The sequence below is a fragment of the Opisthocomus hoazin genome, chromosome Z (assembly GCF_030867145.1).
Source record: "Opisthocomus hoazin isolate bOpiHoa1 chromosome Z, bOpiHoa1.hap1, whole genome shotgun sequence".
NCBI classification, from domain to species: Eukaryota; Metazoa; Chordata; class Aves; order Opisthocomiformes; family Opisthocomidae; genus Opisthocomus; species Opisthocomus hoazin.
The window spans coordinates 44,600,777-44,865,355 of record NC_134454.1 but is presented as its reverse complement, the minus strand read 5'-3'; the positions used below and the strand labels follow the sequence as shown (position 1 = coordinate 44,865,355).

The 264,579-nt window shown below is 43.8% G+C and overlaps 4 protein-coding genes and 1 long non-coding RNA gene across 18 annotated transcripts; 3 read left to right on the top strand and 2 right to left on the bottom strand.

The window, feature by feature from the left end:
• The first annotated feature begins 26,218 nt into the window (after positions 1–26,218).
• On the top strand, positions 26,219–28,803 carry CKS2 (CDC28 protein kinase regulatory subunit 2). The gene is made up of 3 exons (XM_075410798.1): positions 26,219–26,389; positions 27,134–27,261; positions 28,477–28,803. Exons 1-3 carry the CDS (start codon positions 26,331–26,333, stop codon positions 28,527–28,529), a joined length of 240 nt encoding a protein of 79 aa, XP_075266913.1. The 5' UTR covers positions 26,219–26,330; the 3' UTR covers positions 28,530–28,803.
• A 10,199-nt stretch (positions 28,804–39,002) lies between these two features.
• SECISBP2 (SECIS binding protein 2) lies at positions 39,003–68,881 on the top strand. 5 transcript variants are annotated; one of them, XM_075411505.1, is made up of 18 exons: positions 39,006–39,082; positions 40,949–41,094; positions 42,904–43,162; positions 45,184–45,310; positions 45,718–45,941; positions 47,048–47,135; positions 49,511–49,656; positions 50,235–50,393; positions 53,296–53,397; positions 55,195–55,314; positions 56,472–56,604; positions 59,223–59,392; positions 60,707–60,845; positions 61,306–61,435; positions 64,202–64,422; positions 65,129–65,283; positions 65,717–65,918; positions 66,713–68,881. In XM_075411505.1, the coding sequence occupies exons 1-18, from the start codon at positions 39,053–39,055 to the stop codon at positions 66,820–66,822; spliced, it is 2,661 nt and encodes an 886-aa protein (XP_075267620.1). In that variant the 5' UTR covers positions 39,006–39,052; the 3' UTR covers positions 66,823–68,881. The 5 variants fall into 5 exon arrangements, with proteins under 5 accessions (XP_075267622.1, XP_075267620.1, XP_075267621.1 ...); XM_075411506.1 differs by having other exon boundaries at positions 45,181–45,310; positions 45,718–45,842; positions 66,713–68,880; XM_075411504.1 differs by having other exon boundaries at positions 45,181–45,310; positions 50,238–50,393; positions 66,713–68,880.
• A 443-nt stretch (positions 68,882–69,324) lies between these two features.
• Positions 69,325–166,907, bottom strand: SEMA4D (semaphorin 4D). 10 transcript variants are annotated; one of them, XM_075411512.1, is made up of 20 exons: positions 166,692–166,767; positions 111,437–111,500; positions 106,461–106,853; positions 104,011–104,156; positions 102,740–102,802; positions 100,122–100,220; positions 98,824–98,917; positions 97,755–97,868; positions 96,688–96,839; positions 94,806–94,981; positions 94,538–94,694; positions 93,518–93,740; positions 92,799–92,923; positions 88,079–88,251; positions 87,807–87,850; positions 86,344–86,670; positions 83,617–83,823; positions 72,202–72,411; positions 70,692–70,789; positions 69,325–70,131 (listed from the first exon to the last, which is right to left on the bottom strand). In XM_075411512.1, the coding sequence occupies exons 3-20, from the start codon at positions 106,552–106,554 to the stop codon at positions 70,102–70,104; spliced, it is 2,532 nt and encodes an 843-aa protein (XP_075267627.1). In that variant the 5' UTR covers positions 106,555–106,853; positions 111,437–111,500; positions 166,692–166,767; the 3' UTR covers positions 69,325–70,101. The 10 variants fall into 10 exon arrangements, 9 of the variants coding, with proteins under 9 accessions (XP_075267627.1, XP_075267630.1, XP_075267631.1 ...); XR_012761940.1 differs by lacking the exons at positions 69,325–70,131; positions 70,692–70,789 and adding exons at positions 75,011–75,055; positions 83,337–83,394 and having other exon boundaries at positions 72,372–72,411; XM_075411515.1 differs by lacking the exon at positions 86,344–86,670.
• Positions 166,908–205,595: 38,688 nt separating this feature from the next.
• LOC142358862 (uncharacterized) lies at positions 205,596–210,019 on the bottom strand. The gene is made up of 3 exons (XR_012761909.1): positions 209,799–210,019; positions 207,669–207,852; positions 205,596–207,529 (listed from the first exon to the last, which is right to left on the bottom strand). It is a non-coding gene; the product is annotated as an uncharacterized LOC142358862 (long non-coding RNA).
• Positions 210,020–210,271: 252 nt separating this feature from the next.
• On the top strand, positions 210,272–211,996 carry GADD45G (growth arrest and DNA damage inducible gamma). The gene is made up of 4 exons (XM_075410630.1): positions 210,272–210,391; positions 210,499–210,600; positions 210,693–210,906; positions 211,318–211,996. Exons 1-4 carry the CDS (start codon positions 210,339–210,341, stop codon positions 211,426–211,428), a joined length of 480 nt encoding a protein of 159 aa, XP_075266745.1. The 5' UTR covers positions 210,272–210,338; the 3' UTR covers positions 211,429–211,996.
• Positions 211,997–264,579: the final 52,583 nt, after the last annotated feature.

The following is a 264,579-nucleotide window of genomic DNA, read 5'->3' as shown; positions in this document are numbered from 1 at the left end:
AGTTGCTTTAAAAAACCTGTATATGAAGTTCTGACTTCAGAGTTTCCTACTGATTTCAATAGGAGTGGAGTTTTATTTCAGGTTTCCCAATCCAAATGTATGTCTGAGAATTTTAATTGTTTCTGAATTTTTTACAAGAATTCTTAGCTAAACTTCTTAAAATATAGAAAAATAACTATCAGGTATAGATTATTAAACTAAATATTTCAATTTTTATGAAAATGTAAATTTTTAATTGATATTTTCCTTTTTAAATACATGAAAAAAATTACTTATTACATATACAGTATTCATACAAATATCTGTTTTATCACCATGAGGAGATTTATAATCCAGTACCTACTCTTTATTAGGATAGCTAAATACTATCAAGAAGAGCAGATGTGGAGAAAGGCACAGTGCTCTTTTTTTTGTAGTTTTTAGCATCAGGCAGGGCTAATTGTACCATGTCTGAGCAGACAGCAGTCCAACAAACATGTTGAACTTTCTCAAATCCGTATGTTTCCCCTCCCCTAATTAAAAGGATATAATCCAAATGATTATAGAATTGAAATTATATAAGAACTGAAAAACAACAGAGAGTATAAATGGCCATCTTTGTCTTACATTGCACATCAGACCAAAATGCTGGCAGTATGTGCAGAGATCTGGTGGCAGTGGCAGAGCCATTCAGCTTGCTCTCACCCTCCTGTCACTGACAGCATCACCTTTGCTGTGTTGCAATAAAACGCATGCTGTGGCATCTGACTGAAGAATAACACAGAGTAAATGGTTGGGTTTTTTTCAATCAGATCAGTTCTAGACTCTGATTCACTAAACAAGTTGAACTGAAGGCAGAGCAAGGGTAGGAATAAGCAGCCATGGTCTGCGAAGAGGGAGAGGAAATGTATTAATCGCACAGGCCAGGACAAATATCCACTTGCATCAACTCCACCCCGAAACACAACCCACTGACTCGTGACACCAAACCTTACAGATTTTCTCAGCAAACAAAGAGTTACACGCTGTGCTGTATTTATAGCAAAGCCATTACCGATCAGTGCTTGTACTGAAAGAATTCTGGCAATTCTGCAGCAGTGGATAACAGTATCAGTTGAGGGTTATTTGCAGTAGCACTCATCCTGGCGAATTTGGAATGTGGGTTATTTCTGCATTATTTGTACAAATTGCTGGTGTGAGTCACTGTACCTGTTTACGCTAATGCTGCTTGTTATTTGACCTGAAGTGATGGTTAACTTCTTTCTGGGCACAGTCACGTGGAAGAGGCATCTGCAGACACATGCATATGTGTGTGTGCACAGGCATGCATACGCATGTGCATGTACTAAGGATGTATTCTTTTCTCGGCTAGGTTGCTTGCCTTCCTTGCATTTGAGTCAGACCGCTTAGGTATCACAATAGGTATGGCAAAACAGGGCGGCCAACCTGCGAAAGACTCAGTAATGAAGCAGGGGTGTATAGCAGGATTTAAATAGCTGTTTAAATGATCACTTAACTGGACTGAAGTTTACAAACTCCACTGCTAGTAATGTGAGGAAAGGCAAGAAGTAAAACAGCTGCAGATGAGAAGGCTGAGAAGCTCTGTCTTAAGCTCCATGCATTGAAGCAGACCAGAACGGAGGCAAGCATCCTTCAGGCTAAAAACGACTCCAAGATTAAAAAATGTTTAGGGTGGCAGAGGAATGGAGACAAAAGATGTGTGTACTGATCTACTATCATCGACAGCAACAGTGTATTTCTTTGCTGTTACAAAAGTATGTAGTGACTTTCTTTAGGTACTCTTAGAAAACCTGTTTTATTTGCTCAGGCAGGACAGGCCCCTAAGAAGCTTCAGTACAATTAAGGTTGAGAAAGTATCTTGGAAGCTACTGCTATTCTGAGGGTCAGCAGTTCTCCAAAGGACTTTGGGCACATGAGCTAGGACCACATTTCGGTAACAACAAAGACACGCAGCAAGGATGTACAGCAGAGAGGCTGGAGCCAAAAACTTGTCCAGAGCTCGAACAGACAAGGAGAAACTGAAGCCCACTAGCCAAGCACAGCTATTCGAAGGGTATCCAGGTCCGAGTAGGTATCCAAGAACAGGAGAAAATGGTCAGCTATGAGGGTCTGCTGAGAAACCTGTGCAGGGGTAGCCTGACACCAGAGTTGCACAGTGCTCACTGAGAACTGGGCTTCAACAAAGCACTGGTGCCAGGACAAAGAGTTGGAGGAGAAATGCCACTTGCAGAGATGCTGACCCCAGCTCCCAGTTCCACAAGAGAGAAAGGTAAAAGGGACGCTGCAGTCACCATGCAGCCTGAGAAGGCCCATTACGGCAGTAAGTAAAGCAGAAGGAAAAATCCTACTAAGTGGCACTGAAAACAATCGGCTTTACTACCTGCTGGCACCAGCAGTGCTGTTATCTCCTGGTAGTTCAACAAGTTTAAGCAACAGCACATCTGCGAGACTAACTGAACACTATCATTGCAGTCAACGTGTTAGCATTGTATAAATGTTGATTGTCTGCTCTTATTATTCACTTTGACTGCGATAGGAAAGAGTAAGGATCTATACTGTTATGAAATTGTTATGTGCCACTGAAGCAACCTGTTAAGCGTCTTCTGTAACCGCTATTACTGACCACCATGAACTGCAATTACCCTTAAACTAATATTTCATTTTAATATGACTAGCAGCTTTTTATCTCTCTAGGACTACCAAACAATGCCACAGCAGTGCTTTGTCCTACTAAAGCCACTAGTCTACCCAAGTGCAAGAAACTACATCAATAAAAAGATGATTTTGCACATAGCACTATGTAAATACTAAGCGCCTGCTTTTGCCAGGACGTGACCAACATGTGCCTGACCAGCATATCTAAATTGGAAGAAATCTGTTGTTTAGATACAAGCATGAGGTTTGCCATGTGGCTACAAAATCCTTAAGTACAATTAAACTAAAAACTCAATAGTTAATGACAAAATATGTCTACTGCACAAAATTCTGTACCAGAATAAACATACACATCTGTCTGCTGTTCAGTGACTCAAATATCAACGTGAATGTTCACAGACCACCAAGATGACAGTCAAATGAGAGAAATGGAAGATATTCGAAGGTTTCAGTACAGTGTTGTGTGGGTAGATGGTAAAGTTCCTGACAGGACACTCTTTCTTACCTTGCCAATGCCATTTTAATTTTGTTTTAACATTTTTGGCCATAACAAAAGTTTTTTAAGAAAAAGCAAAAGAAAATTCTGCTAGAGAAAACTTCCTATATGCACAAAAAAAGCATAAATTATATCTAAATGCTCTATAGTACATCTTTGTAACTCTTTCTAGCTCACAGACACTTTGATACCACACAGCCATTCTGCACAATAAGCTTTCAGACACACAAAACTAACACCTGCCCTCTGCTGTCCAAGATGCAAAAGAAGCTGGAAGAATCTTGTCCTTTCTACAGAGCACATTAACTCTCTTGAAGCATTAGCATCTACGGGCAGCTAAATCACCAGCCTGAAAATCACACCTAAAAGAGAGAATAAGGAGAATGAAAAACTTGCAAGTCCCTGCAAGGCCATGGTCTGGCAGCAAGAAGTGAGTGTGGGCCATCAGAAAGTAAGACCAAAGTTTATACTGTTGTAAGCAGGTATCACCAGAGATATTACTGAACTTTACCAATATAAAAATATTCTTTAAGGCCTGTAAAGTGCCTTTTTGATAAAGCTATTTATTTTCTAAACCGTCATTAATTTGTTTGTTTTGAATAGAACTTCGACCAAAGTATATTAAAACTAGTTGCTAGGGAACTACCATAAAACTGTCCTTTAGTCCTACACAGTGACGATCAAATTCATGACTCTTTAGCCTGGTTTCCATTCCTTGGTTACCCCTGTAACTGCTCAGTAACTCTGTAACTCTATCTGCGTACCACCGGTCAATCAACAGTTAATGAAACCACTGACCAAATTCAGCCAAAAACTACAAAGAATGGGAGGTTTCAAAGACGTTAAGTAACAATACATTCATGGAGTAAGCAGGTCGGTAAAAAGGTGAAATTCTACCCATGCCTTCAGAGAGGAAGGCACCATAGTGTTAGCCTGTATTTCCTAAAATGGAATGCTTTTAACAAACGTGCTTTACTTATTATCAGAGGTATTACCAGCATTGCAAAACTTCATAGATAATGTCAAAGACATCAGCAATATAATTAACATGGTTAGCAGGAGTTGTTTTGCTGTCATTGTACTGGAGCAAAAACACTTTGTATTATGCCATAGAGCAGTGTTTACATTCAGGAATAAGAAAGATTTCTTAATGTAACCTTGGAGCTTCAGACCACGTTCTCCTTTCAAAATCCTAAGACTGTTCACATGCCCTTAATCTATCTCACAAAATATGCCAACCTACCTTTCACCCTTCTCTTTGTGCAGACTGGGATAAACCTGTCACAAATGCTTAAAAGAACCACTTGACAGTACCGCGGCACATCTCTGAACTTCTGTACACTTGTTTTTATTATGGTTACCTCCGCTAGCATCTCTCATGCTAGCACCCAAAAATTTAAAATCTGAGTTTGCCAAGTTCCATATACTACAGCAATTAGAACCAGTTCAGTTCATCAGTAAAAGGTCCATCTCACCATGATCATGATTCCCATCACTAATTAGAACACAAAACTCAGGATTCCTTAGTATTTTGGCAAATCTCAACCACCGGTCCAGCTGTTCAGTTACATATTCAACAGCACTAAATATGACACCATGCAATTCGCAGTTTACCAACGGGCTTGAAATAAGCTTAACCCTAATATTTGCGCTTAATAACTCCTAAAACAAAAGGTAAAAAGGAGCCACTATTAATATGTACTCTAACCTTTCACATAACACAGGGAACATGTCTTCTGTGAATTAATTCTTCACTGGACCACTGTGTTACTTTCAAGGAAAATACCTAGTGTTTATTAAAAATTCGGAGAGGCTGTCACAAGTCTCGTAAATTGCTGCTATAATCAGTCACCCAGTTGTTTACTGTTTGTAAGCAAAACCACAAAACAAAACCACCTTACATTACACTGTTGAGTCTGTTCTTAGCATGGGGAGACAAATAAGGTCTGTATCAGGTGTAGATTTTCTAGGTCACTCTTAAGGCTTAAATCAATCTATTAGTAGCTACCAGTGCTGGGCACACTCCCACATTACGCAGCCTAATGATACAGACGTATTTGCCCTCGCCTGCCATGATTCATGCAGTCCAGTCAGATAATACAGTAACATTATTCAACAGAGCAAGGGTACAATCTATAGACAAAAACATGCACAAACTTCTCTGTGCTATTCTGGATCCTGATTATGGACCCCAGGAGTAACGATACCTTGCTGTCACTTCTAATTTTATATACAATTGTGGAAACCCTCCCTAGAAAAAGAATGAAAAAAATTCCAAGTCTGTGCAGGGCACTATTGCCAGGCCTTGTGGAGTGCAAGGGAGATAGCACACTTAGCAAAAATGAGCTGTGGCAATGTAGTCTAATATTGACCTTTGTAGCACTGGCTTCTAAAATGCAACCACATAACAAATATTTTTAATAAACAAAATGTTCACATGAAAAATATTTTTACTGTTTCTTTGATGATCTTCTTGCACTCAGATCAAGTAAACAACATGTATATATGTTTATATACACATACATACACACACACTCAACCTCTGTTTCTCTCTCTATAACCAATATAAAGAAACAGTTATTTCTAAGGCTCTTTTTCTCTTAATGTACATTGATACACTGACTCCTATTATGCATACAGCTTTGCTATAATTTGAACACATTTTACAAAGATCAAGTAGCAAAATCCGAAGACATCTATGTAATTCATTTTTTTTCTCATCACTATGCAATACTGTATGATAGGCAACTAAGCACATATTTTGGCTTGTTAACTAACGTTGCTTTCCCCATTACTTGATCATCCTCTTCTGAAAATGCATTTTCATTACAGGATGCCAGTGTCAGTATTTAGAGTATAACACACTCGTCAATCTTTAAAGACTACCTCTTGAAATTAGCAAAAATATTAGACCAATTTTAATTTCACAAAAGACAGTGTTAGATTTTAAAATAGGTAGTATTTAGGGATGCCAATTTTCTCCCGTTAATTGGGAGTCATATCACTTCAATATCAACATTTGATTCCCTCAGAGATTCAAGTGTACTTGATGTGGAGATCAGTTCTGGTGTTTGTAGGGTTAACCTGCAGAGTCGTGACTGCTTGTTAACTGTCAAATTCTCTCCAAGGATAAATAATTAAAGCTTCAGGAAGAATAAGCACACAGGAAGTGGTGGAGATTGGATGTACGTAGGTGTTGAGGGCATTCATTTTTATCCAATCGCTGAATAAAAAGCACATTATTCATGCAATCTTGTTCATTCACTGCTACGTGACCTGCACCACAATAGACAACTGCAGCATCCAGTGCTGAACTGAACTGCATCTGAGGCAATGAGGAGAGAACTCGAGCAGTATCAGCTCACTAGAGCAAAATGCCACACTGTAGGTGTACATGCAGCCTCTGGTTAATGCTATAGTTCTTATGACTAGTGCTGGAATGACACAAAAATACTGTTTCTTGTAGATTTTTTTCCTCTGGATGCAATAAAAGTAACAAATATTAGACTTAAAATGAAATTACTTTTTCACTTTCTCTTCAGCTTAGATCTCTCAAGTGTTGTTAATGATCACTTCCAGATGAAAAAAACAAACCCATAACAAATAACAAACAAAACTATTCATTAATTGGCAAAGCAAAATAAATGCAATGCATTGTAGTATCTGTGGTAAAAAATTTTTGAAACAAAATATTTCAATAACGTGAACACTGAAAGATGTAAAATCTACAGCAAAGCAATCTTAGCTGTGAAGCTCAGAAAAACCTGTTGTGTGTTCCTGAGGGTTTTTAAAGCAGAAGAACAAGTCCCTGCTCTGAAATAGATTCCTTCGCCTTCACATTCCTATTTCTGTCCCATTTACTCACTGCAAATTCTATCTTTGGTTTGATACCTCATATGCCTGTTAACTACCCCGTTAAGTGTAACTGTTTACTGGCTTGAATATCTGTATACCACATACAAAAGGTGAAACACAAACAAGACTCTAGTGAAAAAATCAACAAACAAGCACTAAAAAGTCAGGTACCTATAATCCCATATTAAGGTCCATGGTTACTGGAAAGCAAGGCACCTGCTAAAAGTGTTCATATCATCTTCCACAACTACCTACTCACTCTGGCATTTTTAAATACCAGATCAGTTACATCATTCTTAGTAGCAGATGTTACAGCTTCATATCTTATATCCAAGCATAAGCACAACTGATGAAGATTTTAACTCTCATTTATTATGAAAAATAATGATCCTGTAGAAAGTCGTGCAAGCTGAAGAATTCTCTAATGACAAATTTGGGTGTTTGAAATGTTATCAGAATAAAAAATTCATTTTATTTTTACATGAAAGACAGAAGTCATCCAAAAACACTGTCCACAGATTTAAAGCATACAGGAATGAGGGAAATTAATCAGTTTCTTATCACAAACCAGCAAAGAAACTGAAAAAGAACCAACGGAGATTTTGAAACTACAAACCTTGTTATTTCAATGTCCTTCCTTGGAAGGGTAACAAAATGCAGTATCTGCAGAAAAAAATGGATGCACATGAGAAAAAGACTGAAGGTCCTCACTTACAGATTAAGAGTAGGAAAAGATGAAAATCATATACAGGCAGTCAAGAAGAAGAAGATGAAAGCAAAAGGAAGAAGAAGACAAAAATCAGACCTGAAACATATCTCAAGAATAACTTAACAAGACACTCGACAGAAATTTGGAAATACATTAATGGTTGTAATAGGACAAGTTTAGTTTAGAAATACCTGGTAAACTTAAAAATACTGAAGTCCCCAAAGAAAAGCAGGTTTTTTGCCCTGGATAGAGCAACTAGGTTTCTTAATACAGACTTGAAATCATTCTCAAATACTGTTTACAAAAACAAAAAAAAAAAAAAAAAAAGAAAGAAAAAGAAAAAAGCACTATATTCCTAGTTAATATTTGTTGGTTAAAAAGCAGTAGTTCCCTGCTTGCAAACTGCAACAAAGCATTAAACAATTTATTGGAAAAAATCATAAAACACAACGCAGTAAATATCCTACTGTTATACTCAAAGAGTGTGAAAAATCTCTCACAGAGGAAAATAGCCTTTTCAAAAGCACTGCTATCAGATACAGAATTAGGAATCAGCATGAAAGTTTAGATAACAGGTCACTCCTCCTCCACCTGCATTAAAGCTAAGGAGAGGACTGCAGAGAATAAGAAATAGCAAATTGAAAATAACAAAGTTTGTCCTTTGTGCTCTTCATTGGTCACCCTCTTCAATGAATCCCCAGTACAAAAATACATTGCTATAATAGGACAACATGAGATACAATTAATCAAAAGAACATAAAATTGTCCTGTGTCCCAATGATGTAGTACTAATGGTTACCAGTGTTGTAAAACATTTGCCTCACATTTTGAAGGAAATTAATCAACATAGTGATAAATCATATTATATAATGAAACATTATTAATATTGGGATCCAGGATTACTGAGCTCCTAAGTGAGGTTACATTCATATGATGTTAACAACTGTGTGACATTACTCAGGAGAAAACAGTATTCCTACTGTTAATAAAGAATATAATATTAACCTCCCTCTACTGTTTCAAAATTGCAAAATGATTAACTGGAATGGAAGAGTAACACAAGACTAATTCTCCATTTATCATGGCCAGGTCATAAAACCCTAGTCATATCCGTGATAGGTTTATTTCAGCGCTTAGCCCAAAAGAGGTTACTGACTTGGGAAAAGGACACTGCTGACACTGCTGGAAGCCATATTTTTGACCACGTATTTTATAGAAAAGAGGATATTCTCTCAATGTCAGTGGCACAGATGAAAAAAGGAAGATAAAGATTTTCAGTGTAAAAAAGCTAGCTAAGATTAGGCAGCTTTTATAATTCATGATTGCCATTTGTGGCATTTGTAAAAAATTAATTCCTAGATTGTAAGAGGTTGACCAACAAGTCTCTTCAGACAACAAGTAAAGATGATGAATAAGATCTACGAATGTTTGCTTGGAAAGTTCAGATATGTTAATGAGAATTCAATGAGTTTAAAATAGCCACAGAAAGTCATCTCAACTATAATTATTGCATCTCAGCAGAAATGCAACGTGACCATAAACAGCACAACTGTTTTTAACCCACCCATATATAGCACATGTTTCTGACACGTTAATCTACAGATTGCAGGTGGGCGTTTCCAGGTTCAAAGCTAGTTTTGTCATTGAGTGGCAAGTCCCTTAAGTCCATTTTCAACACACCTAATTTTAGGCACTCGGTGGAGGGGCTTAAGTTAGAAACCTAGTCATCCTAAACTCTGTCTACAGGCTATGGAAAGAGATAGTCAGCAACAGAAGGCTGATTAGATTTTACTGCAGCTGAATTACATTTAGCAAATGCCTGCTCAGTAATTCAGACTGAAGTTATCTGCATATTAGCAGTTCAAATGTTTGAACAGCATTCGGAACAAACAAATTCCATCTAATCATTAAATTAGCTGTATACTTCTTTCCCCTAATTCAATCTTCGCATTAGCTGTTTCTGCGAAAAGCAACTCCGTGGCCTTGTAATCATCATTCCTTCTGTATTTAGTATCTTTCCAAAGAAAGAATCCTTCCCCTTTTCCTGTTTCCTCAGACGGTAAGTAAGTAATAATCTACTCGCTAGGAAAGTAGCACGACAGAGGTGCCGTTTTTTGATAACTGCATGTGGGTGAGCAGCTTGTCCACCTAATGGCTTAGCATACTTCAAAAATATCCATAACTCCCAAGCACTTTGAATGGTGTTCAAGGATTTTCTGTTCTCACAGTCAAAACCTTTGCTCCGTCCCACATGCTGTTTAGTAGAAGGAAGCCTGGGAAGGTATCATCATTTATCAATTTCACTCCAAAAAGCAAAATCTCTGACAAAGAACTTGTCAACAGTTACAGTTAAACAGTTTTACAGGATGATACAGCAAGGCTTGAGAAATGTTAATAGGAAAAATAAAGGCACTTATTGCCTTTTCCATTTCAACCACCTACAATTTAAAAATGTGAATACAGGAAGCTATCTAGTCAGCGTATATAATGCAATGATACATTTTCTGAGATAAATATAGCTCACTAAAGGCAAAAACATGGAATGCAACTGCAAAAATAGAACCAACCAAATGTGGGGAAAAAAAAACCACAGCACACCCAAACCTAGTTGAATTTTAAACATCGTCAAATATAATTATCTTTTGATTGCTAAGTTACAATGGGTACTTATTAACAATTTATTTCAGGAAAAAAAAAAGCTTAACTGCTGGGACAAAAACCATATTCCTACAGCTTCAGGTGTACATGCCATAATACCTGCTCAGAAAATCTGTCTACAGAGCCTTTCTTGTTACCAGTTTCTGCATTCTAGGAACATCACACATAAGGGACATCAGGTATTTACTTTGTATATTAAAGAATGTGTCACATATGCTATATGCTAGCTTTTATTTGAAATGGAAAAAAAAAAAGTCACGCAACTTCTCCTTCTTTATTACATCCCATGAGAATCAGAGATGCAACTCCGCAATAAGACTTGTAGGAGACCTTTCTACCTGCGCAGGGCCCCACATTTATTAGAATTTATTGCAGATGTATACAGATACTATTTTATAAACTTTTAAGAAGAGGTACTATATTGTCTTACTGTCATTGTGGGAAGGTAACAAACCTTTTGGAGGTAAAGTAATATATAAATGAATAAATTAATGTATAAAAATGCATTTCATGCAAGGACAAAATGGAATGATATTTCAGTTCTGCCATTAAATGTTTTACTACTTACTATTCACTAGGATAGGATTTTCTTTGTGGAATACCTAAGACAAAGATCAGAAGCAAGCAAATACATCTTCTCCCATTTATAATGTTTTTGAGGAGCCAGTTAAGTCCAGTGAAGCCCATTAATTAACAATGCAGAAATAGTGCAAGATTACAGGAATCTCTCTCGTTTGCTTCAGAAGGCTTCTTTTAAACTCACCAAATCAGAATTTCCAGATTCATTTAAAACCAAACTGGGACCTTGCTACCATTACCTTCCTTCTAATTATCATTGTCTTCACTGTTCATATTTCAGCGATGTATGTCATGGACCGTAACAGAAGAAGACACTGCATGAAAAACAGAAAAAAAAACCATAGAAACTTTGCAGTCCGAGAAAATCCCATAGAGAAGGGGGCTTCACATAGACCTAAACTACCCTGAAAGGATACCTGCATTGTATGGAAAGTAGTAAGTGAGTAAGTACACATTTTGGTCTATAGACTGAGAAATTAACATATTCACTCTTACGATGTGTACATACTCTTTAGTGCACCACCGACAGAAATTCATGGAGAACTACAGGAATGCAAGGAATTTTTGCAAATAACCCACACCTATGCTGCTTCAAATCAGGAATCTTCTTTCAACACTACGGAACATGTGTGCTAGTTCGTCATGCATGCAGCAAAGCCAGCAGTTAATACTCACTGCAGGGTACAACAGGAGTGAGAAGGTGACCAGAGTAAATGCAGGAACAGAACTAAAGCGGCTTTTTTCCTAATATTCAATGGAGAAGGACAACTGAATTCAAGTACCTATTCTGTGCCTGGCAATTATTTGAACTGGGAAAATACTACACTGTTGCTTTCCCAAACAATAGGTCTTGAGCATATGGTTACATGTATGATTGCACTGGAGCACTCCTAGCTGAACAACTAAAGGGAATGTGACCTCCCAATCCCTCATATTTTGGAGCTGCAGAAAGAGGCCTCCTCCATAATGCCCAATTATAAATGGAGCAGATTGAGATACAACAACTCAATGAGTCACAGCTATAGATCTCAGAGTGCTGTTAATACGGCATCAAACTATCTCAAAAAAATTATGATCATGCTTACCAGATGCTAACAACTTCCATTTCATTTAGTTTTGCCTTCTGCACAGTGAAAAATATTGTAATTTTGTAGGAATTACTGTCAAACTCATGGCTCTAATTACATTCTGCCATTTTAAAGTGCTTGTATATGCCTTTAATGCTTTCAAACATGTCACCCTGAATACTGAAATTCTCTATTCATTCACAGGATACTGTATTAACAGCCAACGCAACAGCACCTTAATGTAAGACAAATCACCAAGGAAAGTCAGGTTCAAGCTATTGTTTTTTCCAAGTTCAACTCTGAGATACACATGCATTTACACTTGTAGCATCGCAAAATACTCATCTTCTTCCTTTTGATCTGCTTCATGCAGCAGGAAGAATTCTGACAGAGCCAAAATGCATGTTGAAGAACTGCTAATTTTAGACTGAGCTTCAGACTCTTCCCTCATGTCTTTATTTTGGTCACCATAGAAGTGAAACAAACAAAAGGACAAAAATAATTTGATCCTTTTGCTTCCTAACTTCTCCTCTTGTTGTTTGAAGTGCCAGAGTAGAGTAAGTTCAGCACTGGTTACTGGATTGTACAATCCATATTGCCATTTATATACTCTCCTCTAAAAAACTTTTATTCTTGAACAAAAGCTGGAGCAAAACACACCCTTATCCCATGACAAGTTGAAACCAGAGCATACAAAGCATTCCATACTGATAAAACAGTATGCTGTAGTTATAAAAGCTCAGTCATATGATTGACTATATTAAAAAAGCAACATATTTAAAGCCTCACTACCTAGCTCATCTCCCGGAAACACCACAAAACCCACACTTGGTAAGGTGCTCTGACACAGGGCAAAGTGATCTGTTTTGGCAGTCATGAGGAATACATGCTCTGGAAAATCCAGTTCAAGTATGGAATTGTTTAACTCCATCAGTCTTCAACAGATTGGCAAGGAGCTTGCCACCACTTAATATCCTTCAGGAACATCTTTTCCCTCTTGCACCCCACACCCATCTCCAGAAAGAAGCTGGCTGCATTGACAAACTGACTCTATGAAAATCATAAATCACCACATTCCCAATTCCCACAGTCAGTCCGATGGCTCTAGTCTAATTTCACTTTTTGAGTACAGTACAGTATTAAACATCCTGAAGGTTAATTTCTTGCACTCTTTCAAACATTAGGGTGAGGGCTTAAATAAAGGGATACAGCTTCAAGTTAAGTAAAGGCTGTCATTAGTTGTTACTAATTTACAGTAATTTTCTTTGGTTATGTACAAATCAGACAAATGAGAGCACTTGTTTAACTAACAGATGATACATTACAGGACTGTTTGCTTTAATTTATCATCAATCATATGGAGCTTTTTTATAACAAGTTTATTTTAGCATTATTCCATTCTAAAATTCTTCACTCAAATCTTTTTTTCCCCCATGTGGCTCCATCTGCTGATTGGAAAAATGTTACAAGGTACCATGGTAACGCCTGCAATGCTCTAAGACATAATGAAGGAAGTTTTCAGACTCCTCAGGCATACAGAAGTGCACAATAATGTCAGAGAAACACTCCAGAGACACTGTTTTATGAGATTTGTTATTTATATGTATTTAACTTAAAAAAATTAAAACACACAGACAAAAAAAGTGTCCCTAATAAAAGGCAACTTGGTATTTCACAGCTGCAATACATTTTGCTGTTTAAAAATACACTTAAAGTGCTCTTAAAGTATGAACTGGCAATTTTGAATTCTAAACTTCACTGCTCAGCATCCAGCTACCGAAGTCAATGATCAATATGTCATTAAAAAACAAGTGATACGCACAGGAACTAACTTTGAGGGACAATGAGTTAATCTGCCTAGGCTTCCTCTCCAGTCAGTAGAAGATTCCTTTACAGGAAAATTCAGAGCACAGGCTAATTTCGTCTTTATAACAGTCGATCTCTGTCACCAAGACTATACTAAGTTTAGACTGCTCTTGCGCCCTTAAAAATCAAACTAGCCCTATCTTTACCGAGGGCTCCCTTGCAGCAGCACAGATTAGTAGCTGATATCAGAGAGAAAACAGAGCATGATCAAGCCAGAGCATTCATCTCACAAGCATCCTTTTAGCTCACAAGAAAAAACACACATCTAGATCCACAATGTGCTTGCATATTTCTTCAGCTGGAGCCCATGGAGAAAGAACTCCATCTCCTGCTTTCATACTGGATAATGAGTCTGAGTTTACCCTGTTACTATTTAATCTTCTTTCTGTGGCAAACCCACACCACATATGATAATAATATATAATTGTAATAATGGACCAGTGCGATCTGAGTTTTTCCAAAGGATGGGGACTCGTTTCAGATTTCTTTTGCTATTATGCATCCGTACAAAATGCTAGACTTCACAACACAAGATCTTTGAATTCATTTCTTCTGACATGAAACGTTTTCCACGCATCAAGACTCAAACTCCAAGTATAACACCATCCACCCAAAGCATAATAATTTTTGTAAGCAACGTTTGCAATGCTGAAACAAAAAAGCTGTGACTCAATCTCAGGTAAAAATCAGTTTATCCGGTATCCTGAAACTCAGGCTTCTTATTCCCAGTTTTGTTTCTGGTATCTTCCCAAAACAGATTTCTAAGTCTCAAACCCAAGTACACTCTCAACGTTTTATGCATTTCATGGCTTCTTTAAACACTACTGTTTCAGATTTGTACCCTTACCATACTGCAGTTGCAAACCAAGAGCAGTGACAGTATTTATCCCAGTCCTTTCTAAAGAGAGCTGTAGGATTTGATACTAAAGTTATACTCTGTTGGAAAGCTACACATACCAAAGACCTAGCAATGGTCTTAATATACAGATTTGTAAGGCAAGTTATCTAGGTTGAGGGGGCTGAAAGGGGTATCTCTGACCAGGTCTGGATGAGTATGGCAACTGTGTCTTGCAGATTACAGTTCAGTAAAGAAGTGACTGCAAGCCATTTCCAGCAACCTCCGTAGTGTCCACAAGAAAGAAGTTTTGGCACATTTTGGCCAGTCCTTGGTCTGCACAGGATGGGGATGGAGGGCCTAGGATGCATTCTGGCAGGCACATCCCACAGGCATAGATATAGGTACAGTACCACAGTGCAGATTCAGTCAAAAATGTGAACTGAGCTTAGGCATCTCCACTCCTCCCCCCGCCAAACGCTGGTGCTGCAGGGGTCATGTTATCAAACACCTCATTGCAGAACCCACAGAAACAGACAAATTAATAATATTTTTCTGTCTTTACAAAGAATCAAGCTGGTATTTTCCATAGCCTTTACTGTTTCATCTAAGATTAAAATCAGCATGGCCAGCAGTAAGTTTAGGGAATTTCACCAAAGAAAAAAAAAGAGATTATTCATAAAGTCTCAGCTACCAGCAGTATTCTGAGATACGGCACATCACATAAGCTCTGGCCTGACGCTGAGGACAGCGAGAGTCACACAGACTCCAGCTCTGTGCTGCACAGCAGGTAGGATGAGCGGGACCCATCAGCCCAGAGTGGCTGTGCTGTGCTTCAAAGGCAGTCAATTCTGGCATCACAGAGGGGAGGGTGAGCTGGAAAAAGGGTTTGGGGTAGAGGGGAAACCAAAATCCTGCTGGCTCCCTCAGCAAGCTGGCACCTAGCCCTGGCACGTATGGCCTCCCCGCGGTGCTGCCTGGGAGCCTCTTCCCACCGTCAGAGAATCACAGAATCATAGAGTCATTAAGGTTGGAAAAGACCTCTAAGCTCATCAAGTCCAACCGCCAACCCAACACCACCATGCCTACTACCACGGCCAGCGGGAAGGGGCCGCCCGTGGCCGCGCTGGCTGCACAGTGGCCCTGGTCCCTGCAGCCAGCTCCACGCAGAGAGTGGGCATGCTTGTGGGTCACTCCTACTGAGCTGAAAGTATCAGAAGATACAATATAGGAGAATGATTTCCAAGTCTGATGTCAGTCCACATTTTGGATGTCTGATGAAAAGATTATGTCCCAAAATAAAAATTTAAAACCATGATCTTCCAAAAAGGTAGCCCCAAGACCTAACAGTTTGCACCTGCATGGCTCTCTCGAAGCGATGACAGGTTACCATGGGAGGAACAGCAAGATGCAGGAGCTGCACTACCAGACTAAGCCAGCAGAAGCCTGAAGTTTGGTGTGTTCCAGCATGAAAAAAATCTCGAAACATGCATCTAATATTCAGTCGTGTAATAAGATGTAAAAAATACCTGATGACTATTGTGAAACAGAACATTTGCCACTGTTCACTTGCATCCTAGTCCAAAATCTGTTGAGATAACCACTTTTCACTGATTTCAGTGGACCGTCAATCAAGTCCATAAAGCATGGTTAACTGGTCGGAAGGGAAAATCTCATTTTTAACACATCTGCAAGCTGGTAAAACAGGACTGGCTCAGTATCCATGACAACACTGCTGATGTGCTGCTAAAAACAAGAAAAGGAATTAAGTTTTAATACCTGTAAAGCCAGCTAAATCAGTTTTCCTATGTTTCTCTCCTATGAATTTGTTAAACATTTTTTGTTCTTAAAAAACGTAAGTCTGTATATACATGGATATAATGATGTAACATTCAAGTATGGCCAAGTAAGACTTTGGTCAAGGATATTCTTAGGATAGCCAAAAAAAGGCATGTTCTCTTACGTTCTTGTAACAGGAATAGTTTAGGGCACAGGCAATCCCTTTCATTAGATAAATGGATACAGCTGGAAAAAAATAACCAGGTTTCAAACTGAGCATATGTCCAAAATATGTCAGTTTTAGAACTGAAGTCATCTGAAGAAGTTCTTTTTTATATCAGATCTGCTACATGGCCCCGTCAACAGCAAGAGTAGGGTAAATGCAATGCAGAGGTGAGTTTGATGAATGTTTTTATTCTGAGCGGTAGGAAGGACAGACTCTGACAAAATTTCTTGCCATGTAGAATATTCTTCACATCTGTGTTATAAATGTTAAATCATTTTCTGTATAGATACTGCACAGTAATGTACAATGGGAGAGTTTAACTGGTGGATATTTTTCTTTAGATGAATGACTAAAAAGCTAATTGTTAGGAAGATGTGGGTTAAGCACTAAGAAACTAAAAATACGTATACCTAACTGTGAATTAAAAAAGAGTTTTACCTGCCAAGACAAATTCAAAGTTCTGTGTGTCCCCTGCAAGATGACTGTTCTAGTAGCTAAAATAAAGAAGGAAGTCACCTTCACGAACACTGAAAGCTGAGACGTCTATGCAGGGTGAAAAAAGAGGTAGAATTAGCTTGCGAAATGCAGTATTCAAAATCATGGAAAAGAATTCAACTATCTCTTCAGTGAAAGGGAAATCTTTGAAAATAAATGGAACTGAAAATGACCACTGGAGAACAACAAATCAGATTAATTTCCATGAAATATGGCAACCAATTTAGTGAAGTTCTGGGATAATACATACTCATAGCAGCAGAAAGAATGATGTAACCCCACATATGACAGGGAAAATCACTCCAGGAACTGTGTATTTTATTCAGCACATGTTTACCCCACGGAAGAGTTGTAAATAGTGCTGTGAACTCAAGGAAGATGGCAATACTGAACATAAAGTGTTTAGCTGCTTTTATTGTATCAAGGAGATAATTGACACAGAAGATGCAAGAATCCAAAAAAGACTACACGAAAAACAAAGACACGGAAAAAATTCAGGCTGAGGAAAACACAAAAAGATTAGAATATGTAAGCAGAATTTTTTGTTCCCAAAGTTTTTGAAAACTAAGTTCTGTTTAACTGCAATGAAGACTTGATTCAAAATGCCAGGAGAAACTGACGCCAAGTAAATGTGTCGCGTTTGACCCCAGCTCTACCAAGTAGTCCAAAAAGGCCCCAGCCCTGGGCCAGACTCATTGTTGAGGCTCTGGTGTCACCTGCAGAACAGAGGAGGGAGGGCAAAATCTGTCAGATGTGTGGGTAGCTCCTCAAAAGGGGGAAACCCTGCTGCCTGACAGGACGACTTCTTAGGTGTTTATGGTAAGGGGGTGGGAAATCTGGTGCTTTGTTTATTCTACGACATTTAGCTCCTCCTGCATTTGGAGCCTTTGTGTATGTTCCCACACCATGACACAGGTGTTAATCACGAGTGTTACTCTTTGAGATGAAAACACAAGTGCTCTCTGCCCCTTATCTGCAAAAAATCTGTTATCATCCAGTCTTCTTCTAACGGTTAGCATGCCAATTAACAGTCTTCGCCAAAAACTGCGAAGTACTGGCTTTCAAGCACCAGCTTGTCATTCAACATGAAATCACTGAGCCCTCCAGTGGCTATTTTAAACCTTACACTGTTGCAATAAGCATAAGAAAAACCACTTGTACGTATGTGGTTTATTCAGATTCCTTTGAATTTCATTTTAATTCGGTCATTTTCACCACTTTAACTAAACAACACTCTGTAAAAACCTATTAAAAGGTTTTATAATACTTGCAAACAGATGTATTTTCAGCTCACATATATTTGCTTTCCTTCCTGTGTATGCTTATTTTAAGCATTTGAGTAACTTCACAGAAATCAATGAGGAATGTTTACCTAAAGAGAGGGGAGAAAAAAAGAGTACGTACTGGGCTCAAATTCCAAATCCTAGCCTATAATCCTTTAGTATACAAATCCCACCTCTGGGGCAACATCTGGGACAAGGAATAAATCATTCCCAGGCTCTTCCAATACAAAAAACAGGATGTGGCAGATTTAATATAAACAAAAGATGCTTGTTCTCATAAAAGGCACTTGTTCAGCTGTGGAACTCCTTGCAACAAGATATTGTGGAGACAGGATGATCGGCCCAAAGACAACTGGAAAATTTAGGAAACAAAAATGCACCTGGGCCTGTTATTTGCAAAGAAATCCCTCACCAGTAATGCCTACAGTCTGAGAGTAATCTGCGGCCCTATTATCACATACTTCTCCGCCTCTTACACTCTTCCATTACAGAAGGCATCCACTACAGTGAGCTGCAGATATACATTCGGCTAAAACGTCCTTTTCTCTCAGGTCTAGCACTGACCTGTTCAAATTTAAATAAAACCTCCGCTCAAACTATTTAACCACAGTGTCAAAAATGTCCAGTAACTGAAGAACTCTGAGATTCCACTGGAGATTTTTTGCCATTGGTCCACTTTGAGATGCTGCCACATTGCACAGTCTACAGGAAAAAATCTCAGCAGGATGGTGCCTCGTTTGAGGGCATCTTCTTGTGCCTGATTCTACAGTCATTATACGGTATCATCCTGAATTTGTTATATGAGCACTGGTTGCTATGGAAATCATCATCTGCTAAATTCAGCACTACTGATTTTGTTTAACATAGTAATACGTCAGTGTGGCTCCTTCTCAGAGCTGAGCTGTAGTCTTTAGACAACATTCTGATCACTCCTTTCATAGCAAAATCCATAGAAAGAAGGTTAGAGAGAATTACACCTCAATGAAATGACACAAATCAAAATGAGCCTCCAAGCTCTGCAAGGACCTGAATGGATAGCATTCTGTATCTCTACCCCTACCCTGCAAGCTGGGCTCTTCCATGACTTGGGAGTAATTTATTCAAGAATGTCTTCAAAACGCAGTTCTTGAACCAGTGCAGCTACTGGAAGGAGCATGCATCATAATGAGCGCTATTTCTTAAGGCAATTTGTCTTATCAGATGGAAATCCTCAGTAATTCCGCTACATTAACTTCAAAACAGTTACACTAGCTTATTTACGAACAGCTAAACCATCAAAACATAGCATCATTCTTTAGTCTCTCCAAGACCTGGTTCAGATTTTTGTGTGAACTGAAAAACAAGACAAAAATAATCAATTTTCTTTATTAAGTGAGGGGAGATTAATTAGTACACAAACAACTCCATGCTTATGAAAATATTTTTCAAACTGAGTAAGGCAATAAATCCAAATTAAAGCATCTATATTGAGGTAAACTAATTCTGAAGATCAAGTCTGCAAAGATAAACATTGTTAATTTTACACATATAAGTAGCCTGTTTAAGTCTGGAGGATCAGTGCATTGAGGATTACTGGGGTTGTGAAACACTAGGCAAATATCACGTGAAGCTGGAAGATAAAATCACAGTCAAATAAAAAGTTAACTTACTGAGTATCAGTAAGCGAGACTGATATTCTTCTGACTCATGGTTTGTGAATGATTGGCTTTACCGTCTCAGAAGGCATGGGTACCAAAGGCTGAAGGGTATTTACCACTGAGGCATTTATATAAAGTCTTTTTTTTTCATGTAGATTCTTTGGTATCTAGTAAGGTAAGAGTTTAACTATAATGTCTTCCCCTATCAGAGTGCTTCTGCTGTATATGGCCACCTGTTATCATGAAACCTGCAATAATTTATTTATCAACATTTCTGTTAAGTTTGACAAAACAGACAATAGGTTCAAAAGCTAAATGACAATCAAAACCAACGGAGAGTACAATTATTTAAGCCTTGTTTCCATAGGAAACATTAAAAAAAATAAAAGCACAGATAACAGTTCATCAATATATGAACGTGATTCACATGCAAATTATTCACAAATGATTAACTGCGTATATGATTATGACTCACGAAGACTGCACAAAAGGTTCCTTGACTGTGATCTTGCTGTTCTATTCAGGAAAATACTTTCAAGTATCCAACAGCAGTGTTTGATAAGGACATGTTTGAAAACAGAACTGCAGTAGAAGTACGTGTAACTTAATTTTTTCAAATATCTCATAGAACTGAACAGAAAAAGCTGCAGAGAATTATAATCAGAAATTGCCATGAACACCACAGGCGGGAAACTTTGCATTATCCCCTTCTGTCAAGAAGCACGGAAGATACTTTTATTCACTGTAACCTGCATCCTGAATTCCATGTATGCAACAGTCAGGTCCACATGGGCCCTTCATTATGGTAGACATTTATTTATCATAGCCCACATAACTCTTCGGATGGCCTTCGTCACAAGCAACAGGTTACACAGAGGTTTTAAACTGGTCCTATCTAGATACACGAAATCATCCCAAAAACCCCATGTTCGTAGTCCACCTTTAGTCCTGAAGAGGCTCTATGCTGACTACAGTCACGCTGTTCTCACACAGGACGCAGATTGCTGCTCAGAATTATACGTGCCTGCAAAACAGCTGCAGCAGGCAGAGAGAGAAGCTCAAGAATATTTGAGCTTCATGCCTTTGACATTTTAAAGTTTTATCTTTTATCAGCAATGTGCCCTGGCTGCCAAGAAGGCCAATGGGGTCCTGGGATGCATTAGGAGGAGTGTGGCCAGCAGGTCGAGGGAGGTTCTCCTATCCCTCTACACTGCCCTAGTGAGGCACCATCTGGAGTACTCTGTCCAGTTCTGGGCTCCCCAGTTCAAGAAAGGTGAGGAGCTACTGGAGAGAGTCCAGCCGAGGGCTACGAGCATGATGAGGGGACTGGAACATCTCTCCTATGAGGAGAGGCTGAGGGAGCTGGGCTTGTTCAGCCTGAAGAAGAGAAGGCTTAGAGGGGACCTTATAAATGCTTATAAATATCTCAAGGGTGGGTGTCAGGAGGATGGGGCCAGACTCTTTTCAGTGGTGCCCAGTGACAGGACAAGGGGCAATGGGCACAAACTGAGGCACAGGAAGTTCCGTCTGAACATGAGGAAGAACTTCTTCCCTCTGAGGGTGACAGAGCACTGGAACAGGCTGCCCAGGGAGGTTGTGGAGTCTCCTTCTCTGGAGATATTCAAGACCCGTCTGGACAAGGTCCTCTGCAGCCTGCTGTAGGTGACCCTGCTTCGGCAGGGGGGTTGGACTAGATGACCCACAGAGTTCCCTTCCAACCCCTACCATTCTGTGATTCTGTGATCTTGTGTTTCAGCAGCAAGAGCTAATCAGACAGGGCCTTGAGTAGGAGCATGCATCCCAGCCAAACAGCTCCTGTGCTTCTCCTAACAGACGTACACCCCTCAGGCTACGCAGAACCATTTTCAGCCTGTACTATGGCAAACTTGTGCTTTGATATATGCCTTCGACATGCTAAGGCACGAGTGTATGGCAAGAGCTAGTCAGCAGCTTTTCTTTTTAATAAATGTAGGTATTTATGATTTCATTCACTTCTGACCTGGTTCAGAAGCTTCAGAGTCAGGATCTGCATCCACCACCTAATAATTCTAATTCCAGAAACTAACTTCTTTGAATACAAAAATGTATTACATTTCAAATTAAAAGGTCATTCTAGAGCACCAGAGAAAATAATTGCTCTTGTTCTACAGCTCGATACCAGCAAAAGTTACAATAGGAAGGCATAACTGACACAACCACAGAAAGCAGGCCTCAAAGAAATCACTGATCACTTGGACCTAAAACATTCCTGCAGGATCTATTTTTTTCTAAAATGTTCTTTATAATGTTAAATTAGGTACTGGTAGCAAGTGTTTCCTAAAGCCTACCCCAAAACTGCCTTGACAAATTTTAAGCATCGTTGTTCTCTCCACAGTGGATACAGAACAGTTTATTTCCTTCTTTGCACTGTGACTGCCACAGCCTTTCTGTGTGACAACACTCCGAAGAAAATGCTGAAGAGCCCCATTTCACACAATATCACACAGCATGGCTGAGGCTGGAAAGGACCTGTGGAGGTCATGTGGTCTGATATCCCTGCTCAAGCCCCTTGCCCAGGACCATGTATGGATGGCTTGGAAGATCTCCAAGGGCGGAGACTCCAGCAGCTCTCTGGGCAACCTCTGCCAGTGCTCCCCTCACCCTCACGGTAAAAAAGTGTGTCCTGATGTTAAGGAGGAACCCTCCCCTGTTTCAGTCTGTGCCCATTGCCTCTGGTCCCACCACTGCACATCACTGGAACGAGCGTGGCTCTGTCTTCTTTGCACCCTGCCTTCAGGTTTTTATCTACATTTTATCTACATTTAGAAAGTCACCCTCGAGCCTTCTCTTCTCCTAGAGCAGTCCTAGCTCTCTCAGTCTTTCCTCATCTCCAGTCCCTTCATCATCTTTGCGGCCCTTCATTGGACTGTCTCCTCTATGTCCATCTCTCTCTTGTACTGGGGAGCCCAGAACTGGGCACAGTACTCCACCATTGACCCCACCAGTGCTGACCAGAGTGTAAGGATCACCTCCCTCAACTTGCTGGCAACACTGCTCCTCACACAGCCCCAGGATATCATTCGTCTTCTTTGCCACCAGGGCACAGTGCTGGCTCATGTTCAACTTGGTGTCCACCAGGACTCCCAGGTCCTTTTCTGCAAAGCTGATCTCCAGCCGGGCAGCCCGCTGCATGTGCTGGTGATGGGGTTGTTCCTCCCCAAGTGAAGGACTTTGCAATTCCCCTTGTTCAACCTCCTCATGAGGTTCCTCTCAGCCCATTTCTGCAGCCCATCCACCTGGCTGCATAACCTTCCGGTATACCAGCCACTCCTCCAAGTTTCATGTCATCTGCAAACTTGCTGAAGGTACGCTCTGCCTCATTGTGCAGATCATTAACGAAGATGTTGAACAGGATCAGACCCAGTACTGACCCCTGGGATACACCACTATGTGTTTTCATGTGTCTGGAAATGATTATCAAGCTTAACCATTTAACCAGATTAACCGTTTAGCGAGCTTATTACTTTATTTCAGTAATTTTACAAATCATCTTGCAAACATTAAGGTTTTTGTTTTAGGAAGAAGATAACAAATTAATAGCGGAGCTGAACAGACTCCTGGTACTGGTGCATTATTTATCATTCACCAATGTTTGTAAGTCTTGTCAAGGAAAAGAAATGATGAAAGAGAAGCTGAAATGGCACTCCGGTACTAAGTAAGATCTCCTGACCCTGGATTACTAAAACCAGTATCCCAGTTCTGTTAGCTTTACCAGTTGCCTGACAAATACAGTTTTTCAGTCCTGAGGAACAAGAATTTTGAAAATAATTTGAGGGATCTCAAAGAGAATTGTGTGCCTATCTGCCTAAGAATCCTTCTAATCCTCTTCAAAATTATGATTTGGTATGAGTATTGGCAGTAGAAGGAAGAGTTGCTTTAAAGGGACTACAGGCCTTCACTTCTGAGTGAACTCACAGGAGGCTTATACATAGGCTTCCATAAAGGTAAATTTTCTCTCATGTTCAGTTTGCATGAGATAAGCTGAAAGGTTATAAAAAAGGCACCTAGATCAAACGTCTTCCGTCCAGCAGAACCCCTTTGTTGTGGTGGTTTGATCTGTTTCCCCCATTATTACACAACACCGTTCCTAACAGATTATTGTGTACTCTCTGCCTTAAGTATTCAACAATAACCGTTCTGCTGCCTGAAACTAAGCCAAAAAAAAAAAAAAAAAAAAAAAAAAAGAGTGCTCTGTTTTGAATACTCCAGCCAATACCGTGGAAACTTGCAGGTGGCTTGTAGTTGTAGGATTATACTGGAACTGATATTCCTGCTGAGGATGCTTGTTAATGAAAGGAATTTCACACATTTAACTACCTCAGTACAAAAAATACTAACTTCTTTTTGCCTGTAAATGGCCTGTGTCAACATGCCCTAAGATTTAGTCCAGTTACAAGAAAATATTACTGCTGGATTATGTAAATGCTCCTGTTAACAGTTATAAGGCGTGAGACGGGCTTAAACTTTAGCATTTCAGACATCAGGCCGCAGTACCAGTAAAAATAATGATGCTAAAAACAACGATGCCCACCTACGCATGTGTATCAGCACTTGTGCCTTAAATGACTTCAGGATTTTTTCCCCATCAGAGCATTTTTCAAACAGATATATTACATGATCAGAGACAGTACCGTGTTTCTGGTAGCACCATAAAAGCAGAAAATTACATGTCTTCTACTACAGAGGCCCAACAAGAAGAGGAGAACAGCAGCACGCTGTAGGCAGGGGACAGAGAACGTGAAGAAGAAAGCAACGGTGATATTGCCCTTTCTGGCAACATTCCCACGGAGCTTATCTCATCTCACAGGGCAGCTACACTTAAGAAACACCAACAGAGTTTGGGAAAGCACAGAATTCACTATTTACCTACTTAGCAAGCCTGATGCATATCCTAGGAACTGCAGCGCCTCTTACCAAATGCTGGCCAGTTGCTATTTATGTTTTGCCGTGAATGTATTTACCGTGCCACTTTGCTGGGTAAGAATGCGAGCTGAAATCCTGCCCACAGACCCCACACATGATACCCCTGAAAGCCAAGGGGAAAGGATTCAGCTCCCGGGGGGATGCCATACTGCCGCTTGCCCCCACCCCCTCAGCTGCGAATAAGGGTGAGAATGCGCCGGCGATGTCAAACCCTGACGAGGAGGACAGATAAAGGGCTCAAAGAACTGATAAGGACTAGCATGGCAGCCTTGAAGAGCCACAGCTGTAATTAAAACAAAGTACTAAGGCAAGTACAAACCAAAACCGCTAATAAGAACTAGGTTACTTACACTGTTAAGTGACCTAGCCTAATCAGAACGGTAAAAAACCCACCCTCGAATGGCGAAAGCCCCCTGCCAAGAAAAGCCCCTTGCTCATGGAACACGCGCAGCAAAGAGGGAGGATACGGTGGCTGTAAGCGGAGACGCGAAGGCCCAGCGGGACAACACTGCAAAACTGGTCACTGTTGGCCGAAACGTGTGGATGTTTGCCGCGCGTTGGCCAAACTGTGCCAGCCGCGGGGAGTTACCACCTCGCACCCACCTCTGCGCAGGCGTGAGGTAAAAAAGCACCTAGACCGCGCGCGGGGGTGGGCCACCCGCACCCCGGGTGGTAGAACCCCCGCTTCGGGGCGGCTCACCGCTTTGGACACACCCGCACCCCGAGCAAGCCCTCCCGGAGGCTACGGCCTTCCCAGCCGCGGGAGCAGCCCGTCACACAGCAGCGTGGGCCGAGAACCGGTCACCAACGGCCCCAACCGCCACACTGGCCGCCCGGCCCCCCACCTCCGCACCGCGTGGAGCCTAGAAACTACTAGAACCGCCCGGCTCCGCCACCTCCCTGCTAGCCCGCTTCCGGTCGGGTCGGGTCAGCTCCCCTCCCCTCCCCTTTCCCAGCGCCCGCCCCTGTACGTAACGCTCCCGGCGATTGGCGGGTGGGCGAGCGCCCGAGTCACGCGGCGGACGGGCGGGCGCGGCGGCGCGGCGCGCTATTGGCTGGCCCGGAGGGGCCAATGGGAGCCGAGGCGTTGGATTCAAACGGAGCGGGGTGCGGAAGCGGGCGGTTAGTCTGCGCGCTGCTTCCTGTCGTGCGAGCCCCTTAGTTGTTGCTGCCGCTGCCCCTCCGGCTGTTGCTGCCTCGGCCGCTGCCGCCGCCACCGCTGCCCGCCATGGCCCAGAAGCAGATCTACTATTCCGACAAATACTTCGACGAGCAGTACGAGTACCGGTACGAGGCTGCTGTTGGGCCGGCCGCAGGGGGTCGGGAAGGGGCTCCTGCTCGCCATTTCAGAGGCGGGGGGGGGCGGGGCGCCTCTCCCGCGGGGGCCGAGGGGCTTGTGGCCTGCGGGGGGGGAAGGGGGGAGCCTCTCCGGAGCGGGTCTGTGCGCTGCTTTCGACCCGCTGGCGGGAGGGGGGCGGGCCCGTGCTGCCACCCCCCCCCACCCCCTCACCCGGGGCGGCCGTTGGGAGAGCGGGCGGCGCGCGCCCCGAGCAGAGGGCGCTGGAGGGGGGGAGGGGGGCCAGGTCCGCCGCGCCTCCCCGGAGCCGGGCTTGGTTTTTTTTTTCCTGTGTAGGGATCTGAGTGTCCCTGTTACCAGCTGACTTGCGATCTCCAAAGCAAGACCGAATGCTTGGCTTTCTGTTAAAGTGGTAAAGGAACTTTAGAGCAGGCTGCATGTTTCTCCTCAGCTGACAGATCAAAGTGATGTTGCTATTCTGTCTTTCCAAACCAGCGCTGTAGTCTCGACTGTTTTAATACACAGTTGCAAGACAGATGTAATGTTTAGTAGACAAAGTGAATATAAAACTGGGTTCTGGGACAGATGCTTCATAATCAAATTAGTGATGTCAGTCAGCACCCTACACTGCTTTATAGGGAATTCTAGTATTCATAACTGAACTTGCTTACTGTCTTTTGGTGTAGACATGGGCATTAGTGTATGTAGCATGTGTTTAACAATTGTGTCTACAGGCATGTGATGCTGCCGAGAGAACTTCTAAAACAAGTGCCAAAATCCCATCTAATGTCTGAAGAAGAGTGGAGACGACTTGGTGTTCAGCAAAGTCTTGGCTGGGTTCACTATATGATCCATGAGCCAGGTAAGCACACCTGAACAGAGTTAGATGAACAAGAGAATCAAAAATATCAACTGCCTGGTGCTCAGCTGAAGTATGTAATACATAATTGCTCCTGCAGTGGAATCTAGCTGAAATTCACTACCGAATGTTTAGACTCTTTATCTCCTTGCTATTTCAGCTGTTTGTCAACAAAGGCAACATAACAGCCTCTATTTAAAACCTTCACATCTTGCTCCCAGAACGGCAAAATGCTAGCCTTGTCCTAGGTGTGTGTGGTCTATCAACAGACAAAACGTGACTGACTGGAAAACATTCCTACCTCTGCCTATGGAAGTTGGCTTCGTGTGAGCTCTTGAATAATACTGGTATCTCAGTGACTGAACCAAGCTTTACGTAGCAGCATTTCTTTAAATCATAAAGCTGACACACTTGCTTTCTGTGCAAAAATGTAATGTATGCTCACATAGACAAGGTTTTGTATTAGTGTTCTGAAAAGTCTACAGTATACTTTGAACTCTAGCCATGCAGCCTACTAAAAGCAGCATGAGTCATTCAATTAATGGGGTGTGAAGTCCTAAAACTGATGTTCTGAGAACAGCCATTCTAGATAACTTACCATTGGCAAGCCTGACTGAAAAGTAACTGGTGATAGATGAATTGCAATGGCATGGAGTTCCAAGTTTCTGAAGAACCAGGTGAAGAAAGTAGAGTAACATTCCCGTGTTTCTCTCAGCTGGGCAACTTTGATACTTTGGGCTTTTTTGGAGGTGTTTACAACCAAGTCAAATAATAATATAAGCTGGCTGTATTAACTGAAGTGGCTTTTGCTGATGCCTGACACTATATACTTAACAAGGACAGCATCAGCAGTTTGTTAGTCTAAGTTACAGTAACAAAGCTCATCAAATAGCCTAATGTAGCAAGACAGTACCAATACTCACTTAAAATACTGTTGTATTTTTTTTCCTAGTACTTTCTTCCTGTAAGTATGTTAAATTTGATACTGCCAATATTTGGTATAAAACTTGCAAAGCACCTGTTTGACTGTTGTAAGGTTACTGCAAAGTTGTTCTCTAAATACTACACATACAGCCATATTTGTGGACTTGTCATCTTAATCTGTTTGTTATTTTACAGCAAGCTTCAACTATTGTTCAAGCCTTCTTAAACAGAAGAGATCCCTGTAACTGAGACCTGGGGGACAGACTGACACTTTGTTCAATTTTATTTCCACAGAACCACATATTCTTCTCTTCAGAAGACCTCTTCCAAAGGATGAGCAGAAATGAACCATTGTCTAAAAATCTTCTAAATCTTCTGGAACTATGTATATGAGTGTGTATATATGTTGGTAGTATTCAGTGAATACTTTATAAAGTGTAAAAAACATACATGCATACCTGTGCATGAGCTGTATTATTCACAGCAACAAAGCTCAGTCAAATGCAATTCCAAGCACGCTGCTATGATGTTCATAAAGTAATGAAGCTTTCTTTACTGTTAATGTAAGTGCCTGTTTGACTTTTCAGTTAATTTTGATTATTAAAGTTTGTCTTTCATGTTCTGATGTGTCTAAAGTTTGACAAAACAAATATTCATTATCCAACAAGTTAAGAGTACCTACTTCAGAAAAGTTAACTTAGCATATTTTGGTTCTCTGCAAGAATTATTTTGCCCTTCAGGTCAGAGTTCCCAACCCTGATTCAAACTGGGAACTGCAGGCAGTCTGCAAGGAAAGCTGTCAGTCATAGGCAATGCTCGTGCTAGCTTCTGACATGCTCAGATTATGGGACTCTGTGGCTGATGGAGGTTGTAATGGGATTAATTATTCTGTGATGACTGCTTGTCATCCTACCTCTCATGAGGGGTGCAGTGGTAGGACTGTGGTGGTACAGCTCGGCCCACCTCTCCTGCACTGCTTTACTGTCTCAGGAATTCCTGTCACGTCTTTGCCTCGGTGCAATGAGTTTGGCGGTTAAGTGTCCCCTGACAATACCAGGAACTCTTGCAGGGCTGAGGTGGAGAATAGCACTGACCATACCAGGAGCTCTGGTTGCCTGGCCAAGGTGGGGAACTGTGTCATCCCTGGACAGCTTTGGAACATACTCTACCTGGACCAGTATGAGCGTTACTGGAACTTTGAGAGTTCCAGTAATTACCAGTCCAGATTGTGGCCAGGATGGAAATTCACTGACTATAGTCATCTTGCAACCCTATAAACAGCGGTGCCCAGAGAGGTCCTTTGAGCTCTGCTGGACCGCTGCAGGCTGTGCCCAGTATCTGGGTAGGGAAGAGTGGGACGCCTTTCAGAGCACTTCAGACTAAAGTTTGAGGTTACCTGGGCTGAACTACAGGGATCCCTCACTCCTTGAGGCTTCACTTTCGCCTGTTGATGAAAATCAGCTGAAGTGAGTATTCCACTGAACTTGGGGATTTTTAACAGGTACCTTCATCTGGGCATATTGTTTGCGGGCATGTGTGTGAATTGATTCAAATCATAATATCCTCTTACTGTGACTGTTGCAAATTCTTTTTAATCACTTTAAATACTGAGTTAACCAATGATTAATTACTGCTGAATTTCTGTGATTCTCTAACTGAACAAACCTTAAATTGCTGCCAGACATATCCTTTAGACATAAACTGCTACAGTCTAAGGCCAGGTCTGGATCCAGCCACACCTAGGCTCCTCTCTGAGAAGGAGCTGAGAAAGCCAGGGGGGCCGTTCTGAACCTTGTGGCTCAAGAGGAGGGTCTCCCTTGTCCCTTCTAACTTTCTTCAGTCTCTGCATAAATCATATTATTTTAATCCTACCTCGATTTTGTATTTCATTGATTTGATAAGTAGCAGAGTGAACCTTGCCAACAAACTTTGTTAAATCACATTTTATAAATTCTTATTAAAATAATTTCTTGCAAGCACCTTTGATGGTGATTCTTTAAGTCACCTAACCACTCATTCGTGACAAATTGGCGTAGTCAGCAGGATGGCAAGTAGTGTCACTGATTGCTTATAAAGGAATGGAATAAGTCCACTTCCAGCATTCTCAGATGAATGGGCTTGTGATAATTGGAGTGACTGGGAAGCTGTGGAAAAGCAACTACAGGTGGCTAGGACTCAAATAAATCTTTTCCCGCCTGGTTCAAAAAACAAATTGTGTCTGGATGACAATTGGGTCTGTCTGGCAAGTGGAATCTTCTCAATGGATACATCATAATGGCCCATATATTTTAATCCCAGTCAGACCTTGATAACAATTAGCAAAATTTCTCATAGGTATGGGGTCACACATTTCAGTACTGACATAACAAAAGGGTGAGAAGCTGGGTACACGACACAGATGGCAGAGAGTTAAAATTACTGGTGTAAACTGAGCAAGTGCTATTTCCCAAACTGTAAAAGTTAATTTATGGCTCCCTGGCAAGAAACGCATGTCATCTACTCGCTTTGCAGTTAAAGATCACAACGAAAATATTTTGGGATTTGATGTTATAAATGGATGAGCCTGGTGTTTGTCGGACAGCAGTGTGTGGTCTTTTGGATCAGATATCAATGCTAACCCTAAAAAAAAAATTGGGAAGCTACAGCATGTGTGCCCCACACAGCTCCCGCACTCGTGATTCAAAGATTACCAATGCCCCACAGTATCCAGTTTCTGCTGCAGCATGGGCTGGAATTTCTCAAGTGATAGCTGATTTGGAAAAAGCGACAGATTATTTCCAGAACCCACTCACAGAATCACAGAATCACAGAACAGTAGGGGTTGGAAGGGACCTCTGTGGGTCATCTAGTCCAACCCTCCTGCCGAAGCAGGGTCACCTACAGCAGGCTGCACCGGTCCAAAAACCAGATAGGAGGTGGTGTTTAACTGTTGATTATTGGTGCCTAAATGGTAATACAGCTCCACTAACAGCCGCTGTACCAAACATTACAAACTTAACAGCTACTTTGCAAGCAGCTGCAAGCCCCCGGATGGTGACATTAGATGTAAAGGGTATGTTCTCTATGGTCCCCTTACATGGAAAGGATAAAGAGAAATTTGAAGTTACTTGAAAGGTGTACAGTGTACCTTTAATAGACTTCCACAGGGTTATAAACACTCACCTACAACTGCTCATGCTGCATTTGCTGAACTTTTACAGACAATCTCACTCCCTCCAGATGTAAAACCATACTAATATATATCTGACATTCTAATCAGAATGACTCCCCCTGAAAAGGTGGGGGAAGCAGTGTGGCAAGAATTACACAATGCAGAAGTTGAAGTTCCACCTGAAAAACATTAAGAACCAAGCAAAGAGGTAAAATTTTTAGGTACTTGGTGGATTGCAGGTAGTGCAGCAATTCCACTGGACACCTTAAGTAAAACAGAACAATTACAAATGCCCCAATCTAGAAAAGAATTCCAACAACTTATGAGTACCGTAGGATATTGGAGAAAACATGTACCTGGATTTTCTGTAATTGCTTATCCACTGTACTCACTTTTACAGATGGGAAAAACATGGAAATGGCATTTGGGGCATAAGGAGGTGGTCATGACCCTAATACCAGAATTAAAAACATATGAATCACTGGGACCATACACTCCCGTGACCCTGTTATAGTGGAATGGGGTTTTGCGGAACATGATACTTACTGCTGTAATTTATTTCAAACTGTCCTGGACGGACCAGAGAGACCACTGTTCTTCAGTTCAACCACATTTAAAGAAACAGAGCAAAGATACTCTGAATGGGAAGAGATACTTTTATCCTTTGTTCAAGCAGGTAAGCAAGTTGGCAAAATACGTCAGGAGCAACCAGTTCAAGCAAGAGAACCATTTAATTTATTAGAAACAGTGCTAAAAGGAACTACTCCTCCTGAAGGAATTGCACAGAAACCCACCACCTGGAAATGGTATGCCTACCTGGTGGGAGCAGCAGATAAAATGCAATTGACTGAGGGACACACAAAAAATCTCCAAATTTCACGTGCCTATAAATGCAGATCCACTAGCACCAAAACAGTCATTTAAACCTTCACCAGTCCTCAGTGCACCTCTCTTCACTAAGGAAACACCAACTGAGGTCACCTGGCTTAGTGTTGCCTCAGCAAAAAGAATAAATGGCCAGTGGCGATCCAGCGCTGCCACATCAGAAATTAACACCAGTAAACAACAGAAGAGGGCAACACAGTGCACAAGTAGGAGAATTAAAAGCAGTTGTTCTAGCAGCACAAAATCAAGCAAAAGCTGCCTATGTCAATTCCTATTCCCTATGGGCAGGTGCCACCCAATGGCTCAGTCAATGGGAGGTCTTAAATTGGGAAATAAATAGATCCCCAGTTTGGAGAACTGAAGATTAGCAACTATTGCTACACACAGGTAGAAAAAACACCATTTAGTATGGCATGGGTAAAGGCACATGCCAAAGACAACACACAAGCCAGAAATTGGAACCAACAAGTAGATGGCTTAGCCAGAATTAGGGAAATGAAAACAGAATACGCTAGACCCTGAGGAGGAGTGGTTAGATCAGCAATCAGGTCACACAGGCCAAGAAGAACTTTTCATTGCAAAGTCGAGGTTGGCCTTTAAGCAGAAAAACTTGTGAAACTGTTCTTACAGAATGTCCCCTATGTAAATTGAAATTGCAAATGAATCACCCTGCTAAAGCAGCACCTCTACATATCAATCAAGGGAAAATTTTGTGGTCTATGTGGCCAACTGATCATATCAGGCCATTTAAATCCTCTGCAGGATATGGATATATCCTTGCAGGAGCAGAAGTAGTCTGTGGCTTGCTTACGGAGACTGGGTGTCAGAAAGCCGATGGATGAAAAACGATATGAGGGCTATCATCTTCGCTCTCAAGCCTGCCTACTCCTGATGTCATCTGGAGTGACTACTCTCACATTTTACATGTAAAAAAGTGCAAGAATGGGCAAAGTGGGAAGAAACTGAATGGGTGTTTCATATCCCCTATTATCCTCAATCAAATGGGATGGCAGAAAGAGCCAATGGCTTATTGAAAAAAAGCCTTAAACCACCCGAGGTACAGTGGGACACTCGACTTCCCAAAACACTTCACCAGCTGAATAACTGGCGTGGACCTGCTGGGAGTCCTGTAAGCCAAGCATTCTCTGCAAAAGCCGAGCTTTGTTCTCCCCCTTCCAACAAAAGAAAATGTTCACTAACATTACAACCAGGACAACATGTCACAGTTAATTTACCACAGATTGGAAATGTGCTTGTAACTCTAATTAAACCTCTTGGCCCACTTGCTTGGGAAGCTACTGATAGTAGTGGTGCAAAACACAAAGTAACTACTAGGTGGATTTATCCTGCATCATAAAGGGGTAACTTGTTTGGCCTTCCCCACCAAAACTTTTTTTTTTTTTTTTTTTTTACAGGAGAAAATGACTCTACACCGATGCAACAATGACGACAGCAGTGTGTCCCCAGTTGAGCCTTTTTTTTCCTCTTAATTGGGATAAGCACAATCCTTCCAGTGCAGCCACAAAATCCGTGGACAGCTCATGCACAAGACCCTTGGGACCATGCCCTAGTAAATCATACTGGAAGTGCTGGGATCCCATCAAATGATAAAAAAAATCTGAACCTTGCTACTTTAGTTATGCACGGAGATGAGGCATATCTAAAGCAGGAATGGATATGGGAAATGCTGAACAAAGGAATTGGAATATCGTACAATAACACTAACATTCATCACATTTTATCACTCCAGGCCACACTGGGGAAAGAGGTAAAAATAGGGTGTTGGGCAGTCAATGGATCTACCCACGGAAAACCCATGGAAATTAAAACATATTACACCAATTTTTCCAAAACAGGAAACAATGGGAAATCTGCTTCTAATATACCAGAAACAGATTGTTAGTACAATTTCACTTTTACATAACCTGTACTTCCATTCTGCCTCTGGGGGAAACATGGTATAGAACTATTGTTTGATTTTATGATTACTGAACAAAAAATGTGGAACTTGTGTACAACGGGGCAGCCATGGAATGATGTGTACATGCTTCTTGACGTACCTATACCTGATCAAAATTTATCTACAATAGTACTACACAATAACATAACATAACTTTTTGTAGCCAAGAATGGAATATTAAAGATGACAATGAAGACCCACCAATTCCATCTTTAAAGGGAACTGAAGGAGACACTGTCTTAGTAGGATGTTGAATTGAAAATCACACTGAATGCATGATAGCAGATTTACACATTGTTACACATTATGTTGAGGGAAAACAATACATACATACCTGTCCTTTCTAAAATGAAAGCTGGTATATGTTCACTATACCACATCCGACACTCATAATGTGCCTTTGGACAGATCCCAACTCTCACTCCATCTGAGGTTTTCAATTCAAAAGTGGTATTGAATGATTATATTCACCAACTCAGCCTCCTATCGAACTGTCTCCTCACATTTATAACACTGGTCCCTCCATTATTAAAAGCACAGGACAACAGCAAGTGTAACCCCTCATGGTCTCTCAGACAAGTGGAATTGTCAATGCAGGTTAATATTTCTGCAATTAAACTGACCTGCTCACCATTCCTGGATACATCTTATACAGAATGGTTAGCACAGCTACATGGACGAACCTTCACCTCTCTAGAACGATCAAGGTAAGATGTGACTGGTGTCTTAGCAACTGGATTAGGAGTGCTAAATGGCATAGATGCTGAAGTTCTATCAAACAGAATAAGCTCAGCAACAAGTAATTTATACAAATTAAACCAACCATTACAATATTCTCTGTCAGCATTGGGAACTGATCAACAGCTCTTATCTAATATACTACCCCAGTGGGAAAGAATCAGTGAAAAGGACAATCAATCAATTGTAAATGCACTAGGTGCAACCCAAATTAATGTTTCTCTTGCTCTTAGACATATTTAAGCTCACCTGTGGGTACAATCAACTGTGGCAGCAACTGTAAGAGAAGGTGAAGAAGGCACCTTCTGCGCTGAAATTTGAAAGATAATTTGGAATAATGCAACCAAATTTGAAAGGGAATTCCAGTCCTGGTGGCAACTAGTTAGTCTCACCTACAATCCCACTAACAGCAAAGCCACAGCGTTTGTTTGGACAATAAGCAATGCTTCGATATACACTATATATACACCAAGTTATTGTGTTGGGATTAAATCATCATGCAACCATACTCTGTCCATTAGAACACAGAGTATGGGCCCAAAAAAAGGGGAATAAGTGGCAAACTGTCTATGTTGATGCATGCATTGTGCAGGAACAACAGGGATTTATTTGTGTAAGTAATACCATTAAGGCTCAAGACATTTGTCTTGACACTGAACAAAATATTTATCACTTTGAAATACACCCTAATGAAACGCCTGAAACCACACTCATGTATATTAGAAATGGATGTATTTGCATGAGAACCCTTTGTAATTTTATATCTATAAACAACACCACTGTAGATATACATAGTCTCTCCAATACCCGTATTTGTAATAGTATCAAAATTTCAGGATGCAATTTCAACTATTCAGCTCCTGTCACAACCCATCAATTGCTACAATCCAACTATGCATCATATCATATCATATCGTATCGTATCGTATCGTATCATATCATATCATATCATACCCCTATTGGGATGAACCTCTCATTGGTGAAAGAACTGTTGCAGCGTGATGACCTGAATCACTTGCTGAAGCAAATCCTGAACAACGGACAAAGAAATCTGATCACCATCCATCATGCTACAGAGAAGATACACCATGTCCTCAAAAGAGTGAAGAAAGATGGGGAACATCACCGGTGGGATACTTTGTTCGGGTGGTCTCCAACAGAGACTGAAATACTGAATCAGATGCTACAACCCACCGTGGTTCTGTTGACTCTTGTTATATTATCTCTGTTGTTAAACATTTGCCTATATGCTAGGGTGTGGAAGATAGCTCGACAAGTAACATGACTACAAAATCCTTCTTGCATGTATAAGGTTGCTTAATCATATTTAGCAAATTGTAATAATTCTACAGACCAACCAAATTTTCCATCAAAGTGTAACTGGAATATAGTATTACTCTGTTTGTAGGCACAGCAGCAAGCGGCGACCACACTGCCACTCTGTGAAGAGAGAGATTGATGTTAGTCATGGGGTGTGATGCGGTGGTACAGCTCCCCTCACGTCTCCTGAACTGCTTTACTATCTCAGGAATCCCCATCAAGTGTTTGCCTCTGCACAATGAGTTTGGTGGTTAATCGTCCCCTGACCATACCAGGAACGCTTGCAAGGCTGAGGGGGGAATGGCACCAGGAGCTCTGGTTGCCTGGCTAAGGTGGGGAATGAGAGTGGGAATAATCAGTCACCTGCTGACAGCCTTGGAGCATATCCTACCTGGACTGTAACTCTGGTGGACTGGTACAAGTGGTACTGGAATTTTGAGAATTCCAGTGATTACCAACTCAGATTGTGTCTGGGATGAAATTTACTGGCCACAGTCAATCATCTTTCAACCCTATAAACAGCCCCTGAGTGAGGCCCTTTGAGCCTTTTTAGGAACCTGATGAGGTTCAACAAAGGCAAACGCAGGGTCCTGCACCTGGGGAGGAACAACCCCTTGCACCAGTACAGTCTTGGGGTGGACCTGCTGGAGAGCAGCTCTGCGGAGAGGGACCTGGGGGTCCTGGTGGACGACAGGTTAACCATGAGCCAGCAGTGTGCCCTGGCTGCCAAGAAAGCTAACGGGATCCTGGGGTGCATCAAGAAGAGTGTGGCCAGCAGGTCGAGGGAGGTTCTTCTTCCCCTCTACACTCTCCTAGTGAGGCCCCATCTGGAGTACTCTGTCCAGTTCTGGGCTCCCCAGTTCAAGAAAGGTGAGGAGCTACTGGAGAGTCCAGCGGAGGGCGACGAGGATGGTGAGTGGACTGGAACATCTCTCCTATGAGGAGAGGCTGAGGGAGCTGGGCTTGTTCAGCCTGAAGAAGAGAAGGCTGCGAGGGGACCTAATATATGCTTACAAATATCCGAAGGGTGGGTGTCAGGAGGATGGGGCCAAGCTCTTTTCAGTGGTGCCCAGCGACAGGACAAGGGGCAACGGGCACAAACTGAGGCACAGGAAGTTCTGTCTGAACATGAGGAAGAACTTCTTCCCTCTGAGGGTGACAGAGCACTGGAACAGGCTGCCCAGGGAGGTTGTGGAGTCTCCTTCTCTGGAGATGTTCAAGACCTGCCTGGACAAGGTCCTGTGCAGCCTGCTGTAGGTGACCCTGCTTCGGCAGGGGGGTTGGACTAGATGACCCACAGAGGTCCCTTCCAACCCCTACTATTCTGTGATTCTGTGATTCTGATTCTGAGCTCTTCTGGACCACTGCGGGCTGCACCCAGTGTCTCCCTCTGAGTGGGATGCCTCTTGGAGCCCTTGAACTCTGAAGTTCTGTGATTCTCTCTCTCCAACTGTGAACCAACCTTAAACTGCTGCCAGACATATGCTTTAAACATAAACTGCTGCAGTCTAGGGTGAAGTCTGGATCCAGCCGCACCTAAGCTCCTCTCTGAGAAGGAGCTGAGAAAGCCAGCGGGTCCATTCCGAGCCTTGTGGCTCAACGGGTTAGGGTCTCCCTTATCCCTTCTAACTTTCTTCAGTCTCTGCATAAATCATTTTATTTTAATTCTATCTCAATTTCGTATTCCATTCATTTAATAAGTAACCGAGTGAACCTTGCCAATGAACTTTGTTAAATAATATTTTATAAATTTCCATTAAAATAATTTCTTGCAAGCACCTTTGATGGTGATGCTTTAGGCAACCTAACCACTCATTCACAACAAGGACGTAAAGGTATGGCTTAATGCTGTGTCAGGGGAAGTTCAGATTGGTTATCAGGAAGAAGTTTTTCACCAGGAGGATGGTTGAGCACTGAAACAAGTTCCCGGGGGAAGTGGTCATGGCCTCAAGCCTGCTGGAGTTCCAGCAGTGTTTGGACAACGCTGTTGGAGATAGGGTTTTACTCTGATCTTGCCCTGTGTGGAATCAGCAGTGGACTTGATCCTTGTGGGTCCCTTCCAACGCAGGGTATTTCGTGATGAGTTAGTACAAACCTGTCTTAAGGTGTTAAGTGGTATTTAATATTTCATAGAGACATCTTTATGCTTGCATATTTTGGCAGTACCAGTTTATCCTTCTGCTGCAAACTTTTTAGTCTGGGGTTTTAGCCGACACTTCCTGCCTCGCGTCCTGTGTTTTCTGGGAAGCTAGCCTGTCCTCTGTGTAGGCAGCAGGGGTTTAGAAGCGTTGTCAAAGCAAACACGAGTGCTTTCCGTCTGACAGCGGCAGCGGCTCGCTGTAGGACAGTACGAACTCACTGGTTTCCTCACCGTACAAAGACCAGGGCTCGTACAGTGAAACTCTGACGGGCCCCGTTCTAGGAAGCTGCGTGCCCGCAAAGGCGAGCTGCTGGATGGACCCGACCCGGCAGCAGACAAACTGCATCAAAATGGCCGCTGTGGCACCTGGGCACCCCGCAGTCGCTGCCGTGCGACCGGGCTTCCGACGAGGTGCTCCAGCGTGTTTGGTGCTCGCAGAACTCCGCACGGTACCAGTGGCTGTGCCTGGTTCACCTCCAGTGCGGGCGAGCACCGCAGCCTTGCGTGGCTCGCAGGGCGAACAACGCCAGCGGCAGCCGCTCCCGACACCACCCCCTGCTGCCGCCCGGCCCCTCCCCCCGGCCGCCGCACCGCCTCTCGGCGCTGGCGTCATCGCGGCGCGCCGCTGCGCCCAGCGCGGGGCGGAAGGGCAGCGGGCCGGCCGCCCGCCCGCGCCATGTCCGCGGAGAGGTGGCCGGGCTCCGAGGTAAGGGCGGCAGCGGCGGCGGCTCCCAGTTCCCCGCTCGCTCCCGGCCTGATGCGTAACGGCGGTGCGGAGCCGCCTTCTCCACCGCGGCCCGCCTGTGCCCCGCGGCGAGCTGCCTTCCCCTCGCCCGGGCTGGCCCTGGCGGGCCTAGCGCTCCGCCTGCCCGCGGCCTGGAACGCCCAAACGGGGCGGGCGGGCGGGCGGGCGGTGGCTCCCCCATCTCTTGTGAAGGGGAACCCCGGAGCTGGAGGGTGAGGCCCGCCTCTCGGTCGGAGCGCGGAGGGTCTGTTGTGAGGCCCGGGGCCCGTCCCTGCCGCGCTAAGGGTGGGCACTGACCGGCGGCCGCGGCCTTGCTCTGCGCCTGGGCTCGGTTTCTGGCTAGGCTCGGGGGTCATAGAATCACAGAATGGTTTGGGTTGGAAGGGACCTTAAAGATCATCTGGTTCCAACCCCCCTGCCATGAGCAGGGACCCCTTCCACTAGACCAGCTTGCTCAGAGCTTTGTCCAGCCTGGCCTTGAACACTGCCAGGGAGCGGGCAGCCACAGCTTCTCTGGGCAACCTGTTCCAGTGTTTCACCACCCTCAAGGTGAAGAATTCCTTCCTAATATCGAATCTAAATCCGCCCTCTTTTAGTTTACAGCCATTCCCCCTTGTCCTATCACTACACACCCTTGTGAAAAGTCCCTCTCCATCCTTCCTGCAGGCCCCCTTCAGGTACTGGAAGGCTGCCAGAAGGTCACCCCGGAGCCTTCTCTTCTTGTTGGTTAGCCTGTGGTCACTTCCCGTCATACACCGCAGCTTCAGTGAATAATGTAGTCTGAATGATTGTTTGGTAGTGCTTTGCTTTAATTACTTCCCAGGCTTGTGTTTTTCATATCTGTTAGTGTACTTAACTGTGCAAATTTCATGCTTTGCCACTGTTATGTTGGGTGTTCATCGTTACATTTGGATCTGCCTGGCGAATTGGGAGGTGGAGGAGTCTGCGGTTACCTGTAATTTGCTTTAGGCTGTCAGAGCTTTTGAAATGCTCGTGAAACAAGTGGCTGCTGAGCCACTGGAGGATACAGGGAGGAATCCGGTTTGTATGCTCCAGCGCTGAAATTACCATTCGGATATTTTTAAAAGCCTGGTGTATTACTCAGTTTTTGAAATTGGCTTTGACAAGTGAAAAACAATCACTAGTTTTCATGTAGTGTGTCGGTTACCCCAAAATACACAATCAACTAAAGGAATAACTTGTGGCATGCATTAGGGTGAGAAGCACTGTGTAACACTGTGATGGCAATAAATACTTTTGAGTCTCATTTCAGTGTCCTTCCATCTGTACGTACCCAGTTTAAGTCGATCGTAATTCAGAATAAATGTAAAATTCATCTCAATAGGTTTGTCTTGTGCCAGAAATGTGAAGGCTGTGTAGTTAAGTATTTATTTCAGACAGACTACCTTAACATACAGGTGTACAGAAAGCCATTATTACATACTTCCAGTGTTTGATTTTACAGTAGTGCTAGTACCTGTTACGAGTTTTAGCATACATTGTTCAAATCTAAAGTTAGAATTTGCGTATTAGTGTTTATGGCATCTTGTGTTAAACAAGCCTCTGTCCTTTATGTAACAGACCTTTTTGAGTATTTCATGATAAATGTGGATATTAAAGGAAACAAATTCCCAGAGCTCACATTTCTCTTCAAATTCCTTGATTTTGTTTCTCCTTCCTCCATTTCCTTTCGGTGAACTTTATTGTTTTGTTAGATGAGAGCAAACTAATGCTTTCCTATGACAGTTAAGTTCACAAGGATAAGTATTTTTCACTTATAACGTTAATCTCCAAATGCATGTAGCCAAAAAACGTTTTGTTTCTCAGGGCATGAAGTTGTCAGCAGAGGTCAAACCATTTGTTCCAAAACACGCAGCGGTAACTGTGGCATGGTCAGAACCCTCAGAAGCATGTGTCTTTCCTAGATACTTAACTACATGCTACCCATTTGTTCAGGAACCATCTTTGGATAAGTATGTATATTTTCTGAATCATATTTCTTGGGGGATTTTAACCTTCCGGTTTCGGACACTGAATACTCTTACGAAGTCAAAGCTCTTATACATTAATATTTTAATTGTGGAAGTGCTTGTGCATTGTCTTAATCATTTAGGTTTTTGCCTTTATGTTCTTTGCGCATATGTCTAGTACCTTGTCTTTTGCTCCCAAGGGCGTGTATTGTTACAGAGCATTAAGGAGGATTTGTTTGTCTGTAATGATTGATCTGGCTCATTTGTGCTTTGGAAGCAGCTGGATCCAGTCCTTGGGTGAAAGAACAGTTGTGTTATGATGAGGCTGGGGTAAATACAGTCATATAAAAGGAAGAGGAGGATCCTCCAAGAAGGTTTCTCATGCTGTAAAACATTTAAATAATGTTTGGGGCTCCTCCTAGATCTCCTTTCCACAGCCTGTGCATCCCGAGAAAGGCAGTTTTAGTAAGAATGCTACAGGTTTCTAAATTAATTTTTTTTTCCTAAGAAGACCTGAAAAAAAAAAGGCATTCATGGTAGACTTATAAAAGTAATGTTAACCGCAGAGCAAGATGGGTAAAAACCTACATAGTAGGATAGGAAATAATCAAGTATTGTAAGAATCTTGTGATGTTACGTAGTTCTTTATTTGCTTCCCAGCTTCGCAGAACTCTTAAGCATTGGATTAATTTTGCAATTACTGTGAAGTTTTGAGCATCCTAACAAGTTCAGTTAGAGCCTTAGTGAACACATTCATTGTAGACCTTCATGTTATCCTGTAGGAAATCTCAGTATTTTCAACCCGTTTTGATTTGTAATACAAATTTAACAGTGAGGTGAGTATGACCTGATCACTGCACTAGAAAAAAACCACATCATTAATGTTAAATCAGTTAACATTAAATAGAACCCAGCAGACAGCAGCAATATTCAGATTAATGTTTTGCTTTGTTGATACTGATCCATAGTTATTTTTTTGACTCTCCTTTGTTACTTTTCCTCTCCGTGCAAACTAAGATGTAAGTGGTTTTTTTACTACAGTCTATCAGAATTGCAGCAGGCAGTGAGAAATGTGTTGTCTGAAGTCTCTTGCTCTGATCAGGAAGTTTCTCTGTTTTTCATTATCTAACCAAGATTCAGAGGTTGGCCACTTCATGGTGAGCAGCTTTAAAAACTAAATGCGACAAGCTGAAATTCAGTTTCTCCCTAATCAAATTTGGATCTCAGCATGTAGTTTCTGTACAAAGTGCAGGAGGAAATTGGAAGGGAACTTTTGGATATACATAGGAAGGAAAAAGGCATGTCTCAGACATGCGTTTTCATAAACCGGTGGTTAAATGCAGGTCGGTTAATGATTATCTTGTAATTCTGTACTGTATTTCATACGTGTCTTATACCCCATAAGATGCTATACTCCTGCTTTGTTACGGTATTTTAAGACAAGTTTTACTCTTTAGTGTTTGTATTTTTGCAGTCGGGTATGTAGTGCATGTAATGTAGTCATACTCTGTTTTTGGTTTGTTTCACAAGAAAAAGTATACTGAAAATAAGCACAAAGAATCTTGATAAGCTTAAACAGAAATGAGGACTATAACTGCAAAGCAGACTGGCTTTGAAACTTGGAAACGGATAAAGTCTGTGTTTTAAAATGCTTGCTAAACCCCCTGTATTCCAAAAACAAAACAATTATTTTTAAAGCAATTTGTAGCGGTGAGTAAATACTTGACTAAAGTAACAATGAATGGTTTTCTTCTGAATTATAGCTTTCCTGTTAAACAAATCCTTCAGCTAAGGAATGATATGTTTATCTAGGCAAGAAATGTATGCTGAAGATTTGCCCTGGGGTGACTACTCATCTCTGTCTCAATGTCCATCGGGTAGTGTTCTGGGAGATCCTGCCTTCCGTGAATACTCCAGCTGCTCTTACCCACCTGATGTTTCAAATGCATATCCATTAGCTGCCTCACAATATCACTCTAACAACTCAACACTTTATAATGGTTCAGGAACAGTCAGTGAATCTGCTGAGCAAACGTATCCAATCAGACAAGAAAGTAAGAATCTTTCAAAGGTGAGCAAATACATGTTTTTGAAAAATTAAAATTAAATTCTTATTTTAAATCAATCTTTCTAAATGTTTGGTTCATTTTTTAAAGTGAATAATCACTCTGTGTTCTTGTAGTGATAATGTATGGCATTTAAAGAGGATGGAAGTAATGTGCCCAACTTTAAATATTAGTGGAATTCTGCAGTTCAAATTGATACAATTTTTCAAGCAGTCTTTTTAGAACATGAGGGGAATTTAGTTCTTCCTCAGAAGGCAGCATTTGGGAGAAAAAAAAGACCATTCATTTCTGAACTGTGCTTTCCTTTGTTCACTTTTTGGGCTTGAGGGGAGGTAAGAGACTTTTTTGTGCTCAGTGGCAGCTTGCATGAACCTGAGTTGAGAGAGACGTGGTGGCTATAGCCAGCTATATGGCTGATAAGTGATGAGACCACAGCTGTTGCTGAAAGATTTCCAAGACCTGCTATGGGCAGAAAACAATTCACAAGAGAGTAAGAACTTGGCTTGGTGTGGAGAAGGAAGAAAGGTTCATGTTAGAAATGTTCTCTTTTAATCAGAAGTAAAACACGTTTGGTAAACATCTGTCATTCTTTGTCTGTGCCTGTTTGGGGGTATATTTCCTGAAACCTGGATAATGTTTTTGAACGAAAAATAGACAAACTCCTCAAAATATGAAAATCAGGGAAAAAATTCAGATGTATTATTAATCCATTTCCCTCTGTGGTTAGACATTGTGTCTCTTGGATTTGTAAGGCTGTTGTTGTTTCCAGCAAGTTCAAGTAATCTGTTCTCCAGTCACATCCTTCTGGTGGACCTGATTCCCTAGGCAGAGACCTGGTAACTTCACTGTGGTCAAGCCTCTGCGGAGGAAGTTGTGACACTAGGTCCTGAGTGTGTGTCACTAGACATAAGATACAAAGGCAAGAGACCTAAAATTAGTAAGTTCCTTGCTGGGAGCAAAACTAAACACAGAAGTTGACTGGGGAGATGATCAGCTCAGCGTTAGCACAGGTGATGTAATAGGAAGAAACTTAGTTTAGCTTCTGGGAGGAGTTCTGTGAGTTTGCAGAGGCTTGGGCTGAGCTGTGTACTGTTTGACAGTCTTTTTGTCGTTGTTCTCTGTCATTTATTTTTTTGTGAGCTTGTATTTTTTTGTGAACTTGAAGAGAAATGGTTGATCTTTGCAGCTTTGCATTAGTTTGATCAAATCTCTGAAAGCTTTAACCACTAGCTTTGGCGGTCAGGAAATGCCTTGTCCTCCCACCCAAGAAAACAGTATTGCTACCAGATGTACTTCAGATTTAATCCAGCATCCTGCAATTAGAAGGAGTTGGAGCCACTCATCTAGGTTGATACAGTATGCTTTACTTAGACGCAAGGCCAGTGCTTGTTCCTTGCCTGCCATGCTGATTGCTGAGCCTAGCTCTGCCGAACCATTGCCTGGAAGAATCACAAGGCTTTCAGGATTTGACAGTATAAGTGAATGTGTTTCCTTTACTGAGATTATGCAGGTGTATCTTTTTCCTGATTGCTTTCTGTCTGCTCCAAGTGTTCTGGATGTTGTGATGTCAGTCTTGCAGAGTTTTGCTCATAATAAGTAGTTTAGTCAAAAGATTGGAATGCTTTTAAGGCTTCAGCCCTGTTGTAGAAGAAACAGTAGTAGTTTTAGAAAATCAGACTGGGTAATTTAAGACCAAACAATTGTAAGCTTTTGGAAATGCCCTGATTAATGAGATGTTAAAAGTACAGTTGTCTAGAGACAAATGGAATAATAATCCCTCTTGCTTGAGCTATAATATGTGTGAAAAATGGCACAGGTAACAAGGTAGATAAAACTGAATAACAAATCTCTAACTGGCTGTTCCTGTTTTTATTGGTTGGTTATGGTATACTATTTATGTTGTGTTAGCTTAATGGTCAAATTCCAGATGCAGAGGTAAATAACTGTAGCTAAAGTTAAGGCAAACTAGATGACTTTACAAAGTTCAAGTCAAGTAAACTAAATATATCACAAATACTTGCAGCAGAGGAGATCAAAAGAGGGTGAGAAAAAATCAGACAAGAAAAGGCATGATGGAGATGACTCTTCTGTCAGAATTGTGAACAGGTCTTCGTTCCAGACCTCCACAGGCAGCAGAGGTTCCGTGAAGCCAGGTACAAATGTGCTGTTTGCTTAGACATATATCAGATAGATATAAAATGGTTGACTGTGCTATAGCCTCCTAGTTTGTGAGCACATTTCTAAATCTAGAATAATTAAGGAACAGGATTTCTTTCCTGTGTGACTTTTTGACAAGAGATGGTGACTTAAATATATTTGCTGATTGAACAAATTAATGTAAACAGATATGAAAAATTCCCTGAACGAGCATCTGAATTTACAGTTGCTTGTTGAGTCCGTGTTGTGTATGCATGTTGGTTATAATTTTTAGGTGTTTTTTTTTAATAGGAGCTATGTGTAGCAATAGTTCTTCTGTAAATTAGCATACTATACTATGAAACATGCCTAGAAATTATCACAAGCAAGTTTAATTATTTGGACTTTACATGTTTTATTTTAGACAGGTTCAGTAAAACTACAAATAAGAAGTCAACCCAAACTCCAAAACTAGATTCTCTTCCTGTACCTGCGTTTGAAGCTACCATTCTGGATTTCCGAAAGTCACAGAGTTTGGGAAGCAGCGAGGTATTGAATGTACAGCACAAAAGTGGACCAATATGTTCATCGGAAAGTAACATTATGTGCCTTAGTGAACCACATATGTCTCTTCTGTTGAACACAGAGGTTAGCTGATGCTTTCATGTTGCAGAACTCACAAAAATAAGTCTAAAATTCGAGCACATATGAGAAGTATTTTGCATTCAGTATGGTAGTGTAAGACCTGTTTAAGTACCTTGCAAACAAGGAGTTTCAGAGCTAGAGGTTTTACAGTTCTTCTTGTAGATGGTGGTCTCAGTACTTGCTGTCTTTTACCTAGTCTCGTTAGTCTTTCCTTGTCTGTGCTGCTAGTAGATAGGGGAAAGCCAAGTACTGTTGGAATTTAGATTGGTACTGCTATGGCCTATACTTCTAGCTTGCCTATTACGCAGCATGTATGTTCCTGATGTTTCTTAACAGCTTCTGGTTATCTCTGTTGCCTGGAAATAATAGGTAAGCAGTCACTTGTCCAGTAGCTTTAACGGATTAAAAAAAACCCAACAAAAACAAAATCACAAAACTCTGGATTATTGTGCTATATTTCTCTGTGCTAAAGGACAAAAATAAAAAACTGAATTCCAGAAGGTAGAAAAAATATTGTTAAGATGTAAGCATTTAACTTTGTTCTTCTTCCTGATTTCCTTGCTTCCTTATTTGTTAGTAAATACAATACGGACACATTCAGCAGCATGTCACATATATTGAATCAAAGTTTTCAACAGTGATTAAAGATAAATAATTTTGAAGGATGCAAACAGCATAATATTTTCAGTGTCTCTGAGTGGAAAACTGCCTGTGATAGAAAAAAGACCTTTCTGCTGTCACTTGAGTTTTCGTTTTCATTGCTAGTTTGAGTTTGATGATGGACTTGTTTTTGATGTTCTTAGAACATAAAAACTTTTTTTAATTCATTCTTACAATCATTGTTTGGATGCTTTCAGAAAATATAAGAAGGCATCATCTTGCTTGTACAGCAAGTGGAGAGACATCTGCTTATATTTTGTAATGCTATAGCGTCGAAATGATGGTTCCGCTAAGAAAAGCATCAAGAAGAGTCAGGCTACAAAATTCTCTGCACCTTTATTTGTGCACAGGTTGAGGATTTTTTAATTTGTGGGGTTTTTTATGTTTAGCTCTGTTTAGGTCGGTGATTTTAATCCTACTTTTGTGCTACGTGACTTGCTTTTCTACAGGAAGATACTTCTGCAGAAAGTAGAGCTTCATCAAAAACTCTGGATGAAACAGTAGCCAGCTTAATTCCGTCTTCATTTGATGGTAGAGGTAAGTGCTCCAGACCCAAATGATTTCCCTGTATTTTAACTGCTTGCATCTCATCAATGTGGAGAACTAAAGTGTTCTGAGGAGAACTCACTTTACTCTGTAAAGTAAAAAAGGAATTAAACAGCAAGCTCATTACAGAAGGAAAAAAAAAAAGGCGAATAAAGCTGTATCAGTTTCTTTCAAGTGAGATGACCACTTAGAGCTCATTCTGGTTTATAGATTTCATCAGCAGATCAAAACTGGAATTATGTTTCTTCTCTGTTGTTTCACTGATACTCAGGGGCAAATGTTGCTGTAGTTGCCTCTGACGTTGTTTAACAGGAGAGGAAGTAATGCATATTGGTTATTGGAAGTCTGAGCAATTTCCAGATTTTTTTCAAGAATGAGGTAAATATTTGATCAGTCTTGATAAGTAGATTTATTTTAAAAAGCTGGCAGCCTACAGTCTAGTATGCACATAAATTGTTCTGTGGCATATGTTATTTCTGTAAAGTCTGTTAAAGAAGGATAGCTGTGAAGGACTGATGCTGAAATATCCTCTTTTTTGTTTTGTTTACTGGTTGTCTGGCTGTGGGGATGCAGAATTTTTAAATTTTTTTTTTTTAATTGCCATAAACAATCAATGGCTAGTTTCAAGTAAGTATTTAAATCTATTTGTAATACTTGAATCCAGAATTGTTGAAAAAAGGTACTATTCAGCAGGACTCTGTCTTGGAGGTGTCACATGCATTATGCATTGAATTGTCTAAGTGCCTCTTACTGGATTTCTGAGTGTATGCAAAAACATAGCGGTCTGGCCAGTTTGGTCCTTACCTTCCCACTGGCTTCAGTTAAGGATTCGGGAAGGACAGGTTAATCTGTTGAAGTGCTTTGAACAGCCCTCTAAAGATAAAGTTATTCCAGAAACTTTAAGCTTACCTGATAATGTTTTTTCCTCAAACACTATCCTCAGTGCCTGTCCTCCAGAACAAAGTACCAGTTTGTGATGGGTTGACCTTGGCTGGCGGCTAGACTCCTACCCAGCTGCTCTCTCACTCTCCCCACTCAGCAGGACAGGAGGAGAAGATAAGATAAAAAAAAAATCGTGGGTCAAGATAAGGACAGGCAGATTGCTCGCCAGTCGCGCATCACGGGCAAGCAGACTCGGCTTGGTGAAGATTAATTTCTTGCCAGTTAAAAATAGGGTAGGATGGTGAGAAACAAAATCAAAACTAAAACAGCTTTCCCCCCACTCTCTCTTCTTCCCAGCCTCGTCTTCACTCATTCGTTCCAGACTCTTCTACCTGCTCCCTGCCCTGAGTGGCACAGGGGAATGGGGAGTTGTGGTCAGTTCATAACAGCTCCTCTCTACTGCTCCTTCCTCTGCAGGCCTGCCGGGGGGGGTGGGGGGGGGGGCGGCGACCTGCCCCACCGTGGTCTTCTCCAGGGGCTGCAGGGGCATCTGTGCTCCTGTACCTGCAGCACCTCCTGCCCCTCCTTCTTCACCAACCTTGGTGTCTGCAGGGCTGTTCCTCTCACATTTTTTTCTTACCCCTCCCTCTCACAAATCCTCCACAGTGTTTTTTTACCCTTTCTTAAATATGTTATCACATAGGTGCCACTGGCATCTCGGATGGGCTCAGCTGTGTCTGGCAGTGCATCTATTTTGGAGCCAGCTGGGGCTGGCAGCGTCCACCTTCTCACAGAGGCCAGCCCTGCAGCCTCCCCACGCTACCAAAACCTTGCCATGTAAACCCATTATGATATTTAATTGTTCAGTGAAAATTTTTCTCATTCTTCAAGAAAAATTTTGATTTTGTTCTGTATTTGCTGTGTGTTAGGAATTTTTACAAAATTAATTGTGAGTTCTTTCAAAACATTGATACCTCTGAGTGGTAGTGGGTGAAACTCTTGTACAGTGAGACACATTAGGAAGTCTTTCAGCTAGTACGTATGTCTGTAAAACTCGGAAGTTTTTAGAAAGTAGAAAATACTGATATGGCCTTGTACATGAAAGCTGTGTGACTGCGTGAGATAAATATTAAAGGAATTTTGCGTATAAATATGGCAGAAGTTCATAATTTTAAAGAAAAATAGCTTAGTAAATGAGCATGGGATTATTTGTACGTGTTAGTATGACACAGTATAGATTTCCAATTATAATTTAATTGGGCTAAGTGTATGTATATAGTGCCAGACAATATATGAAGTAGTTACAATTCTAGAAAGCTTTCTGGGGAAATTACATGTGTGAGTGAGTACCTTATTTCAGTCCTTCCTCAGAAGGAATCTAGCTCTCTGCTGTATTTGGTAGTCCTTGATTAACTCATTACTGATCCTTTTGAATATTTGAGAAGTGTTTTTGACATATCTTTGTACATCATTTTTCCCAACAGCATTTCCTCAAACACCTGCAGATGGCTCTGCTCAGCCACATGTGTCTTGGGCCATGGTACTTTCACAGCCCCCAAAGAAAATTGTGTTGTCACCAGCATCTGAAGGTCTTTCCAGAGGCAAAGGGAAGCAGGATAGTGAAGCAAAGGTGCTTGAGAATTGTCTGCTCTAAACTAATTTCTGTGACTGTGCGATTGTGTCTCTTGATGTGAGACATTGCCATTTTTTTCCTAGGCTCTGTACAGTGTCTCCTTCTAATGTAGCTTTTAAGAAGTAATATAAAGTTAGCTTGTGCTTACTAGAATTTTTCTTCTCTTGTAGTGGAAAAGAATAACAAGATGTCAGAAAGACAATGCTACTCTAGCAAGATGAACTTCCAAAATAGCTGATTTGAATACATTACTTTTAGGCTGAACTTTTTTCAAATTCCTGACTCTTGGAATGAGACATGAAACCTGAACTCTTGCCTTATTTGGGTGGATATTTCCTATTGAAATCTCAGTAGTCCTGATATGTTCTGATAACTGCAACATGCTTCAAATGAAGAGTTTTTGCAGTAGCTCTAAATTTCTAAGACATCTTGAATTTTCCTTGCCCACTTACTGTCCTAGCTTGGATGGATTAAGATAGCCTTTAGTTGTAGAAGTATGGTCACTTGCATTTATTTTGGTAGGTGGTGTTGAAATAAATGAATTTCTAATGGTTGTGCCTCATGATATTTTTCAGCAGTCAGAAACAAAGAATGATGCTAGTGAAACTGAGCCTGAAGAAGGGTCAGAAAAGAAGAAAAAAAAGAAGAAAAAGAAGAAAAAAACAAAGTCACCCACTGATGTAGAGAAACCTCAGAATGAATCTACTACAATACAGGAACCACCAAGGATTGAGGTACAGTGAAGAAGGTTTTGTTGCTGTTCTTTTAAGTGTTACGAGTGTATTTTAAGTCCAGATGTTAACACAGCTTTGTACAAATCTAAGTTCAAGTCACATTTGTAGAGTTATTGGTTCAGGTCCATTTCATTTGAACTGTTTGTTAGAAGTTACTGATGGAGAACGGTTGTGCACTTTGACTTACCATGTATTCACTGAGCACAGTGATTTAGGAGCAGATTTGGAATGATGCATCTGAGAGTTTCGGTGTTAATAGGTAACAATAAAAGTCACATTTCCTAAATTAAAAATACTCTGTAGTAACAGTTGCAGAAAGCAAAGTGCACAAGGGTACGGGGAATACGCTGGGTACTATAGTGTGCCACAGTTTTAAAGAACAAGGTACTAGTATTACAATTCTACTCATCTCGCATCTGGAAACAGTTTCTGTGTAGCACAGTTGTCTCTGCTGTATTCCTGATTGCTAGTTCCATTTTTTTTTAATTCATATCGCTATAATATGCATATTAGTATTTTGATGCTTTTGTTTATCAGTATCATGAAGGCTTTAGGCTGTACCACATTAGAGAATTGTTGTATGGTCCGTGGTTTAACAGTGCTTCACTGAAAGCCCAATATTGTACAGCCACTATGTATATGTGGTGACTTACATGTTTGATCTAGTGTACATAATGTTCAGTCTGTGAAATGACAGCATAAAGAAGCCTTCCTGGCTGGCTTCTGTGCGTACATTTTAACATGGAACATGGAGCAGAACTGTAGCTACATGTTCTTTTTTTTGTGTGGTTCATTGTCGTGGAACAGCACAGCACATGACTGTTTGCAGGCCTCTTTGATAGAGAATTATGGGTAGAATCAAAGATCTGCAGGTTCTGTCCTTCATGAGAACATCCCCATTTTTACTACGTGCTACCATACAGTGTCTGATCTGCAAATGACTGATCATCTGAACGGAAGGAGAATGGCGGGAGTCATGGAAATAGTAGGAAGGTAATGGGACTATTGAAGACAAAATGGGCAAAAAAAAAAAAAAAAGGCATAGAATCATGAAACAGGGTATATGCATTGCACCGAAATCCATGATGTGGATGCAGCATCTGTTCTGGCAGCGGGGGACAGCTTCCAGACCCTCCTGATCTGCTGGGAATGCTTGTGTGCTCATCCAGGTGAATAACGGGTGAAATATTTGTATGATACTTTGGAAATAGAAGAGCATGAAAGGATCATACACACAGAACTGCTGGACACCCTGGAGACTGAAGAAGTTTCTGCTATGTGCAGCAGCTCACCAGAGCAATATATTGTGTTGCTTACTAGTTTATAAAAGTTGCTCACTCATTGACAATGTTCATGAGCATAAATGAATGCATATGGGGAAAGGTAATCCTGTTTTTCCATACACGGTCATAGGCCTTGGGCTAGGCATTTTGCTTGAGGGGTAAAAAATTGAAGCTGCTATTGATAATCTGGTCCATGCTGGTAGTACTGGTCAAACATGCAAACAATGCTGGGAATTATTAGGAAAATAGAAAAGAAAGTGGATTATGGCAATACATAAGTCCAGGACATGTCTGATCTAAATACAGTGTGGATATTTTTTATTTTTGTTTCCCCCACTCCTTAAAAAAATATACATACTTGAACTAAAAAATGTAGACAAGAGTCTCCAAAAATAATCGAAGGTATGAAGTAATTTCTGTGGGAGGCAAGACTGAATAAATTAGGACTTCTCTGTCTGTAAGATAGATGGCGAAGTGGAAATCAGAAGTGACAGAGAAGTAAAAAGGAAATCATTTCATCTTCTAATTCTGCTTGAGGTCCTCTGGTTCTTATAGATGGTGAGTTAAGAACAAATATAATGAGATGCAATGTCACAATGAATGCTAGATTTTAATTATTCATTTTGCTACAGAATGTTGCACATGGCAGAAATATATTTTAATTCAAGAAGTAATTGGATGGGCTGAAATAAAAATTTACGTGAGTGAGGGCTATTTAAATGCAAAGGTACTGCCTCTGGTTCACGATGTCCCTAAACTGGAAGAGTGTGTTTGTGAAACATTTTTCCCTTTCTTGGAGTTGTCTTTTGGCACACTTCCAAACTTCTTTAAAAATAGCTCATTGAGTGAGGTGTGTCTGTCCTTAGGCTAGAACTTCCTAGCTTGGGCTGTTTAAATGAATTCTTTTGGGCTGCAGAAGTGTTGGTGCTTCGGTAGTATTGTGTCGCAGATAAAAAGGCTTCTTGGAAAGTGGGATGAGAAGCAATTCGATGACAATCAAGCTGGTGGATCCGGATCCTTAGGACTGAGGCAGTGGAGATAAGGTGACCAGTGTAGACCGAGCTTCAGCCTGTCTGCACTTACATTATCCAGACTCCGCATTAACTATCTTCTGCTAATAAAATTTACTCTTGTGTAAAGCCTGCATAATCACTCGAGTGATTTATCTGTTTATTTCTATACTGTAGTCAAGAGTTATTACCCTTTTGCCTGCCCTTTTAGTTCTTCACCATTCACGTGTTTAAGACAGAATTGCACAGCTGGAAACTGTACTGGAAGAGGAGGGAAGTTGTTTGCAAGGCTGTTAAATGATCTGAAAAACACTCCTTTAGGAGCCATTTACCTCTAATTACTTGTATCAGCTGACAGCAACAACAAGCTGCTATTGGAAGCATTGCTCTTGTAAACTCTTTCAGCCCTGAATTAGCTGCTGCTTAGATGACCGTTGTAGTGCTGATTATAGTTGGTGGCACTGCACTTGGCTTCTGAATTTTTGTGCAGTGAAACAAGTGATGATGATTTGATAAGCAGGAAGAAAATTGTCTGAAAGTAGGAAAATGAGTTCTGAGAGTATGGATTTGATCGTTCTGATAAAATTGTCTTCTGATTTATCTGTTTAGGATGCTGAGGAGTTTCCTGATCTGACAGCAGCTTCTGATAGGAGAAACAGGCTAGGAACTCAGAAATCATCATTTACTCCTGCTGTTAGAAAGCAGTCTGAAGTAAGTAATCTTACGACGTTACGTGAATGTTAAGCAAATAAGTAGGAAAAGACTGCAAGTTCCACATGAAACTAAAGGTGGAATTCTTTTCACTAAATGTAGGTGCTTGTGATGTGGGGCTCTGCCCATGGCAATCTGCTTAGGTACTCTGTGTAGAGTACTCACTGTACTCAGTAGATTCATATCATTCCAAAGGAGATACGTTTTTTGATCTCTGAACTGTTTCCTGAGCTCTGGGCTACTAATTCAAATACAGACACCTCTGTTGTGGACGCTCGAAGTTAGTTGAGATGAATTGTGTTCCTGTAGTTTATTTTCCTACAGGTAATGTTCTCGTTTAATTTTGCGTTTCATAAAAATAATACTAAGACTGTTTCAGTTTCTGCCTTTGCTGTTTGTTCATATAATCAAATTTCAAGGACATCTGAACAGTGTGACACTTTGTTCTCAAGCTGTGCAAAGGTAAGAATTGGAGTCTTAATATCAATGATAAATCCAAGCTATTTTTTTTATGTGAGTGAAATAAATCCCAGGGATTAATTTGGAAATTCATTCCATATGGGAATGAATCCGAAGCATGAATCAGAAGGATTGGAAATACGATTGCTCTTGTAAAGCAAGTAACATAAATAATAAAGGTGAAATTCCAGGTTTCTGTTTCTTTGAAACTAGTTTTACTGCTTGAAATTTTTGTCCTTGGTTTTATTTCACTGTGAATATTAGTGGTTTTAAAAAAAGCCAAAGCACAGAAAACCCAAAACCCTTGTTTACTTCATTTGAGGCAGTAAATTGCCTGGAGAGGGAGGAATGGGCAGCAAAATGTGTGGTAATTGCTCAGACCAGATTTGTTATAAAGTGCTATACAAACTTGCACCTCATATGAGAGAAACCTTTTAGCTTTGCAGGTGTAAGTAGGATATAATCTCTCAGTAATCTCTCAAATCTTATGTAAGTCATGGAGACGTGATTATTAAGCCACTTACATTCCTCTATAAAAAATATTTGAAGATGAAGCTGCCTTGCTAGTTTTTTGATCCAAATCTGAAAAAAGGAAGGAAATCGTGAGTCTAAGCAGCATGGCAGCCAATAAATGATCACACTTTTAGAAGGCCCCAATAAGGTCTCAGGAGCCTTCTCTTGTCCAGGCTGAACAGCCCCAACTCTCTCAGCCTGTCCTCCTTGGAGAGGTGCTCCAGCCCTCGGGTCATTTTTGTGGCCCTCCCCTGGACCTGCTCCAACAGGTCCATGTTCTTGTGCTGAGGGCTCCAGAGCTGGATGCGGGACTCCAGGTGGGGTCTCACCAGAGCAGAGTAGAGGGGCAGAATCACCTCCTTTGACCCGCTGTCCACACTTCTCTTGGTGGGAGTCTGGGACAGAATTAGCTTTCTGGGCTGCGAGCACACTTTGCTGGGTCATATCCAGCTTTTCATCCATCAGGACCTCCAAGTCCTTCTCTGGAGGGCTGCTCTCAATCCCTTCACCCCCCCCCCCAAGCCTGTATTGATAGCCAGGGTTGCCCCGACCCATGTGCAGGACCTTGCACTTGGCCTTGTTGAACTTCGTGAGGTTCACACAGGCCCACTCCTCAAGGCTGTGTCCCTCTGGGTGGCATCCCATCCCTCCAGCGTACCAGCTGTACTACTCCGCTTGGTGTCATTCACAGGCTTGCTGAGGATGCACTCAGTCCCACTATCTATGTTCCATTTGAATTTGGTATCATCTTAACTTGACCCTTCTCTGTGTGTCTTTAAATATTTTCTCTTCCTCCTTGTTGCCTTTTGTCTCTAAATTCCAAAGATCCATCTCCCTGAAGAGCCTTGGGATAGTCGGTCTCCCACACTGGATGGAACTCCCAAGGTGGATGGACAGTCAGGGAAGCATGCTTCATCTTCTGTATTAGAAAGAAAGAAGACGCAGGTAAATTAATTCGTGTTTGAAGAGAAGTTTACAGCTCAAAATTACAAAGGAAGTTAGCATATTTAAATACCAGACTAAGTCCAAGCTCATCTGCGATTGTATTCATACTTTGTCATTCATACTTTGAGATTAGTGACAAGATCCTCTTGATTAGAAGCACTCAGTGGTAATAATTGCTGGCCCTTAGTTTGTGATAACAGTGTTTAGGGAAAAATTCTAGCTTTTCATTAAAGTCTGCGAGTTTCGGGTATCAGGAGTGTTTCTTTCACCTATCTTATTTAATCCAGTCCAAAGTGATTGTCTTACCGAGCTGGGAACCTCTTAAAGGTGGGTCTGCCAGGTTAAGGCAAGGAGACAAGGAGGAGAAATACAGAGCAACAGTGAAGTCAGTAAGTAGTTCCATGCTGGTGGGTAGGTTCTGGCATAGCTCTGATGCAAGATGAGATCCTAGGCTCAAGAGGAGGAGGTCGCATTCCTTAGCCCTGTTGTAACAGAAGCTATAATGAATTGAATCTCCAGGATAAGACTTCTGAAAGCACAAAATCTGTGAGTCATTTCTTCAGCGTGTTCTGCTATTATAGTTTGCTCTTCGTAGTCTTTGCTAGGCCATTCATTTGTAATCTTTGTATACTCTGAGTCATTAAATGTGGTGCCAAGCATGGGACACCACTTTTGCCTTCTCTTCAAAGCAGACAGAAGGATTACTGTGTATGAGGAGGTGGTGCTTAGAGGTGATGACCTCCCTTTCTGATAAGGCATTGAAGATAATGATATATTTGTATTGCAGTCACATACCCTGGAAGATTCACAGGGTAGACTTTCTGTACTTTTAACAAAACTTTCAATTCTAGTAAGCCTTTTTTCTTTTTCAAAGATAGGTGGCAGTCTGGCCAAAGTAGGAACCTGACATAAAGAATTTCCTTTATTAAAGACTTTATACTTAGTAGCTTTTCAAAAGCTATTTGAACTGTTTCTGATTTTTTATTTTTCGTATTAAAATTGATGTGTATTTAAAGGTCAAAATACTTTCATTGAATCAAGTTAAAAATGTGTAGTATTGTGGAGGAAGATGTTAAGAGTGTGTTGCACAGCATACAAAATACAGTCTTTGAATTCTGAAATGGAGAGCATTACTAATTGGTGCTGAACTTGTTCAGGAAACATCCAGGAGCAGTGGTAAGAAGAGTCAAATTCCTGTGCAATTGGATTTGGGCGGCATGCTGGCAGTCTTGGAGCAGAAGCAGCAAACAGAGAAGTCAAAACAGTCTTCTAAACCTGTGGTGTTTTCAGGTACTGGTTATGATGAAATTTTCTTTCTTTCATCTCGAGTCTTTTTTAAGGATTCATATGTTAAACGTAGCCTGATCTCTGATTTATAATGATCTCTGAATATGCAGACAGGAGTACAGTTCCCAAGGTACAAGAGAAAATAGAGGTTTTAAAACGCATGACAATCTGAATTGTTTGAAGGAAGACTTAGGGAAAGAAAAATCGTCAGGACAATGATTTGTAAAAGAATACCTTGTATAAATATGAGAGGTGATTGAAATTTAGCTTTGGCAAAAATGCTGATGTTTGTGGAGGGTTTTGCTTTCTCTTAAATACCTGTGTTAATGTTGTGATCTGAACCTGCAGGAAGGGCCTATGCAGTAACAAAGGCTTTCTTAAGCAGCTCTGGTGCTAGAAATCCTAGAGCTGTGACTGGAGTGAAAAAGCTGCTTTGCAAACACAGGGGTTATATGAGACTCAGTCAGCCCAAGCCGGAGGATGAGTTCTGCCATGCCTGATTAATTGTGAAATAATTGCTGTTAACGAAATGCTAGGTTTTGGTGATGGAGAGAATCTTTCAGATCTTGTGGATGCATAACCAGGAAGTAGAAACAAATAGCTCAGTATCTGTTTCATTGTAGGTCAAAATTTAATCTTGGCTGTTACTGCAGTGTATTTTGCAAAAATGATGTTTGATCAAATTTAATGATGGTAAAATTTATCTCCTTATTTCAGTAAATAATTTTTTAAAAAATTATCTCAGAGAGTTAATCATGAGAGAATTCATCTCACAATGTTTAATAATAGCTGAGCTTTTAAATAAAAAAAATTAAAATACCAAGCAGCGATGAGACTTTTCCCTCACTAACTGAAAGAACTTGTAAGATGCTTTTTAAAATTCTTTCTCTGCAATTGATCTCTCTTTTTCATTTGAGTCAGTCAAACTCAACGCTGCAGAGGTGCTAATAATCAGGTTTGTTTCTGTAAAACTGTGCGTTGCATGGGTTGGCAAGTAGATGGTGGAGCACAAAGGTATGGGTCACAGTGTCTGTTTTCTAATGTTAAATTGCCTGTGTCTGAATCTGCTGCAGAAGAGAAATTGATGTGTCATGTTTGTATACTGGAAGTATAAGGCAGATGTTACCTCAACTTTATACTTTTTTTTTTTTTTTTTTAACATTCAGTGCACCCATTAAATTGGTGTGTGCCAAAATGTAACGTTAGTTTGTGAAGTGGCATTGTGCTGACCTCTGTAACCAGAAGAGTACAGTGGACAAGATGGGCAAGGAGTGTCACTGCAGACAGAGTTATTTTGTTTGACTTACTACTTCATTTGGTGAATAATGTGTGAATGGAACAGCATAGTAAAGCAGCAATCATCTGACTTTTAATTACGTTTTAGAAATGCATCAGTCATGCAAAATGACACAAACAAAGCCATCAAGGTCAGGAACATGAGAACTCTGTGAATTTGGAACGGAGAGGTGGTGTACACAGTGAAGAAAATATGTGTCTGCAGGATGTATACCTCTGTATTGCTTTAAATCCAGCTTCAATTCTTGTAGCCCCCTATGCTAGCATACTGCACAGTGTTCTTTGCAGTGTTCTCAGTTTGCCTTTGTTACACAGAGCCAAAACAGAAAAGATGTGGTTTTGCAGTTTTATGAAGTAAACTGTTTATGCTAATAGTACTGTATGTGGTGTTGGAGGATCAGCATATAAATACTTTGAAGCAGTAAGTGAAGACGGCTTAAGACGAGCTGCCAGAAGCTTTGGGTGTTTTTTAGGGGAGAGAGGTTGCCCGAGGCACAAAGGTGTCAGGCTCATTCCACTGATACTTAATGTCATCCTCTTCTTTGACTTGCTAATGTAACTAGTTTATATTGCAGGTAACCGAAGTTTGACAAAGTGCTGTCACGGGATACAGCAATTCCTACTGATCGGAGTTGAAAAGGAGGGGAGTAGTTTTTACGGTGTAAGGTCATGGTTTGGAAGATCCAGGTTCAGTGACTTGACCAGGCATTTAAAGCTGCTGTGCTTTAAACCCTCTGAAAAACCCAAGTAAAGCAGACATCTCCTGAGAGCTGTGCTGGTTAAGCAAAAGAGCCTTAGCTGTAGCTTTGCATTACTCATTACCCATCTGCAAATGAGCTTCATCTAACTTTATTAAGGTGCAACGAATGGTAGGAGTAAGTGCTCCAGATTATTTACAGCAATTAAATGTAAAACCTGTAATACTGCAACTAAGCATTTACCTTAACACAGTACAGAATCTGTGGCTGAGGAAGTGCCATTACCACGAAATGTGGAGACTGCTGAAGGTTTACCAAGCCAGCATAGCGTGATGTTGAAGGTAGCTTGGAGTGCACTGTTTTGCCAAATTCTGCTTTTGAGAGTTCAGGGACAGAGCTTGTGATTCTAGTTGTATAATAGAAGTAGAGGACGTGTCAGTCTTTCGGGAGGAGTATCTTTATTAAATAACATTGTTTAATGACACAGGGTTGCCTATAAATACTCTTATAGCAACACAACACAAATTTAATACGTCTATACTAGTCCTAATCCAGTCATTAAACTTGCATTGGATTCTAGTTTAGGTATTTGTAAGAGTTGTCTGATGCACTCTTTTTTTATCTCAGTTGGTGGTGCCATACCATTGCTTTCTAAAGAACCTGCTACAGCCACAAAAAGCCACCGGTTAAACCAAGGAAAGATGCCTCATAACCCTTTGGATTCCAGCGCTCCTTTGGTAAAGAAAGGGAAACAGAGAGAAGTCCCTAAAGCAAAGAGACCAACACCTCTTAAAAAGGTCCTCATATTTTTACCTCAAATAGTACAGTATGGTCTAATGTAACTTCATTATTACTCTGAGTTTGGTAAACTTTCTGATATGGAGATCTGTATCTCAGCATCCGCTTGTTTAAACTGAATGTTAGCTTTCCTTGGTTTAAAAAAGGGGAGAGGGGTGTGGGGAAGAAGAGGGCAGTCTTGCTAAATAGCATATACAAATCCCTCCAAAATACATTTTCTCACTTAAATCATGTGATATTTGAAGAAGTGCCAGTACAGAAGTGTTCACACATTGTTGGTGCAGGGGAACATCCAAATAAATCTTATTTGATTTGAACAAGAGATGTTTATTTGCAGGACTGAGGAGAATGGATCAAACAAAGGTAGTATTTAATATTTCTGTTCTCTTCCAAGCCAGAACTTCAGCTGATTCTGCAGCAGCTAGTATCAGATCTACCTGGCGATTTCTCTTGCATCTTCCCTCTTTGTTCATTCACTTTGTCCTCCATCACATCTTCTATACAGAGGATTTTGAGATACCACTCCCATCACTAGGTCGCTTTTTGGTCTAGAACAAATCTTGCAGAGCGAGCGAAGGTAGTTTAGTGGTCATTCTGTGCTGCTTAACTGAATTGGAGAACTGTACAATATAAACAACATGTAGCATATAACAAACTCTAAGGGGTAATACTAATCACTGTCTTAGGGCTGTTCTGTCTTCATGCCATCCAGTTTCCAAAGTAGGTTTGAGAATACAAAGATTACTTAGTGTAATATATGTGTTCATAGTATCGTAGGAAGCTTACTTTTGTTCTTTGTTCACCTTTGACAAATGCAAATGGAGAAATTTACTTTTGCAGTTAGATTCTGTGGTGTAATTAATTACAGATTTTATGTAGATTAGCTGAGCTAGTGATCGTATGTACAATAACTGCTTCTTAGCAGCTACAAAAGCAGAGAAGGAAGATGAGTTTCAGGAAACTGATTATTACTTTCGCCTACCGTATCATGTTTGGATCCAGCATATGACCTTTCCTTCCTTCCTTTACCATACTTCACTGTCTGTGGTAATTTCTGCTCTTGTTCTTCTTCAACCAGCAAATTCAGCGACAGCGATCTATTAGACTGACTCAAGATTTTCCTTCCTTTTATGTGCAAATTTAAAGCAAACAAACAAACAAAAAAACCCCACCAAAGAACCCCAAATTATGTATACTTTGAATGGTGGTGCCAAACTTCTTTATGGTCTATATGTAAACATTTGGTAAGGGAAACTGCTTAGTTATCTATGTGACATTGAATTGATTTGGGTTTTATACGTATATTTTTTTAGATTATTCTGAAAGAAAGAGAACAACGTAAACAGCAACACCTATTACAACAGACAGCAGTACCAAAAGATGAAGATAATATTTGTCAGTCTGCAGAAAATATTACTGAAGATGAAACGCTTCTACAGGGTAGTCAAGCAGGTATCTTTAAAGAGAAGGCTATAATACAGTGTGTAAGTTGAGATTTGAGAGTAAGCACACTTAGTCCTTTAAAAAATATGTACCAAATACTGCCAAATGAAAACTGTAACTTCAGAATTTTCTAAGATAAATCTTGGTCTTATCTAGAGTTTAATGTGTGCCAAAGCTGATAGTTAGTGTAGGTGAGTAATTTGGATTCTGATTACTGTTCCAGACTTTCATGCCTGTTGGGTTTATTATGTGTCGTAATGAGAGTCCCTGCATCTCTCTGGCAATCTGTGTAGAAAGAGGTACAATAACAAAAACTGAGAGATAACAAAAATGTGTGACCTGTTCCCCTACTACCACAGACTGTTGAAATACTGAAGTAATGACTATTCTACAGATACTTGATAAGTTAGTATCTTCACAGTGCTTGTTGGTCTGTCTTTTCATTGAAATATCTTCATTTACATGATAGCTGTTCCTGTAATACAAGCTGCTGAAGGGTTTCCGGCAAACACAGGGATCAAGGAAACTACAGATGGCTCTGTGACTTCAAAGCAGCTAACCTCGAATCTTCCAAAAATCCATAGTAGGAAATTTAGAGAGTAAGTATTGATTATATTAAGGTCTGTTTTTCCACAGTGCCACCAATATAGCATTTTTCAAACAAGATACTTCAGTTGCAATCTGTGCAACACTAATTGGAGTTTAGACTGAAGGTTCTGGATTTTTTTTTCATTTTTTCTGTAAACTGACACACAAAGATACGATATCCTGAGAAATAGTCTTTACATTGTTGTAAATCTCACTTCAAAATGCATGTTCCTCGAATGAAAACAAAAGATCAGAAATTCATTAGAGGCTAAGGAAGGAAAAGGAGTCGCTGTTAAAGTATAAGTACCTAGTTTTAAATAAATTGAGCACCAGCTTAATATTTCAAAAAAAGAGTAATACACCTTACTTATTTTTAGTGTGTACTCTGGTTTTCTGCTGCTAGACCAAATGACAAAAGTATAAAGAATGTGATGAACCAGATGACGTTTTCGTGTTGTGGCTAGGCAGAGAAATAAAGGGAAGATTTGTGGGTTAATGCGTGCGGCACTTAAGTTTTGTTTAAACAGATGTGTATACGTGTTTCCTTATAAAAGAAGAAATAGTCATTACTGTAGGTGAGGAGGTCAGAGATCCAGTCATGACAGTTTGAAACAGTTACTTCAGGTAAGTTTCTGAAACACGAAAACGTCATCAGGTAAGTTTCTGAAACACGAAAACGTCATCTGGTTCATCACATTCTTTATACTTTTGTCATTTGGTCTAGCAGCAGAAAACCAGAGTACACACTAAAAATAAGTAAGGTGTATTACTCTTTTTCAGCGTGACCTGGATAGGCTGGAAAGCTGGGCAGAGAGGAACCTGATGAGGTTCAACAAGGGCAAGTGCAGGGTCCTGCACCTGGGGAGGAACAACCTCATGCACCAGTACAGGCTTGGGGTGGACCTGCTGGAGAAGCAGCTCTGCGGAGAGGGACCTGGGTGTCCTGGTGGATGACAGGTTAACCATGAGCCAGCAGTGTGCCCTGGCTGCCAAGAAAGCCAATGGGATCCTGGGGTGCATCAAGAAGAGTGTGGCCAGCAGGACGAGGGAGGTTCTCCTTCCCCTCTACACTGCCCTGGTGAGGCCTCATCTGGAGTACTGTGTCCAGTTCTGGGCTCCCCAGTTCAAGAAAGATGAAGAGCTACTTGAGAGAGTCCAGCGGAGGGCTACGAGGATGGTGAGGGGACTGGAGCATCTCCCCTACGAGGAGAGGTTGAGGGAACTGGGCTTGTTCAGCCTGAAGAAGAGAAGGCTGCGAGGGGACCTTATAAATGCCTACAAGTATCTGAAGGGTGGGTGTCAGGAGGATGGGGCCAAGCTCTTTTCAGTGGTGCCCAGTGACAGGACAAGGGGCAATGGGCACAAACTGAGGCACAGGAAGTTCCGTCTGAACATGAGGAGGAACTTCTTCCCTCTGAGGGTGACAGAGCACTGGAACAGGCTGCCCAGGGAGGTTGTGGAGTCTCCTTCTCTGGAGATATTCAAGACCCGCCTGGACGGGGTCCTGTGCGGCCTGCTGTAGGTGACCCTGCTTCGGCAGGGGGGTTGGACTAGATGACCCACAGAGGTCCCTTCCAACCCCTACTATTCTGTGATTCTGTGATTCTGTAAGCAGTGTTTTAACTTTCAGTTTTCCTCCTATAAAGGCACCACTGGCCTTTTTGCTGTTCATGTTGTAGTAAAGGTTAATACTGATACAGCCATTTTTTATCTTCCCCATGCCATATGTCATCTCTAATTTAACTTTTAATTGTATTAAAAATTACTTGGTTTGTTTCTATGCAACACTCTTTTACTGAAACCACAGTTAGGGTTGAATATGTACAGGGCAACTTGGTTCTGCCTATTGTAGGATCTAGAGCATTCAGCAAAGCTTAGAATATTTTGTGTCTTTAGATTAGATTTTCAGTGTTTTAGTAGACTTGTCTTTGAGACTTAGTGAAATCAACTGGGGATAGTAAATAAAAACTCTGTAACTTAAATAAAATTTTGAGATAATTTTATGTTTAAGATCCAGGATAGATCTTGCAATCTCTTCACATAATCTTATGTGAATTTGCCACTTGGCATCTTTCTGTTGACTGTGCAGTTGAGATATCTTTAGTTTTTCTCTTTGGGACCTGTCTTTACTGAATGATTCTTTGTGTATAAGATGGGGGAAGAAGATAATTTGGAACCCTAATCTCTCCCAGGGAATAGTAGAAGGATTAATTACATCCATTTTAATCCTTTCCTTATGAACACCAGAAGGCAGTAGTGTGGTAAGTGAAATAGGATGGCAGACAAAAAATAGGAACCCAGAGATGAGGAATTTGATCCAGATTTCCATCTTTGTTATGAGTAGCCTTGCGTTTATAGAACTAAATTAGAATTTTATACTTCACTTGCTGTACGTTGATTCATGTAGGTAATATAGGTAATAACTGCCCTCAGACAAATGCTTCAATAGAAAAACGTGCATATGTATTTATTGGTATAAAATATATATGTAGGTTTATTGTATGTGTGTGTATGTATTTTTAGTATAGTTTGGTAGGGGAGCCAGATATCACAAGTAACAAAACTTTCTGTAAGTTCTCAGCCATTGAAAAAAATCTTCAGTACATTTTTATTTTCATGTATATAACAAGTGTTGTTTGGAGTAGAAATAGAAAAAAAGATGATGACATAGAATAGAAGGTAAACTGTTCATATTTTACATAATTTACATATTACATATTTGTGTTACTTATTTGTAATTTTAGGGTTTTTAACACTTGATTGATTCTTTCTTTCAGTTATTGCAGCCAGGTACTGAGTAAAGAAGTTGACAGTTGTGTGACAGATCTCTTGAAAGAACTGGTTCGTTTCCAAGATCGCTTGTATCAGAAAGACCCGGTGAAGGCCAAGATAAAACGCAGGCTTGTTATGGGCCTTAGAGAAGTTTTGAAACATCTGAAGCTGAAAAAACTGAAGTGTGTCATCATCTCTCCTAACTGTGAAAAGATTCAGTCAAAGGGTAAATAACTAAAAAAAAAAAAAAAGTTTGTTTAATAAAAGAAATATAAAAAAGCAGACTGGTAGCAGTATTATTATGGGAGGAACTTATTTGAGTAGTCTTTGAATTCATGTAAAGATGCCTGCTGCCTTCAGATTGTTTACAGCTCTGCAGCTGAAGGGTGAGCTGAGTCGAGACTGTCTGGGGTGGGAGAAGTTACCTGAAACTGGGTTCTGTTCAGTTACCGATTTGCAGTGCAGCTGCACTGGCACAGCTGAGAAGAGATGAAGGCTGCTGATGCCAGCTGCACCACCACGAGAAGTCCTGCTGTATCAGTCTCTTCTAGGTCACAGATTGACAATAAGTTGTCACTGATAGTTTGTTGTAATTACTGTCATTACTTTCTATTAACTTTTAAATAATTTCTTAGCAGCTGGGGCTTTTTTTTAGTACTAGATTAGACTATATAACAAAATACAGAATAGTAGCAGTCTAAGGATACTTCTAATTAAGAATTTTTTAAAAGTGTGAAAATGTCCTTTAAAAATTGAGATCTAGCGCTGTTATTGAGAGCCATGGGGTTTTTTTATTCCCCTGTAAACTTTTGTAATTTCAAAATGTACCCATAATCTTGGGGCATTTTTTTGCAATCTTGTAACAGTACTGTCCCGTAGTTACAACCAGCTTGAACAGTGTCGTTGTTTGCTGTCTCTGTTGTCTGCTCCAGGTGGGCTGGATGAGACTCTACACAACATTATCGACTGTGCCTGTGAACAGAATATCCCGTTTGTTTTTGCCCTGAATCGCAAGGCCCTAGGCCGCTGTGTGAACAAAGCGGTGCCTGTGAGCGTGGTGGGAATTTTTAGCTATGATGGGGCTCAGGTAAGCTGAAAGGTATAGGCTTGTATTTTTTGTTTGGCTTTAGTTTTTACCTGTAAGGGGATGAAAAAGTACTCTGATGTTCAGGTTTCGTTTGCTTTGCTTGTGTACACTTGTACTCTTTATCCCAGGTCGGTGGATTTATATGAAAAATTTGTTTCAGAATTACAGCCACTCAGCACTGTTCAAAGAAGTAGTTTGGCCATCTCTTCCTGACATCCTCTCCATCTAGATCTCTTTCCAATTTTTTTTTTCAAGCAAATTAGGTCATTTTCTAAATGCTTGTAAGTTATTTGTTTTTATGTCTTTATACATACTTAGGTGCTCAACTTTTATTTATGAAGATACACGTTCTAAATATTCACTGCAGATTTTCGTGGAGATGTTAAAAGTTGCTGTATGGTTTAAGCTCTGCTAATGTTTTATATTTTCATAGGACCATTTTCATAGAATGGTACAACTGACAACAGAGGCCAGGAAGGCCTACAAAGATATGATAGCGGCTTTAGAGGAAGAAGCTAAAGGTGGAGTAAGAGAAATCCAATCCAGCATCTTAACGACTGAATATGAAAAAAATGGCTTATCAGAAACTGGTAAAACATCTTCTAAGGACTCTGATGAGGATGTACCAAATTATAGTGAGTATTTACTGACTTGTTTTTCATTCAGTTTTCATTCAGAGTGCTCTTCAATTCTACCATTTTCACTGAAACAAATGACACCTGACACTTCAGTGGTTAGTAAGGGGAGAATTTCTGTTTTTCTGTGATTTCTACCCCCGCCCCTAATTTTATAAACCTGAGGTCGGCTCTTGCTCAGAAAGTCTTAGAGACAGTTGCTCTCCAAAATGCACTGATGGCAGGTGGTACTCATTGCTTTGTCGAAGGAGGTTTAACAGAGCTCCTTATTATTTCTATTTGTTAGAAAATACTCTCTAGTTTTTCTTCTACAAGTGCATACTCTATAACTATGGTGGACTTAAGTTTTGTATTGAAGCCTGGTTGAGATGCATCTTTCTGTCCAAAAGTGTTCCTGTTTTGTAAAGGCTTTCCACTTCTAGAAACACATTCCTCCGGCTCTGCTCATACAGTCACCAGACAAGAAGATACATCACAGATACCGGGCAACTTAAAACTTCATTGAAAGTTCTGAAAACTTCTCACTTTTTTAAAGTTGTATACACCTTCAGAGTTACTTGAGTCGGGGGCTGGACACAAGGACCTCAGTGGATCCCATCACTCTGAAAGAATTCTTTCATGCATCATCTGATGTTGCGTTGTGTGCATGCCAACACACGCATGTGCAGACTTACCTAAGCACTTACTTTCGAGGAGGAAGTAGAGAATCAGTGTGACTCTTGATTTTAAGTTTTTCCTCAAGTATTATACAATAACAGGTTTTGTTTTGTTTTTTTAATTCTGATATTCCCTAGTTAAAATCTGGAAGAGAAAACTTGAAGAAGAGTATAACCCATATGCACTGGAACTGGAAAGGAGTGCAGCTGCTGACATGGTGATAAAGAATTCAGAAGAACATCAGTAAATCCAGATCTAATTCTACTGGGCTTAAATTTTTTTTTTAGACCCCCCCCCCAGGAAGAAGGTGGCAAAATAAAATAATGCAAGAAATATATGAAGTCAATTAAGTAAACTATTCTGGATCCCTTTAAGCAAAATACACATTGGAGCACATGACGCACTGGCTAATGCTTTTATATTCTGTGTATTTGGCTGATTACTATAGTAGATGACAAGAGCAACTTGTCTTAGCCCTGAACCACTTGAACTGGCTTGGCATACTTCAGTGGTTTTGTGGACTAGCATTGAGTTGTTCGTGGTACAATATATGAAAAGAACTTGCTAGAAAGATAATTTTGTTTGGGAAGAGATGCCACGAGCCAGGAGGTTTGGGCTTGCAGGGAGTTGCTTTTTATTTGTAACTGTTGTTTAAAGAACTCCAACTCTGTTTTGGTTGTGGGTTTGGTTTTGTTTTCTTCTTCCAAGTAAACCTGCTCAAATGGGCAGGCTGGCATCAATGTAAATTTCTTCCAGTCAGCAAGAAATCAATTCTGGGCAGGCAGCTTGATCAAAACTAGTTAGGGAAGGCCATGATGACAGAGTTCCCAGTTAGCTGTTCTGTGTGGTATTTTGTTCTTTGGGGATCATACAGCAGGCGTGAAGCAGAGAGCATTGACTATGAAGGTCTGAAATTCCTGAAGTGAAAATTCTCAGTTCAGAAATTTTATAAAGTTGATTAAGTGTACAACGATGATGTTTCTGCTGCTACTGAGACTAGTCCTGCTTTGAAGTCAGAGGATATTGAAGGACAGAAAATGTGCCAGCCTGCTCTCCTATCTGTACCTCCTCCATGTTAAGACTTCTCCTTCCTTCAGTATGGGGTTGTGTCGGTGTATATATGTAGGAGTTTTTGATCGATCTCAGTTTGTATCTAAGGGAAAATTTATATCCTAGAGGAAATAAAAATGTATATCTTACAGGAAATAAAGATTTAAAAACAAAATGTGCTCATAATGGTGGTGGAGCACCTTAGTGGGAATATCTTATGTAAATACTGTTGCTTGCAAGTTGCAGACATAGGATGACAAGCCTAAAGAAAGTAATTGGAGGATGCACGAGTAACTTCTGTCCTGAAAGGTGATACAGATGCCATGTGCTGCTGCAAGCATCTCTGAAGGGTGTCCGTAAGTGCTTTACCACATTGAACATATGTAGTGCAGTAACTTGGAAAGTAGCTGCCTTGTGAAGTTAGAAGTGATATAAAAACTTTAAATAATTTTGAAATTAAAAAGTTTTGTAGAATGTAAATCAAATAAAATCTGTTACAATATATTGATTCTATAAATTATGGTTGTGACTTAAGTGAAAACTCCTCTGATGGGCTCTTAATGATACTTGAAATGTCAGTTTTGAGGAAAAATGTTGGTAAAGGGAAGCCAGCCTTAAGCTGAAATGCACAGTTGGTCAGTAGTTATGATGATGACCTTTTTGTGTTAGTTTCTTCTAATATTAAATGAAAATTGAGCGTGAAGGATCACAGTGATGAAAGATGGTTTTGGCCAGCAGATGTCCTTGATCCCCAGAGGTAAGCTGTGATTTATGCATACTTGTGCCACTTTTGATATACATCTGAAACTCTGAAACTGCTAAACCTAGTCACCGCACGAAATGGGGATCAGTTGGTGAAGATCACGTAAGCAGCGTGTGGGGTTTTGGGCCATATTTTCTATTTTGTCTTAGTGTAGAAGAGCATGAAAAGTTACTTTGGAAATATTACAGGTTCAGAATTGTAGGGAGTTATTCCCTGTTCTGAAAATGCAGCAAAAGAGTTCACTGTAAGTGGTCACAGCTTTGTTAACTAATTCTGTTACACAGATGTTCTTTCACAAAGTTGAGCTAAACAAAAAATCTGGCAATCTTTTTTATACTACTTGCAGTACTTTGTTGCAGAAACAAGGCAAAGCTCGGCTACGCTCATCTAAAACTGTGACTTCAGTCTTACAAAGCCTTACCTTCCCAACTCAGGCTGAACTAAGTCTGCTTCAAATCTATGGAATAAATAGAGGATGGACAATTCGAGAAAAGTCTTTTTATAGTTGTCCCTTAGCCATAAAAGAGGTCATAAGAGAAACAGTGGGGGAAAAATTCCCTCTGAACATTGGTGGCAGAAGTCTGCATCAACATTAATGTATGATTGCAAATGCGAAGAATAGGGAAGATAGTTTGTGTATAAGAGTTTTCACCTTGCATGTCTGACCACAAGGTGGTCTGGTATTGAGGGGGGGGGTCATTCAGGAAAGTCTCAGAGGAAGATGCTTCCTTCAACGTGGGAAACAATCTAAATCTTACCAGGCAGGGGATAGGGGATAACTTAGGGGTAAGTATGAAGCTTTCTGCTATTGCTAGGAGCAGCTGTCCCCATGGATTCAAGCTGTAGTGCCTCCTAGGTGGCATCTTACTTTATCAGTCTGGAAGCAAGCAAGACAGAAAACTTGAATTATCCTCAGACTTTTGTTTATTAGTTTCAGAAGGACAAAACTCTGAACAGTAATGCAGTAAAACAGTTTCGCTGTGGATTTTCAATCTGCAGTTGTTCACTAGTAATAGAATTCATTCAACATAGAATTTTTTTAAGCTACCACCGTTATCTCAAATATAGAAGAATAATTTGCAAAAACACAAGAGGCTGCTTTAACTTGGGTGCTTTGTAATGATCGGTTTTGAGCATTAGCCAGAAGTTCTTTATTTGGTACAAAAACTTTATTAACAAAGGAAATGTGTTTGAACAAATGAACTTGCTGACACCAGAAAGAAACAATGGAAACAGAGTATAAGGATAAACACATTCAAAGAAAATAAATGGGTGAGTTGAAGTGCCTTTAAATAAATGTGATCCACATCTTACTATTAATCTCTAAATCATATGCCAAGATCCTCAAGCCCAAAATTAACAGTTTTGCTTAATGAACTCAAAACAGAAGCCATGCATCATATTATATTGTTCGAGCAACACAAGTCTTACTGAGACCACTTTTATTCATGAAGCTGAAATAACTGGCATCAGAACGCCAGAGGGAGTTTCAGCATGGGATGGGTGGCCTCTCTCATAGCATGTAGCTTAGTTATGCTTTGGTGCAGTAAGGATATCCCCGTCTACCTCAAGCTTCAGGTGATTCTCCTGAATATCGGTTTTAATGTCAGCACTAGTACTTGCAAATACCTCTTTGAATGCTGCGATGTTAAGAGTACTGGGTACTTTAACCTGCATACATTTCTCCTTCTAGTCTGTTCATCCCTTTGTCCATTAGAGGCTGTTTTTCTTGTTGCAGCTCTCCTGAAGAAGAAAAAAATCAGAATGATGTGTTAATATTGCTTTAACAGTTAAAATGGTGTTTAAAGGTTGGCTATGCTAACTGTTGTACGTGCAACAAGCATGTGTCATATCCAGATGTTATCAGAAGTAATCTTTGTTCTGTTAGGGAAAAACATTAAAAGCTACTTATGGAGTATTTTTTTAAACGAAGGACAGCTTTGATGGACAGTACCATTTATGAAGCCCAGCAGCCTCTGCAATCCAATTAGTCTATAGCTGTGATGAAGTTAATGTACTACATTCAGTATTCACAGACTGTGTTTTGGGTGGGATGAGAACTACTGACTGATTAGCACTTGGTTAGTGGAGTGAAGGAGCAAGCTGACATAACCATAACACATTTATGTCATGGGTTGAGCAGATTTTACTGCCAAGAGGGCAAAGAATGATGACATACACAGGAACACTAATCACTTTGTTATATAAATACATTCAATTGCAGAAGCATCATAGGCCATTTATAAAACTGGGGACTGTAGTGTAGAAGCACTGTAGGAGATGCCTTTTCCAAAAATTCTTACCCATGCTTTCTGCCAGTTCTTCATCATCTTGTCATGTTCACTGATGGCACTTCTCCAGGTTTCAAATTCTTTGGTCCATCCATCCTGACCAGCACTATCTGAGAATTGAACATGGGATGATTGCTAACTACGTAATGATGAAGTAAGTTGATACCTGTTTGGTAGCAGTACTTCCTGTGGAGGGCTGGGCTAGAAGGAACAAAAACCATCATCTTGTTCTTTGTTTTGCTCTACCTGCTCTCTTGTTATTTGGAAATAAGTCCTATTCAAATGGCCATGTCTCTTCCCCTCTGCAGCAAACCTTGTAGCCTCCAGAGTAAACAGATTCAATGCCTTTATCTATGATTCAGGGTCTAGAAAATACAACCTACAAGTTAAAGAGTTCAAACCCATCTAAGGAGCACAGGAGTGCTCCAGTTAGATCGTACCGAGCTTGGGGAGAAGAATGATGTGATACAGCTGACTATGTCCAGTTTGTAATGTCCCATTTTTTGGTAACATTACGTAGTCTTTATTCCACGGAGAACTTAAGAAGGGCTATTTTACTGAATCTTTCTAATGCTGTCTGCCAGTTTTTCTTGCAGAACATAACATGGTGGTGACATACACAGATGTAGTATTTTCTATTTATCCTTTGGGACACGATCAACAGTATATAGTGCTTTTGGAGCACAGTGAAAGCCTCCGTCTGTTTTACATCTACAGTAGTTTCACTGAGATGCTCTTCATTCTGCTTCCGAGACAGACTTCAAAGTAACTGGAGTGATGGCAAGACAGCTAGGGTAACTCCTGCTGCTTTTTTTCTGTTACTGGAAAAGGACGGGTTGAACTGTTCTTGACAAATTCATGTTTGTTATTAACCAGCTAATTACTTTTTCCTCCACCCTGCTAGTAACATCCATACTCTATCGACTTCATTGCTCCTGCTGTCCAGACCTTCTCCAGGCCTGGATAACTTCTCAAAAGCTGGTTGTAAGTGATGGTCAAATTGCATCGGCCAGTTGTGGGTACCCAGAGATCTTGCATAGCTGCTGAAGTTAGCTAGATGACCTCTGGCCCAGTTTGTGTCCAAATGAAGAGGTAGGAACTCACCTCCAGGTGGTTTACAGATCATGTGATTTTTAAAGATTCGTGGGTGGTGGGGGTTTCTCTTCATCATCTGACTTCGTTGGCATTACAGAATTTTTCTACATGACTGAAGAGTTCTGGCAGAGTACCTATTTTTAACTCCCTAGTACTCATCTGACTTCCAGTTTGTCTCCATTAGTGTAGCAGTTATGGTTTCATTTCTAGATCATAACTGCAAATTTGCAGGTTAGTCCTGTGTGGGAGGGGGTAGAAGAAGGAATTTTTATGGCTCTAAAACCTCTTCATAAACAACTGGATTGGATACTAATACAGTAAAAGCAAGAGTTACCATCTTCAGATACACGTTTTATGGGTGAAAATTACAGAGCTTTATTTGTATCAGGATCAGGCCAAACATGGCGTACATTCAAAACTAGCCTACCTTTATCTTCCACTGTGACAAGCACTTCTGACGTTGTGTTCCCAACTTTAGAGATGAATGAACATTTGTATTCTGTATTTTCTGATACTGAATCTTTCACCCAACTCAGAACATGCACTCTGCCATCAAACAGCATATGAGATTGCTCAGTGATGCATGCCTTCATCTGCTGTCCGTTCTTCTTCCAGACAAAATAGGAGTCACCCGGACCTGTAAAAACGTCAGTCAGCTTGTTTTATAAGAAAATATGAGTCTTTGCAAAGAAAACAAAAGCCTAAGTCCTCAAGATCATGCTCGAAAGCATAAATGATTGATTGTAATGTTTTTTAGGTTTCTTCAGCTGAAATTCTGGGTACCAAAAACCTGGGATATAAAGGTGCTAGCACCGGTAACTTAGGTTCAAACCAAAGTTGTAAATGAGTTTGCATGTGTAAAGGAATTCTGTCTGCATTCTCACAGAGGGGAACTGTGAGAGAAACGTGATAGAGCAGATGAACACTGGCACTACCTGCCTGTACGATTTCCTGTAGAGCTAGGCCACGTTACCTACTGCTGATCAAGCTGAAACTGTCCGAGATGTGCCTTGCGAAATCTGAAATAAAGGCCAGGAGGGGAAAAAGTTCAAGAACTCAGTGTGTCAAAGATGTTGGAACTAATAATGAAAAAAGCAGAAGCAGCACAGAACCATTAGTCACAGCAGGCAATTAGGCAAGACAGAACTTGGAAGAAGCTTGGACCAACAACAAAGAGCAATCTAATCTTTTAGCCTTGTTGCTATTATTTGTCTTAACCTGCGAGGACAGAGTTTGAATAAATTGGGAGATTGACAGTAGCCCAGAGGACAGAGCAGCTGTTCCCAGAAAATTAGCAAGGTTGGCTGAAGTGTACTTGGCAAAATCAGAGCCCTTTCATTTGAAAGGCAGACATCTGGGCCTAGCTCAGAACTTTGCAGTAGTCCTGATGTTTAAAACATGCCTCGTTCTCCCTCAGGGCCTAGGATCCAGACTAGCCTTAGCAAGAGAAGATGTAAAGACAAATTTGGGGTAAAAAGAAAATAAACCATTTTTGAAAGTATGTCTTGAGAGAACAGGTAACCTACAGAAGTCAACTTTTACTAAGAGCATTTTGGATTGCAAATTGATGTGGCATTTTTTTCTAGAAAAGGATTTGATTCTAGGTCAGTGCCCTGAAAACTAACTAGATTGTAGATAACCGTGCAAGCAGATAGAGAAAAAAGGTAGTCTTTACATCTGTGCACTTCCTCATCATATTGTGTTAAATCTTAACTCGTTTGGAAATAAAACTAATGTACTACAGAGACATAAATCAGTAATAAAGAATCAGGGTGACTGATAGAGAACATGATCTAGTCAAAGCCTGGTAGAGTTTATCTTGGCGGGAGGGAGGAAGGGAGGCAGGCAAGCAGCACAGTCTCTCGAAGGACTGACAACAGCTCTGACAAAGTGCAGAGGGCAAACACGAACTGTAAACAGCTAGCCTAGCACACACTCATTTAAAAAAAAGTTTTATGGATGATTGTACTTATCCTACAATTAACAGTGAATAAGTTACATGTTGCTAACTAAGATCATGGCAAGTCTGGAACCAGGGACAAACTATTTCAGTAAACTAATGCTGAAGTTGGAATTTGGTCAAATGTGAGAAATAGTAAGTAAATACAAGCACAGCAGAAAGAAATCTTTAAGTAAAAAAAAAAAAAAAAGGGCTTTTAAGACTAAATCTACCTTCAGAACCGCTCTGGATAATAATTTCTAACAGATGCCACAATAAATCTGACACAGCATTAACAGAGAAACAAAATTAAGCGATAGGGTCCACAGAGGTCAAGCTGACTTGCTGAAGTTAAGACCAGCCTAACCACAGTGAAGCAAGAAGAGGGAACGCTGCGGCACAAGCCTCAGGATGAACTTTTCCAAGCACAGAAGAGTTATTACTCTAGCATTTTACAGCTAAAAGCCAGGTGCTTGAGTAAAGACACAAGCTCACAAGTTTTACCTGCAGTAGCTCAAGCTGTGACACACAGGAACATGGCCATTACCTAAAACCAGGAGCTTGAAAAATGCCATTTTAGGGCCATGTGAGGAAGCAGCATGGTCAGTGCAGCACACTTCCCTAAACTTACTTCAAATATTACTACTCCCACCAGAGAACCTGTTCTGTTTTCTGGTGCTAAAGATCACAGTTGTTCTGGAAATCTGCCAACAGCTCACTTTAGACACACGCTTCACCAAAAGACTAAAATCCAACAGTTTCCTTACATGGGCAGTTTTGCAAGTTGCGTTGTTTCAGGTCAGCCCCTTCACAAGTTGGAACTGGGCGATTTTACCCTACCTTTGATTTGGGTGCAGTCAGAAGCACTGGAAATCCCCACAGAGACACACTTGTCCCCACTCGTGCACGTTAGTCCACAGCAAGATCTAGGTTCAAGCACTAGTTGGGGTTTTTACTGATCTTTGTGTTTCACTGCAGTTTATTTCTGGTTTTCAGGCACTGTGCTACCACTTTTTCTACTTTGTTTCCTTTTCAGGATTGAGTGACAGTAAAAATACACTACGAAACAGTTTCATCTGCAAAAACTCTGAATCACATTTGTTAAATGCGAATTTTCTACACCTCCAGAGTGAGATAAATTCAGTCTCAGATGTAATAGTTACATAAGTATTTTCTGAAGATAAAGCAAATTAATATGAACATATACTCTGCATTTGCTACTGTTGCTATGATACAAATTAATTACGTCTAGTGCAAACTTTAAAACATGAACTTCTAACACAGTTGATGTACTTACTTTGCCGTCCATTTTAAGAATGCTTGAAAGATTTAAAAAAGTCATCTTATTAAAACATAATAATGAAGCAGAGAATTAAACAGCACGTCAGTCTAGATGTGTAAGTAGCTATGCTTAAGCAACAATGAAAGATATTTCAGACAGTTAACTCTGAAAACATTGCTTCGGTCTCAGTAAACATATTACTAATAATCAACTTCACTATCGTTAACGATTTCAGAAGGGGAAAGGTTAACAGTTACCAAAATAAAAAAGCCTTGCTGCACTGTCTGAATTACTCCTTTTCTCCGCATAAGCCCTTCTTAATCCCCAGCGTCTGCAGAAGCGTTTGCTACTTCTTCATACAGATTTTATTTTCTGTACCTCTGCTTTCAGCACTTTGAGCAAAATGGCACTGGCTGGGTAGTAACAGCCCAGGCACTGTCCAGGTAGTTTCTGCTGGTAAAATGGGTTCTCTGACCCACGCCAAGTCAGGCAGGTTCGCACAAGCTCTGTATTTAACAGCCAGGTGATTGTGCCCTCAGGGTTTTTTACAGGGAAAGATTTCAGCAGCTGGGGATAGCATTAAAAACTTAAAACCACTGCAGCTCTTTGTAAACTTCTACCCACAGTCTAACTGTATTCACTGATTTATTGGTGTAAATTTGTTCTTAGGTTAAAATAAGTCAATAAATGAATAAATCCATATTTAAAGAACTGAAGGGTACATCTACAGATTCAGAGCAGCACGCTGAGGCACCCTGCTAAACTGTACCAGGTGAAGCGTTGGCCATATACGCATCGAATCCTAGCAGACACACAGCTTTCAAGAAAGCCTGGAGATACCAATTTAAATGCAAGAGATTATGGATTAAGCAGAGCTCAGTGATGTAGGGCTGGGCATCAGGAGGGAGCACTGGCCAGCGCCTCGTCCCAACTGCCGCAGCACGCAGAGCTGCATGGACCCTTCAGAAGCTGCCCCATGAGACGCTCGGAAGCGCTGCACCACTGCTGCCAGTCTGGCACACTGGTTTTCCGTGTTTTTAAACATGGTTCTTGATGGGTAAAACTTAAGGCTTCCCTATAAATTATGCAGAGAAACATTTCAAGGTAGAAGGAGGCAGGTTGGGTAAAACGAAGTGGGAGCCATCAGCAAGCCTAAGCCTCTTAAAGCTTTCCCCAGCTAAACTGAACTCTGAAAGCTGTCAGCAAATTGAAATCCAGTGAAGGTAACCAACAGGTATCCCACAGAGAAATTCTAGCAGGGTAACAAAAAGTCTTTTTCACAAATTCCTATAATCTAGCCGCAGAGGCTATCCTCAGCAGCAGGGAGTTTAGGTTTGGATAAAAAACTCCCCTGTATTCCCCAGTACACACCAACACCCCTTCCAAAGCTCACAACGCACAGCAGATTTTTTTTTTTTTAAAAAAAGGTCAATCTAAACAACAACAACAAATAGTGGTATCTAGATTTAATGCTTGCTATCTAGCATGCAGTTTTCGCTTGTACTGAATGCTACTGAACTAAATATCCCAGATTTCGGAAAACTGGGATCATTACAGGAAGCCCTCATCCAGAGCAGGGATTAAGTTTTAAAAAGACACTACAAGCTGGGTGAAGAAAGTTTATTTTAAATCAGAGATCAAAGCACAGGAGAAGGGTAGTCAACCATTAATATGGAAAACCACCACCAGCACTAGCCAGTACATGAATGGAAGATTTAAGGCTGGTCACAGTTTCTCAAGGTGCAGGAGTCTGAGTCGCTGTTGCTGACAAGCTGGGAAAACAATAAATAAACAGTAAATGAAGCAAGCATGAGGGTAACAGATGGAAAAAGTGGAGAAAGAAAGCATCTCTAAATTGAGACAAACATCTTTGCAGTTTTCTGAAAACAGCATACAAGGTAGGTAGCCAATATCAGGTAACTTTTTTTTTAGTTTTTTGATGGTTTTGGTTTTTGTTGTTTTTTTTGTTTGTTTTTGTGTGAGGTTTTTTTGTTTGGTTTGTTTTTGGTTTTTTTTTTGTTTGTTTTGTTTTTTTAAGTAGGGGCAATACATTCTTGAAAACAAACCAGAAATATCTTGACAGTAATGAAAAAAAGATCAAAAACACTTCAAAAACCAAGGGAAACAGACCTCTGAAATGCCAAGGAGTATTACTTCAAACACCAAGTAATTCATCCTGAAGAACACACGACATACCTACTCCTTCAGAAACCCGGCGCCTTTGTTAAATTACGAGTCCGCTTGTGCAACACCAGCACCGCCGGATGACGCGGCCCTGCCAAGGCAGGCGAACCGCAGGACGCGCTCCCTGTGCAGCGCAAACCATGTCAGAGCTGCCTTCTCCGAAGGGAATTTAAAAGCCGATTGGGAAAATGGCTGACTCGCGTATCAGCTGAAAATGCAAATCGTAACCGTCCACACCTCCCAGCGCCAACAGCACTTATTTAGGTGTTCTCTGAGTGGGTCCAAGAAAAGGTTTTGCAGTTGGAACCCAGACAATTGCCTGTGAAGAACAATTAAATGAAGCCGTAGCAAGCTAGAACCAGGGTCTGGCAGAAGAAAGAAAATGAGTTTCCAGTTTAAGTTTGTTTACTTCTTTTTGGCCCTGCCATCAGCTAGCAGGGCTGCTATGTTAAGTTTTAAAATAACGTGAAGAAAACTGGGGAATGTATTTTAGGGATTCACATCTGCAGAAATCACTCCTGCTCTCCAGAGAGTGCGAGCTGCTGCTTTTGGTCCTTTGTTTGCCAGACAGATCTAGCAGGAAGGTGACTGGAAGAGACGCAAATAAGATTTTCGTCTCCACTGAGGGGACAACGCACACAACACGTTACGCAACGCTGGTAAGCGATTTCTGCCGAAATAACAGGCGACAGCTGTGTTCCAAATCAGTACCCAGCCAATCAGACATCGCACTAAGGGATTAAGGTTTTTGCTCTTGCAGGGAAGACAAGGAAAGTAAGTGCACAGGGAGTCAGTCCACAAACCAGGCTGGTGGGGGTAACAAGAAGTTCTGAGGAAAAAAGCGTAAAGTTGGGATCGTGCTCCAGAGACTCCAGCACCAGTCTGCACCCACCACATCTTACAACACAGGACTGGGAAATCCTGCTTCTCAATCATGGCCAGGGCTTAGGAGTTAGTTAGTACCACAGCCACGCTCCAGCCTGAGATGTTCCTGAATCAGAGCTGCATATTAGCAAGGAAAAAAACAGTTTAAACATAGTTATGTTGAACTGCAAAGGAAGAAAGGCTAAGCTGGGAGGTCAAGTAAAGCCTTGTAAGCAAATGGTACACAGAAGCAAATCTACAGCAAAGTCAATCTCTCTCCTGGTAAAGACACATGCCAAAAGTAATTTAGAAATTACATTTGGGCCTCTGAGACCCCGATGTGATGCAGACTTCTCCTTTTATACATACCTAGTCATACTATAAAAGCTGCCATGGATTCTGCAATACCCCTTTTTCCTGCACCCTCATAGTCCCCCCGTAGTCACGTGTATATTAAATTCAAGTGGTGAATACCGCCTGTTTTGTGGCCAGATCAGACGCCTCTGCAAACGGCCCGTACAGCACCTGATTCCAGCAGCGAGCTGAAGAGCTGAACTAAACAACTGAGCAGCACGAGCTGCTGATTCACAGAGATACTCCTTGGCAGAGTACCGGCTGTTCCCCTGAGTCTCAAGAGACTTTTTGACATATTATCTTCTCAAAAGGATGGCTTATTCAAACCGTTCAGGTACCTGAAACCATGCAGCAGGCTTAATTTACCTGAGCACTCTGCTCACATCTGATGCAGCTGACAAAATTTACCAGTGAGTGCACAAGAACCATCACTCACTGGCACACAGGGGATACACTACAACGAGCATGCAGCATGAAATGCTTTAAGCACATTACAATAGTAATGATTACTTGCAGGCTACAACTACTAGCCCTAACCAGACTGATTTCCTCATGGGGAGAAAGATATTTGAGTTTTAAGCATGCCTAAATAATGTCAGAAGTCATATGCTAACAGGCTTCCCAACCACACCTTATTATTCACTGCGCAGGAAGAACCTGTACGAATGCAGTCAAGCTGCACACTGTGTAAGGCAAGACACTATTCAGAAGAAAAAAAGGGAAGGAAATCTTTTGAGAATGAATTAATACAACACACTTGGTTCTACTTCTCCTCCTTACTCTCCCCTTTTTTAACTTGATGTGCCTTACGCTTAAATTGTGTTTACACTGAGCTTATTCTAGTCCTTACAAGAGAATAATATATTTACCAAAAAAAAAAAAAGAGAAAATATGTTCTTCCTGCATGCCTTTCCACATATTTCTTAGCTTGACCATAGCCTTTACATATAGAAGTGCACAGCAGGAGAAATTCCTATATAAATTTTTCAAAATCTGCCGTTGGTGGTAGAATTTAAGAATGCATCATCCATGTCACAACCCTTACCGAAATTAATTTTCAGTCATCTTACAGAAGTCACTGTGGAGGAAGCCATCAGAGCCAGGATAACACCAACATGTACAGAAGTGTTTAATGCTGCTGTTCTCACACACAGGGCGAGATGTAAGAGGGCCACAGCAGGCCCTAGTGTCTGAAAGAAGAAGTGCCAGCGTTCTAGGAAGACAACTGCAGCCCTCAGATGTTGTCATCTAAAGTAACAAGAAGGATATTTTTAATGTCTGTGATTTCTATGCAAAATGGGTCTGCAATATTTACTGGATTTTACAACCTTAAGTCAAGACTTTTAAGTCCTTTTCTGTTGTTATATTAAAAGCAACAATCTTAATTTTTCAATTTACCTTCTAGACGTATCCCAAATAATAAAAAGTAGGTGGCATGTCACAGATCTGCAAAAAGGAATGGATTTACCGTACCAAGATGCCTTTAAGTGATGAAGGCTCTTTCAGTGATTTCTGCACTGACTGACATGGTACAAAACCACAACACTACAGATCAACAGCTACTGTTAGATTACTGTAGCCAAAGGTGCTGGAACAGAGTCATAGGCAGACAACACAAGGTAGAACACCAGAGGTCTGTGGAGAAGCCAATCCATAAAGTGGGATATGGAACCATTTAACAAGGTACAAACTCAGCATTCCCATATGGGGATGAAGATAAAGCAACCATAGATTACTAAGCAACCATACAGATGGAAGTCAGGGTATTGCTTCAACAAAGCATCACCGTGTAGATCCCAAAATACACCGCATAAAAACTAAAATTATTTTAGAAAGTTTTAAAATAGTTGTGCAGTGCATAGTCCTGGGAGATGCAGAGCTTCTGCTTGCTAGGCTACCAGATGAACCATTTTCAGGCTTCGAAAACTAATGATGCATCTGTCCACAGGCAGAATTATTAAGAACACTCACTAATGGAAGCAGAAAGAGGAGATGTTCTGGGGATTATTTTATACAACTGTTCACAAAAACAAAAAAAAAAGCTGGAAGACTGCAACGGGTTATAAAACACAAGTGGATGTCTGTGGAGAACTGCTATTTCGTGTTTGTGTTCTTCCAAGAGCAGAATACAGTAACAGCTAAAGCAAGTGCCACTTCGAGACCCTGACAGGCTGTAATTTAAATGCTGCAGTTTGCTGTCCTCGACACCGGGCACAAAGCAGTTTCCTCCGCCGGCTCACTTGGCGCCGGGTGCTGCACCCCCCCCACGGCCCTCCTGTCCAAGCACCAGCTCACCCACCCCGACCACCCCAGGGCACCGTGGCTGGTGCAACTCCCCTGAAAAACATCACCCAGGGACGACTTAAAAAGCCGCTTCCAGAGAGAAAGCTCATTCCGTTCAGCCTCTGACAGGCAGGCACGGGGACCTTTGGGCCCTACCGCCAAGCCCATGCTGCACGAGCGCGTGGTGACACTGCAGCCGCCAGCCCACAGACACCCATGGACAGGCGGGCGCCTGCAGAACAGGGCATCCCTGGGACCGCTCTGCTGCGTACCCGCTCTGCAGGCACTTTGCGCCTGTAGTTCCGCCCGTTCTGCTTGGTGAAGCACAGCACACCGCCTTCTCCCCACCCTTCTGCGAAGCTTCAGGCTTCACCAACAGAGAAACACCGTAGTGAGCCCGATTCTTGCAAGTCATGGATCTCTTCCCACATGGATGTGGGAAGCTTTCTTGCCCTCCCTTTCAAACAGCATAACTGCAGGGAACCGGCACTGTGCGTGGGTGTGATCAGATACCCACCCCAGTATCTCCACGAAATAACAACTCCTTCAAGGTATGCTGCTGAGTTTGCAGAGCTTTTTATGTTCACACTCCTGGGGTTGTTTTAATGAGGCTGAAAATTTAAGAAACCGCTAGGGAAAAAACTCCAGGTTCAGATGAATTAAGGAAGGGAGCAAGACTTCTTGACACCACGGACACAGTGTCTGAATCTGCAGGCTAGAAATACAAACACAAAGCATAATGTTTTGCACTATTTCTGATTATAAATGCATTTAAATTGTTGCTTGGCACACTCACGATATTCCAGTACGTCATTCGTCTGTGAAGTTAAGGTCAAGGATATAGTGCTCTACAGCTGGGGAAGGAGGTGTCAGTAAAACATTTTTAAGCAGAACTGTTAGAAAAAGCCTATTTCTACTATACCTAAATTCAGCAGAGCACACCAGAGAAATTGTAAAGCAGGTGCATACATCATCAGCTCATTCCCTCTCCCCTGCACCAGATGGTGTAGTACTTTGTCAGTTTATTTGAAACCTGCCTCAAATGCTTTTGAAGGGTTTAAAAGTTCCATAACAGGAGAGAAAAGTTCTATTAGAGAAAGTATAGAGGAAACCCAACCTTGGCCATTCTGTATCCAGCAGACCTGTCTTTGGGGAAATGTGAAGATGCGAGACTCTTCAGGGAGCAGAGAGAGAAACTGGGAGATGTATTCCCTCCTTTTCAGGAAGGGCAGGAGTACTTCATACTTGAAAAACTTGTTTTCCAGAAAAATACAACAGTATGTGCTAAGTGTCTGTTTGCACTGTATCCACTTTAACTCAACGTTGTTGAAATGAGCCAGTTGCAAGGCTGTAAAGTATTATCCTTAGGCGAGCTTTCAAACTAAAACATGTTGGATGAGCAAGAGCGAGGACTCATCAAATCCTCCTGAGTTTCCAGACAGCTTGAAGCAGGGATTTAGTATTAAAAAAGAGGAAGAGATTCAGTAATTCTCATAAAAATAACATTAGGACTTAAAAATAAGCTTCAGGTTTTTGAGTGGATGATGTGGCAATCTATGTACGCGCATCACAGGTTTGCTGACGCCGTACCCTTTCTGCAGAAGGCCAGGTACAACGCTTAACTCTCCGCCAGTCCCACTGAACCCTTCTGCTCCGTGTGAGCATGTTTTACCTGACATTCATAGCTGAGGGAAACGAAGTTGCATCACAGCTATGTTTACGTAAAGAAATACCAACAGGCACTGAAGCAACGTGAATAAATCCAAGTGGAGAGCTTCCTCGTAAAAGCATTTGCTTAGCCGCCCCCCACTCAGGACAAATCCATACATCCTCACGCACAGGTCCCAGAAAGACGCAGAAGATCTACACCAGCTTGGTACGCTGGTTTGCATTTGTTGGGTTGTTTGTTTGGGCTTTTGTTTTGGTGTTGTTTTTTTTTTTTTCTTCCTAATAGCAGCACATGAGAATCATGTTAAAACAGACACTGCTGGATGAAAAAAGTAATTTCGAAATACCTTCCAGATCTGTAGCACAATTATCAAACTGTTTAAATTCTTTTTATTATTTTTACAATTTTTTTTTGTCACGGTGGACTACAAAAAGTTTCTGAATTGCCTACAGGAGCAGTGAACAAATTACTGCTGAAAGAACCCTGATCCCACTGTTGTTCTTTTTAGCCATGGAGACAGAAATCATGCCTTTGTTAAGACCTACTCTAGTAAGAGATTTAGGCATTTTGATGTAATTCCGTGTAACACTAACACACACTGATTCACAGACAGACCAATATGAAACAATGTTGCTTTTTAAAATTATATCTGAATTCTCTTCTTTTAAGGAATAAGGTTACATTTTAAGACCTGTTTGGATCCATTCTGTCTTGCTTAGCTTAAACAGGCAACTACTAACCAAACAACAAGAGCTGAAAGACAAATGCTGAATTTCTAGGAAAAAAAAAAATAGCTTTGTCCTGCTCCTGTACACCTCAGATACTATATTCTTCATAAAATGGAAGTTGCGATTACTGCAAGTACTTTGCCATTTGAATTAAGATGAAAAAGGAGTAACTGACCTGGGCCAGAAAAATACACCAAATTCAAATGCAACAGAATTGTATTGTTTAAATGGCATACATACCAACAGCGAAAATATTTACCTGCTAAACATCCATGTGCAATCACGGTTCAGCAAAGTCCTTCAGCACAGAAGTGAGCCTATTAAAGTCAACTGACTGTTAGTGTGCCAAAGTAGGCTCCTGAATCAGAGCCTGCATTTTACAGTACGGTATTCACAGTGCCAGACTCTTGGTAACAGCATGTTCGCAATATATCCTGAAATGGTCTAACATCAAAAAAATAGAAGAGATACAGTACATAGTGACATATCTAAACCTTCAATGCAGAAAATGCTGTTTGTACAGGGGTCCTCCAACTTACCTGTGGCTTGGCAGAAGAGGAGAAAGGGTCCCCGGACACTAACATGCTGTGCCTGGTCACTTAGGAAAGGTGGCAACAACACGACCTTTACAGGGTCTGTGCTAGACCAGACATCAGGCTGGGTACTGGTGGGTGAAGGAGGTGAATCACTTCCCACACAGGACAAAAAGGAGGTACCAGTAGGAGGGAAAGGTATAGGAGATGAGGCTGTGTGACAGAAGAGGACAGAAAAGACAAAACAAAAAGAGGGTACTAAGGAAAAAGGTTGTAAGAAATACATCCCACACTGAAGAAATAATGCAAAAAGACAAATGAATTTTAGGAGGGTAGTAAGAGGAAGTGTCCCTAGGCCCTTAGAGAAGAGCGCTTTCCTCCTTCACTCATGTTTCTTTCACCTTCCAACCTCCCACCCAACCCCACCCCTGGTTATAACCCCTTCAAATAAAACTGAGATGAGAATCTGCTTCAAATTAATTACAAAAGCTTTCACTTTTCCCCTTGAAAGGAAACCACATGGAACATTAGTACTTGCAATGGGGAAAGCCGTGTCATTGTGTCAAGTTTCATAAAAGTCAAGATATAATACAATTTATTTTAATATTTATTCTGTTATATGTACATAATTAAAAATAGAAAAATAAAACCAAACTGAATCTTATAAAATATAAACTGTTTACACTAAGATGGTCTAAATTATGTCCACATGAAAGTTCAACATAGAAAAGCAGCCCAGGCATACTGCTGTTTACTGTTAAAATGTCCTCTACTTCTAGCAATATTTAGAGAAAGATGCAGTGAGAGAAACAACTCTTCATGACTGTACCGCACAAAATGCTTTTACAGACAAACAGTGCTGCTGTGAACCAGGCTGAGAACAAATGCACAACAAATTTCACGTTTGCAGGCATGATTCACATAAACAGTTCAAATGACTGGCTGATTGAGCAGCTCCAGTTTCAGTCTCCAGTTGCATAGGAGATTGGAAGGTGTCATCCAGAAAGGGTGACGCTGCAAAGATTTGTCACAAAAAGAAGCTGAGTTATTTCTGAATCTGGAAGAAAGAAAAAAAATCGGCAATGTTTTCTCATCAGGCTGTATCCTAACAGTCCATTCCAGCAAGTCGCTAGCTGAATTATTGTAGTTAATTCTTCTTGATTCCTGTTTCGCTTCCACAGTGCAAAAAAACCTCTCTTGTATCACTGCTAACTGACAGCTGCTTGCCTGTACCATTTCATTTAAAAAAAAAAAGAAAGAATCAGGAAACTAAAACAAATCCAGTTTTGTATAGAAAACAGAACGTGACTATGTCCAGCTTGCTGGTTGGGGGTGGGGGGAGAAAAGGAAAAGCATTCCTAAATCTGTTATTTCCTCCCTCCCCCCCTCACTTACTCCACGTTGTACTGATATTGTTGTACCTAAATTTCTAGAAAGCAGCAAAGAAAAAAGCCTTTAAATAAGATTGTCCCTGAGAGTCTTACACATATGAAGCCAATGCTATATCCCCATTATACCTTAAAATCTAAGATACTTAAAAAGCAGTTAAAAAAAATTAACCAACTAAAGAGACCTAGTGTGCCAAAACACAAAGCATAAAACTAATCACTAGAAGCAAAGAAAAAAACGTGTCCCAATCTGGACAAAAGTCTATAATTTACCAATCTGATAAACTAAACTTAATTTCCAATTTGGAATTAAAATGAAACTAGGTCTTTTTTTAATGGCAGCTAAAAATGTGTAGACTGAAGTACTTCTTAAAGCCAACTGAATTAGAAAGTTACTTTTATCCTATAAGAACTGGGCTGAAGAACAAGCAAGGAACTGTTCACCAGAGCGAAGCGCTCGGTGGGGGAAAAACTGGAAACAAACAAATGGTGATCTGAAACTGGCCGTTTAAAAAAAAAAAAAAAAAAGAAGAGGAAGAAGAAGAAAAAGACAGTACAACACAGGATGCTATGGTCTGCAGACAAGAACACCGCTTCTCTAATCTGGCGAGATCTGAATGCAAATTGGCTTTCTGTACAGCTTAAGCACGTCAACCCCGCTATAGCTCAGCTGTCACACCCAGGCTCTCCGTGCTCAGGCACCCAGCCACAGGACCACAGCTGATTTCCACCACCGACACAGACGACCGGGTCCTTCAGTCCCCCTCCGCATCCGAGTCAGCATACTTGAGCTCACACTTGACATCGAAGGGCTTGTCCCTGCCCTCCCGGGACGCCTGCGGATCCCCAGGCTGCAGCTGGCCATTCCCACAGTCGGGCTCAGTCTCGTAGCCGGTGTCGTGCGCCGGCTTTGGTGGCTCCCCGCTCTGGTGGCTGACGCTGCCTTGCTCCACCAGCGTCTCCTTCACGCTTTGCTCGCAATCAGAAAAATCTGACTTCGTTTTCTTCTTACCAAGCAGCAAAACTGAGCGAAATTTCAAGCACTGCCCTGGCAAGTACCCTTTGTAGCAGTTGTAGGAGAGCAGGCACAAGAATAGAATAAAAAAGAAGAGGAAGAGGAACATCAACAGGAAGTTATCGTTTGACTTGAGGAACATCGTCTTCTCTGGGACCGCGTCCGGAACTGAATTGAAGAGCTCCGTGTTGGATGCTGCGCTTGTCAGCACGGGGCCGAGGGGCTTTGTTACTATCCTTGCTGTCGTTACTGGTACCATCTGAGTGGTCGGGGAGCGAGCAGTAGACCCCGCGGTTGACATGGCTGACGCTTTTGGCGCATCGCTATTACCTTCTGTTGGTGCAGCTGCCGTGGTGGGGCCCACTGTGGTATGCTGGATCTTCTTCAGTTCCAAAACATGCTTAGCCAGCACTTGAGAAAATTTCTTATTCTTCACTTTTTCTTCTGACAAGCACTGGTAAACACCGCTGTCTCCTTCTGATAAATTGAAGATGAGCAGGGCCTTTTCCAGCAGACGGTACTTGGGGCTCTCCACTCTCAACACATCGTCTTTGAACTTCCAAACTACCTGGGCCAGATTGGACTTTTGAGAACACTTGAGTTCTGCTGTGCTCCCATGCTTGAATGTATGCTGTAGGGAATTCTCTCTTACTTTATCTGGAACATCAAAATAAATTTGCAGAGTGTCAGCAATGATTCCCGTTCGCTCTAATCCGTACAGTTTCACGAGACTGCTATAGTCTTAACAGAAACGTAAAGATTACGGCATTCAGGCTAACTCACAAGACCAAGATGACAGCATGCAAGAACCTCAGCGAAATACCAAGCTACAGCTGCGTGCGAGACATCAAGACAGACTAAGAGACAGGACACCTCAAACTCTACGACAGCCCCCACTTCTAGATAAAGAAGAGACCTTGTTGATCCACAACTGAGTATGCATCTGAGGCCAGTCACTGTTTTGAGACAAGATGCTGAACTTGGTATCACTTTATATGTCATTAGTGCATTTTAAGTGAACCAGCAACTACAGAATATCCAGGAAGAGACTGAACAAAGCGCTGCTACTCAGCTCAAACTACCTTCTGAAAAAATATCAGCACTTTTAGCACACCCATAATGCAACACCATGAACTAATGAAAAAGCTAGCAAGCAAACTCTCATGGTGATCCACGCTTTGCTTGGATTAGAAATAAAATGGAGTAAATCAAACTCTTCAGAGCTTTGTTTACTGCAGTACAAGTCTGCCATAACACTACTCTTCTTTAAGATCTCCTTGATGGGGTGGCAGCAGCATGCACTGTGAAGATGGGGCCTGTGTTTACTTGCCTTAAAGCACTATGGAGGGTACTTCAGCTGCTCTGTAGACGTTCTGAGTCCCCCTCCCCTCCCACCATAAAACCAGCTTTTTTCAGGATCATTTAATCTGATCCAGCAGCAATAACCAAGCACTTATCAAGGCTCACAGTAGAATGTCAAATGCTGTAACACAGAGACCGAGGCCTCTGCACTAGAAGTACTTATGGTAAACACTGCTTTCATTCAGAAGTCACTCTTGAGGTGCCCCGTTCATTTCAGAGGTTTGTGCACTGCACACTGAAATGTATACAAATACAGACATTGTAAGACAACATGCAGGCTGTACAGATGCTCAAATATTTGAAAGCAGAATCTCATACCTATTAAAATATAAACAAATGTCCAGATAGTCACAAAAAACAAGCCGAACTAAACACAACTCTTTCACTACTCCACCTAGCCATGTGAAATACCTCTCCAACCACTCACTCACCAGAACAAGAGGACGCATCTCCACCTATGTTCTGAATCCAGTTCCTGTAAAAGGAAGTCCAAGCATTACATCTTCAAATCTTGTTTCCTACACCCTGCCCATCCTTTCATACCAAGCAAGATTCATCTTATCCGAGTAACACAAGCAGACAGAAATGGATAGGAAGAAGTCTGCATTTGAAAACATTCAGTTAAAAATTGCTAGTTATCACTAAGGGGCAAGACTGATGCTATACTGATTGTGACTGTAAGGTAATCAAAGACTACTATTACCTTCCAGTTTCAGTTTCTTTAAAAATATCAATGCAGGAAGCTTCAAGGGGTTTCCAAGCACAGTAAGGGTCCCTTGCTAAAACACAGTCAACACAAGTGGTGTACTTGTCACAGAACGCTAATGGAGACTGAACCACACCAGAGTTTGAACCAGCATAGAGGTATCTTCTCCCCTAAAAAAACAAGCACAACAAAAAAACCACAGCCAATCACTTTCTTAAAGCCAAACAATCCAATTCATGAAACAATTTAAAAATTATTAAGAGTAAAGAGTTGCATACATACAACCATGTTTGTAAAAACTGGAGCATGAGGGGAATAAGCATTTTGATAAGCTTCTATTTCTAGGAATAAAAGGAAACTTATCTTGAAACTAGTCAGTGATGCTAGAAGTGCAAAAAGGCAAAAGACCAAAAATCTGAAACAGAATCACAGAATACCAGGTTGGAAGGCTCCTCAACGATCAGCTGGTCCAACCTTTCTTGGCAAAAGCACATTCTAGACAAGATGGCCCAAGCACCCTCGTCCAGCCAGACCGTAAAAGTGTTCAATGTTGGGGAATCCATCGCTCCCCTGGGTAGATTATTCCAATGGCCGATTGCTCTCACTGTGAAAAATTTTCCTCCTGTCTACTTGGAATCTCCCTAAGAGTGACTTGTACCTACTACTTCTCGTCTTTTCCATCTGACTGCTTGTAAAGAAGAGAGTCTCCATCTTTGTAGCCACCCTTTAAATATCAGAAAATGGTGATAAAGCCCCCCCAAGCCTTCTTTTCTCAAGGCTGAACAAGTTCCCTCAGCCTTTCCTCATATGGCAGGCTTCCCAGATACAGTTTATGAGAATGAAAAGTAACCATGTCTAACTATGGCTTTATCACACAGTTTTTCTACAAATACAAATGCACTGACAGTCCTCGTACGAGGCAAGGCAACCCTGTGCTGATAACAAGGCTGCAGCAGGCACACACAAGCCTGAACAAGCAAGACTTGCTGTTTGCAGGACCTGCTCCTGCTAACCCAAAGCAGCCCTACTGCCCTCAGTTTGTCTACCAGTCAGGTCTCACACCAGCGCCAGCCTTACAAGAGTCAAATGCAGCTGCGTACTTGCTGCTCAAGGAGGAACAGTGGGTAGTATTCAAACGAAACAGCACTGGCATGACACCTAGGGAAAGGGGGATAAAAACAGAACGATTGTTTGACCCACTGTTGCTGGGGATCCCAAACAAATCTCACTCTGAGCACAGCAGGAAAAGACCACACTTATCACGAATATCCTGCTCACAAAGGTGCGCAGCTGCTGTATTTCACTCCTCTGTTTCAAAGGCAGGGAAACAGATGGCTAAAGGTACACTGCGAATTTATATATTATTATGCAAAGCCTCAAGAAACGGGGCTGTGCTGCAACCCAAAACCACCAGCGACCGACCCTCTGGTCACTTTGAGAGGCTATGCACACAAAGCCAAACAGCACACCTCACCTTGGCAGTGGGTTGGCTTCATCCTGAGCAGAATACCGAGTGGATTTATCAGCACCCTACTGCAGTTGTCATGGCAAATGCGCCAGACCAAGCACAGGGTGGCTTTTCCTGTACTGCAGCCGTACAGACCTCAGTATGTAGAAATGTGCTCGGGGCTTGTGTCTCCAGCGAGACTGCTTGACTCCAGCAGGATGAAAATGGTCACAAAGTGATGGGCAGATATTGAAGAAGACTTCTAGTAGAGAAGTGTTCTTCAAAAACCTCATTGTTCTGGTGCAGACTTTTGATCTTGACATCAGAAACAGCCTCAAGAAAACAACCTGCATGGCATCTTAGGGCTGCTTTTAGGTTTTGGGGCTCACCGTCACTCTTTCACGAAGGATGCAAGGAGGTTTTGCCGTAAGAACTCGGAACAGGTTAGTCTCTTTCATGCAATGATCATGAGGAAGTAGGTCTTAAAATTAAGCTAATGAACGATGCACGCTGACTGACAGCAGCCTCTAGAGGAAGCTACAAGACCAACCACAGATCAGGTTGGATTCGTCTCATATATGCAGCATGCCGATAGCTTTCAAGGCAACTCCTGACACTGGAAGATGAAAGACAAAACTGGATCAAAGAAGAACCTGCTGTCACTACTGGAGGATGGACTTTGAAAATGAATCAAACTTCAGAGACATACACTCAAAAGCAGTCTTTCATCCTGAAATTTAACTTAGGTTAGTGTCGTACTATGCTGGAGCACCCACAGAAGAAAGTCTGCAGTGCTGGAGACGTATGACTTTCTAGGAAAAGTTTCCCACTCCGCCGGAAAGCTGCCCCAATGCACCGAGCACTGCTCATCCCTCCTGTGCTCTGCTAGCTGACATCCAAGCCAACCGCGCAACACCGCGCATGGGCTGTAGTGTCTCTGCACGGTTCCCAGCTGGCACATCCAGGAGTTCAGAGAACACGGAGGGAGCTGAGCAGACCATTTTAAAAAAATCCAGACACATCTTTCAGTTAAGCAGGAGTTATGAGGATCTACTGCAGGCTCATCTGGCTCTGCTCACCATCCTCCAAACAAGGTGAAGGTATACGGGAAGGGCCTGAAGACTACTGCAATAATGCGTTCAGAAAAAACTCTGACTCCAGGGAGGTCTGAAGCCCACTAATAGGGTAACAACTATTACCCTCTTGTAGTTAATCCATTACTACGGGATGCCACTACACCTATCACAATAACAGCTCTATGAAGGACTTCAGTAACAACTGACTGTGACTGCTGCTGCGATGTCCAAGGAGGCAGAAGCAAGCTTCTGTTTTCAAGCAGGGATTACTTCTGCTCTCTAGCATGGGTGGTACTGCAGCTATACAGCTTTCACGACCCTGGCACCTGACACAACCTCCAACTCCTCATCGCCGAAAAGGACGGCTGCTTTTATGGTAATGTACCGGGCAGCACTGCTTCAGTTTTGGGTGTTAGTTTTGTGTGTCGAAAGTTATCCTAGCAACATGGAAATTTTCCCTTGCACAAGATACAAGCCGTTACTCTCCACAGTGCCATGCAGGAAGCTGTGTTTTGTTTCAATCCTAAGCTTTTAGACAAGTTTTTTTGTGAAAAGACAGCATGTTCCCTATGCAGCCCCTATGCCATGTCTCACATTGCCCCCTTTCAGGGTATTCTTGAGGAACTGAGAATGTGGCAGCAGGATTCAGAGGGGATAAATTCAGTGACATCATGCTACATTAGCGTTGGATACCAAGTGAATGCTGAAACTGCGAGAGATCGTGTGTCTTTGGTATCAGGCTGTAATGCCTATCCACTCCCTTCCCTTCCACTACCCAGAAACGAAGGAATAAAAATTAAGCCAGTGTATGAACGATCCCACAATTTACCCACAATTAGAAGAATTGGTATTAGCATATTTATAAGCAGAGTTATCTATCATTATCTTCTATCACAGGGTAAATGCTGAAACCTCCTGTCAAAGCTAGGTATTTGAAGCTTTCTTTGCAGAGAAAGCAGAAGAAACCAGCAAACATTTATACATATATGTACACACACCCCCCCTCCCATATATACACACACACATACAGTAAGTTGCCAGTGTAATGCACTATACAAGAATAATACAAATATCTTTACTGAAATCTATGAGCACAAAAGTTTTAAATTATTCTCATTTGTCTATCAAAGGTATACTTTGTCCTCAAGACTTCTATTATAAGCATGAAAGCACAAATAAGTGTGCAAGATGAGCTTGAAAGAATTATTGCATAAAGCACTCTTCCACTGAGTTGACCATGTTGGCATGCAAAGTGTTATTAAATACCACACAAAAATAAAAGCTGTCTCTAAGATATCTTGGCAGTATTCCTAAATGCTTAGCTGCAGAGCATTTATCGATCAGTAGTCAGCTACTGACTGCTAGTATTACTACCAGACACTTCAAAAGAGTCATTCTGTCCTTAAGAAACCCTGAAATTTCGCCAGTTGAGTTGCTACAAGCCACTGCTTAGGATAATAATTTCATAGACATTGACGGATCTGCAGGTCTGAGTAACTAGGGCCAGAAGCCTAACTAGTGTACACAGTACACACAGTGATTATCTTCCCACTGTCACAAACCACTCCAGGACTAAACCCAGTGACTGATTAATAGTGCAGAAGGACCACTGGACAAACAGGACGTCACCAGAAGTCCTCACCCCAAGCCACATCAACGTAACTGCTCACATGATACATGTAGCATGTAGGAGCCTGCGAGATTTCTGACAGCAGAAACCAGTTAGTTACACAATTACGAGTGTGTCTGCTATACAAGATTGTTCTCTCTTCTTAGGTCTGTTTCCTCAGAAAGAGACAGCACTCCCCTGCTACAATCCCGAGGATTTTTCCTGACGGATTTGCAACGGCCACAAGGGGTCAGGATTTTTACATCACTCCTAATCAGAAAACTGGTACCTTAAAACATGTTACAGCTTTCAGCTTCTGCACATGGAACCCAAGTGAAGATGATCTGCATACCTGTGCCCCTCACCACCACTTTCTCCATACCAACAGACCTTCAGGAGCTTGCCACCTACCCCACACGCTGAAATGCAGCAGGCAATACATGATACCGCTGCAGCGCAAGCAGTTACAGATGTAGCCTTTGGCTTTGTGCACAGCGATGGTCGTCTTTCATCATGAAAAAGTTACAAGCTAGTACTAAAAAGTTTTGTGGAAGAGCAAAAGGAGAAGAATGCTGTGATGCTTACAGGACTTACTTTTTTGGAGGAAAGCAAGAGAGTTTGGACTGGGTCAAAGTTTGGGAAAAGCTGTGTTTCTTCAATAATATGCATTCCATTTTCATAACTGATAGCTTTGTGCAGGGCTCCTCGATCTGAAACAAAGCAATATATTTAAGTAAGATCCTTAGAATAAAGGGGCAGGGAAAAAAATTGCACAATTGCTTTAAGTTATCTCAATAACCTGCACACTGTTCCAGCTGAAGGCTTCACACAACTCTGTGCCAAGGACAACCATTAAACTTATCATCATAAGGAGTTCTGAGCAAGAAATAACATTCTGGGACAAAGAATGACCACTTAGCGATTATCTTGTGTGTGTTTTGGCTGCACTGACTGCAGTTTTGCAGTTTTTTTCCTGCAATACTTGCAATGCCCCATCCCTGGAATTGTTTAAGGCCAGGCTGGATGGGGCTTTGCCCAACCTGGTCTAGTGGAAGGTGCCCCTGCCCATGGCACGGGTATTGGAATGAGATGATCTTTTGAGTCCCTTCCAAACCATTCTATGATTCTATGAATACTTTTTCACAGCACTTAAGATTCTCCTCTTACTCACCACGGCCCCTTACTTTTTAATTAAGACACCAGCTGGTGTAAAAGCACTGTAAATATGGAAATCTCCAGATTAGAACATACTTCAGCCTAAAGAATTGGTGCATCATTAAGAAAAAGCATTTTGCAGAACTCACCTGTACTGATGAACATAACATCATATATGGTGCCATTGAGCGCTCTGACTCTGTCTACCACAATCTGGGTATACTTCACATCTCGTTTCACTAGTCGAGGTCGGTCACCCATTGGAGTCACCGAGTCATCCATTAGAGGATGATCTTTAACAAACTGCAACGTTTTGTCTGGTAAATTCAGAGAACTCATGTAGTTTGATGCTCTGGCTTCATTGTTTATACACTGGGGGGGGCAGGAAACAAACCAAGAAAAAGACAATCAAATTTTATCATTTTCTGTACAAAACAGAGACAATTAACAGCAGCTATATGCATATTCTTCTCTGTGTTATTTTGGCCAGTAAGCACACCTTTACATTACACTCGTTCTAACGAGGAAGGTCCTCAGGTCTCCAAGCACTCTGCCTTCTGCAACGTATGAATCCCTGAGCTTCAGATTACATTTTCGTTTGGGCCCAAATTACATTTTAGGAAAATATTCTTTCTGGACTCTACCGCTTCTTAATTACTTTTAACTGCTACCTCACTCAGCAGTAGCAACAAGATGACTGAAGAGAACATGAGAAAGTAAGAAAAGTGTGAAAGAAACCCAGCACTATGAAAGTTTTAGTTTGCGGAGCAATGCACTGCATTGGATAAACCTACTGAATCTACTGAGACAATGTGACGATTGCTGTACTTCTGGTCATCTGAACATCTGAAATATTTGATGTTGCCTAGTGTACAATGACATCTATTTCACCACTAGAAAATTAGTAACAAAATAATGAAAAATTAGTAACAAAATAATGAATATACAAAACCAGCAAATAACTCAATTATAAAAACCCACTTTGAATCCCAGATACAAAGTTCAGAATAAACCACTTGAGTGTTATTGTATAAAGTCTTCACAACAAAAAGTATCCAGACCAGGGAAAACTAAAATTAAGCTTTAGGAGGTTATCCAATATTTTTTAGTTTCTTTGCTCCTGAGCATTAAAAGATTTAGTCGTCAGATCCAAGATTACAGAAACTTACGGCACCAGGTCGAGGATTAGGAATTTCCCCATTGTATCGAACCCACTTTGTATGAGACTGTTCTACTGTAGCACTCTGCATATATTTTCCTTTCGAGAAAACCTCTTCTACAGTAGACAGATTGTATGCACACACTGCTGACAGCCCCACATTATTCCTAAAAGTTCAGGAAGAAATCAAAAGAAAAAGATAGGAATAATTACAACTTGTCATAGTAACCAACCGAGATTAGAAGTACTTATCCAGGAAAAGGCTATACCACACTTACAGTTGTGGGGTGAAGACTCCATATATCACTGGTTCCTTCAAAGTTGGAGACTTCAGAATAAAAACATCATTGATAATATTGAAAATTAAGTTCTTATCAGGGATGGTACAAATCAGTCTGGCCTTGAGAAAGGAAGTCCATTTTTTCTGCAAGGTCCTTAATCCTCCTTGGTCCCTCTTTAGATATTAAAAAAATAAAAAGGTGTTTTGTGAGCAGAATTAGAGGCATATTTGCATTTCAGAACCATTGTTATACAACATGAAATTACTAAGCCCTTTTATTTTCTAACGTTTCATCTATAGCAACATCAATAAACGTTAACACCTTCACAAATACAAAAGTAAGGAAGCCACAGGAAAATCAGTTGATTCTACAAAAATAATGCAGAATCATTTCTATCAACACCTAGAGGTAAGAAAAGAGACGAGACTTATACAGAACCATACTTCAGCAACACTTGGAAAATTGAGATGAGCAATGTACTCTTAGAAAAAACCTGCTTTTTAGAACAAGTAAAATAAGCATGGAAGTATCATACTGTCCCTTAAGAGAAATTGCAATTATTCTGCGACATCTACATTGTGATTTAAATTCTAATGTTGCAATATGCACTTAAACTTGCCTGCCATTAATACCATTAGAAGAAATGCAGCAACGGCTTAATCCTGCAAGCAATTACCACTTTTATTAAGGATTTGCAGCATCAAGGCTTAACGAAGTAAAGAAATGTTGACTAGGAATGTTTAAAAATATTTGATACTTCAGTTGTAGATCTGTTGCTTCCCTTCAAAAAGCCGGCATATTTGAACATTATTTCCCAATGCTGTTATGCAAAGTATTACAGGAAATCTGCAGAATTTATGACAACAACTAAGTACAAATGCTTATAGATTTGCAACCTGCCATTGACTCCTATTTCAAACAAACAGCAGCAATAAAGCTCTCCTATTCTGTGATACTCCCCTTCTAAAGCGTGAACAAGCTGTCAGTGGGCAGAGGGCCATAATAATAAGCCTCGTGTAAACCTGCCTCCAGCTGCTTGTTTAATGGAAATCTCAAGGGCACTAACTTGTTATTGATGTTTTGACTTCCATGTTTAAATATAAAACAGTAAAGTCAAAATAAAACATTTCAACCTCATCAAAATGAAACAGCTAGATAAATTTCCTGTTGGAAAAAAAAATCCTGAGGAAATTGATACATTCCATTGAAAAGGTTTTTTAGATCAACATTTTCTACTGGAAGAAACCACTTCCATCAGCAAGATTTTTAACTAACACTCCTGAGTATGTACTTGAATCAGCCTAACACATTGAGGTTCAAACACAGCAAGTGTGACAGAATCAGGCTGCTGGTGACCGTTTTCCCTGAGGCTCTGGCAGCTCCAACAGCTTCACAGAAGTCCCATCTGCTACACCACAGTCAAGAGCTACTCTGCTGTGGACACAGCTACAGTTTTGTTTGTATACAGCTACTTCAAAGTAACTTTACTAACATCCTATCCGCTCAGCTCCAACCAAAGTCTGTTCTTCACATGGAGCTGTACTTTAACAACTTAGAGTTTTTTTAAAAAAATAAAACGGAAAGTCATTTAAAACACTTTCTCTGTTGCTAGCTTTTATGGTGGTTGGGTTTCAGCCCCCCAGGGTGGACAGAACCCTCAGATGTGCTGAAATTTCACCAGTGTGCAAAATTAAATTAAGTACTTGTTCCTAAAGCAACAACTAGGCTTTCTCAGTTCTGAAGAACTGATTGAAATTACCGATTCACTAAGTTAGAACACTTCCATTTAATTGGCAATAAGTCCACAATAATAAACACTTTTTAACACACACACAAAATTCTAGTTGAATTACTAAAAGTAAATTGAACTATGTCCAACCTTGCACACTCTAGCTATTCTTGGAATCATCAGTTTTCCAACAAATTCGTACTCCACAGACACCTCAGTGAAAAAGAAATATATCTTGTCGTCTTCTCCATCTGTGCTGTTTTGATCTGCTCTAATCACATCAGCGAAAACAAAATTGGGCTCTACAGATGCAAAGAGAAAAATTTTATGTTATATATGCGACTAGAAACTTGATCCGCTCAAAACACCTTCGACGAGTCCTCTTTCGCCCAAACCTCACACTGCATTTACCTGCTCTCCAGTCACTGACCTGCCTACACAGTTTGCAGTTCATAATATGAATAGCATTTCTAAAAAAATAGAAATAGAGAAAAAAACAAAACTCCAAACCCTGTGTGAAAGCACCAAGACACCCACGAGATCTCTGTGGCCTGATATCTTGCTACTTCAATGGTCCTTAGTCCACATTCAAGCGTGGTTTTCCACTGGATCTGGAAAGGTACCCTCCCTTGCCTATGTCTATCTCAGCTGTTAGCTGAAACGCCAAAAATGACAGTATGATTACAACATGCATTAGAAAACACAGTATCCTGTACTTTCTGGACATAATGCATCTCTTTAAATAAGCTAACTTCATGATTTTGGTCCTTTTTGGTAGAAAGCCACAAACCTCTGAGCATTCACAAAACTTGGTGAATTTTGAAATTCAGAAACTGAAATCATCAGAAACTATGATCAGCTCAATTTGAAAACCCGTTAAGAGACCAAAACCATTCTCTTCCTTACTGTATCGTAACTATGCAGCATTATTGCAAGAATGAGCAGGTAAGATATAAAATAAACTGCAGCCCTTCAACATCAAGTTGAAGTCTGTATGTCTTGAAGTGGTTTTCTTTGTCAATGCTGATAAAAATCCTGAAACTGCAAAATAAAAATCTCTTGATGGCACACATATGTCAGTATAATAAAACCCATTCTCTTTGAGATATTAGACAATTGCCCCTTATTCCACATAAGACTCTTAAACTCTTTGTCTGCAAGTGTGACGTTTAAGAAGGATAAACAATTTGGTTAGGCCAGTTCTCATGCCCACTTACCATTAAGCCAAGGTATTGCATACTCTGTTCTCAGAGGGCTCTGATGAGAGTGCCGTGAAATAATTGGTTCACTTCCCAAGAAATTGTAAGAGGTCCCAGAATAAAGCTCCTCATCTTTAACACAAAACCAAATATTTTAGACTTTCTTATGCACTGGATACCAAAAAAGGGTACACAAATATTTCGTGAGACTATGTGACCTTAAACTTCCCACAAGAAAAGATAAACAGGGATTTCCTCTAAATTGCCCCAGACATGTTCTCTATGTTTACATTTCTGCTGACCATTCTCAAGGCTAGCACTTCCACACTTGGGTTCGTTATTGCTCTAACACAAGCAACTGGCAAAAGTCAGCATTTTTTTTGTGGTACTTCAACACTTAACATGTAAACCTACAGTTTACGTACAAATGTGCAAATTTATTTAAGAAATGACACAAAAGTTTTGGAAGTAATTATTTCACACTCTTTCTATGCCACTATTATTCAAACCCAACTTTTAAGAATTTAGGCAACAATGCGGGGAGGTGTTCTTTTCTTTCTCATTTCCTGTTTCATGTTACTTTGAGCTTCTCTTTTATGATTTTGTGACATCAGAGTGCAGCCATGAACTCTGGTTTCACCAAATGGAGATTCAGTGGTGTCTAGCCCTGCAGTACTATACTCGAAACAAGTATCTCACTTCCCTATTCTGTCTCATGGATATGTCTTCAGGACAGCTAAAAAAATCTACTTGTTAAATTTACTGAAGTGACAGTAATTGATATTGTAGAGGCAGTCAAAGTACACTTAGACTACCTGGATTAAATACGTTAAACACCTGAAAATATAGTTTAAAAATCAGTGTTTCAAAAGTTGCTTTCAAAAAAAAATCTGGAGTTTTAAGTTCTCCTTTTAAGAAACAGGCTAAGGTTGACTACGTAAGTATTTTAATGTCTATCTAGATATACAGTAGAGATGTAAAAATACAGATGAAATCTACCACTTTGATATTAAGAGACTGGAGAATGACAGTGGAAAGATCTAACATTTTTATACGCAATAATGAGGTATGCAAAGCCTGAACTTACCAACCATGACAGATGTGTAGCTTTGAGCAGGATCAAATGGACATCTGCCCTTACCATCTTCATTTTTACCTCCAAGTTCAAATGAAAATAAATTCTGCAAAAAATTAAGTTGAAAACCTCAAAACAACTGTTAGTGCAGTCATTTGACCCATACAAATCTGAATGAAAAATCAACACTAAATAACAGACTGTATCATCAACTTCCAGCATCACAGGCATTTTTTGTAAGACTATAAATGGCATATGTGTCTTTAGAAAATCTTATAGGGTCCAGTAGATAGAGAGGAAATGTGATCCTATGATTTGTGAGGGTGAGAGCAGAAAAGAACAGAAGATCAAAAGTTAAATTCCAACAGACCTCAAGAAAAAGCACCCCAAAAAAGGTCAGACAGTAGGAAAGGCAGAGAAGTTAATTGGTATACGGGAAGAGCTGACAATTATTGTATTAACCTGCAGAAAAACTGAGATATTTAGAAATCAAGAAGGCTTTCTGAAGTGGATTTAGCAATTATGTTAAATTTGTGAGATAGGGCATAATCCAACCGAATTTTAAAAAGCAACAGAGTACTCTAACTGCTACTTTATAAATCCCTTAAAAACCGAGGGAATAAGGATCAGGAAGACGATGGAGAACTGTAACCACAGTACTGGGGAACTGATCAGTTATAATGTGTAATGAAGACACTGGAGGGAGGCTAAGGGCAATGACTTCTGGCAATGTTCCAGAGGTGATGGCAGGCAGACTTGCAGGCAGGGAAGACAAAAAAGAACAAATAATTACAAGATTTCTCAATGTCAGAATTGTTAAGAGCCACAGTAAAGAAAACGATACAAGAGTCAGCAGTGAGAAAAGAGAGTTTTGATTTCGTGCCAAGACTTCACTCTGAAGCATTCAGCTCTATTAAGCTGTGGCATAGCCAGTAGCAGAGATAACACAAGAAGAGACAGAAACCAGAAATTTCAGGGAGATTTGGTAATGAATCGAAGTCGCAAAGAATGTAATTTCAGTTCTAGAAACCGTTTTTATGTTAACACACAACACTCAAATAATTATGAAACCTAAGAAAAAGTAAATCTGCAGTTAAACAAGACAAATCAGTAATTCAGTAATCAGTTTGAGAAAGGAACAGTACGCTTTATTTCCATACTCTGTAATTACTGTGGGACAGTGCAACAAATGCTCCAACAAACACCACTGAAATTGCAACAGTCTTCAGGAATGGGGATGAATTCATTGTTTAAATGAGCTGCTTTTAAGTTACAGTTGCTATTGGGTCAAAATGTATGTACATGCTTACCAAGTAATCGCATGTTGGCTGAAACGCGTTAGTTCCACACACATAGAGAGAAGTATTGTTCAGCTGCTGCAAGACACGCACATAATTTCGACACTCTGTCTGTAATACAGGATGAGAAAAGGACCACTCTGACAAATCACAGCTTCCGCATTCCATCATAAAGAAACAATTAAAAGCTGTACTGTCAGCTCATCTGCTGCCGCTACTTGTGCCACACCACACCAGTAAGGCTGGGTGATGCAGTCACCACTGGGACACCATCTCCCTGCAGCCTCCCCAGGCTCTGGTCCTGCAGCACCTAGTTTCCTACAGCCAGTCATGCAGGGCTGCCTGGGTACCAACACGTACCACACATCCAGCAGTGTGCATCTCAAGTTGTTCCATGGAAGCACAGGCTCCAAAGACACATCCAGACCATGGCAAGGACTAGTTAAACATGGAGTAAGCTTTATAATTTGTCACCCCTCATAAGCCTAGATGAAACAGTAAGTGACCATCAAGGTTGTTTCTTACAAGAAAAACCTCAATACTATTAGCTTTGTCACTTGTATCTGTCTTTTTTTTAGTCCTTGATATCAATTGCTTTTTCATCCAAGGAAGCTTCTTAATTCCTTTGGCTCAGAAAGAGAACAAGGAGTTTGAGCAAAGCCTTGAATAAAGGATACCATAAAGTTTCAGAATAATAACCAAGAAAAGCAACTCTAAACACCCGCTGTGAGAGAGGTAAAAAACCAGTATCAACAACAACACCTCTTAATTCTTGCTAGTACACAGCCAGATACCACCACTGTACTGTAGTTCCATAAGCTACTCAAGCAAGTATAAGCACTGTCCTTAGTCTTCCTTCTTATGAGCCAAACCGGGTCTTTCTTTGACTGTATGATGGGTTCAGTATGGCAGAAAACTGGGGCAAAAAAAGAGCAAAACCAGTTTTCTGCCAGATGAGGTCCTCAAACAGCTGCATAAATTATTTTTGCTGGCACTAGACAGCATAGTGGTGATGGGCCAGGGAGAGGACTGCCTATTTTAGTGTAAGAAATAGAAGTAGTGACTTAGTACCTTGACACTTTAAAAACTATTGCACTGTGAAAAACATCATGGCTACAACATAAATATAACCAGTAAAAGTTTATGAGTAAAGTCAGGAAAAAGAAGGCTGGCGCTAAGTGTGACTTGCTAAACTGGGGGCAGGAGGAAGAGAAGTTTGGAGCTCTGGCAAAGTACCTATTTATGGGGTCTAACATCCCTTCCACCTAACAACAATAATCTCTGCAGAAGACTGGCAGAGATGCACACTCTGTCTGCTAAACTCTACGCACATGATAAATTCACATCTGTCATTCATCACGGCTGTATGTCAATACCACTGCTAGTAACCCCAGCTGAACCTGGACATCACAAATAACACTCTCTGAGCGCACCCTGAAGAGGCAGACAAGGAGGAAACGGCCCTTAAATGGAAACGGCCCTTAAATACCCGCCACACCTGGCGTTAGAGCAATGTATTGATGGTCACAGTGGAAGGACAGGCAGTACACTGAGCCGAGGGAGAGGGATGATAGCAGGATATCTGTCAGCCCTGGACACAGCACAGAATCACAGAATCACAGAATAGTAGGGGTTGGAAGGGACCTCTGTGGGTCATCTAGTCCAACCCCCCTGCCGAAGCAGGGTCACCTGCACCTGGGGTTTTACAACAGTGTGAACCACAGAGGGGAGCAGGTTCGGAGGTGCAGATGTCAAATCCCTGCAAGTCGAGAGTAGGACTGCTTTCTGCATTCACAGGGCTTGCAGACTTCCACCTGCAAACCCCTGCGAAAACCCTGACCATCCGTCTCGCCCAGCAAACCGTCGCATCACCCCATCACTCCACGAAGTGGCACTACGTGAGGGGAAAGCTCCATCCACATACAGCCAACCACCTCAAGCAAACCGCCGCCACAGAAAGGCAAAAACCAGCAAGCCAGCCTGTGCGCCGGCAGTCACGCAGAGTCCGTGGCTCCCAGAAAGACAGAGGGACCCCCAGGGCTGGGCTGCCCACGCTGGGGAGCTGGCAGGAGGTCAGGCTGCTCAGGTGCTGGGGAGCTGAACGAGCGGCCACACCAGCGAGGTGCTGCCGCCGCACGGCGCATGCCAGCTCGGCCCCACAGCGAGGGCACGCGCGGTCGATGGAAAACACACCGGTGGAACAGCATTGGCCTCATGAATAAACCCTACGCCCGAAAGCAAAGCAAACAAAACCATCAGCCATTTTGTAAAGTCAAACGCTAGGGAAGAATTGCTGCAAGAACAGCAAAACACAACAGCTGCTGACAATTACCTCAGTGAAAGTAATACTGGTCCGCCATTTTAATGGAAAAACTTGTAACATTAAGCACACATCAGGGTACGTTCAGATTTTCAAATGTTCAAATAATATTCACCAGGAAGAAATAACGAGCTAAGAATTCAAAAAGTAGACTAAGCATGCTGCAGTTTCTAAAGCTCAAGTTAATTAAAGAATTTAGGTGATTATTTGAAAATTCAAATTTCAAAGTTACAGCCTTTCTTCTTTTAACATCACTCCTCTTGAAGTGAAATGTATAACATCCTTCTCAAAGTTCAATAAAACTACATACCTGTTCTGATTTGCCCTTGACTGCACATTTAGTCCTTTTATCTTCGGTGACCTTCCAGTGCAACTAAGTGAAAAACAAGCAAGAAAAAGCCACGTTCAAAGCACTTTAATTCAATGCAATGTCTCAAAATCTTGCAGTAACAGACAAAAAGGGCAATCCTAAGACTATCTGCAGCAAATGCAAGCCATTTCGCAAGCAGCTTTCAATGGTTCAAAGCCATTCTTTCCTGGGGAGGTGACACTTCAAAATGCATGCGCCTCAAGGAGGGCTAAACCGCTGATATTATCTTTCAGGTTCATCCATGTTTCCCCTAAAATCGCTAATGAAGTTGCCATTACCACATGCATTGGGGAAATGCAACTGTAACTGTTTTAAGTACTTCTCAAATTTAAGTACGTCTTCATTTCATTCACACTTGAATGAAAAACACTGGGGTGGGGGGAGATCAAAGAAATCTTACTTGATCAGTTTACACCACACAGAGAAGTACAACTTTGACAGTGCATGCACTCATAAAACCAAAACAAGTTTTATATGCTGGTGAAATTGCCCATCACCACCCGTGAACATTTCGTTCAGATTAAAAATCATATAGGCATCTTCCAAAACATCCTGGGTGGGACTCCACGCCGTGCCTCTGTCAGCTCGTGCTACTGACGGGATGAGACACAGGTGCCTGGAAAGGCCTTGAAGCAACACAACGTTAGCAGACTTCTGCACGGGCTATCTACTCTGAGAATCCAGTGTCAGCACATTCAGAGTACTCCTCTGAGCAGGCTGCATCAGACCTGTCTGCACCACTGCTTGCTGTGCAGACACACCTAGAGACAAAAAACAGAAGCTGAAACCGAAAGGACAGGGTTCTCATTTCATCTGAAATGACCTCTGCAGCTTGCCACTCCTGATGTTTCGGATTAGATTACCTTCTGATTTAGATTAACAGGAGATGGCCCACTCCCAATAATAAAAATATGTATAAGAACCAGCATTGCAGATGATACCCGAAGTCCCTCCAGTTCAGCATCCTGTCTTCAAGAAGAAAATACCTAAGGAGACCTGTAATTACTTGTTTGTATCCAATTTTCTTCCTCTCATCTGATAGCATGTTTTACTCTATAGTGTCTACCAGCAATAACACAGAAGTAGCCCGCTCAAAAGTATTTTCTCTTTTAGCTACCTACCACCTACAGTGCAGTGCTACCGATACCAGGAAATTCAGTCAAATTTGTTGTATGGTTTTTAAATGGAGAATGATGTACTAAAATGCATACCTCGTGTTGCTTTTCAGCAATATTCATTGTGTTTAATGCAAAGATCACCTCTCTGGCTCCCACATACAAGACATCTTTGTCTTCACTTAACAGCAAGGTTGAATAGTTTGACACTTCTGATTCATGAAAATGTATTAGCTGGACCTCTGTTGAAACGAAATTAAAATAGTACCACAGGAAGAAAGACGATCACTTAGGGTTGACTTTAAGGGTCATTTTTCCAAGTTGTGTAACAGCTGTTGGATATCTTGAAAACAACAAAGGTTTAGTTTGGACAAGCCATGTAACAGACAAGAGACCCCTCAGAAGCCTGTTCAGCAGAAACAGCAGCTCCCATCAACAACATGAAAATCACCGGTCCCCACTTTCTTGTTCCACTTCAAATGCCTAAATATTTCTTCTTGTAGTGAACCCTGTAATTCACATCTTTGTTTTTTTTATACCTGTTAATTCCCTTTTTTCTAACCTTCCACGTTACACATCCAGTATCAGGTCCTTCCTCACCTTCTCCCTTCTACATACCCACCTACCATGGAAATCAGGTCCATTTACACCACGTCCCTTGCAACTGTCCCAGACAATCTGACAAAAAATCCTGCACCCTAGAAGACGACACTTCAGCGTACTACCCTAGCAGAGACAAGACACATAAGCTAAAAAGGAACCATTTACAGAGGGTCAATAAGCTGATTTTGAAGTGGAGAGGAGATACGAAATGCACATGATAGAAATCACATGAGGTAAAACCCAAGATTAAAAGGAAGAAGATGAGAGAAAGAGTGAGACGTGGGGGGAAAAGCAGTGGAATGGGGAAGCATATAGACTGCAGCATAATCTCTTGGAGAAAGATGACACAAAATGACTAACATACAAGAATATTTTTTCTGCATGTATAACCATAATGGAAAAAAATGACTGAAAGCTTGGGAGACCATGGTTTGTGCAAGTGACTACCACAAGATTAATTAAATGTGGCTTTTTAAGATACAAGCAGAAAACAATGTAGTATTGTTCCTAATTCTAACATTAGAAGTTGCACATTTTTAACTGTAACACTCCGGAAACATTCACTTTGAACTAGATTCTCAAGCATATCATTTTAAAATCTTTTACTTGGCAGGAAAATCTTCTCCAAATGGATGAACTGGTTCATTCAACTCCACATGTTCATTCCTCCACTGAACAAAATCTCCCCTCCTACTCAAAGCAGGCTTCCCATATTTAAATGCAACAATCTTAGGAGACAGAGACAGGGAGAAACAGGAGGAATGAAAATAAATTCCATTTATTTTGAGGAATTTGGGTGTGGTTCTGCTGTGCATTACCTTAATACCATTAAATAGCAACTTGCTAAATTTTAACTATTATACCAGACAGGAGCATCAAGGAGCGTAAGCAGTAACTACAAGCCTTGTCTAGACCATTCTTTCTGAAAAGCTACATCAGCAACTCACTAATTACTATACCAATAAACAGAAAAACCACTTCCTACAGTCATCTCATAAATCAGCTTATTGTTACTACATTCTTAATCTCCATCTATCTTTTCCTACACTATGACTGCTCATATGAATCCTTATTTAAGGCTGCTTCTCTGCACTGCCCATACACTTGTTTGGTTTTGTTCCGTTACAGCACACTTCGGTAAAAAGTCATTTGTAACTAACTAGTAGTTAAGGAGGACCCATACATAAAACCTTGTAAAACCTAAAGCATTCATGCCACATGGAGGTAGGGGGGAAGGATATTCACAAACAGCAGCAAGTAACTACTCTATAGTCCTCGCTCTAGAGTTCCCTTCAGACATAGAGTAAATAATTAAAGCAAAAGGATTATCTGATCCATATTACTTCTCTTTGTGTCATATTTGCCAACTCCTGCTAATTGTATCAGGGAGTTCTGAGTATTTGCTGCAACTTCAAATACAGGGAAAGTGGTGTTCTGTGAAAAAGATTGTTTCAACTCTAGGCACCATATAATGCTGTCAGAAGAGGGCCAAATGCTTGTCTTTCCTTCACCTGGTGATTTATTTAGTGCACAGGATGGCTCACTGTCAAAATACATCTCAGTCTGAATAAGCATAAAAAAGATTTGTAGCTGGAGAGGTGCATTTTACTAATACGTTCAGACTCAAAGTAAAAATAATTTGATTAAAACAAAATACAGCTATTGGGTTCTTCTCCTGAAGCAAGCTTCAGCTGCAAGATTCTTCAGCTGAGAAAGCCAAATTCCTCCTATGTTTTCAGAACTGCTTGAAAGATCTGAAATCAGTTAACCCAGTGCCTGAGCCACTTTTGAATATTCTGGTCCTAAGTACTTCCTAACCTGAGCAAAACCAGCAACACCCAGCCAAACTTGCAGCACGCAGGCTACAAGAACACACACATCCCACAGAAACCCCGAGGTGGTGGCCAAGCCCTGTATCACACTACTGAAGTTTCTCCTCTTACCTCTGTGTTCCCAAGTGATCCTTGGTACTGGGCCAAATGCTGCTGCCACTTCCAGTAACAAACCCCAAACTGCATAAAAAGCACACCGGGCCATCTTCAGTGTCTTTGCTCTTCAGGGCTCCTTGGATAACTGTGGCAGGTAGCGTTTCCTCGGCAGCAGAAACGCAAATCCCGGGGAGTATTAGAGACCAGTCATTTCAGACCTTGAGAGCAGTACAACAAGGCAAACTGGAACAACTGTACACGTACACGCTTCTCAGCAGATCACTTCAAGGGAACGCACATTTTCCAGGATGCTGCGTACAGAGACTGCTCACACTCTCCACATGCTGCAGAGCTGCTTAGAAGCACGACTGAGCACATTCTTCTGTTTTGTTGCAGAAATATATGATGCTGTGGAGAGAGGAGGGGAGCAAGAAGTAGAAGAGAAAGTAAACTGAGCACCAAAAATGTCACGCTGTATGCACTGATCCTGCAATACTTCTACAGCTGTCTGCATAGCTTAATTTGGACAAAGAGTGCATTAATTGGTGAAAATATGATTCTTAAAAACAAGCCACACATTACACAGCAGATAGGCAATAACTGAAAGCAATCATTTCAACATAGAATGCCAAGTATAAATATTTTGAACTGTCATTTATGTTTAATGCACAGAATTTGACTCTAGTTTACATACTTTCTTACTTTTAATAATGAGTCGAAGAACATCCCACCTCTCTGATAAGTGATAAACCAAGATAACAGGTATCACTACGGCTAAGTTCAGAGCGCAAAGGACATAAAAAGTGCAGCATTAATCTTAAGCATTGGTTACACAAACCTGCCACACCTCCCATCCTTAGGATCTTACCAGCAGAAGTGTCATTTTTAGCACAGCCTTTTCATGCCACTAATGCATTCAAGGTGTGGGGTGTAGAAAGAAATACAGCTACGGAAACAAAGAGCTAACGTACTGCATAAAAAAATAAAGGGAGAACATGCATAAGTACCAAAACTGCTAGACGGTCCATAATCTAATATGAACCTGTTTTTATACAACACAAGGGGTAGATGGAGCTCAAAAAAAAAAGGCCCAGACAATGGCCTAATTTCCAAATTATTTCAGCTCCATCAATGTTCACTGGCTTTGATTAGATCTGAGTGCTTCTCATTTCTGAAAAGCTAATGCTTTCGGTTTTACTCCTAAAAATAAGCCACAATTTGCTTGAAAACAAGAACATTTAAGAAGTAAAACAATAAGAAACTTCAAACAGTTATATAATTAGACTAACTAAAAGTGACCACAGGTCTACTTTTCTGTAAAACTGATGAAAATTTTCTGAGGTAAATTTAAACCAGTAAATTTAATTTAGGCACTCTGCTGCTGATGATTTTAAATTAATGTATAATGATGAAATGGAGCAAAATAGTGCGTGCACTACTTGCATGAGTTTTCCATAGTGCTTGTATTTATGGTGACTAAAACCAGGGCAATTATGGAAGATGAAATGATCAGCAGAGCTCCTGTCAGTTTGGCAGAGCACAGCTGGAAATCTGGATCTGTGAACATTCCCATTGACACGTATAATTTTAGTGCACAGGAGGAGAAACGGGAAGTGGTAAGTTTTTGCTCTCTCAAAGGACAGGAAGTTAAAACTGTTAGAAAGAAAAACTTCTGGCTGCCTACGTGCTAACAGGGAACACTAGCACAAATTATGAAAGCACGGAGTTGCAATGGCATATCTTGACTGTTACCAAGCTCAAAAAACATCTGGCTCTCACACCACCCATGTCAGTGGGCATCAAAGAAACAGTGCTCCAGTCCACCTACTGGAAAAATGCAAAATATAGCCCTGCAATCGGAGAAGCTGAAAAAACAACGGGAACAAGAATGCCATCTTTCCCATCCTCCAGGATACAGGGACAAAGTAAGCACAAAGAGTTATTTGTGAACATAAAAATTTATCTTTCACAGATGTCAATTCAGCAGCTTTTATCAGTACCAAACTAATTTGTTTGATAAATCATAAAACAAAGAATCAAGAACCCAGAGGTCAGTGTCTTCTTCCCTGGTCAGCACAGTAAAGCTGGATTCAGGTGCATCTTGTACACATTGATACTTGCATAAGCGATCTAAATTCTGGAATCTCAAAGTTAGGAAATGTCCAGTTTTGCAACCCTGGTTTTGAAATATTTTTTTTCTTCTAACAAACACTTAGTTGAAACTTCTGAATTGCTTAATGGTTCTTTCTTTATCTTCTCTATGAAGGTTAAAACCGTACGAGAATTTACTGACGCACCCGCAGCAGTCAGCATTATAGCTAGGATCCTTGCAATCCCCAAGGAACGATCGTTAGCATCACAGACTATCCAGCCCCTCCCTGCAGAGAGCCAAACGGGCACTGGCCCTCCTGGCATCATCCTGTCACTCTTTTCAGGACTATCAGGTTATCTTCTCATGCAATCCACCACCTACTCTGTGCTTATGCTCCCACCGCCGCCTCCTCCCCAACACAAGCAGTGCACAACTACTCGACCACAGGTGATGCAAGCCCCTGTGAGGCAGCCAGACAACAGCCCACCTTCCTTTGGGCTAGAAGGAAGATCTTCTAATACACATGCTTCCCTACCTCTTCATGAAATCACTTGCACACCACTCACTGTCCAGGCACAGCAAGGGAGGGCCTCACAGTAAGCGACAACTGACTGCAAGGTGCCCTCCCTTCCCACTGTCAGCAGCAAAAAACCACGGCAGGTTTCTGAGGCAGCCTACCCTGCTTTCACTAGATTAAAGAAAAGTATGCATCTGTAAAACTTTAAAAGTTACTACGATGAGGGACATGAAACACAACATGCAGAGACAGGCAAATATACGAGTGAATTGCTTCCTCCAGCAGAAAAGGGGAGGGTTAAAGGACTCATCTGTCAGAGGACATAAATTGTGAGTTCTCCCAAAATAACTTTCTTCAAAGGCTTTTGAAAGCTTTAACAGAATACAGTCCTGCTTAAATGTTTATTGATGCCTATTTGATAAAAGATTTTAAGGCTTTCTTCATACATGAAAAAACAAACCACAGAACTCCCACCATGAGATTTTGCTTAAACCTGATTTTTTCAGTTTGCCCAAAGTTTTGTTTCCAAAACCAGAAGAAGTTATTAATGGTTGTATTTTAAGTAATCAAAATGACACAGTAAGAAGCATACAATTTACCTTTGACAGCTGAGTTTTATTTACACAGAGGGTTTATTTTAGACCAGTAAGGACAGGCTGGATATATCCTTTGCTTTAGTTCTCACCCTTTCAAAACCTCAAGCACAGTGCCGTTTTTAGACTGTCTCATGAAAAACAATTTTTCCAATCTTTTTCTTATTATACAATATGTATGGACTCATCTTCTGCTGAGGTAAGTTAAAGCCTCAAACTAGCAGACCAATAGCCCTTTATGACTAACATACATGTAGAGCATGGGATTATTTACATTTCAAACTGTAACCAAAACACTTTGTAGTTGCTAGGCGCTCACAAATGAGATGAGGCTTTTTAAGATAATTTGATGTGGTCTTTACCTCCACCACAAAGCTTGCTGGAGGAAGTGCACTAGTGCTAAAAGAGGATAAAAATCCCGAGGAAACTGAAATTCTCAGTTTTAGGCTGATACCTTCTGTGAAGACAAAAATTTAATATTTTCCTGATTCTGCACGATAAATATGCCATCAAGTAGTACTCAGGAAACCCTGAGCTTAAAGCAGAGAATATTTATAATCGTCAGTGGAATAACTGAAGAGATCCTTTTTTTTTTTTAAACTCACATTCCTGTTCTTTGCTATCATGAGCTTTTTCAAGGGGCAAAGATCACAAGAAGACAAAGTATTATGCCAGAAAAACCTCCAAAGATTACAATAAACCAAACAGGAGATTAAAATTCTTATTTTTCAGATTACTATGGGTGGCTTGTTACAAGTATCATGATAGCCTTCAATTCCAAAGAGCAACAGCAAAAAGCAAACAGGTTTGCTTCTGCTCACTTTGTCTTTTTTTTAAGAAAAAGAAAGCTAACTCCGGCCCTGGACAAGTTGACCTCTCAGCTATCAGAGGCTGTAGACATGGTCACGGGTCCTTAGCCTGGCTGCATACAAGCAAACTAAACAAAAATTATTAACCTAAGACTACATGGATGATCAGTGGGACCCAGCCACAGCTGTACTGCCAGCACCTTCTGTAACTTGGATGTTGAGGTATGCCAAATCCAGAATTCAATAGCTGCCCAGGGCGAGAGGTGTGTTCTAAGATCCTTCTCTGCCTCACTGGGTTCTCCCAGATATTGAACCTGGGTTGTAACGGTATCAGTGCTGCAGTGAAAACTGTGCACATGACCAAGAAATAAAGTCCCAAGTTCATCTTCCCCTACCACTTAAACATATTCTCACAATAAAATAAAATATTGCTCAGCTTCTTCCTCATTTCTTCTTGGGCCCATAGGACTGAGTCAGCCATTCAGTTATCTGAAGGCAACTAATGGCACTCACAAAAGTACCCGAGTGTCTAAACTAACAGACACACATACTTTAAAAAAAAAAACAAAAACAAAACTATCCTAGGTGTCCAGCAACACTTTCAAAGATACAAATGCAAAGACACAAAAGCAAGCCCAGTACTCCCTCAGACACATTAACTGTGTAACACTGGAGAGCTGCAATCCTGAACAGGGCCCTTCAGTGTTAACTGAAGCACAGGTAAACATACAGTATGATCCTAAGAGAAAAAAGGCTCTTTTCTGATAAGTTTCTGGAGAAGTATTCTGGTCTTCAAGCAAAACAAAGTGGTAAATCGAGCTTATCATTAAATGCTTATTTACGTTTTTCCATATGAATTAAGCCTCCAATGTTCTTGCAGTGTATTTCTTTGTGTTACTAAGACACCTGTAACACAGCCACCACGAACTCACCACAGCCCCCCTGCTGCAGGGGGTTACCTTTTGTTTCACTGTACATACCTGCTGTCCCTCAGAGCCTCCCACACACCCTTGGTGCTGGCGAGCTGTCAGAAACACGTCCTTTCTGCAAAGAGATAAGAAATCGGGTTTGACATCATTACGACATAAACCCGAAGCGCAAGTTTTGATAAAGGAATTATAACAAATCCTCCCTCCAAAAGTTTGGCTTTTCTTTTCCACATTACCAGGGCAGACTGTTTCTGACAGAAACCAGAGCCGATACATTTGCATCCAAGAAGCCAAGATCCCGATGCTGCACTTCACACAAAAAACTATTAAGCAGTCCTTATAAAAGGCATACACACTGTTCTTTTTCAAACTCAATTTGTTTCCTCTATGCCAAGCTGGCTGGTAACTACCCAGCACAGAGCTATTCAGCATTTGCATTGTAGTAGCCATTATTGATCCTGGTAAGAGCCTTGGATCCCTCTTACGCTTGTACAGGACGCACAAAGAAAGCTGAGACAGCAGCCAACCCCACAAACAATTACGTTTACTAAATCCATACAAAGCAGTTCCAACACCCGACTGCATTATGCACAAGCTTAGAACAAGGATATCTAGATATTTACAATGAAACCTCATGTGTTGATGTTTATTTTGGTATAATCAAAGGAGAACAGTGGGCTACTCCAAAGAAATCACAACGGGGCACACGATGCATTTATCGCAACACTATTCCAGGCAACATATTTCTAAATATGCAGACTTATAATACTGTTACATCAGCTTGTATTTAGCAGATATACTTCTTACTGTTCACTTGAGTGTGGGCTACCTGAAGGGGTACCGATTTTCAAATGCAAGTCACTGTGCGTCTGATCTGGATTTCACTGTAAGAGGGTGTCCACAGACCTAAATTGGAAGAGGGAGCACCTAAAAAACATCCCCACTGCACATCTGAAAGCTTCATTCTTGATCCAGCAGATTATAACGAAAGGCTCACAAGACAGAAGAAACAGGCCAGACAAAACACCTCAATATTGCAGGTCTCTAAGGAAAGGGAGAGCCTATACAGGGTCTTTCCAAAGGCACAGTGTCTGCCCTGATCTTCAACAGTGCATGACTGGTGGCTGACAGTACAGTAGCAGGTATCAAACAGGTACATCAAATCCACTTTTGCTTACAAAAAAGTATTTTCAAAATATTTTTGCTCTTCTGCAAAAAGAAGGGGGAATCTAGTCTGACTCTCTCCCCAGAATGTTTTTTCAACAAGACATCCCATGGAAATCTGTAGCCCATCCAGGCTATTACCCGCTGGATATTTTTCATGAGCACTAGCAGGATACAACTGACTTATTTTTGCTGTAAAAACAACCGCCCACCTTTCATTCTGCTGGAGAAAACAGAGCAGGCAAACTGTGAATCACCCAACCAGTTAGGAAACTCTCCATGAACCAGCTTACACTTGATAATCTCTGTGGCTGTAGCCACTCAATACTTCAGTGGGGAGTTAAAATTTGCAAAAATTGCTGCTTGCCACAAGAGGCCATCGATCGTCACAGTCACTATCGCTAACCGGAGTTTTCCGATACCAGCGTGCTTCTGTACGGCTTAGTGCTTGCAGAGCAAAGGAAGGTATAATCATCCATTTTAGCTGTGGATACCTAAAGGGAAAAGAAAATTCTCTTTTGCCTCTGCTGAGAAAGGACTTCTAGCAGCCTGTGGCTCGTATGAGCACTTTCATGATAATGAAGCATTTGCATCTAAGTAATAGCTACGGTGGGTGTCAAACCGCTCACGGAAACGCCTTGCAGCAAGTTAGCCGACCTGCAGACTCCACTAGCTCTCAAAATGGCCCGTCATGGAGATTTCCATGTCTCTGTAAGTGGCTCCAGGTTTCTGAGCTAAGGTCTGAGGCCACTGTGGACCCAACAGCCAGGTGGGCAGGTGTCTGGAGCCCAGGCCAGCTCTTGGCCAGCCCCTGGATCTCCACAGAGGAAGGGAGAGGCAGGAAGAGCCGCAAGGACTTCCAAGTTGCAACACCTCAGCTCAAGAACAGGGCTCCCAAGTGCAGTGCATCCCTCCTCAGCCTGCCCCCTTGGGAAGGGGCCGCTAGCCACTGGCGTTTCTGGCAGAGGAGCCCACAGACGCGGGGCCGGGCGTGAGGGCAGTTGGGCTCAGGTGAAGGGTGGTTTGCAAGAGGGCCTGACTTCTCTCCTTTGATCCCACTGCCACGGGCTGCCTGTCTGGCCAACACCTGTAGTCACTCTACGCACATGAGTAACTACCCACAGCCTGCCAAAAGCTACGACATAATTAAACCCTTTAATCCAACCAGGACTGGAGCATGAAATTAACATCCATGTAAGCACTGCAGGTTCGCAGGTACCCTTCGCATCCTCCTGTTCAACCCAAGCCTTGCGGGCGATCCTTTCAAGCAGGCACTGTAGGAGCTCCCTCACAAGCCTTAAGCGCTGTCAGGTTTTAAGAGTGAAAACGGTATTTCAGTGTAAACTTCAGGGGAAAAAACCACTGTTTCTTCTGGTAACAACTACTTAAGCTTGGGGGGAAGGTACAGGGACAACAAAAAATTACACCATGAAAAGCTCATTATTTTGACAACTCTGACTAAATCCTCAAAGATTAAAGAAAACATCTACTGGATTATAAAATGAAAGACAGCCTGGAATATATTACGTAGAAAAACATGACAGTCACCTTAAGGAAATTTTTCCTAAAAGAGCCGCAATCCTTCATATACGTGTGTTTGCATATATTTAGACTTTCTTCTAATCTGTCAAGTTCCAAAGCACATTAATCTATTACAAGGTATCTCTGGCTGTCACAGCCTACTTGCATTTAAAAATACACAAACAAAAAACCAAAAGCAAACCCCCAAAACTACACCATCAAAGCCCAAATAACCAACATGTAACTTGTATTACTTCCTTCTGGATATCAATTACCATCCAGATCAGAAGCATTTCTTTAATCCTGTATTCAAGCATACGCCTGTGGTAACCAGTTCCTAGGGATTCTAAATGAGAAGAAAGAGAAAGCAAATACAGAAGAAAACTAGCCTATAAGCGAATTTTAATTACTCATAGAACATTTTGGGAGACCATGGAGGCAAATTTTCAGCGTGGGAATGTTTGCAGTATTACAGCACTATTTACTGACCTTACCAAAATACAATTTCCAGATCAATACCTTGATGATTGGAACTAGAGGTATATTTTCTACCTGTATCTCAAGTCAGCCACAATTTCTATGTGCTAGCTTTCTTAGAAAAACTATTTTAAATGCTTGTAAGGAAGCCACAGATAAACCCGACATACAGTTACGACTAACTAAGGCTGCACATGCTGCCCACAGCATGCTAAAAACATTCTTGCGAATGCTACGTGTGGTTTTAGAGTTTTAAAATAAAGTAATTGCATTAAAAGGCAGTCTAGACTACAAAATTCAAGAACTATGTGTATTATCAGTGCTTCGTTTTAATAATTGTGTATTTGACACTGTGGGGCGGGGGGGTGTGTGTATCAAGTAACAAGAACATCACAGGATTTACAGTGCAAAGCCTCAAATGTGTTTCCCCTTTCCCACTTTTTTCTAAACGCTATGTTAAAGGAAAGATAGGTTTGCCAGGTTTGCCTTAGGCCTGACTTTATGCACATGAGCTTTAACCTGCAGCACAGCCTTGTGCTAAACCAGGTTTTGGAATAACGAAACAGAAAAGCCCTCTTGTGTCATTTTAATTTAGCTCAAATTGGACTGGGATCTTCAGCTTTCAATTCCCCCATCACCCTAAAGCTGCTCAGGTCTCAAAAGCACCCTTAAAAAAGCCCAGAACAACATAGAGACTATCGTGGACGCAGAGAGCCCAGGACTGCTGTGAATCCCTCCTGCGCCCAGTGACAAAATACGAATACTGAGGTCGGGCCAGCTACTGCAAGCGGAGTTCCTCCACTTTTAAGGATGTTCAGAGAAACTGTAATTAAGCAACCTAACTTTCACAAACTTGGATGGGAGCATTCATGATAATACCTATGCTTTCCTACCCTTCTTCAGGAAAGGATTTGAAGTATATTTCACAATTCTAACTTCCTTACAGTTACAATATTATACAAACATCAACAAAAGATTACTTCAATAACATTTTAATCAAAAACATGGTAGCGGTTCTGAATCAAATTCCAATAAAGACAGAGGGCACCACACTAAACTGTGTGAGACCAAGCACCACAGAGCACTAGAGAAAGGAAAGGAGGATGCACAACTGCACATGGAAAACAGCAAATACCAGCATTTTGGCTTCAGACTGAACTTTTTCAACCATCACTTTAGGGACATGTAAAACTTACATGTACTCAGAACAGGGTGCATTTGCTTAGGTAAGAAAGTGTTCTATCAGAGGCAGTATTAGAATATTTTGGTCAATAAACAACAGAGTCTTTGAAGAGCAGAGGTCATTGGGAGCACCCCCCCATATTCAACATATTTTTACTTTGACAAGGTCAGTATGCAGACAACAATTATCTCTCCTCTCACCATACAAGCATCGCCCCTACTATCCTGCCAAGGCCGCCTCCTCCTTCAATCAGAAAAGGAGCAATCCAGAAAATTATTTGCTGCTGTTAAAACCTGAACAAGAAGAAACAGCAGATGCACCTCCAAATCTTACAATAAAAAGTAACAGAAAACAAAGCTTAAATTCTGCCTGCATTTTTGGTTAATGTTCTTTAACTGAATGAATGCAACACACTATAAAAAACACAAGAGTTAAAAAAACGCACCCACAACAAGAAGTGTGTACTACAAGCTTTGCTTCACAGACGTATCTTACCCAAAAGGCTATCAGTTGCCAATTATGTGGAAATGCCTGATAATATTAAACAGAGAAGTGAATGTCATGTATTTCTATATTCCCTATGACAATACAGCAACCCAGAAAATCTAAAGCTAAAATGAACATGCTGTATTATACCCTCTAACTTCTTAAGAGCTTAAATAACACCTTTTGTCACTTTGAGATAACACCTTTTGTCACTTTTCAAATAGTTATTACTCCAGCATTTCCTTTTTTGACTTTCTCTCATTCTTTACATAAACTGCACTTACCACTGTTCACAGGTGATAGTCTAAATATATTCCAGAGAGTTATGTGAACACTGAGATTACAAAACACCCAGGTGCTACTTCGCCGTGTCCCATATTTAGCATTTTTCAATGCTGTCTTGACATTTGTCTTTCTCTCTATTGCCTTGAGAAATGCATGGCCTCTTCCACAGAACATAGGCCATGAGAACACATGGAACTAAGTCTTTAATGCATAAAGAACTGAGTATTTTACTATCATGACAGTGCAGACAACTCCTGTTATTCAGTAACAGATTCAGGCTTTTCAGACTTTCAAGACAGTTTAGCAAATTATGCCGGTTATGACAGGTTCCAGACCCTGAAGTTTCTTGACCCTCAGAGGAGGCAAACAGAAAAGCCACCTTACACAGCAGAGGTTTTCAGTATCAAAACATCCACAGCAGCTTGCCCACTGAAAACCTCTAACTTCGTAAGTCGTATATACCCCTACACACTGTGAACATTATGCACTGCTCAGGAGCACCTGCAGCAAGAAGGCAAAATGCAAAGACAGCTTTTAAAAAAACCTTAAAAGTGTGTCCAAATCACTGCCTTCCTTTTCCTCTCCCCCACCCTCCGGCAAATAAATTAGCATTACGTGGAGGAAGACAAGGAAAAGAAAGAGTAATTTTCAACTCAGCATGCAAGATTAAAAACCAGCACTTCTTTAACCTGCACAGCAAAACGTTCTGTAACTTCTAGAAGAGAAGCCTTGGTAGAGGTTACCTGTCCGTCCCGAGCAAAGGCTTCCGTGTTGAGAAAACAGGCGACTTCAGCTCAAGGGAGTCAGCTCCCTGGTTGTGTAAGTCTCAGCACAGCCTCCTTGAGGGAGCTGCGTGAGGTTGCTGAAGCAGGGGATTTGAACCAAGTTATTCAAAACAGTGGAGAAATAACAAAAACAAAACTTCACTGTGTTTGGCTATACGAAATTCAGAAGTTGAACCTTGCAGCAGTATTTACTATTAAAAGACAATTAAAATTCACAGGTGGAATTTACCCGCATTTTGTAAAAACAATCCAAAACTGTTCAAGTCCAAAAAAACCTCAAAAAGCTATAAAAAGGGATTTCCTGAAGCTTTACAAATTATGTAAGGACATCTCTGACTTATCAACACAGGTTAAATTTGTTGTGCTTCTGAATATCCTTGTCTTACTTATCATGCATTACAACTCCTTTATCACACACGCCCCTTCACAACTATCTTCCTCTCTCTCTCATGTCCAATTGCACCAAGTCATAATACAATGAGAATGTCATTAGACTGGTTAGGGTGATACTTTGTATCATGTTCAAAACATGCCCACTAGACAGCAAAATGACGAGAACGGACCACAGGAAATTCATACATTCCTGAATCCTCCTGTATCACATTCCCAGTTTCATTTGGGACAAACAACTACAACATTCAGCTGGCAAGTGGATCTGTGGTAATAATTTTTGAGTTTTCATTTTCGGATACAGTGAGGAGATGGTAGTGCCGCTGCTCCCAGAGCTTCACCTGTCACTCCACGGAGCTGCTTCTGATGCCCACCTCACCCAACCAGCTTTGCGTTGGACATGAATCGTGCTGGCTAAACAGTAAAAGCTGTGCAACTTCTCCTATACTGGGCATGTATGTATGTTGGAGGTGGTGTGGTAAAGCCCTTTTTCCAAATGTCAGGTTTTTTCTTGATTAATACAAATACGTATTATATTTGTAGGGCAGCTACTTTAAGAGTCACCATCAAAGGCTGTCAACTCTCTTTCGAAAGTACCAAGCTGAAGCCACTGCCTCCATGCTGTAGTTTTTGTAAGCTGCTTTTTCTGAAGCAAGTTTCAACACTCACGTTTCTGTATGAGAGACTGGGGCATTTTGAGTTAGACAGAATATCAATTCCTTCTTCCCCATCAACCAGTCATGGGATGGAAGTTGCACAAGGGACCTTCTCAAACTAAAACCAGTTGAGTTTCCAAATTTATTTCCAGAGAAAGTGCTCTAGATTTAAGATTACTAACACCGCCCCCCCCCCCCCCCCCCCCGATAATTTCCCTCAGGTCTGCTCATCATCATACTAATATAAAAAATGTAGAAACATCTTATTTTTACCTTTCATTCCCATTCTTTGATATTCGACTCTCGGACAACAAATGCCAATTTTAATTTCAGGTACAGCATCAATAGCACCAAGCAGCAATGCAGTTTTCCCTGCACTGGCATGAGCACAGTGTAACATGCTTGGCTCTCATACCTGCCCTATCACCAGGTCACTGCTGTTCTCCCTTCCCTGCAGTATTCCACTTGTAGTATGTGGTAACCCACTCTTCTATCCATATTCTTCTTTAATTACACTACATTTCGGCTTCATAGGTGTGAAACAGTTACTGTGCACTGATAAGAAATCATGCGAACATCTTACTTTTAACACACGCATCACAAATGTAGCAATGTGCCAGGGTGAATGGCTTAAAAATCATCCTCTGGATCCCAAAAATGGGGCTGGAGGAAACAAGCAAGATAACTACAAAGGGGAAGGGCAGTTAACAGCGGTCCAGCCTGTTTACCTGAGTTGTCCTGCCTACCTGCTACCTCTAGCCACTTCTGTGTCCCCTGGTCTCCATCCATGCCTACCTCCCAGCCCAAAATTATACTGCTGTGCAACCAGTTAGGGAAGTCAACTAATGAACTTCCACAGGTTAAGACCCATTTCGGGGAGGGGAAGGGTCAGAGTAGCTCTAATCGATCCACAATGCCTCTTTCAATAGCAGTGCTAGCTTATGTCAGCTCAAACGTGTGCACAACACCATTGGAGATATTAAATCTGAGCCTTACTTGGGAAAAAAAAAAAAAAGAGAGTGGGAAGCCCAGTAAGTGCTACACTCACTTTAAATCCTCCCAAGCCTCAACTCAGGGCCAAAATAAGAAAAAGCAAGGAAGAGTTGAGGGATCCTGGCCTGAAAATTAAAACCCTGAAAAGCTGAGGGCAGTCTGGCATTAGACCTATGGGGTACACGATGCAGCTCTCCTTCTGATGCTGCACAGCACCTGTCAGCGGACTGAACTTTCTGCAGGACTGCTTGCTGGAAGAGACCTTGAAAAGACAAAAAGACACGACGACCTCAGGGTAGGGCTACGTCTCTGACAGTAAACACTGCTCTTTTCCTGCTGCAGCATCCTTACAAAAACAATTTACTTTCTTCTGCCAGTGGTAACAAACTACAGTTCCTTCTCATCAGCTAAACCCTGGCCACAAGGGTGTTACCCTCACATTTACTTACATATTCAATTACTCAGCTGCCTCTGAAGGACTGGCAAAGAGCACGTACCGTGGGATAACTGCATGTCCCAGCCAACCCCACACCAATCAGGATATACCAGGTTTAAGGTCAAAATCCAGAATTCACAGCACACCACAGAGGTCATTTTAAATACCTAAGATCTTGACAGAAGATTAATCTACAACAGCAGACCGCAACTCTTGTCCTCTTGGCAAGCACCACAGAAATGCAGTAAAATAGCCCTAAATTTTAAGAAATCATCATTTCACCATAACAAAAACACCTAATGCAAACAGCTTCAGTGGCAAGCATTTTAAAAGGTTTGGGATTTTGCTGTGTTTAAGGTTATGCTAGCTCAGAAAAGAGTTCACCTTTTTTTTGCATGTTAAAACCTCTAAAAACTGCCTGTGCTACCTGTGAACAGCACTGATATTACAAATCATCATTACATTACTATATTGTTGCTCACTAATCTTTGTTATTTTTCAGACTGTGTACAGCCAGGGAGTCTGCACATTTCTGTAATTATACATACCAGCAACTACAAAAAAGTTTGTGTAGAACAGAACTTGTTAAACATGTTCCGCTGCAGAATTTGGTTAGCGACAACTCAGTTAGCAATGACTAACTCTGGAGTTTGAAAAAACAACTCTGACTTTGGGAGAACTTCCACAAATGCAGCCATTTATCATGTGTTACTATATCCACTCTACAAGGCTGCAGAGCATCAATCATCCCTGGTCCTGCCTCAATACAACCCTTGTGCTGATATTAACAGTGGAAAGGTCATTTTGACCTTTAGCTAGTAACTGGGTATCGGTTTGTGCCCATATTCCAGCTTTCTGTATGTTCAAAAACACAGGTGCAGATCTTTCAGTATAAGTGCTTCAGATTTCACATCAAATTATGCGTGAGCATGTCAGAAACAAGATTAACAGAAGCTTTGCTTGCAGAACATTCCCATGAGCATTACTGGGATTTTAACTCCTGCCAAGCCTAAAATGAGCTTTTTCTCATGCCAAATGAAAAGTAGTACAGAGAGTCGTTATTACACATGATGATTAACTTTAAAGAATCTTGTTTGCACTATCATTAAGGACATTGTGAAAGATAGATGCGAGAGCTCCACACTACAGAGGTTCTGCCTCAAAGTTTCTTGACAAAGCAGATAACCACTGCAAGTTTTCAGCCCTTGAATGCTAAATTTGAGTTTTTTTAGTATTACAGAAAAACAGAACTGTGAAATCATGCGAAAGCGTTAGAGGCAAGACAAGATTTATGTGCCTCCTTCAAAGTGTAGGGCTCAACAGTGAAACACAAAGCCTTCCCCAGTGAAGCTGACCTTCAAATGCAGCAGCAGCCATCCACATCTTATCTCAAACCAGAGATTTCCATCCCAGATTCCTCACTGCTTTCACATTTCAAATGTCACAGTGGAAAAATCAGGTTAAGCTCAGCCATATGCAAAAATTCAATGGCAATTAATGTTACTTCTGAACCAGATTCTGTAGAGATGTTCAAGCTGTTAGCTGTTTCCCTGTACCCCTTTATAACCCTCCTGAGGTCAGCAGCTACAGGTAGCACATCCCCAAAAGATACACAAAGAAAAAGGGGAACATCCTTGAGGCGGCTATATCCTGCTGCATGACCCAGAACGATCAGAGACAGCACTCAAGAAGATACTGTCATTGTCTACACGCCAAGTGTCGTTCTGCATCACAAAATACCTTTCCTAGGGCGCTTAATAAAGCAAGAAACAAACTTAATTTTCCATACACCTGTAAAATAAACACGCCATTTCTGTTAAAATTGTACTTCCATACTAATTTAAATCAATTAAACATTACAGTTCAAAGTTCTCTGTGGATGTATTAATTTCCTAAACTAAATTTCAATTATTATGCGCTCATTTGCTAGAAGTTTGTTATTTTGCCTTTTATTTTTTAATAAGGGTAGATTTAATACAGCAAACAAAATGATTCTTACTAAGCCTTAGCTTCCTTCTCACTCTCCTTTGATGCTTCCCTGAATTTTCTCTATTTGGAGTGTTAGCTTTAAACTACTGCAAGAGTATGTAACAGCAAAGCAAAACAATGTCCTAGTATTAAAATATGAGCTTAGCTAGATAATATTATTTACGAACAGAGGAACTTCTCACATACAGTCTTCTTTCCAGTAAACTATTATTTAGACTTCTTTAAGTCTAGAAAATTTTTTCTTAGAAATTCAAAAACACTAATCTTCAAGTTTCCTACCGGATGTTCAGACTTGCATTGAGAATTTACGTCTGCTGACTATCAGCTTGCTCTTCCTAAGCAGCTTTTGCAGATCTCTTAGAAGTCATCCATGGCACCCAGGAGTACACAGACTACAAGCCGAATATCAGTATTCCATATTAACAACCATTTATTAGTTGTTTTCCTACTGCTCTTCTACAGTTGAAGACTGAATGACAGTTTTCATTATTTTTGATGCTAAGAAACCCATCTCCTGTCGGACTGTTTGCTGGCAGTCCTCACTTATTACAGCAGATTTTAAACAGCAAGCTTCATTTAAGCTTCCTAGTTCTTAAAGGCTGCAGACGTATTTCTGCTTGGCAAAAGCGCTTATCGTCTTTAACAACAGATTCGCTGTTCAGTGACAACACTACAGTCCGCATTCAACGGTCTGGGAAATCCACCAGCAAGGTCAGGCAGCCACACACCTCAAGGCACAACATAAGCTGCTACTTACTGACCCCAAAACTTCCATGACGCCCCTCTGAGAAAGCCGCAAACTAACAGTCATTCTGCAGAAAGAATCTGGGTACCTGAGTATCTATGCTCAACCACTTCTCCACCTTTCTATTGGGTGGGTATTGTGCATTCTACTGTTAGCTCTTTTGAGCCACACCACTTAAAAATGATCTGAATAGGTTAAAGTTTTTCAATTCTAACCTGATTTGAAAGACTGGTGGCACATCCAACGTTTAAGTGATGGCCAACAGTTATTCAATTTCACTACGGCTGACCCCTCCCTCAAGACTTCTTGCAAAGCACTGTCACTTTGCACGTCCTCTCGGATGATAGGAACTGACATCACTCTTTAGCAGTAAAAACACCCTTACCTACATGAAAGCAAAGCATGAAAGGAGGAATTCAAATGTTAACATTTGAAAGCACTGCTGGAAATCAGCCTTCTGCAAGACAATGACAAACCAGTGGAAAGCTACAAAATCAGGTTTATTTTTATCACTGCTGTAACGTACATGAAATGCTTCATCCTTGTTGAAGTTCACTTAGGTTCACCACATCACTCCCGATGCATAGGTAACCAAACACCTCCTATCTCCTGTTGTTTCTCACGGTATGAAAACAGCTTGCTTCATTCTTCCTACTACAGGATTTTTTGCAGGATCTCCTACAGGAGTCCTTCCTGTCTGACATGAGTGAGGTTTCACAGGACGCTTCCTGAGAAAGCATGTCCTAAAGACATCCTGGCCAAGATGAGCTGCTGACTAATAATCTATCAGACCCCTCTGTGGGTGACGGGTCTTTCCATCCAAGGACCAGAACTTCTCAATGACATTTATCTCCTGTCTAACATTTTGGTACGTTTCTAGCTCTCATAGACAGATGTTAACCTTCCCTGACACACGCCAGTGCAGTTGTCAGCTCCATGCCCAAGAAAGAGTACAAAAGCCTGGGATCAACGACTTCAAGGACACGGTAACTGCAAAACTAGGAGGTGGCCACACCTGGGAAAACAGCTGCTCACTGTGGTAGATACACCAGAAGGCTGTGCTGCCATTCAGCGTGACCTGGACAGGCTGGAAAGTTGGGCAGAGAGGAACCTGATGAGGTTCCACAAGGGCAAGTGCAGGGTCCTGCACCTGGGGAGGAATAACCCCATACACCAGTACAGGCTTGGGGCGGACCTGCTGGAGAGCAGCTCTGTGGAGAGGGACCTGGGTGTGCTGGTGGATGACAGGTTAACCATGAGCCAGCAGTGTGCCCTGGCTGCCAAGAAGGCCAGTGGGATCCTGGGGTGCATTAAGAGAAGTGTGGCCAGCAGGACGAGAGAGGTTCTCCTTCCCCTCTACACTGCCCTAGTGAGGCACCATCTGGAGTACTGTGTCCAGTTCGGGGCTTCCCACTTCAACACAGATGAGGAACTACTGGAGAGAGTCCAGCGGAGGGCTATGAGGATGGTGAGGGGACTGGAGCGTCTCTGCTATGAGGAGAGGCTGAGGGAACTGGGCTTGCTCAGCCTGAAGAAGAGAAGGCTCAGAGGGGACCTAATATATGCTTACAAATATCTGAAGGGTGAGTGTCAGGAGGATGGGACCAAGCTCTTTTCAGTGGTGCCCAGCGACAGGACAAGGGGCAATGGGCACAAACTGAGGCACAGGAAGTTCCGTCTGAACATGAGGAAGAATTTCTTCCCTCTGAGGGTGACGGAGCACTGGGTCAGGTTGCCCAGGGAGGTTGTAGAGTCTCCTCTAGAGATATTCAAGACCTGCCCGGACAAGGTCCTGTGCAGCCTGCTGTAGGTGACCCTGCTTCGGTAGGGGGGTTGGACTAGATGACCCACAGAGGTCCCTTCCAACCCCAAACATTCTGTGATTCTGTGGTACGCAAAGGCTCCTGCTGAAAGCCAGGCTAGGGAAGCCAAGAGAAGCGTCATGATGGACTCCAGGAAAAGCTCTTCTTGGAACAACAACAGTTCAAACCTGAAAAATTTTACTTACCAGGAAGACCTGAAAAGTCTTCAGCAACTCCAATAGAAAGAAGGCGAGAGGACTGCCTACTGAGATCCACAGCACTGTAATAAGGATTTTCGTGTCACTTGTAAAAATTAAAATTTGCATCTTTCAGTGAAAGCCTGCACCACTTTCAGCTTAAACATCTTAACCCTTTTATCACCCACCACATCATTTTCTCCTACCTCTAAGCCACTTCAGAAGTCTTCAGCGGGGAAAACAAGTTTAATAAACATTCTTCTGTCTCTTTAATAGGCTGAGAAGTTGGCAGCACAGCCCACAAGTAACTCCCACCGCTCACTGTCCTCCTCGGTGAGGATCCGTCACCTGCTCACCGCCCTCCCTTGACTCCTCCTGGAGCTGTCTCATCCTAGCAGCCCCTCCTTTGCTACCTCAGAGTTTTTCCAGCTGCACCCAACAACCCAGGCCTGCCATGAGGCTGTGTCATCGTACTTTCAGTATTTACAAGCAAGGTTAGAAAACACCATCAGCAGAGGCACTGCAGTCTTAGTCTTATGCATACGAACATAGCCAGGTTTGAAAAAGTGTCTGTTCTCACAGTATCACCCTATCTGGTCTGTAACAGCTTGCACATGGAAATCAAGCAGACCAACACTACACCGCATACAAAAATATCACAGCAGCAACGATCAAATTCCCCACCACCTTACAAGAGCAGGTATCATCTCCCTTCTTCTCAAGTCAGCAGTGTAATACATATTGTAAGAGAAGCTGCTAAAGCTGCGGGGTGTCTGCTTCCCAAGGACCTGCACCTCAAATGGCATCCTCAGACTTACCCTGTGCCCTCAGTTAAACCCATCTTCACTAACTCCTGGTAAGGGAGAGATGCAGCTGCAAGCAAGGGCCCCACGCCAGCCCTTCCACTGCTTCCCGTGCTGCCAGAAGAGAGCCAAGGGCCAGGTAGGCAACTCTCTCCCACTGCTATACAGGGTCCTGCTTCACCATTTCGACTCCTGGATGGGTGACAAATTTTAAGACCAACAAGCAACAGGATGCACCATCTCTCAGACAGCAAAGCACACAGCCTATTCTGGGACACCTGCTGTCATCAACAGGCAAAGACACACGATTTCAAGAAATAAACACACGATCATTTGCATCACATCATTGCCCAGGTGGGACAAAGGCACTACAAAATCTAGAGCTGGATCACATTTCTCAGGTGAAAAGCTCATGAAATAAAAACCATGTAGCCCTCCACTCCTTGCCCTCAAGAGCTGTGAAATTGAGACTAAGATCACAAGATCTTAAAGTGATCTATTAGACCAGATGAAGCAAACATTTCACTGCGTTACTGCAACAAGCTGGAAGACGTGACCACAACACAAATTGTGTTTCTGGAACAAAGAGGTCTTCAGAGCCACAGAGTACCACAGAAGACCATGGCGTTGTTTCTGCTGTTGGTCTGCCAAACTTAAATGCAAAATAGTAAATAAGAATGCTCAGAGAACATCTGTTACTGTCATACCCCACTTCAACAATGTCAATCGCTCGTAGCCCAAAAGATTAAACTCTATTGGATTAGTAAGGGCGAGACATCACTCCCAGAAAAGCCTGGCTGCGACAATTACACCCACACAGCTGCAGAAGGCTGATCGCCAGCAGAGGGAGGGTAAGGCAAGTCTGCAGGCCAGAAAGTCAAGCATCAGACAGCTCTGGCAGACAGCACTATGGTCAGGCCAGCGTTTAGACAGCAACCAGGACAGCAAGCACAGGCTTCAGTTCAGACTCTCAATGTACACAACGGACACAGCCCATCAACCAGGACTTGAGGAAGCTAGTGTAAAATTGCCTCTGTTTTTTTACCTGCACAGTAAACAACTCCTTGCTGATTAGCAGGATTTGCATTCAGTGCTGAAGAGGACAGTGTAATACAAGACCAGAATAAGTACATCTTGCCTGGGCAAGTAATCCACCACACAGCCATGGCCACAGAGAGTGGCTGGGATAAAAGGTTAATTTTTATTTAAAAAAAAAAAAAAAATCAGCTGGGTATTTCAGCGGAAAGCTTTTTCAGGGGAACAGGACAAAGAACATATTTTTAACCAGGACACCCTACAGCCCCATGTTCACTAAGCTCCCATTCAAGGATAGCAGCAGCACAGGAGGTTGGGGAAGCAAAGAACAAGACAAGACAAGAACAGGCAATTGCAGTTATTGATTTAAGCATAAGCCAAAGCCATGACTTCAGGCCGCCTCCTTGAAGGACTGGCCTTCCTCCTGGGCCACTTCTGGCAGCAGCTCAGAGCAGCATGAAGCTGTTCCCACCCGCGACCTCCAGCACTGACAGCTGGCTCCGAGCTGCAGGAGTGAATACGAGAACACCAGCCTGTTATCCTTTGCTGCATGTCAGGAAAGCTCTGGAAACAAGGAGGCAGACTCTAACACCAACCGAGGATTATTCATACTCCAGTCTTAGCGGACGTGTTATCTCTTTAACATACAGGCCATTATTACAGCTTCAGTTTCAATAAAGCTAATAATTTACTCCACCAGCACAGAAAAACATCACCATCACCAACAGAAGATGTTTTCAGATGCTGGGTATTAGTTGGTCCAAACCAAGGCTGACCAAACACGAGGGATGCCTAATCTTTGAGAAGTATGCAGCCAGCCTTTCCTTTTCTTCAGGTTACAAAGGCTGTATGGCCGGCAAAAGCTAAACAGGGCAACTGCAAGAGTATTTCCACGGGTCTAAAAATAAAAAAAATCTGAACTGCAAAGTGGCAATTGCTTTCCGCCTTCATGGGAAAAGGCCAGAATCAGAATAAGCTGAGTGAATTTAGTTAATCATAACCACATTATGCCATTCATCTCGGCCGCAGAACATCCCAGGCTTTGCATGCTTCACTATGTGAATGGGTAGAAACATTTGCTCACATAAGCTGGTTAAATGTGATTTAGCCCAGATGTCCGAATGGCTTAGCAGCCTTTGTTGGGAGATGTTTGCAAAACATCAAAACAGAATGACAAACACAAATACATGACTGAGTTCCTGTCCAGCGGACGTGCAATGCCTGGAGTTTAACAAGACTATTTTTGGCAGCGCATATTGCTAAAACTCACTGACGCACCACCACTGTAGCTGCACAATGTTCAGTTCTTGTTCAAAGGAACGGTGAAGATGGGACACAACCTGGGCTGTAAGAGACCTGCCAGTTAGGGTCCCCTCGCCCCTACGCAGCACTGCTGCACCTGTCAGCCACACAGAGATGGAGCGAAGAAACAAGAGATGAAAAATGCTGCCAATCCTGAACATCTTGGAAAATACCTGATACACCACAGGGTCGGGGGAACTGTTCACTTACAGCCTGCATACAGACCCTGAGCTTTGAGAAAGGTGTACTAGGATAGGTCCAAAATGTTTGTCTTACAGATAGTTGCAGGTATGAGATACTAAGGCCAGAACTGTATTTACAGTGGGTCCGCTCACATAATTTATCAAAGTAACAGTACAGTCTACCTCCTCTTAGTACCACACAGTTCTGGAGAACACACACAAGTGTTTTAGAAGTAGGTATCGTAGACATACAAAAATTAACAGAAGTAGTCAAGGTGAGAATAATGCAGGGAAAACCTCGGCACAAGGCCAATAACATGCCAGTAATTCATCCTTCAAAATACAAGGTCATTTTCTTCTCTCATTGTGGTATTCATTGATTGTAATTAAGCACAAATTTTCCTCCAGCAATAGTGGTTAATATGATGTCTGGTTCAGACAGTCTGCAACATATGTGTAGACTACAAATTTACCCTTAAAATACAACTTGGGGAAAAAACATGGACATGTTCTATTATGCAGACACGTAAACATGCACATATAGATTTCTGCACAACTATTACACGGGAGTGTTTGGTTCAATATGGTGAAACAAACTGATCTACAGCCACTTTCACAAATAGAAGGCATTCCCCTCACTTGGTGATCTCAAACAACAAATGCATCTCAACATCACTGTCCCAGATTACCTCCTGCAGCCATTTTACCAGACTACAGAGCTGAAACCAGCCAGGCAGCTTGGTTACAGCCCAAGTCTTCCACAGGATATACCATATTCCAACAGACAAGCTTCAACACAGGAGTTCAGACCTACCTGCAAGCAGACCCCTACCACCAGTCCTCCACTGCTACTAAGACAGGCTAATTGCTAATTTGTAATAAAGAGGCATTTCACAGGCAAAAGAATGAATATGCAATAATCAATACTGATAAAATCTACTGCTACAGCAGGACACTGTCTTCCCGTCTACTAGGTCTACTGCCCCCAAAATTAATTGTAAAAACAACAAATTAAACAAAACACACAACACAAAGGGCTTAAAGGATACATTTTTCCACATCTCTAACTTCCCATCTGCAAGAACAGAAGCCAGCCTGAAGTTCTTCTCCTTTAATCCATCCCCATCTTTAAAGCCCAACAGACACTCTTCTGCTTTTAGCAGGCTATTCAGCCTCAAAGAAAGATACCATAACTTGAGAGCATTGCCTTGACCCAAATCTCAGAAGTTTGGTTTTTACCTTCGGAGGTGGAAGGGATCGAGCAGGAAGTATCTAATTACAGCTTAGGTCCAAGCAAAGCAAAAATCTGCTCACACTGTCCATGCTTAACTTTGACCCACACAAGCACACTGAAACCCTGAGCAGCCAGACTCTTGATATGCTTCTGCCAGAAGCCTCTGTATTCTACAGGAAGAAAACTACCTTTTGTAGGCCACTCTCCTTCACAAGTCATTTATAGCTACGTTTAGTTATAAATATATATAATGTTATATATATATATAACACCTCTATTCTCTAATAACTATATATATAGTTCTTAGAGAACAGAACTACATGAAATATAGCTGATGAGTTGAGGACCAAAAAGCAAAGCACCTAGCAGAGCTTCCCCTGCCCAAGATTTAACACAGGCATATGAAGTTCAATGATTAAATATTCAATCTTTGGATTTAATTTGTGCCTATCAGCTTACAGAACCAAGGCACCACCCTACTGCACCTATTTTTTGAAGTTACGTGGACCAACTGCTTTACATAAAATTGCTGTACAAATATTCTTGCTACCTGCCACACATTTGGGATGGCAATGTAAAAGGAGTTGCTCTAGCCAATTTTCTTCCAAAAGGAGCAACTGCTCTCCGTGCTCCTAAAGAGAATTTAATGAAGCCATCTGCTCGTGGTTGAGACTATTCTAAAAACATCCTGCATTCTTTATGTTCCTTTTTACAGTTCAAAGCCTGGCTAGCATCCCAAGGCTACAACCTTTGCAAAAAAGCAAGGCAAAAAGCAGAAAGAAACATTACTGAAAACATTTTGCTCATATGAATGTTAAAATATTTCAGTATCTGCATTTATGCAGATATCATATTATTGACAACATTTTTGGCAATATTTGTATTTTAAAAGAGGCGACAGAATAGTAAATTGCAATGCAGTATAAAATTGATTCTTGTAATGCTATAAGTATTTGAATATGTTATTTGGTAAACAAAAGTCAAATCAAGGATGCTAGCTAACTGATCCACAGTTTTAAACTACCTCAGTGCTACAGCCTATATATAAGCATAACCAAGAAATAAAGAACTTTTGTTCACTTAGTTTCCAAAAAACTCTATCCAACCCATCTGCAAAATACCAAACAGGAGAGACAGATTTAAAACAACTGCTGTACAGACTACAGGAAAGGGCTCTCATACGACTTAACTGCCACACACCTGTGGCAGTCACTTTCAGCTGTCAGGGTATTACCTGTCCTTCAGGCATGTAGGGGGCAAGAGTACTGGAAGAGGCACATCCAGGGGAGAACGATCCCTGAGCATGGGTAGGTCTCCTACATGAAGTTACTGCTTTTACACAGAGTACAGATACGTAACATAAATTGACTTTTACCACTTCCACACTTAGAGTTACACTTCTCCAATTTCCCGTCTGTTAGCACCCCTCTGACAGCAGACTTAAAACACGATTTTTCAAGGAGATGTATTGCAGCACAGGATTAACTTCTGCTGCACCTGGCAGCATAAGCATAAGTCTGCTTTTCCAACTGAAAAATACACCCTTCACTCACAATGGAAGTTCGAAAAGGTAAAAACTTGTTCCACTGCGTTTCCAAGACAACTCTGAAATTACTGGTGCTGCAAGTCATCTAGGAACAGAAAATACATTCATCAGGGTGCCAAGCACAACGGAGCCTTCAATGTTGCCTGGTGCTTCTAGATCACTTTCCAACACAAATAATGTTTTGTGTTCAGTTACGAACAAAACATCATCACCAAAAAAACCACCAGAAAACTATGAGGGGCATAATAAAAAACACATAACTTTATTTGTAGGGGGGCAGAGCCTACAGACACCAACCAAGAGCAAGAGTCCAAATATACAACATGCATGCTTTGGGTTTCACTGTCTCCACAGCAAGTCTTTCTCGGAGGCAACAGACAAGAAAGGAAGAAGAATCCCTCTTCCAAACGTTTTTTATGGCAGCTTTCAAAAGGCACAGTTTCTCAGTGGGAGTCACATCTAATATACCAAGACTGCATATTCAAAATTTCAGTAATCATCTGGTACCCGGGAGAGTTACAGCAGTAGCACAGGGCAGACAAAAATCAGAGTAAAGCTGCAATAAAAAATTCAGCAAAATTCACACCAAAACTTGAGTGTGAACAGTTGCTTTGCTCTTGCAGCACTGAGTGGCAAAATCCCAGTTCTGCGCTCACACTTCAAAACATTTTGTCAAATAGCTGCTTCTTCACAGAGCCAAGCCTCTTCTAGAATGAAGAAAACAAACAAAAAAAAAAATTGTCTCGATTAACATTTTTCTCCTAGATTTCTCTGTAATAGAAACTAGTCCTTTACTTGTATTCATTAAAAAAGCGTGCCTTCCAAATTTCGCCTAGTCACATTCATAGAGCAATGAAAGCAAGGCTGTCATTTTTGGATTTCATAGCAGGGAGAAGCAGAAGTAGAAATGGTACTGTAGTAACTAAGACGACATTTTTTTTCCACTGCTGGGATTTTCGAAAGAAGTGTGCTGCTACTGTCACAGGCACAGCTAACTCATCTGAAATAATATGTGGCTGACAGAGACAGCTCCCAAACTAGGCCAAAGCTACCAAAGAGACTTTGTAAGCCCAGAACTCAACTTCTACGAGAAGCCAGAAGTTCTCTCATTGCAAACGGTGCCACTTCCTCGTTCTGCATGTGTAAAGCAACTGAACCTTGAGGTTCATGAAAGCCAAAGCAGAGAGCACCAACTGGGTGCCACAGGTGTTGAAAACACACAACATCTCCTGTTCGAAGAAGCAAAACCAGCCTGTGATTCAGAGGGAAACGGTGTAAGTGGGGTACTTGCTACGCTCACCTACTTAAAACACATGAACACACACCTTTCCTCCTTTGCACCGGCCCGAGAAATTGTGCCCTAACAGCAAAAGCTTTAGTAACTGACCCACTTCAGCCTCACCCTCTGTGCGGTAAGGTACATCTGGCAGACCGATGGCAGGACGGGCCTTGTTGCAAGTCATCTGGACACCAGCACCGTGAATGCATCCAGCTCGCTGTGCCCTCCATTTCCATGAAACAGTCCCTAAATAATCCTGGTTTCAGGCCAGGAAACAGGCAGTCAAAACCACCTCTCTCATTGCTGTGCAAAAGCGAAGCAAAATATCTTCCCATCAAAGGTGGCTTGGAGTCTGTGCTTGGTAGTCAGTGGCTACTTAGCAATTACTGCTCAAACAGTACCATCATCCAACTCCTCTTCCTCTTCTTGCACAAAAGGGAAATTCCCAGCGTCATCCCCTGCCACAGGCTCTACCAGCCTAGGCTACACGGGGAAAAAGCTGGCCTTCTCTAATACCACAGCAAAAAGAGAAACAGTACTCTCAAACACACCTCCTCTTTAACCAGGGATCACAGCTAAAAGGATTAAGGCAGGAATCCATACCACTACTTGTTTTAGCACTTCTCAGATCTGGCATGTTCTGGAGAATACCCTTCTGGGATATATAAAAACAAGTTAAGCAAAAAAGTGATTTTTCGGGCTAGTGCTAGAATCACATCTGTACCTGCAAATTTTTTCTACCCCTTGCTGTCTGGTGTCTTATCAGTGTTATTTATCAAGAATTAAAGAGGTTGTAAACTACCAACTGCTTGAAGTTTGCTCAGTCGGAAAAGCCCCAAAGCTCACTTGTTTGAAGTACATCGGGCAGCAGCAGGAAGAGAATTTGAACAAATATTAGCAGAGCATTAATGGAGATGCACAGACTTGCGAGCAGCACACGTGATCTCCTCTCCACCTCCACAACCAGGGACAGAATATCATCACCCACAGGACCAGAAGAACATGACAAGACACACAAGCAGCAAAATTCACAGGAGACTTTATATAACCACCAGTCTGACAGTGCCTGGAATGACACTTCAACAGCAGAAAACACACTAACTTATTTGCTAATACGAGAGATGGAGAAAGCTACGTATGCACAGATTTTTTTTCCCTTTTCCTAGAGATAAATGAAAATACTAAACTTCAAGTTTATGATGGTTGAAGAAACTTATCCAGCTGAAAAACTAAGTCATTTGCTTTTATGCAAATGAAATGGAGGTTGTGACATGTCACTTTTCAGCCAGATCAGTTTCTGAATGTAGCGCACTGAAGAGCCAGACAAGTTTTAACATTAATGCAGGAGAACCAGTAAGAGCTCATTTAACTACAGATTTTCAAGAAAAATACCCTCTGCCTCTTTCACTGTGCAGAACTGCAGTTCTGGAAAGCATTAAGGTTTTGACTGAAATTCTGCCAACCAGAGAAAATCGATTAGAAGCTCCCAGACCACTTGCTGCCACAGAACAAAGCATCTTTAATATGTTCCTCACCAGATCAGGCTTTCACTGATCTACCTATCTCCTTAATTTGTACTTCCATGAGGGTATCTTTTCAGTCTCTTGTATGTAATTTTCCCTTCTGGCACTTGCCCCAGAGACTTGATGGGAACTCTGAAGCATACCTCTTCAGCTCACAGCACACACATGGTTAATCGGCTCCCAGGGCACTCCTACTAACCAAGTGAGAAAGCGCTGCCAAACACCAACCTATATTATTTGAACTCTGCGTAAACCTGTGTTTGAACTCCAGCGAAGGTGAGAAGCATACAGAAGGAAAGGCTGTACCACGCAGGCTCTGAAAGCCCCATGTTGATGCCAAAGGACCGAATAAACATCAGCACGAGCTGTGCTTCTGTGACACAGGAGTAGGAGTGCACTTCAGAAATACCAACCTGAGCGTCACTGAAACACACTCTGATCTACAACAGTACAGACAACACATCACAGCCTGTAACACAAGTGTACTAAAAAGCTGATGATTTGGAATTCAGAGCAGCAGGACTTAACACAGATCATGCCACCTTTGCTCTCTTACCATCCCAGGCCTTGTTTCAGTCCCTTAAGCAGACAGACAGCGTGGGCTTCAGCTACCTCCAAAGCCTGTCTCTGCAGCAGCGCACGGGGGATGTCCAGTTTCTCTCACTCCATTCCCAGCCCCGACATCAGCTGCCTGCAGAGGATTATGAAACCACTAAACGGCAGCCCTCGCCACAGCCCTCTTCAGTTCCCAAGCTGACAGCTGACGAAAGCTAGTGGCCTGTGGCAGTGACAGAACGATTCAAAATGGACATCAGCAAGACCCAAAAAGGAACACTGATGAGGAAGAGAGAGGGACAAATCACACGTGCTGAATCCTGTTACTTTTATTCGTCTTCCAACTTCACTGACTTCAGAACGCCAAAAGCCATTTGAGTGCTGCGAGAGAGCAGACAAACCCCTGAACCACGCGTTTAGCAAGTACAATTTCTACCGCAAGCTGGTTTCGCTACTTCTGTATCACAAAAAAGTATGAACGCACACTCTTTGCATGTCTAAACTTTACCTGCCACATGTCGAAGACTGAGAATGTACCATAAAGGATTATTTACAAAACGAAGGCAGTTGATACAGCAAACACGCAAACTATCTGCATTAAATTTACAGAAGTCTCACAGCTCTCACGCTGATGTAGCTTGAGGGAGCAAGCGAAGAGTGCAAGCACAAAAATATTGATCTGAAAGAGATGGTTCTTTGAAGAAGCATATTTAAATAAACTAATTTGCAATATACTAATGTTCAATCAAATACTTCCGTTTCACCCCATCAAAGTTCGACTGGTATTCTCATCAGCTGACCCTAAATACAGAACTGCTAGAGAAACAGGTAATGAAATGAGTAATTAATGGCTGCCCTCTCCAGATCGATGAACAGTGACGGACTGACCAAGACACATGGTATAGCCATGACGGCTGCAGCAGACAGAAAGCATTGCTTTCTACCAAAGCCACAGTCAGGAAAGCTTAGCGCTGGTGAAGATTAAGTTAACACACAGCTAGACCTTAACACACGAGCATTTCATTAACCTTTGCTTTTCTTGCTATGCAGCCCTGCGTAATTCATAAGTGATACTTCATTTCAAAAGCTATGTCTGCCTCACTATGAATGTACAATCATCAGGAGTTCTCAAAGAGAAAGTGCCTTACAGTCACTAAATAGATTTAGGTGGGTACTACCATACTGAGAAGTAGAACCCGGAGGTCTGTGGTTAAAAGCCTGTCTAAGGGTGGATGGTACTCATTCACTCCCCCACCAGAAGAGCTGGATGCTAAGCCTGTCCTTCAGAAGTGGAGCTTCAGAGCAAATAAACTGTAATTCACAGCTACTGGCACAAGTCTTAACTTTTCTGCCTGTCAGCGGATTTCTGATGTTGCAATTCACACACCAGTCAAAGGTTTCCAAGGCAGAGGACTAGATATTCGGGTAGGTTAGTGTATCACTGAGCAATGGGCTTGCAAGCACAGTTCAAACGAACAAACTGTACTAAGACATTGTCCATTAATTAAAGCTGACGCTTCTTCACCCATCAGGCAACATCGCATTCAGGAGCCATCACACAATGAAACCATTGTTTGTCTTTCCTTTACATATTCAACTGCAGAACAAAAGTTGATGGTTGTACAGTCAACATGGCCTTGAACTTCTGCAGGTAGCACTGCTCCTCATACTCAACAGCAAAGAAGGATCTTGAACTAAAAGAAGAGGTGAAAGCCTTAGTGGAAAAAAAAAGAGAAAGCTTTCTATTACAATTTTTCACTGAACAGCACCCTTTCAAAAGTGTCGTCAGTTTTTTAAGTTCAACATCATACCACTATCATTAGCTAGAAAAGACAGCACAAAATGCCTCCCAAGGAAGAACAGCTTACTGTTTACTGTTCTTCCTTCCTCAGCCTGTCACACGTAGTGCTCTTCCACAAGTTTTCAAACATATGAATAAAATACGACATTTTGACATTTGAATGAGACAAATGTCTCAAAAAATGAGGTATGCAATTCTTCCAAAATATCTGTGATATGACAGATATTCTTCAACAAAAAACAGACATAACAAGAATTGGTAAAATGCTTACCAGAAAGGGAAGGTTCCCTGCATAATGGAACATACAGAGGATTTTGAACTTGTGGCGTTCCATGAATTTGTGCATCGCATTTAAAACCAAAAATCGATTCATATTCACATCAACATTAACCTGGGATGTTTTATCAACAGTACTAACTACAAATAGCAATCACAGCTGCCATAACGCGAGGACCAACTCCAAAGAGCAAAATAAATACTTTCATCCCAATTTTCCTGGGAAAACAGATGAAAGAATGTCCAAATCTTCAGAAACAAGCAAAGAAAGAAACCCTTGAACGAAAAGAAATAACAGGCTAAGACAAGTAAAGGGCCTCTAATGGTAGTGATTTATTCCACCACAGCCTGTTAGTGTCAGGTTATGTAATGAGCCCACATGATTTAGGAATTCACATAGGGAGAAAATGTTTTTCAATTAGCAATATGGATCTGGGTTGGCTGATGTCAAGTGCCTGTAAGTGACAAAAATGACAGATGAAGACTTTAAACAATGGCTTAAAATGCATTACTTTTTATGACCCTAAATTCATTAAGGCATGCCTTAATGCCATCCTCAAAATAAACCAAAAGGAAATGAGAAGAGTAGATGTAAGCTGTAATTCTCTCAAGTACTGGCATTTCTCTTGCTTTCAAACATCACTGCTTCTAAATTAGGGTACAGATGAAATTATGTAAGAAGCTGCAACAGAGAGGTAGGTAACACAACAGCTATGAATTAGAGGGGGAGAAACTGGTAAGCAATGACACAAAACCACAAAGAACAATTACTACATGTTAAGCATTTACAGGAGGAAAAATGCAGATGGAAAAAACATGCAGCTACAAAGCCAAAAGCTACCACTGAAAATCACCCTGCCCTCCTGGGGAACAGAGGCTGCTAAACCCCTCCAGAAGTCAGGTGAAGTGAAAATCTGCTCTTAGAAAAGCAGACAGACCCCAACGCACAGCCTCTTCCAGAAGTAAAAAATCCATCACCAATTTTCCGTTACATAAGTGTGATTTATTACTGGTCCAAAGTGCCTGCCTTCAGCTTTCAAATATCAGGGTCCTATGTATGTCACTCTGAGCAGTCAGCCAGATTTTTCTTCCCCATCATTTGTATTTATCAATTTATGTCCATTGCCTTTTCTTTCATAAGCTACACAGATAGTGCTTCTTGAGTTTGTCCCTCTGTAAGCATATTTTCCAGTACTTATCAACCCTCCAGGACTCAGATAATACGTTGTACTTGTCCACAGGCAAACAAGATAATGGCAGGAGACTAAACCAAGTTTTTTTGTGAGCTTAGCGGAACCGATAAGTGTTACAAGTACCACAGATTAAAAAGATATATAGAGCCAGTTCATGATGGCTAAGACACTACAAAACCCCCCAAACTTTCAAATGCAGCTTTGCAGCTGCTTTTAAATCTGTTTTTTTGAGACCTTCAGACAATGGCTGTCCAAGACCTCATCTTCCCAAAGGAACCAGAGCCAAAAGTCGTGACTCGGAGCAGCAGCCTCCGGGGGCTGTCAGCACTGAGCTCCTCTGATGTCAAGTCAGTTTAGGTAGCTCTAGAATTACTGAAAGGAAGAAGCCTCCGGCAAGAGTTTACTCTCCAGAATCTGTAGGACACAGACACTCTTGTTTTACAACACAAACGGCACAGTTAAGGCCATCTCTTGAAGGCTTTTTGGCTTGGTTTTTTTTGTCTGTTTGTTTTGTTGTTGTTTTGAGTTTTGGTGGGTTTTTTTAAATCAGCTATTTCTTCGGTACACCAAGATCCTTCATCAAGTGATGCGACTTCAGCCAGATCAGCGCAGAAACAGAACTCCTGGAGTGGGAAAGCAAAAAGTAAGCTTTAGAGCACTTCTGCAGCTTTTCTCTGACTTCAGGTGCACCACTTCATGTGGGTAAAGCAGCTGAACCAAGAAGCAGTAATCCTTCTGTCTAAGTATGTACATGCGATAAGCTACTGGAATAGTCACAACAGATTTTTCTCATGACGTTACTCTGACGTACTGTGAATTCACATACTTCTCTTCAACCTGAGTCCAATTCTCATACTGCTAAAAGACAAACAAAACCCCCTTCATCCTCTTATTCCTATCATTTACAACATACATAAATTTCCAAGAGGAAGGGAAGCAATGTGATTATGAAAGACAAAAGGAATCACTCAAATTAATTACCTTCTGCACTTACCTTCTTCAGGTAGCAAGAATCCCAACGCCTTCCTCTCAAGCTGAGCTTGTTACACGCACAAGACTAAAATAAAATTTCAGTACAGACAGGCAGGGACGTGAGGGGAGAGCTGCCCAGGCGTGATGCCAGAGGGGCTGCAGCCCCCCCAGGCACACTGCTCATATCCCCCGATGCAGCCTTGCCTCCCAAGTCTTGCAGCCAGCCCGGCCACTGCTGCCTCCGGCCCCTGGCCTCCCAGACCTGGGTGCCTTGCTAACTGTGGGGAGGAAAACAGAGCAGAGAAAGGGCATTGTGCTTTCCACCAGTTGGCCTTCTGCTTCGGGGGACCATTTTTGTTTAGAATGTGGCATATTCAAGGAGTCACTGATCGCATCTCAGTTCTGTACACCAGTGCATCAGGAAAGCAGAACCCATGGAGATTTATGGTAGCAGCTGCCCCGTCTGCTCTAGAAAGCTCCTCAATAGTACAGGTAGAAATACCTACTTTACAAATAGGGTACAGAACCCAAAGGACTTCAGCAAAGAGCATGGCAACACCAAAATGAGAAAAGCAGAAATAAAACCCAATACAGTACTGCGCTGCGAGTGAGCCCAGTAAATTGCAGAAACCTGATGGCTCAGATGCCACGAGTTAGCATTTGGAAAACAACCGTCAGTTTGGACAAAGAATACTCCCAGATTATGCAGAAGAAAAACCTTATTAATGGCACCATTACCCAACAACGATGGAGCCCAACTCTCACAACAGGCCCTGTCGTCACATGCTACCAAAAATGACTGCTCCAGGAAGGCAGCTTACTCATTAACCTGCTTTTTTATGCCATTTCTGATGAATCAGATTTCTACAGACACAAAGAGGTGATTCACAGCTCTTCACTGACTCGAGTAGGGGACGCAGGCCACCAGAGCTGTTGTGAGGGTCATGGTCCCACATCCCCAGGCTGGCGGGAGTGAGCCCTACACCAGAAGGTTTGCCTTCCTCTCCCTCCCCGGCGCCGGATCGAAGGCCAGCCTGGTCCCGCACACTCACAAGCCGCCATTCCAGCCCTTCGCCGTGCAAGCCAAGCCGCACCATGCAACACCGTTCCCCCAACAGCCACAGGGAGAGCTGAAGATGGCGCTCCCGCTTCCCAGACGCTCAGGGGCCTGCTCCCTCTGGCAGGCGGTGGCTGCCCAGGGATGCTGCCGGGCAGGAGACTCGTTGAGCCGGCGAACACTATGACGTGTAAAAACCCAGTGAGAGACATAAGTTACCGGAAAGGCAGGCCATTTTTTGTGGTCGTGCCGAAAGGAGCTTCGGCAGCCTTGCACCCCTCTCAATCATTAACCGATGGGGAAGAAAACCGACGTGCCTCCTGCCCGTCAGCCAGAGCGGGTTCGTCCCGGCCCCGTTCAGCTCCAGTGGCCCTTGACAAAGGCTGGCGGGGCAGGGAGACGGCGCGGCAGGGGCTCGACTCTCCCACCACACCGCCAGCAAGCAGGGCAGGGCTGGGGGCCGCTCCTCCCCATCCCTCTGCGCCTGCAAAGCCCACAGGGGCCAGCCCCACTGCCGCCGGGCTGACGTCGCCACGTCAGGCTCCACATACTTACACAAAATTGGCATCAAGATACTACAAAGAAGAGTTGCTGTCGAACACAGGCGGGGTATATAACTCCACACCTAATTTAGAATGAAAATTAAACCCACGCTCTTCCAAAAACAGAACAAAACAAAATCCTCAGACGATACAAACTTGAAGAGCCTGCCATCGAAGCAGTCATTATTCTCTCATTAATGGATGCCGTGCCGTGCTTCTGTTTGGTACAGAGTTTGGGTCAAAGGCTCCCGGGATCCCCACCACGTCTCACATCTCCGACCAGCCACTGGCTGCCCCAGAGGGCTCTGGCTAGCAGCATGTGGCCAACACTGCTGCGACAGCCAGAGTCCCTGTGCCACGGGCAGTAAAACACCTCGCAGAAGAAGGAAGGAGGTCGACAGCTACCATCCACCGCTAGAAACCAGAGGCACAATGTCAGACAGTTTTGCCCTTTTTCAAAAGGGCTTTGTTCAATGTTAAACCACATAACATTCATTGGAACTGATTAAAAGGCACCTTATCCATGCTGAATACATCAACTGATTGGTTTGTTTCACACAAGGGTCAACCCTCTCTTCCTAAGGCACACCAAGACAGCTTTTACTAGTTTACATTTTATACCTCCAAACTCTTGTCCAAGTTTTTCACCTGGAACCTGACTGACAAATGCTTTTTCTTTTAACTAGAATTTTAAAAAAAAGAAACCAAACAACTTAAAAACCCCAAACTGTTACCCAGTTCTAGTTTTGAAGACACGCAGCTGATCTACACGCTCTTCTGACCCATGAACACAAAACAACGCTGTACCCCTTGTAAAAGAAGGTACATTCCCCATTCCTAAACCCTGTTCCACAGAGAAATATATTATTTGAAATAAAACCAGTCTAAAGAACAGAAACGCAGCAAATTAGGAGTTTGAAGTGCTAGATAAACCTATTCAGCTTAAGCACATTTTATTCTCCAGGTGCTCTTCAACAAATAGATTCCAGACTCCTCATGCCTATAAGTATCCCTTCCTTCAGGAAGATGACTACAGAGAAGAGGCTGCACACCATTATGTTCCTATGATACAAGTTTTGACACAAAAACCTTTCTGTATACCTAAAAGTGAAAATCTCAAATCAAGGAGTAAATTACGACTGCGATCATTAAACAGCTGTGGTTTCCAACACATTTTTCTTACAATATTTTCCACCATTCACAAGCAGACAATGCTCCCAAATAAGACTGACCACACGATATATTTACGCAATTCTATGAAAAGTACATCATTCTATAGAAAGTTAACAGTTTTCAAATTAAAACAAAATTTTCTGCTTTCAGCCTTCTTATCCAACAAGTAGTCTGGCATTAAGTCAACTGGACCAACAAACTTCATGGCAACCGTCACATAAGGGTGAGCTAAAGCTATGTAGTTTTGTAGCAAACCACCGCCTACTGCCTGCAAAGTTATTACTGAATGACTATTCCCTATTGAAATCAGTAACTTGCTCAACATAATTATAAAGCATAGGTTGGAAGCAGCATATTAAATCTCGGGGAAACTACGTAAACTGCAGAATATGAGCTGTGAAAAGGCACCACCCACTGACAGTAACACAAACACACAAAACATCCCCCAGCTCACTGGCAGTAAAGTGATTAATCGCAGCTGGATGGTCAGTGTTGGAAAGCACACCCAGAAGCCTACAGACCAGACTGCATCACCTTTGCTCACCTTACGGAGAGCCCTCCTCTACAACGAACATCCATTTTTAAACCAAGACAGTTTGCAGAAAAAAATGAGCAAACAAAAGAGAGAAAATCTGTGCCTGAATGAACAAGATCAGTTACTAACCCAAAATTAAAATCAAAAAGAAATCAAAATACGTGGCCTGCTCTAAGAAACTGCCAGGAGGAGACATAAGGGTGCCAGATGATGTTACTGAACCGAGCTGCAACAGAAGCCGAGGTGCAGAGATCACCGAGCCGTGAGGCGAAGACGTCAGCATCAGAAGGAGGAGGACATTGTGCAACAGGTCTCCTACACCTCGTCCTCTGCAATTCCATCCTAAAACTCGGGGAGGGGGGAGAGAAGAGATAACCTGACAACCTGTCATCTCAGAGATCATAATCTCTCACTTCAGGGAGAGGCGTGGAATTAAAATAATTCTCTCCTTTGGTGGCTGCCAAGGAACATGACCTACAATTCCACTCTAGACAACAATGGAAAGAAAGCTAGTATTTATGAAATATTTTTATCAGCTGAAAGAAACTGTCACTACAGCCAAGCCAGATTCACCTGTAATTTGTGGATACCCATTTTCGTGCTCCATCCCACCACGGCACGGATCACACCGCAGTTCCACTGATGCTCCGCTCACTGGCCAAACCAGCCGAAGCTGCTCCTGCCCCCGCACCGGCTCCTGCCCCCGCACCGGCTCCTGCCCCCGCACCGGCGGGGCTGCACCATCCACAAGCAGCACCGGCATGGCATTGGCCTCCGAGCAGCCACCGCCACCACCACTTCTGGAAGCAAGCAACGCGAGAAGGAACTGGGAAAAAGAAATTTAGGCTGGCTTTTCTGGCATACGCAGTGGCAGGGATGCACCAACACTGAGAAGGACAAGGCCCTGTGAACACAACGACCACTTGAACCGTGTAAAACACCACCACCGCTGCCCTGGAGTTAGTCCAGCAAGCAAGCGGCAACACTGGATATCTGCATATTTATCCACAATAAAACAGTTTTATCGTGCAATTTTCAAGCTAGATTCAAACAAGATATGTAACCATGGTGGAGAAAAAGGCAACCCTGTTTTTGCCCGTGGTAAAGACGAACCCACGGGGGAGCAGAAGTTGGGAACAACCACACCATCCTGCCAATGTGGGCTTTGCATTCATGCTTTGCACCCCTCAAGCCACACTCACATGTGGTTTTGGGAGGAGGAGGAGAGCACAGACGGCGGCATGTCCCCAACGACACGGACAAGTGGTGTCCCCAAGCCATCGCGCTGCTGCATATTCCCCTGACCCCAGCAGGCATTCCTACACATCCCAGCTCACAGAGGGGTAGAAACCATACCAGGCTCAGCTTGGCCTTTCTGCCTGGGGTGCAGCACTGGTATCAATTTACAAGTACATCGATACCACGGTAAAAACCTGCAGTACCTTTTCTCATGGGTTTTCATGCACGTGCAACTAGAATGCATGAATCACCATCCCTGGGGAAAGGGCATGCTTCTTGCTACAGTTAAGATAAAAAGTCTGAGTACTACTGGTGGTTGCCATCACCATACTTCAGCAATCTTTGTAAACAAAATAGGCCTCTTCTATGTAGACCGTCTGGGCACACACTGCTAATAAAGATGAAGGACAAACAAAGGTCACAAAGCTAAGAGGGCTAAATAACTACTTTGGAAACAGACCTCAGCACAACATACAGACTGCAAATAAGGAATGTGATTTTTTTTTTTTTTTTTAACGTACCATGAGATCTTACAAGATCCCATACCTCTACTGCAATTTGTAATTAGGACTCTCTCAGTAACACGTGCACGATTACAGATTCCCCCCCCCCCCCCCAAAAAAATCAAGTTTCAAGTTTGTGGAACAGATCCAAGGAGCTGGTTTCGATGCATTCCTGAGGGAGAAAGGGCTATAGAAAAGCCTTTTATTTCTGCATGTATTTCCCAGAAGGCCTAACTAATGCAAAAGGAAATGTATCAGGCTTCTTCAATGGGGGCAGGGCGGGAGGGGATTAACACATTTCACTGGCAGAGTGCATGCAAGCGGGGAGGGGTGAACACTTCAGTGGGAGCAATTAAATGCAATTCTTTTGTAAACCTTATGGTAAGATAGCTAAAATAGCCTTTTCAACAGAAAACCCTACTGGAGTAAACATCAAGGTAAATTGCTCTGCAAAACAGACTGTATGTCACGAAAAGCTACTGTGAAGGAGGACGCTTGAGACTGCACATGTACATCTCATGAGAATCACCACTTATGCATGTCAGCATCACGAAGCTAAGGATATAAATACAGGAGTGCACGTTTTCATTGCAAGTCCGTGTCATCTGCATGAACTGTTTCACACAACAGCTAGCAATGGTTTCCTCCTCCGAAACTGATTTTATACATCCGTGCAAAGCTTTTCAAGAATTAATCCAGCTTGGTCCCAGGTTCAGAAACACACTTCAAGACAGGATCAATTAAAAAAACCCAAAAACCTGCAATCAGGAGCAGAGCAACCGTTCCCTATACTAAAATAAATATTATAGAAAAACTGAATAAAAGGTTATTGCTCCAGAATTAGGACTTCGGCTGCTAGGTTTACTTCACTGCCACAGCACACCTATAGGCAACACCTCAAGCAGCTTTTGCCCCACCTCACGTCCCTGGGGACCCTAATCCTGACACCAGCCACCACATACGTTGTCGACTGCTGCCTCAAGCCTCTGCTGCCCATCACAGGTCAACTGCTGTTCCCCCTGGGGCTTGGTTTTTCTTTAAAACCCCCCTTGCTAGCGAAAGTAGGACTTCAAAGCGTACATGGGCCGAGTCTGCTGAAGGTACACACTGCTTTTACTTTTACCAGGAGGAGAGGCAGCAGACCACGTCGCTCCAGCTTACAGGTTAGTATACACTTCCCAACATACAATTAGCTGAACAAGAAGCTCAATTCAAGTTTTGCTGCACTTGCTGGTTCAGAAATTCCTACTCCACCTCTACTTAAGCACCATTTTCATGTTTAATATAGCATGCAACTACTCTATACATACTAAGTAAAACCAAATTCATTCCCAGAGTTATTTGGCATTAATATTAGCTACAGTATAAAGAATCTAGGTTGTTTAACTAGTTCACTCAATAACACAACCATCCATCCTTCCCCCCAGCCCTCTCACAGACAGGTTAAAAACTTCTAAATTAATTATTTACTTAAAACCAAATAATCAGGTTGATTGTTCTAGGACTGTGCTTTTAGGTGTTGAGCTACTTAGCACTGTATTTAAAACAATGAATAAGCCAACAGAGGAAAAAAAAACCAAACAAGACTTATTACTGATTTTGCTCAGTCATTTATTCTTTCCTATAATCTCATTTTACAATACTTGAAGACTTCTAGATTTGCAACACTACATTCCAGAATTTTAACGCTACAAACAACAGACATTTATACACCTCTGAACACAGAGATCAACAATTTCAACAGTACACCATATGCTTAAGAAAAAAAACACACATATTACTGTCTAAGGAACATGCAAGCAACTTAGAGCTTAACATGTTTGTAGAAGAAGGTGATATTCAATAGCACGGTCTTTCATTTAATAAAGCACTGAAAAGACTCAGCAGCCAGAAACTGAAGATCAACAATAAGATGTGCAGACTCTCATTAATCATTGGAAATAAGATGACATGGGGGATCTGCAATCATTAGAAATGAAATGAGGAGAGCTCCATTTTCTGAACGGGGAAAAAGAGCATACTGGACAAACTCCAGGGCCTGGTACAGAATTTCACCCAAGTCATGCCAGACGTCCATGTTACTCAGGGGCTAAAGTAACACCTTTAATTTGCTTTTCTTCAGAGAAGTACTGGGTTACTTTGTCCACCAGGTTATCTTTTCACCTCAGACAAGTCGAAACTTACCACCCCACCTCACCACCCTCTGTCTTGGGCAAGAGAAGGGGCACTGAAGGGGCAGGCAGGATTTCAGCTGCCATAATTGCAGGACGATACAAGATAACTGTCTTCCCCAGATGTTTGCCTGGCTTTATCAAGATTCCTCCTGACTTTTACATTCTTGCTGAATATTTCTACTATGTAGCTGTAGCTACAAGTTCCAGAAGCAGTGAAACCTGCAGCACTAGCATGCACGCCTCTGCAGCACATCCCCTTTTCAGGGCAGCAATCCACTCAATTGCTGCTACTCCCTTAGAACGTGAAACCTCACAGTCCCATGCAGTGCTCTGGAAGACTCAGAAAGACAACTCAGATCAAGGCAGCCATCAGTCTTCTGGATGTTTTGAATACCTTTACTTTTCCACAAAAAAAAAAAAAAAAAAAAAAAAAAATCATCATTACAGCTCAGATTTTTCTCATTATGACTCTGCTCAACTGATTACCAAGTTGGAAGCTAAACCCAAGCATCAGCACACACATGCTTTGGAAATACAATGTCTAGACATTACAGAGAAAACCTCTACTCAGTTTTGAAAAAACCTCTACTCAGTTTGAAAAAAAAAATCTTCTTAATTTCTCTTTGGCTGTATGCACAGCTTTGAAAAAAATCCCACCTAGACTTTAAAAAGTCTCCTTCACAAAGCCACACTACTCTAAGTCTGCTCTTATTTGCCATGAAACATTTCAATACAAGTTCTCCATATTAACTCCTTCAGCCTCGCCTGGCATTATTACAAATGTTACCTCTGCATATTTTTGCATATTTAACTGACAGACATTTCACGCTAATGCAAAGGAAATGTCTCCATACACATCTATTTCACATGTTATGTTTACATTGTGCTACGCCATTTACGTCTCCATTCCTAGATAACCTCTAGCATGCTGCAAGCGTAATTCGTAAACAGCAACTGTAACACAATGTATATTACAACTCAAATATATTGACAGAACATCAGCTGAAAGTAATGCAAAGAGAAGTCCCCAAATTGCACATAGTAATTAAGAGCCCTCATGGGAAATCCCATGTGGAGAAAAATGTCATGGTAGGCCAGGAAAGTGATAGACTTTCAAATCAAATTAATTGGAAGGTAAATTTCAGCCTCAAGACACTGTGTGTTCTGCACGTGCAGCAGACCTTAGAAAACTTTCTCTTAAAACTTGACACAGGATCTGAAGCCGTCTGGGACAGTCTGGAGCAAAATTAGGGGAGCAGTATGTAGTGTTTTGCCTACGGCAGCAACGTGGTTTCGATGAACTCTCTCATCTCTCCTGGTACCACGTATCTCTGCCCAAATTATCATCCAACCAAAGAGTCTGCGCTCCCACTGTTACTAGCCTGATGAAGACACATGGGCTGAGGGGCTGCTGAAAACACACTAACAGAACCCATCGCTCTGGAAATCATCTGCCAGACAGCATGTACCAGTACAATATGAGAATCTTTCTTCCCCCTGCCAGTCTCTTCCCTCCACAAGGCTGCAAATTCTCAAGCAGAGCACAACTACTGATCTAGTGCCTGGTTTGGAAGTGCTACTCTTAACATACAGTTAAACGTTCTCCCCAGGAGCCCTGCAAGCCCAAAGCCTCTAAATGCATGAGTGGTCCCTCCAGGAAAACCAATCCACATCACCTAAAAAGATGCACAAAACCTGATCAGTTGGCGCTGAGCTCAAGCAGCCTCCCTTCTCCATCCTTGACTACTTCCTGAAGGATCTCATCTGCTTCTCACCCACAAATCCAAAGCAAGAAGACAGATCCTATAATAAGAGCTGTAAGATTCCTGAGCTTGTAACTAGTAGCTTCTCAAATCAAGGAAACAGGTATAACTTGTTATTTCTTCTTGAAGTTCCTCATGCGTCTTCAGAACAACATCTGAACTTCAAGCAAACAGGGCCCTTCAGTATTCTGCCCTCCACTGGATTTCCAGACAAGAAAATTTGTATTTACATGATTAATAATGTAATTACTATAATTACTTATAATAATATATATTAGGTACTATAATATATATTAATAACGTAATATAATTACTTGTATTTATTTTAAAAACCCTTCTTTAATTGACCTGTGCCTTTAAAGTTTAAATATAAAAGGAAAAAATAAACAGGCGTGAAAGTCAGGCTATGCATTCATTTTACTTTGGTCTTTCAGGTGAATTTAAGCACCTTACTTTATTGAGCTCTTTGAAAACTTTCCTCCCAGTTGTAAGATTCAAATTGCAGATTTATGTTATCCATATAACTTAATCTTACAATCACAAGGCTATCACCCAAAGTCCTATAAAACTTCTAAAAACAAACTTTATTTGTATTTGGTTATGCTGCGGTTTTCCCCCAGGCCGAACAAAACGTGGCACTTTCAGCCACTGCAGCCCTCCCCAAGCCTCCTGATTGTTTGTGTCCCTGGAAGCGAATGCAATGGGGTGACTTTGTCGGCATTATTTTTACAAGCCATTTTAACTGCAAAAGCCAGCATGCACCACTGGCTCCTGCCCCGTCATGCTGTGCACTATGCACCCCTATCTGGTCCTTGTTCAGGCTGCTGAAGCCACGCCGGACTAATCCCAAAAAAAGTTTGTGATTCTTTCAAAAGCAATCGTTAGTTTCACAGCAGTTGTTGGGGACCTTATTTTACACTGATGAATGCAAAGAGCAAACAGTGACAACCAGAAGAACAATAGCTACTTTGTTCACGCAATAAAACAATGTGAAACTGCCAGGATCGCTCTGAATTGCTGAAATTGCTAAGGTTTACTGCATGATATTAAATAGCTGGTCTACAAAGCAAAGTCATAAACCTGATCTTTGATATTTTCGTCTCCCATTCACCCTCTCTCATAGCAGATGCCAGCCACTTGGTTAGCCACATTTCATTAATAAGAAAAACACGCAGTCAACTGATACCAACATGGTAACCAGAAACCTCTCTTCATTGTTTTAACCATTTAGCTCTTAACGGAATAATGAAAAAGGAAATCCAAACACTGTCCATGCCAAGTCTGCAACTACACTTCTCCAGCTTACACTTACAGCACATCTCTGGCACTACAAGCAGTAATTCTCCGTACGTATGAACTGCACCATGAAAAGTACTTTGCAAATACAAGGGTTTGTGGGTTGAAAAAACAAAAAAGCGCCACAGCAAAATGTGTTTTGTGTAAAAAGAGAGAAGCGGTGGATGGGAACACAACTTTTAACGTGAGGAACACTTTCATTTCTCCTTGCCCCCACCCATCCCGGTGTACTCCTTGCCAGCATGGGTGGCCCAGCAGGTCCCTTTGCGCAGTCTCCGTAACAGTGACGGCACGCTCGGTGATCTTATTCACCGGACAAGCAGGCAGCAGCCCCGTCAATGCTCCCGCTGCAGCAGCCACTGCCACCCAGTCAGCAGAAGACCTGCTGAGCTGCTCTGCAGCACCTTCGCTCCTGGCTTCCAGTGCCTGCAAAGCTCAGGGGAAAACCAATCACATCAGGGACAGGTACAAAAGCAAAGCCAGAACAGTCTGTACTGAGGTGTATTTAACAAACCAGGCCCCAGAAAGAGTGAGTTACGCAAGACAGCAGTCACATGGCATCTGATTAGCTTAGAAAACAAAAGAAAGAAAAAGCAAAAAGCAGACACCGCTACATATCCAGGCAAAAAATGGGGAGAGCAGCAGCAACCACAGAGCGAGATGCCAAAGGACGCTACTCTTCTGGATCAGAAGTATCACCATTCCCCAAAATTACGTGTCCATTTTCATTCATTCAGCAGAAAAGCTGGTCTGCATCACACACATCTCCCACTGGTAGATGGGACCACCCTCTCCTAGGCTGCACGCACAGCAAAGCCACCTGCACCCACAAAAACAAGACCTTATCCCCCAGCAGCCCTGAAAGCCAAACCGAAACCAAGAGGAGCCTGCTACAGCAGACTCCTCCTGAAAGACCGACAACCTCCAGGCTGAACACTGCTCTCCTGCCTGCACCTGTCCTGCGCTCGCTGCGCCGGGACCTGTGGCCACCAGTTACTCAGTCACAACATTTTTCAGGAAAAACTCCCTTCTCAACAAAGGTGAACTTCCTCAAGAGAGGTTTCCGATTCTTTGTCTGCACCATGGTCTCATTTACTGTAAAAATCTTCCCCGTTCTGCACTCCCCACCTCTTCTTTTGTCTGCTTTCTGCTCATCTACCTAGATACAAATACATATACACGTATTTTTTTTATAGTAGGAGGTGAAAAGTCGTTTCAACACATCAAGCCTCAGACAGCACTACATGCCTAGCCACCACAAAGCAATACAAAGTGACAAACACTCATTTCTCTTTATCCACTTCTTTTTTCTTAGTGTGACAGTTCTGACTTTCTCTTCCTGACCAAATTCAGCAAGAAACCTAATTAAGAATTAATAGATACCCTTAGACCTCAACCGAAGTAACGAAATGTTCCAACAGATTCAGAAAAAAAAAAAATCTGTTCAGTGAACGTAACGCAAGTTTCTACTTCAAGTCTTAGTTTCTCAAACTGCTCACAAATTCCTCACCACTTTTCTGTTTCTAATTAGACAAAGCATCTGTGTCATTAAAATGTAACGGCATCCATTCAGTATTTAATAGATTCTTGTTATTAAGGAAAATAGAACTTTTAGAAGCATGAAAGAGCATTCTGATGTTTCCTAAAAGGCAGATTTTACTCTTGGTTTGCCTTTTGTTTTGCACATATTTGCAAACAACACCCTACTGTTTTTGGATTTGCGTGGAGTGAGTTTCATTCATGTATTCAAGCGAGCTTCAGTGATGGTGATTATCAAGGTACAGTTAAATGTAAGAAGCGCAAAACCAGAAAAAGCATATACTAGTTACGCAACACATACCCTAACTTTTAATAATTTAAAAAAATAAGAAAGCATCAGCATGATTTAATAGCAATAACCGGAAAACCTAGTAATACCTTCCAGAGCATAAACACAACTGAGCTCTGGCGCCGACCCCATCCCCCTCCCATTTATTCTTCTAACTTCAGCACAGCTGTTCTCTGGGAGAAAAATACCAACACTCAACTGCCAGTTACTTATATAAACACGGGTTATTCTGTATACGCTAATACAGAGCACTTCAAAGTCTGATGTCTTCAAAACAGATCTCCAGATTCAAACTACAGTTTTGCACACTCACAGTGTAAACAAAGCACCCGCCTGATCAGCTACAATTCACACAGTACACGCAAAGGGTTTTTTCATTCATTCTTCGTATTTCAGTTGTATTGGCAATAGAAAACATACAGTATCTATCTACAACACACCAACAAAAAAAAGACAGCTTCCCAACATCTTGCCTCACAACAACAGCAAGGCACTAGCGCAGGCATTGCTGTTCACAAGGGACTACACCTGTGTGCATGTGCCTGAGTACTTTCAAGCTGGACCAAGGCTATTACAGAAATTAAGAAGACTAGTCAGAGATCCCTCTCCAATGTACACATAAACGTAAGCCAATTTACAATTAATCTCCACATAGTCAGTATGACTCACAGTCAGTTTAAGAAATCTCAACCTGCTAAGTAATTCAAACAACTTCATTGTTGGTTATGATGTAATGAGATCAGTCAGTCAACAGTGACACTATATAAACCTCTCTCATTTGGAGCCTAGATTACAGCGTTTTGCAAGTTAAGACAATTATTTTCTGCTGCTACTAAATTATTCCCCATTGTAACAACTCATTCACTTGATAAAGAACCTTTAAATGAGCTTTCAATTCACATTGCCTCACAAAGTATGTAAAAAAATAATTTCTTACCTGCAAACCGAGCTTCATGGCTGTTCTCACAGCTCTCTTACAAGGACTATGGCAAAAGGTTGCCTTGAGCAGTACACAATGGTCTGAATTTTGTCATCTAGTAATGAGTCTGCCACAGAAATGACGACTGCATGGCAGCAGCCTGCTGGATATAAATCCCTCTGCTGCTTAAAACTAGATTTTGGATCAATATTAAAACAAAAGCAAAACAGAAACCCCAATACTATCTGAAAAGAGTAGCAAGAATAAAAAGCATCTGTGCTGGTCTCGCTAACTATACAACAGGATGCAAATTAGCACTAAATTGTTTTACATTTAAGCAAGTGTAAAAATAAGAATATGAAACAGAGAACACAGCTCTGTGCAGGGTCAGATGCAAGCACTAAACACTTCACCATGCAAATGGTGAAAGCTTTCTGTGTTTTGTGAGTGCGCCCCTCACCCTTTCCTTGCCTAAGGCTTCAGTTCTTGGTTAACATCTCTCCGGCTGAAAATAATTGCCTGCCTCTGAAAGGCATCTCGGCCAGTGTCACTCCTTAATCAGCAGGAGGACAGCTGAGTGATGTGAGGCACTTCCACCTTCTCCCTGGAGTAACCCCACTATCTCCACAAGGCACTACTGCAATGTCAAGAACTAAAATGACTTTAAAACATGGTGGTGCTCTCCCCTAATGAGAGCCATATCCCAGTCAGGCTGCCTTACAAAAACCCACTTCACACTGTTACACCAGCTGCCTGTTTGGACTTAGCTTATTGATACAGCTATCGCCAAGCATCAATTAGTGCACAACCTGCACACAAACCTCAGGGAAAATCCATTTACAGAAATGAATTCACAATGCTTTTAGTATACCTAGACACATATACACAAGCAATAATCAACTGTGTTATCTTTAAACTTTTATCATAGTGTGAACATGGTAACAAGTGGCTGTAGACTCGCGAGTTCTCATGCCCTGGCAGAGGAAGGGTATCAGTAAAATTATGCCAGATACACAAAACAGGATGAGTATACCTCTCTGCAGAAATACCTCAGAAAATAAAACTAGTATCTCTCCCAGTAAGTTGGAGAGATGAAGAGGAAAAAAAAAGTGCTCATGTGCTTTGCTAGTACACTTGCAGTTGGTAGACCAAGAAGAAAACATGTGAATCGGAACAAACAAATCTCAGCTTTCAGCTGATCAGTAACTCAGGCCGTAGTTTCACTCCAGAACAAAATGTCAGCATCTGGAAATTGCACAGGTGTGTTTCTTCAAAACAAAGTCACCTTCTCTTCCCCACATCACACACCTACTTGAGAAATCTAAACATGATCCTCACCATCCTCAAAGAGCCACCAAAATAATCTTTTCTGTAAGGACACTTAAATCCCATAATTGTTTCTTCTTATCCAGTTTTCCATCCTTCCCAACCCTGCCCCCTTGCTAGTTCTCTGCTCATGAAGTCTGACACCAAGTCACAGCTCAGACCCATGGCCAACTCTCCTATTCCCTGCCCCACATCCATTTCATTTTGCAGCTTGTTGAATAAACTAACAGCTACCCCTCCCCTCTCTCTCCTCCACGCATTTGGGATCTGCATCTGCAGCAAGACTTACAGGCAATTATTTCTGGATACAACAACCAAAGGCACAGCTCAGTCACCGGTTGCAGCAGGACCACACAAGCTACCCTTAAACCCGTCTTCCAAACCCTGCTTCTCCTCCCCGCCATGCATCTCTCTTTCTTCTCGTGTCAAACTACGCTCTGAACTTCCCAACGAATGCACCGTGTCTCCCATGCGCGTTTATACCATAAACTCCTGACACACCAAAGCTCTGCTTGGGGCCCTCGAATGCCACCGGAAAACAACAGCCCTGGCAGTACTGTAAAACCATCAATTATACCAGTCTAGCGTCTTCAGGTTTTTGCAGGAAATGGAAATCATTAAGTGAGAAAGTGTCAAGCACTGTCTTTTCCCAGCCTTCAAGTCCCTCCTCTCCACGCAAAGGGAACCATTTAATTTGGTTGTATTAGACAGCATTTGATTGCTGGGATGAAAGTTTCAGGAGGCTTCGTAATCTCCTCCACAACCTCTGAAAGATTCAGTTAAATCTCAGCTTGCTTTCTTCTCTGCTTCCTGAACATTTTTAAAAGCTCACATTTTCGTCAGCTATAGAAGACTAAACTGTCTTTGGTCCATCCCACATCACAGTCATGCAGAAACCTTTAAACCTCTTCACACTAACTTTGAAAAACAAGTATAATTAGGTACTAAAAGTAAAGCAAGGAGTTTTGTAAATGGAGAAAGCAATCCTTGCTTTGGGAGAGCCAAGATAAGAAGTGCTTTATATCCTTAAACGATCACAGGCATGTTAAGAAACACAAGAAGTGGAACCGACACAGCACCGATGCAAGTAGACAGAGAAATCTTGACGGTAAGTGAAGTCTTGCTGAGTGCCTGAAACACTCAAGTGGAGCAGCAAATAAACTGCATTATTTCCATACACAGAGCCGAGACAGGGAGGGGGAAGTGCTACTGAAAAGCCCACGTTTGTAACAGTTTCCTGTTCACACCAGACCACTTCCTTGATTAATCAGTGTATTGCTGGATGATGCACGTCTGTCCACACGACTCCCATGTACAAAGACAGCCGTTCCACAGCACGCGTTGCAGCTCGCAGACATGCTTCTGGCCCTGCAGATGGCCACGACAAGAAGCATAAAGCTTCTCTGTTGATCTTCACTACTGTCACGGCTTCTTGCCCTTCACCAGTTCCAGAGCTGGGCTGTCCCACACGCCCCTCAGAGCCCTAGAAGTCCCAGCAGCTGACCTCAGGCTCTGGAGCAGATCGCTCTGTCCTCCGGCCAGCAAGCGGAGCAGGGGGCTACAGCCAAAGTCCAGCAGCATTCCACAACCGCTGCAGCAGACACTCGCCTGTTTCAGGCAAATTTCCACATAGCCCAACCCCAAAACAAGCAGGAGCACCTTACCCCTATGAGTAGCCCACAGGCTGACAGCTGGGCTAATCAGACGGAGCCTCTATCAAATTCTGCATTGTGCTGTGCATTTCATGAAAGTGAACAGCTTTCACCCTCCCACTCCCTGCCTCTGCCACAAACCCAAGCAATGAAAGCAGCAATACAAACACAAGGTTCTGAAGCACTGTTGCACACACTCTTCTGGGGCTCTGTTATGATTTGTAAACACAACCATTCCATGGCTGGTGCTGTGCTGGTATATCGCATGCCCTGCCTCTTACTCGACACACTTCACCCTCTGGCACGCGTCCCACTGTTGGTTCAGCACGATGAGTCTGGAAAATCCGTGCCAGTGTGGCTATCTGCAGCGTATCATTCGCAAAGAGAACAGACAGCTATGTGTACACTTGTTGCACATGACAGCATTAGGAGTTTCAGGCAGCCAAAAAGCAAACTTTATTTACAATTCTTCTTTGTCCTGGGTGTTAGAAACGCTACTCATACAACCCGATTTACATAACCTACATATACTAGTCACTAAAAATCAACTAAAACACTAACTTTGCTCTACCCATGTAAATATCTAAGCGGTTTGATATTAAATTTTACATTAAAACATTTTCTAACCAGTTTAATATTAAATTTTAGATTAAAACATTTTTCTAATCTGTTTAATATTAAAATTTAGACTGAAGTGGTTTTAATTTTAATGAATCCTGAATTCTAAGTCCCATGGTATATACTTGTCTTTAAAAGCAAAGTACCAACTATTTTTTTATCAACTGCTTTGAAGTAAAGGAAAGTAAACATCAAGAACTAAAACCAAATTCAGTATTAGCTACAGCTTTTCTCTTTGAGTGAAAAGCAATAATCATCCGGTTTTATTACAGTTTTGGCCTTCACATTCCCATACTCAGGATGATTCAGGAAACAATAAAGTTGCTTGTTCCAGTACAGGCAGTACCCACCTGACATTGTTCTGGCTCACAACAGTACAAATGGTTCCATCAATACACCTTCAAAAGATGACTTGCTGAAACAAACACAGTGGCTCAAAACTCTGTATTTTTCCTCTTTGAATGCTGAAATCAATAGGCATCGTTATTGTCAGTATCTCAGCAATAAAACTTCAATTTTTTGTGCTTCCCACAAGAATCTTAATGTATGCCAGTATTAGATAGTACGGTCTACAAAATGCTTACAGTTTTACTGTCAATATGTGATTAATTTTAACCCTAACCAAAGGTTCCTCTGTGAAGCAAAGAAACACCCACAGGTGGCGACGTGCAAAGAAAAAAAAGTAACAGCATCTTGCCTGGATAACTAAATACAGCACCTCAGTATTAATACCACATTTACAACTTTGAAGTGTATAAAGTCTTAAAGCTCAAGGCTTGAACACCTTGAACTCGGGTAATCACAAAGCATTTTCAACACCGCAGGAAGGGTCTCAAAAAAGCCTACTGCTTAAGTCATTTGATCATATCTGAAGAACTTCTGAAGTCACTGCAGCAAGCACAACCCTACATGGACATCTAAACAAACCTTTTCACAGTGATACTGGCTGTAATGAAAGCAGTACATCAAAAATCCACGCTGCGCTTTTTAGTGAAACCATGAGGATATTTTTCAGAAGCCAACATAAAACCATGCAAATTCCGAAGAAAGGCTACGATACCATCTACTGCGTACATACCTATTCCAGCTTGAGCTTTATCCAGACTTCAGGATCTGGGTGAACGGATCACCAAGACTCCCCAAACGCCACAGTCTGAATGCACGAGCTCGGAGCCGCTGCAGCTCCTCTCCGGCTGGAGGTACGTGTTCACGTCAGCAGGGTCTGTCCTGCACTTCATGTACCCATCTTCAAACGTCTACGCCGCTTTCAAGCTCCTTAATTTTTGACAGTTCAGTTCCGCACCTCTACACATCTCTATCTGCCGGCTAGGAAGTTTCCAACAGTATTATTTACCTGGAGCTTGATTGTTGTTATACTCTCACAACGAAACTGGACATAAACTCTCACAAAGCTTCTAAACAAGTTTTCAGGACCCTAAAATAGTAGTTAAAATCTAAATTGTAAATGGCACAGCAGCAAGCTAACAAATAAGGTTTTCTTTCCTCAAGCACTGAACCAACCCCACCCTGTGCACTGTTCGACAGGTACGCGAGTGCCCTCCTGCCCCATCGCAGGAGCCGACGAGAACCTCTCGGCTTTTCTTCCCTAGTGAGTAACCACTGGAGCAAAACCACCTTAGAAAGGGAGTTTTGTGACTTCACTGAGAGCATTCTTCCATCAAACGACAAAAGACCACCCTCTTCATGGGTGTAACTGGATGGACTCACACAATGTCTTGTATTCAGGTGGTAAGGCAACTTGATCCAATAGTTGCTTCAGCCTTAAAAGGCGGTTGTTTAATTATGGTTAAAAACAAAAGTTGCCAAAACAATGCCACCCTCTGACTACGAAAAAAGAAATAAAGACTGATTCATACCAAACCCCACCTTTCCGATTCATAAAAACATCACTTGCCATACAGTCCTGACATCAGGATGACCCCTGTATGCTGCTGCTTTTCATAAGATATTTAGATCCCAAGCAGGCAACAGTTATTTCTCTTCTTTCACAGGGCAGCCAGAAGCACTTACTCATATCGTAACAGCTACTGAAAACCATACCCAATCCAAAATTACGTGGACTAATAACAGCATCAATATCCATAGCTAGCCTGGATGAAAAAAAGTATTTCATGATGCCTTTTATTTTTTACTCCAAGTTTTCTTTTCTTTCTCTTTTACAATGGAGGACCGTCCTTATAAATATCCTAGTATCATGAACTTTCCAGTCGCGTTCGCACAGTCGTCACGAACTTTCCACAGTAACCAACCAGGTCTTTCAGCAGTAAAAACGTTCTCAAGGAATGTTAAGGTTTTATAAAACAGCAGCACGAAGGGTCCTTCATGGTCCCAGCAGAAGCAGCACATGAGACTACTAATAACCATACAGTGTGCTCAGCCTTAGAAATTCAGATGGAACAATACATCTGTAGCAGTAAAACTCCCTGATCTGGCAACCGTAGCCAGCCCTGTCCATTTAAACTACCAATCACCAGCTATTAGGCTATTAGGCTTAGCAGTATCTATACATCTCTTTCTTCTGAAAGAAAAGAAGCGATGGTGAAATGCTGGAGAAATTCAGCATGCATGCAGTCTGAGCAAAACCACTCTTTACATCTGTCATATCCTCTCAGTGAGAGAGTCATGGCCAGCCACTTCTGCCCTTACCTACAGCCAGCATTGATCAGTCCAAAGCAAAAGCAAGTTTCAGCTGCCCAAAGCAAAGGCACAGAAAATATACAGCTTCATTTCATCCCTCTTCAGAGCACCTACCGTGCTAGTCCTGACATTACAGTGCAACTTTTGGTAGTGTAACCCTGAAATCCACTAGCAAATTCGGTATTTCGTTCATCTCCCCAAGGATGGTTCAAAACCAGTGGCAGGTGGCAAACAAACAAACAAAAACAGCAGGGTTAAAGAAGCCCAGAAAAACAGAAGATTAGTCAGCTTGCTCCCAAAATTCCACTGTTTTCCAGCAGTGAGAAACTCCCTGAAAGCACAACATGCTGCACCTGAGCATCAGACGTGATAATACCTGACCTGAACAGCAAGCATTTCTTTCACAGCAGTGCTGCCTGGCCACCACAGCGTGAAGTAAAATACTTTTCAAGAACATGCAGGCGGGGTAGAGGAGGGAGAGACAGGAAGATGCACCAAGCACACACGTGCTCTTCCCCAGAGTCTGCGAGCCCACAGCTAGCCTCAGTTTCTGCAGGAACAGCTTGCTCTCCCCACTAGCATCAGGCTTCTGTGTATCAGCCACTATACTGCTCAAGAGACTATAATTTAGGGTGTGTCTCCTGTTCCTCCTCTTTAAAAGTAAGTTTTATTCCACAGAGAGTTAGTTTTTTGCCCCCAAACCCTTTTATCAGAGACACAAATCTTCCTGCATTATAGATTTCAAGTATAATTTTGGTGCAAAATACACTAATGTAAATAAATAGCAGTTAAATTGGCAGAGTGATGTCAGTGCAGCTATGATCAAAGTCAGATAGCTATCTCCAGAACATCACATTCACCCCGAAACGTCATCTTGAAGCCTACCAAATGGGGAAGGGACAGCTGCATTCCTTATAAAACCTCCACACTCCAAGGAATGTAAATAAGGGATACTGTTAAAATGAAAGATCTAGTTAAAGCTTTACATTTGTAACGTTTAAAAGGTTTCCCCCTTCTTTTTGTATCTTTAATAAAAGGTTATAAATGTGTAAGTGATGGCGGTTGCCATGGCAATACACAGGGCAAGATCTCTCTGTGGGAACCTCAAAGCTCCCTTCGCCACCAAGTGCCGTGTAATGACAGGGTCACATTAACACCTTTGACTCCCAAAGCCCATTTATTGCATAGAAATTAGCACAGCTGATTCCATTCACCTTCCACAGACAGACATCAACCACTCCTGCTCAATGGATTTTCTGTTGCACTCGCCCCTTCCTCGGGACACGCTCCCAGACCTATTTCGGCACCATCCTTCGTACAGTGGCAAACTGATCTCTAACGCACACAGGCCTCTCGGCAAGCACTAGGCAGGAGCCAGAGAGTGCAAAGGCCATCAGATGCTCCACCTGATCAAAAGCATCATTTCATCATCTGTTGAGAAATTTATTTTTGAAAAGCAATTGACATACAATAAATCTGCATCCTATTGCAGAAGATGAAGGCATAGCTATGAAGAAAAACAGAGGCAGGCATGCAGCGACAGGAACTGAACTCACATAAAAGCCAACAATTAAATTAGAGAACAGAAGACAGGCTCTGAATAATGGTTACTTTTTCCCCTGGTGGCTGTCAGTACTAAAGCTGGAAAAAGAAGTTCTTAGAAATCTCAGTGGAATTCCTCAGTATCAGCATGTACCATTTGATGCACAATCAATTTATGCACATAGGAGGCCCATTTCAGGGCAGATGCAAGCAGATCCTTTTTTTTTTAAAAAAAAAAAAAAAAATCCGTTCCAAAGAGGCAAATTCAACCGAGAACGTCTCCTTATCAGCATCTTAATTGTGTGAGCAAATACAAATCCACTAATTTAATTTACTCAGCCATATGTGTTTGTATGAACAGAGATTTATGTCACACACCCTCTGCCACTGCAATAATAAACCCCTTCAACACATAAGAGATTCAAGATACATTTAGAATTGCGTTGATTATTTGCATATTTGAAGAAAAAACTATTTCAGTAGTACCCACCCTCACTGAAAACAGCTAGCCAAATATTTTAAACAATTAATACGCTGTGAATGTATACATATGGGTCATTTTTGTTTTTTGGTTTTTTTTTTAATTCTTTGAGGAGATGGAATTGCAGAGAGGAAAGCTCTTAAGCCTATGAAAAGGTCTGTCTTACATATTTATCATATAATCCCTCACCACTAATTCCTGTGCAAAAGAAGTTAAATGAAAAGGCCATTATATGTCTCACTTACCTAACAGATAATCAGGATGACCTTTCAAGGCAGCTTATCAATTTCACTGACAGCGAGTAAAAACCTAGTCAGATTCAACTGAATAGTAAACTTCAATAGAGCCAAGCATAAAAACATGTAACTGCAGCTTTTTAACTATCCCAGTCATTTCAAGAAGAAAAAGGCAGCCATTCTCTCATCTAAGTAAGACTAGATCTTAACAGGAAAAAAAAATCCTTACTCTTTGGCAAAAGACAGATGCTTTTTAGCGGCTCTGCACGTTTTTTGTTTGTTTGTTTGTTTTGGGTTCTTGGAGCGGGAGGGAGGGGGCATATTAGTTCTACCGAAGTTACTTCTTTTCTTTACACCTACAGTTCTGATGGACAACTAATTTTCTGACAAATGGACCCTTCAGGTAGGGTACATCTACAGCCACATACAGAAGCAGATTTGTGTGTGCAGACATACGTGTCTCTAGCAAATCCTTTGCAATTATGCAATTGCTGAGTGGAAAGAGCAATGCGTTGTTTCTCTCTTCTGGCCGTTTTACACACTTTCTGATAAAAGAAACAACAGAGAGGCGGGAGAGAAAAAAAGCTTTGAGCACAACGTTGCTCCACCAGACCTCTATATGCAAAACAACAAACTAAAGCATCACTGCCGTGTTACTACTGCAATTTTGTTTGTTTGTTCGGGGTTTTTTTTGTTTTTTGTTTTTTTTTCTTTTTTTTTGAGAGGTCAGGGCAGTACAGTTCCGCAGGGTCCCTGTCCTACAGGTAAACCTCTGCAAGCGTATCCCCAACCTCAGCTATGCTCCACCCACACAAACCTTCTAGCAAGGTCAGGGTCCTGATCATAAAACCAGATGAGTGTTCTGCACACAGAAGTTCAAGTGCTTTGCAGACAATTCTTGCCATACTCACACTAAGTACAAGTATATACACAGAAGTATCTCACGGCCCACATTACAATGTTTGGCAAGAGTTACAGACTTCACCAAGAACATCCAAGATGGGGCTTACAGAGAAGGGTAATAAATATTTTATTAGATTAGGTTGAGAAAAGATTGATTGTCCAAAAGCCTGTCTATATTCCATCACTGTTCCCATTACACCGGTTGGTCTGATGAACGGTACAGTCTCTTTCCACAAACTCTCTTCCCTACACCCTTGGGTGAGCGAATGGCATCTCACCTGGTTTCACTGAACAGGCATCTGTAAGATACCCTACTGATACACATTCTTACAAGTTACCATAACTCCGGAGAACAAACCGGTGTCACCCACTCGCATACGACAATCCCAAACACTACACAGCATAGCCAGTTTATTCGTTCCTACTGTCACAACAGACGACTTGCAAACTAGGAAGGTACAATAATGCATTTGACAGAGATAAATTACCAAATTCAGTGTGTCCTCGCAGAAACTCCGATGAGCCTATTTTATGCTAAACAGTGTAAGAGACAACTAGCTCCTTCTGAAGTATTTCAGACTCGGAAGTTTAACTGCAACGAACCTAAGCAAAGCCAAGCACAGGCTCAGTGACCTGATTTAAGACATAAATTAATACCGCACTTTAAAACTCTGTTCCCCCCAGAATGCATCAAATATACACTGGGAGAGAACTCAAATACAAATCCAAGAACTGTCACGTCTCCAGGTCCCTTCCCCACATCTTGCATTGTGCTTCCAGTAACAAACAACCGTAACACGTTATCTCTTTCAGTAGAAATGAGAACAAAGACATTCTTTAAAAAAATAGCCTCCACTTCTCTATGCTTCTCTTTGTATCTACAATGACAAAGTTCATAGAGCACCATTTGTTTATTTAAAAAAAAAAAAAATCAAGCACAGCTGAGCATATACATATAAAAAACAATCATCTGGGGCAAGAAGAATGCCAGCTTTATATTGGGGGAAGGAGGAAAAACTCACAGAAACACAGTTAAAGCCTGCCCTTGAAAACTACTCCTGAACAAAGCAAGAACTACAATCACGTTTCATGCATTTCTCCCCCTTTTCCCCCCGCTCTGCCCCTTGTGATGCATGCAAATCCGCCCGGACCTGGCAGGCTGTATTCAGGCAGAGGGGAACACCAGCCCCCCGACCCCATCTCACCTCGCTGCACCGTGTCAGACCCACTCTGGCTTCCAGACGCCAGCTGGTCTCTCCGTCGCACACCAGCCAAGAGCTAACAACGTCTGCAGAAGTTTCCACTCTCCCGCCCGCTCTCCCAGCAGAAATTCTTGTCTCCATAAAGCCTTCCCCCGCTTCGCATGCCCTCCTCTGCCTCCCAGCTCAGCCGCGTAATCAGAGGCACTAAGCACGCCAGGATTTCCCAGTCCGCTAATTCCATGCCTTTCCCGGTCACTCTCCCACCAGCGCTCCATCACCTCCGCGTCCGCGGCCCTGCACGGGAACACGTGCACCCAGCTCCTCGCAGCCCACCGCCGCCCGCGCTCCCCTCTGCGCCATGGCACCAGCAGCACACTTCAGAGAGGGGCAACCTGCCTCTCCTTGCAACGAGGCCAATGGGGACTAGTTTTGCAGCACGGTGTTCAACCCTCTTCGGCCTGCCTCCTATATAGGCTAATACTAATTTTTTAAGAGGATCAATGCAGAAAATGCCTGGTGGATTACGAGTTCGCTGCTGTACATGAACAGGGAGAAAAAGAAGCAAGCAGAAGAGGAGGGAAAGACAGGAAAATGGGTATTATTCATAAGTTACCAACAAGCTTGTTCTAAATTTAATACATAGGCTTCAATTAACTTTGTTTGTTGTCCTTAGAAAAGCTACTTCTCCACTCACATCCACAGTAGAAGTTTTTATTAATTTGCCATCTGTTTTCTTTCCCCCTCAGGCACTGTCAGAACATACTCTTCAAGTAAAGGATGCTGTCTGGTGCTTTAAAACACCTACTTGTCAAAAATCTCAGAGTCGCAGTACTACAAACAACATGCATGTCTCCTCATTGAAAAAAGCGTTCCCCTCCCCCCCCGCCCCATCACAAAAAAAAAAGGCCCTAACACTACCAAAAATAAGTTGTTCCTTATTGACTCGTACCATTTTCAGAAACTTGTTCACATACTCAGAAAGTCACTGGCGCGGCAGGGAGCAGGAGGGGACACCCTAGGTTAGCAGAAGCTGAGCACGACACCCTCCTTACTACAGGCATTAGCCTCCCTCGCAGCGAAAGGAGGCTGCAGCAGTACTGCCAGAAAGGTGAGCAGCCCTTTGTGTTCCTGGAACTTCACAGGTTTAAAGACAGAACATAAAAGCCTTTTAGCCAGAACACAATTAAATGCAAGACCTCGTTAATCCGGTTCTGGGCAGCAAGACCTGTCACTTCCCCATCCAAGATGACAGCACCCATTAGCCTGAAATACGAGGCACCGCTTTTTGCTTTGGAACTGAACAGTTGGGGGAAAAGACATTTTCTTTTCTTTCGTTAACTCACCCGAGAAACAAAGACAAAACCCTCGTATTCAGAAGGAAAACAGCTAAGACAGCTTCCACCCAGCCGGTACAGCTATGCCAACGTGCAGGTGAGATAACTCTCCCAGCGGCACCTGCAGCAGCAGCATCCCTTTGGCATTCTGCAGCTCCTCCGGGTACACACCCAGTCGCGTGCTACACTGAAAAGCACACTTCACCTTCCCAAAACTCAAGACCCCAGTAAAATAAGAGGGACCTTCCTCATTCTTTTCGATACACTGCCACCCGTCTGCCCAGACACTCCAGCACAGGACTATGCAAAGCCAGATGAAGGCGGCCTTACAAAAGTCTACTTTATTGTCAGAGAAATTACCAGTTAGACGGGAGGAGGGGGAAAGCTTCAGGGAAAGAAAAATCAAACGACACAGCCAAAAGCACTCACCAGCTCCTTGTTTATTACACAACCTCCCAGCTGCGCACACCTTTCTTCGGGCAGCTAAACATGGCACACAGCAGTTGAGTATTAGGCACAACAAAGCACATCCTAAAACTGTTTAATATCACCACAGTTATGAAAACCTAAATTCTCATCTTAAACTTCCAACACAGTAACTCATATACCAGTCTAAAAAAAGTAATCTTTAAAGGATACGTCAGGGAAGATTATGACCTGCTTTGCTTCTTTTGTTGTCACCTTTATGTCTCCATCCTTACTGTCACATGCTACCTGGAATATATTACTGTTTTCTACTGCATTTTTCTAAGAGAAAAACACTGTGAAAAGTTTTCTCAGTCATATCCACAAGTAATTAAACCTCAGTTTAGTGGGAGGCATAGTAGATCAGCGTCCATCCATGAATAACACTTTCAGAGTCATGCACCTTCAGAAACTACTTTCCAACTCATTTAAATCAAAGAATAATATGAATATTTACGAGATCCAACACCTGGAAGCACCAAAGGATTACAAGAAATGTTAGTCAACCCTGGCAATTACATCTCTCCTTCCTTGCCACTACTCATTTCAAGTTACCTTCGCACAGCAAAAACCGGGGTAAATAACCACACCCCTGAACATTCAGGGGAAATACTTTATTTTCTTATGGTCTGCAAAATCCCTACTGCAACAAACGTGGTTTCAGATTCCATTTCTCCCAGCAAAAACAAGAACTAAAAACATTTGAGGAGTTCAGAGGTAACATAAAATATTGGGAGCATTTCTACCATAGCTATTTCCACTGATTTAAATAAGAGTCCTGCTTTGGAAAGCCATCCTTAGAATCAGAGTAAGGCACAACCACCTACAAATTTATCCAACACCTTTGGCAAACGAGGCAGCACACGCAAGGACTAGGTCTAGCACTGGCAGCCCAGATCAAGAACCGACTTTGGCATGACTGAAAGAGACCTCCGCTTACTCCACTGCAAGAAAACATCTACGACAAGGTGTTCTAAAGCCAAAACGCCCATCTAAGCATGCACTCCTAAGACAGCTGTGAGCGAGCGTGCAGCAGCACGAGCAGAGGGCAGCCTCCAGCTCCGTCCAGGCGGCCCTGGGCAGACCACGGATCCTCCGGAGAAGCCTCCGGCTCCTACCCGGCAAGGAGCTGGTGATGCCAGGACCTCTGGAGCTTGGCTGCTCCGGGGGCCGGCCAGCGAGGGACGCGGCAGGGCAGCCACACCGTCTCTCCTTCCTGCAGGGCCTCCGAGCGGTATAAAGTCGAACGGTGCTGGCAGGGCACAGCTGTACCCATGCGAGCAGGTTAACCAAAGGTTATCAAGTGTTTAATGTAATAGCTGTTTATACTGGGGGAGGAGAGGGGACCGAACCGTAACACCAGCAAAGAGAGGGCCACGCAGCACACTAAACGAAGTCTCTGGGCACACCTGTACTTACAGTGTCCAGAAAAATCTATGAACCAGTCTCGCAGATTTGAAATAAATCCACCCAGATCAAAAGCTTCATTCACTGTGGAAGGAGCTACCACCCTCCCCATCAGCTACAATGCTTTTTGTTTCTTTAAAAAAAAACAACAAAAAAACCACCAAGAAACCCCCCCAGCTATAGACCCATTTTGGCAGGTATGAATGCAAGCTGCTGTTGCCAGCAGACTCTGTAGCGATCCCTGACCACCACAAAGTGTACATACAGTAATTGCTTGAGGGGAAAAGGGGTGTGTGAATTATTTCCTCTCTAGGCCAAGAAATCCCAGTAGAGACAGACTTCACTTGTCAACCCAGCTCTGTATCTGCGAAGCCTTCTTTCCGCCCCCTCCCCCCTTGCTGAACACGCATGTAGAAACCCATCCCCTCGCCACTCGTTTGTCTTCAGAGGAAAAAAAAGCCGCCCGGACCTCACCTCTGCCACCTGCAAGGACCACCCGACGGCGCCCGTCCGCAGCCGCCTCACCGTACCCGCTCCCTTCCCAGGCGACGCGGCACGAACACCGCTTCGCCCCGCACCAGCCGCTCGGTTCTCCCTCCCGGTCCAGCCCGGTTTGCGAGCCGTACTCCCAGCCCGGCGCACGTCACCCGCGCCGGCGGCGGGGCTTGCTCCGGGTGCCCCGCCACGACCGCCCCAGCTCCCGCTCGTCCTCGTAACAGAAGGGGTGAAACAGTTCTCCAACCAAACCTCCGCAGGGGTGTCCGGAAGGGAGCGTGAGATCAGCAGCTATTTCTGAGCCTGATGGTCATGAAGCGGTCAAGCAGCCTACAGCTAATTACTACCGGAATTTTAATTAAAAAAAAGAAGAAAAAAAAGAGGCTTTACTACCGCACTGTTTTCCAGAGCGTACTGGACGCGCTCGGGGGTCACAGACCCGGCGGCGACTCCTCACCCTTTTCGGCCGAACCATCTCCCCGCAAGAGGAGGCACGCGGTGATGCAGGCAGGGAGATGCCTCAGCGCGGAACCCCAGCGCAGGCACGACACGGCCCTTCACCCCGCAGACACCGGGCCGGGCGCAGGCTCCCGTTCCCCTCCCGTTCCAGACCTCCCCGACAGCCGAAACCCAGCGCGGCGGGTAACGCCAGCCGGCACGGCACGGCACGGCTCCCCGCAACACCCGCACCGCGCCCGGCTGCTCGCGGGGTGCGGGGCCGCCACCGCGGTGCCCGGGGGCACCGCTGCCCGCCCGGAAACCACCGGGCCCCCCCCTCGGCCCCCCCACACCCCGGCAGGTGCCGCCAGGCCCGGCCCGGCCCGGCCCTGCCCGCCGCCGCCTGGGACGCACCTGCGGGAGTCGCGGCGGGCGGAGCCGCCACCGGAGCCAGCGGGGCTGGAGAAGGGGGTGGCGGGGCAGCGGCGGGGGAAAAAAGCCGGTTTATAAGCCCGGCGGCCCCCGCTCACCCGCCGCGGCAGGCTCCTCCTCCTCGCCCCGCCGCTGGGGCCGCCGCCGCCCGCGCCCCCTCCCCGCAGCCGGCACGGCGGGCTCGGCCCTCGGCCCCGGCGGTGTGCCCGCACCGCCCGCCCAGCCCCCCGCCGCCGTGCGGACCCGAGACCCACCGCCCCGGCAGCCCCTGCACCCACCTCGGCGGGAGCAGGCTCGGCCAGCACGGCCAGGCGCTCGCCCCAGCGGCGGCCGCTCTGCCCCCGCCTCCTCCTCCTCCTCCCCCTCCTCCTCCTCCTCCTCCCCCCGCCGCCGCCGCCTCCCCGGCCCCGGGCGGCCCGCAGCCCGCCCCGCCGGGCGCTCCTACCTGCGCGGCCCCGCCGGCGCGCCCTCGCCCCGTCCCCCGCCCGCCTCGGCGCCGTCCCCGCGGCAGGCCGGGCCGGCGCAGCCCCCTCCTCCCGGCGGGGGCGGGAGGAGGAGGAGGAGAAGGAGGAGTTGGTGCCCGTGCGTAACAAGTTTGGGTTGCCCCGCAGCATGGCGGCGGGTAGGGCTGCGGAGCTTCCCGGGAGCGGGGCTGCAGTCGGGGAGACGGGCCCGGGGGGACGGGTCGGGTGACCTCGCCCCGGGGGGTTCGGCCGCGCCCTCTGTAAGATGGACGCTTCTTAATTGCCCCCCTCAGCCGAGCGCGTCCCCAGTGAGCGGCTGGATCCCTGCGGGGCCCGGCCGGAGGGGCAGGGAGCCGATGCCAGCAGACCGGATCCCCCTCGACGGTTTGGGGCTGCCTGGCTTGGGAGGGTGCCGAGGCGCTGCTGCCAGGAGTAATCAGGCCGTGCAACAGCCGCCTCGCATCTAGCGCAGCTTGTCCTACTCCCATTGCCCTGCCCCAGCCGCTGCCCCTGCTCCTGCCCCTGCTCCTGCCCCTGCTCCGTCCCATCTCAGGCAGGACGGATCCTCTTGCTGCAGATCGCAGCACAAATCACATCCAGGATGCAGCCTCTCAGCACCGCGGAAGTGTGAATGATTTATACTAAAAGCAATCGTTACTGGAATCGCTGTACCTTAAGGCGTAGGCCCGCATCAGCGACTGCTTGGGAGTAGGAAAGGAGGAGCAGCCTGGCATAAAAAAGAAAACAGGTCAGCGACTGCACAGATCTCACTCAGGATGCCTCTGCTGAGTCACAGATGAGTTATTGATCATTGTCATGTCTGTGCCTGCCTGGCGCGACTGTGCTGATGAATGACATAAGCCGACACATGGATGACTGAGGGGTTTTTTTATTGCTGTGGAACAGGTGATATCCAAAGTCATTTCGTTGCCATAGCTCGGTTATCAGGAGTCATTTGAGCAAGACTGAACAAAGTATTACGTCCATGGGATGCCGGCATTTACTTTGCTGGCAGGCCTGCTAATTCCAGCACTGCACAATATGCACGTGGAGTTACAATAACACCACAGTCGATTTCTAATACCTGTCATTCACGTTAGCTATAGCTGAGAAATAACCGTCAAAATGAAATCGTTGAGGAAATGGAGCCTCTCACAGAGTCACGATGATAACCTTGGGTGAATGAAGTCTACACGCAAAGCAAGACCTGGCCGCCTTGATATTTCGGGGTGTGTGAAACCGTGGGGTTTGAAGGAGGACACTAGCAGAGCCAGTGAACAGTTCGTTGTTGTGTGGAGAACACTGGGAAATCCACTTCACCTCATCGCATTTTCAAAACGGTGATGTAACCGAGGCCGGCTTAATGCTGGGCCACCGGCATCCCTCACGCTGGTAACATCAAACAGGGTCACGCAGCGTCGAAAAATCAGATCTTGATGTGACCGTGAAGTGGTCACTCCCGGCAGCGACGGGGACCAGGAGGGTCTGCCGGGAAGGGGGAGAACCACTGCTGATTTACTGACGATTTACCTGCGCCTGCCAGGAGCGTAAAAAAGGATCAAATGCTGAACCCACGCCAGAAAATCCCTAGTGCAAATACAGTAGCAGCATAAAACAACCTCAGCTGTGTTTTATTTGGAGAATTGCTGTAATTTATACCAGCAGAAGAATAAGCTGCATCTCCTCTGGGGCTGGCTGCTGGTATTAATATACCAGCAAATCCTTCCTAGCGTAGACAAGACTTTAAGCATCTGCTGAGGGATACAGCTACAAAATGATATTCCAAGGGAAGAAACAAAGGTGCTTCCTTAATGGCTTTTGCATTGTATGAATTCTAGGCTGGGACAGTTCTTAGCATAGAGCAGGAAAATCACAGGGGTTTTGTCAGGTTTGCCCAGGGAGCCTGTGGTCTGCACAAGCTTCCAAAAACCCAGAGGGGCACAAAGGAACTGCAGCGAAGGCTACCACCAACACAAAATTTCCGTTAATTCTGCTGTCTCTATCCGGATTCGATTTTGTGACCTTTTAAGAATTACATTGTTCATTTGTACAGTGTAGCTTGCAATCTCCATTCTCAGTAAAACCTGTGGAGTATCACAGACTGAAAGGTCAGAGGTAAAACAAGGAATAGATATTTGGACCTTGTCAAATATCAGATTCTCAGTCATATTCAGGATCTTCTTTGAAGTAAAATGTGTTGTCGACAGGGATTTGTTGAGAAAAAGGAAATGCCCTGATAATAACAGTGCCGGGAACATGTATCAAGTAGCATAAATTGCTCCACTGAAAATTCCTATCAATTCCCATTATAAGTGACAACTTTCACAGGATTCAGAAACCAATGGCCCCCAAGACATGATGGACACAATTCTGGGAGGTTTTCTGGAGGTGGGTAACATTAGCCGGGGTTGTATGTGAACTGGTGGTGTAGGGCTAAACACACTGGTCCTCACAGTAATCATAACTTAATTTATTTTGCTAGAAATGATTGTCACCTTTCAAATACTACATGCCGTGACAATGAGATAGTATAATGAACAACAATTAATACATGTCCCAGCAACTCCATGATGGGTGCTCCAAAGATAGGCATGAAACATACTTTCAAAAGCCTCCATTATAAGCATAGTAACTTATAATCTTCGAAAGCACACTTAATGCATGCTGCGAAGTACTGATATGTGAAGGCTGCCTCAGTCATAATATACCTAGTTCAGAAATCATGTTGGGGGATTAATATACACACGGTTATTTTAAGCCCAGGCAAGCTGTATCTAATCTGTGCCAGGAAAAAAAAAAAAAAAAAGCAGCAATTAAGCAAGAAAAAGTTCAAGAAAGCTCTAGCAACTGGCTCTGCTCTTAAACATCAAGTCCTTAATTACACTCGTGAAGAAATAAGCTGCAGGGTAGAAGACACCACAGGAGAGTAGTGCAGGAGAGGAAGACCGAAGCTGGCTCAGAAGCGCGGTCTGAGGCTGACGGCAGATCAGTCCAAGAGTGGGTGGCTGAGCAGGTGGTAGGTATTTAGTAAGTCGGTGAAAAGGGCAGTGAACATGCCCAGAGGTTTGCAGACCTATGTACAATGCAATGAATAGGTCAGTAGCAGAGTACATGAGGAAATGAATGGATGGGAGAATAAAAGAATAAACGGTTGGGTTGAATGAATGTGACTATGTGAACAATTCTAAACAAAGTAGAAGTTTCAAGCTATAATGTTTTATTGCTATACTACTATAATGGCATGACTTTTTAGATCGTTTGCCATGGATCTCAATCAGTGCTAGAAGTAAAAAAAACCCCGCATTCCTAAAAAAAAACCTTTGCAACCAACAATCTTGGGAAAATGGCATGATAATAATACAGATTTAAATGCACTTTACAGTTATGACAATAAAACCAGTTTTGGAAACTTTAGTATAGAGAAAGAAACACACAAAAGGCATTTAAAAGCACTGTCCAGTAAATTAATGTTGATTAACATTATTAAACTACTAAAATTGACATAGACTTAAAATTATTTGCAGCGTAGGGAAATACCATTAACTCCTTATCCTAGCTAGGAACACGATACACAACAGCTCGAAGTGATTTGTGCAAGATTATACAGTTAGTCTTTGTCAGAACCACAGACAGATAAAACCTTGACCTTTTACTTCTGCATTTTCCCCATCAGGCAGAGAAAATGCACTGCCTTCACTTTTGCAATTACAGAGGCAATGGAACTAAATTATAATAGTCAAGGGGCGTTATCTCCTAACCCTGTGGAGGCTTTTTTTTTGGTCTAAACACTTCCTATATCATTATGGATAAACATTGCAATTATGTAGAGGATACACTCCAAGGCTTGAAAACTGTCCCTGTATTTACCATGTGCCTGTTTGTATGTCTAAGACAGAAGGAGAGGGAGCTAAGTAGGTGCTGCACAGACATCTGCATTTAGATTGTGTGGTGCAGAGGAATTGCCTGGCTGGACGACATGGGAGGGGAGGGTCTCCTTCTCCTCTTCTGATGGATCTAGTGGCCAAGAACTCCGTAAAGGCCACAGAGAATATTTTGCTTTTCTTTTCTTTTTATTTCCTAATCTGGAATAACAGACTTAGTGGAGCTACACTGTAGTTTAGTACCTAACCAATGGTCAAAATAGTTACCTGCAGTTCAGCCTCCATTAAATCCTACTGCAAAGCCTGTTAAAATGTTTGCTAAAAGGATGAGGAACAGGCTGAATTTAGGAAAGGATGGCAAAAGTGGTAGGAATTCCTCTCATTCTGGTTCTGTGTAAGCATTCGTATTTTACAATGAGAACTCACTAGCAAATTGCGTTACTGACATGCTTTGCTCCTAGGCAAAATAGCAGCAATTCAAACAAATATTTCAAGTTAATAGTTTTCACTTATCAATGTCCTCACTTGGAGCCTATATTTCTTGTTCAAACAGCGAAGTTACGTGCGTGGGTACAAAATGAAGAATCTAACCACTCAAGTGGTCTTCTCATAGGAAGCTGGCATGGGAAGATGTAGGATTGACAGTCAATGAATGATACATGAATGATAAGAGACACTTTATCCACTCTACATAGTGGAAGAAGCGCGTGGGCTAGTGGAGGAGGCACAACATGTTTATTAATGAGAAAAATAATAAAAACAGTGTCAGCAGTGCCTGCCTCAAGGGACAAGGTCAATGCTACAACATTAATAATGTAGTACATGAAGAATAATGAAGAAACTAAAACTCAATATGCTGTTTTTCATCTCTTTTGAAAATGCAATTACATTTCCAAAATGATGAAAGTTAATGAAAATTTTTAAATGGAATCATCACCAATCACAGGAATTTTTTTCGATTATGTGTTCTTTACACAAGTCAACATCAAGCTATTGATGTGGGGCAACTGTGCTAGTCATGAACAGGCATGAAACCAGAGAGGTAACAAAGGTGTTCTGATGTTAACACAGGAAAAAGACATGTGAGGTTTGACAGTAATGCATTTTTATTGCCTGCACTATTACAATACCTTGTGACTATTACAGTACCTTGTGACTTTTTAATATTTTCCACAGCCATGTTTGTAGACTAGTAACTTTGTATCACACTTCACACATACAAATTAGGAAATAGAATTACAAGGGATTTGTCTGGTGGCAAACTTGATTGTAAAAGTTAATAGCCACATTTTGTAGTCAGTGAAGATTTTGCCTTTTTATCATTCAGCGTTGTATCTTAATCCAACTTATTTCCACACGTGCCAGATTACTTGGAGAGGATCACAAGACTGGTAGATTCTTTGACTTGTACCAATGCCTGTAACTTTGGCTGAATTACCCAGATAAAACCTGTAGACTCCAAGTTTGGGCCTTGATAAGAAAACAATATTAACTTTAAAAAAATTTATCTCATAGTTGCCACTGTTCTTGTAATGGGCATCTTCCTCAACTAATGCACAAGCCAATTCCTGTCAACACTCAGACAACCACGAACATGCAAGATGAGAAGTCAGCAATGGAAATATACCGTGAACAAAAGGCGAATGCAGACTCCTCTTCTCCCCTTGCGTGCCACCTTCTTTTTTTCAGTGTTTTTTTGTGCTGGCATCCCTTGTCCTTCTCACTCCAAAAGAATGCAAAAACCTGATGTAACTTGCTGCTTGAACTAAGTTGTCCTAATAACCACCTCTTTGCTGAAGCTAAACAAGGTCATGATTTCCCAGCGTGCTGTTACAGAGACATTTCTTTCCTGCGCTACAGTAAGGTTTTGCTTTTCACTGGTTGCTCCTATTAGGTTTCTGCTATTTCATATGGGGAACAAAAGCAAAGGATCCGATTGCCTCACTATTACAAATTAAATAAAAGGACACACAGTGCAGAAAAGGATGGGGTTTTCAAAGCTGATATGAGCAATCTGCAACTAACAAACCCCCCTTGGGAACAGTTCTCTGTTCCAGAGAATAACAAAAATGCAAACAAAAGGTAGGGTGGAAGGGACCAAGGATAGTCTTTGACAAGAGACTTATAAAGGCATAAAAGATCATTTTAAGCGTGCAGAAATTGGGAACATTTTCTGGCTTTTCTATGCCTTGCATAACAATCTAAGTGAGTAGAAGCGCACAATATCAAAATTCACATCTGTAACTCTTAGTCCCTCTGGAAAGACAGCAAATGCAGACTTACTGCATTTAATGTGTGCTGAGCGGTCTGGCTATCTGCGAAAGACATCTTTTAGCTGTCTAAAACATCATCCTGCTTAGAAGTTCTTTATTCATGTTTCTGCAGAACTGTCAGATCATACAGAGAAATTACAAAAAAAACCCCAACCAAACAAAAACCAACCAAAAAAACCCAACCACAAAGAAGAGGAAGCACAAGTTTTAATACAGAGCAAAGTGGGATTTTTTTTATATAGCCCTGGAAGTTGTTCATTGGTTACCATCAAAACTACTTACAAACAAACAGTTTAGTTTCAGTTATTGTGATTAAATATTTATTTTGTGCTTAAAACTATTAAGACACTTTTAGCCAAATGTTTTTATCCTGAAGGACTTCTTATTTTGCAACTTTTTATTTTTGTTAATTAACACTAAAAAAAAGTCCTCAATTACAAATGAAGCAATTTGATTAACCATTTTTATGGGAACAATTGCTACATTGATTTTTTTGGGTTTGAGTTGGTAACACTTTAAAACCAAGGAAACTTTTCCAGGTCAAGAAAGGAGGCGTCCAAAATTCTTAGTGGTCTTCTGGGTAATACAACGTGATAGATAGCAAATAATAAAAGTAGAAATCTGTTGGTCACCCACGTTTGCATCTCCTTATTTCCTGACAGTGTGACACAACTACGTGGCAAATTACGTTAGAGATGCAGGGTACAGTTACTTAGCATGTTGCCATCCATCCGCTGGGCCATGGCAACTGTTATACCTGCTCTGAGGCTGGCAAAACTATTACATAGAATCCGTCAGCCCCGATTTTGGTTCAGCATTCTCCACCGCTTTCATCTGAGGTTAAGGCGGTCTGTTACCCAAGCTGCTGGCTGGCTCTTCCTGCTGCAGCTTTCTCCCGGCAGCTCTCACACCTCGGAGGCTGTATGGTAGCTCCGACCAAGGGACAGGTCTGGCTGAAAACCTCCTTGGCCGAAAAGTGGGTTGGTTTCCAGGTGGACCAGTCCCGTTACCTGCTGCGCTGTAGAGCTGCCGTAGCGTTGGTGCTGGCGTAAATGAGGAGGGGGGAAGGGGCAGGGGAGATCTGTGCTGCGCCTCTGGGCTTGCTTGGCGGACGAAGGTGGAACCGCTGCCTTTAAACCTCGCTGCTGAGGCACCCTGACTCTTTTAGATTCGATCAGGTGCTCTCAGCTATAGCTACCTCAGAACTAACCCAGAAGGAGGGGTGACATAGTATTTGTTCTTTCTTTTTATTTGATTTATGTTATAAATTTCTGATTGTTTTAGGATAACAGAGATAAGAAGAAGGGTAAGAAAAATGTCAACGAAGGAATCATGAAGGAGACAATCGCTGTTGTTTGTTTTGACTTTAGAAATGAGAATAGGTAGAGAAAGAGAAGTCTAGTAGAAAGCAAGCATCTTTACTAAGAAATAGCCAAGGAAAAAAAAAAAGTAGGTAGAGAAAAAAAGATCAGACAAAAACGTTGGAAAGATATAATGACTCAGCTTGGCCTGTTGGTTATATGTTTCTCACATACAAAACACTTTTGCACTGAGATAAAAAGAAAGATATGGAATATTCTGTAATTAGGAGCAATAAAGAAAATTCACTCCCAGACTTCCTAGGGTTTTGAAGTTGCTTTCAAGGCCTGTTGTTTCTGGGTATTATATCTGTCTTCAGTGTCAGGGCACGCCTGCAGTTTCCACCTTCTGGGACTTGTTGCGTGATATGCCTAGGGGCAGCCTTTTTAAAGCAATGCTTTTCAGAGCCACTGGTAGTGTGCTTGCGTTATGTATTCAGTCTATTTCTATTGTGTACATTCCTTTATTGGAAAAAAGTACATGACCGTACAACAAAAGATAAGAAAATGGTATTTATTGCTTTCCATGCCCACTTTTCCTTTGACCTCACAGCTGAACAAATAGCTCAATCGAAGGCAGTCTGAATGGATTCTAGGGATCAGTGTCATATCAGCCCCGTCCAGTCACTGTCACACTTCGTACAGATCCTCCTGCCTTCTTTCCGCACGGAATCTCAGCGTTCTGAGGCAAGGCGCGTGCAGCGCGGGGCTCCCTGGCTGGCGCTCCCTTACCTGGTCCAGAGCCCAACGTCGTTTGTCTGTCTGCGAGTTAGTCACTTGGAAATCATTTTGTGCAAAACAGCCAAGGAAGTCTGGTTGTGTGAAATTATTAGATAGTATGAAATGCTGAAAAAGCAAACATCATCAAAAGAGCTGCTCACGACTCACTGTGTGAAGCAAAGAAAAAAACATGCCAAGCGCAAATCCAAACATGTTAAGGTACCTGCTGTATTTTCAAGAATGACAGATACTTTCACAAATGTCAAGTGATAGGTCTTCCAAGGTCTAAATACAGATCCAAACAGCAGGCTTGGGTTGACCATTTGTGCAGTAGGTTACCAGTGGCAGGAGCTCAGGAAAAGAGTCCTAGTGATACAGTCGACCAAGATGAGAAGTCACATTATCTCCAGCCTCAGTGCAATGGTCTGGCTGCATAATATTCATTTCTACCATGTTTTTGTTAAAGTTTCATGCAATCTAATTATTTAACATGTAAAAAATGGGATAACCAACTACCGCTCGATGGGATTTTAAGCCTATTAATAGCATGTCCTTGTTGGGGAGCGTTGTTGTCTTTTCTAATGTCCTTACTGAGTCGTGCCCAATTGTATTGTTTATAATGAGATGGAGAAAGCACAGAATCACAGAATCATAGTATGGTAGGGGTTGGAAGGGACCTCTGTGGACCATCTAGTCCAACCCCCTTGCTAAAGCAGGTTCACCTAGAGCAGGTTGCACAGAACCTCTTCCAGGTGGGTTTTGAATATCTCCAGAGAAGGAAACTCCACCCTCAAAGTAAAAAAGTTCTTTGTCATACTCAGATGGAACTTCCTGTGCTTCAGTTTGTGCCCGTTGCCCCTTATCCTGTTGCTGGGCACCACCGAAAAGAGTCTGGCCTCATCCTCCTGACACCCACCCATAAGATATTTATAAACATTTATAAGATTCCCTCTCAGCCTTCTCTAGGCTGAACAAGCCCAGCTCCCTCAGCCTTTCCTCGTACGAGAGATGCTCCAGTCCCCTCATCATCCTCATAGCTCTCCGCTGGACTCTTTCCAGTAGTTCCTCATCTTTCCTGAAGTGGGGAGCCCAGAACTGGACAGAGTACTCCAGATGGGGCCTCACTAAGGCAGAGTAGAAGGGGAGGAGAACCTCCCTCGACCTGCTGGTCACAATCCTCTTCATGCACCCCAGGATACCACTGGCCTTCTTGGCAGCCAGGGCACACTGCTGGCTCATGGTCAACTTATCATCCACCAGCACACCCAGGTCCCTCTCCGCAGAGCTGCTTCCCAGCAGGTCTGCCCCGAGCCTGCACTGGTGCATGGGGTTGTTCCTCCACAGATTCAGGACCCTGCACTTGCTCTTGTTGAACTTCATAAGGTTCCTCTCTGCCCAACTTTCCAGCCTGTCCAGGTCACGCTGAATGGCAGCACAGTCTTCCAGTGTATCCGCCACTCCTCCCAGTTTTGTGTCATCAGCAAACTTGCTGAGGGTACACTCTGTCCCTTCAACCAGGTCATTGGTGAAGAAGTTGAACAAGACTGGGCCAAGTACTGACCCCTGGAGAACCCCACTAGCTACAGGCCTCCAACTAGACTGCGCAGCAGATGACAACCCTCTGAGTTCTGCTGTTCAGCCAGTTCTCAATCCACCTCACTGTCCACTCATCCAGCCCACACTTCCTGAGCTTGCCTGTGAGGATGTTATGGGAGACTGTGTCGAAAGCCTTGCTGAAGTCAAGGTAGACGACATCCACTGCTGTCTGCTTATCTACCCAGCCGGTCATGCCATCGTAGAAGGCTATCAGATTGGTCAAAGCAAATACTAGCAGTATTATAGGAGGCCTCTTTCTGGGCCTTGTAATGGCATTTGCTGATCTCTTCGGAACGGAAAGATCTTCTTCACACTCTTCGTGTATTAGCCTGGCCAACAATTTCTGTAGGAAGGTCTCTGCTGCTCCCAGCTCTCTGAGCATCGACTGAATTTGATCAGGGGTTGGTGGAAGGCAGCATTCCCCTCCCGTGCTGAGCCTTGCAGGTGCAAGGGAGACCCCTCCACCCCTCGGTTTCGTCACCCCTCTCCTCTTTCCCCAGGGTTTCAGGGCATCACAGATCCCCTCCCCTTTTCCCGGGATGTCAATGGCGTGCTCACAGCTCAGCCCTGCACCAGAGCAAGCCGAGCAAAATTCTGGCCTGACACTGGGGAACGAAGTCTCAGGGCAGATTGTGTCATCTCTGGCAGAAATTACAGATGTGGAGGACAACCTGTTCCTTCTGGTTGACTCCTCCCTTCTCATCAGGATTTGCGAAAATCGCTGCAAGGACAGCCTTCTTCACCAAGATTTCACACAGAAGGAAATGACACAAGACAATGCCATTATTTAAAAGGTTCACAGTTTTTTTCCTTAATTTTACCAGTTCCTCCTCTGTTCTTCTCTGGGCTTTACTGATAATTCTTGGCCAGTCTCCAGCTGCTTTAAGACAAACAGGTGCAGCAGGGACTTCAGCAGGGATTGGTCTTCTAAAGGCCAGCTAGAAATCTACTTAAGGGGAAAGACAAATAACAATTTAAAGACATGTATTAACATCCTGAGAAATCAGAATAGGATTTTTGTGTGCATAAATAGATATTTCACACCAAGGAAATAAAATTAAGAAATCACGCAAGAGATTTGTCCTGTGTTCTGCAGTCAGCCCTGGTGACTGACTTGCAGCAAGTACTGCATGAAGCCTTAAGGGTATTTTTGGAGCACTGACCAATGATAATTTGAATCTGACTGAGTTCAGGTATATTCTTGGATTTCCAAAAAGTAACCACATTGCTGTCACCAATGTACAGAGTAGTAGATTGACAGGAGAGCCAAAACAGCCCATGCCCTGTGCAACGTATGGGCCTCTATACTTCCACCTCCCTCCTGGCCTCAGACATCCATTTGACCTTTATGGGGCCAGATTTCTCAAATGGCAGAATGCAATACAGGCACCCAGTCAATAGACATGTTTGTTGTGCTGTTTCGTAATCTGAACGGAGGTAGGATGTGCTCTCAGACTCACAAAACACCGAAATGTATCCATCAGCCAGAACTAATTCACAGTAAGTATGAATTAATGAATGAGAAGTAAAAGCTAGAGAAGGGGAAAACCGACATGATTTTTCACCCTTTGTTATGTATTGCTCCTCCCTGTTCTAAGAACATCTCAAAAGGAGTTGCAGGAACTGTGATTTGCATTGCTTGGTCTTGTTGATACATGTTGTTAAACCACTCTCCATTCTGGTTTAGTTACACCCAGTACTGACAGCCATTATAAATGCAGGATTTTATGAGGCAGTTTAGGAAGCACAGAGCCTTATGTACAAGGGTTTTGTGCCATAGATAACAGAACAGCTCACACCGCAGTGAGCTGCTCGCTTCCCTCTTTCTGTTTGTAGATTTTAAGGATTAAAGATGATTGATCATTCGGTCTCACCCGTTGTATCACAGAGGTCAGCAAATTTCAGCCGGGGTTTCCTGCAGCTAGTGCAAATGAGAAGCAGCATGTTTTTTTCCTAGAGCACAATACAGGTAATCTCATTTGAAGACAGAATAAAGATGGCAGGATGCAACTCTCTCCTCCAGGTTCAAAATGAAATACTGTATTTTATGGTGTGGGAAGCTTGTCCGGCTGGTATTCAAAGTGCATGTAATTGCTTCTCAGGGTACTGCTTTGAAGGAGAGGCTGTCAAGTTTTCATGATTATCTGTCCAGCACAATTCACAGACATGAAAGTCATGCATAAACGTATACAGACAGATATACATACTCACCATGCAAGATTGCTGTTCATCTTACTCTCTTACTTTCAAAGTGCCAGAAAGGACAAGAAATGCTGTACTGGTATATACAACCTTGTAAACAAAAGAGGATTGCATACAGTAAGATAATACAGCACAGAGCTCAAGGGAATGACGGTTTGATTGTTGGCTTTCCCCCTACCCTGCTGCGGAGCCTGTAAGTCTGAAAACCAAACACGTGTGGGAATCAAACAGGTTTCCTACACACGTGGTAATTCTGCAAGACCTAGTCTAACGGCAGTGCTGGCCTGCGTGCTAGCCAGCGTATTCTCAGGATCCCAGCAGCGTGTGATCCGTTTGAACTGTGGTGTCATCAGCTAATGACCAAGTGTCCACTTTTTTATGGCACTTCAGAAAATTGTAGCAGCCCTCACAGCCTTTCCCATCCCTCCACCGCAGAGCAGCAGTACTGCAAGCCAACGTGCTCTGTTGCTGAAGGTATCAATAAGCTTAGGCAGCTTAGCCCAGTCAAAGTAATGAAATTACGTGTCACAGTTCAGTTCACCGTGGTCAGTGCCCTCAGCCTCCATTTGGAGGATAATTTTCCTGAAAGCAACTGTTCTCAAAGCTTAGTAATACCAGCTCTTGCCTCCTCCTAGTCTTTGTAGAAATAACCCCCCTTATTTTCCTTTGTAATTAAATTAAGTGTCTCAAAAGGCCGAATTGTCAGTGCTCTGATGGTGTTGGAAAGAAAGAACAGCAAGTTTTGTTCTGATCTCAGAGATGAAAATATCCATCAGACTGGAGAGCGTGGAATAAAAAGGAAGGGGCACAGATAACTCTTTAGGCACGAAGCTCACAGGCACTCAGTCACTCGCTAAACCCAGATGCAAACCCATCTTCCCTAGTGGAAATACTATCACACTCGGTAGCTGTTTTCTTTCTAGCCGTGCCGGCTATCCGCTGGCGCACGAAATACAGTGAGTTCCTCCCAGAGGAGAAACCTCCCTAAACGTTTGTGTGTATGAGGCTACAAAGTGTTTGGTGACAACCCAAGCCTGAGGCTCCTGGGTCTCTCCCCTGAAATCAGCTCTTCGTTCTCAGCCTCTCCCACGCACCACGCTCTCTCCTAGGTGGGATGTCTGTTTTTCGCAGGTTTTGGGCTTTTTAAAGCTGAGGTATTTCCTCAGGTAGCTTGCAGCCAGCCTGCTGGAGTGGTGTTCCCCCACCCTAGGGGCAAGCGGTGGGCAGGCGAGGGGAACATGAACAACTGTGGGCACTATGGCCACCAAATGCTCCGTGTCATGGAAGGACGGCCCAAGTAATTATACTTTTGTCAGCAGTTCCCTTGATTTCATGGATTAGTACAAGGAAGACAGGCCATACTAGGAAGATCAAGGGCTGTGATGACTAAGGAGCTAATTAGGGAGGTCTGTAGCTCTCAGTACCTTCCTGGCTGTTGCCAGACCTACTGATGCTGTAGGGATGTGAGCAGGGCCATACAGAGAAGGCCAGAAGGTAAAGCTGGGTGTGAAATCAGTGCCCTGCTAATGTTGAGGCACGCAGGGCCCAGGAAAGCTGCTCCCTGAGGAGCTTCTCGGAAAGTCAAAGTCTGCTCTTGTGAGACAATGTTCCCCTGACAGCCCTCCTGCTTCACCCTGCCGACTCAGCCGCCCTGTTTATGCATTCCTGGGTGCCTTTATCCTGCTCAGCAAGGGCTTGGGTGGCTTCTTATCAAACTAATTTCCCATCTTTCAGAAGTTGTTATTCATTAGTAATGCAGAAAAGTTTCCCATGCACTACAGCCTTGTACATGGAATTGGCGCTGACAGCAGTAAATGCCTTATAATGTTCCCTTCCCAGGAAGACGGTGTGTAGCCCCACTGCCAGTTTTCAGAAACATTTTAATTTCTCAAGTGAAATGCTATAGTAGGAAGATGCAGACTGAGCTCAGTAATCAATGTCTGCTGATAACTATGCTTCTCCTTTGGGAACTTGCTGGTATGAACCAGCACGATGATAAATTGGGGTAAATGATGTGTGATCAGGTTTTGCAGAAAGCAGTTATGTTACGATATTACTTACTATTTATGCAGCACCATAAAATGGTAAGAATGACTTGTCCCTGGCACAAAGTATTTTGGCATAATTTAATAGTCCTAAGCATGCATACGTGCACAATTACTGCTTGAACCAGAATTAACGCTACAGAAATCTCTGTTTATTGCTGTCTGTTACGGTGGAGTCTAAAATATTTGCTCTCCTAGTTTATTCGTAAATATTCTTGATCCTTTTTGCTCAAAAGAGATAAAGCTCTTACTTAAAATAACCATTCTGCATTACTCTGTCTTCCTTTACTTTGTACAATGTCAGGCTTCCATCCCACCTGTGCACTGCAAACACACAGCAACTCGCAGCCTGACGCCTCAGTCCCCGCTGGGCTAACTATACAAGTTGCCGGTAAGTGGTAAGCAGCCAAAAAGTGCTTTAACCCTTGCGGAGGAGGTCCATAACTGCGTTCCTTATGAATGAACATGGTTGTTCGTTAATAAAAAAATTGTATTGTGAATTTGTTACATGCTTAATGAGTCTAGTGTCAGTTACAGAGGAGGAAAATGGTTTTTACACGAAGATTAGACTGTTAAAGGAGGCACTGCAGCATGCAAAAAGTACTGCTCGTGGCTTTGCCATTTTCATGAAGGAAGGATGTGGCAAAGAGCAGCAGCTTTTCCTACCATTTAAAAAGTGTAACATGTTGGTTTGGGGGTTTTTCTTTTTGGAACAAGGGTTCGACGTAGAAACTTTGAATTTTCACGGAGACGCTCTGTCAGGCTGGCGAAGCGCCCTTCCATTGGTGAAACACTTTTCCTTTTTAGCCAAAACAGGAAAGAAACATCTCCAAGACAGATGTGCGCTACGTTGTGGTGGTGTTGGTCTGGCTGCCGTGAAGAGGTATACGTAGTGTGTGGAGAAGGGTAGGGAGATTTCCCTTTTTCCCTCCGGGAACCTACTCTCTGCAAGAGATCAAGCTGCAGGGACACACGAGATTTTTGGCATTTCCAGTGTGTAGATTGCCCAGGAGGCCGCTCAGACTGGCTTTTGCGAGCTTCCCCCTTGTGTGAATGTCGGCACTTCTGCTTTTCTTCCAAAATATCCTTTGTTACGTTGGTTATTTTCTGAGTTTTGGTGCTTCTGGTTCTGGTCTTGGCTGCTTTCCAAAAAGGCAAGGTGGAAACACAAATGTGTTACCTGGTAGTGACAGGGATTACCACCTGCCCAGCTCTTGTTCAACCTCCCGCTGGCCGCTGCCACAATAATCAGGTAAAAACGAAAGTCTGAATTCCAGTGAAGATTTTAGACTAGACAACAATGCTGTGAGGCATCCGATGGCCAAAAATCTTCTGCTGCTGTGGCTTGTGTGAGCGCCAGAGCTTAGCTTTCAGCTGTGGCAAAGAAGAACAGGAGAGGGAAGGCTGGTGAGCGTGGCATCCTCCTGGCTGTGCGTGGAAAGGCAGCGTGCCCCAGTGCGCCAGGTTAGTGGTTACGCGTATGCAGCACCACATTCCTTCCTTTGAAATTAGGCACCAATCTACCAATTTTACATGGTGGTCGGAGCCCGTGGGGGAGTGGTGGGGGCTTGGTGAGTGACAGCGGGGGCGGAGGGGGGTGTTGGTGGAAAGGGGAGGGCGTTTCTGTGTTGGAGCCATGCCTGCCTGCGATTTATTTTTACACAGTAGCCCACTGCCTGCCTTTGTTGTGCAGCCAGATAGACCACACCAATACAGTCTTGGCAGAAGCACGGACTTTGCTTACCCTCTTTTTGGACAAACTAGCTGAAACGCCTTCCTAACTATATCGATGTCGCACTGGGGGGTGGGTGGGGAAGTGTTGTGATAGCAAATGTATGAACTCTATTAAATGTTTTCACGAAAATTAATTAAAACGTAAAATATGACCTAACAGACAATCAGATGTGAATCCACAGGTATAACCAAGGGTAGTCATACCAGAAGATAGAAGATATTAGCAGGCTGTGGTGATGTCTAGAGCCTAAAGTTAATCACACCTAGCTAACACAATTGCTCTTCTAATTGGATGAGTCATTATAAAAACAAGGCCATCGACATTGGAGGAAACAAGAAAGCAAATATAGGTTACATCCTTATCCTTAACCACTTAACTCTCCTCGAAAACCTTCAGAAACTGATTTTTTTCTCAGTCTATGGCAGGGCTGGGTCACAGGTTAGCTGGTGTGTTAGCTGAAAGCTTTTTGATCTCAGAGGTTCCTTTTGTCTCCCAGCTGGCCTGTGAGTGCCGTGGAGCAGAGCCACAAAAACATATCAAAAGTAAAGAGGGGTTTGAAGTGCTGAGCGCAACCACCAATAAAACTAAACGTGTACAAAACCTGGGAAAATCCAGGGAGACTTCCTAAACCAAATTGCGCAAAGCAAACACCCTACGGCTGAGGAAGCTTCTGCCGTGTTGGTGAGTTACAAATCCACATGTATCGCGGCAAAGATACTGCATTAACTTCTGCTAATGAGTGCACACACGAGTACAATCACTAGGAAGTACTGTTCCTGTTTAAAAACAAACAAAAAACCAAGAGAGAAACAGAAAAGCTCTCCTCTCCCTTGGTGGGACCTGTCTGGACAGGCTGTCCAAGCCCTGCCTGTGGCCGCTCCCCAAGGGGTAGGGGAGGCAGGGACCCTGACCGTGGCCCCTCTTCTCTGTCCCCTCCACAGTGGGGGCCCGGGCACCGGGCCCTCTTCACTGATTCCACCTTGGCCACAGCCTGGGACGCAGCTGGGTGCTGGAGGGGGGATCCGAGGGTGCTTTTTCTTTCCCTGGTGTCCACTGCTGGGGCGATTGAGCACACCCACCTTCTGCGGTCCCTCCTGGGTGTTAGCCCGGCTATCCTCTAAGGGGTATTTTGCATTCCTGCCTCCAAATACTATTTTTTTTTCCCTCATCCATGCTATTACTGTTATCCACTGGGTTAGCTGGAAAAGTCCCACTTTCTAAGTGCTTTCTGCTGTGCACTTAGGAAATACCCCCTTCCCAACAGTTCACTTGCTGTCCTTACAACTGCCTGAAGGTTGCTCTCCAGGATGATGCCAGTTGTCCTTTCTCCCCAAAACAGTCCTGTAAATGTTTGCATGGTCCCTACAAGAGCATGGTGGCCTTTTTTTTTTCCTCCACATTTTCCCCATGGTGCAGCAATAAGTTTAAGGAATGTTATTCTTGTTTCCTTCTACATCTGTCATAATGACTCATACAGTCCCTGTGCCTATAGACGGTGCATTTTTCATCCCCTAAGTAGGACATTCCTGACAACCCTTCTCCTTCTGACGACAGACCATGGTGCTAAGCAGCAACCTGTCACCTGCTGCTCTGAGGCTTGCAGGAATTGCTGGGTCTGTCAGGGAGACGCAATTGCTATGGACGGGGAAGGAGGCACGTGAGCCAGGTGACGTGCCAAACTGCTCAGGAGCTCTGCAGCAGAAGCTGGAAGAGAGCCTCACCCCTGAGCATCACACGGACGGCTTCAACGACGGGGCGAATAAAAATCAGATGTGACCTCACCTAAAAATGCGTAGGGTATAAACAAATCATTCCTGTCTGTCCTTCGACTCCATTACGTCTTGCACGACTGTGGCCCAACACCTGTGCTCTGAGTTACATTTTGTAAGTTCTACAGATGCCCAGTTGCACGATCGGGCACCTGTGAAGATGCCTGTCTTTACGCGCTATTAGGTCTCTGCAGGGCCAAAACTCTCCCTCTCTCTGTCTCTCACTAGAAAGTTATTGCACCATTTTGGTAGATAGAAAAATATATCTTCTCAGAGATCTAACTACAGAAGGAAATAATTTGAATATATGGTATGTGTTAAATGAAATCCCCCCACCCCCAATTTTCTAAATTTCTAGATCTACTGCACTTAATTTTCAAGTTTTTCTGTTCTGTTTTCTTTCTTCTTTACTCTGTGACGATTTATCTGAGAACAAACCTCAGGCTGCCTACCCTTATTAAAAATCAGTACATTTTTCACCCACACTTTTCTCCCTTTGCTTATCTGCAGAGCAGATGCAGACCTATTTTCTTAAATCAAGGCTTGTGATTCACTGGCACATCAAAAGAGCAGCCCCGATCATGTCGCTTATATTATTGCACCTTGTCTCCGTGATCTCCACTGCATCCATGCTGCAAAAGGAGGTCCCTTTATCGCTTCCCTCCCTTTCCTTCTGCTCTTAGTAGAATCTGAGTCAGCGATCAGAATAATAATGATTTACCTCCAAGGGAATGTGAATGCAAGCCAAGTTCCTTCCGTACGCAGAGAAATCAGTTTGGTATTGTTTACTCATCCCCTGTGGATTCACCAGATGGCATCAGACAGCATAATTTGGAGTCCATGCTCAAAAGAGAGGCAAGGCTGGAGCTGCAGGAATTGATAAGGTGAACTTACCAGGAACAGTTCCGATCTTTTTTTTTGAGGATACAGCGTGTCTTTCATCTTTGTCGTACAATATGCAGGGAACCAAAACATACTGTAGCACACCTGGATCCCTAACATGTTAAGCAAACCATTTTTAACACAGTCATTTATGAATGATTTTGGCTGCTCTCCTAATAACTGCCCGCCTGGGAGAGGTTGGGGTGAAGGTCCTGAGCAAGCCAGCAGAGAGGAGGCAATGGGAAACGAGGCATTGCAGCTGTTCCCTTCTCAACTAGCTCTGCTTGAATTCAGTAAATAGAGGATTTAGATTTCTGTTCCTTAAATATCCCAAGCATAAATTATTCACTCAAAACACATTTGCCGAAGAACAGAAGAGCTAGGAAAACAGAAGTGGAAAGCCTAAGCAGAGCCTGAACCTGGCTGCAGCTTTACTGACCGCAGCACAAAGCACTCAGTATAGCCCGATGGCCCTGCCTCAAGGGACAGAGGAGATGATCTAATCATTCTTTTCCATCTCATTGCTGCGATTCTATGATTTGAATTGTTTTCGGGCCAGACCCTAAAACGACGTAGGCTTTCCTGTAGTGAATACTGCTGCATTGATTTATAGCTGCTGAGTATCTGGCCTTTGAGGACAGTTTTAACCTTTAGAAATTGATTTCTTTTTTTATTCTCCCTGATGCTGGAAGCAAGCCCCTTGGTCACGTCCCTGGTTGTGGAATATGCAAGAGTGCAGTGGTGCCGTGATTTACAAAAACGGTGACCAAAGAGGTGAAAAGTTCAGCAGCCTTCACTGCAGCACCACATGATCACTGCAAAAAGGGGCCATGGCCTCCTGGAAGAAGGCACGGCCTCAGAAAATCACTTGGCAGCGATGTTTACCACGTGGCACCCGTCCTCCTGCCGACGAGAGACCAGAACTGGAGGGAGGGGATGTGCGCAGGGGTACCGGAGGGGCAGGTAAGGGACTCAGGGCATCGATGGGGAGGACGTGCAGACATTATTTCTCGGTGCCCACTGTGGGCAGCTCTCCCTCACTCTAAGAAAGCACGTGCCAGTGCTTAAATCTGTTGCTGGCCCTTGTCTTTCCTCCCCACCCTTTTCACAGGCCCACCATCACTGGGGCTCTGCCCTTGTCTTGTCAGCTGCCACAATTTACAGCAGAGCAGCAATACACCAGCTTGCAGATGCTTTTTATTAACCCCCTCCATCCCCACTACAGGAAGAACATCCATGAAAGGGGAGAGAGAGGGACTTAGCAATACGATAAGAATACAGCTTTATTAATAATATTAATAAGAAGAAAAAGAAGGCAAAATATGCAAAAAATACCTCCTTGCCCCTGATCCTCCCTTCCTCAAACCATCGCAAACCGCATCCACTCCCTCTGCCTCCCCTCTCCCTGGCAGGGCAGGGCTCTAGCTCAGCCCCAGCTAAGCGGACAACACCCCTGGCATGGGAAATGGCTGCAGAAAACAGCAACACCATCTGAAAAGGCTGCTGGTGGCAGGGGACGGTCTGTGAACATAAGAGGAGCGTGAGGACCAGGAACGTAAAAATAGTTTGCAGAGCACCAGCAGTGCACGCCAGCCAGATCACCTCCCAGAAAGCATCCAGGAGGGTGGCAGACCTGCTGCTATAAAGGTGAATTCTGCACCTTCAAGGACAGCGTTTGTCCTGGTTTGTGCCAGGATGGTGCAGAGCTGCATCCTCACTGCCGAGGTACCCCCAGCCCTGCTGGGCCCCAGCAGGGGGGAAGGGTGAGGCCACCCGGGACGCCTTCGTGTTAGCGGCCGCCAAAAGTGTTGAAAATTTCTGGAGACACAAACCATGCACGGCCTCATCCGGTGAGAGAGCCACCGAGATCAAAGGGGCCAGACCAGGAGCCCCAGCCAGTCCCCGGTCTTTCTAGCAACTTCAAAGACCGCTGGCCCAGGCAAAGGGGTGTCTGTCAGTATAAAATATGTCTCTCTATTCTAGCTAGGCCTGATACAGATCTACCTTTCCTGAAGCTGCTAATTGCAGTGATAAGAGTACAGCTATCATCGTCACACCCCCTCACTCTGTCACGAGTGGTTGGTTTTCTGAAGGGAACATACGCTTGCCTCCCAAGCATCCCCGAGGAGACTGGGTCGCATGAGGAGAGCAGCCCTGCCTTGTGCTGTCTCTCCTATGGTTATCTGCGTTGATAACAGTGATTCATAACATGGTCTGCTAGCGAGAAGTGGGGCTCAGAGCTGGGAGTCTACCTGCTGGCTGTACCTGTTCTGTGTCCTCATTTCACAGTAGACAAAGTAAAAAAGTGAGCTTTTACTTGATTTCAGTGCTAAATTATTACTCATTAAAGGCTTACAATGCAGAAAAAAGTTCAGAAAATCTCATATGTTCCAATCTGTTTTCAAGATATTTCTTACGCATACAGTGCCGTACATATTTATATACGAGCAGAGTACAGATTTGGGTATTTAGCTGCCAGGGAAAGGGTGTGATTTTGTTCACATGCAATGTTTGTCCCACATGTCAACATCCAGATTTAGGCAGCAGACCATCGTGATGACATTGAAAGACCCATGTGGTGCCTACAGCTCGGTTAAACCTCACAGAAAACTTGGTTTTTGCCCTGCAGGAAGAGTGTGCCAAGGGCGCAGGGCTCACACAACCCTCAGACGGCTTTTCCGCTGTGGTTTTCGCAGCTCGCTTTGTCCCAGCGGTCCTGCAGGGGTGGGGATGGCAGTGCTGAAGCCGGTGCAGGGGTGGACCAAGCGGGCAGCAGGGCAGCGGTTTCTTCCCTGGTGCCGTGCTGATATATGGCCCACAGTGGCGGTGGGGCTTTCCATGGTGGCGGGGCTTGCCATGGCCGCTGGGCTGGCGTGGCACGCCTGCTTGTGCAGGGTGTGGCGTGGTGAGGCCGGAGCGCAGAGCCGCAGCGGCGGCAGGCTGGGGCGTGATGGCCTGGTTCAGCACCTGGCAGTCCAACACCGGGATGCAGGCGCTGCGCAGACGGGCTCTCTGCCTTCCCATACTGCTTTTCAGCTCCCGGTGCTTTCACCAGGATTTCCTCTCCCCTCACTGGGGCCTCAGGTGTCTGGACATGCTCAACTACATCATTTTTACGCCTCTGGGGTGGACATCCTCTGGTCTGCAGGATGGAGAAACGCCCTGCTCGTTCTGGCCCGCTCGTGCTCTGGACATTTAAGGATGTGAGTAATAAGGCGAAGTGAGCAGCGGGCGTTGGCCACTGCGGTGGGGTGAGCTTTCGCTGCACGGCGCCGGTGCTCGTCTGAACCACGACTGCAGGGAGGTCTGCAGAGGCACTTCGGTGCTCACCACCCACAGCTCTTCCTGGTATGGTGGATTACAGTTTGCGAAGGGCTCTCTGCTTCAGGAATCACCTGGAGGGACGCCTCCGTGAAATGTCACACGCAGACGCTTCCTCTCAGAATCTGAAATACCTGTTTCTCACAGAAGCCAATTGCCTGTAGTGCAGTGCGGCTGGGAATCCGGAAACACTTCCTCTCATCTCTTCCCCTATTCTAATGTGCCCCCTAGCAGAATAAAGTCCAGAGAGGCGGGTGGCACAAAGTCATCATGCCAGTTGTACACTCCCCAGAAATTCCCCACTGCTTCTTTTACACCAGCCTTCCAAGCTTTTAGCACCGTGAGAGCAATGCAACGTGATCCTCTTCCCTGTCTGTTTGGGGTTGGGTTTTTTTTTTGGTTTTTTTTTTTTGGTGGTGGTGTATTAACCTGCAGCTAATCTCCCTTTAATTTACCGAGATCCCTGATACGGATAAAAAAAGAACCCCAGCCATTTTTTCCCAGGCACCCTGTTACTGTTGGTACCTATAGTGGTGTCCCATTGGCATCCGTTGCAGCTTGCATTAGTGAACTATTTACCCCCAGTAGCTTACAGACTGTTGGACAAGTAGAGAGAAAAATATTGGTCAGTTAACTATTTGTTCAGTTATGTTCTCATCACTGAACAATTGCGTGAAAACTATGAAAGTTGCACAGTCCTAAAAAGTACACATTTAATATTTTTCTTGCTAAATGGCTTTTCCACCAAAGCTGAGCGCTTAGCAGGATGGCTGCTTGTTTCCTGGCTTGGGGTGAGGTGTCAGATCTCCTCTCAGGAAAGCAGTTATCCACATGAGCTCAAAGTGTGCTTAGCACACTGCACTGGTTTCTATTACAGGTACACTATTATACCACTGCTTCCATGTAGTTGGCAGAAATGAAGTCAGCAGATGTATTGTGAAAGACAAATTGACATGACTACTATCTTATAGGAACATTTTATTCTATAAGCATCTCCACATTTCAAATATTTTAGACTAATGGATGCCAGCACTGCCAGAATCTGATTGCACCCAGTATTGCATTATTACAGGAATCCTTTCCTATAGTAAAACCATTTCTATAATCTTTCCTATAATAAAAAATATTATTATATAGTTGTTTCATGTGTGCCTAAAATGCAAATACTATTAGTTTTATAACAGCTGTGACAACCTCTAATTATGTCTTCCAAAAGCATAACTGTTTCGTTTGTATACCCAGGATTGTGGAAAGCCTTACTAACATAGTCAATAATCTGGTCATCAGCAAAAAGCTAATACCCAAGCCTGAAATCAGGAGGAGGAAACCTACTCATCAGATCAGGTTGGTGGTTTCAAGATAATTTTAATAATTTCAAGCCCAATCCGAAGAAAGGCTGAGGATTTTCAGCTTGCATTACAATCATTGAGAAGTCAGTGCTCAGGGCTGTGCAAGAACAGGCCTGAGAAAAGAACAATTTCAGGTGGTGGATGCCAAATCCGTGGCTGCAGTGGCTGATCTGGAATTGAACCTGCTTGCACCATACGTTGGTTTAGATCCAAGACAGTAAAGCAAGAGAGCTTGTTGAGACAAAAGCACCCTAACGTGATGCGTGAGAGAGGCCAAAGTGCAAGCTAAAACACATCTTTCTGGCTGCCAGGAGCGCTGCATAATTATTTGAGAGTGCTGCTGTACAAAGTCTCACTGAACAGGTCTCTCTCATTTACCTATTAAATACGGCGAGTCCCATGACTGGGCTGCTGGCTTCTTTGTAAAATGCAAGTCCTGTTTGTGAAATCTGATTTCTCCTCTCCTTCTTTCCTCCAGACCACGTCCTTCTGAAGCAAACACATGCAGCTAATCCTGTATTGTTTGCAATTACTGAAGGTTCTGCTTCTGTGAAATTAGCTTCTCCCGCTGCAGTTCTGCGTTCGGCTGACGTCCCGGGCATTTCGTGGGATGTGTCCGCAGACAGAACTACCCGGCTCTCTGAGGCATCCGTGCTGTCTGCACAGGAGCGAGTGCCTATGCCCGAAGAGCAGTCTTCAGCCTCATAGAGCCAAGGGCAGGCCGCAGCTCCTACCCGAAGCGTACCCAGGTCAGCTGTGGGGCTGTAGTTTCTCTACAGCACTGGTTCCCCCCCCCCTTCCTTTGCCTCAGTCTTGGCTCTTGTGATGGATTGTCTCTGACTGGGATGAAAAAGTGATTTTCTGTACCAAAAGTCCTTTGACGTCAATACCTAACCCAGAATAAGAACAAGAGGGAGGGAATTCAGGAGCGGGCGCAACAGCAGCCTGCTGGTAAGGGAACCAGGCAGCTCCAGTGCTGGTCCTTCGCCTAACACCTCTCACATCATACACAGAGACATCCTCTGCAGCAGTCTCTAGAGCTCAGGTTTTCAGTCTCCCGGGTCTTCTTCCTAGGCCTAGCTCTCACGTTGTTCTCTGTACTCTTAGTCATCTCAGTGCTGCACCAAGATGCACCAGGTTGAACCATTTTTCAGAAAAGGACTCGGGTTGGTAGATTCTGGCAACCCTGACCCAGGTTTAGCCCCTGGAGTGGGATGACATTTCACATGTTTTCCGTGCTCGGTGCTTGCTTTTTGTGGCTCCGTGATTTTGCATTGCCAGTCTGCGGCACCAAGGACTTCCAGCACACTCTGTCAGCAGCCGCAGGATATAACATAAACCTATTGATCCTTTTCCAAGGACCGAGTGTTTAGAAATCATTGCAGCACTTAAGTTCTGTGGATGTCTTTGCTGGATGTAGCCCACAGCCTTGTCTTTGCAAATTTACTGTTTGCAGAGAACAATTCCATTTGTTATGTAAATTATTAAATAAAACATGAAATGAGTCCTACATTTACAGCTGTTTGGTAAACAAACCTGAGCTGAAATGTGCTTCAGAAGACTTCTACTTTTCTGTAAGTGCCAGTTTTACAGTTCGCAGGGGATTAGGTAATCACAAAGCACACAGATTAGGTGTATGTCCTGCGGTACAGCTCTGCTGGAGTCCGGGGCTGTGCATCGCGCCACAGGGGAAAGAACACGGCCTATTCAGACAGTTTCAAGCAAAAAGCTTGTTTATAAAGTTTGATGTATAGATCTTAGTAGCCCACGAAGTTCGCTCCTAGTTACACCACTGAAGCATGAACTGATATCAAGAACATAGTTTTCGATTCGCATCACAGTATGAAAGGGAAAATTTGCCCTCAAAGCTGTAAGTATTTACACTTCTGTGTCCTGCTTAAACATCTCAGGAAACTTTTATTTCCCCTGTTACTTCATTTTGGGTGTTTTCTAGTGAAGTCTGGCCTCAGTGTAGAAATATATGGTTTCCTTAATCCGTGTTTTAGGAACAGGGAGACAAATTTCTGCTTAAATCACTGACAGTTTCACGCCTGGAGGGTTGGTGATGATCACTACTACCATCCCCAGGGACGGCAGAGATACGTAGCACGCAGAGCTGGAGTACTCCATCTGCTTTCTGAGAGCAAGAATAGTGACGGTGATGGACATCGCACCGCCAGGAGTGTCAGCAGCAAGCACCATTTCCTAACCAGCTCTTTGTACGGTAAAGACAGCGTGCAATCTTCAAGCTGCTGTCTAGAAGTGGATGCATTTTAGCACCGTCAGCTCCTCACACTGTGTGTTAGCAGTATGTTGCTGTTCTGTTATCAGACCCAGCCTTAGGATTTTTCTACCACAAACAGCTTTGGAAATGTGCGTCAGCGGACCTGAAGTTAACTAACAGTAAAAGCTTATCTCTCTTTCACAAGTAAGCTGAATTAAATAGATAGTCAGGTACTATTGGAAAATCCATAGAACTCCATGGGGATCTGTGATGGTTGTTTGAATCCTCTCTGTTAGGTTGTCTGAGTGTAAGAACACAGATCTCATAGACCTTTGCACAGAGAGGAAGAAAAAAATGGATGGCATTTTTAAAGAAATAGTGATTTCCTCTGTTGATTACCTGTCCGTGTGGTCATGAACCGTCAACCAGAAAACAAGTTTCTGTAAATAAGTGTTAGTTCTGTAGGTAAGTTAGTGGCCAGATCATCTGACTGGAAATCAGATTACTATCTCCATTGCTCAACAAATGAGTGACCATAAGCCTCTTGGCCTCTCTGTACTGTAGTTTTTCCCTCTGTAAAACAGGAATAACAATAATGCTTATCTCCTTTTAAATCCAATGATGAAAACCACTATCCAAAATTAGAGATAATTGTTCTGTATTGTCTGAGAGCAATGGTATTTGTTTATAGCTTCGGAGAATCAGAATCTTTGTAGCTTTGGGGAATCGGGTTCAGGTAGAAATCCTCCTTGTTTCAGACACTGTTTTTGAAAGTGTCTGCGTATCTTGGTGACAGAAGCCAGGATGCATTTGAGGGCATGGCTAGTTTCAGCCTGTATCTGATCCAAATTCATCTTTTAAAAAAAAGGCATTTGGGAGGATTGTCATTTTGGGGGAAGCAGAGACTGCAGACAGGCAAGAAGGGAGAAAGAAGTACCAAATGCAACTTCAGGCTGCGGTTTTATGGAGACCACTACCCTGTGTAGCATGCGATTTTGACTTGCTGCCTTCTGGCAGTCTCCTGGTGTTGTCCATCACTCTCCTCTGACCACTTTAAACCAGGCTGACCCAGGTACCTGCAGCAAGGTGAGACCTGATGAGTTCCTTGGGACTGCTCCTCTTGGCTGCGGGACATCACGTTGATGAGGCTGCTCAGTCAGACCCAGCCAGGCTCCGCTGCTCTCCTTTGGGGCAGGGACCACAATCCCCTCCTGACCCAGTGCTTAGTGCAATGCTTCCTGATCCATGAGTGGGCTCCTGGGGGAGACGGCAAGGCGGTCGGGAAAATCTGAGCCAAGGCAGAGTCTGCGAGGACATTGGCTTGCTCCCTGGTGGTAACCGCAAAAGCACGGCTGCTTTCCTTGTGGTGGCATGGAGGGGTGCATGCATCCCTCCTCGGGTACACAAGGAGAGCCTGCAGCGACATAAGGAGACACAGGAAACAGCACAAAAAAAGTGAAACAAATCAGTTTGGGGCTTAAGGGCTCCTCTCCTATATGACTTCAAGGTGGCAGTTTGGCACGGCCTCAGCCCTGCCCTCACACTGCCTGAGGAACCCAGCTGTGATGGGGATGGCCACCAGCGGAGACAAACAATCTGAAAGGGCTTCTCTGTAGAAGAGGCGTTTTAGTCTTTGATGGATGTGTGAAGGGTATAAGAATACATCAATGATTACCTTCTATTCCATTAGCAAGTGACTAGGGAGGATATTAAATGGCAGATATTAAACTTAAATGTTTAAAAACCTGCAGGACTCGATAACTTCCAGGAACTGGCCAAAGAGCTCTCTGAACCATTAGTGTCGACACAACGAAAAATAAAAAACGGAGCAGTGGAGAAATTGAAAACTGTTGGAAAAAAGCCAGTCTTTTAAAACAGTAAATGGAATGAGTGAGGCACTAATGCTCCTGAACCTGACATCCATCATGGGAGGGAATGGAGTGGCCGATACACGATGCAATTGGCAGAGTGAAGGGTCTTAGCCTCCACCACACGCTGATTAAAAACCAATAATAATTGGCATTATACAGAACGACTGCAGCCCCCTGCTGAATGAATTAAGAACTGGGTAATCGGGGAGTGCAAAAAGCAACCATACGTGGGGAACTGTTGTCCATTAGGACTATTTTGCCGTGGAACCTGAGGGGGATCTGCTGTATGCATGGTGGCCTTCGACGAGGTCTTTCTCGAAAAGGAAACCTGAGATCGTTGCAAGTTGAATGTGGGGCTGACTTCTCCACTTGGTGTGACGGTACGCTGTGGTGGGAACAGGTCAATCAAATGTGCTGAGCTGGGCTGTTTACCTGTCACTGAAACATGTATTTCAAAGCAACCAGCTGGCGATCTCAAAACAAGGAGCACAGGCCACCAGGGAGGCTGAACGTTGCAGAGCGCTGTGGTTCCTAAAAGAGCAGGGGAGCTCTGTGAATGAGCCTAACTGCACATGGGCTCCCCGCGCCGTGCTCTGCTTAGGATACCACATACACTCCTCAGCGACGCAAGGCATTACGTTGGTACCTACAAGCCTGTCTGGTCTCACGCACTAAGCAGAAAACGAGTGCAAATGGGTCTGGCCTCCCACTGCTCCGTGTATCAGTGGGTATCTCAGGCATTTTTAGAACTACACAGCTGCTGGTATGTCTTAAACATTGCTCTCTAGACTGTGTGAATCAGCCAAAACTGTTTTAAATTGGTTAAGGAGAGTAATTTGTTTATTCTCATGATGCTACTCCTGCTGTAGATTCAAGACCAGCAGCAAATTAAAAACCAAAGCTGAACAACCCCGCCTGTTATGCCTCAGACAAAGTACGGCTGAGGCTGCTAGTGGCTTACTTTTTATTTGCCTTTTGCTGTATCATAAAAGACGAACACTCATTTCAAGGGATAGCGTTCGGTTTGGGTTCCAGGTGGTTTGGTTATACATATCTTCCTCAGAAGCTATGTTTCTCTCTTTGTTCCGTGCATGTTTTCCTCGTCTTGAGCTGGCCTAAGCAGCTACAAAATGGTTAACTCAGACTCTTGAAAATGGTTTTCAGGTTTAGTGCATGTCCTTGGGCTGTCTGCAACTCTAGTTTAACAAAATTATCCAAATTTATTGCCAGAAGATGAACCGAAATGTTTCGTGAAGGCTGTTACCTCTGAGACTGTGAGCACCGCTCCTTGTTAAGTGGCACCAGGGACCAGACTTCCAGCCTCCGCTTGCCTAAAATAAACTCAACGTCTCCTACATTCCCACCTTCTGGCCCCAAACCCCTCCAACAGGCAAAGCCAGCCTGCGTGCATGCCGTGTCTGCCTGCTACAGTCCAGCTGCAGATGCTCAGCTGTAGACAAGCGACTGAGGCGTTGACTCCTGCCCTTCGCTTGTCAGCAGGAGACTCTGCAGCGCAGGCTTGCGGGGCCCCTGCGACACAGGGACACACAGCAGGGCACAGCCAGCCCCAGCCTTCTCCCCCAGCGTCTCACTGACGGCCAGCACTGCCTAGGACCATGCCAGGAGGAATGGAGGCAAAGCAACCCTCTCTTGCAGCTCAGCAAAGCAAGGGGCTTTTCCAGCTCACAGGCATCCTTGAAACGCCCCCGCATTATGGTGAAGTTTTGTTCCTCTTGCACTAGAAATGAGGTGCAAAAGCATTACAGGTTTTGGCGTGGCAGCAAACTTGATCTGAAGAATTAATGGTGGTTTCTCACAGACTTCCGGAGGTTTATTTGCAAAACAATGGCGTGAAAGTTTGAGGTGTGTTTGTGCATTAATGGCATTAATTTTCAGTTGTATGCCATCTGCCAAAGATGTTCCACAGGACTTGCACACAGCCAGCAGGGCTGCGTGTGGACTCTGGGGTATTCTGTACGTTGAATAAACGACAGGAGCCGGGCCCGTGTTCTGTCGTGCAGACAGGGCTATACTCTGTCAAAGGGTGGCCTCAAGTATGCAAAAAGAGAGCGTGAAGTGTTTCTGTTTCGGTGCCTGAGAGCCCTGAATGAGAAAGCTGAACGCAAGTCTTCACATTATTCACACTAAATGCCTGATTTTCCCCCTTAGGTTTTTTTTTTTTTTTTGGGGGGGGGGGGGTGGGTTTTCTTTTTTTTCAGTCGAGCCGCAAACTCGGTTCTCAATTTCCTGAACGTCCGTGTGAGGTCTGTGCCTCGCAAGCGGAGCGCTCGCAGCGCGTCAGCCAGCTGCACAGGCAGGAGTAGGGACGTGTGGGCCGTGAGTTCACCGAGGAAGCCGGGGGGATTTGCGGTGTTTCTCTAGGGAGCGGGGTGACTCTGGTAAGAGCGCGGTGGCCTCAGAAGAGGCTGGTGCCTCTGCGTGTGGCGGGGGAATGGCCACGCGCAGGGGCGGAAGGAAGAGCGGGAGACCCGAGGGAGCGCGTGAGCTGCAGGGGAGAGGGTGCACGAGTCGCACCATGTGAAACTCATTTTTTCCGCTTTCCCTGCAAGTGTTGCAGATGTTCTTTTCAAGAGTTTTGGCTCTGGGAAAAAAAAAGCACTGTGTAAAACCTTCACGTTTGTTCATTATTACTACCATTATTATTATCATCATCGTCATCTAGCTGTTGTGTAAAATTACAAATATTTATTCAGCTTTTACTTTAATTTAATTTTAACCAGACTTGCAGGTTTGCAAATGAATGAAATAATAGGATCCTTCAGACGTTTTACAAGCACAAATGCAATGATAACATCTAATTGCAGGGATCTGAGACTCTCTGACTGCAGATGGGATGCTATTAACCTCCTTCTGTCTGTTACGGATTTGTCAGAAAATTGTCAGGACAGTGCTAAACACACTCCAAACCTGTGTGATGGAACAAACGCTTAGGTCCTGAGTCTGCAAGAATTTAACCCATGCTTAGGCTGATGCATTTGCAAACAGTCCTGTTGCAACAGTACGCTCAAGTTACTTTCATGTATAACCCAAGCCACGAACAGAAATGATTAAAGAAGCAGTATCCAAAAAAAGTAACGACAGCTTTGGTGCACCTCATTGCAATATACGCAGGGCTTCAGATGGTGGAATACTGACTACGTTCGATTATGAAGTGTGACAATAGGGCAGTGCATAAACCAGGCTGATGCCGTTTGGTGCCTGGTTTGCTGCCACTGCAGTTTCATTCCAATTCGTGGTTCCCTTCATGCTTCCAAACTCCTGGCTGCCTTCAGCTTTTAAAAGGAATATGGGCGGTTGCCAGAGGTATCCTCAGCATAGGCGTCACTTTCTGGAAGTCAGGGGCTTTATGGGGGAAACAGGGAGTCCCAGGGTTTCCCTATTTCCTCCTGGTTCTGTGAACCACTGTGCTGGGCTCAGGAATGCAAAAGCTGCCCTATTGTGACCACTTTGTATGCAGACCCTAAATTAACAGGAAGAAAAGAGAGAGGTACATAGCTCATATTTAACTTCAGAAAGTGATGATAATGGAAACTTTTTTAGGTGTGCTCGGTGTGGCGATGACCAGTAAGGACAGAAGGACAGGCACAGTCCTGTTCCACTGCGCTGACCTCCCTGGCCACGGCCGTGAGAGAAACCCCGTGGCCGGCGGGAGGGTTCCCGCAGCTGTCTGGCGGAGAAGCAATGCTCAGCCGGTCCGTGGGAGTGTGACCCGGGGGTGATGCCTTGGAGACAGCCCTGCGGGTTCACACACGCCCATGCGGGGCAACCACTGCGGGAGCCCGATTGCTGCTTCTTCTTCATTGTCCAGCCTGCCACGAGATCCGGGGAGGGGGAACACCACTGAAGAAAATGAGGGCGAGTGTGGAAAAACAGCAGATCCCAGCCCTGCCCTGTAGCAAGAGCGCAGGAGGAGCAAGAAAACGTGGGACCCAGCAGGAGGGAGAGTTTTTCTGATGAAAACCCAAAAGTCTGTCTTCTGGTTGGAGTCATCCTCAGCTTTGCTGTCAAGCTGGCTGGCTGCCGAGACTGAGAGCGGTGGTTTTTGGTGTGTGAGGGTGACAGTATCCAGCACCCTTCCTTCGCAGTGCTGGCAATTGCCGGCATGGTCAAGGGTAGATAATGTGCTCTGTCTTACCAAATCTATTTATTTCGTGTGTTTTTACACTGTTAGTCAGCAAAACTTGCCTCACAGAATCACAGAATGGTAGGGGTTGGAAGGTACCTCTGTGGGTCATCTAGTCCAACCCTCCTGCCGAAGCAGAGTCACCTACAGTAGGCTGTAGAGGACCTTGTCCAGGTGGGTCTTGAATATCTCCAGAGAAGGAGACTCCACAACCTCCCTAGGCAGCCTGTTCCAGTGCTCCGTCACCCTCAGAGTGAAGAAATTCTTCCTCAGTTGTAAATCGTACAAAATAGAGAAGCTGGTAATATACTTGTTTAAAGCTGAAGCTGACGGCAGGCAGCTAAAAGAGCACAGAACTTCAGGCTCTGTTGCTTAGCATTTCTCACGGCTGGAAAAAGCTTGACACGTTCAGCTGTTTGTACCAGACAGCACATCCATTTTGCTAAAACATGTGAGGAAAGGCTGAGCAAGCTGGGACTGTTCAGCCTGGAGAAGAGATGGCTTGGGGGCGTATCTCATCTGTGTGGGTAAAAACCTGAAGGTAGGGTGCAAAGTAGATAGAGCCAGGGTCTTTCCAGTGGTGTCCAGTGACAGGACCAGAGGCAATGGGCACAGACTGAAACAGGGGAGGTTTCTCCTGAACATCAGAACACACTTTTTTATTGTGAGGGTGAGGGGGGCACTGGCAGAGGTTGCCCAGAGAGCTGCTGGAGTCTCCATCCTTGGGAGGTCTTCAAAAGCTATCTAGACATGGTCTTGGGCCTCCTGCTTAAGCAGGGAGTTGGACCACATGACGTCCAGATGTCCCTTCCAACCTCAACCTCACTGCGATTCTGCAAACAGGATCCAAGAGACAGTAACTGCTGCTGGTGCTATTCAATGATCCCAATGAGATCTAACTTGCAAGGTTATACAGGTTGTCTTGAGGTTTTGGTGTTTTTCTGCTAACAATAGGGTTGCAGAAGAGCAACCAAGAAGCCCAATTTCTTCTTCTTATTGATAATACCTGAAAAAGAAAGAAGATATAGCTTGCCTTGATTTTCAAGGCCCAGTGCAAGAGAAATAAACCCTCAACACTATCTGAAAAGTGAATAAAATTTAATATGGCATTATAATGAGAATAAGTGTACACAGTGCGAGTGCATATTTAGGGTTTTTTTAGATTTTTTCAGAGGAAAATTTGATTTCATGGAGTGACTGCTTCTTTTTACACAGAAGTTGAGCAACTGAGCTTAGCAAAGGAAGCCTGAAATATGCTCTGAACTTGGCAGCCACCATTACAACCTTGTTACTGAAAAAAAGAATCATTTTATTTGACTCCCTTGGTTTAAAGTTGTAAACTGTTATCATTCACATTATGGTCACACCTGAAGGCATCTGTTAACAGCAGGGCATCACAGTACAAAGAAAACTGTTAAAAGACTGTCTCTATCCAAAAGTAAGATAGATTAACTAGACAAGACCAAAAAGGAGTTTTAGAACGGCAACATTATTTCAAGCTCTTTCAACCTCAAGCGATAAAAACAATACATAAATCATGAGTCAGGCCCACAAAAAAAGTCATGAAGTTTGTTTCAATATTTTTTTTTTTAAATTATCAGATTCTTTTTATTGTGGGTGTTTTTTTCTTTTTCTTTTGTTTTATTTTATTTTATTTTATTTTATTTTATTTTATTTTATTTTATTTTATTTTATTTTGTTTTATTTTATTTTATTTTGTTTTATTTTATTTTATTTTATTTTATTTTATTTTATTTTATTTTATTTTATTTTATTTTATTTTATTTTATCTTATTTTATTTTATTGCCAGTCTCTATGGTTCAATCACTTCTAGCTTCCCTCTCCAGCTGTGAAAGTCAGAAAGCTTTAATCCAAAACCCAAAAATCTTCCCTTCACTAGCATGAATCCAAGAACTGGAGAGATTTAAAATGACAGAAAACATGCTGAGATTCAGTCAGTCTGCTAATCCTGTTTTGCGCATGTGGAACTAGACCAAGCCCAGAGAGATTTACCATTTTGCCCAGGGTGACACATCGTCTTGGACAGAGTTAGGTGCCCTGATGCCCAGATTACCAAACAAGTCTTCCTCTTGTGAAGAACAGAGATGACCAAATTCTACAGCAAATCCCCCATTTTGAAACACAATCCAAGATTACTTAGCCAGTACCTTCCCTAATCCGTGCTAGCATATGACAAGCTGCATATGTAATTTCTGGACTTCCCTCCTTCAGTAATTGTCTTTTTCAGGCCAGACGTTCTGCAGTTGCTTTTGTATTCTGAATGACGACTGCTCGTTGCACAGCACTGTGCAGTGGAAGAAGATCTCTGTTGCAGACTCAGTCTTAACATTGCTATGTAAATATTGGTACCAGTATCTCCAGACTTCCTTAATCAGACTAGAGTGGGCCACATGTCCAAATGCTTGTATCCTAAACACTGAACAGAAACAGAGCTGAGTTGAGTAACTGCTAAGGGATATTCACATTTTCCTCCTATTGTATCCACACAAACAGGAGCCAAGAGGAATTATATTTCTAAAAATCTTATGTCATTCTTAGATTTTTGAATACTCAGCCAGGACCCCGAGTGGAGAATTTCCCCGAAAGCACAAGATGCAGGACTTCGTAGGGCAGCAGGGATCTGAAGAAACACCTGGTTTAACCACTGGAGGCCCGTCTCACATGAGCCCTCTGCAGAGCACAGAAAAGGCTGAGCATATGTACCAAAGTTTTAAACTCTTGCATATGGTAACAAATATCTAAACTGTTTTGCTTTACGTAACTAGTAAGAGAACGCCACCCTAAATGATAACATGAATTTTTTGGCTTCCGGCATTTCTTGCAGTAGCTGGTAGATCATTGTTTCTCCTTTTTAACAATTTTATGTCAGCAGCTTACGGAAGAAAACTAAATAAGAGACTAGATCAGTGTGTCTGCTGGTAATTTTACTCATTCCTCACCCTTAAATACTGAGGATAAAGTCACTGTGCAATGTAACTCATGAAATCCTACTTTGGCATCCTTATCTTTTTCTCAGAAATTTTGGAGGCACAAGCCAAAGGAGCTTGCTAATGGCTTCTCTTCTCAATGTTAGACAAATTAGAGAGGCTGAGCTGCAGTCTGGGAAATGAGATACCCCGACCTAAAATGAACTATGGAATGCAGAGTCATGAGGAGCAGAGTCACTGTTCAATAAACTTGCCTGGGACTTTGAAGAACCGCAGCCTTCTCAGTTAAAGATGTTGTGCATGGCTTTGGGTAGACAACTACAGAGAGACGCATAAGGATAGGGACTGAGTGGGTGCAAGCTGAGGGGCAAAGCTCTTTCTCCTCCAGCCTCTCCATGTGTGTGCCTCAGACATTCCCAAAACTGAATTCTTGCCTACACGAACGTCTAGAGCGATTTTCAGACTTACAGTGTTGTTTCTTCACAGCTCCGCCAGATCTGACTCCTACAACTAAGCCCAGAGAGCCAAGGGTGCACAGCCCGTGTCTTTAAACCTGGCACCAAATGTGGCTGCTCTGCCTAGGCAAAACCGGTGCCGGTGGAGGAGCTGTTGCTGCTGCCCCTGTTTATTCAGCTGAGCAGAAAAGGCTTTGCTCGACTGCCTCTCCTGTCCCAGTCTCCATTCCCAGGGCTGCCAGAAGCACTCCCTGGGCATATCTTTGGTTCAGACTACATGCTACGCTGGCATGGGCAGTGCTTGATGCCCTCTCTGTTCTGCCAGTACTAGCAGGCAACCCCAGTCTCTACCAAATCCCAACACGTATTGGGCTTGAGACAGTGCTGCCCAGAGACTCTGCTGCCTGCTGCTTAGGGGAGGTAGCTGGGTCCAAGAAAAAACTATGTTCTTGCCCCCATATGGAGAACCACTGCATCACTCACTTACAGCTTGTCTGTTACAAACAACATGTGTGATCCTCAGAGCAGGTGTCAGGGGCCAGGCATAAATCATAGCTGATGGAGCTTACGCTGTTGGTGCGGATGCTGTATTTTTAATACTCAATAACAGCACCTACCAGTGCTACTGTTCTGTCCCTCTGCCTTATCCAGGGTCATGCACAAACTGGCTTGAGTCAGAGAGGTGTTAGGTACCCACATTTTCAGAAAACAGTGTCATGTCCGTGACCCAGACAGCAACTGATCACAGCACACGCTTCAAGGGAAGGCTGCCTGCCACCCCCTTCTCACGTACACCCATCTGTGTGCTTGCCCATCCTTTCCCCTGCCAGATGAACACCTGATGTGCAGAGGGAAATGTCTGATTTGTGTGTTTGGTCCAAAATCCCATACTCAGTGACTAAGGTGCAGGGCTACGTGAGAAAATGACACGGAATTACAGATAGGAACACAAGAAGGCTAAAACGTAAAAAGAAACAGAGAAACAATGAAAACTTAGCCAGTTGGCATACACATCTTTTAACAAAATTAGTCTCAGTGAATTTCAAGATGAACTTACTAAAAATCTGAACTAATAAAATGTGATAGCCAGGAATAGTAGTCCTACTGCAGTAATGTCATAATCAATATCTCCCAATGGGCTTTCTCCTATAGAGTGCTAAACTGCATAAACTGGTTATGTTTCTGCACGTTTATCAGCTGTCATCACTTGCTTTTTGTAGCCTTCTGCATCAAAAAGTGCAACTGCATTCCACTTTATGTGGGTGATTCATGGCTTGCTTCTCCCTATGATGTTTGGAGCATTTGATTAACAAGACTTCAAAGAGGAAATCTGAAGTAAATACCATTACATAGTAGCTTAATTAAAGTACTTTACATGTAAAGAAAATGCTTCTTTTTTGTCTCAGGTGGGTGAAAAGGAAATGTGTCCATTTTCTAGCTTTAAGATGATTCTTCTTTTTACTGCCACAAAGATGGGATGAAATACATGTTCTGACTTGATCTTGCTTGTGATTAGGGAAAATTGGTGTGTGCAGGAAGTGTCTCGGCAAATAAGTGAGGTCGGTAAAGCTTTTTTTTTTTGGAGGCAGGAAAGTGCACATGGAAAAACTCAGCGTTACGCATTTAAGATCTGGGTTGACCATCTGAGTTTTCATTCTCAGGCTGTCTGTTGCGTTACACCTGTGACAGAAGACACCAAGGAACTAATGAAGGATCAAATTATTTCTCTCAGCTAGACACATCTCTGCAATAAAAGTTCCATTAGACAGTCTTCTGCTGAGATACAAGAGGCACTTGACATCGGGTGACACATCTGCCTTCTGTGTGAATTACTTTTCTTCTTGTTGCAGAATTACCCAGTGAAATGACCAATTCTGGCAGCATCTGGGCTAAGGAAAGACTATTCTTCTTTCATTATAACACACAGACAGCTGTTCAGCGATCTTAAGCATTTGATTTTTAGCTTTCATTGACATCTCTAAGAAAGTTCAGTACACAACAAAATAAAAATCAGATTCTTTAACGTTGTGCTGATCAAGCTGTGTTCAGCAGTCTTTGGCATCGTACGGAGCCATCGACACTGGAAAGCCAACGTTGTCATTCAAAGCAGTTTTTAATGTCATCTGGTAGGACTGCTGAGCTAGAGAAACAAGACTGTTTTTCAAAGTCTTTTTCTGCTGGAGAAGAGAGTCCGCTGTGCAGCATGATAGCAGACATGGCAGAAAAAATATGTGAGGGAACTACGGTAAGTGTGGATGAAAACCAGCTATATCACAAGAAATGCCCAGTTGTATTTGTCTCACTTGAGACTATTAAGGGCAGCAGCCGGAGGGCTGCAGCGCTGAGTGGATGGAGAGTCAGAACCTGGAATATTTGATGCTTGAATATGCCCCTGTTCTTCTGGCTTGAATTACTAGCAAATATATTTTTGAGTGTCACTTAAGTGATTTTCTAGCCTTGAGTGAGCGTCTGAAGTCATACTGCTAAGCGAGGTTTCCAGGCATTCCTCGACAAAGGTGTGTGCTCAGGGGTAGCAAATCTGACACTGCAGACTTCCTGGCACACAGACTTCAGTCGAACACGCGTGCACAGTCTGTCCGATTTGCCCTGAAGAGACGGGGTGCACCGAGCTGGGTGTTGCGCAGCCATGGTGCGTGTGGGCTGTGAACGTGTCTAGGATTTCCAGCCGTGCAGCAGCCAGTCAGAGCTGCCGTGAATGCACAATAAGGTTTCAGTTGCTGGACCTACAGACACACAGAAATCCCAGGAGAGGATACTGAAAAATATGCCTTGATAGAATCCTCGTCTGAAAGAGGGAAAGCTCTGTCAGGAAAACCTGGCTTTCAACCGTCCTTAATTAAAAACAAAAACAAGACAAAAAACAAGAACAAAAACAAAGGAAAAAGCCATCATGCCTCCCAGACTCCTGAGCTGGGGTGTGCCAGAAGGTTCCCTGACGTGTTATCAGCCACCCCCCATAAGCTGCTTTGGAGCCCCCTTCCCAGCTCCCGGTAGCATGTGAATTATGCAGATTTTGGCAGGGGGTGGAAGGGGGGAGCTGGCTGTCCCAGACACATATCCTTTGCACGCTTGCAGCTCACTGCAGCCTAAATACAGACTGGACAATGCAGGTTTATCAATTTTTAGCCCCCCCCCCCTTTTTTTGGTGATGCACACTAGGGTGGGTGTCACAGGGGCCTAACTTTGTGTAGTGCTGTCACATTGAGGATAAGCCTGGAAAGAAAACCTGGACAGAGATGGGCAGGAGATCTATGTCTTGTTTAAAATATGAAACTCAAATATGCAATACTATGTTCAAGACATTACATGTGAGTGTCTTTAATTGAGGCAGCGCATGGCTAGATAAATGAAGTACAGGATTCTAAGCCGCTGCGTAAATAAATCACTTGTGAAAAGGAAAAATTGCTTGAACTTGCTGAATACTTCCCTTTAAGCATGTCAGTGAAAGCAAACCTTCTGGGGAAAACAGCAATGTGTTTTGAGGTGAGGAGGGGATAAAAGGAGCCTTTCCAAAGAACGGCTTCCAAGTGTGGTCAGTTGCGTCCTGGCCCGGACGCTCGGCTGCGTCGCCTGGCTGACGCCTGTCGCTGACGCCGGGCTGCGGGGAGCCGCAGGCCGGTATGCTCTGGCATTAGCGGGCAGAGGCTGCCATCTGCTGAAGCGAAGCAAGGCGGAGTACGCAGAGCTGCCCCAGCACGAGCTGCTGGGCGCAGTATATCTCTCCTTCCCTTGGCTCTTCCTCTATGAGGGCTCTTACCCGCTCCGAGTGCGTGATTTCAAAACCACCTCTTTCAATCCCCCCACCTGTATAAAAGAAAAGAGTTGACTAAAAATAGCCATGTCTATAAAACCTCTAAAGCAATCCTTCCTTTCTTAAAGCAAGAAAGAAACATTCATCTATTACTAGAAAGGTGCTTATTTATTATTAGATTAACATTTCTGTTTTTTTGCTTTATTTTAAGAATGCGATCTGCAGGAGGAAGAACGCACTAGCGGTGTGAATTCAGCCACGCTTACAAACAAACTCTTTGGCTGCTTGGTGCAGTGTGCCGTTGTCTGTATAAAACCTCAAACAACCAAAATTCATGCAAGAGGTGCTTTTTCCCTGCTTCTCGCAAAACCTGAAAAGATGGCAGAAATGAGGGCTCTGTGCTACATTCTGTAGTAATCAGGTCTATGCAGCCAAGTGTTCTCCATCCTAGAGCACATCAGTTACATTTGTGGGATTCCCCAATTTTTTACACAATGTGGTAAAACACTTAATTCAGATTAATACTGCTTCTATTCCCACAGCATTGTTTTCAGCTGAGACTTGTAGTATGCAGGGTTATTTTTCTGGAAGAAGAATATGCTGCAAAAAGTTTTACTTCACTGCTTTCTCAGTAAGTCAAATGTCCCTGCTCCCTGTAGATCCATGGACGCTGGGTCTTGGCAGGTGGCGTTTCTGTGGCGAAGGTGCGACAGAACAAAGTGTACGAACAGAGGCAGCTGTCTGGTTTACCAGGTGTGACGATCAGCAGCATCTGTGTCAGGTTCAGCGGAAGGAGATAATACAAAGTCTGGGTGACCTGTTGGTCCAATAGAAACACAAAACCAGTTTGATCACAGCCAGAGGATTTGCAGAGGAAGCTGGGACTACAGCCCTGCTTCCTGTAACTCCTAGGTTTTGTAAGGAGGTTTTTGGTTTGGTTTTTATTGTGTGAGGTGCCACATCTGGAGAAGGAAGCTTGCTGAGTGAGGACAACAGGGTTGCAAAGGTGGAAAACTGGGTGGAGGACTGGAACAAGACGAGGAGAAGTTCTGGCAGATTTGGAAAGACTTGAGGTTGGGTGTACTCTGTCTGACCTGGGACATCTTGGTGAGAAGGGTCTTTCTGACGGGAAGTCCAGGTGAGCACCAGGCAGGCTGGGGCAGCGTAAGCGCCCTGTGGCTGGGCTGGCTGTTACCACTGCTCGCATGCCTTTGCGGACGTGGAAGGCTTGAGCCTCCTCTCGCTGAGGCCAGACGGTGTTGCCTGTGTCTGCCGCTCTTTGGCTGGGGAGACACTGCCATTTTCCTCACAGAATGACAAAGCCACGCTTATTGCCACTGTACAGGGCTGTGACCCGTCTGCAGTTTTACCTGTTCCGTTCTGCTAGGTTACTTGCTTTCGTCACAGTTGAATACACTATGATTTCCCTGTTATGCTGCATCTGAATTTTTGTAATATTAGGGGGCTGTTTTAGGGGTTTTCTTCATACAGGAAACACCAACGTCTACTTTTTGTTTTTTGCTAGATTTTCACTGAAAACGTTAAGGATATGAAAACAGGAACTGAATGTAAGTGCCGTTTGCCAGTGGGCCGTTAATAATTTTCTGTAGCAGTAATATTTTAGACGTCCACGAGAGGTCAGAGCTTCACCGCGAACACAGCATCGCGTTTGGCAGAGGCGCCTTCGTTGTCAGTGAAAAAAACCAAGGGGTTTTCGGGCGAGCCTTTCCATGCCGTGGAAAGCGCGGGCAAGCGGCGCTGGCATCATACCACTGCTGTCAAATTTAACGGCAAAATCCACTTCTTCATGTGTGAGAACTGTTGCCTTTTGACTTTCCCACCCCGATCTACGGGGTGGCTTCCAGCGCTCAACAGCCGATGCGCCAGAGGCCTGGTGCCCACCAGTTTTCCACCAAACACATAGATCATACCGAGCTGCATCTACAGAAGCGAATGTCGCTGTTTACCATGTGGCACGTAAGCATACTGAGGACACTTCGGTACCACCTGAATCTGCTCAGGTGTCCTGTGGCACCGGAGGGTGTAACATCCACTTTCAGATGGAAAAATTCAGCGCCCTTACTCTGGTGTTCAAGGCCAGAAATGCTGAAAAACAGAAAGGATGTCTAATTTGTTTGTTTGTTTTTTTTATTTTTTCTTTCATGGATGTATTAAAAACACGGGAGGAAAAGACCACAAAAACAAGCAGTGGAGCCCGACCTCCGCTTACGTTCGGTTTGCTTACCAGACATCAAAGGTGTGATCTCTGTGGAGCTGACACCTTCACAATGAGGACAGGACCTGGGGCAGGCACAGCTCTCCTTCCTGCACCTCCTCTGCTGCATCGGAGGCCTGGTGGTGACTCCGTGGTTCCAAATAAGCTGGATCGGGTGTCTGGTAACGCTTAGTGGCATTCAGCACCATCTGTGCTAGGGGACCCAGGAATAATGGGGCAAATTGTGAATTGCGGAGGGAAGAAGCTCTGACTCCAGGGTGCTGTGTCATTAAGTCGAAACGGGAAGCTTGCATGTGAGAGGATTAACGTGTTAATATGGTTCCATACACCCGTTTAGTGTTTAGGTACTTACATATACTATACCACTACATATGTGCTGTTATCCACTGCGAGTTACTTTTGCCTACTAATTTCAATCCATTTGAAATAACTTTCATTAACACTGTAATGGGACCCTTGTCGAAGTCATAGCTAATATCAGCATCTTTCAAAGCTCTGAGTCAGTCCTTGATTTTCCACCTATTTCATCATGCACTGAAACTGCAGTACATCAGAAACAGGCCCTTCAATACTTCTAAGAGATGTACCATTTAGTGTATGTAGCCCAGTTTCATGTGAAAACCTAAAGCTGCCATTTAACACTCAAGTTATTCTTCTGCATTCCTCCCCATTTATATATTTAGAGGAAAAAAAAGAGGCAGACATATGAAGGAGTTTTACCTTTTGAGAACAAATGGTACATGATAGGCACAATATGCTCATTCCAACACATGGACACACAATTGTCATTTCATGAACACAGTCTGGGATATAATTTCCTGAAAACTTCTCCCATTTTTTTTGAAGAAGACAAACTAAGAATTTATGCCCTGCTCAGGCAACTGCAGTGTGCCAGGTCACTGGTGTGAGTTCACAAGTCAAGAATGCCTTTACACGTTAGTGTGGTGTAAAAGGATCATTAGGCTTGAGAACTGGCAGTTGTGACAGAGCCATCTCCCCAGTCCTGAGAGCTCTGTAGATATCACCAGATAAATGTTCTCAGAGAGATCAGATGTATCTGGCAGACCCTGCTGTCATCATCATCAATTTAAAATAGAAGTTTACTGAGAGATTACTGCAGGGTCCAATGCTGTCACCTGTAACAATGCCTGAGACACTGACTAGAAACAACTGGAAGCAGAAACACAGCAAGACATGCAAGTGGTTCCTTTTGAGGAGCACTTTGGGAATTACAGTGCTCAGGGAGCCTGAAACTACCGAGCAGATGACGTGTACCATAGACAGAGTCACAGGCGAGCTGTGCTCGATCAAGGACTCCCAGCCAAGTCCTGGAGAGGACATCCCCACTCTGGGTTGAAACACATTTGAGAGGGGACGATGTGACCAGAGGCGAGGTAGCAGTGAGGGTGCTAACTGGCACTGTACTAACTGGCAGCCTGAGATGTCGGAGATTGAAAGGACTTGGAAAGTGATTTGTCCTTTAATACTTACACCATACTCATTCACAGTGGGAAAAATTTCTTTTACTGTTGCTTGGTTTGCTGACAAACAAGATTTTACTTCAGCAATCACACACAGTTCACACTGAATTAATTTTAAAGGATACACTCAAGCTTGTGTTACAATCCAAATTAGATCTACTTTTAATAAAGCTCGACTGAAAAGAACCTCCCCATTTGCTGGGAAGAAAAAAACATTTTAAACGATGGGATCATAGGACAATACGGCCCAGAAGGGATGTCAGGAGGTCTCCCGCTTGCAGCAGGGTCACCAGGTAGCTCAGACCAGGTCTCTCAGGGCTTCGCCCCATTGGGGCCTGCGGCCCCGCGGGGATGCAGCCTGCGCAGCCTCCCTGGGTAGCCGGCTCCGCTGCCTGACTGTCCTCAGGGGACGGGGCTTTTCCCTCAGACACCCTGCCCGACTCTCGACCCAGCTTTCGCCCACCGCCTCTTGCCACCCCAGCAGGAACCGCTGTGAAGATCCCGGCCCTGCCCTCTCGGCGACAGCCCGACAGGCTATGGGGGGCTGCCGCTCGGTGCCCCCGCGCTGTGCCTTCCCCGGACGGAGCCACCCCCGGTGGTCCCCCAGCCTGCAGGACGGGACACCCCGGCGCCCCCTCCCGCCCCCGCTCCGGCCTACCGACGGGCCGTGCTCCCGCTCCGGCAGCCCCGGACGGTGCCGGCGGCGCCCAGCTCCCCGCCCGCCGCGGCCCCGGGGCCTTCCCCGCAGAGCTGCTCCCCAGCCCGGGCCGCTACCAGTGCCGGACCTCCCCGCCGCCGGCGGCGCCCCACTGTAGCCCAGCTCGCGCTTGGCTCCCAGCCAGCGCGCGGACGCCTCGCCCCCGCCACCGGCACGGCGGACGCCGGCGGGGCGGGGCGGGGCCAGGCTGGGCGGGGCGGCGTGTGCCTGCGCCCCTCCCTCGAGTCCGGCTTCCTCCCCGCGTAGCCTCCGGGCACGAGCCGCCCGCTCCTCCTTCCCCCCGCCTCCCTTTTTTTTGCGTGCGCCGATTAGCGTAATAGCCATTCTCCGCCGCCGGCCAATGGGAAGCCAGGAGGCTCCACCAGCTGCCGACGTCACCGCCGCGTGGGCTATAAATAGGGCGGCCTTTGGGCTGTCGCATCAGATTGCTGGGGCGAGGAGGCGCTCGGAGGTGGCGCTGCGCCGCGGGGACACGCCGCGATGACTCTGGAAGAGATCCACGGACAGGAGCCCATGCCTGCGGGCCACGACTGGTACGTGCGTGGTGCGGGCGGCCGGGCGGGGGGGCTGTGGCGGCTGCGGGGGGACGGGCGGTGGCGACGCCGTGCTGACTGTCTGCTCTCCCTCTCCCGCCGCGCAGGGTGCAGGGCGCCGGGAAGGCCCTCCACGATCTGCTGGTGTCAGCCCAGCGCCGCGGCTGCCTCACCGCCGGCGTCTACGAGTCGGCCAAGCTGATGAACGTGTAAGTACGGCGGGCGGGGGCCGCCCGGCGAGGCCTGAGGGGGGCTTCGGGGCCGGCCGCGGAGGCTCACCGCGCCGCTCCCCCTGTTGCAGCGATCCCGACAACGTGGCTTTCTGCGTGCTGGCCGCGGACGAGGAGGACGAGGGGGACATTGCCCTGCAGATCCACTTCACCCTCATCCAGGCCTTCTGCTGCGAGAATGACATCGACATCGTGCGGGTGAACGACGTGGCCAAGCTGGCTGCCATCGTGGGGCCCAGCGAGGAGTCCGGGGAACCGCGGGACCTCCACTGCATCCTCATCACGGTGGGTGCCCCGCGGGCGCTGCTCGGGCCCCGGGGCTGTGGGTGTGCTGCCCGCCTCTCCGCGGGATGGCCCCAGCCTTTTGGGGTGGCCTTGTCTCCTGCCGGGGGCCAGGTCCTGTTCGGGGCAGGGAGAGTGGGGCTTGGTGCATGTTGTACGGTAAGCCGGCTGAGGAGGAGGAGTAGCGGGCTGCGCTTCTCGTAACCGTGGATTTCCTCTGTTGTCTGCAAGGGTAACGCCTCTGCTTCCTGCTCTGTCTGCATCGGGACAGAAGCTGTCTGAAAGTGCCTTGCTTCCTAAGCCAGTGCTTCTGTAAATACTGTGATGACTTCAACTGGCGGGCGTTACTCATAGTGATGACTTCAACTGGCGGGCGTTACTCATAGCGTGCAACTGTTTTTTTTTTTCTGGCAGAACCCGAATGAAGATAGCTGGAAGGACCCAGCTCTAGAAAAGCTGAACTCGTTTTGTGAAGAGAGCCGAAATGTCAATGACTGGGTGCCAACTGTCACCCTGCCGGAGTGATGGTGACCCAGTGCACTGGGGAGGCTGAAACCTTTTGTTGCATTCTCAATGTGGCATGGGTTCACTGAAGTGTGCAACAAGCTGCTGATTCCATGGATTTGCCTGGTCAAGAGACTGGATTAAAGTCACTCAGACTGGCATGCAGTGGGCTCTTACAGACGAGAAAGAAGAACAGCTCGCCTCACCAGTGGGCCTCAGTTAGGCTGCAGCCATGGAGAGGCTGACATACCATGGAACCGAAAGAAGTCTTGCAAGTTTCCTGGTCGAGTGGAACTGTTTCAGGAGGCAGAGAGAAAGTTGGGGGAAGCAGGCCAAAACTTTCCAGAGGACTAGACAGAGTATTCTAACTAGGAACTGTTGGTGCTCTCTACATAATGCAGAGAGAAGAAAGTATCAATGTTTGATGGACTACTAGGGACTGGTTACTGAGAAAAATAGAGGCTCCAAAATGGGCAGACTTCAGCAGGCCTCTTGGGTCACTCTGCAGAACTGGTTTTGTAATGCAATAATTTTTATTGAAATATTTGCTGCTCTGGAAGCTTTCATAATAAATTTTTGACAATTAATATCTGGGAGTGTCTTGCTTACTGGGTGGGGAGGTAGGTCACTGAAATACCACAAATATTTTGTTTGTGTGCTGTTGTCAAAGGTATACTCCACAGTAATGGAGCTGTTGCTCAAATACTTTCTTTCCCGGGCCAGCTGAACGAAGAGCTGTGCTGTGCAAGTTGATAATTCAACCTTTTACCCTCTTGCAACAGCTGCTTATCGCAACAGCTTGCTAGACTGAGGAGCTGCATGCTTAATGAGCTCACTTATTGTAATAGGTGGTCTTTGTAGTCTGCTGGAGGAACACAATACGTGTTAGAAACATGGATTTTTGGAACACAGACCTCCAGTAAATTGCATCATTAGTTCTTAAATATGACTTTGCAGGTCTGAATAAGTCTTACTGTGTTCCCACTTGACAGAAGCAGCTTAAACATGGGGGGAGGAGGGGCGGCTGCAAAAATGCTTAGATGTCAAATACATCTAACACTTGCTTTGACTAGGATGACATCGTTGAATCTAAAACTAGCTAATAGGGAATAAACATCACATCTGCCACAAGCTGTGCTCTGATTGCCATATGCTGTAACAATAGAAGCTGTCACTCCAGAAGCCAATTTTGCAAAACCTAATTGCATGACAACTCCAAATTAAGTCCAAAACAATTTAAGGATGGTGTGGTTTTTTTTTAGAGGTCCTGTGAGGGAAAGTTAGTACGGGTGGGCTGATTTGGCCCTGTGTTAAAAGGGAAAATACCACCCCATTTCTGTGTGCGATCTGTATGTGTGCTCCAGGACATGACATCAGAATGGCATAGTAGTAATCCCTTCTCCAGAGAGCGAGAAAGCTAAGCTACCCACTTCCTCTGTAGACACTAAAAATACTCAGTCATCACAATTACATTTCCTCTAGGCTGGCTTGCAGTGATTGACAGTAGCACTTGCCGAAAAGCGGTCATTTCTGTGTGGGGTATCTTGAGCTGTTGCGGCTTCTGGGAAGCCACTTGCTCTCGGTTTCGTTGTTCCTGATAAGGGAAGTTCAAATTCAGCTCCAGCATTCCTGGAACACCCTCCCTCATGCAGGAGGCATCTAGCACTGCTTGGCCTTTGTCACAGTACTGAGAGGGGCTGCAGGGCGGCAACACAACCAGGGTTTAGGCTGAAGCAAAAGCTGTAGGGGCCTGAGACTGCTGCGAGTGTCCCTCCTCGCACCTGGGGTGCGGGAGTTGCTGCGCAGCCTGTATTTCTGCTTGGCCCGCGCTCATCAGCTGGTGTCTGCTCTAGGACTTTGAGAGAAGTCAGACAGAGCAGCTGAGAGAATCAATAGCTTTAGCAGCTGTGATAACAGAAACTGCCTTTAAGGCAACTGCCTTGATACATGGAAAATACCGAGTCTGGATGCTTTATTGTACATTTTCATATTTTCCCCTTAGGAAATGCAGGTTTCTTCATTTTCAATGGTTTTACAGCTGAGAAACGTATTTCTGTTCTTTGCTTGGGGCCTAATCAGTACTCAGAGCCAAGAACAGATTAAAGTGAACTGTCCTGAAATCAACTTTTAGATAAGGTGTAAGCAGTGCTTTACAGCCTGGAGTGGTTTAGACAAAAGCCTGAGAAGATCGAAAGAAGTTCTCCAACACGCATACAACTACGTAGACAATTACACCATAGCAGAGAGGAAGTACCGCTGATTTGTTGGCTGAGACAGTGGGCACAGGTAGTTGTACCTGGTAGGAAGTTTAACTTTCCAGCCTTTGTGGAAGAAATTTATTATGCAGCAAACAGCGAAATTAATGAGGCAACACGAAACCACCCGTGTGAGGATGTTGCCCCTAGCCCCTCGGAAGACTGGAGGCTGACCTTCGTCTCCCCAGCAGTCTTGTGAAGCTGTGAGCTGTGCCAGCGGAGAGGTACACAGTTTCTTGTTCTAGCGACCCATACAATTCTCCTGAAATCCCTTCTGGCTCAGCGCAGATACACTGTAAAGCACGTAGCGCTAAACCGTGTTAGCCTGCAGAAGTTACTAATCCAGGGTTGCAAATAAAGGCAGCTGTAACTTCCAAGTTATGCGCTGCTGCAAATGTCTGTGATGATCAACACTACTTAATGTAGCAAAAATTCAGCAGCTGGTATCTATTGGCACAAGTAGACTTCGTCTCTACGTGCTCAGATGTGTAACTGCGCAAGGAGCAGCTATAGAGTTGTTACAGACGGACGGCAGGCTCGGGTGTTGCTGGCTGTGGTGGGGACAGCTGGTCGGGAGCTGTAGGTTGGTTGGCTCACAAGATGCCCAGGGCGTTTCATCAGGTATCTGGGGGAGCTGGAGGGAGGGAACCATCACCTCTTGTGCCTGCGAGCAGCTGTCCCAGGGGGCAGAAGCTCCCAGGACAGGGGCCCCATGGGTCTGCCAGGCTTGTGGGGGCTGGCGGGAGCTCTGCTGCAGTGCCCGCGTCCCAGCTGTGCTGCGCGGGCTTCTCAGGCTGGCTTGCTCCGTGCCGTGGTGGGCCGTGTTGGGGGCCTCTGGGCAGGAGGATGGGGACGGTAGTGGTCAATAGTAAAGGTGGTTCTCCGGGACGTGATGCAGCAGAAGGTGCAGGACTTGGAGTGGAGTCGCAGAGCGGTGGGGCAGGACTTGGAGGAGTCACGGAGCGGTGGTGCTTTGGCAGCTCTGCTTCCACCAAGCCGTTCACTTGCGTGCCACGAGGTGATCAAAACTGTGTGTTTAAATACCATAACCACGGACATTCGTGTTGTGCTGTCCATACCCCCAAGTACACTTTTTTAAATGAAGTGATGTATGCAGTTTCGTTTAAAGTTTCGTGAGCAATGGGTTTATGTTTCTCTGCCTGGGTATCTATTTCACCATCCAATAGCGCTGACTGAGAGGAATTTCCCCTCGTATGCTGTTTCCTTCTCTTAATGCTGTTTTCTTCCTGTTACACTTCTGCGCATCACTTCACTTTTCTCTCTCTTGTGGTTACAGATGGTGACTTTCTCTTTAGGTGCCTGATTCTTCTAGTATGTGCTATATTGAGTCAAATTCCTCCTCATCTTATCAGGATATATATATATGCATACTGGCACACAGGACACAGTGGCTGTAAATAATGATTTCTCTTTACTGTTGAGTAGGAAATACAAAAAGGAAGATAATAAAAAGTGTATCAGACAGAGGCAGGCAAACTGCTGCATGGAATGATGTTTGCATAAAATCTGTGCATATGCTAAACCACCGGCTCAAACAGCGTTTATAGCACTGGATGCTCAGGGAAAGAGCACTGGCATGACCTCTTCCAGCCTTGGAGTTCTGCAAACCGGTGGAGCTTTAGTCATAGGTGGCGGCTGTTTGAAATGATGTACGTTCTGCAAGGAGACAATCTTTGCAAAAGTGCTGGTGGCAGAAATGTACCATAGCACCACTTTCTGACACCTAAGGGAGACCTGGCTCATGTCAACAAATCTACTAACTCCAGCTCTCAGATCCCCTGTCATCAGGAGGAAAGAGCAGCATGTGCCCAGGTTAAACCACGGCCGGTACACAGACAGTGTGTTACTAGCGGAAGCAAACACCGTCACATGTGCAAGCAAGAGCGATGTGTGGAGAAGGAAGTGTGAATATTGTGTTCCTTCTAGGGACACACATTGTGGACAACTGTGCTCTTGACTAGGTGTCCACGGCACCTCATTCATTGTAAAGCAGCGATGGCAGAAACCGAGTTTGGCAGAGGGATGGAGATGTACTGGCAGTACATACACCTCACTGGAGCCATTCTTTCTACAGGTTTTTATGAAAACCGCTTCTCATTCCTGCTCATTCCTTACCCATTTCATCATGGCAGGTATGATTTGCTCGCATTGTGAAGTCTGAACATGCGATGATAAGGTATTGGAAAAGCTGAGTTAATACTTTGTGTGTAATTATTTCACATTGAATGAGTGAATATTATTCACTCCTATTGTTCTTCTTTGTCCTGCACTAAGACATCCTTACACATGACATTCAGAAAATTGGAGTGTATACGAAGTGTTAATTTGAATGTATTGATATCTTTAAAAGTATAATCAGGTCCTGGATATAGCAGTTGCAGTTCCTATAAAATCTCCTCCAATCTCGCACTGCACTGGCATATGATTGTTTTGCCATTCTTGTTTTCAGCTTTTTATGCGTGGAAAGAACACAAATTTACTTTATTCTGTGTGTCTAATCTTCTCTGTAGAGCTGACTTTACTTTGAAATCATCACCTTGGAAAGTCAGTATGAGTGCGCATGGATGATTCAAAACTAGTTTGTGCAACTGTTTTTTTTTTTTTTTCCCTGCGTTGGAGAGATAGCTATAGAGATATAACAAGAGGATTACTGACTGATTGAACATTTCCTGCGTGCTACAACTGATGAGAAAAAAGCCACCCTTTTTTCGAGAAGACCTTTTGTAACTCCCTGTGGAAAGTCCCATGTGATTTAATCCATTGCAGAATAGTGATAAAATTTAACAAAGAACACCCAAGATGAATTTCAATATCAGAAGCAATTTTTAGTGTCCCACCACACAGCTAACTTAAGAATTTTCAGAGCAGAGAGTCTAAGGTTTGCTTCTCACTCGCTGTTTTGGGGCACCTAAGCTATAGCAGCCTTTCCCATCCTACAGAAGCCAGTAGGAAGCAATGATGCTTAGTAATTTCTGTTTAAATGCCCGAGCAAGTAATTAAGGTGCCAAGTTTCAAATTTGTCTTCCAGAAACAAGGTGCCTCAATTAGACAGCTACGAGGTACATTCAAATACCTGTATGCTCAGCTGTGACCCCAAACTCAAAACTCTCCAACCGATCAGCTTACTTCGCTGTATAGCTGTAAACTTAACACGCCAGACTTGAGGGTTTACTCTTCTGCTGAAGAGTGTGTAGTGTTAGGGCACAGCTGCTTAAGTGTTTTATCTTGTATCGGTCAAGTGGCTGAAATGAATCTGTGGATCTTTGCCTACTAACCTGCTTTGGTTCACATGGCAGAACGGAGCTGGAGCATGCAAACAGGATTTCTCCTGGAAGAAACGAAGCCAGAAGACAGACTCTAAGGGACCAGCTAATGCTTTCCAGCTGCTATTGGGCATTCAGTTCATGGGACCACACTTGAGGTACACACAGCACAATTATTTGCTGATTAAGAATAAATAGGCAAGTCTTGGCAATAAAAGAAGATAAATACGTTGGCCTACTTTTCACAGAAGAAGAGATTTTAGTGTAATACACGTACCGATTTGCTTTAAACAATTGCATGCTCTTGAATTAACAGGGTTAAAAATCTGCTTTGGCAGCAGCTTGCTGAACTTAATTGTTTCTGAGGCAAGAACGATGAATGGGACTATTTCTAGAAGTGGTTGCCAAAGATTTTTTTTTTCTTTTGGTAATAGACCAGCACTGCCCTACTGGCAGCGTTGGGACGGCTTTTCCTGGCCCTCTGCCTTTGTGCCTGAGGAGCAGGTGTCTCCACGGGCCACGCGTGGTGATCCTGTCCCACTGCCATGCCACCCTTTAGGACAGCTGGGGCACCGTGTGAGTCCTGTGCTGGCCAAAGCTGGGCCTGTCCCCCACATGGAACCTCTCCTCTTCAGTTGCTGCTTGTTACGCGGCCGGGCCTTCTTCGTAGGTACAATGGTATGCAATGCTTGCAGGTGATTCCCAGATGACATAAGGATGAATAGGACTCTTCCCCAAGAGAAAATATTACATAGAGATCTGAATCAGTGGATTAAATCGTGGCAATGTCACAAAGCGTTTTTTTGATATAGATAAGCAAAAGGTGATGCATCTTATTGCATGGTAGGAGATGATTGATAGCTACTGAATGGGAGACTGTGAGATCTTTTACTAGTGACAATATGTATTGTTGTACAACATTTCTGTGCTTAAAGTCCACATATGTTAAAAGGAAACTCCTTACTGTAGGCTGTTTTTCTGCATGTAAGGATTTATGTGTCAAAAAAATGCATACTGTCATTATAGGTTGTTTCATGCTGTTGAAGGCATGTTTATGGAAAGAGAGCAATGAAGTGCAAGATAGTTGGATGCAGCTGAAAACAGAGGGATGGTACGGCCCTTCACTTTTTCCAAAGTACCGGTTGTATCCTTCAATAATACATATGTTTTCTGCCTTACATAGCGCTCTGTTTCTGTTGCGCTATGAAGTCCTTCAAATAAACTACCAAAGGAGAACGCAATAACAAGCACTGCATGGTTTGTACTAAATGACTGTGTTATGGGGACTCTGCCCCTCCTGGAGTGCTGCAGAGGAACGACAGACGGGCTGTGCACAGCCTGTCCCCTGTGGGGTGGGAGCTGCTCATGCTCACTGATGCCAGGCTCAGCCTTGCATAGGTCACTGCCTCACCGAGTTGTACTGAATCGCACAAGTTTAAAAACAGGTGCTTGGTTGTGCTTCGGGGCTGTGGGTAACAGAAGCATGCTCTCTGCCTATTAAAGGTGACGACAAAAATTGTCCCAGGTCTCCTTAACCACTTGGCTAGTAAGTCTAATTTAGATCAAAGGTGGACTACGTGGCCCTCTGGAAAGAGGCATCTTCCAATCCAGAATCTCCTATCTTCATTTAAATACATTCTTAAAAGTGCTGTTTGTTTGCTTTTATAATACCTAAAACAGCTTTCAGGTGCAGAGCCATTCTGCATGGCCTGTAACACATGTGAAAATACTGTTTAATTGGGAAGGATGTCATGTTTTTATGCCTATGCTAAGGTACTTCCTGAATTTTTGTAAGGTTTTGCATATTGCAGTTCGAGATATGTGAAATACGTAAAAATTTTTGTACTTTAGAGCTAAGTCCTGAGAAGCACTGCAGGAGCTGGGTGGCTGAATTAAATAAATCCATAAATAATGCTAGCAATTAATCACGATAGTTGTACTTGTAAAATAATTTAGACATATTTCTAGAAGAGACACAAGGCTTTTACCTAAACAAGAGTGCATGTATCCTTGTGGTGTGTGTGCAAAAGAGCATCTCAAAAGAGCATCTCACCCTTAAGTGTTGCTGCATACATACACAGGAAGGTGATGCAGAATGATTCAAGTCTGACACTATATAAATAGGGTTGTATTTTATCTTTGTGTGCTCTGCTCCATCTTTTGTCAGAAGATAAATTACCACTGGAACACTGCTGCAGACTGGATTTCCCTGGCTTGCCTCTTTCTGCAAGCTTGCCCTTTTTAATAGAAAAAAAACCCCAACAAACAAACTTGATATTGTGGTATGAAGGTCTGGCTGTGTTACACACTTCCTGTGGGGCAGGCCACTTAGTGGAAAAACAACAGCAACACTTGGAAAATTACGCAAAGGGTTTCTGAACTCTTGTACCTCCTCTATCTCTACTTCTCCCATGGGTCTGGGCTGTGTTTTCATAGAAATATTTGTCTCGTGCTGCGCTTCTCAATAATTGTCAATTCACTGGTATCAAGGGCTCATGACTTGGCATTGGAGGTGCAGGAGCTGATGAGATATCACCGAATTTATTCAAGGACAAAGGGAGTGAGTTGGGACAAGAGTTTGTCTTGCAAAGCAGCTAAAGGCAATGCGGTGTGGTGCTTTTCAAAAAAATGGTATAATATAGTTTTGACCTCCTGATCATTCCATATCTAACCAATAAGAATTACACGCTGCTCTGTAACTGGTTTGCAAGGGAAGCTAAGTGGTGCTTTACCTAGCCTCAGTGTAGAAGCAGCAGAAGCTGCCTATTGAAGAAGCACAGCTGGAAAGATATGGCTGAGTGGATGGCATCAGGTGGGTAAATGGCCACAAGTTTGATGACAGGAGCAGGTGTCCCATACCTATGATTGCAGCACTGAACCCCTTATACAGAGCTCCACAATGAATTTTTGAACCAGCTGGCCACAGGTCCAGAGCTCACCAAAACAGCTAAGCCCTACAAGATCCGTAAAAAAAGGTGGCTGGATAGATCACAGCAACTCAGTGCCCTGACTGATGCCAGGCCTGCCCTGTGTGCTCCTAACTTATTGTGGACTCCAGAAAATCCTCTTTGGAGAAAGGATTTCTAAATGCTTCTGCTGCAGAAGCAGCCTCAGGCAGTGTGCACAGTCAGCCGTGAAGATACGCATCCAGAGGGAACCGGGTCCAGAGCTGGTGGACGTTGTAACAGCCCTGCTGCACCACCTGAGCTACAGGTGATCGTCCACGTGGAACTCCAGGCTCATACGATGCTTTGTTTACGAAGTAAACATAGGACTGGCCCTGCCGTACCTTCACCTGAATCACTAATAACTTACTGTGGTGTGTCGTTTCAAGCAAATTGCAGTGTTAATTATGATAATAAGCCCGTGCAGGCCAGATCCAGGAGGACCCTGCGGAGAAGATGCTGGAGCACGCTCCGCTCCCAAAAGTGCTGACGTTCCCACTCAAGCCTCGGCTGGTTAAGGACGTTTTGCAAGAACTGGTTCCCCACCTCCCAAACCTGCATTTCTCCCCCCTGAGGCCCACATCCCGTGCTGCTGCCTCTGCAGAGCCCACAGCCGCAGACGTATCCGCGCAGCTTCCCCACGCAGCCGCGGGCTGCTCCAGGCTTCCCGGGGGCCTCTCCGTAAGCGTTGGCTGCCCGCTTTAGGCTTCTGCAGGGACAGAGTCAGCGCCTCTCTGACAGGGGCTGAACTAAATGCAGGACAAGGTAGCAAATATGTCGGCGGCTGTTGCTCCCTGAGGTGCCCAAGGTGCAGCGGCTGCAGGGCTGTTTCAGCCCCGGGGATCCGGAGGTGGCCAAGCCACCCAGCACCAGGGGAAGGGGGTTTCTCCCTGCCCCAGCCACACAGAGCTCCCCATCGCCCGGCTGATTTATCTACACTGAGACAACCACTTACCTGCCAAAAGCACAGCATGGACAGGTTCCCCACGACTGTCTGAAGCTGCAGGGAAAATCAGATGACTAGGGCAAAATTTAAGAACCTGCAGTTCTCTCCACAAGCTGGAGATAGAATTTCTTTTTCTAGAAAGTACAGAAGAAAGCAGCCACCTGATTCAGCTTTCACAGTAGTATTCTAATCTGCCACGGGCATATTGTTTACTGAAATGAAAACTGAATATAGCCCACAATTGAGGTTACCAAATACACTTATATAAAGCCTTTCAGAGCAACAGCACATCAGCTGGTAGGGGCTGCTACTGGAAACTAAGGTTTCTTTGTTTCTTAGCAGCAGATGATTTCCTCTCCTAGGGCAATTATGTAGCCTAATTGCCTGTAATAATCATCCCTGTTAAAAGTGTGCTAATGCCACCCCTTCTCGTTTTTGCAGAGAGTGTCTCCTTACCAACTTTCTGCTTCCAAGTACCAGAGACGGGCTTGACACATTTAGAATACACAAGTAATGTTGAAGAACGGAGGATTTTATCATCTGAAGACCTTCATTGCTACTGTTATTGGTGCCTAATCTATTATTTAAAAAGCCAACATTTAAACAAAAAGAGAAAAAAGATAATGTTATATCTGAAATGTGACCTATTCCTAAAAGATTCATTGTCATTCCAGTTACTTCCAGTTGTTTGGGCTGTATTTTTATTTTTTAATAGTTCTTTGTATTTATTCTTTTCCTAAGATACCAGTTAGATGTACCAATGCTAGACTCTGCTGTGCTGCATTAAAACAGTTTTTAAAAGTAAACCGGAAAAATCACAAAAAAGTCATAGGGCATACTGTACATTGTCAGGACAGATTAGATAATATAACACATCTTTGTCACTTCTGACTTCTGTGGTTTCATTTAGGTGTCATCAGTGCTTTCGTCCTAGCAGATAATGTTGTAGCAACATGTCATTCAAAAGTATGCTTTACAGTATTCACATAGGTGAACAGTGAGCAACGTATCTTGATTTTTAGACAAAGTTCATCAAAATACATAACCATACAGGTTCAGAACAAAGGTCCATCCAGCCTAATACCTTTTTTTCTGTCAGTAGCCAAGCGCAGATGTCTACAGAAGAGTATCAGAAAAGGGCAAGCACATCAGGATCCTTCTTCTGTCTGATACTCTTAAGAAAATTGCAGTCCTGGGACTTTCTGTGCCTAGCTGTGGCATCAATATATATTTTCAGTATACAGTGCTTTAAGGCCAAATGCTTGACATTCAGGTACTGGCAGTAGGTACATGGCAAGTGCACAGGCAGGTGAAAAGCATGACAAAAAGGTTAACCATGAGCCAGCAGTGTGCCCTGGCTGCCAAGAAAGCCAATGGGATCCTGGGGTGCATCAAGAAGAGTGTGGCCAGCAGGACAAGGGAGGTTCTCCTTCCCCTCTACACTGCCCTGGTGAGGCCTCATCTAGAGTACTGTGTCCAGTTCTGGGCTCCCCAGTTCAAGAAGGATGAAGAGCTACTGGAGAGAGTCCAGCGGAGGGCTACAAGGATGGTGAGGGGACTGGAGCATCTCCCCTACGAGGAGAGGTTGAGGGAACTGGGTTTGTTCAGCCTGAAGAAGAGAAGGCTGCGAGGGCACCTTATAAATGCCTACAAATATCTGAAGGGTGGGTGTCAGGAGGATGGGGCCAAGCTCTTTTCAGTGGTGCCCAGTGACAGGACAAGGGGCAATGGGCACAAACTGAGGCACAGGAAGTTCCGTCTGAACATGAGGAGGAACTTCTTCCCTCTGAGGGTGACGGAGCACTGGAACAGGCTGCCCAGGGAGGTGGTGGAGTCTCCTTCTCTGGAGATATTCAAGACCTGCCTGGACAAGATCCTGTGCAGCCTACTGTAGGTGACCCTGCTTCGGCAGGGGGGTTGGACTAGATGACCCACAGAGGTCCCTTCCAACCCCTACTATTCTGTGATTCTGTGATTCTGTGAAAAAGGTCCCTGAAGAAGGGCTGTACCCTCAGAAATACAGAAAAAGAGAGTTCCTGGAAGTGTAGAGATGAAGTGCATAAAGAAGGGGGTTGTTCGGCTCCCTGCCCTCTCCTTTTTGACAGAAAAATGGAAGGGCATGCTACGTATTCTGTTAGCTTTTAACGGCAGAGACATCATTGCAAGGGTGCAAGAGTCCAGTAATCACACTTACAGGTACGCTTTCCCCATGAGGGGAGCGTAAGACTTCACTGTTGATTTTGTCTGGAAGGAAGACCTTTTTCTTTTGATGAATATTTTAGAATATTTTAGAACTCAGGAAGGGCTATAATGCTTACAAAGGAGCAATGATTGCAGTTCAATGTATGCATTTGATAATTGTACTTTGATAACTATTTAATGCCTGTTATTGCCACTGAAGTCAGAAAAGGCAAACATAACAGCCTCATTACTGCCAAAGATGAGTGATAATGTTCAGTGGTATCTGATTAATGCAGAAACACTTTGTTGTGACTTAAAATACAGGGAGAGATATAAATTAACTTCATCTGGAGGAACATTTTCCATGAAAGCAGAAATTATAACCAGCAACTTTTCACAGACACTGGAAGCGATGTTCTATGTGCAGGTCAGAAAGAGGTTATTTATAGAGTCGTAGAATCATTTAGGTTGGAAAAGACCCTTAGGATCTTTGAGTCCAACTGTTTTCCTAACGGCACCAAGGCCACCACTAAACCTTGTGGTATGACTAGGCAGGGAGAGCTCTCTGTGAAAAGCTGTATACCATGACCAGGATGTGGGCATGTTCAGAGAAGAGGTAGAAATTCCTTGCAAACTGAAAAAAGAAGAGATGTTGGTTCTTGGTGGGATCAACATTTCCTTCCCTTCCTGTGAAAGTTCTTCCCCATGCTCTCCCTTATGTCCAACATAGTGATATGCCAGTACAGGTGCTTTCCAGTGTCACCTAATTTCATCACCTGGAGGCTTATTCTAATTTATATGGGCAGAAAAGCCCCAGAAATGCAGGCTTTACACTACTTAAAAGTCACTTTGGCAAGGTGGCTAGCCAGGCTGGCTCTCAGCCTACTTTGCCAAGAGAACTGTCTCAGTATGGCTGCATGCAGACAAGTGTTAGGACCTCTGGTAGTGATGGGACAGAGGTCAGGAGAGACTTTAAAGGCAGAGGCTGCAATTTGTTTCCTGAATTCTGGACTGAACATGTAGACCTCGGCAAAGACGCAGGAAGGCAGCCATTGTCTGAAACCATAATTAAGGGTTACCTGCAGCAAAGCACCATTTCTATTAGTTCCCAAGAAATGTTTTCATCTTTAGGTGTTTGGCAAAGATAATATTATTTTATACAGCCCAGCTATTGGTAAATAAGCAGGGAGCCCTGAGTATTCAGGAGTCCCAGACTGAGGAGCCAACAGCCAACAAAATTATGTCAAATAAAGCTGAGTAAACCTGAAGAGTTTCTTTCTCTCACCCAAATCATACAATAGAGGCAAGGTTGTTGGGACCTTATCACTTTACATGTACTCTTTATCAGGAACGTGCAATGACACTGGAGAAATACTAAATTTTGCAGAAGCTGAAGGAATCATGAGGCCTCTGCTTATGAATGTATTCATATAGCAGTATATTGTTACAGAGTTGAAACTCAGAAAGAAAGAGCAGCCACTGAAAACAGTTTTGCAAACTGCCACCCTTACGTAATTCACAGAGAGTGTGCTGCTGCTGGAAAAGGAGCGATGCTGTGATTAACTTTATTAGGAAGCCGTAAACATTGGGCCAAACTGCCTTGGTGGCAGCTCCGTCCAATTCAATGGGATGAGATGAGAGCTAAATTTAGCATTCATGCGACTGCCTTCCTTGGGAGGCTGCAAGGGTGCTTTGGAGTCCCGAGCGATTTATCCCATCCTTGACTTCCCCTGCTATTTGTACAATAATGAGAACTACGACCTCCACACGGCTTTACAAGAATCACGCCAGTGCAGTCCGTGTCACTGAAGGATCTGAAACACCTATGCTTAGCTGGATATCCTTTTGGAAGGTGTGGGCATGGTGTAGCCAAGATATATCCCTATTTGTTGGGCAGGATAAAAAAGTCTTGTGGTATGTTACCTTATGGTGTAGTTGTCTCCAGCTTTATTTAGCTTCTACTCCTCCCGGAAACTGTTTCAGTGTTTACTTTTGCTATGTACTTTTAATTAGAGGCAACACCTAGGTCTGAATGTTGAAATATTAGATTCCTGTATGGAAACGTTGTGTGCAGCTTACTTCAAAAAAAAAGCAGAACGAGAAAACCCACCTTCATTGGCACCTGCTGATTTTTCTACACAGTGTGTGAAAGAGGAAGTGGGGAAGTGGGTTTCTGATTCTGCAGCTGGACCTCTACACTCCTTTTAATAGGAGAAGGAACACCACCCTTCCAAGAAGTACAGTCTGCCCTTTCTACCTTAATGAGGATTGCACTGTGCACTCTTACAGTTTTTCAAGCATGCGTGGGGGACTGAAACTCAGCATGGCACCAGTGCTGGGTACTTTGCATTCCTGTACAGTTACCTCAGCCGCTGTCTTCACTCTCTCTCCTTGGCAAGGATGATTAGCCAACAAGTGTTATCTATCTTGTAAGCATGTGCATTGTTGCTCCAACTATGCACACTCACCCACACACGCAGTCATGCAGACTGAAAAGGACAAAGGCATGTTTGCTGTCATGGCAGTAATGCAGCCAAAATTAAAAATGAAACAGGGAAGAGACAAAACTGAAGCGTAGCCATTGTGTATGTGATTGCGATTCACAATTTTCTTCAAAGGGCTTGCAAGCTCTTTAATAGGTGCGACCCCTGCAAGATACAACAACCACAGAGTTTGGGAAACTATTCATCTATAAACTTTGGGACTGTTTGCTCTTCATAAAAGAAGAGCCTTGCACGGATCTGCCCCGTGTGCTGCATGCAGCGCGAGGTCCGAGGGCTGCGATGGATGCCATGGGTGGCTGGCGGAGCCTGACAGCCAGCATGAGATGCTCGGCTGCGAGGTGATGCTCCTTTGTTTACACCTGTTTAAGTGGGGACATGATGGAAAGGCTTGCAGAGTTGATTACTGTTATTTGTCCCTTGCCCCGAATCTGATCCTTGTGTTACTTATTAGCTGTGCACGGAGTGATACTTTACCCACACAGGAAGGACTTTGTTCTCCAAAGGTTTTACAGCACCTAGCAAGGGGGCAACGTCCTGACAAGTCTTAGTAAAATGAAGATAATTTTAATTCCACCATTGTGTTTTCCTAAGGATATGTCTGTATTTTTTTTTTCCTGTGAAAGACTGGATATGATCTTTCTCTAGTGCCTTGGAAGAGAACTGTAGTAAATGACACTTGTATCTGGCTTGCCCAAAAAGTGTGGATGCTGTGAAGACAGCTTCTGCACCCAGGCTGGCTTTGGCTTTCTGAGCAGTCCTGACAAATCCCTGGGTCGCCACAACCTCTTCTGCAGAAACAGAGTTCTGTGGGCCAAATACACTGGCCATATTCTTTCCAGGCTAAGCTGAAGCCACAGGCAAGGTGACCTTTCTTACAAAACTGGCTGCTTAGTGCATGTCGCCAGGAGGTAAATGTCTGGAGCTCATGGTAATTTTTTCATCTCTGGGTTTGAAACCTTGCATCAGCTAAAATGGAGACAGCACTTCAGAGCAAAAGTGTGCTTGCAGAGCCTGATACCCTTTAGTAACCACACCCTGTGAAAAAAAATTAAAACTTGCATTAAAGAAGAGGGTGGTGGGTCTGTAGTTATTTTAAGGATGGGCCTGACTCAATATTTCATCTTAATGAAGGAGAAACAAGGAAAATAAACTTCTTCGTGTTCTGACTTTTGACATGTTGATGTGCATTACGTCTTAAGTTTTTAAACTAGTTTGTGGGCAAAAAAGCGCTACTGGATGTAGTTAGAAATTAATTTTGTTCACTTCAGCTTAGAAAGAAAGCCAAATTTAGATCCAGAATGCCTGCCCCTAACATTGCAGGCCTACAACGGCTATAATATTTCTTTAAAATATCATTGTAAAAATAAATTGAAATCATGAGGGCACAGCTAAAGACAAACTAATTGCTAAAAAACAAGAGACGAGAAAACGAACTGTGCAACACTGCAGGAAATCAGCCAGCAGAAAACCACTTCTGCTCCTGGGTTGCTGTGCCTCAAAGGAAAGAAGAAAGCTGAACAATTAGTTTGCGTTTTACTAGGGAGAACTTTTAAAGGAAGATTTTGATTCTGTGTGTAGAAAAAAATCCTCAGGGAGTATCATGTCAATTTATAAAATTGACAACAAATATTTTCTAGGAATTCTTTACTAGTAAAAAATGCATAAATAATAAATCTGCTAACAATGAATGTTGAAAGCATTGTGAACTTACCAGAAATGGGTTTGAAAACGTTCGCATGGAAACCCCCTGCCACGTTTAGGAAAAGACTCTATAAAGCACTTCTTTGTAAGTGAGAAAAGTAATTTTATTAGGCATAAATTCCCCTCTCCTTTGCCTTCGAAGGCGGTGCTGGTCCACAATTGCTAGGTATTGCAGTGACTACAAAGCCAACATGATAAGCATAGCTGGTATGATTTCCACCGCCCGAGAATTTGGCCATTTGTCCCAGCCTTGGCAAAGCGCGGGATGCTGGGACGAGAGCATCCTGACTGAGTCTGAGGATGGGCTGTGGAGGAGCTGTCTTTACCCAGGAGGGCAGCGCCGCTGCTCAGGGTCGCCTCAGCAAGCTGGAGCTAACAGGAACCCCCTGACAGAAATAAACATAAAATCCATCATTTAGGACAGAATAACCCCACGCAACAGCCCGGCCAAAGCAGCATCTGTGCAGAAAAGGCGAAGAGTGTCCTGGTTGCCAGCACGTTGCGTGTGCCAGCCAGCAAGCCAAATGTGCTCTGGTTTGCATCGAGGGACGTAATTTCTTTTTCTCTCTCCTCAGCACTGGTGAGGCTGCAGCTGGAGTCTTTCGTCCAGTGCATGAAAGATGCTGATAACTTGGAACGAGTCCAGGCGTGGAGAGGGCTGGGGCACTTGTGCTATTGCTGTCTTCAACTCCCTGATGGGTGGTTGCAGTAACAATGGGAGCCAAGCTCTGCTGGGTCTTGTGCAGCAAGAGGACGAGAGGCACACTGCAGCAAATTTCAGCAAGGGAAACTGGAAAAAGACGTAAACAAAAATGTTTCTTTCCCAAGGGGGTTGAAGACTGGGGCAGGCTGGGCATCCCCGTCCCTGGAGATACTCAAAGCTTGGCATGAAACATTCGTGTTCCCACTTTGGGGTTAGTTCACCCTGTTTTGAGCAGGAAGGTGGCCTGGATGGCTTCCAGCCATCTTTTCCAACCTAGATTATCCTGTGAGTCTTTCCTATTCTATGGGTGCTCTCAGGATGTGCCTGGTTCTGAGCCTTGATCTTCAAGGGAGACTAAGCCTCCTGGTCACCACTTAGAACATACGGAGGAGGAAAGTGTTGTTGGATCATACCCTCCTTTACTGCTCTCCTGGGGCTGCCACGAGTTAATTCACCCTTTCACATCTTAGTTCCCAGCTGGGTCGTAAGGACAGATTTGAGGCCAGAGAAACCCAAATCAGCCCTCTGCACCCCTCAGTATGTTAAAGTGAGCCTGCTGATAGAATTAGCTGGCCAAGCACTTGAAAAATGATCTTACGCACACAGTCGCGAAGGATGTGCTTCTGCCGGCACAGGCCACAGGGTGACTGGGGAGTGTTCCTGGTGTGGATCCTGCTGTGCCTGGTCTGCAGATGTGCAGGGCGTGCTCCAGCCCACTCCTGCCCCCTGCCCTGGCCGGTGCGTGGGACTGCATGGGCGAAAGCTGTTAAAAGCCGCTTGTACCCTCGGCAGTCCCACCTGACTAAAGACATCTCGGCCTCACATAAAACCCATATTCACTTGACATTGCTTTGGTCGGGGCTTTGTCCTCCCCGCCTCGCCATTGTGCCCTAATGCCAGTTCTTGCCAATGCTTGCCTGGCTCCGGGACCCACTTTCCTTGGCAGAGTCCATGCAAATGCAGACACAGAGCTTTGGCAATGCCCTGACTTCACCTTTCTTTCTCTTTCCCCTCTTGCACAATGCAGAAAGGCATGCCTTACTCTTGAAGGCTTCTAAATGTTCAGTAATGCTGTCAGTCCCAGATGGTGCAGTGATGTTTATGGTACATGCCATAGACTGGGTGTTCCCAGGACGTGCTCAAAAAGCTGCTTCATACATTGCCTTCTGTACGAAAACATATTGCCTTCTTCAACCATACTGGTCCATTACAGCAGTTTTTCTTTGGCTTATTACAATATGAGACTCAATTGTACTGATTTGCATTTACCTATAGGTAACTGGTGACAAATAAGCTGACATTATTTACTTTTTCAGCAGGAAGACATACCCAGCTGTGACAGAACTGGCCAAATCACAATAAAGTGATTTTTAAATGTTCTTGTGAATAAACTCACAGACATATTATTTGTCTGTAAGTTTTTTGCTGTCGTTCACAAAAATATCTGCAGCTCTGAAACGCCAGCCAGACGGATACACGACTTTTGGTGCTCTTCCTGAGTCCCTGATTCCTTGGTCAGGTGCCGCGTTATTCTCCATGGCTGTGCTCCTCTTCTTTAGAAATTAGCACTCACGTAATCACAGAACAAAGACAGCCCACACATTTGAGGGAACGATTTGCTATAGTAAATAGTTGATGTAAAAAATCCCCGAGCCAATGAAAGGCTAAGGCTTGGTTACATCAACCCTTTACCAAATACTTCTGAGCTGCTAAGATGTTGCAAGAAGGTTAAGTCCAATTCATGAACAGGGCAAACGGCTAAACTTAAAACACGCTGTACTGACAGTAAATTGTGATCTGCCCAGTTAGGTGAAGAACATGTCTGTCCGGGAGAACAAAATCACTGCAAAATCACAGGTTTAGGGTTTTTCCCTGTGACAGGTTACCGTGTTTTGCTCACAGCTGCTGCATGTCTATGGATTCATCTACTGTTCGGTTTATAGTCAGCCTGAGGTGTTCAGGCCTCGTACCATCCCTCACTCACATATTTCCAAATATGCCCTCATTTCCTTGTTATCAAAAAGTCTTACAGGTTTCTAGAGTGGCACGTCATGCTGGAAACTCCACAGCTTTGGTTTCCAGTTCTCCAGCACTATTCAGGGTCTTTTTTCTCTCCCTGCTCATAATCCAAAGGGCCAGAATGGCACATACAGAAGTATGATGTGACAGTGCTTGCATGCTGGCGGGCACGCGAGAAATTCCCTGCTGGCAGGAGCATCAGAAAACAGATTTCTTTGCATTTCTGGCCTATGGTCTCTGTGCCCTACTTTATAAGGCTTGAGCCTATGCAGGATTGTGAGTAATGTTGCAATGCTGAGGCTGTGAGGCTTAAAAGAAAATAAAGAATTCTGTCTTAAAAGTGAGATTTCAAGTCACCAGGAGAAGTCCATTTACAGTTTGCATTCTGCTTAAACTCTTTAAAAAAACAGTTTAATTGTCATTAAAGCAGCGCACAGATGTAAGGCTGGTCCTTGGCAGCTTGTAAGCATGCAGCAGCAGGGGCCAAAGGGAGGATTTCTGGCGTAATGTTGAACTGGCTTTTCTGTCTCGCTGTTGTGTCAGCGCTGACCCATCTCTGGGTCAGAGGTGAAAAAGTGTGGGATGTGGAAAGCGATACTTGGGAGGAGGCTCCCTCCTTTTTCCTGCTTCCTGCTGGGATTTTCTGTGGGACAAGTAGGAGCACATTTCCACGTGCAGGATGACTTCTCCGAGCATGCATGCTTCTGGGGAGTGCAGACCTGCTCCATCGCCCCAGGGGAGCTTCCCCAAAGCCAGCCCTGCTGAGGCCCCCCTCCATGCAGCAGCAGCAGCAGCAGCAGCTGTCATGCTGCACAGCCTCTTGCACAGGCAGGCAGGCACCTCAGCGGCAGCCACCACAGCGAGAGCAGAGCGGTTCCTTTATTTGCAGCAATAAAAGGGCTGGATCCAGGCAGTCACATGAACAGAACAATAAGTAAACAAGGTCTGCAATTATTTAGTTGACTCCCATCCCCAAAGCTGAGCATAAATACATATTAGAGCAAAGCCGGACTGGTAGCTTGGTTATTCTTTCCATCCCTTGGCCAGGGAGTCGGTCACGGCGGCTCTATTTGGACCACGCGTCCTCAGCGTTCCCGCAATCAGTCATTGGGCTGGCGTCTTGGAACAAGTGGTAAGCTGAAGCAAGCTTTATGGAGAGCTGCCAATTTCTCCTCCTTGATGTTGTTATTTCAGCCCTGGCTGCTCTTCCTGAGGAACTTTCCCTTGAAATGGGTGTCTGAGATGTGATGGTTGAGTGTCTCAACAGTAAAGCACATACACAGGTTCACACTCATTGATGTCCACAGGAAGTTTGAGCTGGACATGTGTAGTAAATATTTTCCAACCATTTTCTTCTTGTATTAGAAGTGTCGAGACGCAAACTTTCCTCCAATCCTTGTCAAATTTACTTTCGTGTAGGTAGCTATATCTCCTGTCAATCAGCTTTATCTTACTTTGTGATTTCCTTCGCCTTGGTTGTCAACCAGTCACCTCCCATAGCTTATATTTCAAAAAGCATCCACCAGAACCCAGAGTGTAACTTGATATTTCCAGGAGAGATACACTTGGTGTCTAGATATCACTGAGATCATCTTACTTTGGAGACATACAGTAATTTTTTTTTTTTTTTAAAAGAAGTCCCAGATCCTCCTCCACTCTTTGAAATGTATTCAAGGGCATGTCTCACCATGTGTGCACTGCAGCCAGACTCGTGGCTGTGAAACACTGCTTCATAGAGCGCTGGTGCAAACATTTTTCATATGCAGCCTGGAGCACCTGGCAGTGCTGGGGACAGGCGGTGGGTTGGCCTGGGGACCTGGGCATGCAGGCATGCCCGCTGGCCAAAGGCTGTGGGAAGCATGGAGCCGAGCCAGGGTCAGCCACGTGGGGCCATTGTCAGCCCCATCGAGGGGGCTGCCTGCCCCACACCATCAGCCCTCACACCGAGTCCTGCCCGGGGTCCCTGGCTGGTGCCAGCCACCCCAGGACCCTCAGGCTTGGCCAGCCTGGTGTTGCACACTACTTGAAGAGCTCCGAGTCTACTTGCTTCTAATAATATCTTTGCAGCAGCAGGTTTTGGAAAGTGGCTAGAAAGGGTTTGTGTCAAGTGAGGATACAAAACGAGGCAAGCAAGGGCCCGACGCGACAGGAATGGAGCCGTATTTGCAGCAAGTCCCAGCTCCCCGGGGTTGTGGCAGTCCCTGCGTGCCCCCTGCACCACCCCTGAGCCACTGCTGGGGCAGCCTGAGGCTGTCAGGGCACCGCAGCTGAGTGTAAGGGGGTGCCAGCCAAGTCTCAGAGCCATTTGTGTGTTCCTCTTTTCCTCCCTCAGCTCCTCGTGCTGCCCCAGTCCTCCTGGTAGCTTAGAAAGCCCCCAGCATCCTGGACGAAAGCTCAGTACTGCCCTTTCCAGCACGTGCAAGGGCAGGGCTTCTGATTTGTGCAAAGGGTGGCATGGTGCTACTGAAAGTAGCTTGAGCATGAGGCCAAGTGTATGTCCACCAAGGACTTCACCAACAGACACCCTGTTTCTTCTCTTTAGAGTCTTTTTGCAGTGGGAGTAGCTCTGTTGTAGGTGTGCCTTCTGCTAAATTCGAGATCGTATACATACCCCAAGCATTAATTAGTACCCTCACTTGTAACCATGGAGTGTGACACATCCGACCTCCTTATAGCTCTGCATGGCTCCCGCAGAGGGGCTGGGACAGGCTGCTGGAGGAGGGGATGCGGGCTGTTCTTTCTGCCCGCCGGCCCGGCTGCTGCCCAAACAGAGGGTTGGCAGAGCCGCTGCTCACCTAGCTGCCTGCTTGGGGGACGCAGCCCCCATGTCCTGGCACTGCTGGCACCGCAGCAGCTGCTGGTGACACAGACGGGAGCCCCAGGAAGACCCTTGCCTTGAGGAGGTCTGGTGAGGGGCTGGGGGGAGCCTGGTGGTGGGTGGATTTTAGCTTTCAGTGTCGATGGAAATGTGCCTACCAGCCAGATTTGGAGTCTGCACACCTATCTAGATTCAGCTGTGGTGGCTTACTGGGAATATACTTCCTGGAAAGTGTCTTCAAGCATAATCCCCACTGAAGTCAGCTTGGAAAAACTCCCAGTGACTCTAGCAGGCATTGAGTCATACCTACAGTCACCTCCTCTTCCAGGCATCCTGCCCGTGCCAAAAGCCTGCTGAAGCGAACACGGACCAGCAGCCTTCAGCATCCACTCACTTGGCCCCCAGAAAGAAGTGCCAAGGACAGGACCCTGGCCTACCGCTGGAGCTAGGAGCAGGTTAATTGCCCAGGCTTCCTCTCCTGCGTTTTGTCTATGTGGGTAGCAGGGAGTGGAAACAACTGCAGCAGCATCGCTACAGGCTGGCCCCTTTGCAGAAGGTCAGCTCGGCCCAGAGGAGGTGAAGGTGATCTGTAGTTGTTAGGTTCAGGCAAAAGTAAAGACACCAAAGAGGAAGAGGGGGAAGGGGAGACAATGGGTCTTATTTTCATTACAGTTATGAAGAATGAGCACAATGAGTAAGTGAGACACTTCATAAGTCAATATAGTACACACACGGCTGCTCAGACTTAAATTTTGCAGAAGCTTAACTGTTTGCTTCCTGGACTTGAGAGTTTGTGCTGATGAGAACAGCAAGCATCCCAATTCCACATATTCCATGGGAACATGAACAAGAAATGAATCACATACTTTATGGGAACATAATGGCATCTAAGTAGATACTCGGTAAAGTTTCATAAAGCAGTTATTTTCACAGAATCACAGAACCACAGAATGTTAGGGGTTGGAAGGGACCTCTGTGGGTCATCCAGTCCAACCCCCCTGCCGAAGCAGGGTCACCTACAGCAGGCTGCACAGGACCTTGTCCAGGCGGGTCTTGAATATCTCCAGAGAAGGAGACTCCACCACCTCCCTGGGCAGCCTGTTCCAGTGCTCCGTCACCCTCAGAGGGAAGAAGTTCCTCCTCATGTTCAGACGGAACTTCCTGTGCCTCAGTTTGTGCCCATTGCCTCTTGTCCTGTTGCTGGGCACCACTGAAAAGAGTTTGGACCCATCCTCCTGACACCCACCCTTGAGATATTTGTAAGCATTTATTAGGTCCCCTCTCAACCTTCTCTTCTTCAGGCTAAACAAGTCCAGCTCCCTCAGCCTTTCCTCATAGAAGAGATGCTCCAGTCTCCTCACCACCCTCGTAGCCCTAAAAATTTTTACCACTAATTTTCTGTCTACTCGAGACCTATAGTTTTCTAGTAGAAAGTGTGTCTGAATATTTGATTTTTTGATTTTGTTATCAAACTGCCAGAGAAATCCAAATGTGACCCAAAGTGAAATTGCATTTTACTTTTCTTGCAGAAATGAAAACCCAAAAAATGTCTGTTCTAGGTCAAGCAAAAACCAGATTCTGACCCAAAACATATGTGTCATCCCCACTTTGGGAATTTCTAATGAGAGCACATAAATGAATGTCTAGAAGTTATTCACAAAAGCAGCATGGACTTGCATCTCTCGTGTCCCCAGTGAATACTCTGTTCAGTGTACATGGGCTGTTCTTCAGGAGACTGTCTCAGCCTCTTGTGTCAAACACCAGTTTCTCTTGCATGCAGCTCTTACATGCCTGCTCTGTTTGCCACACATTCAAAGCCTTAATCACTCAGGTACACAGTGTTTCAGGATCACAACACAGTGCTGGTTAGAAATCAACAGTCTCCACACACTGCGTACTTTTGGTTATCCATTTGATCCAATGATTATTAAGAAGATTTAGAAAGACACTGCAGACTGACATTATGACAGCCACTTGCTGGCAGAAAACGCAGATCAACAGGGGAGTCTGCAAAGCTGAGACATGTGTTAAGTGCAGATACCCAAACTTTCAGAAAGCGAGCTCAATCAGCACAGCAAAAAGTCCATCAGCGGCTACATGCAGTGAACCTGCACAGCACTTTATCCCTCCCTGGCATGCAGCAAAGGCATATTTTTTGTTCAGCTTGTCAGGTCTGGCAGTATGAGGAGTACCACTGGTTTCACTGTGTCTTCAGGCACAGGTAAGTATCTGCAGGATTAGGACTCTGAACACCTGCCTTACTACAGTACATGCCTACGTCTGGTGTGTTCACAGACCCCACTGGCTCCCCTTGCTCAGTGTGAGAGAGGTTAAATCCCTGCTCGCTTACTTGAAAGGCCAAAGCTTTTCTTTGTAAACTGCTCGAGATGAGAGATCTGTCACTCTCTCTATTTCATAAGGAGTGGTACTTACTGTGCTCATCTCTTTCGAAGTGCAAGCGGTGTTGTCTGGTTTTGACTGGGTTAACGCTGCCACCGCTTTCTGTCAAGAGAGCTGGTGTAACTTACAGTTTGGTTACCACTGTAAGTGGTTATCTTTGCAAACTCTGAATTCATGTTTTGCTAATATGTACCTCAAAAATTCACAGATTCTGAAAATGTCCCATTCAGCCAAGTAGTCTGCTGGCATAGTCTTGAGAAAGAAGGTGCAAAGAAGAAGGAACTCACTCTCTTGCTCGAATGGGTGATGTGGGTACTGCCAGGAATCATTGCCCAGCTTCTGCCACAAACTGGTGTTACTAGTTTCACTTTTATGATATCAGCATCCTCACTCAGGTTTATTGGTCTCTTTGGTGCCAGAAGAAGGGCTGGATCATTAACCATTTTGCACTCTGGCCTTGCTGCAAGGACTATTTGTCTTACTGTGTGACACCAGAGCTTGACATCCTCCACGTTGCTTGATATACCCAGTGAGGATACCTTATCTCAGCTACTCTGGGCTCCTTCTTTAGATGCTGGCTAAAGAGAAACACACTTCCGCAGTGCAATTCAGCTTTTAGTTGAATAGCTGTCACAAGCTGCCTAGCTTTTTCTGTTCAGTTTAGATGTAGACGACTACGTGGGGGCAGTCGTCAATGGTGTAGGACTGGACCGTCGCTTCATTTTAGACATTGACAAAGATATTCTAAATTTTTTGCTTTACCTAGCTCCAGGCAAAAAAAACTTTTAGCAGGTCAGCCAGATAATGCGCAACAACATGCATTCATTTTCTCATATCTGGCTTTGATCAAAACTAACGGATCCTTCCGTCCTCTCCCATCTCAATTACGAGCATCAGGCAATGCCTTCAGTTAGTGTACAGCCTGCATCTAACATATGTGGAAGTTGGGCTGATTTAATCTGAGATACTCACAGAGCAGCGCACATCCCATTTGATAAAGTTCACCACCATGCAAGTGGATTTCCTAAAACAGATATCATCATGAAGTATATGCAAATACGTGGAACTAGCGCTCTGCTATAAGCACACTTTTGTGAGCCAATGTAAATATAGTCCAGGGGTAGCTATAATTTTATTCTGTAGTGATGATGCTTGTACAAGTCTGAAGTGCAGAGATAACAGCTGCACATGTCTGACAATCATCTGATTATTGAGACTGGGTAAAATTTATTGGCTTTACTTCCCTTGTTTCCCCCTGACACTGTACTAGTTGCTTTTGTGATTTTATATTCTAAAGTGGAGGGTGGTAAAGGCTAACCAAAATATTGTGAGTTCTAAAGAAAGCATCTTCGCAACTATTTTAATATCTGATATCAACCGAGATTCATAGCATCATTGATCACAAAAATTTTCATTCGCAGTTATTTTCAGTTACTCAAGTTATCTGGAGCTAAGTGATGACGACTTCGGTGAATAAGTAGTGTTTATATTTGTAGTTGGGTTACAAGTATCACATGCTTTATATAGTTTCTTTTTTAAATATACACAGAAGACACAAAATATATATAACTTTTTTTGACATGAGTGATATCCATACATGTCTTCATTCCTTACCCATGCTCTTTTACTATGTGGAGCCTGTAGCTACCATGCAGTTTGCTGCCTGCACAGGGACCATCATCTTGTGGGTGGCACGTAGCTTTCTTTAGGGTTTTAGTGAAATACCTGCCCAAAAGAAGCTGATATGTGAGTATGTGAGATGTGATCGGTCTGTTTGGGATGGGGACATGAGTTTTACTTCTGCAGGAGTCTGTCAGCCGTAGAGACGCCATGGCACTGCAAGGACCATGTTGCCCTAGAGTGGTTTTATTCTGTTTTGGGACAACTACTGCTGCTCCCTAGAAAGCATGGCAAGCCAAAAAGCTGGTAAAAGATGTAGACACTGAAGAATTTCTGTGCATATTTGAGGGGAGCAATGTTATATGTGGAAACAATGCCTGCTCAATGGATTTCATTTTCAGGATTTCTGGTTATCTAACATAGTGTTGCAGGATGAGCATTGAACTCCTTTGATTTGGTGCCTTCAATGAACTGACCCAGGCAAGATCATGCAAGCTTCGAGGAACATGACAGAGCGTAAAAACACTTGGAAGAGAAAGCAAAGGGCCTTGAAAAGGGATCCTACAACCACTATGGGAGGTAGTGATTTTTCTGCAATCCCATTACTGCACAAGGAAAAAAGAAGCCGCTGGGGCACAGCAAATGCCAAGGCACTGGAGCCTGGTGCGTCTTTTCCTGGTGTAGACTGAGTGGTGATGCTTGCAGGGTAGGTAAAAAAACACACTGCTGGCTCATTCATGTTAGCCCCCACCTATATTTGGCTGTTTGCAGGTGCAATTTTTCCTTTAACCTGTCTATACAACCCTATTAATTAGACCAAGATCAAAATACCAGTGTACCCCTGTCACCTACTCATGGTTTCTACTACCCCAGGGGTCTACCTTTACAAATGACCCAGCTAACGCGGTTTTGCCACGTACCCAGCTGTACAGAATCTTCACCCCACTCCACAGGTACATTTGAAAAAACATTAGCCAGCTCTGATCCTCAAGGTTTGGGACAAAGACTGATTTTTCCTTCATGCAACCATTCCTGTGGTCTCCACAGCTGTTACCGGATCATTTATGGAGGCAGTGTAGCATTTTTTACGCGTACAACTTGTCCTTTGATAAGTCTGGTAAATAGCAATGTGCTGACTTGCTGGCAGGAGTTTTCTCTTAAGGCATTTTTGCTTGTTACTGAGGAACAGATCATTATCATAACTTACATTTTGTACACCTCAGGTGTGTTTTTAAGTGACAGAAAAGCAAGCAAGTTCACCTGCTCTCTGGGCCAGGAAAGACTCACTTAGCCATGCCGACCTGAAGGGACGCAAGAGCATTTGCCACTTAAACATCTGTCTTCTTACAGGTCATGAGTTCCCTGTTGGGTGGTGAAATTAGATTGATATTTCTTTTCATAGAAGAGCACAAATTTTATGGTGCTTCTAGTGCTACAGTCTCACTGGCTGTTAACACTCGGCTGCCATCTCTGAGTGCTGGACTTCCCTCAGCTTGCACGGTCATTTGTGGTGTGCAAATCTGGGACTGTACCAGTAGGTGAGGATGCCCCTGATGTTTAACTCATTTTGAATGAGTGCGGATGGCAACAGAGCAACGGGCTGTCAGGTTGCATCACTCTTCCTGTACACCCATGTCACCGCGACAGGCCTTGATGGTCTGTTCACAACCAGCCGGCGCACAGGAGTGTGACTGCATGCACATGCATGTTCAGATGGGTTCACTGCACACAAAGAGAGGTACGTGTTACACCAGCAGTATGCTAGAGTGAAGCCTGAATGCAGTGGCTAGTAGAAAAGGGAGGGAGAGCAATTCTGGCCATTTTGAGAAGGAGAGGTAGCTGGATGCTACAGTAACATGTGTACTAGGAAACATAAGCAGAGGTGCCATGAGGATAAAGAGGATCAGAGAAGAAAGACAAAAAGGAAAATGAAAGTCCTATATCACTTCCTTTACATGACATTGTAATGTATTTATATAGGAATGGGGAAGGAGAAAATAGCTTGCAGGCTACTGAATAAAGGGCCTTGATATTTTTTTAAACATCCCTGTGTTAGTTTACAGTATAAGCAGCCAGCATAAAAAGTGGATGTGGTTTCAGTGAGCAGAGCTCATCCAAGAAATAAAAGAACAATGTTTACTCAAACGCAATGAGCACATGACTGTGCAGATTCACAGCACAAATTTCCCAACATCTTGAGAGCAGTGCTGAGAAACAGCACCACTGCTTTGCTGTGACCCCAGGGAGAACATTTTCTCCTGCCACAGTGTAAAAAACTTCTGATTCAGGCACTGCGCTGTTGGCCTGCAGGGAAGGGTGAAGCTGATGCTGGCATGTCTCCTCTCCAAGGTCCCCGTGTGCCCTGTGAGGCTGCCCAAGGTGCCACCTGCCCACAAGTGGTACCAATGAGAAGTGCTTTGTCCACCTGCAGCCCAGCGGTGCTGCTGCTCTCCTGCCGTGCACTGCCCACCTCCCATCCCTCTCCGCCCTCCTTTTGTTACAGTCCCGTGGCCTCACACAAGCCACGCCGCAACGTTTTTCACTTGTCCTTGACCTCTGGATGCAGGGAATTAGCCACAAGACAGTTGGTCACCCAAGAGCAATCGTTTAAGAATAGAAAAGCCCAGACTCAGCAGTGACTTGACATGCTCACTTCCACTCCGGCTTTTACTGACATAAAGCAGAAACAACTTTACAGAGGGGAAGGATGCTACACCTTCTCGGAAATCCGAGCCTGCTCACAGTGCTAGTGGGGTCTTTAGTCAAAGTCTAGTTTCCCTCCCTTTTGGCCAATACACTTTTGTTACAGATTGGAGGGTGGGGAAGGGATTAAGACAGAAAAGAAGGGAAAGGCTTATGGTGTCAGATGTGTGTGGCAGGATTGGTACAGAACAGATAAGGCACGGGTGCCCATTTTGCTGAGGGGGTATTTTCTGTGCAGCACTTGAGAAAGACACCTCTTGTGCCTTCTGCTTTTGCTGTACTGCCTTGTGCGTGGCCTAGCCCTTCAGAGTGATCCCAGAGTCAGCCCTTTGTGAAAGGTTATGCTCTTTGTTTGTTTTTCCCCATCAGCAAAGCGTAAAGGACAAGGCTTGCACTTTTTTTTTCTTTCCCACTAGCTTCCTGCTCTCCCAGCATTGCATTCTGTCCTGCTGCTGGCAGGACATCGTGTTATTGCTACGGCAGACCAAATGCAAACCCTCCAACATAGTTGTTTATCATTTAATCATATTGGGTGCATTCAGCATTTGTGAAGGGCCCTGAGAAATCACACTTACATTTATTAGTCTCCACTGATTTTGAAAAGGTTTGGGGCTGAGTTTACCTGCTGGCATGTAAAGAGTTACACCATTCCCTTTTACTCCGGTGAAGTCTTAAACAGGGCCTCGCGGGGTCAATGCCAAAACTCCGCTCCGGGCAGGGGCTGGGGAGAGGTGCGGGAAGCTAAGTTAGGACAGTATCCTGATAGCTAGAGGACAAGTACCAGCTCTTTCCAAGAGCAGCTTCTTATTCCATGGTACAAAGTGCTTATAAATAAACTCCCAACAGCAGCAATGCTTGCAGACAGAAAACAGCTTCCCACCTAACACAGTAACTTATGACTAGGACAGCATCTCATTATGAAATTCAGCTTGGCTTTTGCTCATCTAATGCTGCAGAGCCCTGTTTGTGTACAAACTGTCCTGTGTTGTTGCTTTCTCTTTAGAGCAAAAGGGGTTTTGGGCAGCTGAGGGGAGCAACAGAAGGAATACTGTGAAAATTGCACAACATTTGCACCGTTGTTTGTCCCTTTGCTTGAGATCCCTGTGAAAACAGTGTCTGCTGATGATCTTGAGAGGAAGAAAATAAATCTTGGTTTCCCTTTATGCAGGCACCCAAGGAAGGTGGTGCTTGTTTGGTAACATGCTTTCTGCAAAACAACCCTCTGCAACTTCAGAAGGCACTGGCCACAGAAACTGTGCGGCTCAGGGTCCTGTGGCAGTAGGGCTGTCATTATTCACTTCCCAATAATTGTTTTCATTGCTGACTTATCAGGCACAAAATGCATTGCAAAAGCTGGAATCCAGCATACAAAGGACCTTCTCTGAGTATTTGTTTTCTGCTCTAAAGCCTTCTCAGTTTGGCACCCTGGCATTGTGCAGTAGTTGCTGAACCCACCCACTGGGTAAGTTGCCTGACTACCATGTGCTGGGGAGCTGTTTGTAAATGGGAATTTGGTGGTTAATCCCTCCATAGCTACAGTAACACCCTGCTGCCGTTCTGTGGTATGAACTGTAAAGCTGCCACTTTGCCCGCGGTGAAGGTCCGTTTACCTGTGCTGAACTGCCTGTGTTTGCACGTGGTCCTGGTGCCCACCCAAGGCTGGTCACACCAGGTCACTGGAGAAGGGAAGCACCCGCCGCCCTCCCAGCTCACCCTTGCTAGGGGAAAGCGAGTGGGAACAGCGACAGGGAAGAAGGCAGAACTGTTTTCAAGGAGCTTTGTGCCGTCGAAGATCTCTTATGCTTGAGTATACTCGTATAGCCCTTGAATTTCCCAAACATACTCTACTAGAAAAAAAATATGAACTGTAACCTGACACTCAGTTTAGCCAGTGTGCTCTAACAAATCCGGATCGGTGGTCCATCAACTTCTCAGGGCCCTAGCAGCGTAAATCTTTCGCCTGCACAAAATCTGCTTTGCAAGGAACCTTCATGAGCTGTGCTGTGATGTTTGCTAGCATGCAGGTGGCACAAGCTGACCTTGTGGCTGCACACACGTGCATATTTACAGATGTGAGATTATTTAAAGATTGCCTGTAGGTATTTGCATGTGTTGCAAAAAGGCACAAGTGTGCATGCAGTGATTCTTTTCAAATGCGCATGCAGAGACCTTTTTGAAAATGTACTGCTACGTGCAAATAGCACTAGGATTAGAGGCCAAGCTCTGTTCTCAGCTACGGAGGAATAAATGCATGGTACTTCCTGCAGAGATCCACAGATTGTCCTGCAGAAAAAGTCAAAGTATACATCCTTTAAAAAATGGCTTAATTCCTGCAAAATGTGTAGATTTATTGGAATTTCTTTTCTTGGAGACAGGTAGCCTGCTCATCCTGGAAATGTTGAGTGTACATGTGACTTTTTCTCCAAGAAGACGGTAGAAGTACTACTTGTCATTTGGAAACTAGGGTCAGAATATGTATATATACTCTTTTCTTTCATCTCACTTAAAAGGGGCTGAAAAACAAGAACACAGCAACAACTGTCTCAAAAGAGGTTTTGAGTAGTAAGGTTATTATTTCTGGCTTTATGGTCTAATTGCCACAGGTAGAAATGAAGTGGACCTTATTTCCCCTGTGAACAGCCTTATGAAAAAGCACTAGGTGACTGACACATATGTTGAGGTTGTTGCCTTATTAGTGACCACGGTGGGTCAAGGTAACCTTTTTGACAAAACACATTTTAAACCCAGCAGCGGCTGATCTTCAGTGAAGTGACCTAGGACTGTATTTTCAAAAACGAACACCAAGTCCCATAAACAAGAGCACATGTGAAAGCTGTGCCTTCGTTTGTAGCCACTGCTCCCAGAATCACAAGTGCAAATCATTTTCATGCACGAATCAAGGCTGAAAACAGGGATTTGTCTGTGGGTAAACCTCATTTGCACACAGGATTATGGCTACTTTGGTGGGGAGTTTTCTGTAGTGCTTAATTTCTGTGAATCAAACCAGAAAAACTTAATAGAAGCTTTTTCAGGGTGTGAGAACAGTATAACCTCAAACACTTCTCAGGGTCTTTAAGGTGTGCCGCATGCATCTGTACACAAACACACGTGCATGCGGTTCTTGACCTTATTCTACGTTTTTAAAGAGAAGTTGTAGAGCTGTGAGATGCGTCTCCTCTCATACATCATCAGTATTTTTGCCCTTTGCTCTCCATAAAGGTGATTCACACTGTATCTGTACAGCCATAGCACTGCACCCCGGCAGCCAGCGCCTCCGTCAGAGCTCACAGGCTAAAATTTGCTCAGCAAAAGAGCAGCGTAACCCTATGGTCTGTGTCCCCTCCTTGGAGAAAGGCTCTGTATTGACACCACCTGCGTGTGCTTCGACTTTGCCCTGCCTCTTGTGTTTGCTGGCATTTGGGAATCTGCTGCAGGGTCAGAGAGCAAAGCTGCTGTCATCAGAGTCATGAACTCTCCTGCAGCGAAGGCCAGCGAGCCCTGAGTCGGGAACACAGTGTCAGAGCCAGATATTTATTTTTTCACTATTCCCCATGCCCTGCGAGTTTCCACTGGCAATCGAAGTGTTTGCCCTTCAGGCTTTCCAGTCACGCTATTCAGAGAATTAACGTTGACATGAAATGATAAGACGGGGGAACGTGGCTACAAGGCTGTTACTAAATGGCCAGTTTAAGGAGCCTGCAGCTCCTGGCAGTGATGGCTTGACCCTGCAAGTTACTATGGGCCGCAATAAACCTGGTTTCACAACAGAAAGATGGGAAGACCTTCAGGGACCTGTCTCAAAAGCGCTTGAAACAAACCACGTGGATTGCTGTAAAGGTGCAGTCAAAAGTTCTCCTGTGAAAAGAGTGCAACAATTTCTGATTCTCTACTTGTTAAACTACCTGGCTTTCTGGAGCTTTTTTACCTCCCTTTGACAGCTAGATCCTTCCTTGCACAAACTTTGTGTTTCATGCAGAAAATTGCAGTCCCCATTTCTGGAGTGTCAGCTGGCTGCAGAGCAGGACTTCTTACCGCTCTCATGGCTTTGACTTTTTCTCTCAATTTTCTGACAGGCTTTGCAAATGGTAAGCAGTGCGTTTCAGAACCACTAGCGCAAGCGAACGCCACTGATCTTGGCTCAGGGCAAACTCTCTGCAGACCCACGTATGAAATCTTTGCTATACTTTCCCACACTGCATCTGATTCTCGAATTAAAGCTGCCTGTTTGCACAGGTTTTTACACTTTTTTAATTACTGTGCTACCTGAGAATGAGCTGAATGATCATCTGCTTCTGCCTAGATAGCTAGAAAGGATTTTTTGTCTTTGCTTGTAAGAGGTACCATGGATGTCAACAACTTCATACATCATCAGGCCTCTCAGCTCTCAGAAGTTTATATTGGAGCATTAAGTCTCTCGATTGTCTGCTTCTGTAGGTGAAGAATAATTGTGTTTGTAAATGGAAGGTTAGAGCTGACCATTTCTGTATCTGTACAAATGTATCTGACTCAGAAATGTGCTTCATGGCTGGTGTGTGAGTTGAGGCTTCAGAAGGTGTTCGTGACTCACCCTGTCAGTGAGCCTCATTCATCTGTGGTCTATTCAGTGGCAAAACCAGTGTAAGCAGACATCAGTCCCTACCCGGACTGTTTTTGCCACTAGCTACCTTGTGCTGCACTCCAGCAGCTCGCTACCAGTGGTGCAGCTGCAGCTGCTTGGGAGTGAGTACTCTGGGCTGAGTGGACTGATCTTTGTTGCACCCACAAGAAATTAAAATAAAAAAAATACCTCAGCAGTGCAAAAAACAAATGGAATTAAATTAATTTCCATAATCACTTCCAATACATCCTTTCTATGGAAAATAGATTTGTGACGTGAATAAACTGAAGATCACATATTGTGATAATATAGATTAAGGTATGAATAAAAAACTCAGGTAAGATGAAAGAAAATAATGTGCTATTGCTATGGTTCAGAGAAGGAAAAGGTGTTGGAAGAAGGTGGCCCAAACAGCGTCACTTTGAATACTGAGACCTTTTTCTGCATGCTGCATTGCAGCTGCCACCTTTACTAGCTGCACTGGTCCCAGAGAGCGTTTTGTGGAGGGTGAGTGGTCCGAAGACTGCCTGATGATGTTCTGCACAAAGTGATCTGATCACAGGGTGTTGGCTTCTTCTCCCCATTTCCACCTCTGTAACTAAAAATACTCTCCGTAATTTCCTAAAACTATTTTTCCATGGAAGTAATTGCAGTTGCTGCTTTATCAGCAATTACACGCATGACTGTGAACTGGAAGGGAGCATAGACCATAAAGACAAGGGGACATCAGCTTGTTAAAGGCAGAGTGCCTGGTCTGGGTGTCCTGCACTCACCTGGGACCACGCCACGTTGATCAGCCACAAGCTCGCTTCAGGTCGTGGGAGTTTCGCTTCCACAGAGGGAACAACTTAGGGCTGCACAAAAGCATTGTAAACAACTTTGAGAAATGCATCCATAAAGTGACACCTGCTTAAAAAAATTACAACTTCTGTTGGTATGTTCAGCAACATCTTCTGGCTGACCTTCCGCAGAGCCTCAGGGGAATGACTGTCAAATTCAAACAGGTTTCTCTATCCAGCTGCCCCTGTGCCACAGCTGGGGAGAGGGAACAGTGCGTACCTCTCCTGGCAGCTGTCAGTGCCCCAGCCAGCAGCCCTGACTGCCAGAACCATTACTTCACAGGCTCCAGGAGCTGAAGTAATGACAAAACCGGAAGAAGAATATGACTTTTTCACCAACTCGGTTAAATAAGAAAACACTGCCCTGTGATGCTTTCCAGGGCTTCTATTTAGGCAGAACCCATGTTCGTGCTGCCTTCCTGCTCCTCAGGAGGAGAAGGAGCTTGATGGTGCTGCCTGGGAACCGCAGAGGTCGGCTTGCTGAGTCATGGTGCATGCTACAGCGCCTGGTAGACTGCAAGGCTGGACTTTTGCCTGTGCTTTAGCCACTCCTCTCGGGCATGACAGGTATGTGAGTTCAAGAACACAATGGGAAAGAAAAACCTTTGTTAGTCTAAGACAGGGAATTTCCTCTGAAGCCAGTAAAGCTGGACACTTTTAAAAATGCAGTGAGGAGTTAGATGAATCAGTTAGGTGCCTAACTGTGTCTAATAATCTGACTCCAAGACACCAACTCCTGCACAGCCACCAGGTTTCTGCAGCCTTTGATCCCTATTGAGAAGGATGCGATTCCTGCATAGACTGGCATGACCACGAATTGGAAAAGGGAGTGTGCTTTCCACACCATCCTGGTGCCCTTGGCATTTCTGCTAGGCAGAATTCAGGGGTGCCTGAGAATGGGCAGGCAGGACAAGGCAGGAGGGGAAAAAGGGAAGCCCCCTTTATTTTTGCTTTTGCTGGTAGGGTTGGTAGTCTTCATCTGCCCGTTGTTTCTTGGGTGGGGCCCAGGCTGCAGTGCGGGTGCAGCGCAGTGGGGGTGTGATGGGGATGCGGTGCAGAGGGGATGTGATGCGGGTGTGGTGCAGTGGGGATGTGGTGAGGATGCGGTGCAGTGCAGATTCACTGTAGTGGGGATGCGGTGAGGTGGGGATGTGGTGTGATGGGGATGTGGTGCGGTGGGGCTGCAGCATGGTGGGGATGTGGTGCAGCGGGGATGCGGTGGTGATGAGGTGTGGTGGCGATGGGTGGGGATGCAGTACGGTGGGGATGCCATGGGGATGTGGTGGGGATGCAGTTGTGGATGTGGTGTGGTGGGGACGTGATGTGGTGAGGACAAGGTGCATTGGGGATGCAGTGGGGGTATGGTGCATTGGTGATACCGTGGGGAGGCGGTGGGAATGTGGTGGGGATGCAGTGCGGCGGGGATGTGGTGTGGTGGGGATGGGTGAGGATGTGGTGGGGATGCTGTGCGGGGGGTATGCGGTGCGGTGGGGATGGATGGGGATGCGGTGGGGATGCTGTGCGGGGGGGATGCGGTGCGGTGGGGATGGATGGGGATGCGGTGGGGATGCTGTGCGGTGGGGATGCGGTGCGGTGGGGCGGACGCGGTGCGGGGGAGCCGCCGCCAGCTGCCAGCCCCGACTCTGCCCAGCAACCCGGCCACGCTCCATCTGCCGCTCCCGTAATGAGCCGAGCCGGCCTCTGGCACAAGCCAGCTCTCGTTCCCCTATTCACCCGCATCCCCCTTTCAGCTTCCTATTGTTCTTCCCTAATGGCCTGACAATGGGCCTGCCTGTTGCCTTTACAGCCGCGCTGAGGCCAGCCGGGGGAAGCCGTAATCTCTGCTTCAAATTAAAGGGACTCCTCTGAATTAATAACGCTGCCAGGAATGCGCTGCCTGATACGGGGGGGATGTACAGCACTCTTCAGCCCCCGGCAGCTGTGATTAGCCGGGGCTTGAAGTGCCCCGCTCCCCCCCCGCCGCCCCCTCCCCGTCGCCAGGGTTGCCACATGGCCCGTCTCTTGCTGCCTTTTCAAGCCCCCGTGCCAATCATGCGGCAAAGATGCCCCAGATCGGGTGACAGATGGGGCCGGGGTAGTCCTCGGCCAGCCCGGGGCACGGCTGATGCCTCCCTTCGGCGCAGGTGACCCTGCGGTGGGGCAAGGCAGGAGATGGACCTCCTGGCTGGGCTCCACGCCTGTACCCCAGACCTGCGCTCTGGGGGGGATGCCGACGGATGGCCTCACAGCTGGAGGTGCTTTGTGGTCCTCCCCGACCTGGAGGGACGGCTAAAACCCTCGAGGAGGGGGGTCTGGCACACAGGGACCCCCCTGACAGCCAGCCTCAGGGGTGCTGCGGGGAGCAGCCTGGCCGGCGGGGCTGCGGCTCGGCTCTGGTTTACAGATACGCCAGGAAAAGCACGTCCTTGTTACAGGGTCATGGGTGTCCCCGGGCCGAAGCGATCATAGGATCCTTCTAGCAACAAAGATAACGGTGGTGCCAGCCCAACAACCTCTTCCAGCCAGGGAATTTTTCCTTCCAGCAACAGGGGAGACAGCTACAAAGAAAAGAGGAGAATAGCTCTGTGTTTCGCTTGGTAACGTTCCAAGGCGAGGACAGAAAGATCACTGCCAGATTTATTTCTGGTAGGTTAATCAAGGCGTACTGTTGAGAGTCAGCACGTCAGAAAATGGAAATCTTCTAAACTGGGCAATTCCAAAGTCTGTGTGCCTGAAAAAGAGAGACCCTGCAGTGTCCCCTCCCGGGGCGACGGCTTTGCATCTAGCTCTGACCCTGCACAAGGTCCAGGTCTGGTGTTGGTGCAAAACTGAGCTGCTCCGCAGCCTGCCAGTCACAGCTGGGGATGCCACCGGGGCCCTGCCACCCTGTCTGTCCTGAGCGTCCCTTTGCCCTCGCACACACGACAAATTGTCCTCTCTGAGAGGTGTGAGAGAGATAAATCCTTTCGGCCGCTCCATTTTTTGTGCTCATCGAGCTGCCCAGCGTTAGAGGTCGCAGCTCCCACATGGGCTGATGCCTCCTGCCCTTGCTGGACGCCTGGACTGCTTTGACAAAGGCTGCTGCTGCGACTGGGAGGAATAATGGCTCACGTAATGATGGCATCACTGAATACTTCTGCATGCTATTCCTCCTCCGTAAATCCCACAGAACGTTTCACCAAAAACGCAGGCTTCCTGGCCCAGTTTCCCTATGCGGAAAGTGGGTCGTGGGCCAGCAGCACCAGCAATGAAAGGACAGGTCTTGCAGGCCACTGCTGAGGCACGTGCTTGCCAAACCCTGATGAGCGCTAAAGTTTTGTCCATTTTCTTTCTACCCAATGCCTGCTATTTCTGTTTTGAGACACCTGTTTTTCACTGCGTGTTTCTTGCCACCTGTGGCCTTGGTGGCTCTGCATGGCAGTAAGTCAGGATGGCATCTGTATTTGCCAGACTGGTAGCAAAACACATCCCTTTGTGCTGTCTCTGAGTACTTTCGGAAAACTCTCACTGCGTCCAAATGATTAATGTTGATGTTCCCCACCCAAAACAAGCTACCGTTTATTGCAGATCCTGGTTCATCACTACAGGGTTATTAGGGTCCCTGAGGTGTCTGTATGTCTGTAGGTCTCTGTGATGTGGCATCTCCTTTGTTGGTTAAATCCATTGCTTTCTATGGATTTGCTAATCTTGAAAGCACTGACACGCTGCTGTGTCAGACCCGCTCATAGCCGAGGCACGTGGCCTCCGTCCAGCATGCAAATGCGTGGAAATGCTTTTGCCCTCTGGCCAGCAGCGCTGTACCCAGCAGCCTGACACCCTCAGTGTGCTCAGCAGGTGCTAAGCACGGGGCAGGTGTACCATATGCCATATGGCCCGCTTAGCGTAGTGTATCTTTTAAGTCCTTTTAATTACAGGCCAGGTGAGATAAAGCAAGTAAAAATACGTGTAGGGAGCAAGCTGGGGAATATAGGCAAATAACACAGAAGTTGTTCCTTATCAAGTAAAACGACTAAGAGCGGTGGTGTAAACCAAGAGCTGTCTGCTTGACTGCAAAAATGTTACGGCGATGAAAGGTTTGGGAGGGAGGCTTCTTTGTTCCATTGCTTGGAGAGGAAACTATGCAACAGACCTCTGCGAGAGCAACAGATGAGACGGTCACTTTTTAAGTGCTTAGTCTTTGGGAACGACTGCATGCAGAAATCAATCAAATTTGCACTTAATGATTAGCCAGGAGGCTGGTGAGACAAATACACGCATCCTTTAAAATAGTCTACATGGGAAAAGGAAATCAAGCAGTGCTAAATGTTTGAGGTTTTTGTGTATCCTCACCACAAGACATGAGTTTGCAAAGTGAATTTCCATGAGAAACTCCTCCGTGTTCCGGCAGGCACTAACACAGAGCAAAGCGGTATGGTTTTTGTAAAGTTACACACACCACGGTACATGAGAAGAAGCAAGCACATTTACCTGACTGACTGGGGTCTGTACTTAGTAGGTTTGCAAGCTCGCTCGCGGCAACTGCACTGGCTGCGGTATTGTGCAACTGATCATTTGTATGCACATTTGCCACTGTTGCAGGTACAAATTTGGCATGAAAATGTGCATGTGTTTGCGCAGATGCAATTATGCTTTGCATTTTTCTGGTCCTAAATAACCACCTTTTTCTTCATCTTGATGTGAAGCAGTTGTGCCTTGCACATTGATGCGGCGAGATCCCCAGCCCAGCCGCACGTACCCGTGTCCATCCCCACTTTGCTTTAAAATGCTGGCCCCCCCCTTGCCACTTGTTGGAAAAGATAAAACCGTGATGTATAGATCTTTTCTCCCACTCCAGATTGTTTACGCTGCTCTCCCTCCAGGACAAAACTTTCAGACAACTGGTGTGCAAAAGAGGGGAACGCGCGAACCACGCGCCGGGCTGCTGGAGGCTTGTCCCTTTCATACCCCCTAATTTTGCAGGGAATTGTTTTGGCGGTGGAGGTATAATGCAGCTATCCAGGGAGTCCTGCCCTTTGAAGCCAGGCGTTTTGTTCTGAAATCAGCCAGAGTTCAAGCTCATACGTGTGTGGAGCTGCGGCGGGGGAAGGCAGGGCTGGGTTTTCTGACAATGCCGCATTTCAGAGCACGTGCTGCCAACTGTTGCCAAAGGCACATATACGTAGATATTACTTCTCCTCGGCCCCGGCGCTGCCTTCCTCATTGTTCGGTGTGGGCAGGCGGCAGGCCCCAGCTGACAGCTGTGTGTTGCGTGTATCGCTAACAGCTGCCTTTTCCTGGGGGGAAATTAAAAGATTAGGGGGATGTGGGCACGTGCTGGCTTCTGGAGATGGAGACAATGCTTGATTTAGGGTGGAACTTGTCTGCAGTGGCCGACAAAGGCGGTAGGCTGGAGGGAGGCAAAGGGTCAGAGGGGGCTCTTGCTTTGGTGGAGACAAAAGGAGGGAGGAAGGAGAGGAGGAGGAGGAGAAGTGAAAAGCTGCTGCAGCGGGGCTCTGAAAAGGCCGCCTCGGTCCAGCAACAGCTGCTCCTGCACAAGAAATTTGAGACGGTCCTTTCACAAACACAACGGCTGGCAGAAGAATAGGGAGGCCACACTTCACCAAAAATGAATCGTTTGCAATTGAAAGGGAGGACTGAGAGCTCCTAGTGTTTTTAAAGTCCTGCACCTAGAGGACTAAGAAATGATTAGTCAAAGTACATCACAGGACAGGAGAGAAGTGTGCCACAGACCAGAGGGGGAAGTAAATCCCTGCACCGCTAATAAAAGTTTATACAGCAGCTATTCTCCACAAACACTCCGTACAGAAGAAAGTATCCACGTATGTATGAGTGTATGTATATATCTACCGTGGCGTTTTGCCAGGCTGCTGGCCTCGAGCTGAAATCTAGTTTGTTGGTGCAATTGGAACAGTTTGTTTGAAATTACTACGAGTTGCACCTGCTTGAGAAATGACAAGACCGCTCACATCAGAAGTCAGCAGAGCCGTGCTGAGCGTGCTGGTGATCTGCCTCCCCGTGAAATCACTGCCCCAGATACTGCTTGTCAAAATCCCCTCCAGGGAGGGCAACTCAAATGTTTTGTTAATACTTCTGTCTTGGGTGAAAAAAAAGAAGTCGCACAGGGAGTGGAGATGAATTTCCATAGGAAAGGCCTCTTAGAGCATCACCCCTGTTCCTTCGCAAGGTCGAGGTGTAGACGCTCTGTGTTAGATATTAGCATGAATATATGATAAATAAATATGAGTGTAGTCCTTTTCCAGAAGGTCCCGTCTAGTCAGTAAAAACAGGCGGCTACCCATACAGTGAGGTTTACTGTCACCCTCCTCCACTGTGCTGCTTTTGGGCAGGACGGTGCTTGAATGCCACTTTGAAATCTGCACATATATGTTTACTGAATTTTTGGGGGCTGTGGTGCAGATCCTCTGTTAAGGTAAATCTCTGCAGTGACACTAAAGCTTTCTCCAACAGGGTCAGCAGGGTTTGCACAATTCAGTGGCAAAACCTGAAACTTTATACTCCTCAGATAACTTTGAAAGCAGACAAAAGTAGTAGGAAAAAAAACAGCATAAAAGTGGCTGATGATGGCCCTTTAGGCATTGACACAACTTCAGTTTCTGAGGTAATTTACTTGAAGAAGTCTGTGGCACTTTGAATACAAAAGAGTGGCTGAACTGGGGGGGATCCCCGTGTTCACAGGTTGGTTGCTGACAGGGGCGGCTCCTTGGCTCTGGGTTGTGCCATGTGCAGAGGAAGGTTTGGTTCCCTGGACAGCCCACCCTGTCTCAGCAGTCATCTTCTGCCCTCTTTGGAGTAGAGGACACTGGGTGGGATGAAGACTGGTTTGAACTGGTTGGATCACACTGATATAGAATGCCCCTTTTAATAGTGGATGTTAGATCATCATCAGTGTGATATAGCATGACACCTTCAAGGCAGACATTTTTGTAGTTATTGTTCAGAACAGGATTCAAGCCTTGCCTGGAATGTACAGAAAATACTGGCAGAGGGGTAAGAATCCTGTATAACACGCAGAAAAAATCTATGTATCAGAATAAAAGTGTCTTTTTTGTTTCATGGGATTACTGGCACCTTTTTTCTTATTAAATAGAAGCATTAGTTTTGTTTACAGCATGCATTCAAGCCACTGTATTTGCATTTTAGACTTTTTCCAGTTTTCTGTGAAAAGATTCAATACGGGTCAGCTCAATAAAAATATGTATGTTTGTTTTCACTAGGATTATGCCATTTTTCCTGAATGGTTTTCAGCTCCTCCAGAGGTAAAAAGTTGGACTGGTGATAAATACCAAAGGAACTGTATTCTACGTAAGCATTATGCTTTTTTCCACACAAAACAAGGACAGCAGTTTGGATGGCAAAACAACATGGGACAAGGTCTGAAAAATGTACTACAAAGCACAGAGAAAATGTGCCAAGGATGAAAAAATGATGCACCGGGAAACACTGTTGATGTAAGGATGTAAATTTGAATCTTGTTTGAACTGGAGATGCAAGAGTGTCCTTTGATAATTATATAGCACATGCTTCTCTTTGACCAGAACATTACAGCTGGTGAGACACCAGTGATGGCAGTGGAAACAATCCAATGTAAAACAGGTGTAAAATGATAGTGTGGGCCACAGTCACTGTGTAGTAAAACTTTAATCACTCTTGGGCATCAGACACAGGTGCCAAATTAATCCTTGACAGTTTGCCAAAGTCACAAGTATGTCAGATTTTTGCTGTGGGGAGTAAAGTGCTGTAATCACTAGTTTCAAACAAAAAAAAAGTAGCTAAAGAAGTTTCAATAGTTCAAGAAATTGTGAGGTTGATCTTCATGATGTTAACCTGAGAAAATACTGGGTTTGCTGGTTGTCTTGGTGTCCCGTCTGGCCAGCAAGGTCTGAGGCTGTACTGTGCTCTCCGTGGTGTTTACACAGTGCTCATGTGCTAGCTCGTTCAAAGTGCAAGCTCAGGAGCTTGAAGTAGTGGCCGGTCTTCTGCGAAGCATTAGGAACAGCAAAAAGACCTGTGTAAACACTGCAAGCTGCAGAAAGGACAGGGGACTAAGGAGACGGTGCCTTGTGAAAAAGATCGGGTTTAGTGGTGAACATCAAAAAATGCAGTTGACCTAGCAGCGTGTTCTGATCTGAAGAGGGGTTTCTGTCTGGCAGCCTGTGTCCCTGCCACATGAGCTCTATTTGGTCACAGCAAAAACAAAGAAAACAAAACATAAAACCTAAGTGAAGAATCTGCTGGGAATAGCATGGAGAATAACAAACATTCTTGGCATTAATGAGGTCTCTGTCTTGCCATTTAGAGGGGAAAATGTGGTAATACAACAGTTTCTAAACAAGAAGAGAAAGTGGTGATACCAGTTCATAAAACAGCATCTTTTCACTGCTCACTTCCTGGATTTTATGACACAATTTCATTCATACTGCACAACTTGAAACTGTTCCCTCTGTACAATGTGGAGAGGCATGAAAAGCAAGCTCAAAGCCAAAACCTTTGGAACAATTTGTTTTTGAAACGTGAACGAGGGGATCGCTGTGTTTACAGCTATCTGTATGCAACAGATAAAGTCACACTATCCTGCACTCATCAGGGGAAGAAGACGAAAAGTGAAAAAAGGAGACTAATTCATTAATGCTTTAGAATGACTGACTGTCAAGTGTTCTTTTTAGAAGAAGAACAGTGTCCTAGGTGAGAGTTTTGAAGTTGGGGACTGGAACTGACATACGCGCTGTACAGCTCAGTTTTGTGTCTCCCCTCCAGAAGTGTGTTCAGCTACTTAACTCTCTTTGAAATATGAGTTGGAAGTCCCTAGATCACTTCTTTGATTTGTTCTCAGGGCTGACCATCATCCTATGATGACCTGCAACAGAACCTCTGCTCTGGTATCTTCAAATGTACTGTTGAATCCTCAACTTTTATTTTTCCCATCTCTAATGGTACTCCTACTATGCTGTGTATATCAGCTTCAGATTTAAGGAGTCTGAGGTGAAAAATGCAGTCACCATACAATTTTTCTTCCATACGCTAATATGCAGAAAAGGTAGTAAGGCTTTGTTTAATGTGAAGTTAATTTTCCTGTGGACTAGGTTTATTCATTACTAAATGACATTACCGCATTACCGCTACAAACAGCCAAAGTCCTGGTAATTAAGAGCAGACAGTTCTTTACAATGCGCTGCAGAGACAGCAGCAATTCATCAGTGACATTTGCAAATTGTGGCACTGTGTGCTCCTTGCACAAAAGGCACAGCTGCCTGCAGATAACATCAGTTCAGCAGCGATGGTGTCCCATTTGTTTTCTCTCTGCCTCTTTCTGTCTCGTTTGGGGAGCAGGTGAATATCAGCTGGCTCAATCTGCTCGACCTCCGGGGCTGGTCTTCTGGGAGGTGCAGCTCACCGGGCTGAGAAGCTATGCACTCGTCTGCCTTGCTGATTTGGGCAAGCTTAGTCCAAAGGGTGTTTCTCCTCGTGTACATTTTAGCTCCAAGCTCTGGAAGAGCTGTGGGAAAATAATTACACACACGTGTACAGACCTTTCAGGGGAGTCCCATCGGTTCATGCTATTCGTGCTTGTAAATGTTTGCAGCCCTGGGCCGAGGGTTTGTGACAGCTGGGGGTGTAAACAATGTTTCCTTCAATGCTGGCTGCCACGGCAGCGAGTTTTACTTAATGGGTGGTCTTCCCTGGCTTTTGCATCTTAATAGATGTCATGTAATATGACAGTGTGCATCATTATGTGAGCTTCCCCTGGTACTGTGTGGGGAGCTATGATGGCCACATCTGTGGAGATCCTTGCATGCTACCCTTGTTTTTCCAGCTTCGGGTTAGCACGGAAAGTCAGAAAGGAGAACTATGGTAGGAATGCAAGTTGCAGTGTGTGTATTATGGGCAGTGAAAATGACTCTGTTCTCCAGCTGGGTTGGGGTATGTTTGGGATGGCATGTTGCACTGATGACAAGAGAGCAGTGAATGTTCGAAGCAACTTGTGCAGAATAGAAAGTCTGAACCCTACAGCAAATCTAACCTGGTGCTACATTGCCCAGCATAAGCAACAGGAAAGAGTGCAGAGGGGTGGGTGGCAAGACTTCTTATCTGCAGTGTTAATTACACATGCGTGGCCACGTGTGATGAATGGCATCAGACTGGTGTTCATTTTTCTGCAGGGAGGGAACAGATGGTGAGTGGGGACTCTGGGAGCAGGTGAGCACATTCCCCCCATGCTGAGTGGATGCTGAGAAGATGTATGCTACTTGACATCAAGTATTACCGTGCATTTTAACACCGGTAGCTTCATTCTTTAAATGTATGGAAGCCAGGGTTTGGTATGGGGCTGGAGCAAGCCATCCCTGAGGGCACGATGCTGCCTACCAGAGCTTGGTACCCACGGGTCAGGGGAGGGCAGTGGGCGAGGACCCACCGGGCTGCCACCACACTGTTGCAGTGCACGCCTGTAAGCTGCAAACTTAGCCAAGCGCTTCTGATTGTGCGGTACGGTAGCCTGTGCTTTGAACACCCACTGTCAGTCATGCTTTGCCAGTGACTCTGGAGGAGCTCCGGTGACTCAGTTTCAGTGGAAACTAGCTAACTAACTGTTGTAACGATGATAAGCATCATTATGTGTGTAGTATCTGCTTGAACTTGCCACAGATAGAACTACCCACCTCTACTTAATCATGGATGAGGAAAAAAAACCCTCATAGAGAAAACACAGTGAAGAGCACTCAGCCTGTAAAAACCAAATGCCAGTTGTAACATATGCACAGCTACCGTGCGTGGAAGTGATAAATCATTCTGGGTGAGGCATGTATTAAGCTTTGTGCAAGTTCCCCACAGAAAAAATGAGTTACTGTATGATCATGGGGAAAAAAAAAAAGCCCGTATTCAATACCAAGGTCTAAAGAACCAAGTTTTCTGCTTCTGGATCACACAGAGCAGGTTTAGATGTCTTATGGAAATATGAGAATAATCTCCGGGCAATCTGCCTTTCAGTACAGAAAAAGAAGCAGGCACTGAATTCCCTGATTTCTTTGTTCCCAAATATAGCAAATGCATGTTTCTTGAGGGCACTGACTTTGTGTTGGCAGCTATTCCCCAAGTGACATTTTTGATGTGCTTTTGAAAGGATTGAAAATGTGCAAACCCTGACCTGAAATTCCTCACATTTTCAACAAGGAGAGGTAACTGCTTTGAGTAGTTGCAGGCATGAATTATTTCTGAGATCTGGAGACACTCTAGACAGGAGGAAAGCCATGCTTTCTGGCTGGGAGAAATGCCACTGGAGTGAGAAGATAAGTTTCTTAGTAGCTATGCTACTCTCAGACCTCCCATTGCATGCTTAGGCTGAGCCTCTGACTGGGGATGCCCCTGTCAGCATGGTTCACAGCCTGAACTTAAAGGCACCTCGGGGATGCCCCTGACAGCACGGTGAACTAAAAGACACCTTAATTTTGCCAGTGTGAAGAGGAAGTCCTAGGCTGTAATGGGAAATGATCAGCCCACAAGACAGATCCTGGAGACAGCGAAAGAGAAAGTATCTAAAATGAGCTCTAGAAACTCAAAAGCTGATAGAAGGATGCGTGGGAGAACATTGTCTTGCAAAAAGCCTTATCCGTTGCAATCCCCATGAATAAGATGCTATTGTTTAATAGAAGATGGTTACAATTAATATTTGAATCTTAATATTGAAAAATACGATATCTCAGCTTAAAGAGTAGCACTAATATGTGTGACAGTCCATATGCATACATTTAGAGTTTGAATGAGTTTGGTTTTGCTTCAGCCTAAACAGACCCCATTTTTGTTTCTTGTAAGAATAGATATATTTTTCAAGTAATGCCTAACCTCCTGTCCCTATGAATTTAGTGACAGCAGCGTTGTACCCCCTGCTTACTGTATTACAGCAAGATAATGTGGTGGCTCAGTAAAACTGATTTGAAAAACTAGTAGTCTTTGGTGACAGAATACTAATCCTGACTCAAGTAACAATTTTTTCCCTCAGGTATGTTTACCAGAACCTTTAGGAAATTTGGCCATCCAAAATTTGCTGTGATGTTTACATGTATAAAAACTTGCGTGTGAGACACACCACTGAGCTGCACCGCTAGGGTTTTGTATACGGGAGTTTAAGAGGAGGTGGGAAAAAAGCAGTTTACAGCTGTGATAAAGAACTGTGTAATCCACAGCTCTCAAATGTGGACCAAACGTAGTGTAAACACCAAACAACTGGTCTTCATCACTCCCTCGTGCTGAAGAAAGGGAGTTGGCACGGAACATGTGCTCTGCGTCCTCTAAAACGCATCTGGATCCTTTCTCTAGTGAGTCTGAACAGTGCAAGGCCTCAGGTGAACTCTGTGTGCTGAGGCCAGCGACTGAGTTAGCTCCACATACAGCTGCTGGAAAACGCTGATTTCTGTCCGGAGTTAGACCTGACTTGCTGGGTGAGCCCGAGCGCTTGGCATGGGCTCAAGGGACTTCCCACGGGGAGGGACAAACTTCTACCTGGGTGCTGCCGGGCTGGGGACTTGCCCAGGATTTTCTAACTTTGTTTTCTGTGAGTTCCTGTCCTAATAAATACATACACACATACACACCCTGGGTGCCCCCCACTCCCTGCCCCGGGTCAAAGTAAATGCTTTTTAGAGGAATGTATTGACAATGTCTTTGCAAGCATCAAAATTAAGAGTTTCCTTCCTGCAACCTTGCTCTCATTTCTTCAGAAACCAGGCGAGGAAAAAAAAAATCAAGAACTTTTGTCTGCATTGTCCTAACCCTGCTGGTTTTTCACCTCTTGTATTTTTTTTTTCCCCTACAGAACCTTAAGCACAGCTGGGAGAAACTACATTACTGCATGGTCTTGGGGGTGAGTGTAGGAGAAGAAAAGGGAAGACAGGGAAAGTGTAGAAGACAAGACACAAACGCTGGCCTGGGCAGTTTTGACCCTCCACCGATCATCCCGCCACCTGCAGTGGGCCCCAGTGACCACGCGTGTCGGCTGCGCTGCACAGGTTATGGGTCGGAGATAACTTTGCCCCTTCCCTATTCTCGCATATTGCCCCGCTGTGGTTGGACTCTAAAGGCTAGCTTTTTGGCTTCTGATGCTGCGGCCGGCCGGAGGCCCACAGGCATGGCGCGGGTGTGTGCAGTGAGGGGGTGCGCGCAGCTGGGCGGAGGGAGGAGGGAGGCAGCGTGGCTGCGGGCACTCCGTGGGCGCTCGGAAGAGCCCTGGCTCCCGCTCAGCAGAGATCTGACGAAGGCCGTGTGCCTGCAGCCTGTGCTGGCTCATACCTCCGCTCTGCAGAAACGCTTCAGCCTGCTGCTACGTCTAACGAGGCCAGAGCAGCTACTGGGGGACCTGCCTTGCTGCCCTGGGGCTGCAGTGGCAGTCCCAGCTAGAGCACGGGAGGAAGGAGGGGTGACGGGGGGAGCGTACCCTGAGCCACTGTCATGGCCCCTGTATGCACATGGGGGAGCGGAGGAACAGAAACTCTGGGAAAATGGTGGTGGTGGGGAAGGGAGGTTGCATGCACACACCTGGTAAAGTGCTCGGGGAACGTCACATGTGGAAGCTGCAACACTGTCTGAATACGACCACGTAAATACATTATGCCTGAAAATAACACAAGCAATGGTTTATCATTAATTACCATTACAGACCACTTCACAAGCTGCGCTGCAAAGTTAGCAATCTTTAAGAAAGAGCGACTGTATGTATCTGGGAATTCCCTCTTTTCTCCAGAGCTGTTCTGATGTTTCCTTCAGCAGCTCAGCATGTCCCTCCTTCAGTTGCTCCATGTACTTCTCTGTGAACTTGAAAGTCTTGCTCGGCGATGGCTCTGTCTGGTTGAGCAAGGCAGCTCTCCTGAGCCCCAGGCCTCGCAGTGGTAGAGGTTTTATAGCGTGCTGGGTGGTGCTTTCTATGACGGGTTGCATTAGCTTCTTCTGAGGCACGCCGCACCCTGCCCAGTCCCGCAGGGATGGCCAAAGCCCTAAACAGCAGCTCCCGACACTGCGGCAGCTTCTGTGTCACTCGGGTCACAAACGGTACGACGTTAATTTGTGCACACCAGAACTTGCAGCTTGGGCTGTCACTAGGCAGCGGGCGCAAGCCTGCCCCGCTGCTGGGGGTTGGCATGTTGATGTTTCTGCTCCCAGTTACTTTATACGATTGGAAGGTCTGCTGTTTCTTAGCTGAGTTGTAGCCCTCTTGAAGTATGAGTAATGCCGATTCTCACCGGGCTCTGCTGGGATTTCCAGATTAGCGTTAATGCTTTTCTCTCAGGGGGTGCCGTTTTCTGAGGTGGGTGGGGGAAGATCTGTCAGCGGCAGAGTTTTTCTTAGTCACTTCCAGGAGACAGGACTGAAACTGGGTGAAGGTTCATGCTTGGGCCAAAACCCTGTGGCTGGAGCTCCTCTCTTGCAGTGTCCGTGCGGGAGAGCCATCCCTGCGACTGTGCATCGCCTGCCATCAGGGTATCGGGCAAGATCTTGGATGGTCTAGGATTTATTCACAGATGGACCTGAATCCCGTTCCAAGTAGACAGGAGAGGAGTTTTTAGCCACCCTGCTGGTCCCCTGGAGAGGAGGACCAGTTGCAGGGAAAACTGGGGATGCCAAGAAGCTTCTGCTGGCCAAGGGCTGAGCCCTGGGCTGGGGGCTGCAGAGCACAGGGAGGACTGCATCTGCCTCTTTTTTGCGGTGCTGTGAGTGAGGGTAGAAGGACCCAAAAAGTGATAGTTTGGTTTGGGTTGCATTTGCTTCTGGGAAGATGCTTAAAGTTGTGATCCAGAGAGCTGTAAACTTGGTCTGGATTTTAAAGCGGCTCATATCATGTGTTCCCAAACACTTTGTGTTTAGCCATGGTGAACTGACTAGAAAGCCAAAGAAAGGCTTGAGGTGAGGGACTGCAAGAGTGAGGAGTAGTGAGCGATGGTGGGTTTACTGTAACAGGGAGAGGGCAAAGGCAGGGCATTGGTCAAAAAAAAATGCATGGAGTACCAGTGGAGCAGCTGTGGGCATGCATAGATGAGGGGATTGCTCCATGTCTAATTTGGACAATGTAGAAATTTCCCTGTTTTCACTGCTCCATTGACTACTCCTGAGACTTCCCATTTCTGCAGTGAACTCAAAGCCACTGTGAGGGTAGCCAGTACTGTCCCCGTGAGGGGGATCACAGCGAGAGATGGAGAAGGGACAGAGCTATCCACAGCCTACAGGGAAAACCACAAACTTTGAACTTTAATAGTAGAAATGTGGACACCATGGGTGGATAAAAGCAGTTGCTTCAGATAGAAAGGTGTCATGCTGTTAGGCAATGGGTAAGGAAAATGACTGCACTGTCTTCTTCCATAGGGTGAAACACAGGGGATGTGGACATCAGACTGGACAGAGAGGCACATGGTGGAGACAGGGAAGAAGAAGTGTCTGGATGAAAGGTTTGGCAGCAGAGTGATTGACAGGTCCTTGTATCTACCTGTCCAGGTTAGAGCAGTGTCCATACCCCTCAGGGAAGACATTAAAGAGAGGTTTGGAAAAGAAGGTGGTGAGGGGACTGGAGCATCTCCACTACGAGGAGAGGTTGAGGGAACTGGGCTTGTTCAGCCTGAAAAAGAGAAGGCTGCGAGGGGACCTTATAAATGCCTACAAATATCTGAAGGGTGGGTGTCAGGAGGATGGGGCCAAGCTCTTTTCAGTGGTGCCCAGTGACAGGACAAGGGGTAATGGGCACAAACTGAGGCACAGGAAGTTCCGTCTGAACATGAGGAGGAACTTCTTCCCTCTGAGGGTGACGGAGCACTGGAACAGGCTGCCCAGGGAGGTTGTGGAGTCTCCTTCTCTGGAGATATTCAAGACCCGCCTGGACAAGGTCCTGTGCAGCCTACTGTAGGTGACCCTGCTTCGGCGGGGGGGTTGGACTAGATGACCCACAGAGGTCCCTTCCAACCCCTACTATTCTGTGATTCTGTGATTCTGTGAAGGGTGAGGCAGGTTAATGAGTCATCATCGCAGCTATGACAGATGACAGCGAAGCTTTCCCAATCCCACACAGACAGCATTTTCCATGACCTTGGTATCTCCCTTCCTGGCTGGGGCTGCCCCACTGCTGCGGGGAGCCAGTGCCCAGGGGACTTTCCATCCCGGAGGGTGGCTGTAAGCCTGGGGCCAAGTGGAGGGAGGAAGCCCCTGGCCATCTCTCTGTCCATCCCAAAGTACCCCATGCTTGCTTCCATGGCGTGAGGAGGTTGAATGTGCAGTGTGGATCTGATGCACTGGAGAAGAAAGGGCTGGGACTTGGCCCATGGCTAGCCAGGGAGCCTCAAGTCCTCCCAGCCTCTGGCCTGGCCTCTGTACATCAGAATACAGGTGTTTTCTTTCTTTTTTTAGGTTACAATTCTATCAAGCAATGCATTTGAATGGTAGAGTGATGTAGGCTCCAGCTTATCCTTCAGAGAGAGATCTGCTTTACACCAGCAAGGCAGTTTGATAACCTCAAGGTGTCCTCCATGCAAGCCTTGGGCTCTGCAAATTCCTGTGAAAATAAAACAATGAGGGGAAGGTTGCATGTGGGGTGAGATAATAGGCTATGTTCAGAGGTGATGAAAGCCGCTTCACTTGTAGCAGAAACTTTGTGGTCTTCTCTACAGTTTATGGCTGTTCATGAGCTAATGTAGTAGTACTTCTTTTTTTTAAAAGCAAGACAAACTTGTTTAATCTCCAGTGTATAGATTGCTTTGCCAGCTGTCATGTGCTCCAAGGCAACAGAGTGACTTAAGCATCAGGCACAGCCCTCTGTTAGCTGGTATATTAACCATAAATTAGCCTCAAGAAAGAGAGCATGGTTTGCAAGGAATGGCCCAGTTTGATCACATCCTCATCTTACCAATTCACCAGCACCAGTATGAGCTGAGGAGCACATTAATAAAGCAGACAGCCTCCTCTGTTTTGTGCCCCAAAATGTTAGTACAACAAGAGCAATTTTAAAAGCAAAATGCCAGTTCGAGTCAGACCTCAAGCAGCCAGGCATTCATCTTCTAGGTTCACCCTGAGATACTATTAGTTATAGCTGGTAAGACTAGTGATTCAATAATAAATAAAGGTCCCTGTGGTCAAATTCCAAAAAGCACTGTAATTTGCTCCAGGAATATTATTTTCCATCAGCTGGTTCCTACCTTTTTCAAAGTGAGTCTGCCTTCATCTTCCTGGTTTCCATAGAATAAATCTGTGAAAATGAACAAATGCTGCACGCATAGGTATGCTTCACTGTAGAGTTGGAATCACACAAATAAACTTTTACTGTTATGCAAATGATGGCTTAGTGAAATGTTTAAGAGTGAACTGAAAGTTCAGTGCTAAAAAACGTCAGTCAAAGGACTGATTTTAAGACATAGTTTCTTGTGTAATTACTTTAATAAGAGGAAACTACAGGTTCCAGCTGAAGACTACGCTTTTATCCACACTAGACAACACTGGAGTATTGTCTTCAGTATTAAAGGGCGCTTAGTTCAGTGATGCAAAATATTCCATATGTGCTAAAGGTCATTTTGAGCTGCTTTGTTCAAGATTCAGGCTTACCTTAACATGTACCTACCTAGGAGGCTTAACTATAACTCAGAGCAAAACCAATAATAATTCCCTCTGAGTGATCATTTGAAGAGGTGAATTAATATTTCTTTAGAAGGACACTCTTTTTCCCTTGCAGTGGTAGAGTAGCAGGCTATCAATGTACAATCATGCACTTCATTATTCTTTGGACACTCCAGTCATCACCCACAAAAAGAGAAAGATGCCGTGTGGCAGTACTGAGATTGAATTTGTAATAAATAATATATATATATGTAGATATTTTGAAGGGATCTCAAAGCTTACCAGGTGTATCCTTGCATGAGGTTTTAAATTCTGCATTTCAAAGAAAATTTAAAAATGTCAATATTAAGGCTCCCATTTCCCTTGTTTGAACACCTGCTAATGGTTTGAGGTAAGAGTTCACGTACAGGAATCATAGGAGTGCACATCTCTCAAGCTGTTGTTACAGATTTTTACAGACCTGGCCATAACAGCAGTATTAATTTGTACCCTTCTCTTCCCTTAAAGCTGTCTATGCAGTCCAGAGATTGGGGAAGTAGCTTTATTTAAGTGAAAGTTTAGCTTCCAGAGTACGGTATGTTGTCTATTGGAAAATCATCACTAGTATTTTTCCAGTGAATTAGCTTACTACAAGAATGTGCAGACACATGGAAGCACAATTCATGTGTTCCTTTGTTTTGACCAACAAAGGCAGCATGACCAGCTTCTTCTCTGCAAAAAAATTCCAAAATCCAAAGCATCGAAGTCAACGGAAGATGTACTAACCCAATTTTTTTTTTTAACTCTTGCTGTGCATGTATCTGTGTTGCAAAGCTGACATTGTTACTAGAACTCTTGCAAAAATTTCTGATCTACGTCAGGCTCTAAGTAGCGTGCTGCATTAAAGATTTTACTCTCTTCTCCACTCACATATTCTTCCATGTGACTCCCTTTCACTTTGTTTTAGAGGCTTTGTAGAGTGGTACCTGCACTACTTTCCATCTGAGGTGGGCCATGACATACTTGACCTTTATCTGCTCTGTTCAAATGCCTCGACAATATGATATGAACATATTGTTAAGGGTTGCCTGGGAAGCTGTTCCATGACTATTTTCCAGATTTATTCACAAGTACGTCACAGATAACCCCAAATGATTACATAACTCATTTCAAGTAAATGCACAATTACAGTTCTAATAAAATTATTAGATTGTAATAGTTGATTATCAATGAGATGTGATTTTATAAAGAAAATCTGCCTGGCTTTATGGTTGCACTCCACTTTTGAATTCAGCTTTTGGCTGTGACCCTGACAGGTTAAATGCCCAGAGACCTGCTGAAATGTGATTTTCTCTGTAATAGTACAAAAGAAGACCAAATTAATTTTGTGATTGCAAGTTAAACTGCTATTGCATCAATACCAGTGCCCTTGATCCCACTTCTGGATACCGACTGGTGGACGTTTTCTCCCCTTCAGTTCTGTGGAGCTGGGTCAGAGGCAGTGTGTTTTGCTGGCAGAGCTCCAGATAAACTTAGCAGGGTCGGCTTCTGGAGTAGTGTGGGAGCAGTATTTTGATCCCATTTTACTGTCCTTGTCAATGCCCAGTCGAAATTCTGACATACTCTATCATTCATGCTTGTGATTGTCTCACATGTAGTTATATAAATGCCATTTTTCTGTGCTTGACGTTTCACACAGCTGTAGAGAAGCATGGGGATAAAACGCGTTAGCCACTGAGCATCCCTGTAAAATCTCTATTTTCTTTAAACTTCATTTTCTGTTTGAACAAGCGTCTGCTCTTTTCTGTTGGTTCATCTGTGTTGATCCAGAAAGAGGACAACAAGCAGCACCAGCTGGTTCCCTGGGAGTTACCATTTCTTTTGCATGAATTTTTTCCCTTGGAGCTGAAAGTGTACAGCTTGGTCTTTCTTCTTTGTCTGCAGCCCGTTTCTACTTGCATTTCCAGAAATAGGGAAGCGGTGCTCAATAATCACCAGAAATCACCAGGAGAAAAGATCCTTTGTGATTTTTCTTTGTCTGAGAGAATTTAAATTGCATGCACTATATTGCTGCATAGCTCAA

What these genes read in the sequence shown, in the direction of transcription:
- SECISBP2 (XM_075411503.1), top strand. Translation starts at nt 39,053, where the DNA reads ATGTCCGCGGAGAGGTGGCCGGGCTCCGAG. An exon ending in CAGGAACCATCTTTGGATAA is followed by an intron (nt 41,095 to 42,903) that starts GTATGTATATTT and finishes ATGTTTATCTAG; the next exon opens with GCAAGAAATGTATGCTGAAG. An exon ending in CTCTTCTGTTGAACACAGAG is followed by an intron (nt 45,942 to 47,047) that starts GTTAGCTGATGC and finishes GCTTTTCTACAG; the next exon opens with GAAGATACTTCTGCAGAAAG.
- GADD45G (XM_075410630.1), top strand. Translation starts at nt 210,339, where the DNA reads ATGACTCTGGAAGAGATCCACGGACAGGAGCCCATGCCTGCGGGCCAC. An exon ending in ATGCCTGCGGGCCACGACTG is followed by an intron (nt 210,392 to 210,498) that starts GTACGTGCGTGG and finishes CCCGCCGCGCAG; the next exon opens with GGTGCAGGGCGCCGGGAAGG. An exon ending in TCCACTGCATCCTCATCACG is followed by an intron (nt 210,907 to 211,317) that starts GTGGGTGCCCCG and finishes TTTTTCTGGCAG; the next exon opens with AACCCGAATGAAGATAGCTG.
- SEMA4D (XM_075411510.1), bottom strand. Translation starts at nt 106,554, where the DNA reads ATGGCCCGGTGTGCTTTTTATGCAGTTTGGGGTTTGTTACTGGAAGTG. An exon ending in CTACACATCTGTCATGGTTG is followed by an intron (nt 97,869 to 98,823) that starts GTAAGTTCAGGC and finishes TTTGTGTTAAAG; the next exon opens with ATGAGGAGCTTTATTCTGGG. An exon ending in CTAATCCTCGACCTGGTGCC is followed by an intron (nt 93,741 to 94,537) that starts GTAAGTTTCTGT and finishes TGCCCCCCCCAG; the next exon opens with TGTATAAACAATGAAGCCAG.
- CKS2 (XM_075410798.1), top strand. Translation starts at nt 26,331, where the DNA reads ATGGCCCAGAAGCAGATCTACTATTCCGACAAATACTTCGACGAGCAG. An exon ending in GACGAGCAGTACGAGTACCG is followed by an intron (nt 26,390 to 27,133) that starts GTACGAGGCTGC and finishes TTGTGTCTACAG; the next exon opens with GCATGTGATGCTGCCGAGAG. An exon ending in CTATATGATCCATGAGCCAG is followed by an intron (nt 27,262 to 28,476) that starts GTAAGCACACCT and finishes TTATTTCCACAG; the next exon opens with AACCACATATTCTTCTCTTC.